A 288,358-nucleotide genomic window follows, 5' to 3' on the forward strand; every position below is an offset into this window, starting at 1 on the left:
AGTAATAACAAAATAAATAAAGATTAATTCCTAGATGTAGAATTACTGAGTCAAAGTGTGCCCATTTAAAATTCAAATACACAGTTTTGAAAAGTTATAACAATATATTCCCACCAGCAATGTCTGGGTGCCATTTTTCACATCCTTGCTTAAGAGAATCTTAACAGTCTTTTTTAGTGTTATCTTCCTAATAGGTAAATAATAGTATCCCATTGCTTTATTCCATAAGTTTTTTACATAATCAAGCATTATTTGCCCGTTTTTCTATTCTTATTTTTCCTATTTATTGTTCCTGTTTAAAAAAGATTTTATATCAAGAATATTTTTCTACATTCACTTACAAATTGTAAATAGATTCTCCGAACATATTTACTTTTTAACTTTATGTTGACTCTTTTAGTATCAAAGTTTCAAATTTCTGTATGGTTGCATATCTAGACTTTTCCTTTAGGATTTCTATATTCAGTGTCATTCCCAGAGTCTCTCCCACCAAGCACAAGTAATAAAAATATTCATTGCATTTATGGTTTAAAAGGGTTTTATTGTGGAAAATTTCAAAAATACATAAAAATGAAGAAAACAACATATAGACCCATCCTTGAGTCGTAAAAATTATCAAACATTTGTTCCTTTTACTATATTTATCCCATTTTTTCTTTGCTAAAATAATTTAGAGCAAACTTTGGACATCATGTGACCCTCATATCATTCACTATGTACCTCTGAACAATTTTCTTTCAAATCCCCAAAATATTTTCACATCTAACAAAATTAGCAATTCTTTGTTTTCTTATATCTCAACCATAATCAAATACCCTAGTTGAGTAAAAATTGTCTTTTTATAACTGTTGATTTGAATCAGTGTCTAAAAAGGCTTACACACCATTTTGAATTTTATGTCTTCTAGGTCTCTTAAATTAAAACCAGATCAATTATACTAAAGAATATTCCCACTCTTCAAGTCTACCTGTCTACTTCCTTGTGATGTCATTTAACTTACTCCTCTATTCCTACAATTCCTATAAATAGATGTTAAAAAACACAGAGGAATATAAATTTGGGGGTAATACATAGAAAAAGACCTACAATTGTTGTTATCCCTTTATGTAAGAAACTCTATACTTCATTCATATTTTTTTACATTTTACCCAACATTTTCCCTACCCAGAATACTATTTTGCAGTTGGTTATATCATCTCCTATGATCCTCTTGGCTGTGACAGTTTCTTTAATATCTGAAGTTCATTTTGTATGTTTCCTATATTTCATAGGTGTTACTACATATCTCTATCATATAAAAATCAAATAACACCTGCTTGTACCACTTAATGCTATTCTGATGTATAAATTTAACTCTCATGAACCAGAGCTGTATGAGATTTCCATAATTTTCTTCTTTTAATTGCAAATTTTCAAAGTAATAATTTGGTACCTAGTTATACAAAGAATTTTTAATTATTTTATTTATTTATTTATGTGATGTCCTGATAGAATCCTGGGCCTCATGTATGTTAGGCAAGCATTCTACCCCACTGAGCTATGTTCCCAAACCTAATTTTTTTTAATGTTTTGCATAATGAATCTATGGGGTTTTGTACAAACTATGTGTCAGTAATTATCAATTTTTATGTGATTTTGATGCTCAAATAAAATTAATAGGTTTTTAACTAAGTTTTAATTTCAGAATAGTTTTACATTCTTAGAAGTATTGCAAATATAATACAGTTTCCACATAATCCATACCTATTTTCCTATTGTAAAATCTTACATTAATATGGTATATTTGTCATACTTAATAAGCCAATATCGATACACTGTTATTGAACTCTATACCTCATTCATAATTTTTACCTTTTATCCAACCTTTTTCTGTTGCAAATCCCACCCAGAATACCATATTGTAGTAGGTCATATCTCCTTATGATCTTAGCTGTGACAGTTTCTTAGGCATTCATTGAGTATTAGTAGTCTTTAAATATCTGAAGTTCATTTTGTATATTTGCTGCCCTAGACCAATAATCAAGGTACCTTGGTTTCTTTAGTAGAGAATCAAATGTAGACTACAAATTGAAAGCAAGTGTGCTCATTGCTGTTGTCATTGTCTCTAGGTTTTTTTCAGTAAACACAGCTTGAAATAAATATTTTTTGAATAGAGTACATTCATGCAGTTATTTTCAAAGCTAAGTCTACATTGTAGAATTTTTACTTAAATTATTTCACTTTGCTTTTTAATTTCTTTTCTTTTACAATGAAAATCCTGTTTCCGAACAACATAGATATAATTACTTATTAGAATTATTTTGCAATGTATAAAAAGGTTTCAAAATAATAATATCATTACCACTAATGATAATTCAACTATTAAATAGATTTTAAGATTTCTTGCAGGGCTGGGATTATAGCTCAATGGTAGAGATTTTGCCTAACATGTACAAGGCTCTGAGTTTGATCCTTACCATCACAAAAAGAAAAACAGAAAGAAAGAAAAGAAAAAAGAAAAACCACTTTAATGATTTTTTTTTAAATTTAGAGTATATTCTCCTAAAAATGTATAACCACCAAAATACTATATTCTAAATTCACTCAAAAGAATGCTTTTCCTTTTCAGTCTATACATTTCCATTTATTTTTCATTTTTATGGATTGCCTATTTTTATCATTTGTTTATGATTATGTAAGATGTATATTTCCACAGTCATTTTCAATATATAATTCAAAATTAATTTTAAATATGTGCATTTAAAATACTCTAAAATATATACATATAATAAAGGATATTCTACGTTAGTTTATAGTTAAAATAAAGAACATTGTATTACAATAGGGACTTTTAAAATAATCTCATTTCCTTCCTTATTTCCTCCATTTCCCTTTCTTTTTCCTGTAGAGAAATGTTTTAATTTGGTTTTGTTTATGAAACCATTTTTTTCCTTTGGCCAACATAACATATGTACATTTGCATATGTGTTTGTTTATGTGTAATTGCATACATGGAATAAAGGGATGTATCCCTTTCTAGTTGTCAAATTTATATTGGTTTTATTATTTTGCAACTTTTATATACTGTAGAATAATGTAAATAAGTCATCATGGAAATGCAAAATAAATTAATCTTAGTGTAAAATAAGAGAAAAATTATGAAATAGAATGATGTTAGCCCTGTGGCAGGAGAGGGAGCCCTAGACCCCCTTCCTTCCCCAGAAACTGATTCAGCAAAAATTCATGGACCAGTTCCCTTTATGTGAAATCCTGAAAAAAGTTAAGAGGCTCCTGTACCTTGCATAAAAATGAAACAAACTACAATATAGCCAGTAGGAAAAATTAAGGTACCCTCTGGTAGGACTCAGTATACTCTCCACATCTGGGGAACTGCTGAGAACAAAGGATCTGGATAACATGTTAATACCCTAGATGGCCTGCAATACATAAAGCAGAAGCTGATATAGCTCAGTAGCTTCTCCCTCAAAGGGAAAAGAAAAGAGTCAAGTATATATCTATCATTCTGGTGTTTTGGAGGGCTTCCCTAGGGACTAGTTTGCATCTTCATCTCAGAGCACTGACAGGATCTGATACTTTAGAGGCCTAGGGGATGCTGAAAGGGGGAAAAAAAAAGTACCAGATCCTAGCATGCTGCTTTGCAGGGTCTATGATACAACAGATAAACATCAGAGGGAGCAAGAGATTGTGATTTTGTTTAAAAAAAAAAAGGGAAAGAAGATAGAAAGGAAAATGAAAAGAAAAAGAAGAGAAAACATATTCACAGAAAAGGTTAGAAATGGCCCTAGTATCTCTAGCCAGGCTGACTGGTGAAAGTCTTTCCCTATACAAAACTAGACTGTAAAGACTGGGTGAGATGGCAGCTTTTTCAAAAATGTGACTATCAAAACAAAGTTATAATGAAAATAAAGAAACAGAGAAAAATGGCCCAATCAAAGGAACACAATAAATTTCCAAAAACAAACCCTAAAGAGGAAGAATATTACTCCAAAAAAGAGTGATAAAAACCTAACAAACCTATAGGATACCATCATGCAAACCAGTATACACATTATGGGATGCCAAGAAGGAAAAGAGAAACAGAGTTTATTTAAAGAAATAATAGCTCAAACATCCAAAATCTGGAGAAAGAAATGTATAGCCAGAGTGGAGAATCCTAACAGAACAAAATATAATAAATCTGAAGAAGTCCACACTAAGATACATTATGATTAAATTGTCAAAATTCAAGACAAAGAGGATTTTGAAAGCAGCAAGAAGAAAGTGACTCATCATGTACAAGGGAAATTCCATAAGACTATCAGGGGATTTTTCAGCAGAAACCTCTAAGTCATCAGGGAATGAAATGATACAGGCCAAGTACTGGAAGAAACAAGCTACAAACCAAGAATAATTTAACTGGCATCTGAAAATATCTCTCCAAAAATGAAAGGGAAATAGACTTCCACAGGAAAACAAACTCTGAGGATAATCATGATGACTAGACCTAGCGTACAAGAAATGCTCAATTGAATCCATCAAGTTAAATCAAAAGACACCAATGCAACATATAATATATAAAAGCATAAACTCACAAGTGAATGTAAATATATAAAGTACAGAAAAACTGTAATATTGTAACAGTGATGCATTAATCTTACTTTTAATTCTAGTATAGAAGTTAAAAGACAAAAATCTTAAAAATAACTGGTACTATAAAAAATGCATTGATGGATTCACAATATAAACATATGCAGTTTATGATATCAGTGATATAAGTGTGTGGAGGAAACAAGCAGAAGTATAGTATATGCAACTAAATAAATTGTTACTCAGCTTAAAACACATTATTTTTATTGGTGCATTATAATTACATGTAATAGTGGGATTCATTATGAACAAATTGAATGATTTATGCCAGTCCCATGGTAACCATATATGCAAAAAATGTCTGTACAACATACATAAAAGAAAATAAGAAAGAAATCAAAGTATGTAAATGTAAAAAATAAAGGAAGTCAAGAGAATAAAAAGGGACAAATGGCTGTAGGACAGAAAATGATTAACAAACTTGCAATATTCTCTCCATGACAATTAGTTTAAAAGCAAAAAGATAAACTCCGTGATTCAAAAGATATAGAATAACTAAGTGTGAAAAAACATAAGATCCAATTACCTAATTATGTGCTGTGTGTAAGAGACTCACTTGAGATTAAAAAATACACATAAATCAAAGGGAAGGGATAGAAAAACATTAAGTGCAAATGGTAATTATATGACAAATAAGAGATTGGTGATGCCCTTATTTGTAATAAACAAGTAGTCTTTAAGTCAAAAACTCTCACAAGAGACAAAAAGAACACTATATAATAATATGTAGATTAATTCACCAGGAAGATATGGCAACTATAAATATGCATATGCACCCAATTTAGAGCACCTAAATATATAAAGCAAGCACTAACAGAACTGAAGGGAAAATAGCAATGAAGAGTTGAAGATTTCAATATCTCCCATTCAATAATGGATGGATCCATCCAGACAGAAGATCAATAATACAAAGATGACTTGAATAACAGTATAGACTAAGTGAACCTAAAACTCATGTACAAAACATTCCATCCGACAGCAACAGAATTCACATTGTTCTCAAGTTCACATGGAACATTCTCCATGATAAACTGTATGTTTGGTCAGAACACAGACCTTAAAACATTTAAGAATATTGAAATCATACCATGTATCTTTTCCAGTCGCAGTGGAATGAAACTAGAATTTAACAACAGAAGGAAAGGGGTAAGTTCACAAATACGTGGGGATTTAACAACATACTTGAACAACTAATGGGTCAAAGAAGCAATTAAATAAAAAGTCATGGACTAATAAAAATAAATAAATAAATAGATACATAGATAGATAAAAAGTAATGAGTTGTAGCTAAAGCAGAAATATCAGGGAAGTTTAAGAATACAAATCCACATTAAAAAAAGAAAGAGTGGGTGCTGTGGTGCTTGGGAGGCTTGAAGCAAGGAGGATCATGAGTTCAAAGCAGGCAACTTAGTGAGGCCTGAAGCAACTCAGTGAGACTCTGTCTCTAAATAAAATACAAAAAAGGGCTGGGGTTGTGGCTCAGTATTTGAGTGCCCCTGAGTTTAATCCCTGGTTCAAAGAAAAAAAAAAGAAAAAGAAGAAGAGGAGGAGGAAGAGGAGGAAGAAAAGGAGGAGGAGGAGGAGGAGGAGAAGGAGGAGGAGAAAGATTTCAAATAAACAAGAAACTTAGAACAAATTAAGCTCACTGCTCAGAAAAGGAAGGACATAATAAGATTAGAAGAGAAATAAATTAATAAAGGATATTAACAATAAAAAACAGGATTTGGATTTTTTTAAGGATAAATATAATTGACAAATCTTTATCTTGCACTAAAAAAGAGAAAAGATTCAAAATCAGAAATGAAAGAGGTGATGCTACAATTGATGTCACAAAAATATAAAGTATTTTGGAAGATTATTATGAACAATTATAGGCTAACAAATTGGATAACCTAGAGGAAATGAATTATTCCTAGAAATGTACAACCTATTATGACTAAGTCATAAAGCAATAGAAAATCTGAATAGACCATAATTAAGAAAATTGAACCAGTAATCAAATACCTCCCCAAAAGAAAAGCCCAGAACCAGATGGCTTTACTGATGAATATGAAGAAACATTTAAAGAATTAAATCAGTCCTTCTCAAACACTTGCAAAAAATTGAAGAAGAAGGAATACTTCCAAACTCATTCTATACTACCAACATAACCCTGATACCAAAGCTTGAAAAGGACTTTACAAGACAACAAAAGGCTAATATCTCTAAAGAACATAGATACAAAAGCCTTCAACAAATATTAGCAAACTGCATTCAACAGCATGGTAAAAAGGATTATACACATTACTAAGAAGGATTTATCTCTAGGAGGTAAGGGTGATTCAAATTATAAGACAATTTTATACACCACATTAACATAATAGAAGATAAAGATCACATAATCATCTATGTGGATGCACAAAAAGCATTTAACAAAAGCCAAAATCCTTTCATGATAAAAAAAAAGAATTCACTCAACAAACTGGGAATAGAAAAAGATTACTTCATCATAATAAAAGTCATCTATGAAAATTACACAGTTAACATCATATTCAATGTGGAAAAGCCAAAAACCTTTCTTCTAAGATCAAGAACATGGAAAGAATGCCCATTTCTATTCAAAATAGTACTGGAAGTCCTAGCTAGAACAATTAGGCAAGAAAAAGGAAATAAAAAGGATGCAATCAAAAAGAAAGATTTAAAATTATCTTTCTCAGATGCCATGATCTTATATGTAGAAAATCCTAAAAATTCTCCCCCCCCAACACACACCCAAAACTGTTAGAACAAATAAGTGAATTCAGTAAAATTGCAGGAAACAAAATTGACATTAAAAAATCAGTTGCATTCCTACACACTAATAATAAGCATCCTAAAAAGAAAATTAAGAACAATCCCATTAAAATATCATCAAAATGAATGAAATGCTTAGGAATAAACTTAACCAAGAAGGCAAAAGATTGTATGCTGAAAACTATAAAATACTGCTAGAAGAGTTGGTCACGGTGGCTCATGCCTATAATCCCAGCACCTGGGAAAGCTGAGTCAGGAAGACTACAAGTTCAAAGTCAGCCTCGGCAACTTAGCAAGGACCTAAGCAACTTAGTGAGACCCCATCTCAAAATAAAAAATAAAAAATAGTTTGGGATGTGGCTCAGTGGTTAAGTGCCCTTGGATCCAATATATAATATACACATATATGTGTGTGTGTATATATATATATATATATATATATATATATATATATATACAAAAGAATGAATTTAGATTAGTATACCACAAAAAAATGAACTCAAAATGGATTAAAGATTTAAACGTAAGACTTGAAATTGCAAAATCCCTAAAAGAAAGCATAGGAGAAATTATGACCTCAGTTTGGGCAATGATTTCTTGGACATGACCTTGGAAAACCAGGCAACGAAAGCAATCAAGTAAGGGGGACTGTATTAGGCTAAAAAAAGTTTCTGCACAACAACAACAACAACAAAACAATCAAAAGAATGAATGTACAGCCTGTGAAATGAGAGAATATAATATAAGCCACATATCTAATAAGGGGTTAATATTCAAAATGTAAGAGGAACTTCTACAACTCAACAACAAAAAGAAAACAAATAACCTAATGAAAACCAGAAAAAAGGACTTGGACAGGAAATTCTCCAAAGAAAACATTCAAGTGTCCAACAGGTACACAAATAAATGTCCAAGGTCACCAGTCACCAGAGAAACACAAATCCAAATTACAAAGCATCTCATAGCCATTAAGAGCGTCATTTAAACTTTTTTAAAAAAATAGAACATAACTACTGTTGGTAAAAATGTAAAGAAACAGAAAGCTTTCTGTTTTGTTGGTGTAATGTAAAATGATGCATCTGCTATGGAAAATAGTTCAGAAGTGCCTCAAAAAAAACTAAAAATAGCACCATCTTTTATGATGCTGCAATCCTACTTCTGGACATTTATTAAAATAATTTAAATCAGTATCTCAAAGACATATTTGCACTCACAAGTCCATATTTCCGCATTACAATAGCTCATAGGTAGAAAAAAACTAAATGTCCATCAACAGATGCATAATGAAAGTGTAATACAATGAAATATTATTCAGCCATAATAAAGAATAACATTACATTACATGTTACTACATTGAAGAACATTGAGGACAAGTGAAATATGATGATCCCAGAAAGATAAATCCTTCATGATTCCACTTATGTGAATTTCCTAAAGTATTGAAACTCACTGAAGCAAAAAGCAGAATAGTAGTTGCAAAAGATTGGGGGAGAGAGGGAAAATAGAAATTGATATTCTACCAGTATAGAGTTTCATTTGAGCAAGATGAAAATGTTCTACAGGTCTGCTAAACAACATTGTGTCTATAGTTAAAATGCTATACTGCTCACTTAGAAATTCTAACTAAGGATAATCTCATGTTTTTTACCATAAAAAGTTATGAAATAAAGTACAAATTCTACAATGTTAAATTTATATTGAAAATAAAAGTATCAAATTCATGATTGTTATTTCTGTTCAAAAGTATATATTTTCTTGCTCTGTTCATTAAAATATATTAAATCAATGAAAATCTGTATACTGTTTTATCATTCTGCTTGTGACTTTTTGCACTTTGCATTATATGCAAGAAGTTGCCCTATCTTAGCCTACAGATGTTTTATTGAGGTAAATTTACATACCATAGAATTTACCTATGGCAAGTATGCAATTAATGTGTTTTTAGTAAATTTGTTGAATTTATTAAATTTGTTGAATCAGGACATTCTCATCACCCAATAAGGTCCCTTGGTCCCTTTTACAGCTAATCCATTTCTTTATTCGTAGCTCCAGATAACCACTAAATTGTTTTGTCTCTATAGATTTGCCTTTTACATCTGTGTTGTTTTCAACTGCACAGATGAACAATAATTTATTGAATCAGCGCTCTCTTCATAGACATTTATTTCTTATGCCATATTGGGATTACAGGTATGTGCCACTAAGCCTAGAGGTAGTTTTATATAAATGTACATATGACATGGCATATAATATTTTCCTCATTAATTCTGAATTTTGAATCAGGTTATTTTCCCCCAATTCTAGATTATAAAGGTATTCATGCATTTTTTCTTTGTGTACTTTAACACTATGACAATACTGATGTTACTGGAACTTTATGGAACTTAGTAATAAATTGTCTTTCATGCTGAGGAGTATATATCTCATATTTTTAAAGAACCTGTTAGCTACAATTTCATCAATTTTTTGAAAACATAGGTGTTAAATTTTGTCTAATGTGCTTTCTATATTTATGGAGATGGTTACATTGAACATCTTTGTGTTTCTTCAATGAGCTTGGATATTTTGTGTTGCTTTTTTAGTGTGCTAATGGATTACATTTGCCACTATTTTAAGACTTTTTGAACAATATTAATGTATGATTTGTTTATTGGTTTACTTTTTGCATAATCAGAGTTTGATATAAATGTGATGTTTATATGATAAATAAATGAGTTTGCCCCTTTTTTTCTATCCAGGGCACTTTAAGAAAAATTGATATTTAAATTTCAAAAGCTTCACATAATTCCCTTTAAAACGATCTAGTAGAGCTGGTCTTTTTTGTGTGGAGAGAAGTGCTCCATGTTCTATTTTGTCTGCGATAACTAATGTGTTTGGATTTTATCTATTAGGGTCAGTTTGGGTCATTATATCTTCCTAGACAATTTTTATTTTATTTCATTTTTTCAATATTATTTATTTGTATGTAGTTGTGCAATAGTAATTTATTTTTATTCTAATTTCTTATATATGACAGCAGAATGTATTACTATTCATATTACACATATAGAGCACAATTTTTCATGTCTCTGGTTGTATACAAATTATATTCACACCATTCCTATCTTCATACATATACTTAGGGTAATGATGTCCATCTCATTCCACCATCTTTTTTACCCCCTTGCCCTTTCCCTTCCCATCCCTCCCCGTTTCCTATCTAGAGTTCCTGCCTGGCCAGTATTTGCTTATACTATCACTACATAGCCCATCAGGATGAGAGGGGACAGGGTGTCTAAATAGGATGGGATCATTAACAGGGGCAAAGAGCATATAAAAGAATGGCCAGAAAGGTGAGATTAAAAAGACACTTCAATTTTTCGTTTCATTAGGTATGTCTTTTTGTTCTTCATTAGTTAGGAATTTCTACCAAAAATTCCTTAAAACACAACAAGCATCCTATGATTCACTTTGAAACTGCTCATTACAGGGCTTAAACTTTTGCCAAATTTTGGACTCAATTATTCTTCCCAGTAGAAAAAATGTGAACTAAATTCTACTGAAGCTGTCTTCTTGACCAAAAAAGGTCCTTTATACAAAAAAATCTCATCAGAAGATATTTGGTAACTAATCAAGAGTTATAACAAATATTGCTGTGACAGGCCTAGAATTGATCAGACTGCTCATTTATGACTGAATCATGACATTTTGTACTTCTCTTTATGCCTTCTCATCACCTCCATCACCCCGCCAGTGAAAGTGCTTCATCAGAGTCTAATTAGCTGATTGGACATGCTGGTCATGAAAAGATGAGATTCAGATGGCCAGGAACAGAAATAAAAGGCATACGTTTTAACTTATCCAGTCACTATATATCAGGAACATATTAACTGAAAGCTGCTGACCTAGTGCTACTCTGAGCTATCTTCTGTAACCCATGTGAATGAGGTAACAGATTGTGAAGCACAACTCTTCACACATGTGACTTGGATACTACATTACTGAAGGCTTGACCCACATAAGGTGTTTACCATGGTGTCACTGAAGGACCTCAACATATAGCTGCTAATGATCTTATCATTATAAACTTCCATTAGCATTGGACCAAAGGGAAGGAATTTAGCACAGATGTAGCTCTGAGTTAAAGTATTTGTCCCTTTGTCCTTCACTCGATGAGCTATTCATTAAAAAAAAAAATACAATTAACTTACCTCCCTGGAATTTTTGATAATTTAGTGATTAATACTGTAAAGTGTTTTGGAAACAGCATGTGAGATTTTTAAAAATGATAAAAGTTGTGTAGCAGTTTCTTTTAAATAGCATTTTCAATACATTTAATTAAATAATACAAAGTTAAATAATAAAGAGCAGAGGAAGGAATAAATTGAAAGACATAGTCCAGGGAGAAGGGCATGTTTTCAGATGAGATTTGAAAAAAAAAAAAGATGCTAAATCAATGGGGCAGACAGACACTAGAAAGCTGTTTTACTTGAGAGAAGATATAGACAAGGTCTCTCCTTAGACAATCTGCTGCATTCCCTGGTCCCTAATTATAACATTAAATGCATCAGCATCTCCAATAACATGAATGTTAATGATGATCATTGCTGAGACACAAAAGAGCACTTAATTATCCTTTGGGAAAGTAAATGCCATCATTACTGAGAATTGTTGAAGTCATATAAAAGTTGAAAAATGTAACAAGTCCTGGCTAGCTAACAATGAAGATCTCTCTCTCCTTCTACAGTTTATGAAGTTGCTGCTGTACCTGGCCATCTGGGACCTATGTTTCCTGCCACTTTACTTCTATGGGAGGCTGGTGGCTAGACTAGATTATAGTTCAAGAGCTGAAGGGATGTGTGTCATTTCTGGACTAAGATACATAACCAGCAATTGTGCTTTTACTATGATAATTTGCCTTCCCACAGTCACCTTGGAGCCTAACTGTAGAAAATAATGGCACCGAAAATGTAGAAGAAGCTTGAGTTCCAGAGTCTCCTCTTGAAGAAGGAAACTTAGGGGAGCTGCCCAAGTAGCCTCATCCACATTGGATGAGTGAGAAGATCACTGGTATTCTATATTTGTTCATATTGCCAACATTAGTAATGCATCTTTATTTTTAAAGGCATATTTTTTTACCAAAACACCTAGTTATTAAGAAATAACGTAGATTATGCAAAAAAAATGAAATGAAGGGCAGGGGAAGAAACAAAAAGATCAAAATTTAGCCAGGTGTGGTGGTGCATGCCTGTAATCCCAGCTACATGGAAGGCTGAGGAGGGAGAATGTCAAGTTTGAGGCCAGTCTGGAGCACATAGAGAAACACCATCTCAAAAAAAAAAAAGTAACATGTAGCTACAATCTCAGCTGCTCATGAGACTGGGCGGGAGGATCACAGAATTGCAAGTTTGAGGCCAGCCTTGGCAATTTAAGAAGACCCTGTCTCAAAGTAAAATAAAAAGAGTTGGGGAGTTATTACCTACTGTGCTCGAGACCCTGGGGTTGATCTCCAATGCAGCAAACACCCCTCTAGTAAGGAGAACATATAAGCAAAATAGAGAAGTGAGAAAGAAATAAAAAGTTGCTCGGCATAACTGGAATGAAGAGGTAGGCAAAGGTCGACTCTTAAATAAAGCAAAGAGGTCAAATAAGAAGAAAAAATTTGTTCTGTATTGGATTTAGTAACCAGGATATCAAATTATTATAATTGTCTTTTGTCAAAGCAGTTACCAAGAAGTGTTGATATAATGAGTCCAATTGTAGTGGATAGAGAACTGAGTAGGAACTGAAATACAGAAGAGAAATGTATTATACTTTTTCAAGAAACTTGGCATTAAAGGGGAAGATAGGTATTAGGAGGGTAACTAGAGGAAGCCATAGGATGAGGGAAGTCTTTCTTTGTTTTGCTTTATATTGTTGTAGGACTGGATAGACTGGTAGATACCTAAATGCTACTGGAAATGCTACTCAGAAAGGGAGTATGTGAAGTATAGAGATGCTCCATGAGAAAGTGAGTGTCTCATGGAGAGACCTGTCTTCAAATGCAGAAAAAGCACCTCTTCCTCTCAGACAACCAGGGGCAAGAACAGGTGCTGCAGCAAATGGAGGAATGGCTACCTGCTCTAATATGGGGCTTGCAAAGAATTTAGAAACCATGGGTAATCATGTTTCATTCAAAAATAGAAAGATATGGGAATAATGTCAAGACAATGTACAATCAAGTAAGCATGAAAACATGTAAAACTTAGTAAAGCCAAAAGCTGTAAAAGCACAGATATAGAAACAGATGTAGATTCACACAGAAGAATGTAAATGTAGGGGCTGGGGTTGTGGTTCAGTGATAGAGCACTTGCCTAGCAAGTGTGAGGCACTGGGTTCAATCCTCAGAAGCACATAAAAATAAAATGAAGTCATTGTGTCCATCTACAACTTTAAAAAAATTTTACAAAGGATATAAATGTAAAATGTAGTAAAACAATGTATAGAAGGAAAGAAATTTTTTATAGATACTGGAAATATATTTTATACTTATCTTGCAAATATTAATTGGGGGGGGAATTATCACCAAGGGAATACAATGTGCCAGAAAGCAAGTTATACTCTCTCATTTGAGAATGAACTGTTCACATCACAGTTCCACAAGGTAATATCAACTTTTTTGCTCTGGAGTTTGATTCACAGTTATTAGTTAACAAAGTCATATCTGTCTGACTTAACTTATATTCTCATCACACTTCAAAACTGCTGTTACTTTGGGAAATGAAAAAGCCTTTGGTCTGGAGACAAATAAACCAGAAAGGACATATTTTACTTCCCATATTATCAACTTTCTGAGAATAAGGCCTGTGTCTTTTTCACTTTTATATCATGTGTACACAACACAGTGCTTAAGTATCCTAAAGGTACCTAATAAGTTAGTGTAGCATTGAATTTAATTTAATGCTTCTCCTGATGCCTATTTCAACATTCATAGCAGGATAAAACAAAAGTACTACAAGACATATGAAAGAAAAAAAGTTATTTTAAAGGAAAATATATTAATCAAGAAATGACTATGGTGGAGAAGTAATAGATGGAATAGATGGCATACAGCAGTATAATTGCATAGATTATTTGAGTGATTTGTACTTGTTAGTGATAATACAACTTATAGCACTGTCCATGCACAGGATAGCACATTCTTGTTTTAGGTCAGATTCCAATATTTTAAGTGAGTGCACTCAAAAAATCTAAACAGTATATTTTTGTCAATTAACACCTATCAAATATTCCAGAAAAACTGTTTTCCCAAAACCAATATTGAATTTTAAAATTCCACTTCCATGTTCACACTACAAATAATGATTTTGCTTAATTAATTAACCCCTTTTCAGGATCCATGTGGGAAGCTCAAAGAATTGGCCTTTCAAAATTCAGACACTAATATATACAATTTTAACAACATGGAGTTAAGAGTTTGGAATCAAAATATTGCATATTCTAACAAAAGTTCACAGTTTAGGTATCAAAGGAAATCATAATATGCATAATGCACAATAAGCAACATTTGCAAACTACACGTATGGTGTGGGTACATCTGGTGTAATATTTAATTTGAATACTATCTTTGTGTTATGTACTCAGCATGTCAAATAGATAGCTTTCTCTATTCCCCAAAATAACAAAATATTTAAGATGCTTCACTCCAAATCTATGATTAACAGAGCTCCAAAAGCAACAATCATAATAAAAAAGAATGGTGTGAGCTAAAGCTAAAATGCTAACATTTATTCTTTTATTTAGGGTTCAGTGTGCAGCTAAGTGATAGAAGGCACTCTTGGTTACATCCCCAGCACCAAAAACAAAAATAATAAAAATATAATTTTATTTATAAAGTATTTTTAAAATTAATTTATTGCTCTTTTAAATGGTACAGCTTTTAAAAATAGAATTCAAGTCCAAAACGGGAGGGGGAATAATGACTTCAAATTCAGTAAGTTTGAAATTAATCTAATTAACCATAGGTGACTATCAGTCTATTTATTTCTATATGCACAAATGCAGATAAATAATATAGACATAAATGATTATAAAATAAGACTTATTCTGTGTACTTTTTAAAAATATTTGATTTTATTTGCACTTAATAACAAAATAAGAGTGAAATATATTCTAACTTTAGATAAAATTTTCACTTCCATCAAAATTAATTAAAATCACAAACAAAAAATGTAGTCGTTGGAATTATGGTCATTTTTAAAATCCTATTTCACTTTTAATTATTACTGCTTAACAATATTAAAAGATAAGGAAATGATCATACTTTCTCTTGCCTTTCATTTTATTTTTGTTCATGAACTATTATTTAGTGGCTGTCAAGGTTCACCACAGTTCTATTCCGTCCTATTGTAATTCTTCCCCTCCATGTTCAGTCTTAGTTTTATGTTGAAATGACACTCATGTTCCTTTCTTTTTCCAGCTCTTCCTCATCCCTAAGTTCTGTATTTTAATTCATTGCATAGCTGGCTGAATTTCAGCATCCATTAGTTTTTCTGGGAAGAACTCAACAATACTTAGTTGGTTCATTTTGGAAATGGCTGCCTTCATACTTAATGGACGACTTTGACAGGCATAATGTTCTTGGGCTACACTTTGTCTGATTTAAGCTTATTTGACTCATTGTCACAGCATCTCAGCACAGCTGTGCAGAAATCTGAGGCCAGCCTGATTTTCCTCCTTTTAGGTGACATCCAAGTTTTTTTCTGAAATGCCTCAATCATCTTTATCTGTGAAGCTTGATAACTTAAGACACAAATCTAGAGTACTCATTCTGTCTTGATCTTCTGTGGAACATGGTGTACTTGTTTACTCTGCAGTTCACTTCTTTATTTCAAGGAAAAAATATTTTAATTGATGTCTTTCAACTATTTCTCTACTTTATTTGTTGGATTCTCAAATTCACAAACACCAATTATCCTTACGTTAGACACCTCTTTTAAACATATCAGATTCTTTCTAATTACTACAATGTATGCCTTTTTCTTGTAAATTCAGATTTTTCTCCTAATCACTAATATGATTTTCATCTATGTTTCTCAGTTCTTCTGATGTTAATTTTTATGTTGTTTGTAACTTCAAAGAAATGAATTCTGGGCATTCCAACATAATTAAGAAAAAGAAGTTTAGATACAAGTAGTAGACACAAGCCATTATAAATAATAGTAATGTTTATGCTTTTTAAACAAAAATGATTGCTGTTTCTAATTATATAAATGTTTCTATGATATAAGTGTGTGTTTTTTAATCTATTTGTTCCTCAAACACCCTTTTAATGTCAATTTTTGATTAGGTATTCTGAACCCAGGAGTATTAAAAAGAAAACAAAACTATTCTCCCAAGTTTCTGATCTGATGTGCTCTGATTATCATTTGAATGGTACAAATCAATACCATTATGTACTAATGGTACTAATTATAGACTTAAATCTTTTGTGCTCAATATTTGTGCTTTTCTCACCAGCCTAGATAAACACTATTTAAACTGGAGTTTTTTTAAATGCTGATTTACTGCCAGCTTTAATGTCAAAGAAAACATAACTTAAAAAAGAAAACACTATTTTTTTCATTGTGAAAAACAATTCTCCTAGGTTTGTGAGGACAACTTGGAGTTACCAAAAATACTGGAATGTCTGGATGATTTTATTTTACTTGAGTATTTTTTTTCTTTCTTTCTTTGCAAAGAAACAGATAGCTTAAAATAAACTGGACTAGGGTAAGTAGATCCTGAAGTAATGAGTAGCAAAAAGAATGATATTAGAAAAATCAAATATTACACACAAGGATGTAAACAAAAGTTGAATATTACTTTAAGGTCTAAAATCATATTAACCCACCTATGAAAGTGACAAGTCAAAATATCTATTCTCTCTTTTTACAGGTGAGAAAAACTCTGCATAAATGTTATTCTTCCCCATCTTCAATTCAAAACTATGTTAGGGAAAAACATTGAGAAATATGGAAATTTAAAAATATATATTTAACAGTATTTAGGCCAGAGATAGAGGTTTGAGAGAGGTAAAATATCCTGAGGATGTTTTTAAACACAAAATCCCATATCCATTCAGTCAGAAAAATTTATATAAATTAGAGAGGAATAATAATCAATAATAATGCTGGCTAATAATAATATTGCTCCCCAAAATGATTCTGCTATTCCCCTCAGGTCAGGTCAAATCTATTTGTTTCACAGGTTGGAAAACTTGATATAATTTTAGAGGTTAAAAAGCTGAGGATCAGAGAAGTGAAAAGACTTGTTTAAGTTCATACAATTTAATTAAGCAGAAAAGTGAAATCAGAATCCAGGTCCCACGACCTCATAAAGTTTGTCACAAAAATTCAAGGAAATGCTTAGTGTAGCCAGCTAGGCACATTATTTTCTTTTTTCTTTTTGCATGAACATCATGTTTGAATTTGCATCAGAAAATGGCCATCCCTTAGTTATTTCTCCTGCTTCTCTGGAATATGAAGGGGCAATCAATGGGGTAATCCATGTTCCTAGACAAGATTAAAAAAATACAACTATAATTTTTTTCTAAGACATAAAATTATGTGCATAATTAATCACAATCAAAAGTTAAAGTAAAATCTCCTTGAAAATAACATAAAAACTGCATATGATGAATGTGAAAATTTCAAATATACACTTGCTGACAACCATCAGTAAACTTACAGATAACAATCAGTAAAACAGAGAAAGCTAAGATACATGAAAGCATTCAATAATCATTTATAAAAATTCTAAATAATTACAAGGACATGAAGTGTTGCAATTATGCATTTGAGCAAAAGGAAAAAATCCATAAAATCCACTTTATATTTTAAAATGATATCTTAAGAACATCGATGTAATGACCTATTTTGCAATCAGTGCTTTTGTAATCTCAAATAAATTTACAAGTTTAGATCTGTATGATTATTTTCTAAAGTAAATTTTGTATATGCAATTATAAGGGCAATAGGTTGTATATAGAGTTAAGAAAATTTTTCCTCTGTGTGGTCCCTGTTACTGGAAATATACTGAATTAACTAAATACTCTGTACATGTTTATAGTCCATAGAACTATGTCTATAAATTCAGGTCTGTATCATCACTAGGTGGCAGTGGCACCATCTAGGGTAGTTCTGACCTCATACAATAGTTTCATATAGCAGGATGCCTTTTCTCCTCCATAGCCTCTGAAGTTTCTGAAGAATTAATACATCTCATTCAATTTTTTCTTGTTATTAAAGAGCAACTGAATTCACAAATAAAACATTAGTTAGATATTTCTTTCAAAAAGAAATAATGTTAGGCTCAAGATTTAAAGAAAGCAAGCCTCATGGATCACCATTGAACATTTGTTGCATTGCTCTCCAATCAAATTGAGTTAAATTGTATTGCCCTAGATGGAATCAAGTTAGCACAGATAGATGCAAGGCAGAAATGTTTAAATAGGTTTTGTCACCACTTACCTTAATTTAGGTTACAAAATTACTCTGACATGCTTCACAGAGGCAGGAGCTTTTCCTGATTCTGTTCCTTCAGGTGAGTTTTAAACTCCTTGCTTATTCTGATGGAGATGAAGCATCACATTTTATCTTAATAATGAGTTCTGAAGAAATTTCACCTTGCAGGACTGATACTCTTCCAAGATAGACTGAAGAAATTCTTGCTACAACCGCTGCTGTTTCCTTTACCTCCCAAACCCACCCATGGTTCAAAACTGTCACCTCTGTTATGAGTCACACTCACTGAGAATCAGTGCTTTCTTAGAGACATTGTCATCGGTAAGCCTCTTTAATACTTTTCCTCTTTTGAAGCTTCTTTTAATATGGAAGGTTGCTTTTCCCCACACAATCATTTAAGACATCTTATTAACTTAGTTAACAGTTTTCAGTCTCTCCTTCGAAAAGTTTGACTCTCTTGTCTTCTATAATCCTTTGAAGTCCACAGAAGAGATTGATTTTTAAACTGCTACAAGCTAACAACCATGTCTTCAGACCTTAACTAGGATCAGATTCTACCAAAACAAGTGCCTATGTTCATTAAGCAAGGAAAAAAAGATATCCTTTTCACTCTAGCCTGAGATTATTCTCAACATATCTATTTTCTATACTATAATCTCTTTCAAAAATTAACAAAATAAGCTCACACACTGAAAAGAAGAAAAGCTATAATATCAGAATTGGGAACTCGAAAATACAGGATAAAACCAAAACCAAAAAAAAAAAAAAAAACAGTGAAGAGCTGCTCTGAACTTAAGTAGTATGCAAATTGCTTTCTTTTAAATGGTAGCATGATAACAAATGATATTTCTGGATCTTGGCACATCAAACTACCCACAGATGAAAGATGACTTAATTGCTTTGACCACAGTCCGAGTCAGAATAGCTCAGTTGGCAAATATAAAAATAGCTTGGTGCTGTTTGCATTTGCATTTGAGCACGGAGTGATTTGATTTTAATGTCCAAAGTCTAGGTGACAAAGCAACCCTCAGGTAGTGAAACACACCTTGCAAGAAAGAGATGCAATTCCTGACCATAATGTCTAAGGGTTGCATGGGACACATTGATCTTGTCAGCTATATCCTCGTGCATAGGAAATAACACTGTCAGTGCAGAGCCTTCAAATTCAGATCACAGTATATCGAGAGTTTATGTCTTTAGAGGTTTAGCAGTTAAGCATTCACAGAGATTTGTTGCCTGTGCCATCACCTTTAAATAACCTCCTAAAATTTTTTAATAATTCATTGTTATTCTGAATGCCTAATGTTATTGTTAATAGCTTAAGTTTCTGCTTATAATTTTACCTAACAACGTGTTTCAAATAAATAATCATAGCAGAGTGAGATTTACTATATTTTAGGCTTTACCATGTCGCAGTCCAAATAAAGTAAAAATATACAGAAGAGGAAAAATATGACACAAAGAATAGGAAATTTCCCTAGGCCTTGTATTAAATGTGAGTCTAAAGCAAGTAATAGTAAAACGTGAACAATAGACTCTCCATTTTTTTTCCAACCAGCTATGTTTGAGATGATGTTACTTTCATATTTTCTAAACTTTGCAATCTAAACAGCAAACTTAATTCAGAAAAAAAAAAACTACCTTAACTGATTACCATAACCAGGATTCCAGACATTTAAATCAAAAGTCACTTGAGTTGGAAAAGGCTTAAGTTTTTTCAATAAATTATTTTTTATAATGACTATAAAAGTTATATAGTACACAGAGGCTAGCTGGAGCTAGATACTTTACTGTACCTGAATTGCAAGGAATACTTTCTGAGATATAAAGCTGACAATCAGACATCTGAGTGTGACTGGAAAATAACAGTCCCTGAAAGATTAAAGTGGGAATGTTAGTAACCTCGAAGGAAAAAGCCATTGTTCTTTCACTTTGAAGCAGGAGATAGAATGGAAAAATTCTAATACAATCACATTTAAAGAGATCAAAAGAGTAAAATCATACCTCAAAGCAGAAAGTGAGAATTCTTGCTCTACAAAGTAAATATTGCTTCTGCTATTTACAAAACAGTTCTATGGTCATGCTAAGCATAAAATGGCTTACTTTATAAGGTAAAAACTGAGTTACTCTTTATTGAAATTCAATAAACTCACTACTTTTGCAATATGATTACCTTGTGTTTTGAATGTCAGATTTTCTTCAAAAATTTAATGAATAGTAAAGAAGGGCAGATACATATCTGAGCTTATGCAAAAAAATATATTGCTCATAAATATCATTATTACTTTAAAACATATTCTTAGCTGAAACAACACGTACACAAAAATGGTTTAAGGTGATGAAATTTGGGGGTCAAATTATGGACAAGTATTTAAAATTAGGAAAATTACTGTGCATATATTTTTTAACATTTTTATTCTTTTTAGTTATACATGATAGTAGAATGTATTTTGACATATTGTACACACATGGAGTATAACTTCCTGTTCTGTGGTTGTACATGATACTGTGGATATTTTTAAATGGATAAGAGAATGAATACTAATGCCAAGAACTTGGGGAAACATTAACATTTTATTTAATCTTTTATTCTTAAGCTTTTTAAATTGTTAGTGAATAAAACTGTACCTAAACCAAGTAAACTATTATTCTTCACTTTTTGTGGAACCATTTAAAGAAATTTGTGAAAAATCCCACCCTTGACCTTCCAATCTTAGGGAAACAGGGTTAACTATTCAGTAAACTTTCAGGTTTTTCCCTGCATGTATCCACCCATCAAAATAATAATAATGATAATAAAATAATAAGGAGTTGGAGTATAATTGTTCATAGATTTGTTTCTTTGTTTTATAAAACCTGTGATGGCAGAACTTTTTATCTGGAGGACCCACCTTTATTGTCTTGAATGTTGGATAGAAGCCCTTTTTAAAAAACGAAATATGACTGTTATTATAGTCTGTATCTTGCTTTTTCAATTTAATTATGTGTCCAAAATGTCTTTCCACGCATTGTTTATAAAAATCTACCCAGTCTTACTTTGTATTATAAGGGCATATAATTTTATAGAATGGAGGTATTATAATTTAACCATTTGTTTACTGGCAAATATTTAGTATGTTTCATATTTTCTGTCCTTTAAGAAAATCTTTATACATACATCTACTTTATTACTGATCCTGAATATTTTGTTATATCATTTTGGGACATTTATATTTCTTTCATTAATTGACAAATTCTTCTGTTAGATAGAATCTTCTTGTTTTGTAAAAGTTTTTGGTATGTTGGATGTGTTTATTTTCTCTCAGTCTTCCGTTTGTTTTTTTGACTTTGTGTATGCTCTTTTAGCTTGTTGTTGTTGTTGTTGTTGTTTGTGTGTGTCTTCTTAAATACGTCAACATTTTCCTTTTTGACTCCTTGGATTTTAACTTACTTAAGAAATACTATCTACTCTTAGTCTATAAACATCAGCTCTACATAAATAGCAACATTATAGTTTCATTATTCTAAATGTATTTCTTAATCAATAATATTGATTTGATTATAGCACTGACTTGACTCAAATTCTAGTTAAAAAGTGAAATAAAATTTAAATATAAGTTATATTTAAACACGTAGAGAATAATAAAACCTGGGACAATAAATAGCTGAGATTCAAAAAGAAAAAATAATTCAGCCAAACCCAAACCTGATTACCTTTCTTGATTAAAAATAATGATAATAAATAAATAAATTAGCGGGAGACAGAAGGCAGGACCTGTGACATATATTGTCTCCATAAGTTTTTCATTTAGAAACAAATTTATATTGGCTTCTTCAAGGTAAATACTGTCCACTGAATTGAAAATTGTCTGATGGACCATAAACAAAAGAAATAGTAATAACATTAATAAACTCAACCCTAGGGAAGAAGAAACAAATATCACACTATGATTGGTCATAGACCCATATTCACAATGTTTTCATATTTATATAGAAGGAAGAAAGAAAATAATATAATCATTACTTTCAAAATGTCACTAAACTGAAAAGTGTGTTCCACACATCTGGAAGTACTATACCAAAGACTTTGAAGGATAGAAACATAAGAGGATGTCTGAGGGATTGACCAAATGTCTTCTTTGATATAAGGAGAGTAACTAAGAACAGAGTAGGGAAGAAGAGCATGAGAAGAAGACCAACATTAAACAAGGATGAGAGGTGGGAGGGAAAGGGAGAGAGAAGGGAAATTGCATGGAAATGGAAGGAGACCTTCAGGGTTATACAAAATTACATACAAGAGGAAGTGAGGGTAAAGGGAAAAATAATACAAGGGGGAGAAATGGATTACAGTAGAGGGGGTAGAGAGAGAAGAGAGGAGGGGAGGGGAGGGGAGGGGGGATAGTAGAGGATAGGAAAGGCAGCAGAATACAACAGACAGGAGTATGTCAATATGTAAATCAATGGAAGTGTAACTGATGTGATTCTGCAATCTGTATACGGGGTAAAAATGGGAGTTCAAAGCCCACTTGAATCAAAGTGTGAAATATGATATATCAAGAGCTATGTAATGTTTTGAACAACCAATAAAAAAAGAAAAAATAAATAAAATTAAATTAAAAAAAGAGGATGTCTGAGTAAGATTTGAGTTTGAGCCAATTCATGGCCATTTCTCTATCCATGTAGCAGTAAGTTCAGTCAAACCACACTATGTCAACCACTTTGAAACAGAACATAGACAAATTCATTCAGTTTCACACAGCAAATAGAGAGCCAGGTGCTTTAAAAAGAAGATGAGAGAGATATTTACAACAGAATGGAAAAGAAGCTCTACTCCTATAACTCCTACTCCCAAGCAGTGAAAGATGCTCTAAAATCTGCCAGTATATGAAAGTTATGAAAGAAAAACAATTAATAAAATATAAACCAACAATGATAATGAAAGGCAACTGTTTTAGCTGAAATTGTCAAAGAAGCTTAATAAAGTATTAACATTAAATTCACATACCATTTTAGTGTATACAAAATGCTTTTGCAGTTTCATTTGATTAATACCCAGAGGTAGTCAGGAAACCCATGATTAATAGATCCATTTTCTTCTTGAAGCTAAATAGGATCAAGGATATTGCCAAATGTTATGTAGTTACTTTGCTGTAGATTTGCTATTGCTTCTATAACAACTTATACCTTGTAAAACAATTCAGAGATGTGCAATCAGATTTGACATATATAAAGATTATAACTCACAAACTCTTTTTTTAAAGAAAAGCAGACTGTATCTTTGTGAGGCAAGTATTTTCCCCATACACTATAGATACCAAATGCATTTTTAGGCCTCAAATCTACATACTTACTTCTTTATTCTCCTTCTTTCCATCCATACTTTCTCCTGACTTGTCCCTGCCCATGAACCTGTTCTTAAACATATGGAAAGCAACTCAAGGGAGTAAGAGCAGTTAAGTGCATGGATCACAAAACAGTCTTTCTGGAGAAAACCTCAACTTCTCATTCATGATAGCAGTGGGAAATACCCGTGACCTAGGAGATTCTTAATTAGTTATGAGATTTACTTTAATGTTTCCGTGCCACTCACATGGTAATGTCCATTCTCCACGTGGGCTTTGTACTAGTTAGTACACAACGTAGTTTGTCTCTTAACTTTGTAAGATGGCCCCCTTCTGACAGTGAGGATGAAGCATTTCATCAGAGGATGTTATTCATAAGTTAAGATACTCTTGTCAGGATACCTTGTAGTTGTTTGTTTCCTTTTAACAATGCTTTGCTTATCACTGTGTAAAAATATAGCACAAACATGTGTGCACAAACATGTGTGCACATGCATGTGTGATTAGTTTTTTTAAGCAGGCAACTCAATCTGATTTCAGCCAGATACATTACTTGAACAGCCAAGTTAAATGTTTCTTAAATATAAGTTAAAATGACTATGTGCAACAATACTGCGTTGCTAAGACAGATCAAATGACCTCATCAAAAATGTTTGAGAAGGTGTCAAACTTATCCATGTTAAATTTTAAAATTTAACTGTGAAAAGCTCTCTGGCTAACCATCTGTTTATCTAGTACCTCCTATATATAATCAAGTTTTTTTTCAAACAGAAACTCTTACATTGACAGAGTAGATGAGTCCAAATATTTGGTTTAATAGTTCTTCACTTTAATTTATCAAATAAAATTAATCTTTCAATTGAAATGAGGTTTACATTTGTCTGTTTGATCTACAATATTTTTGAAGGATATTCATAATATTTTGTACACTACAAAAAGCATATCTACTTTTATTTGTATTCAAGCAGCTGTCCTATGTGTACATATAATCATAGATGAGAAGTGTTTTAACAGGCATCTCATCACTAGTTTTTTTTTTCCTCCAGTGATAAGGACCAAACTCATGACCTCACACATACCAAGCAAGTATTATACCACTCAACTACATCCCCAGCCCCATCTCTAAATTTTGCTGGATTTTAATCTTATTTATAAAAGGGAACAAATCTTTAAAAGCAGTCATACTCCAGAAATATTTGAATTCAAAATACATTGGGTTTTCATGATTCCATTATTGCAACTAAATTTTTGGAAAATTATTTACTCCCACAATAATATTTCAGGGTCATACAACTTAAATTAGAAATTCTGCAGGATTGTATGATGAGAAGGCTATTAGATAGACAAAGCAAGTGAAGAGTGGGCTGGGGCTGGGGCTTAGTGTAGAGTACTTGCCTTGCATGCATAAGGCCTTGGGTGTTTAATCTCCAGCATGAAAAAAAAAAGCAGTGTGAAGGATTATTGAGAAAAATGTGGTTAGGACTACTTACTAATGCTAATTAATAAAGGGCATTAAGGAAGCAGGATAATTTATGTTCAATGCATCGTCATTTCACATTATTCTCCTTTCTATCATCTATTGTAAATACACATACATAGACCTGCTTTTACATAAAATACTCATATTTCAAAGAAAAATATTTGGGTGATTAAAATACTTGAGAACCTGGTCAATTTTTACTAGTCAAGTAATTTTTTTTTTTGTGGTCCTGGGGATTGAATCCGTAGATTGGCACATACAAGGCAAATGCTCTTTCACTGAACTACATCCCAAGCTCACTGATAAGCTAATTCTTGAGTACTGATAATACAGTATCTTTTGCATCAAATGAGTAGTCCAAACATGATTTAAAAGTTAGTCTGTGATTTATTTTTTTCCATCAAATTATGTACTTATAATAAATTAATCATATTTTTTCATAAATTTCCAACACAATAACATATCTGGATCTATAAAATCTATTTGTGTAAATAAGTTTCTTCTTACAAATAATTTGCTTCCAGGATTATTTGACAGCTTTTAATGATCATTAACACCCAGAAAATGTTTGTAGTCATAATTAACTTATCAGAGAAAAAAATTTTTGAGGTATAAATTACTTATATTTGTCTAGTTCAAGTTCAGTATTTAAGTATTACCGTGCACAAAGATAGTCTCTTCGTTGTCAGGAGATGGCGCTGTGGGTTTTAAATCACAAAGCTAAAATTCCCAAATCAGTTGAATTTTTAGTTTGGTTCTTTCTCTATTCGTGCACACCGGGCAAGTCCTAAGAGAGTTCACCTTTTTTGTTAGAATAATTTTAACTTCTAAAAAAAAATTGAATGTTTTTCTTCATTCTCTGAAGATAAGTTTCCAGGAGAGAGACAAGTGTAACACAAACAAATATGTTACATCAGCCCATAGAGAAGGCAACTAAATGCTGGACTATGTCCCAAGCAACGAAGGCAGGAGTGAATTTTTCCTAAACTCTATTCACTAATTTTGCACTACGTTTACCTCATACCTAACACCGTTCTCTGGGCTTTCGGCAGTGGCTGGCAGACTCTAAGTAACTCACTTGCCATACAGAACAACTAGCCTTCAAAGTCATCAAAATTGGGAGTCTAGGCGGGAACCAAGCGAGCCTTTTGCTGCGGGCTTGGAATCCGTCTTAGCGCAGGCGCTTAAAAAAGAAAAAAAAAAAATCTGTTTCTCAGGGGCTGAGGGTTCCTATTTAATGTCTTTTCGAACTAATGGTCGCTAAACAGCAGCAAGGATCAACTTCTTCTCTTTAAAATACATTAGCAAAAGGAAATTGTTCTTGAACTTTATATCAACAAGTTCCAACTTTTCCCCTGTGTTAGTCCTTGGAATTGCCAAGCACCTCGGAGCAGTGGTCAGGCTGGGACCCTTGGCTCACTGCCAGGAACGTTCCATCTGGGGCTAGTCTCCTGGCCCCTACATCCTGATTGCCTTCCTCTTTATCAGACCCTGCATACCCCCGATACGCATGGACCAGTCTCTCTTTTGTAGTGAGCTTTACAGAACTTACAAGTAGGATGGGAAAATACGACAAAATAAAGCTGAAAATTTGACCTCTGAGAATGAGATCGGCTTGATTCTTTCCATCACCAGGTAAATCCGCGCTCCTAAACCTGGCAGGGGCGCAGGATGATGAACCCCAGACCCAGCTGCCTCAGACCCTCAAGTTTTATGCTGACCCAGAAGCCATCAGACTGTGCAGAGTGGGCAAGGCAAAGGCAACTTCAAGGTCAACGTTCCTCGGCCTGGGCTTTGAGGACGACCAAGAGTGCCTGGGAGCGTCCCCATTCATCGTGTTGGACACCGCAGGAGAGGCCTCTGAAACCGTACCACCAGCTGGGGAGGTTTCTCACAGAGGATCTCTCCCGGATCTCGGACATTATTAGTCAGACTGGACCTTTTCTGTTGTACTTTTTTTCAGCCAGAAGACAATCCCCACCGCTCTCGGGGAATTCGCTTTTTCAGAGCAACCCCCAATCTAAAGTTGAGGTTATTTCTGCCAGACGTTGTTTTTATTTTTTAAAGTGTTCTGAAATAGAAAGAATAAGACACACGCACACAAAGTTCTCCTTCTCAGCCGCATATAGTTACCCCAATCCAGGCTTCTCCTGTTTTATCTAGATAAGCAATAGACTGTCTACCAGAGCTGTAGAAATAACAAAGAGGAACTCCTGTTTTTGGAATTTCAAGATAGTTTTGTGTTCTGCTCTAATTTTATTTGGGCCCCTATTTCAAATTTCAAGAAAATATTAGGATGATCACTAGAAAAGTTGATTATAACCTAAAAACTTCTTTGGTCTTCACCTTAATTTTCTAATTACAATGCTGCGCTGTTTGATGAATATTTTAGAATCCTTTCAAAGCCGCAGGTGTGTTTCTTTCCGCAGCAACAAAACTGTATTCGTCTTTACTCAACGTCCTCTAGTGTATGTATATTTGCTATCCAGCACTCGACCAAAAATGCTGATGTGTTCGCCAACTGGCCTCACTGAGTCAATCAATCCAGTTGGGTGTTCTCCCAAGTGAGTGATCAGAGCTGCCCCACCCTGCTGCGGGCAAAGAGGAGGAATTTTTCAAGTCTCCTATCCTTTGACTACTTCAGTGGTGCATTACTTCGCAGTGCTCCTCTCTGAAACTGTAGAGTCAGTATTTCCCTTCTGATGCTCCACTTTAAGGGGTCATCTATGTGCCAGGAGATTTCGCTGTGGGTGATTTCTTACCCTCATTGCCCTTGCAACAAGGCTTTTATTTAGACTTTCCTTTTGCCACCTTTCCAACTTGCCAATTCTCTCCGTAGCCCTGGCTCTTTCCCCAATTCTTGAGGGAACAAAGTTCAAGCGCACGTGTTTCTCGATTTCCTGCGGCCAGGGGGCACTAAATGAGCAGCTGAGGTCACCCCCTCCTTGGAGCCTGAAACCCGCTCGCTGGATCCCACCCAAGTGAGGAGAGGGAGCTGAGACAGTGACTCAGAGTTGGCGACGATTAAACCAGGTAACGAGACACCGGGCAGATGTGTTTTCATTGCCCTGTAAGATAAATGCAGTGTTAAGTGCCTGACAACTTCCCAGAAGCAATCAGCAAAAGTTTACGAGTGCATAAACCTCAAAGACCATTCCCCGGCGGTTGTTATAAGGACCGCTTTTAGAGCTTCTATAAATTCTCTCGCCGTTTCCCAAAGCAAAGTTTCTAGTGACTATTAAGCAGCCACCTCCTCCGAGGAGACTAGGGGGATTTTCTTGAACCGCCAAAGAAAGAGGCCTTTGCCTTCTACTGAGTGAAATAAAGTTGCGCAAAAGTTTGTTCCAGAAGTTTGGGAAGAGGAAGGAGGTGGTGGGAAGTCGTGGAGGTGGGATCCAGGAAGGGACAATAGATGCCTTTGGGTGTAGAGTTACTAGATTCTTGCGAAAAAAGCAAGATCCGGTGAGGGTCCGGGGTCTAACACGGGCACGCAGCGCCTTTGCCACACTTGGGCTCTGCAGAGTACAGGACCGCAAGGCACCTACCGCTAAGACGGCGCTATCACCAGGCCCGGGGACGGTCGACCCTACGCCCTTCAAGTGGCCACTGCGAGACCCACATGAATCCAGGCGTCCAGAGCAAAGTTTTGGACCACAGGAAAGGGCAGGCTGAATGGACATTTAAGTCTGACATCAGGGGACGTGTAGCCACCCCACCCAAAGCCTTAAAGGTGTTAGCTTCCATCATTCTATAAGTAGCCCGAGAACTTTGAGATGTTAGGATCCTAGGCAAACACGATCCACCTATGTTTATAGAGAAACTTCGTTTATGATCCCAGTGAAAACAAAGCTAATTGAAAAAAACAATAACAGTAGCGTGTCTTTAGCTTCCTAAAGGGAGAGGTTAACAGCTGCTAGCGCCGGGGGAGGGAATGAGGGAGGCTAGCCGTGAGCTTGGGACCGCCCTGCACGTAAACTAGCCTTTAGGTCCCCAGCGAGACACGTGGCCAGGCTCAAGCCTTCACAGGCGTGGATTTGGGCCAGGCAATAGAGCCTCTAGCAGTCAGAAGGCTTTCTCAACCTCTGAGTTCCAGTACATCCAAAGGAGCTTAGGTAACCAAGGACTGCGTGGATCTAAGCAGGGGGCTGTGTTTCTGTCCCTGAAAGATGAGATCTCAAGCAATTATTTTGTAAAGATAGCGCTGGCTGGGCCCTTTTTCATCCTTTCCAGGTGAAAATGCAGACATTTTTGTGTCACCCTCACCCTTCCATTATGAAATAAGGCGCCCAACTGTTCTGATATTACCATTCAAAAACAGGTTCTGTGGTGAACCTCATTTGTGAATCTATTACAGAGATTAATAGATTATTTCTCCTTTTTCAACTAATTCTCACTGGGGAAATTTAACCATATGGTAAGGAGAGAATTAGAATTTCATCACATTAGAGCAAAATGTAATGAAAAGAGTCCAACACCTGGGGCCAACTCTGAAAGCCACAATTAAAAGGTTTTTAATGAAACCAGAGAAACCAAAAAACTGCACAGCCTTCAGTAATTCTGCCACATAAGAAAGAATTATTGGAGGTGTTGGGAAATATTGTTTTTACTTATGTCATAAGGATGAAAACCAGCTGCTCAATACCATGTGCTCCTAAAGACTCAGCTCTGAAGCAAGAGGACCCAGTGTACCATTTCCCATCCGGAGAGAAGCACTTGTTTTCAGTTCTTCCCTTAACTCACCCTCCAAGAACAACCTAGACAGATCCAGATGTCCCTGAACAGTTAACCTAGATGTGGCAGTTCCAGTTCCGGTTAAATAAATATGCACAAGTGCCCACACTTGGTGTGTGAGAGGATCTAACTCTTGGTATTGACTCTTGTAAAGCAACTGGATTTTAATCTTGAGGAAAGTTTGAGACACCAGTTTCTTCCTGTTTAGAAAATAGTGTGTTTTATAGTTACCATCACCACAGCAGTTATTTGGGTATCATTGTGTAAACACACCGGCTACTCCTTCCTTAAAAAAAAAAAATCAATTTATTCTTCGTTTTGCTTTTTAAATTTTTTTTTTCAATCCAGGTAGGAACTGGGCAGTGGAGGGGTGTGGAAAAAAGGAAGAGTGTTGGGGGGGGGGGGACACGATTGCTTTGCTCTCTTACTAGCTGAAAATCTAGAGCGAATTTTGGACAAGCCTTCTGGGACACCACCTTCCCCCTGGAAAGTCCCATTTCCAAATCCAGACCTGAGACATCCGATGAACAGGGGTGGAGTATAATTCTCGCCTGAAAGGGTAATTTAGCACAAGCTGAAACAGCAGTGGTGAGGGAAGGGCAGTGGGGGTGGGGTGCGGTGGGTGGGGGCGTCTGCTTTCCATGGGACTCCCAGGCTTCTCCGCCGGTCTACAATTTGCTGAAGGAGCAAAGAACATCCTCGGCTCTAAGTAGGGCTTTTAGTGTGCTCATTGATGAGTGAAAGTCGCCACACATGTCAAGCTAAAGGCAGTTGTTGGGTTACTAACAGGACCCAGCGCCTTGCAAACATATGCGCTAAGCTGTGTATACAGATGGCAGGCAGAATAATGGAGCAGGCGCCTTTTATAAAGCTCTAGCTGCTGCCTGTCTTCAGACCTGGGAAATGAAACTATTCAGACTCGCGGCCAGATAGCGCCTGCGATTGTTTGTTACCGTTTTAATCCTATTAATTAAAACGTTAACCTGATTGGGTAGAAAGCGCTGTCCCAACAGGCGAGTCTTCTTCATAATAACCTACTCAGAGATAATGATGTAAAAGACTCCCCCGTCTGTGGCGGCGGCTGGTTGATGGGTCCGGAAATCTCTTGAAGGTGAATCCAAGCAAGATAAACGGTGCGGAGAGGAGGCGCGGGGCTGGGCTCAGAGCAGCGGCGGCGGCGGCGGCGGCTCCACTCCCTCTGCTCCCACCCTCCCACCATGCGGGGCCGCGGCCCATGGTGAGCCCCAGCAGCCAGCACCATCGGCTGGAGACGAAAAAGAAAAAGAAGAGGAGGCGGCGAGCGCGGGGGAAGGCGAAAAAGAAAAAGAAAGAAGGGGAGAGGGCTGCCGGCAACACCGGGACCGACGCGCGCAGAAGCTCCGGAGCCCGGCTCGCGCGCGTCTGTGGGGCCGCCTGACTCCCGAGCCGAGGCGGCGGCAGCGGGTGCGGAGGGCCCGGGCTGCACGCCGGCACCGGACCATGGAGCGCGGGCTGCACCTCGGCGCGGCGGCCGCGGGTGAAGACGACCTCTTCCTTCACAAGAGCCTGAGCGCCTCCACCGCCAAGCGCTTGGAGGCGGCTTTCCGCTCCACGCCCCCGGGCATGGACCTGTCCCTAGCGCCGCCGCCTCGGGAACGCCCGGCGTCCTCCTCCTCGTCGCCCCTAGGCTGCTTCGAGCCGGCTGACCCCGAGGGGGCAGGGCTGCTGCTGCCGCCGCCTGGAGGAGGTGGCGGAGGTGCGGGAGGTGGCGGCGGCGGGGTGAGTGTCCCCGGGCTGCTCGTGGGCTCAGCCGGCATTGGGGGCGACCCTAGCTTAAGCAGCCTGCCGGCTGGGGCCGCCCTATGCCTCAAATACGGCGAGAGCGCAAGCCGCGGCTCGATGGCCGAGAGCAGCGGCGGAGAGCAGAGCCCCGACGACGACAGCGACGGCCGCTGCGAGCTGGTGCTCCGAGCCGGAGGCACCGACCCGCGGGCATCCCCAGGCGCCGGAGGTGGCAGCTCCAAGGCGGCAGAGGGCTGCTCCAACGCCCACCTCCACGGAGGCGCCAGTGTCCCCCCGGGGGGCCCCGGCGGCGGCGGGGGTAGCAGCAGCGGTAGCGGTGGCGGTGGCGGCGGCAGCAGCAGCAGCAGCAAGAAATCCAAAGAGCAAAAAGCACTGCGGCTCAATATCAACGCCCGGGAGCGCCGGAGGATGCACGACCTGAACGACGCGCTGGACGAGCTGCGTGCGGTGATCCCCTACGCGCACAGCCCCTCAGTGCGGAAGCTGTCCAAGATCGCCACGCTACTGCTAGCCAAGAACTATATCCTCATGCAGGCTCAGGCCCTGGAAGAGATGAGGCGCCTAGTCGCCTACCTCAATCAGGGCCAGGCCATCTCGGCCGCCTCCCTACCCAGCTCCGCGGCGGCGGCAGCGGCAGCCGCTGCTCTGCACCCAGCACTCGGCGCCTACGAGCAAGCGGCTGGCTACCCGTTTAGCGCTGGGCTACCCCCAGCCGCCTCCTGCCCGGAGAAGTGCGCCCTGTTCAACAGCGTCTCCTCCAGCCTCTGCAAACAGTGCACGGAGAAGCCTTAAACACACCCCTGAAAAACACAAGACCGACCCAAAAGCTAGAGGAAAGCGAAAAGCTGCTCCCCACCCCTTTTATTTTGGTCCTCTCGTAGTTGTGAAACACTTGCTGAGCAAACAAAGCAGAGGCAAGAACTGAGAAGTATCAGAGACAAACCGGACTTTTAGCCTTGACATCCCCAGAATCTCGGTCTTTGGGGTGGGGAGGGAGGGAGGAGGGAGGTGGAGTTGGGATGGAGTATGGATGTCTATTTTTTTTTTTTCTCAGAAAAGTGGCAACTTTGGTGGCAGCCTAGACCTCAAGGAAGCAAAGTCTTCCTTAAAGGTGAAAAATAAGTTGAGAAATAGTGCTTGGTTATTAAGCGTTGAGAGTATTGAATGGCAAAATACTAATCCTACTAATAATTGTGAATTTGGCTAGTGCTGAAGGGGAGAGAAGGAGTCCAGGCTTGGGAGACATGTGGAACGGAATATTCATTCAGACAAATCAGAAAGGGCACTTGAAAATAAATTTTGATTCTGAGCCAGGAGAAAAACTTGAAATGTAGACTTATTTAAGTGGGGGGAAAACAGAGAGAGACATGTTGCTATGAAAGACTTGTATTTTTTATTGTCTCTGAACTTTAATCCTGTGAAAATGCTCAAAGTTCTGGCGAGAGTGATATAAAAGCAAACTGTGGCTGAAAGAATTGCATTTAAAAATATTTATGTGCACCTTGTTACTTTCTACTCTGCAATGATGTATTAACAATTCATGGTATTTATTTGTTATTCTTCAATGACCCTTCCACATCAACAGTATTTATCATGTGTTAAGGTCATGGGTCTTATGTGCAGATTTTTTTAATGCCTCTAAAATTCTGTTTTATAGATTAACTTATACTGTGTGCCAAGTGTTAAAAGGTTTATTTGCCAACAAGTATGAAGAGAAATATTGATGTATCTGAGCTGCTTAGGTTTATGAAAGGTCACCTGGATATTTTCAGTTGCATCATCCCTGTATTTAAATTGAGCTTTAATAAATTGCTTCAGTCCAAAAATTACAGGAAAGGTGTATTCTTAATTGATGAATGAATTGATCTCTTTTTTTGAAAGGGGACTTATTTGCATTCCAAAAGGGAAAAAAACATCACAGCAATAGATCCTATAAGTAAAAACATACTAAGCAAATATTTTTTTCCAGGCTATGCTGTGCTTTTTCTTTTTCTTTTTCTTTTTTTTTTAAAGAGGTCTAATTTAATTGCTTTTAAAATATATGTACATATAAGTTATTTTAACTGTGGAAAACTATTTAAGTTTAAAGACTGGTTTGTTTTGTCTGTGGTGTGAAATCCTTTGTTATTTTTCTAAAAAAAAAAATTTAAAAAAATGAAATAAAACTAAGGAAAAGCAAGAAGCTATTTACCCAAAGTGAGCTTTCAGTTTTAGTTTGCATGGCTGTTTGCCTGCATTTCCATCCTATGAAAATCAAGAAAATCTTTTTTTCTTTTTCTTCTTCTTCTTTTTTTTTTTTTTAAATGGAGTCCTGTTATTTTCCACTCCTTGAAGATAAAACAAATTCAGTTTGTCAGGTTGGATGGTGAGTTGGGAGCTGTGATGGATCTGTTGGTGGGTTTGGATGTGTAAAGAATAATATATATTAAATAGGTCAATCAGAATATGACAGCTATGTATGACCATTTGTATGTGTATCTATGTCAGAAAGAATCTTTATTAAAATATTTTGATCAAACATTTTATTATGCTGTGCTTTGTGGAAGGAGCAACACCTCTCTTCTGTGTTACTTTTTGCTTGAAAGGTAACAGAACAGAAAGGAGTTTTCAGAAAAGGTGGAACTAAAATTTTGGCAGGAATGCACAATTAGGAATAGTCCTAGTTTACTTGTTTACTTGTTAAAAGGACAATTGCTAGGCCTGGCCATGCAAAGAGAGGTGAATGGGGTCAGTGGTGGAACCCAGAAGAGGTCCAGAGCTCCTGGCTGCTGGAATGAACTCAGAAGGCCATGCTTTCCCTGGAATTCTTTTCCACTTGAATGACATTGATAACCTTGCCAGAGCCCACCAAAGTGGGTGAAGTTTCTAAAGAGTTTTTATTCAAAATTTCTACTTCCAAATACTTGAAAGCCAAGGAAAAAGAGATGGATTTAGATTTTCTGAACAATGAATCTTCATGTGGTTTTCCACTTTTTTTGGTGTGTGTTAAAAGAGTCAATTGGCTAGGTTGAATTACATGTGTCAACAAATGCCCATAGAGATTTCCAGAGCTTACTGTAGGTGTTGCTGGTTAAAGAGATTTTTATATATATATATATTTGGATTGGTTTGGACCTGTATGCTACTGAAGGTTGAAGGATAATCTTGTATTTGGACCTCTATATTGCTCTCAAATGTAGAAGGTGTGATTTGTATTGTAGTGGAGGTTATAGAGTTGGTGGTGATGGTGGTGGTGATATGGTGTTAAGAAGTCATGGTGTTTCCTCTGTAGCCAGTAATGTTAAATGCATTTTTGTCTGTGTAGCCTCAGCTCATAAAGATATCCCTAAATGCCATCAAACTTAGTGGGGGGTGAGGGAGGATATTTTCTGCTCCACTTGCCATCAAAGAAGATTAATCAGAACCTGTAACTTTTCAGAAAACATAACAGCAAAGGGCCTTGAAGCTGGAGCCCTCCCAGTCTGGGAGTGGGGGTAGAGAGAGGGAAGAGAACAGGGCAGCCCCCAGGCAGGAGAAGAACGTCTCTTAGCATTTACCAGACAAAGCCTGGGTGCATCTAATTATGATTATTAAAACAATTTCCATGACGATGTCTAATATTATGTTAATTTGAAAACAACTGTGTATGAAAACTGTCGACTATAATACCTAAATTCATTTAATGAAACACATCGTTAAGGCAATTAAACCTCCTGGATGTGATTAAGAAACATAATTACGACACTGTTCTGCGCCATAATTGGGTGTCTTTAATCAAGGGGTAAAGTGATCAGCAACACAGCCATTAGTTTGTATTGTTCTGGCCCTGCTGTCCATCATTCTGATTAGGAATTAACCACAGCCACCACCAGTCGGATTTTTTTTTCCTTTTGCATATTAACATTGTAGGGGACACATTTGCTGCAAGATTTACTGCTTAATATTTCTCATTATTAAAAGGCCTCCTTGAAATACTTCCTCTACCACCTCTGTACTGTTCGAGTATTATTAGGAATTGGGCAGAATAACAAACCTTGAAATTCAGAAGGGAAAAAAAAGAAATACTTACCTATTTCTCACTCAGCCTCCAGGTTTAGTCCTGAAGAGACTTGAAATGGATGGGGGTGGGAGCAAGAGAGGTAATTTGAAAATACCTTGAAATGTCAGATGAATAAGCAACTATTAAATGTACCAGGATTAATGGTGTTTATTTTCATTTTAATAATTTCAGTCAAATCAACCTTCTTTCTATACCTAAGAGTTTTAGCATGTGGTTGTAGGAATAGTGTGGGACATCTGAAAGAACAGAAGGTCTTCCAATTTACTTAAGTGGCTCTCCCTACCCTAACCCCAACCTTTTCACAATTTATGCTTGCAGCAGTTTTTGGAGAAAAACGGTGGTTGGAGTGAGAACATTTTCACCCTCCCGACAAAACACCTGAGGCCGCATTTCTTCTGAGGTTTGAGCCCTGAATTTCCGCTTGATCTGGAGAGTTTGGGCCGTACATCTCTGGGCTGGGCCCCAGATGTGAGCACAACTTGGGCAGCTGGATCAAGACTGGGTGACTGAACACCAGGGGGTCCAGTGTGTTCTTGACGAAGTGCCCTTGGGCCAGAGCAGGCAGTCAGGCCCTTAAGACTGTGGAGAGTGGCAGAGCGTAGAGGTTCGCAGGGGAGACTGCTCTGGCACCCACCGCGCCTGGGGACACTTCTACCAGGCGCACCTCGGGCGGGCCAATCCCTCAGTTTGGGTTCCTTAGGGAACTAGGAGTGGGCAGATGAATCCCAGGGAAAACTTAAGTTTCACTTGGCTTTTTACACCCACTTTGAGTCTCTGGTCAGCTTGACACTGGACACAGAAGCTGCAGCTTTTTATTTACCCAGGCCCAACAAATGATCATCTTCAGAAAGCTCTCTAGTTACCCCTCCTCCGCTCTTCGCGTGGTGCGTCTGTGCGCGCGCGCGCGCCCGTGTGCGCGCTTTGCAGTGCGCTCTGGACTGCAACTGGCAACCCCTCCAAGACCCTGTTTTAAACCGAAATTCTTCCTCTCGTCGCCCCACTACCCATCCTCACAGCCGACAGTCCCCTGGGGAAGACCGAGTCTCACGGAGTTTCCTTTTTCCACGCACTCTTGGTCACCGCCGCCAGAACCGAACCTTTCTAGGCGACCCCGACCCTGCGATTGCTCCAGGAAGTGGCATTGACTTTTCCAATGTAATGACTTATGAAAGATATAATCATGTGTTAAATTGAATCCTCCGTTTAACTGTTAATGGTGTGCTCTGGGCACATTTACGTATTAGATGCTATGGTAACTAATTACCACTAGGAAAAAGGATAATACACTTCCCAGACTTTGAAAAATAATGATGGGAGTTCACTTCCCGGCTCGCAGCACATTGTGGCGGCTCTACCCGGCGGAGCGAGGGAAGAGAGTGGAGATCCGAAAGTGTGCTCCTGGAACGCGGGAGGTAATGAATCCTGGTCAGGCGAGGCTTCTCAAGTCAAACCTTTAATGAAAATGAGATTCAGCTGGGGAATGGGGGGGGCGGGGGGGGGCGTCAACTACACAAAGATGCCTCTACACCAAATTTAACTGCAAAACCTTAACGTCAGAAACACATGAGTTTTCTTTTAATTAAAATGCCGATCAGACTAAATTATCCACGTGCCAAGAAACTTTACATCAATGAACAATTTTTGTTGTTGTTTTGTGGGCAAAATAATCCAGCCTGTCTCCTGTGAGCTCTGCGTTGGCATTTGTAACTCGAAAGTCCCAGTATTTGCCAAGCCAAGTGAGCTGCAGGTTGATTTCAGCCCAGCCTTTTAAATCAAACTTCAGGTACAGTACGAGGGAAAATCAGGAGACAACAACTTCAGTTGAGGAGTAGAAACAGCTTTTGGGGTGACAGTCTTGTCCGCCGGTCCCTATCTATGGCTCTTCCCGTCTCTCCGTGGGTTTACTAGAACCACGGGGCTGTGCGGAATAACCAGGAACTTGTTGGGTCCCAGGATCTGGGCAAGTGTTTGTGCTGGGCGCCCGACCCAAGTGGAGGAGGGAGACAGCGGCCTTCAAGTGGGCCTGCTAGCCCCGAGTAGCAGATAAATTGAAAGATGCCCACCACAGGCATGCCCATCACACTGTTTTTCCGCTCTGCGACTCTAATAGACCAGATCTGCCGCCACAGGGCACCCCTTCTTCCTAGGCTTCTCTTACGCTGGAATTTCGGGCCACCTCCTGCTGGCGCAATAGCTGTCCACCCTCCAAATTCCATGGACAAAACGCGAACTTGAGGGGGGCTCTGCCTAGAACTCTTTACCGGTAGTATTATTAAGGTTAGGCTGTTCTCTGAACCCCGCATCAGGGTGGGTTCAAGCACACCTGTCAGGTTTCTAAAGAGCAGGCGCTGTCACTCCGGACCCGGGAGTTCTGCTGAAATGCTCCAGGTTAAAACCCCCAAACAATTCTTGATCTCCCACACGGCAGGAAGTATTCTTTGCAGGTCTTCCCTGAAGTTTGATTAGGTTAAATTCAGACACTTTTTCTAACTTACTAGCCTTAATATGATCCAGAAGAGTTTTCTGTGCTGTTGCAAAATAATCAGGTACCCTTGAATGTGTGTGTGTGTGTGTGTGTGTGTGTGTGTGAGAGAGAGAGAGAGAGAGAGAGAGAGAGAGAGAGAGAGAGAGAGAGAGAGAGAGAGAGAGAGAGACTGAGACTCACTTTTCTTTGCTTCCCTTCTTCAGTGTTCCCTAATTTGGGCAATACAGTAACAGATTAGAGAACTCTGGAAGAGAAATGACTAGGTTGGGAAGGTTAGACTGCAAAAAGAAAGAGAAATTTTACAGTTACCCCTTCTCCCCCTTGCTACTTAGATGATGGACAAACCTATCTTACAAGTCACCAGGATGCTTTGATGAGGAGTTGAATTTAATTATGCACAATGTGATATCATTCTCCTTCCAAGCTTGGGAAAGAGTTAATTCTTTCCCAAAGACCATAGTTGCCCTTGTCTTCTCAACCTGATTCAGAGATGCAATAAAATATGAAGCAAATTTATGATCTGTTTCAAGCATTTTATTGCTGTATTTTTAAATTCATATATGCACATATAAGAACTATGATCTGTGAATAATTTGAAATGCTATAGTAGAATGATACATTTCAGATAAAACATAACCATATCTTTATATAATTGTCTCAAATTAAAATAAAAAAGAAAAATAGATTTCTAATGTGGACCAAACTGAAAAACTAATGACAGCCATAAACTGCTAACCAACCATAAATTAACATCTTCATCAAATGCTAAAATGGTATCAGTGGTTATATAAAGCAATTATTATTTCTCCTTATAAGTTTTAGAATAAAGTTCAGGGATATTTAAAGGATCCATTATTTACAAATGTTTCTCAATCTTAGAGATTTCATTTTTTATTAGGAGGATGGTCACAACTCAAATCTGCTGTTAATAGAGGTGTTTAGAGATGAGAATTTAAACATAAAAAAAATGTTTCATGGCCTAATCTCCTTTATACATTTATTCTGCTTTGGAAATTACTAAAGAATTTCAAGCAAGGATTTTTCTGTTGAGTATCCTCATCTACTCTTTAAAAAGAGAAGATAAATAGTATCTTCTTCTGTGAGAGACTCTGATTATGTACCTAAGTAGTTAAAACATTAAATCATACATTGCGGATTCAAGTAAGTGCAGCTACATTTGCCATGTACGGTTTCTTTGCAGAATTATGGTCAAAATTCAGATGCTACTCTGAGCCTATGCCCTTCATTTGAGAGGAAAAGACATGTATTTATTGAATCCCAATGAATCAGGGAGTGGGGTCAATACATACATACCTGGGTCTTGGAGAAGCATCAGGCATACATTTAAAATATAGGTTTCTCAAAAGGGGTTTTTAAAAACAATCTATAATTATTCAACAAATTAATCTCTTTGAACTTCAACTTAGAAAATTGTTTTTTTTTAATGAAAGCAAAACTAATTATTTGAACTATGGAGGATATAGGTGGCACACATCCTCACTTTATCTCTATTACTCAGGTGTTATTTGTTGCCCTACAAGATAGTTATGGTCAATTATCTTTGAAAGTCAAGGATTTATGAAGATCTTCAACTTGTTAAGTCCTGGGATCTTTCCTTAGTTTTAACTTTTTGTCAATATTGTTTCATCTTCTCTAAAGATGAAAAGTTTTTATAACTTTTCTGTAAACATAAATTTGTTAAAGGTTTTAAAAAAACGAGCATCTAATTGTACAACATGGAGAAAGTATTACTACATGTATACTATCAACTTCATCAAAAATTTAAAAGTGATTTCAAATACTTTTAAAAATATTCCATTTAAAGTATAAAACAAAGACACTTATAAAACTTTATACTGCTTAATTCTTAGAATTGTGGGATTGAAGCACTTTTCATTTAAAAAATTAACAATAAAGCAAAATGTTTTTTTTATCTATCAGGTAATATGATATACATTTTATGTTAACTACAATGGCTAACTCTTAGAAGTGACAGTTATTTGGAGTAAGTGTTCCCTTATAAGCAAATAAAAAATCTACAACTAGTGCATGCTTCCTACTTACAGATGTTTAAACTTGACTCAATAATGAATCACTAGATAGTAATACCTTTACCTGTTATTTCCATTTCTCTAGTTTTCCTATAAGCACAAATTGCTGTAAGAGATATAAAAATGCTTCAAGATTTTATCTCTATGTATTTTCTGTGTAGACTGCAAAATATCATGTCTCACCTTATAAAAATCAACACATTTAGGAGTTGAAAACATAAACTATACTTTAATTTATAATAATAAACAATATAAAATTCTTTTTTTAAAATCCAGCATAACTATCAGTATTTTGCATCTATATCTTGAATAAAAAATGCACATTACTCACATGATCATGACTAAATCCAGAAAGTTCTGCAAATTTTTATTTATTGTTTTATTAAATAAAATTGAAAGTATAGATAATGACTTCACAGATTGCCCACTTAATGGGCAATTTACCCTTGTTGATAAATAAACAATATTGAAGTGACTACTTCAAATGAATAGGAGGACCTTCCAGCAGAGATTAGCTCCTATTACCTGCTCACAGAAGTGCCTTCTAACAGAACTCTCACTGTGTGATGTGAGTTCATGTAAAATGTTAGTGACTCACACAAATGTTCTTTAGAAAAGTCAAGTGTCCCAGTGAAATACTATAGGTACAGTTGCTAAAAGAGCCACATTTCATGATTTCACATTCACGTTTTCATCAACTGTATTGTATTACACACTTTATGATTTGCATTTCAGTTTTATGAATACATTGAATACTGTCCAAATATCACTCAGCTTTATTCATTATCTGTGATAAAGTGAAGAAAACTGCAGAAGACAAAAAGATCACATCTAATGAGATCTCCCATTTCCTGTTGTTTTTGTATGTCTCTTTCTCCACAGAATAATAGTGAGTATTAAGAAAGGTAGCTCAGCCAGCTAAAAATAAACATTATGAAACTTGGTAATATTTTTTGGATCTGTTTTTACCTCACATATAAACAACAATGTTAAAATACAATGAAAAATATTCTGCCTATAAAATGCATTTTAAAGACAGCAGCATCATTTTCCAAATAATTTGCTATTTGTAATAAAATCTTCTGTCACCCAATTTATTCCTAGTAGGGAAATAAGGAGACATAGTCATTAATCTGTGAGTCAAAAGTTGATTTATTGAATTTCTGTTGTAAATAAAAGAACACTAAATATTACATTTGCAAAATAATTGTATTTCTTGCTTAACATTTTAAGTTTACTTTCCTATGATCCACACATATGCCATTTTAAAAATCAAAAGATAATAGTAAACAAATATATCAAGACTATTGCTTTTTATAATTCACAGCACTTTTCTAAAAAACATTTAAAAACATAACAATGGCCAAATTATCACCTATTTAAGACTGCTGAATTGGGTTTTTTTTCACCAATTATATTTAACATACCCTAGAAAGTAATAAAAACAAAATAAACGTTTAAGCTAAAATGTTCAAACCTCAATGATCAATGATTTAGAATTACACTCTGCAGTAGAGTAAGTAATAATTGCTTTAGATAAATACTACTGTTTTATGAGACTGCTCATTTTAATTTAAAATAATGCTATAGGGAATGTAATCTTAGCATGCTTTTTCTTAATTGAGTATGTGAATATGAATACCTAATAATGCAGTTCAAGTAAAAAATAGTTTGGCAAATTTAACCGGTTAAAAAAGTGCACATTTTAAGGGCATGAGATAAATAATTATTGACATTCTTTCATATTGAGATCAAAACCTTGATAAACTTTGTGCTTTAGTCTTTGATGGGTTTTAAGACTCCATTATTAAATTAGAAGATGCTTAACGGAAATATTACTAAAATCATTTTTTTAAAAAATAAAATAAGCACAAATAACCATGTAAATTTTGAGCATGGAAGTTCCTTTGCCTTAGACACGTGACTCAAAACTTAATGACAAAATGGATGTGATAGGATGAAGTGTGCCAGGGAAGATAAAACCAGGGAGACCAAAGTTCACACATACTTTCCCTATCAGCAATCCTGAGTTAGTGATAAATGGCTTTAAGAAAAATATCCTTCAGGGCATTTACCTTCTTCTAACCAGATGGGACGGCTTCATTATTATTGGTCAGTGATACAAAATGATAACTTGATTATTATTTATTTCCTTTAAAACTAAGGTGAAGCTGTAAAAATAAAAGATGGATTTTTATAATATATAGAATAATTTCAAAAACTTTTGGAGCCTCACTGGCCATTTGGTTTTGTTATTCAATTGGATAACTGAATGCATAGTGTCATATCTAGAATAGAGGAAATGCCCATTGCTTAATTGAATAAATGAATAATGAATTAATTAATGACCAGAAAATTATTCCCTCTACCATAATGATTTTTAAAAGGCACAACATTTTTAAGTATCTCTGTTAAAGTTTGTAATTGTATGTAGCATTGTATTTGTCAAAATAAGTTCATGCATATAACTATGCTTAATTGTTACAATTAAACCGAAATGTCAAAAGGTCTCATTATTGTTATTATTATTTTTTGCTAATGAGGACACTGAAGTAATGAGAGGCAAAGTAACTTGTTGATGATAACAAATTAATTATGACACAACTAGAATACATGTCTTTTTGCTTATTTCTTCATGACATTTTTTTTCTATTCATAAACACTTTAGTAACTGGATTTAAATCTATCATATGACTCTCTTGCTTTGTTTTGGTTTTACTGTCCATTCCTTTTATATAATCTTTTCTCTGCCATCTTGATTTTTACTTTCTATTCTAAATTCCTTTATATACTTCTATGTATTATTAGAAATTAGAATGCAATATTTTTTTATATTTCCTCTACTACAATATCATGGAAGTATACTACTAAGTTGAATTTGAGAATATGGAAGTTTCAGGGGAAAAAATATGAAGGTTTCCACTTCAGGACAGATGGTGGACTAGATGCCCTAGTACAATAGTACAAAGTGAATGAAGTATACTTTGTGGCAGGTAGGAGATAAAGTCCAGGGCTGGAGCTGGGCTCAAGTGTGTGTGTGTGTGTGTGTGTGTGTGTGTGTGTGTTTGTGTTGTGTGTGTGTGTGTATGTGTGTGTGTGTGTGTGAAATTCAAGACTCTGCAGAGCCAACGCACTTAGTAGGTGAACAGAAAAATACTTTGCAGAGCAAGACTGTGGATATATTTGCCTGTCTCAGCCTTGTGTCTGGATGAAAAAAACGAACAAGCAAATGTCTCTTCTGTCTATTCCTAATCATGGGGTTACATTCTACCTGGCTTAGGGCTAGAATTCACAACACCTGTGTCATGCTTTGCCTCCTCCCAAATTCTCAAGCTGAAAATTTCAATGGATCTGAGTTTGATGGTAACATCAGCATTTGGACAAAAGCAATAACACATTTTCTCTGGAGAAATAAACTTTAAAAGCTTGGGTCTTAAAATAAAAATTTCCAGAGATAAAATTCCAAGGAACATGAGCTTGGTAATTAAGCTATCCCAAGTAAGTTAAAGAAAAATAAACTAGAGAATCAAACACAAAACACCAATGAACTGGCAATATTAGATACAGAATACAAAGTATGTTTGCTTAATACAGTTAAAGAAATGAAAGAGCATTGAGTATATGATGAAAGAACAAGGTATTATGAAATAAAGAACAAAAGAGAATTATCAGACTAGAAAAAAATGTAACTATTAAACTTAGTATAGGCAATGGAATGGAGAACTTAAAGGTTTACAACTGGACTCAAAATCAACCATGGAGACCCCACAGATGGGGAAGGGACAGATGGATCTAAGGATAGAGCAAACAAATTTGGAATGTCTTGGGGAGAGTGCAGACTGTCACAGACTAAATGTGTGTGTGAGGTGGGCCAGTTGGAGAAGAGTTTGTAGAAGCCCAGAGCTGAGGGTTGCTGGGCATAGTAGGAGGATGGGGCGAGAGAGTTTTGAAGTTCTGCTTTGGCATCTCTCCCACATTAATTGTCTCACTGAACATAGGATCAATCACTGAGTGAACACATCATTAAAATATAGTGAGTGCAATCGGGGGAGGCTGTGACGGAAGGATTTTGAGTTCATGATCAGCCTCAGCAACTTAGTGAGACCCTGTTTCAAAAAATAAAAAGGGCTGGGGATGTGGCTTAGTGGCAAGACAAATACTTGGGTTCAATCCAAAGTAGCAAAATGAAACAAAGCAAAACACACTGAATGTACATTATGGAATACTATGGTGCACTTAACTGCAATAGAGTAAATGTGAATATATTTTTGAAACCACAAGCCTTTATACAAAAGTTGAGAAGGATATTATTTATAGAGAATGTATTAATGTAAGTTAAAAATATGCCCAAGATATTTACAAATATAAAAGTATACACATAAAAAGGTACACACTAAACACTTTAGAATGCTTGTCTCAGGTGAGGGAGGTATGATAAAATGGAATAAATAAAGCCAGAAGGGTGTTGCTTAGACCAACTATAATTGTATACCATGAACTAAAGAGTATAAGAAGTATGATTACCCAAACCTGTAAACCTGAGGTTTAAATATAAAAGAAGAAACAAACTCAATATATGGGTTAATGAGCAGATTAGATGTACTATATGGAAAAGAAACTAGAAATCTAAAGAAATTATCTCAAATGTGAGAGATGAAAAATGTGGGGAGAAAAGGCTACACAACCTAGAAGACACAGTGAGAAGATGTAGTATAGCATCTGAGAGGGGTGATCCAGAGAGGGTGGCCAAGTAATACTTCCTACATGAAATACCTCCTTCTCATATTCAAGAAGCAGCATGAGGCATGAAAGAGGCTAAGAACATCAAAAGCAAACAGAAGTCCAAGTGGTCATAGCAGTGAGCCATCGAGTAACCGTTAACCCCTCAAAAACAAGAACAGAAGCCTCAGGAACATGCGACATCTTCAAAGTTCTATGAGGAAATTACTATCAGTTTACGGTTGTGCATCCAGCAACACCAACAACTTTTCAAGAATGAGGACATTTAGCAATCCCACTTCTGGCTGTTTACTCTGCAGATCTGAAATCAGTTTGTTGAAGAGAAATCTGTACTCCTATATTCACTGCAGCACTACTGACAATAGCCAAGACAGGAAATCACCCTATGGATTCATCAAAAGACCAACAGATAAAGAGCATATATAGTATTTTATCATGTACAATGAGGTATATGCACATGATAAAATACTATTCAGCCTTAAAAAAGAAGGAAATCCTGGCATTTGTGAGAACATGGATGAAAGTGAAGAACCTTATGCTAAGTGAAATAAAGCCAGGCATAGAAAGACAAATACCACATGTTCTCACTTATATATAGAATCTAAAATAATCAAACTCACAGAAGCAGAGAACAGAATTGTAGCTACAGAGGCTGAGGGTGGGGAGAATGGGGAGACAATGGTCAAAGGCTGCAAAATCTCAGCTAGTGGGAATACTTTTTCTTTTTGAAATCTATGGCACAGTGTGATAAATATAGCTAATAAAAGAGTATCTCATATGTTTCAAAATTGCCAAGAGAATACAATTCAAATATTCTTAGTACAAAAAATTGTTGAGTATCTGAGGTAATGGATATGTTATCCGTCTTGATTTAATTTTCCTATGTTGTATTCAAAGTCGTAACATCATTTTGTATCCCATAAACTTACACAATTACAAATGGTCATTTTCAAGAAAATAAGAAAAAAGAATAAAGGTGAAAATAAACACATCCTCATCCAAGCAAAACCAAACTTCATGGCATTAGATTTTCAATAAAGAAACATTCAGAGCATGTAATTATAAAAGGAGAAAATAATGTTAGATAATCATGTTTGTTTATTAAGTATAACAAGCATTTCATTTTATTTAAAATAAATTTCTTATTTAAAAATAGAAAATTTCTGAACTATTGGATTTTATAATTAATGCAGCATGAATTAACTGAGCTTAATTACCTGTATTGACTGTTTATATATTGGTTCATTCTTTAGGTCAAATGTCAACTACTTGGTAATCTGATATTAGAAATCTTTGAATTGATGAGATGATGTTGCATTGTGCCATGAAATTATACCGCATTATAAAATGTTATAATTTAAAAGATTACAAGTAAAAAAGTGAGATGTCAAGAACAAATACTAGTATTTAGTTTCTCTGTTTCTGTAATTAAGAAAAGTTCATTCCAATGTTGGCATAGCCCCTGGAGTTTATACAAAGGCCAAATGCTGCAATCAATGCTGTAATGATTTCAACATTTGTGCCTATAATAAACCTAATACTAATGTCTAGAGCAATTTCTGAATATAAAATAGGTTTTGTGTTTTCTTATACATTTAATCTTATCAGTATCTAACTGGAACATGAGAGGTCTTACATAACAGGGAATTTTGTTCTACTGAGACATAGTATACAAAGTAATAAAAGAGCATTTATGGATGATTAAATATTGAAGTGAAGTTGAAGCATTTAATCTACTGCAAAACTCATTTAATGCAAACGTACCCTGGCAATATAGATATTATTGATATTACACTTGAAGGGAACATTTTCATCCAGTGTAGCTCATGGAAATTTAATTTCCTTGTTCTCTGAGAATTTGGAATTTGTTAGACTGTGTCCATTTCCAGTACAATTTTTCAGTGGAACATAAAATGTACTCTTACATATTAGCAAATAAGTTAAGTGATTTAAAAAAAAAAATACCCACACTGCCAAACTGGGTGCTGTGAAGGTAAACTCAATATAACAGGTGAAAATCACAATAAGTAAAAAGTAAAAACAAGCTATTTTGAACTTATCATGAAGTTGATTTTGATGTCCATTTTATGATATCATTCTGTTTTATTTTTTGATAGACTTTGTAATCAAACACAAACTGGACTAATCTCAGATCAAATATAAATTGGTACTTCTTAAATAAACATAGCAATTGCATTTGCAGAAATAAAACAAACAGGTAAGCTTAGGATGTTTAGGTTCATTTAGATAGATTTCTTTTTTTTTTTTTAGCTTCTCTAAGATTTTGCCCTGTACCTAAATAAAACATCAGATTCTGGATGCTGAACACCAATCATTAAGCGGCTGTGGTCTAGTCCGATAGGCTTTTTGTCAATTATCTCTAAATCAAAATAAGTTACAAATACAAACAACAATAATTTTATTTCAATAACTGCCAAATATCGACCTGGACATTTGCTGGTACCAAATCCAAACGGCATTATGAAAAACTTCAGTTTTTTGCCTCCTTTGAAAAAGGTGGTTTTCTTCTTACCATCTTCAATAAAACGATCAAATCTAAACTCCTATAAAGAATAAAACACAATGTCAAAATCAAAATTTTACATGAAATAGTTTGATTTCAGGTCCACAAAATTACTAGCTTTTTCTGCCTCTCTTAAAAGATTCTTTCAATCAGCAACACCAGAAAGTAAAACTTGATTATGTACAAATCATTCATGAATTTCAAAAACAAAACAAAGCCCAAAACTCATATGCTCCTAGGAAATTACTTCCCCATAGTCAAGTGAAGTCCAAACACCATATGATTTCTCTTCCCTATTCACATTTTCTCCTAATGTCTTAGTCAGTCTTCTGTTGCAATTACAGAATATCTGAGAATAAATAATTTATAAAGAAAAGAGGTTTATTTTTGGTTCATGATTCTGGAGACTGAGAAGTTCAAGAGCATGGTGCTGATGAAGGTCTAGTGCTGCTTCATTTCATGGTGGAAAGCAGAAGGGCAACTGCGCAAATTTGAAAGAGGTATGCTCACTTTATAATAACCCACTGTTTTTTTAAAAAAATATTTTGTAGTTATAGATGGACAGAATGCCTTTATTTTATTTGTTTATTTTTATGTGGTGCTAAGGATTGAACCCATGCTCACACATGCTAGGCAAGCACTCTGCCACTGAGCTACAGCCCCAGCCCTAATAACCCAATTTTGAGGTAGCTAGTCCAGTCAGTTCCAAGAAAGGCCTTAATCCCTCTTAAGGATACCTCTTATGATCCCCACTGCCAAGATGGCAGACTTCAACATGACATTTGGAGGCGGACAAACCATATTCAAGCCATAGCACCTAAACTGAGCTTTGTAAGTGTAGAAGCTATATCTCTATTTTTTTCTCTAAGGTGGGTATTGACATACTGGCCCTTGATATACCAATTTTGGGTAGGAGACAGCTGTAGCGCTGTCATTGTTACCATGGAATCAGGAATCCTAGTAGTCACAGAAGCAACATAACTGTGGATCCCTAATTTTCTTTTTCCTTATCCCTTCCCAATCAGCTATTGATGAATGAGAACTATGAGTTTTGGATTCAGTGTTTATGTTTCAATTAAATAAATTTAAAATAATAAGATTCAGATAAAGGTTAGAAAGAACCTAAGCCACAAAAATCAATTTTGCTTGTTTCTTGATGTTTAAGGAAATTTCTCCTGTGAAATTTCTACTTCAGTGAAATCTCTTTGGATTAACTCTAGGGTAGCAGACAGTTCTGGTATATTTAATAAACATATTATTTGCTACAGAAAATGATGAGACTGTTTAATCTAGAGTGTTTGGGCTTACCATCTTAATTTTTCCATGCTACCAAAGGGGTATGGTTCAATCCTCACTTGAGTTTTTTAGAGAGGACTGAATGACCTTATTTCAGCCCATGGTGAATTAAACCATTGATTAAATTAAGTCTTGTGGCCTGCATGAAAATAAACATGTAGTTCCTGTAGTTGGTGCTCATTAATATTCGACCCGTTTGGTACACAAGTTTGATATAAACTACATGATATCAAATGCAAAGAAGTAGGTCAAATAAAAGGCATTTTAGATTATGGTGAAAACTCTATAACACATGGATGGATTCTGAGTCTATCACAGATGATCTTATTTTCTCACTCAATGGCAGTGTGGTTAACATCAGTGAATCATTTCCTTTCATAGTATTGAGTTTACCCTCATCTACCTAGATCACTTATTTGAGCTAGAAAAACTGGGGGTAGTTTCTAGTCTCCTTCAATTTGCATATGCAGTAATAATGATAAAATCCATCAGAATTTTAATAATTGTTTTATTTCCTGACATGCCAGTTCTGGGATTATCCAAGTAGGATCTAAACCAAAATATCTGTTCATTCCTGAAGGAAGGAACAGTCTGTGTTGACATACACTGTTACTGGAGACACTACTGTATGGAATAAACTCTGCTGGTGGACTTCTAGGGACCAGGCATGCTTGCCTGGACTTAGTCCTGGTGCCTCCTGGTGACCAGTTTAAGAAGACTAGAACTCTTCCCCAGAGCTCCCCAGGGAAGTGAACTTTGTTACGAAATGATTCGTTCAAAACTAACACATAATATGTGTTAATGCAAAAGGAAACCTTAGCATAGGCTATCACTACACAGTGTCCTAATATCACAAATAAACTGGAAACCATTATGGTTTTTCAGCTTCTTCTTTGTGAAATTTTTCAGCGTGCTGCCCTCTGAAAAGCCACAGTGTCCATGATTTTCAGTGAGTATTCATAATCAAGTTCCTCTAGCCTCTAGTCAATCATTAATGCCGCTCCTCTAGTTTTCTATTTCCTTCTATTTTATTTCCTCATAATAAACATCTTAGAAATTTCTATTTTGTTGTTTATTCTGTAAAACTAAAATATAAATGACCAAGGTATTTTACTCTGTGATTATCATCACATGGGTATAATAAGTATGTTTCTGAGTTAAAATTTATTTTCAGTTTGTTCCACTACTTACGCATGGAGAACCTAACAGAAACTAATTTTAGAAAGGACTTATGGCGTTTGCTAAGGATACAGTTGGTTTTTAGCCAAAAGGAGAAAGGATATTATAATCTCACTCCTGAGATTTTGGGGTCATAGTGACAGAAACATGGGGTTAAGAACCATAAGATGGATCCATTCATTTGGGTCCACTTAATCTTAGGATTCATCATGCTGACTTAAATCCTATGCACTGATCATAGAAAGATCAATACTTCATAATTAAAGAGGGTCAGTTAAAAGATGAGAATAGAGAAATAATTAGAAAAGGTGTAAGACACTGAAATTCCCCATTGCCCCTCTAACAGAGTCCCCAGTATCACTCATACAGAAGTATGAGGTTTATCTAGGCACCAATCTTGGTAATCGCAATTCTCTGGCCTCTGTCTGGTTTGGGACAGGACATGTGAAGCAATTTGATCAGTGCTATGAAGGAAAAGTCTGTAGGGACATCTAGGAGCATTCTTCTCTTGTAAAAAAAGAAAACCAGAAAAGAAATGGTTCATTATCCTTCTTCCTCAGGGCCTGGTGATTTGTGAACATGGTGTCTGGAACTGCCATAGCTATCCTGCCACTGGGCAAGGTGAAGCTAACTTGCAGAAGATGGCAGGGTCAAGAAACCCCAGGGCAGTGGAGCTGGGACACTGTCTTATTTATCTCTGTATTTTCAAAGTCTCTAACATCATGTTATTTTCCACAGTCGAGGTTCCACATTTGTTTGTTAAATTAATGAACAAACACAGGAGAGTAAAGTTATATTTTAAAACCCAATATTCAAGTTTTTGGAAAAATATGGACATTGAATAAGAAAATCATCATATAGAGAATGAGAAACAGATAAATATTCAGTACTTCCAAGTGGTAGAAATGGTGTACTATTGAAACTCTTGAAATCAAGATTGAATAGAAGATCCTATATTCTGAATAGAGGAGAATTTTTGGTATACATGACAGTGGAAGATTGCATAACATCTTAATTTGTGTTTTCCAAATACTGTGTTTAGTTCAGCTCAACAGATTTTTCCTTCCTTCCTTCCTTGTTTCCTTCCTTCCTTTCTCTCTCTCTCTCTCTCTCTCTCTCTCTCTCTCTCTCTCTCTCTCTTTCTTTCTTTCTTTCTTGCATTTCCTGTATAAGAAGCATTGAAGCTACAAAGATTTAAAACATGGTCCTGCTGAGGTAGGTCACCCATGATAGGCTCATGTCTTATAACCAATTTATAAGTTGGGTATAGCAATTGAAATTAGACAAAATAAATGACTTTGTAGTAATAAACACAACCTGTCAGTGTTTCAAATGGATGACTAAGGGGCCACTGCTTTGCTGCTTTTAGTTATAGCCCTCATGAGGGGAAAGATGACAAAGTATGGAAGTTCCTTTTTACTTCCATGACTTGGGTTCAAGTCAGCTTCGAGATGTAGTCAGCGGCTGCCAGCTTGTGATAGATTGGTACACCTTTCCCAAACCTGTGTTTTGGGGTCTTCAAGTTGGTAACATGCAATCTACCATGGATGGTAGTATTTACACCATGAAAATGGACAAATATTACAAATCAGAGCCTTTTAATACTTTGATATACAAGGGCACAACTGGTTTCGATACTGTAGGTATGAATTGCCAGTTTACTGGTAATGGAAGAAGCGTTGTCCACACAGAGGATCTGGCTGTGAGAACATGGTTGCATAATAAGGCTCAGCTCCTATACTGTGGACTCTTAGGCAAGGGCCAAGAGGTTACCCTTTATGCCTATCACAGTGCTTTTGAGTAGATGCTCAGTATGTTTGCTTCCTTGAAGTTTACCGATGACACAATCATTATTCCTTGTTGAAATATAGACAAACTTTATTAGAATTATTTCTTCATCTGTCATAACTGGTCTATTCTAAGAACAATAATAATAATAAAAAGAATGTGTATACCACAATTCCTATAATGATTTTGAATTTTCTCAAGGACTTTCAAATTCATTCATCATTTTTTTTATGCCTACAACTCTGAGGAGTACATAGAGTAGAACTACACTAGGTTAGACATGACCTTTCAACTTCAGAGCCTTTTAGGGGCATACTCCAAAGTATTTGGAATTCCACTGTCATTTTACCATGTTTCTTTACCTTTGGAGGCAGTGTGCTGATAATAAAGTACTGTTGTCTTAAATACTTTCTGTGTCTTTCTTATAGCTTAATAGTGTCACCAAGCCTTTATCCTTTAGCATTTCTGGGCTTGGAAATATGAATCAACAGATTTGGTCTTTTCCATAACTCCAATTCTGGATATCATTGCATTCTGACAGAAAAGAATTATTTGATAACCAGTTACGTGAGTTCTGGCTAGTAACAGATGTATATTTAGAATAGCCCTCAGAAGACCTTAAAAAGCTATTCACTCCTAGCTAACTAATGGAGTATCTAGACTTTGTTGGATAGCATGTCCTCTAGAGAGAGAGAGACAGAGAGGAAGAGTCAAAAGGGATGTTATTTTGCTCTCACTCTCATTGTAAATTTCACTTGCCAATTTATTTTCCCACACAGGCAAGAATCACCTGAATGCTTAACATAACAGTAAGCTAAGCAACCAATATTCAGGAAAAGAAGAATTATTAACACAAAAGTTACACGTTGGAAGCTTATAGGCCAAATTAGGTCTCAAAATATTTTTTTCTTATCCCATATTATTTTAGACTTCAATTTTCCAAAGTCATTTTCTTTAAAAGAAAAAAAAAAAAAAGAAGGATCAATATGATGTGCCCAAACTAGATCTAAAGGCTTGCAAGAATTGAGGGCTCATTCAGAAGTATCCACTGTTCCCACTGACATACTTTACAGGGTCTCCTCTCACCATAGTTCTTACCACTCTCCAATTGTATTACTATGCTTATGAACAAGTCACTCCCCCCTCCCCCTACCCTCGATTTTGGTACTGAGGATTTAACCCAGGGGCATTCTACCATTGAGCTACATCCCCACACCTTTTGTTTTTTATTTCAAGACAGGCTCTCACTAAGTTGCATAGGGCCTCACTAAGTTGCTGAGGCTGGCCTTGAACTTGCAATTCTTGTGCCTCAGCCTCCTGAGTCGCTGGGGTTACAGGTGTGCATCACTGTGTCCAGCACAAGTCAGTTCTTTGTTTGATCTGTGCTTACTCCCAGTGTGTATGTAAATGTGTGCTGACCTGATTTAAAGTTTTAACTGAAGTATACCTTCAGTGCATTTATGTATCCCATCATCCCATTCATTATTTAGCTGACATGGACGATGTCCTGTGTTGGGGGGGGGACTGAAAGAAGTAACTGCCAAAATACTGCAGTATGCACCATAACAAAGTGGGCACATGCCACAGAGCGGGCAATGGCAAATTCTCTGGAATAATGTGGAAATCAGAAACATCATCAAAGAAGATGTGATTAAGGTTATTCTTGTGGAGTAACCTAAAGCCTGCTGGCGGACAGGGAGGGAGGGACACTTCATGAATAAAGAAATGTGGGTATAAAAGCTCTAAAGTGGGAAGGAAGACCTTGGCCTGTTTTGGAAAGCAACATTTTAGAGCCTTTGGGTCTCAGAAATTCTGAAGCCAAGACTAAGTCAGTTGGGAGAAGCTGTGTCTATTAATTCTCTTAGGCCTCTATGTCCTCCAAAGCAGCTACACCTGTATTCAGAGTTAGTTTTCCTACTAGTTTTGGCCCAATAGCAATTGTCTGTTTTCTATACCTAAAACCTGGTCATCTCATTAAAAATTTATAGCTTACAAAAGGCTGGTAGTGATGAATATACATCTCTCATGAGCTTGTGGCCCAGTGTTCCCAGTGAGGAATGGCCATGGATAGGATTTTTCAGAATTTTCTTCTTTACTGTCAGTATGTGTTGTTTGGGGATGCTATGTGAAGATCTATAGCATCTTCTTCTTGCTATCTTAAGTTGTTGCGAACCAAAGGAATAACGTCAGATGTTCTGATGGTGGTAGGTACTTGGTAAATGTTTGTAGAATGAATGATAAGAACTGGACAATCATATAAAAGTGATTCTTAACTGTATCTTACTTTTTTTTTCCTGTGCTAAGAATTATCAGCATTTCCAAAATTAATTTCAGGGTACTATGGCAAAAATTAGCTAGTTAACTTTAAAATCAGTTAGCATTATTGGCTAATGTTCAATCTAGTAAAGAATAGACACTGCTCCTCAACTCAAGTTACAGCTACTTTAATGATGCTAAGTCAATATTCAAAATATTGCATTTTTGTTCTTGTACTGATTTAGTATGCGCTAAACCCTTATGATTACTATCAAGACTGGGCAGCTTATTATGTAAGATTTGGTCATTGCCACTGTATTCCATAGGAGAAAATTTCTTAAAACACTTTACTTTTTTTTTTTTTAACTTTGGTTTTTAAATTCCTAAAGTTCTAAATTAAGGTCTTTTTTGTTGTTGTATTATCACGGGGGCTAAAACTGGTAGAAACTGGGAGTACTATAAAGAATGATGCCAAAAATTTAGTGGTAATCTGGTGAATATTTACTGTTTGTTGATAATTTTAATGTAGCAAAGAGGAATAATCATAATGTAAAATGAAAGTAGAAGCTAAGTGAAAAACTATAAATAGAAATGAAACTATTTTAATATTTAGAAACAGGGCTGGGGATGTGGCTCAAGTGGTAGCACGCTCGCCTGGCATGCGTGCGGCCCGGGTTCGATCCTCAGCACCACATACAAACAAAGATGTTGTGTCCACCAAAAACTAAAAAATAAATATTAAAATAAAATTCTCTCTCTCTCTCTTTAAAAAAAAATATTTAGAAACATTTTCAGATACTAACTATGTGTTTGTCTTATTTATTAAATATGTACTTGTGAGTGAAATTTTTTGATATTTACAAATGTGGAGATGAAGCTTATTGTCCACAGAGTATTCATTTACTTGCTAATATTTTATAACCTATTGGCTATCATCATTCATCTAATGGCTCTTTAGAAATGGGTGGAAATGATACATACATTCCCACACTAAGATATTTGCTATTGCTGATGAAATAAATGCAGAGTATGTTACTGTTATTTGAAATCTGATTTCTTTGTGTTAATTTCTAAAATTCAACAATATTATTATTCAGCCTAGCTGCAAAACATGTAACTTAGAAACTAGGATTTAAAAGTGACCCAGTTATGAAGTGCTCAAAAAGAGCACAGAAGTTCCCCTTTGGAAAAAAATAAAAAAGCATTGTATATACCAAAACAGCTACAGCAACAATTACTTTCATGAAAAGCACAGAAAGAATATGACTGCCTTCAATTTGCATGCAGGTGGTGAATCTCTGAAGTGGTATTAAGGGATGAATCGGGTGGATTAATTTCCAGTCTTTGATATTCATTAACTCCAGCTTCAGAAAAAAAAAATACAAGGAGATGACACAATTACCCTCAGAGCTTCACCAGTGAGCAGCAGCTTTACAATCTCAAGTTCATAATGCCATACTAATTGATCAAGAAGGGGCATATACCTTTAGTGAAAAAGTACATGGGCTTTACTATAACAATGATGGTATTAGTCTTTGGGAGAGTCGACTTTACTTTGCAAATACTTAGCAAAAGAGTCGACATTATTTATTTGCTTTGCCACCTGTCAAGAGCTAGGCCCTGCATGGTTTTCAGTAATTCTCTGCCAAGCAAAACCTAATTTTGGCCTAAAGGTAATAGCGGCCAAGGTACAATATTCCATTTCATTTAAAGCCAATAACATTTAGTCGGATCACACTATTTCCAGTTGTACATCACACAACCTTTCAAAGATGGATCCTTCAAAAACACTTTAGTAAAGAAAAAAACTAGCTTATTAGAAAGAAAAACACAAGTCATCAAGCTGTCTCAGATCTCTTCCGGAACCAAGTGGCAAGAGGAAGAGAGATCATGAAGAAGAGAGATGTTCTTGCACTAAGAAGAAGCGATGACTGGCTTGATGCTTATTTACCTCTGGAGCTTCAAAGATTTCAGGATCACCATGTAGGACTGGAGGAAAGAGGGCAATCAGGTCTCCCTTTCGCAGGCAGTAGTTGCCGTTCTCTGAACTGAGAGTGAAATCCTCTTGCACAAAACGAATGCTGCTGGAATACGAGTGTAGCCGCAAAACCTCAAGAATGATGCTTTCTGAAGGAAACAAACAGACAAAAGCTTACTGAAACATTGCTGCTTTGAAAGGTGCTTTCACTTAGTAACACTCAATAGCCGTGATTGGAAAAGGAAGGCATTTCTTCAACACGTCCATTGAACACCAAGAGGGAGCCAATGGGGGCTGTGGATGGCAAGATCAGGAGTGGGGTGGCCTTGCCCCAACATAGCTGAGGGGGGCATTTCACAGGTAAGAGGCAGCAGTGCTATGTTCAGGCAGAAAGAATGTTAAGGGGATATACAGCATACCCTTGGAGAGTTAAATCACATTCTACTTACAATACACTCCTAGTGGGTTATTTGACAAACCTAAAGCCAGGCTAAGCCATTTAATCACCATTTAGGCAGTGAATAGTAAAGTAATTGTAGTAGTACTTTCTGCGACAGTTTAACACTTAATTTCTTTTATGCTAGCTGTAAATAAAATGTGAGTCAGCATTTGCTGGAAAAATTTCAAACAAAAATACTTTAATAAGATTCAGAAGAAAACCATATTTTCCACTGTATCCAGGGAGAATAACAGTCACCATCATCTCCTGGAAGATTCCAGAAGCCGAATGTCCTTGCTTTCCCAGTGGCCTTCACCTTTTGCTCCTAGCACGACAGATTTTATGGCTAATTTCCGGCAATTTATCCTGGCAGTTTGAGGAGGAATTCCTTTGGGAATAATATGCATAATTTGCATAAATCATTCTGATAGCATGCATATCAGCGTGTAGCTCCTGTCTAGGTCTGCATCTCTCCCTTCATAATCAAAACTGACTATGTTTCCACCAGCGTGAATGGGTCTTAGAATATAAAGCTTGATTCTTTCTAATCAGCAATGTGAAAAGAGCTCCAAATGGAGTTTTTTCCCCTTTCACATGATAACAAATGGTTGTGTTTATGACTTGCAATTTAGCAATCACACACACACACACACACACACACACACTCGAAGGCCAGTTTCTTATTGTTCAGCAAAACTCTGACACACTGAGTATCCAATTATTAGATTATTAAAGGCAGGACCATCAGGGAGGGCTTGCATCTGGCAAAAATAAAAATAAGTGTTATTTCAGTAAAATTTCAATCTATGCACAGCCTGCAAAGGGATATGAAGTAGCTTTGGGTGCCTTCTCCCAGGAGGTTTTTCCTTAAGCATGCATTTGTCTAAAGAAATGAGGCTGCGGTCAGCTCTGTGTGGGCAGTGTGGTGATTCAATGTGACGTACAGTGAGGCTGTGCATATTCTCTTGGACTGCCTTCGTTATTATAATCAGGCAGAGTCAAATCGGTTTGCTGGTGATGAGGCCAGAAAAGAACTTTGGTTTTGGAACATGGACTCTACTGCAGATAGCCACAAGGCACCTGACACGACGGATTTCAGCTGGCAGGACACCAACAACCAACATTTCTATGGTGAAAAGCAAGGGTCGGCTTCCCATGTACTGCTGCTGGCCCTGTTGGACCAACAATAGCGTAGCATCATTTTAGCTTGTGGTGTGAAATGGTAGCTGACATATGTAGCAGTGCTGTTCACCCAACAAGTCCAGTAGGGGTGTGGGAAGAAGAAAAACAAAAGCAAAATAATGGTGGGGTGGGGCCGGGGATGTGGCTCAAGCGGTAGCGTGCTCGCCTGGCATGCGTGCGGCCTGGGTTCGATCCTCAGCAGCACCACATACCAACAAAGATGTTGTGTCCGCGGAGAACTAAGAAAAAATAAATAAATGTTAAAATTCTCTCTCTCTCTCTCTGTCCCCCTCCCCCTCTCTCTCTCACTCTCTCTTTAAAAAAAAAAAAAAAAAAAAAAAAAAAAAATAATGGTGGGGTGGCTGCTGTGACAGGGCAGGCATTTAACAGTCCAAATAACATGGTCACATCCGATTGGCCAGTATGCTCTCAGGGAACATGGCAGCTTGCGCCCACTGCAGTATCACAAATGACAATTGGGCAAGCATATCTTATGCAGAAGTTAATCACAATAATGGAGCTCAAAGTGTGGCTCAGCAGTCAGATCGTAAGTGACAAATCTGTTTTACCTTCCAGTACCAGTTATGTGTGCAAGACGAGGTTGGCTCTCGCTCTGAGCGATCATGCCGATAATCATTAGACGACAAAAGTAATGAGTTGCGTTATTATCAGCAATGGAGAGTCAAGCTTACAGGGCTCCGCAGTACAACATACAGACACAAAAGCCAGCAGCTTTTCCACCAGCCCCAGCACAAATGCGGGCAGAGCTATATGTTGAGAAGAATGACAACTGCACAATAAAAAAAATTGCAGCCTCTACTTGTAGTTGTCATAGTTGAGCAGACACCAGCCAGTGCCACTGACAGACCAGCTGGGCCCTGGGAGGACTTCCATGCTACACCAGGAGGTACAGTAAATTATCCTGCACGGTAGAGCAACATCTGTTTCTGTGCTAGTGCCGAACAAACAAGGCAATTTAAAACATACCAAGGGATAACCAAGCAACAAATGAACATGACCCTCATTTTTTCCCCCTTCTCACACACGAGGTGCTAAACTTCATTGTGCAAGCATTCCATGAAAGAGAAGCCAGGTTTTTATTTGATAAGGTGTTGTCAGAGAGATTTTACATATTTCCAAAATGGAAAGAAAAAGCTTATAGTATTGTTATTCTTAGAATCTTCCCCCTTCTATCTTCATTTCTTTTATACCAAAGCTAGCACTCAGTTCTCAATTCGCTCTAGAATTAAAAAAAAAAAACTTTCCATATACTTATAAATATTCAGTCTTTAAACCTAATTTGCTATACTTAGTTCACATGCCTTCAAGCATTTGTCTTCCAATTTCCACTGAATAAATGCGTACTAATGAGAACTAGAGCAAGCTGCTGAGGCAAAGCTGGGTGACTTGGGTCTGGCCTGCCACCAGCTTGTGATAGGCGGGCAAATTGAGTTAAAATGAAAAGTCTTGTCAGCTGAAATTCAACATGGTAGCCAAACAGCAAGCTGTCAATCATCCAGCCAAAACAAGGGACTGCAGGTAATAAAAGGTCATTGTGAATCATTAGTGTACTTGGCTTTCATATGGAAGTTAATTTTAATTAAACATGATCTCTATCTGTAAATGTTTTATAAAACTTATTGTGCATAATGGATTGTTAATTTACACTAACATTTAGCAGGTAATAGGACCTTCTAATTATTAGAATGCATTGTAGAAAAATGGCTATCAAGAATGCAAATATTTGGGGGATAAAATTTACACCAGCCACTGCAAGGTGCTAACAATTACAAGTGTGATTGAGATAAGGCTGCCTGTGTATTATTAAGAACCGAGTTTTAAATGACTGGTAATGGATACACAAGGAAAGCAGATTACAAAAATTCCTACAACCAACTCAGAATTTTGGGTCTGTGCTACCTCCTTCACCTGGCTAGCAAGACTTGTTTCTCTTATCAGGATATAAAACTATTCTGATGAAGTGTCCCTTCTAAGCAAAGAGCTGAGGATGTTTTACAATATAGCTGGAGGAAAATAGAAAACGAAAGGAAATGCTGGCAGAAAAAGGCATATGTACTTTCTCTTTTGCTCTCAGATCTCAACTCTGGCTGGAATAATTGACAAATGACTCTCATCTGCAGATTTAAAGTACTAAAGCAGATCATGACAATCAATAATGCATGTTACAATGCAAATGCAGATAAGCACATCCGGGTTTCTGCCTCACACTTAGGCCATGTCTGTATACGTGGAATGAATGTACTGTGACATGGCCAGGCTGTTAATTTGGGTCATCTTAATGATCGGTGCGGGCTGGCATGCCATCTGATTAGCCATGGTGATCACCGGATCGCAGTGATGGCTGGAGTGAAATGAACAGTCAGGCCTTGCTGCAGTCACTGGGGCTGAACACTTAGGCGGTCTTAAAGAGATGGTGGATGGGAAAGGGGAAAGGAAGGGTGGATATGAATACACTGTGTTCCAGGAGGTGTGTTGAAATGGAGTGAGGCTCAAGATGTGTGTGTATCTGTGTGCACGAGTGTCTTGATATAACCTCTTCCAGGCAGATGAGGAGGTAAAAAAGAAATTGTGATAATTGATCATATAATTTAAAGCAAAATCACAATTTCTTGGCTCAACAATTGTGTATTTGAATAAAGTTAAAAGTAAGTCTGAGCTGGTATGATGTTCTACCTTCCTGTGTGTTGCAGACACAAATTTGGGTTTACTGCTAAAATACATAAATGTAAATTCAACATTCATATATTCAACAAATATTTATTAAGTTCCTACTCTGCTCAGAGCACTGAGCCACTGTTGCTGGTGAGGAGAGGGACAGCAATATGGATCTGACCTTCATGCACACAGCATATAGGGAAGAGGGCTCTTGAGATTCTACTTAAGACACTATAAAATTTCCTTTTAAATTCATTTTAATTGATAGATGAAATTTGTATTTATTTATGGCACACAATGTGATGTTTAAAAATATGTATGCACTGGGGAGTGGCTAAATTGTCCTAATTAATATATGTATTGCCTCATATACTTATCACTTATTTGTGATGAGAACACTTAAACTCTATTCTCTTGGCAACTTGATATTGTGCAATTTCTGATTGTATAACTCCAGTGATGACATTCTGAAAGCCCTTTTTAGTATGTTTCACATTGAAGTGAAATTTCCTTCCCTTTAATTTGCATCCTTTATAAAACATAGGTAGAAAAGTCTAATTCCTCTTCCACATAACAACCCTTTAAAAATGCGTAAAGACAACTCTCATGCCATTTTCTAATTGTATAAAGACAACTATCATGCCGTTCTCTAATTGTGTGTCAGAGATGATATGGTAGTCAGTCTTTTGATGCGTTGGATGAATTCAATTAGCCAATGTGCCTCTTAAAATGTGGAAGAACTGGATGTACTATTTCAGTTGGAAAAGTAGAGAGGAATTCTTCTGTGTCCTAAACACCAAACGTTTACTGAAATTTCATGGGAGTAGAAGAGAAACAGATTTTGAAATAATATCCTTCTTCACTGGCTTGTTTTAAGCTTTCTGATATCCCAAGTTATCTGAAGTCCTGGCTGCCCATTAGAGTCACCTGAGATTGTTTAAAATAAATACTCCATCCCTGCCAATGGATTCAGAACCACTGCATTAACTAAAACCTTGAAATTACTGGTTTTGAAAGTTGGCTGTGCGTTTGAATCATATCAGGATTTTATAAGGCCATCAGCCCTCACCCCCAAAACAATGAAATTTCTGGGGGCAGGACCAGGACAACTAATTTTTAAAGAAGATGATTCCAATGATCAATCAAGGACGAGAATCATGGCTTTGTACTGGTTTCTTCAAAGCCATACATTTCCTTATCACGTTCTCTTGCAATTTCATTTTAGATCTACATACAACAATCTGCTACTTTAATTCTTATTAAAATTCCCCTCAAATTCTTTCAGCTTCTGTTCCCATCATTCACTATCTTATAGAATCTTTTTAGCTTTGTGCTACAATGAAAAATTGATAAAGATCCAAATCGGTGTATTTTGGTTTTTTTGCTAATGCTTCTTTGTATTACCTATAAAAATCTCACTGCCTACATTGTTAAGTTTCTGATGGCGTCCCTTCTCTCCAGCCTAGAGGATCCTGACTTAAAGTAGAATTTATACCCGGTCAATCTTCCTATCAAAAGAGATAATCTTCAGCAAATGTCACAATTGTCTAATTTAGGTAAACTTTTAATTTTTTAAGTATACAAGTATTTTATAATACTGAATGAGTCTTTTCAAAACAATAGTCATAATTGGGACAAGCATACCACACAAGTGTAAGATGCTAATAATAAAGGAAACTCTGGGGAGGTATATAGGAACTCCTTCTACTGTCTAACTTTTCGGTAAATTTAAAACCATTCTAAAATGAAAAGCTTATTTATATTAAAAAAACACCCAAAAGATTCTAATGGCAATCTCTAGCTCTGTCCTAACCCTCAAACCCTGCTGCATTTGAAAATGAGTAATACATATCTTGTAAAAAATAGAGCTCAAGATCTCTCGTCCATTTCTAGAGAAATTTTGTCTGAGGTTAACAGTGATTATGGTCAGGCAATGAAGTCAAGTAGACCTGGCATCAATTTCTGGATCTGCTGCTGTCTAGTTATATGATTGGGGTTGACTAGATAATATTGTTGAACTATACTACCCAATAGTTAAATAAACATAGTAATATCTGAGAATAAAGTAAGCTAAATACATGAGTTACTTAATGTATAGTGAATTATTAATATTATCAGTCTAGGGATGAAAGAAATAACACCTATATTTTCTTATCCTGAAGCTAAAAATTCAAGTAACTATAACAATTTGGCCCACATTTCTTGATCATATACACGTGCATATCATGGCTGGCTTCATAGAGTCAAGATACAAAGGATTCCTCTCCCCTCTCAGTTGCAACAATAAAAAGGATCCCAAGGGCTCTGGGATCAGACAGATCTGAGGAGAAAAACGTGGTCATGGTCATGGTCATAAAACCTAAGTGCAAATCCTTCCTCTCTCTTTTACCACCCCGCATTCCCTTAGGCAAGTTATTTAGACCCTGAGAACTTTCTCCTTTATTAAAATAATGACAAAATAGCAGTGCCCATATTAACTCAGAGTATCTTGGTGAAGATCACGTGAAATAGGTCTATAAAATTGCACTGAAATATTGAAATCATGTATACATTCACTATGATAATGTTTAATGATGATTATTATTTCTTATTAAAGGACCTTTACTTTTTGTAACTGATCTTTCATTTCTGGGTTCCTCCACCCTACTCACCCCAAATGCTCACAAGCAATGGGTTTAAATATCTTTAATAAAATTTTGATGGGGGAATCAGCTCAGGCTCATAATCCTAGAATTATAATAATTTATGATCTCCTTAAAAAAAAAAAAAAGCCTGACAGGTTTAGCCTAGTTCTTGTTTTACAGCACCTTCTTTTATTCCAATATCCCTCAAAGAGACCACATTTGCAACGTTGCTCAATTTCAGGATATATAATCAAACAAAATCAGGTGACTACAATTTACCCGAGCTGTTGAGGAGTTATAATTCACTTTACCTTATATGTTAACCTAGAATTATTTTTGCTCTTTTTCCAGATGATGCATAGAAAAAAAGTCCCTGTGGGGTAAGGCAGACCTGAATACAATGTCGGTTTAGTTCACAAGTAATTGAAAAGGAAGAAAACAATATCAACTCTGGAGGGATGTCATAGAGGTTAAATATCATTTTGGTGATAACAATAGGTAACATTTATTGAATCTATACTGGGTTTGATTCAACTGTTATTTATATCCAATTTTCAGATAAACTGTGAGATTATTTAAAATTATCAAGATTATTTGCTATCAATTTATCAAAATTTAAATTGTGAGATCTTTGCTTTGTTAATATTTTTCTTATCTTTACCTTTCAGAATCATGTTTTATCCTTTTCTTTTCCTGTATTTGAAACCTGGAGTTCTAAATACTTATACCCAGACTTTTCCTTAGAAAAACACTTAAAAAATTCTTACTTTCCTCACAGAGTTTTTCAACATCCATCCTTTCAGCATCTTTTCCTATTGAGATCTTGACACCAAGTAACAGTTATCTGAAACTTGTTGCATTTATTAAGTTAGTTCACATTTTATTTAAACTTGTAGAATTTTTTACTAAACATTGATAAATAAGAATTTTTAGTGAGGTCATGATAAGTGAGTACCCTTCATTTGATAAGATGGATAAATATAAAACAATATACTGTCATGTTTTCTTTGTCTAAAAGAAAAGAGTAAAATGGTTTTGAAAAGTGATTCTCAAGAGCATTGGAAAGAGCTGGGCATGGTGGTACAGGCCTGTAATCTCAGTGGCTTCTGAGGCTAAGGCGGGAGGATCACAAGATCAAAGTCAGCTTCAGCAACTTAGCAAGGCCCTAAGCAACTTAGAGAGACCCTGTTTCCAAAAATAAATAAATAAATACATAAAAATGGCTGGGGATGTGCCCCTGGGTTCAATCCCTGGTACCAAAAAATGCGTTGGAAAGAAAGCACTGATGTATCACACAGTTCATGCTCCTTTGATAAAGAGTAATACTGTGATCAACCTATGACTAAATGTAGGGTCTTCTGTTGTTTAACTGATTCATTAAAAATCTATTTCAATCTCATTAACCTTATATTTGTGAGTAAACTCTTTTCTAGGTGATAATGCACTCCAATGTTTTAAAGTCTCATAATAAACAACACTGGTCTTTGTTGGTGACCAAGTTCACAATGAGCTTTGTAGCTGCTGAAGGCATAATGACCTTTGAACAGGTAGATCTCAACTCACTTGGAACTTTCCTTGTCATTCACTGAGTGATGGTAGGGGAGCTATATATTTATGAGGGCTCCAAGTACAAAAGAGTCCAGGTCCATCTATTGAGTTAAAGCGACCCAAGTTACAACAGTAGAACTTGCAGTTTCTTCTGATCAAATAAATTCAAACATTTCTGTTTTGATACTATGGTTTAAAAATATCTTTTTGTTTCAATGACAAGGAATTGAGAACAAAAATAGAGTTGATGAGTTTCAACTGAATTTTTAAGAATTTTTATTAGTACAGAAGACAGATACACATTCCCTGAAGTTTATTTGCATGACTTCCCTATATGTATCATCTTATTCATATGATGCTATGGAAATTACTTGAACATATAGCCAATGCAATCTTAAAATTTTCAAGAAACCGTAAATCTTCTACCCAGAAATACAAATACAATGTATCCAAACAGAGATAACCACCCAGAATTTTACAAAAATGTTGTGCATTTCTGGCCAGTTTGCTTTCTGCCACTGCCTCTGACGGATCTCAGCCTGACCCGTGGGAAAAATTTCTACAACACTTGGGCCATTATTCTCAATGCCAATTGGTGGTCAACTACAATCAAGACTGGGAGGGCCTTTGTTCTCAGAAGTTACCCTCAAAGAACCTGGACAAATTTAAAAGATAAAAAGTTGAGACCAATATATGCTAAAATACTGGCCTACATGGTCAAAGGAGTGAAGTGATACAGATATATAAATACTTAATTCTGCATTTGTCCAAAGGGACTTGGAATATTGTGACCTAAAAGAATATCAGAGAATGAAATGCTAATATGGAGGAAACAGAGAATAACTCATTGATAAGGAGTTTAACTTTGAGAGTGTAAGTTCACTACCTAATGATAATGAAGAGTTCTTCCCCAAACCTGTAAAGGTGAATGTGATCTTGGTGAATGTGATCTTGCTGTGATCTAGAGCTCATATTACAGATGCATAGGTTGGGCTGAGGATATAGCTTTGTTGGTAGAGTGTTTGCTTTCAATGCACAAGGCCCTGGGTTCAATCCCCAGCATGACAAACAACAACAACAAAAACTAGATGTATAGTCCATGTAGAAAACAAAAAGAACTTTGAGAACTACACACTTCTAGCTGTTTAAAATGTCCTAACCTGTGCCTGAAAATGTAGACACACTGTTTTAAGGAAGAATAAATATGTTTTGTACACAAGTTGTCCCTCTGAAATACTTTCTTTCTCAATCTCCAAATCCTTTTCTTGTCAAGATAGTGCAGCAGTGTTTGGAAAGAATTAGCACACCAACAGATGCTTAGAACCAAATGACTTAATAGGCATAAACTTTTTTTTTTTTTCCAAATAATTGCAAAGCTTTGGTTTAGCCTTTTGCATACCTTGCATAGTTAATTATCTAGGCCTTAATGTTTACATGCAATGAGAGTATCTACAGCCATAAACTACATAATTTATAATTGATGTAAATGGGTGTTATTATGTCAATTAGGCAGCTGTGTCCTCCACCTCTTGGTAAACAGCTATGAGTGATAAACTGAGTTTGCAGAGAGGTACCTCTTTTCTTCATAACAGATAAAAATAAATTACCTAGGCAGACCAGGCTGTCCAATTGGTCTCTGGTGAGGTGGATAGAAAATCCAGATCCTTTCTTTTGACCTGTTGACTGCAGCAAACAGTCAATTTCGTCACGCAGTGCTTCCACAGCTTCTGGGTGCCGGAGAAGATAATACATTGCCCAGAACATGGCTGGAATCGTGTTTGTCACAGAGGCCCAGAGAAAGCCAAAATGATGTGCTGGGAGAAAATAAGTGAAAAGGAAGATTAATAGCGTTTATTACACTGATTAGATTTGCAGTGTGCTAATTAAAAGATGTTAGGACACAGACCCAGCCAAGGATCAGTGCATGCTAATGAGAACCAATAGGCTTCTGAAGTCTAATTTTCTGCTTAATGAGAATAGTTTAAAATGTAATGTGTGTGTGGTGGGGGGACAGGAAGGTGGGGGATGAGATAAAAGGAATAAATGCAGCTTAGTTATACTCTTTCTCATTATCATCATTAAGTATCTTGTTTTACCACCTCAGCAAAAAAAAAAAAAAAAAATCAATTATCACAGAGGGTTGTTTCAGAGTAAAACATTTTATCATTAGCCAATTAGAAAGAGCATAAAAAATTTCAAGGTCGCCATTTTGTCTTTTTATTTCAAAGGTCTACTGTAAATTATTTTACTTTAGGTAAGTAATCATTCAGAAGTTTCTTACCTCCTATTTCAAGGTCCTGAACCAAATATTGCTCCAGGATTTCTTGCCTCCTTTGCACAATTTCTGACTTTTCTTGTGTCTTTGCTAAGTTTTCTGATGTCAGGGAATTTATCAGTTTCTTCTGCAGAGCCTTGACATTTCCTAGAAGCTCAATGGGTATGTCAGAAATTAAGTATGTGAACTTGTCATCATATTTAAAAAGATCATCTTTCAGCTCACTGATAATCTTTTCCTTGTCTCCAGCAGGAATTTTTCCATATATGGCTGTAAACGTGACCTCAAATACTACTGAGCGGCAGAAGGTTAACATTTGTGCTGTGTTCCAATTTGTGGTTTTTAATAGTTTGGGCTCAAACATTTGTTTTAGATCCTGCAACATGTTTTCCAAGAGTATGTCCAAAGATCTGCCTTGCAAAAGTTGATAGGCAACGTGAAGGTCATGAGCTAGATCTTCATTTCTCATGGACGTCTTGATGGAGAATGCTTTCTCTGAAAGTTTTCTTGAAAATACATCAAAGCTTAATTGTTTGTGGTTTTTCATTACCAATGGGTACTGGAAAGGGTCCAAAATAAATGTTATGTAGTTCCCTAAAAAAAAAGAAAAAAAAAAGAAAGGAAAAGGAGGAGGTGGTGGAAGAGGAGAAGAAATTAAGTTTATTTAGTGGCAAAACAAAAATATATACCTTAAGTTTGAAAATATTTTAATCAAAAATAGATTCTTTGAGTTAAGACAAAAAAACTTGATAAGAATTCATTTTATTCAAAGGTCTACTGCAGGAAATGTAAGATGGTATTAAAAAAAACTCTAAAAGCTTGACGTTAAATATCCTAAATTCTTAAGTGATCTTTTACATAATAATAGTACATACTTCCAATTTATTTATTTATTTATTTATTCATTGGTATTGGAAATTGAGCCCAGTGCTGCTCTACCACTAAGCTGCATCTCCAGCTCTCTTTATTTTGAGACAGGATCTCACTAAATCACCTGGCTGGTCTTGAACTTGTGATCCTCCAGTCTCAGTCTCCCACATATCTGGGATTATAGGCATGCATCACCACACTGGCTTAATTCCAACTTTTAACTCAAGTATCTAGACATTTTAAATATCCTTTAATCCCTATTCACATAATCCCTTGATGTAAACACTTGTCATTTACTCCCAATAAAACAAACGATACAACAAATTGGTTAGATGCCATTCAATTACTGATTATTTAACTTGCTTGATGTTATCTTAGTTTGATCAGATACAATAATTATACTTAATAATTAATACTCAATAATCAATTATTAATTCAAATAAATGAAAATACCACATGCAGTGGTCACTCAAAAATAAACATCTATGATTTTGGAACATGTTCAGGTCACATATTGAATTGTGATAAGCACTATATCAAAGACCAGAATCCATCCATTCATGCACAACATTTATTGAGACCCAGACATTTGGTTATATTCTTTTCCTCTTGAGATATAAAGATATAAAGAAAGTATTGTGTTGTGATGGATAGTGATATAGCAGAGGTGTAAACACAGTGGAAGGGGAGCAGGAAGTGGAATTTGTTCCAGTTTGCTTCCTGTTTTCAGCAAGGGTTTCTTGAGGGAATAATATTTATCTTTTCTACACATAGTGTTGCCAAAATTTATCTGATTAAAAAACTAGGGGTGATTATTGATAATACCAACTCCTGTAAAATTTCGATTCAGAATGCTCGGAAGTGAGGCTTACAAATCTCTATGTATGACAAGTTCTTCAAGGGATTCTTAGAAGGAGGTACCCTTGAGGAACAGTTTTGTCACAGTCTGTTCCTCAAAACTGGCAAGGACCTTGGAGAGTTCCTAATTCAACCCCTACAGTGATCAGTTGAGCAAGCTTAGGAAGGACAAAAGAGGTAGAGTCAAGGTCATGCTGCCATTTTTAGTGGCTGCCATTTTTAGTTGCAGAGCCTGGAAGAGAAATTCTGCTCTATGAACTATGCTTTTCTTCCTGCAGTGCTAGTCTCTTTTCACTAGAGTACTGGTTTTTTTTTTTAAAAATATTTATTTATTTTTGTTGTAGTTGAACACAATATCTTTATTTTATTTATTTATGTTTACGTGGTGCTGAGGATCGAACCCAGGGCCTTGCATGTGCAAGGCCAGCGCTCTACCGCTGAACCACAATCCCAGCCCTAGAGTGCTGTTTTAATATCCCTTCCAATTAGAAATACTGTACAGATAGTATTTAATAGTGACATGTGAGAAAGCCTTTTCTATCTATACAAAAAAGAAAAATTTTAATTTCTAATTATTTATTGTCTTCATTACCACCCCACCCCATTTTCTTAGACAAAGAACTTCTCACTTGTTATTTATGGAAACTCAAATGGCATTACAGAAATTAAATTCAATTTGACACAAGATATTTAGGATAAAGCGTTGGGATAATTTTCAACCAAATCCTGGAAACAGGATAAATGTGTTCTTGTTCTTCAATTTTATAGTTTAAGTTTTTAATATACATGAAAACATATGCGTTGTGATTTATTTCTTTAAAAATTAGTCATATGACTTGAATTTTGTTTACTTCATTTCCCCTTGATTCATTTAATAAAGTAAGCCAAATCAGGAATGAGGGTAAAGCTGGAAGTGGCTACTCGTTCTCATAAGATATCAAAGCTGCTGCCTTACACAAAGTGAATTTTCCAACCTCCCTGGGGAGAGCAGAAAGGACTCAACTGGATTTGGGCATACTTTATGACACCTGCTTTACTATGGAAGCTTAATTAAATAAAATTGCCAGCATCTGCCTGACAAATAATTTCTTTTTAAAAAGTCAATTATTTTAATTTTGCAAAAAAATCATAATTTTAGGCACAAAAGTATATTTTCACAGGTGGTAATTCATACTTTTCTGTTTTTATTAAGTGAAAGAATTTTGCTCAATACTGATAGGATTATTTAAAATTATTCCCTAAAATTCAGAGTATATAAAAGGTGTAATTTGTAAAACACACAAACTTTTAGAGATTATTTTGAAATTTTTCCTACCAAATTTCTACATTCATCTAACTCTAAGTGGAAAGACAAAAATATAATCAGATTGTACGTTTGATATATATATATACACACACACACACACACACACACACATATATCCTCATAAGGTAGAGGATGTATGTATGTTTTTGTTGTCCACAATTCATGAGAAATAGACACATTCTTTCTCTGCCCCTTCTCCCCTATGGGAAGAAAATATGAGGCTCATTTCAAATAAAAGAGATAAAGGTTGCCTGTGGAAAAATTGATTCAGTTTAGCAACCAATTATTAATGTATTTTTAAAAAAGCAATTGTTCATATTAGGATCTTTTGAAAAACCATTACTGACTAGTTGAAATCAATATGCAGATAAAATTCTCAATTCTCATCTTCTCAAGGCTCTTTTCACCCTAGGATCTGCATTTTCCTCTTTCTCATTCTAATTTTAATTTTCTTCAACATCAAGGCCCTGCTTTTTCACCTTCTATCTTTCTGATTGAGATGAAGATTGCTTTAGAAGTAGATGTTTTGATTTTCTGGATTTTTACTTTTCAAGTGGGTTTGGAAGCACTAATAACCCTGGAGATGGTAACTGGCTTTCCAACTTTTAATCTTCAGTATAAACAATTTAAGCTAAGTTTTCCAAAATTAATATTAATTTAAACCATCTGTCCACCATCTGCTAATGTGAGATGCAAAAACCAGAGTTTCTTTGTGATCTTTAATCAGACAGTTAGGAAAACACATATACATTCATAAAATGAATTTAAATTTCCTAACAAAGGAAATCTTCTGAAAGTTATTTTGAAGGCTATGTATTCTCGGAGCAAAATTAACTTCTGCTCCAGTGTGATTTTATGTAAATGAATGCCAAGTGTCAACAGGCATGTTGCCTAGTTCACAGAGATCATAAGGTAGAGGAATATCCTTTGCCATGTTTTCAAAAGAGAAGAGAATGCTGTCAGCAGTTGATATGAAATATTGATTTAAAGAATTTCAGAGTTTGTCTGAAATATAAATGTCCAAATGGGGCCCATGTCCATCCAAATACAATATTAAATCATTCTTCTGAAAATTAAATTTGAAAGGGCAGATTTTTGACATCTTCCTTGCCCATTATTTCATTCTTGTCCCTTTCACGGAGCTGACGAGGCCGTTTTAGATATTAATTCTAGCATTCCTATATAACCCGTACATGATCCCTTCACTAACTCAACAGTCTTTTCTCTTCCTTCAGGACTAGTCCTCTAGGAGGGGTAAAGCTGCAAGAGTCAAAGAACAGTCGATAAAACTATTTTAAAACATCTAGCTATTCACCCTAATATATTATATATAGGAAGTTTGACATCTGGATCATTATAAATTAAATTTTGATGTTTTCATGTCTGATATTGGGTGCTATATAGATACATAGCCATGGGAATTCAAAGCAACTATTTGGCTGCTTGGGATAGAAATGCCCAGTAAATAAATATGAGATAAAGTTTAATTTTAAAGAAATTTTCCACAATTATAAACTTTGAATCTCTGTGTTTAGCCAGTTCTTTAATAAATTTTTTAAATTTTAAAACTGAAAGTATTTGTTGGGAGAATGGAATATGAGTCAACTTTTTATTTTATGAGGATAACCACCTTTGCATCCTCTCCCTCTTATTAGGGAGATTTCACTAGCTGTTGACAATGATGTGCAGTGGAACTTCGCTGGGGTGACATCTAGGGAAAATGATTCCGCTGCACCACCACACAAAATCAATTAGAGAACTATTTTCTGCGACAGGTCACGAATTTACGTGGTTTCTCATAAAAAGATGTACCTTTTAATTTCTTTATTAAGATGACATCCATGTCCCTTGAGACTTTTGGGGATGACAATCATTTGCTCATGCTGCAAGAATGTACACTCATGGAAATCACATTATGGGACAAGGGTGGAAGACTTTGTTCTTCATTTTCTAAATGAGCTACTTGGCAAACTGATCATTGAAATCATGCACATTAACAGGATTTCTTGACAGGAACTTATTCAGATTCTACTAAGAGCAAAAGGAAAGCAGTGGTACCTATTCAATTGCGGTTGTCTATTATTGAGTTCAAAAATATAACCATGCTTAAATTATTTAGACACTAGAAATTCAGCAAGCTTCTCAGAATTTAAGATTAAGATAGCAAGTGTCAACAGAAATTGGTTGTTTTTGAAAAGTGAATAAAAGTTATTCAAATCTGCCACAAGTTTCTGCTGAATCATCTTAGTTAACATTTATATCATGTCCTTACAAAAGGAAAGATGGAGTTTTCAGTAATTTTTTGTACCTACTCATTGGGAACATGAATTTACCTTTGTAAAAGTAACAGTAACATTTTTTTTTAAAAGTGAAGGATACAATTTTTGGCATCACGAAGCCAAAAATTTACTTACAAATAAAGAAAAAAAAAAGCACCAGCTATATCTTAGGGTTTATATCATTGCATTTCGTCAGCTCTAAGGTATTAGGAATTTTCCCCATCAAATATTTATTGTGACTCAATCAGCACTGAGCTCTGGACTAAATGTTGGTAATAGAGGACCTAACAAGTCCTCTATAACGAAGGGAGACAGACAAGCGAATCAGCAATAAATTCAGAATGTGTTACGTGCTCTGACAGCAGTAATTCCAGGAGTAATTGGACCCTGAAGAAGAGATACCAAGGGTGAGATGGCCACAAAAGGATTGGAGGAGGAAGTACCATGAGACTAAGGCCTCAAAAGATGAGTCTGTGTCAATCAGGTGAGAACAGAATTCTAGCAGAAGGAGTAGCAAGGGAAGACACAGAAGCCCAAAGGCCACAGTATGTGAGGAAGAAAATCCCAACAAGATGGTATATTAATGGTACATTAAGTACAAGGCAAGCAGTAACAAAGGACAGGATTGGAGAAACAGGTGGAGATTGGACCTAAGGAATCCTTGTGAAGATTAAGTTATATATCACAAGTCCTCTTTTTCTACAATGCATGATTTTTTTTTAATTGATACAGTTCGTGTGCATCTTTATTTAGTATTTTTTATGTTGTGCGGGGAATTGAACCCAGTGTCTCACCTCACACGTGCTAAGCAAGCTCTCTACCACTGAGCTACAACCCCAGTCTGCATGGATTTTTTTTTTCCATTGCCATTCTTTCTGAAATTTGAGTCTATGTGATTATTGATGGAAGAAACCTGCTAGCTGCCAAGCAAAATAATAAGCTGTGATAAAACTCAGACATCCTGTTCATGGGAAAACTCAACCATATTGATGAGGTTATTTAGTTGAACCCTGAACCATATTGATGAGGTTATCTAATTGAACCCTGTTTGGATTGGATATAAAGTGTCCCCCAAAGCTCCTATGCTAATGTAAGAATAGTCAATGGTTAATTGATTAGATTATGAGAACTGAAACCTAATCATTGACTTAATCCATTGGGTGAATTAATACTTTGAATGAACTAACTAGGTGGGACATGGCTGAAGAAGTAGGTCACTGGGGGCATTCCTTTTGGGTTTTATGTTTTGGTACCTCACTCTACTTCCTGGCTACCATGAGCTGAGCAGCTTTCCTCCACTACACCCTTGCACCATGAAGTTTAGCCTCACCTCAGGCCCAGAGCAATGGAGTTGCTGCACATGGACTGATCCTCTGAAACCATGAGCAAAAATAAACTTTTCCTCCTCTAAGCTATTTGTATCAGGTATTCCCATTTCAGTGAAAAAAGCTAAGATCCTTCCTTCCTTCCTTCCTTCCTTCCTTCCTTCCTTCCTTCCTTCCTTCCTTCCTTCATTCCTTCCTTCTCTTTCTTTCTTTCCTTCCTTCCTTTTTTTTCTTTTCTAAATATTATGTTAAAATGGAAGAACTGAAATGAAGTCACTGTATGTATAAAAAGTCACCTCTGATACTCAACCAAGTAATTATATGAAGAAGACATTACTGGCTCTCTAGGAAGGAAACATAAAATTTCAAAGCTGGTTAGAGGAAGATATAAGGGATGGAGCTAAGGAGGAGGTCTGTATAGAAATGGTATAGATAAGGGCTATTCAGAATCCATGGAGGAACCAGAGGGCCAGTGTTGAGGAAGCCCATTAGCAATAGAATGTTTCAGGAAGGAAAAGAGATCAGTGATGTCAATGCAAGTAGAGAGGTCTAGTGATGAGGGTCCACCAATCACCTCAGCACAGCAGAATGTGGGTGGGTTAAGTTTAGGAGGGCTGAAGGAGGTGAGCAACTAGAAATAGCAAATGCAAAATATCTAGATGCAAAAGAGAAAAAATTAGAATGGAAAGTAAGTAGAAGAAGAATATAAGAGAAGTTTAAGCATGGTTATAGGGATAAGGAACCCAAAGGAAAAAAAATGGAGATATGTGTGTTAAAGGAATGGATTACAATGCAGCAGTCCGGAGAAGGCAGGAAAGGACCACAGGATAGGAAGGGATTGTCTTGAACATTCTCTGAAGTTGGGGAAAAGTGGTATGGAGAGTTCTGAAACAGCTACTTGTAGTAGGTACATGGAGCTCTGAGGAAGATTATACTTGATATTATCAATCATCTAGTTAAGGAAAGGAAAGGGTGTAAACAGTTAAAAGCTGGGGGCCCCAAAATAGTCTCTTCTTGCCCTCCCTCTGATAATATTCAACCATAAGGTAGAAGGCAAAGGAACGTGGGTAAGTCAGTCTGGAGAGATCAGTCTTTGGGATATAGATAGAAATTAAAATTAAAGAAATAGAATTGCTAGCCTGGGTGATAAACTGATGCTGAAGACCCTGCACAAAGATGGCCACAGTCATTCCCTTCTGCCTTTCCACAGGAGCTCCTAGGAACTGTGGTTCCCCCAGGAGGAGGCAAAGTCTATTTCCCTGACCTTGAATTTGGGCTACTCTGATTTGTGCTAAGTTACAGAATGTGGTAGAAGTGACATGATACCCTAGACCTCATGATACCCTGCAGCTTCTCGTCTTGCTCTCTTCAAACACTAACTGGCAGGTGAAGAAATTTCCCTGGGGATGAAATATCACATGAAGAAGGAAGCCCAGGCAGCATGAGAGGAGACCATCTTGGACCCTGCAGTCCCACCCAGCAGCCAGGTGACTCAGGCAAGACCAGTTGTTTTGAACCATAAAAATTTTGGGAAGATTTGTTAGGTAGCAATATTTGATCTCAAAAGAGGAGGGGCTAAGACCATTTCGAATTCTCTTTTCAACCCTATGATTTGGGGGGTGTGTAGGAATCTTACTGTTTGTTTATTAAAGTAAATATTTTTATTAATGTTTGAAGAAGAATGAAAATGACGAATATAATCCAGACTACTCTTTGCTAGGAATCCAAGGGTGGAAGAATGAGTATGTGGAACACTGAGGATTTTTAGGGTAGCAAAACCAAACTGGTAGATGCATGTCATTATGCATTTGTAAAAACCCAAAGAACAACACAGAAGAAGTTTCTAATGTGAAAAGTGAACCTTAAATAATGTACCAATATTAGCTAATCAGTTTCAATGAATGTTCACACTTATACAAGATGTTAATAACAGGGGAAAGTGCAAACAGGAGAGAAGGTGGGTATCTGGGAACTCTTTGAGTTATCTGCTAAATTTTCTGTAAACCTGAAACTGTTCCTCAAAATAAAGGCATTCATAAACAGTTACACTTAAGCTTTTTTTTTTTTTTAAATCCTCTTAAATATAAGCCAAAACCAAACAAAATGATGAATGAAGGCAGAAGAGTGGGTTTTCTCTAGGTACCAACAAGAGAGTCTGTAATTTGTTCTTTTAAGGCGATAAGAACATATTCAAAAACATGGTATTATTTTTCATTAGCTCTTCAATAAAACAAGGTTATAAGAATATTCCATATTTTGTGTGCGGAACCATATAAAGTCATTAAAGATAACATGCGAAATTAAGCCAAACTCAAGGTAATCATGGAAATGCTTTTTACCTCCAAGGAGAATAGTGAATATGTCACCATGTTGCTTTTGGAGAAATTTCATGTACCCTAAGGGATCTTTTTGTAAGTTGAAGGCCACTCCAAAATAAGGAAGCCAGCCTTTTATCAATGGAGGCTCACCAGGTCTCCTATAAATAGAAAAAAAAGAAAGAAAATTAAATCATTCTTATTTTAATACATATGGGTTACTTGTCCAGTCTAGAATTGTACTGCATAGATCACACATCTTCTTTCAACTCTCTTCTTCAATGATTCTTATATAATCATACATGCATTTATTGATCTCCCCCGGTACATGTGGCTCTGGGGTAGGCAGTTTAATTCACAACTTTTATTGAGCAAGTTTGAAAAATTTTGTCTTCAAGGCCTGAACGACTGCTTGACAAGTAAATCACAATCTGTTTTCTGTATTTCATATTAAAGTTCCCATAATTATAAGTAGGCACTTGTAGACTTAAAGAATCTGAGACTAAGAGGTTCTCTGGGAAACCAAATCAAATGTTTGATGTAATTTATTCTATAGGGATAAATTGTCAGTTTGGTATAAGGCTGAAAAACAAATGGTCAACTGCTTGCTTTTTGGTCTTTCATAAGTCATGCTATAAATGCTGTCTGATGAACTTAATAAGACCCAAACTTAGTTTTGATTCACATTTGTGATTTCCTACCCCATGCTTTCTGAGGACTAGGCCTAATTCAACATATGGTTAAACTGCTTGTTGGAAATCAAGTAAATAATACGTTTTGAATATTGATCTTTTTGTTTCACATTAGCACAACATGTTTATAAGTGTGACTCCTTCAAACTAAACACACCTCATTCTAAATCCTAACCTGTGCGTAGGCATTTAGGTCTTTCCACAAATATAGAATATAGTTGTTTTAACCAGAAGAAATCTTCAATTATATTCTTATACATAATGGTTTAGGGGATGATGTGTTATAGGATTTGAAGTTTCTCAAACCACTTACATGCACTTAACACACTAAATATGGTGTGTTCTTTAGTAAGAACAAGTGATATTTAAGTATTTATTGTGAGATACTTCGCTGCTTTGATTGATCAAAAAGTTTTGAACTACATGGTACCTAGGGGGGATTTAGTGCTCCCTCCCTCCCTCCCTTCCTTCCTTCCTTCCTTCCTTCCTTCCTTCCTTCCTTCCTTCCTTCCTTCCTTCCTTCCTTCCTTCCTCCCTCCCTCCCTCCCTCCCTCCCTTCCGTCCTCAAATAAGGGATTTCAATCTGAGAGGTCAACAAACTGGGCTGAAGTCATGAAGCTACTCAATAGCAGTGGGTGCACTGGGATGGAAGTCTTGAACCCCACGACTACACTCTAGACCTCCAGGAACATTAGTCAGTTAACCTGTGAATCTGGCAAAAAAAAAAAAAAAAAAAAAAATCTAAGCAGTTCCCTGCCTGAACTGACAGACACACATTCAATAAATTGCACCGCCCCTTGAATCTGAGAGCTCTTGCTGTGCGCTGGGTGTGAGATGTGGGTATTTAGTTGCCAAAGTAGCACTCTTTGTCATCAGATGTCAATTAGATTGAAATTGCAGAATCAGAAGAGAGACACATAATAATCTTGAAAAGTATTTTGTGCTATAGAGAACAATGAAAACCTCAAAATTATTTCCATAACATATATATTTGACCTATTCTTTTATGAAGCTTTTTAAATTGAAACTGCAAGTGAATACAATTGTTAAATTTCACTAATGTGCTTTTTAAATCATATGAAGTGTTCTTTAAAATAATATGAATTTAACTACAAGTTTCTTCTTTTTTTTGATCTATGATCCCAGCAAACCTGCACTTTGAAATTTCTTCCTAGTCATTTATTTGGTGAACCAAATCTGATTGAAAGTAAAAACAAAACAAAAACAAACAAAAATGCTATTTTTTTATCCTAGAAGGGATTAAAACAAATATTCAGAAGAACTCTGATTCTCTAGTCCATCTGTGAGATGACTTATGGTACATGCAACCCATTTTGATTAATCACAAGATATTACTAGCTCAGATCTCATCAAAGACCAAGATTATGATCATACTAGCATGGACTTTTATGGAGCTGGATTAACCCTATCAGAAGCTTTAATTTTCCCACAACCCAACATGGCAGAATTAAGCTTAAAAAATAAATGTCAGCTGTTTCAGGGAGAAAAATTAAAATCTATCACAGTTATGATAGAAATCAAGAAAAGATCCTGCTTTCTTCTTTTAAAAGCAATTTATCTCCATGATAATTTTAAAAAACATGCTGTTGAAATGTTTCAATACATGTCCTGAGAAGCAGGAAAATAAGAAACATTGCATAGAAATGTAGGTGTTATTCATCCTAGTGTTTTTCCTATTATTTTCTCAAATATAGCCTTTAGTAATAAAGACTTGCTTTTTTGGAAAATATAAGAAAATCAAAAAAACATTATAAAATTTTATATTCAAAGATTATCTGATTGGACAGCAGAATCCACATGCTGGAAACTGTCATAGTCCATGTGCTAGCTGTCTCTGACCCTTTTGAATTTGTGAGTCATCTACTTCACAAAACTTCTTTTCAAAGTATTAACTCTTTTCCTTGGTTTACTTTTACAGTGTTTGGTGGAAGTTTGCTTGAATGTTGCGTTGTGACTACAATTTAGAAAGGGCTTTTTTTCATATTCTAATTTATTGCAACTAATGACATCTTCTATTCTGTCAGTCAGTCAAAAGCCATATTCTTCATGGAGCTTCCCTAGTGGAAGAGCACGGGGCTCAGAAATCCAAGGGAATATTAATTTTCAGAGTTAGGGAAGCACATTAGGAAGCCATTTTATTGTTGCAAAGATGAGAGGGTCATCATTTCTTACAGCTGTGTTTATTTTGGCAGCAGTAAGCTGAACACTATTAAATACCATGTCACAGCAATGCTTAGTTTCAGGGAAAAAAATATATTGCTAGTTCAACTTATGACCCATTGAAGACAGATTACAAAAATCTGTCCTCATCAGTATATTTGTAAAATTTGTATAGGGAGGGAAGACATCCCATAATGACCCAGAAAGGCTGTTGACACATGGCAAAGTGCAAATACTGCTATTTGTCTCCCTCATGCACTATAACTTTGAAAATAGAACACTATCCACTACTGAGTGAGGATACAGCCTTAGTTCTTGTTGTGGATAATCAAATCTCAAAACTTTAAAGAAACAGCTGTAAGGTAATGGTAGGTTAAAAAAAAAAAAATCTACGGCCCATACCCTCTCTCAATCTCACTCAAACAAAACAGACTTCCTCAAATCTTCTAATTGTATTTAAGGAACTACAAGGACACATCAAAGAAATTATGCAAATTAGAGCTTATCAATGTTCTCAACCCTAAATTCTATGAATATACCATTGCATCAGGACTTGCAATTTCTTCCATGGACATGGTAGGACACATCTATAAGTTTATACAAACTATCAAGTAAAGTTTAAATTTATCTGGTAGTAAAAATTGGAGAAGATCGTAAATACATAGAATGACTACAAAATACAAATGATGTTTAAGACATGTCCCTTTGGTTAAAAAGAAGGACATTAAAATGTAAAGGCGTGGACTTATGCTAAATACTTGGTTTCTCATGATATTTGAAATTCATCCTTATGCTACTTTTGTAGGTAAATACATAGGTTAAAAAACATGGCTAATGGCTATTGCATATTGTTCTTCTAGGCATTTTTAAGTAGAAGTGACTGAACTACTCTCACTGAAAATATTGAGTATTTCCTTTCATCACCAAAATATGAGCTCAATGAGAAATTTCAGTTCAGTTACGGAGAAATAAAGTTACAGGAAACCAGGGTTTGGGGTATCAAGGGGAAAAAGAAATAAGAAAGGAACTGGAAGGGCAGGGGACAAAATCATGCAGCTGATCCATGGCAAGCTGGGACTCTGAGAAGGACAGAGATGGTGCTAACAGGGAGCTCACAGGACTAGAAATCACCATTCTTCAACTCTTGACAAGTTGTTCACTGGCCTGAAAGCCACATGGCCTTTTCATCTCAAGTCACTCACTAAAAGTATGCTACACACAGAGCTTCTGTCAATGACAGTCAAAAATGTAGAGGAATTAAGGCAGTGTCTACCTGAGGGACTTTATTGGGTGGTTGGACAGGGCAAAGATTGTACATCCAAAAGGCAAAACAGAGAAGGCAGAGAATTCAACAGAACATGGAGCCAGAAAACAACAGCTCTTCATTCACTTTGTAAATAATCTTGTGGGGGTGGTGCACACCTGTAATCCAGTGACTGAGAGGTTGAGGCAAGAAGATAGCAAGTATGAGGCCAGACTCAGAAAAAAATAAAAATAATTAGGAATATAAACCAATTGTGGAGGACCCTTGGGTTCAATCCCAGTTCTGATAACTAATTAAACTAACTACAAAATAAATAAATTTTAAAAAAATCTTGTGGGTATGAGAGGGGACCTTCGTGTTCATACCCCACATGGGATAGAAATTTCAGATAGAATTATTTGGAGTATTTGTATATGTGAAAGTGGTTAGACATCAAAGGCTACAATGACAGCAGCATTTGGAGGACTTGGGTGCAATTTAAGAATTGTTCTCTGAGATGGATAAGAGTCTAGAATTTCAATCAAGACCTATCCTTTTACAACTCTTTGAATTCAAAAGCCCCACTTCAGCACCTTGCAAATCACAGATTTTTAATACAGATGTTTTGTTTGAGAAAGAACATGCAAATTCATATGTGTTCACAAAGTTTGGATTTTTATTATTCTTATTGGTCATTAATGAATTACTAACCAGTTAGCAAATATGTAAGGGAAAAAAAAACACACTGCCATAAAATCTCAACTTGAGGCTCACCCAAGTTTCTGGCCCTGCATGTTATAAGGTTGGAAGATATCACCTCCATCTTCAGAAGAATTAAACTAAACAAGCTCGAATTCAAGAACTCTGACATCATTAGGAGAATTGATGTCATAGGTGAACTGTTGCCCTGAAAACTAGATGGATACAGAGAATCACAGCTTACTGAGGACAGAAGCTGCTGCTAGAGACATCAGCTGGTAGAAATCCTTGAAAGGTAATTGACAATTTCTGCACACAGAGCAAGGACTAACATGAGAGAGAAAATCAAAACCAAAACCAAAAGGACTGGGGCCTAGCCTTACGGAGGATTTCCCAGTGCTTACACAAAGACAAACAGATATGAATATGAATGTATCTAATAAAGAAACTCAATTAATAGTTTATTTCCTGGAACAGAAAATACCAGATCCAGATAATCTCACTGGTGAATGCCAGTAATCATTTAAGGAAGAAAGATACCTTTTTCTACAATCTCTTCCAGACAATAGATGAGTAGTCTAATACCAGAACCAGACAAATATTTGCAAACAAGCATTATTAGAAAGGAAAATTAATAACTTTCAAAAAACATAGAGGCAAAAATCATCAACACAATAATAGCCAGTTGAATTCAATATGTATAGAAAGAGTTATATACCACAAACAAGTGGAATTTATTCCAGGTATTCAAGGTTGGCTCAACACTAAAAATTCCATTTCTGTAATCCACTACATCAACTGCATAAACAAATGGAGAGAAATTAGAAGCTTTACTATCAAGATCAGAAACAAGACAAAGATGTACTTCTCACTATTCCTATTCAACCTAATTCTGGAAGTCCTAGGTAATTCAGTAAGATAAAAAATGAAAAATTAAAAGGCAAACAGACTTGGAAGAAAAATAACACTGATTTGTTCACAAATTACATTATTGTTGATGTAAAAAATCTCAGAGTCAGAAATAACAACAAAAATCCTGAAACTAATAAGCTCTTATAGTCAAATCACAGAATACAGTGTAAGATGAATATACAAAAGTCAAAATTGCTTTTTTTAATATACCAGCAATAAACAACTGATATATAAATTAAAACACAGTACTATCACACTAGAACAAAAAGAAGTGGTATTTTGTTAACCCACTATAAAATTTATACTTAGGTATAAATCTAATAAAACATGTATAAAATCTATATGAAGAGAACAAAAACTCTGATGACAATAAAAACAAGAACATCTAAATAAATTATAAGAAGTCAATGTTCGCGGGAACGAAGACTCAAATTTGTCAAGATATCAGTTCTTCCCAATTTGATCTACACAGTCAATGCACTGTCAATTGAAACCCTTGGAGGATTTCTTGTGAATATCAACAAGATGATTCCATGTAGGTGGAGAGTCAAAACATCCAGAACAGCCAATAGAATATGGAAGAAGAAGGAAGTGGGAAGACTTACACTACCTGACTTCAAGGCTTAATATAAAGTTATAGTAATCACGACCGTGTGGTATTAATACAGAACAGAGCAGGGAACCCAGACATAGACCCATATAAATGTAATCAACTGACTTTTGACAAAGTAGCGGAGGCAATTCAAGTGAAGAAATTATAGTCTTTTCAATAAATGCTACAACAAATGGGTATCTATATGTGAAACTATGAATCTAGACACAGTTTTTATATCTTTATAAAGATGAAGTCAAAATGGAGCAGAGATACAGCTGTGTTTGTCTATTTTGTTTATTTAAACGCAAAACTATAAAAATCCTAGAAGATAATAAAAGAAAATGCAGGTAATCTTAGATTTGGTGATTTTCTTTTCTTTTTTTTTTAGATATAACACTAAAAGTTAAGTAGTTGGCATCATTTTGAGACCAAGCACTCAGAGCTTAGAGAGAAAGGAATTGATTATTTTAATTATAGATATTATGAGCTCTTTAAAAGCCAAATATGACTATAGCCTTTCGAACTAGATATTAAAGGGTCACCAAAGCATCCTAATAGGTTTAGTTTTCAATAAGGTAAATATTAATGGCTGAAACCCACATAAGTAAAAAGTTCTTTGGAGTCCTCGGTAATTTCTTTTAATAAGAGTTCTAGAAACTAAACAGTGAGGAAAACACTGTGAATCCTCTCTATCCTTGATGGTCCATTTTTTTTGCTCTGACCTCATAAGGAGCCCTTGCAATGGAATTACAAGCACTGATATAAATTGCTAGTTGAGTTGAGCTTTTTGTACCGTTCTCTCTCAGAATGCTGGTTTTCCACAATCTGAAGGACTTTCATCAAATGTAGTTTCTTCCAATTGTGGAGTGTTTGTCTATTTTGTTTATTATTAATGTTTTTATTTTCTTTATTCTTTTGTTTTCCTTACTTATTCCTTTTATTTCTTTTCCTCGTTTTCTTTTTGATTGTTTTTATTTTCTCATTTATTCTCATTCTTTTATTTTGTAAATTTAATTCGTTATGGTTTGTTTGGCCTTTTGTTCTGATTTTATTGTTGAGCTATGTTTTTCAAGTAGGCTTTGGAATTGATTTTTTTTTTTTTTGAGATGATTTGAATCAAGCTTCTTGCCGGCTTTTTCTAATTTTAAGATGGTCATGAGTCACCTCTTCCCTTAACTCAGCAGTAAGTACACCATGCAGTAGGGCTTCTTTGCCATAGCTGCTGAGGAGGAGACTTATATTGCGAAAACTGGCTCCTTGAGACCACTGGTAAGGTTATCTTTGTAAAGATGAAGTTGGCCCAGTGCATTCTGATTAGGAAAGAGTTGGCCATGAAGACCATTAAGCAGACTCAGCAGAACTTTACCAGTCTCTGGAGACTATTCTGCAAAATCCAATAACTACCCAAAACCATCAAATTATTTGTAGTGATGGAAACTGAAGAAACACTTCACTGTGTCATGGCGTAGGATAGTAGAAAAGAGGTGTTCAGTTATTGAGTGGAACATGGCAGAAAGAAGATCCAGTGCAAAATCTACCAGATGGTGTCCTACATGTAAAGTAGTACCGCCGCTGGAAAGGTGTTGTTCATAGGAAACTAAAGGCAGAAACACTGCTTTTGGATGCTGTTACAGTCTGAATATGAAACGTGCCCCCCAAATCTCATTCATTGAATGCCTGTTTTCCAGCTGGTGGTGCTAGTAGGAGGCAGTAGAAACAAGGTGAGAATCAGCTGAAGGAAGGAGGTCATTGGGGATGTGTCCTTGAGGGGTATATCTTGTTCCCAGCCCCTTCCCTGTCTCTCTTTCCCTCTCTCTGCTTCTCAGCCTCCACTAAGTGAGCAGCTCTGCTTCATCACATACTCTCTGCCATGATGTTTGCCTTGCACAGGCCCACAGTAATGGAGCCAGCTGAACACAGACTGAAGCCTGATTTTCCTCCTTTAATGTGATTTTCTCAGAGACAGAAAGCTGGTTAACACAGATTCTTAACATCAAGATTGCAGACTTTGTCACCAGGTTTGACATGTTGTGTGAAGGCACCTTACGCTATCTCAGAACTGTCCCGGGTTAGATAAGGAGGCCCTGCAGTGGATGTGTGGAGACTGAAATCATCCTTTATACACCTGCTGAGGGGAGACCTGCTTTTTGATGGACAGAACTTAAAAGGGCCAAGGGAGCAGCACTGAGTAGACTACACCATATTCCTTTCTATTGGTCCACCGAGTGTGAAAATCTATTCTAGAAACTTCTCAGCCTCAAACCCAGCAAGTGAAATTAGAGCAAATCATGAAAGTTCCCTGAATGAATGTAGCTCATGAAGATGAGTAGTGAAAGCCTTATGTGAAGCCACTCCCTAACTCCAAGGGCTTGAGTTGATGTCTGTGGACATCACAGTGACAAGGGGGTCGAGAAGCAATGACATGAAGTGAAAGCTGTGAAGGTTGTCCACCCTGAACCTATATCCACAGGCAAGAGGTGGAGATGTATGACATTCATCTCGGAGCCCACCAACATTTACTTTCCAGAGAAATTTGTTCACAATATATTTTTATTTCTATTTATTTTTTTTCACAATATAATTTTTAAATGAATAAAACAGAAAATGTCACAGGCACAACCACATAATACCATTTTCCTAAAAAACTATGGGGATATAAATGCAAAGGAAAAGGTCTGATATACTTCAAGATATTAATGGTTATTATTTATGGGTGGCAAGATTAAGGGGCTTGGGCCATTGGTATTTTCTACATTGCACACAATATGGGCATGCTGCTTTTGGAGAATAGTAGTCACTTACTGTGTAAAATGACTCTCAGCTTGGGTTGTCTGATGTTTTCTCGTGATTAGACTGAGGTTATGACATTGTACGAAAGAACTGTACAGAAGTGATGTGACCTTTTCAGTGTACTGTTGTTTTATATCATGAGGAAATGACAGTTCAGTGTTTAAAGTAAAATCCATGTAGAAAAGGTATTGTCTTCTGAAAGTGTTAATGGCAAGAAACACACTCTACAAATGATTCAAAGACTGATTCTAACGATGAGCTCAGCATTCCTAAGGTAGGTGAGTAGTGGAAAATCAGACTAATATCACAATATGGCCAAGCAGAACCCACCCCCCACCTACCACCCAGCATTCTGAGATAAAGGGCAGACACTGACAGTCATGTGCTGTAACTGTACAAAGTTTGGATGCACAGTTCTGCTCCCTATTACTTTCAGCAGGAGTCAAATCACTTGCTAATGAGGCAGGCAGAGTCAGTTTCTAGGACATTCATTTAGAGAAGGACACTTTTCATAGGTCAGGCATGGTACTGGAAAATGACAACTGAAATTCCTGATTGTCTCTTTAAGGAACACACAGTATCTATGCCCTTTCAGAACTCACAGCATCTCACCAGCACAGTTAGGGAATAGGTTAATTCTCCCCTTCCCCCAGGCATATGATAAATCACATATTCTTTAGGACTCTCAATTCATATGTTGAACATAAATGATCTGCTTAATACGTGTTTACTGTAAGCATCAGACCTACTATAATCTCTTTTCAGGATGAACATTAATCCAACTCTGCCTAGAAAAATTACACAATTCATTACCATAAGTAATCTCTATTGTACCCTGTGCTTAACCTTCATCTTTTTTGCCAGCCCTATAATCTTGCAAATCCACTGGTGGTATGTGATCAGCATCTGGTGTTCACACAACCTCTGCCTCACAACAAATAAATGAAAAATCCTTGGATAAAAAAAGTCATCCAAGCTATCGATGACTCTCTGCTCTTTAGTGACTTCTGTACCCTTCTAGGAAAGGATCTGTCATGGTAAATAAGGCCTTTCCTTTTGAAAGGTTTTGGCTCCCTCAGGATGGCAATTGACTTAAAACTTTATTTAATTTCCCAGTAGCAAAGATCGTCACTGCTCAGATACTCTTGTTCAAAGTGTTAAATGTAATGGCAATGCAAAAGCAAGCAATGCTGAATGGTCACAAGTTTCTCCACTACTGGCACAGAATCAGAGCAAAACCAATATGAATATGACTAAATATATCTTCACACTCAAAAGTATAACTTTTCTAGCTATCGAGCAGCTGAATCTTAAGCTATCAATTCATCTATGCAATTTTGTGATTCAAATAAAGCTTTGTCTATAGAATGTGCCTTGTAAACTCAATGCCATTAGCAGATTTATACTAATGCCTTGATCAAGTGAGTGATTTGTAAATGATTTTTTTTTTTTTTTGGATAAGAAGCCAAGCCACATCAATGTAGGATTTTACTCAGACAAGTGTATGACTGACCTTTCTCCTTGGCCCAGGAGTATATATTTTTAAAAATATCATTTAAAATTTAATTGAGTTCCAAGTCAGTGAATGACCATGCAACTGGAGAATATTTCCTCATGAATTTGACCCTGGGTTTGGGGCATAGTTCAAGCACTCATTATTGTGCATTATCACAGCCCACGAACTTCTTGGTATAGTCTCACCACACTGAATTATGACTGGAGCCGCACTGTGTGGCTCCAGGCTCTGCTAATACCAGCTTGGTAACTTGGATCCATTTATTTATTTTTGCCTCTGTTTCCTCATCTGAGAAATGGACATGTGACTATACTTTCCTTACATAAGAATTATACAAATTGATGAATGTAAAGAATTGAAAGCAATTATTACACATAATAAGCACTCAAAATTTTAACTTAAATTAATATTAATCATTATCATAACCTCAAAACTGCAACCTATGATCATCTGAAGTACATGGCTGTCTTTTGACTTTTCTTTCCTCAAAGTTTTCAATATAGTATCAGATTTTAAAAATCTGATTTATATTTCCTTTATTTGCCTAAATTATATTTTAGTTTAGAGCTGCCATTTATGATTTACTGGTCAGAAGAATGATGTGCTTCCGTGACAGAAACTATACAATTTCAGGCTTTATTCTCTGAGTGAAAACAGTGAGAGCAAAACAGAATTGGCTGTAAAAACTACCAGGTCTTAGGAGAAAGCCAGTCAAAATTTTTAAACAGACTAGAAAATTCTAAAAAAGGGAAATCGATTCAAAATTGAGAGTTATTTTAACTCCTTAGTTAAAATAGAAAACCATGCATCTGAATTTGTAATTTCTGAGGTGATCAGTTTCTAATTTATATTACAGATGAGATTTGATTTGATTTCATGGGGAAAAGTATCAATTCCATTAACTCATCATTTCTTAGATTTGATTAGATCATTTGATTTTGAAATGTTTGAGAAAAAAATTAGATCCCACAGATTTGTGGAACCTAAATTTAACAGAAGACTTTTCCAAAAAGCTTTGGTAATGGCAATATAGAGATCAATGCCACTGATGTATAAATGCATAGTCTAGTTATCAAATGATGTCTCATCAATCCAAGCCAATGAATAAGTAACATGTCCAATGTTGCAGGCCAACACTGCACCCCCTTCCTCCACAGAATAGTCTTCACTGGGCTTCTCCAGAAATCTTCACCATGGCTGATTTTAGGACTGTCAGCTAAAGAGTTTCTATAAAAGAGTTCAATGTAGATAAATAAAGTTCCAATATTCGTGTTGCCCTGTTTTACTTGGCCATTGGCCAGGAACAAATCTGCACTCCAGGTTCTGGATGCTCCCTTACTAGTTTTTCACAAACATGTATCCAGTATAGTAGTTTGTAGAAATGTGTAAAAAAGACCTCTGGCCTTGAGCTGGAGCTTCACTGAGATGTCTACATTTCTAAGATAAGCGAAGTGACCAATTGGGCTCCATAGTAACAGCTGGCAGGGTGAGGAAAGAAAGGGGAGAAGAAGCTCTCCCCTTCTCAGGTGTTGTCCTTGAAGGGTTAACTTGCCCAGAATATTGAAAGAAATAAGCTGCTTTATGTGAACTTCTGCAAACTGTGAACTTCTGAGCCCCTCCCCTTACATGCTGGGTATAAAGTTCTGAAACTACCTGAACTCGGGGTTCAGGGGATTGATTGATCCCAGCAAAAGCTGTGCCCTCTGAACCTGGCTGCAGCCAAATAAAACTGTTTCCTGCTATCTTCGGTGCCTTGCCTCATCTGTCCCTATAACAATACCAACACTAAAAGAATTGAGTGCAGCTTCTCAGAATCATAGGAAAGGAAACCCTAGGGTGCTTTGGTTTGCTAAGGTGGGAAGCTAGTAAAAAGCCTAAAGACCATATGCTACTTCTGCTTTATAATATGATAAATCATAACCGTATTTTAATATTGAATAAACTGTTAACATAGCAAAAGATAATAACATCTTTACACTTTTCATACAGCACGCTGTATCAAGCAAGGCAATGTTTTGATCTTGTCATAAAATAGAGGGTTTTCCCAAAGATCAGTCTTAACTTTGGTTGGTGATTTTAAGTCACTTCATAGGTGAAGAATATAACCATATTGGGATATACATCCTTATCAATATTGGAACAAGAAGCACAGGTGGCACAACATATTTAAATGCAGAAATCACTGAAATTTGCAAAATCTAAAATTCTATTAGAGATAAACTCTTCCATAGTTTAAGTATCATAATTCCTGCAGTGTCTTGCTCATGATTCTCCATACTATCTGCACCCTTCCACTTATTTTGGAGTATCAATTTTCAAAATTTACACAATTATAATTTAAAAAGTGTTTGATTGCTTTGTGTGCTTTGTTTTCTAAGTCCTCCTTACTAATTCTTGCCAGTCTCTTTTCAACCTCTCTAAATTTTCAACGAGGTCAGACAATATGGTCCTGTTATTTTCATGTAGCTCCTTCCTTATTTTCCATCATTCTTTGTTTTACTCCACTCGCTGAAAGATTTTCTTAACTTCATTCCTTCCACAGATTATTTTGTTCTGTTTTTAAATTTCTAATTTACAACTGTTTTTTTGTGCTCTCTGGTTATGTCTTATAGAAACTGCATTCTGTTCTTGTTTTATGAATGTAATTTCTTCTCTTAACTTTCTTTGACTATTAAACATAGTTCTTTGGTATATTTTTCTCCTATTCCTTGAATTGTCTATTTTCTCTAATTCCTTGTTGTTGTTTTTCCTTTTTCTCTTTTGTGATTGAAACTTTTCTCCAAGTCTCATGATCCTCTGCTTCCTTTCACATTTGAAGAAGGTTCTGTGTGTATTGGGCGACTTTACCATAAACATGGTGGTGGGAAAGGGACCTAGAGATTTGATGAAATGAGCCTCTTTGCTAGTTACATAGATGAGGATGCATTTCCATTTTAATTTCACTTGGGGCTTGGGGATAGAACCTGGTATACAAATATCCGTAAGTATATTTCTTGTAAAAAGTTAAACTGATTTTGAATTTGTCTTTACAGATTTTTGGAAATTGTTGCCAAAGACATCTGGAGTAGGATTTAGAGATAAAATGTTTTTTCGGTTCTTAAAAAATGTATGAAAATAAGAACAGATAGAGAATATTAGGGGAAGTTGGCATTAGAAGTCAGTATAGAGGGAACAATGATGTGTTTTGTAAGTTATGCAAGTTATCTTGTACAATTTCAGGGTGGAATAAGGAATTTATTATTTCATGGTGTTGTTCCAAAATTGCTCCAACACTCCTATAGATGACATTAACTTCTTTTAGGGGCTGGGACAATTAGGGTAAACTGGCAAAAAGAACTCAGAGTAAAGGAATATAGTTGTTTTTTTTTTTTTTTAATGTGTGTGCATGCACATGTACGTGTATTTTAAGTTGGGAGCTGGAAAAAGTGATGCCCAAATCAATAATTTACTAATTCTTTCTACAGACCACCCCTCAGAAGACAGATGTCTTCACTCACAGTAGGATAGAAAGCATTAAATATGCAAGGACTCTAGCGTCTCTCTCCTAGTTCCTCAGACACTTCCTCTTCACTCCTCAGAAATAGCCTGATTCTGACAATCTCATGCATCTACAGAAAGTACTTTTTTTCTCCCATAAAAATAGAACACAGACTAAGAAAACAAGCCACTGTTAGATTTGTAAAGAACCATTCTACCATTTGGAGAGCTTACAGGTAAATTCTTGAAGTATTTATTTAATGATGGTTAACATCCATTTATCAACTTACTCTGCTTCTTCCCCAGAATTAAAAAGTTCATATTATGTTCACAGGATCTATTTCAAATGATGAGCATGAGAGAAATTAGTGGTTTATTCATATTTAAATAGACAGATGCTGATGGCAGGGAAAGTCCCCTAAAATTTAGGGTAGATATACCCAGAAGTCTCTCAACTGTATAATAAGGAGATAACTGATTTTAAAAAAATGGGCAAAATATTTGAATAAACACTTCTTCATGGAAAATATATGAATAACTAAAATGCAGATGAAAAGATGTTTAACATCGTCTTTACAGGAATACACATTAAAACTAAAACTTGATACTACTAGACATTCATTAGAATGGTAAAAATAAAAAAGAATGAGTATATCAAGGGTGGCAAGATTAAGGAGACCTGGAACTCTCATATACTGCTGGTAGAAATACACAATGCTACAATAATTTTGGAAGAGAGTTAAGCAATTGATTTGTAATGTTCAACATACACAAAATATATTACCCACTAATTCCACTCTGAGATATTTCTACCCAAAGGGAACAAAAACATATGTCTACACAGACTTGTATGTAAATGTTCAGAGGATCATCAATCATAAGAGCAAAATACTGGAAGCAAATCAATAGTCATCACTTAGTGAAAGGATAAACAATATTGGCCTATCTACATAGTGAAACACTATTCAACAAAAAAATAAAGAAAAGGTCAGGGATACATACAACAACATTGATAATCCTCTAAATCATTATGCTAGGACAAACAAACCAGATATAAGATCTAGAAAAAAGAAAAATAGAAATTAAAAATGAATGAACTTCACAATCTGTAATCATACTACAATAAACCTGCTGAAAAACTGAAAAACTATGAAGCATGCTCTATGGTTAATTTTACATTTAAATTATCAAACTAGTCTATAAATGAGATACATCACTCAAAAATCGTAGTTAAATTTCCATTTTTATGTAGAGAAAAAGTCAGGATCATGCTATAGAACGTCAACATTTTAGACACTGGTGGCAAGAATATTCAGATAAATTAATGTTAGATAAAACATTTGGCAATTTTTGCATCATTTTTATATACAAGAAATACTTTTAGTTTCATGTTTTCCAAACAGAACTCTCTTTTTTAAAAAGGGTTTGCTGAACTACCCATATACTTCTTCAAAAGTCCATAAGTAGAACAAGAAACTGAAACTGAAAGAAACTAGGAAGGTTTGTCTAACTCATTGTGTTCCTTAAAACTAAGGAAATGGAATCAGAAAAGTAAAATAAATTGCTCGAAGTCACACACAACAAAGCTGCCAAAAAGATCAGGGGCCAAGACTCCTGATGCACAATTCAATGATTTGTTTTTTTGTGCAACACGCTATCCAAGGAAAGACAGGTACATGCCACAGTGAAGGGTATCTTGACTTTCTGAAATCTGATTTTTCTCTTTTCTGATATGTTTTGCACTTGAAATGAGCCCAGAGGTGATATTTCTATAAAGTAAATAAACATAAGATGTTATCTCCCAGAGGGCAACTTCTGTTTGTGGCTAAATGAGCCAAGATGAAGAAACACTTCAAATAAAAGACTCAGCTGGAATAACACAGCAAAGAGGCTGCTTAGCTTGAAAGGGAGTCTGGCACGTCGCCACTGTGATTCATAAACTATAATGTAATAAACTTGTATGAACAAAAATCTAATTTCCATATTCAACGCTGGTTACCTGAATGAGCCATATGAGAGCTAATTTTTGGAAACAACATTAATTCTCTGGAAACAAAATGAGCCACTTGATACCAGCCAGAATGTGGTAGCTAAAGGGTTTTCAAATCCTACGTTCCATGGATACCTTTTCTCCATCTCTAGACTCCAAGCGTTATCTCTAGAAACTTCTTAAATTGATTCTTAGCCTAGTTTAAAGTCTGGTTGGTAAAGTGGAATACAAGAATTGGGGCTCTGAAAGAAAAGCAAAGAAAGATGAGTTCATCTGAGTCTCAAAAACTTCAGAATTTCAATGTCACCCATTTGGCTGCATTTTCTTTTTTGGTATCAAAGTGACAAAGAGACTGAAGGATTTGTGACATCAAAATTCTTAGGGACTAAAAACAGCAAATATTTACTCAAAAGTACTCAGGCAACTAATTTGTACTAAAATCTCAATACAGTCAAGCCAACAAGGAATAACAGGACTCCATACTCCTTAAACACAGATCAAAGGAAGTAGCTTAAAAACTGTAGCAGACCCTAACGGTATTCAAAATATCAACTGTTCTTGCCTAAAGGGGCATTCTTCCTTACTGCCCCACTGATGCCAGGCTTAGCCTTGTGACTTTTCTTGACCAGTGAATTGGCACTGACCAGCACAAATTCTAGGATCCAAGATAGGCTTCCTCTTTGCTCTCATTGCCACAAGTCAAAAAATATCCCACATAGAGAAGTCTCCTTATATCTATATCTGAAAGAAGACAAAGACTCACGGTGAACAGAGATTGAACAAGAAATAATCTTGCAGTTGTAAGGGACTGAATTGTTATTGCAGTAGCACCTGCCCAATAATGACTGATAAAAGAGCCAAGCAAAAAGAGTTTTGTTTTGGATAATGAACTGCTTGGCTCTTTGCGCATACCTATTGCAAAATAAAAGTGTTGCTCTATAGACTCATCGTTTCAGACCACTGTTTTTGCAAACTCTTTTGATACAATGGATACATTATGATCAAATACACTATACATGTTGAAATAGATGGGTAGGAAGGCATGGCTGCAGGTTAGGAAACAATATTTAACTTATATTGTGTGTGATATACTATGACATTTGCTCTTCTACTTTATTTTTTAAATGTTTGTTATACCCCACTAAATCGACTTCAAGTCCTTTATCCTTGATCACTCTGTTTGAATTTAACACCCAGTCTATGCATCTGTTCCTCTTCTCTGTATATCCATTCTGAATATATCCTTGCCAAAAGAATATTGCTACTTAACAGAAATACAATGACACTTTATGACTGTACCTATCCCACCCACGCATAATTATGCTCAGATCTCCAAATGAACATGCAACTCCCACAATGGTTGATAAAAGATCCTACAGGATGTTCTCCTATCTTTTCTGAACATGTCTTTAACACATTATTTAATTTCAGCACCTGTCAAATGATTCTTGCTAGTCCCTTGCTCATTGCTATCTCTGTATCTCTTTAAAGTAGACACTTTAATTCACTGTGTTTCATTCTAACACCTGTAGTAATGGGCAAAATTGTAATAATTACTTTTCTTTATAATAATAGCATTTGTATCAACAGGAAGCTATGCTAAAGGTCTTTTAGTGGAAGGCATGAGAATAATTTTTCTTCATTTTATCTAGAAAGCACTATACAATTTTCTCAATATTTAACTTCCCAAAATGCATATTGCGATATCTGATGAATGGGATATGAAGAGTAAACTGATCAGTAATACCATCAATTATGTGCCTTCCAAAGTGACCTGAGTTTTAAAAATATAAGCAATGCCTTATCATAGCCAACAAAAATTTACATCAGCCTTCTGTACCCACATGCTCTAAAATCCATGCAGTTTTTAAATTGTGGTAAAGAAAAACATGTAATATAAAATTTACCATCTTAGCCATTTCTATGTATGCAGTGCAGTAGTGTTAAGTTATATTCACATTATTTTGCACAAATTTCTACAACATTTATTATGCTGTCCACTGAAACTCTATACATGAATCCCCTTTCCTTCCCACCAGCTGTTGAAAACTACCTTTCTAGTTCTATGAATTTGGCCATTTTGGTGTAATCATACAGTTGATTGGCTAACATTTAATAAATTGTTAGGTCATTTTGTTTTAAACATACACAGAAGTCCAGGCAAGAAAATTTTAAAAAATGAAATATGTCATTAGTCTGTTTTTAGTATAATGTGGTCAAGATTCTTCCATGTTGTCTAATAATGCAGAATTTCCTACTTTTAAAAGTAGTTGCATAATATTCCTTTATATCTATACACCAACATTTTCTTTATGCATTCATCTATTGATGGACACCTGGGTTGCTTCCACCACTTGGCTATGGTGAATAATGCTACTATGAACATAGTTGTGGATATATCTCCTCAAGTTCCTACTTTGAATTCTTTTGGATATAGACCAGAAGGGCGATTATTGGATTATATGGTTATTCTATTTTAAATATTCTGAGGGTCCTCCATACTATTTCCCTAATGGCTGAACCATTTTGTACAAGCATTTCAATTTCTCTGCATTGACACTATTTGTTATATCTATTCTTTTGACAGTGGCCATCCTTATGGATATGAGGTGATATGTTATTGTGGCTTTAATTTTTAGTGGTGTTGAGCATCTTTGTAAATGCTTATTGGCTTTTAGTATACATTCTTTGGAGACATGACTATTCAAACTCTTTGCTGATTTTTAAATTGGGTTATTTCATAATTCTGCTGTTAAATTATAGAAGCTCATTACATACTATGGATATTAACTCTTTATCAGATATTGGATTTCCAATTATTTTCTTCCATTCAGTAGGATGCACAACAGGTTTCACTCTGTTGATTGTTTCCTTTGATGTTAAAATTTTATGTATGATATAGTCCCATTTGTCTATTTTCTATTTTGTTGCCCATGCTTGTGCCTGTTTAAAACAAAATTATCTAACAGTTTTTTTTTTTAATTTTAAAATAAACAAGGGCATAAGTTTACAGAGACTTCTCTATGATAATACTACTCCCAGATGAAAGATACATATTGCATGCTCTGTATGAGTTAGATTTATTTAGACTGTGTAGTTGTCTTAATAATAAAATGAATCAAATAAATACATAAATGTCTTACTACAAAGGGCCTTACAGTCTAAAATAACTGGAAACAAAGACATAGATCATACTCATATGGAAATATCTAATTCTTTATGCACCAGGTAAAATCATTTTCTAATATAAGCCTGCAAGGATTTTTAAAAACTTAAATTATAATAGCTTTGAATTTTTTTTTTTTTTGATTTGGGCCTCTGAGAAAGGTATAATTCAACAACGGAAACTAAGAGCACCAGAAAATTTTCTACATTTGGTCTTCACATTTCCTTTCATCCTTATTTTATAGGGTGTCTTTGAATTCCTACATTGAGCACTGGGGAACTGGATTTATAAGAAGCCAATAGCCTGTGGACATTTCCACAGTTTTCACTGGGTGTAGAGAATGTAATTATAAATGCAGATTTACTAGATTAAAACAATATACAAAGGTGTGTTTGAGATGACGAAGAGTAGACAGAGACATCCACAATGGGCTCTGATACTTCGAACTTTGAGAAAATACCACTTGGAGAATGTTTCAATGTTTGCTTAACATTACCAAAGGTGTATGGTGCTTCTGGAATGGATTCTCTCTTCTAGGCGTCCCTGGCAAAATGTAGCTCACTCTTCCATTATGCAGCTGGAGGATTGAAAGACACTTTCCTCCAAGACTGCTCTGCTCTGCCTAAGACATGGCCTGGCTTAAGACTAAAGCTGTTTCCACAGAGGGATATGGGTTAAAGATAATCTGGGTGATGTAGATGAATATGTTAAGACTCTGGAATTTAAAATAAAGTAAATGTTGTAAAGACTTCCTGAGAACCGAGGCTGGTAACTGTGCAGATTGGGAGTATAGGTCTACAGTCAGACAGTTTGGGTTTGACTCCGTGTTTCTCCCTCTACACAATCTAAAATTTTGGAATAGAGCTCTCTGTGTATCCTGGTAACTGCTGTAGACTGAATGGCCCCAACTCCAAATTCAATGTTGAAACTTTAGCCCTGGTGTGATGGTTTTTGGAGTTGGGACCTTTGGCAATTGATAGATCATAACAGGATTCATATCCTTCTAAAAGAGGCCCCAAAGAATTCTCTCTCCTTTTCTGTCATGAGAGGCCACAGAAAGACAGACAGGCATCTGTGAATCAGAAAGCACATTCTCAGTAGACAACAGATCTGCTGGTGCCTTGATCTTAGACTTCCAATCCTTCAGGAATGTGAGACATAAACTTCTTTGGTTTATAAACTACTCTATGGTACTTAATAACAGCATGAACTTCCTGCAAAGTGGGGCTAATAATTCTACTTACTTCACTGGAGGATTGTGAGGATTCACTGGTGAATATAAAATATTCAGGAACATTCAAGATTCTAAAAAAGGCTCTATAATAGCTATTATCGTGAGTCACCTATTATCTAATCTGAAAAGTGACAGACAAGAATATTAAGATATAGAGGTGCAAATCACTGGCAAACATCCTGAAACGACAAATATCCAAAATATAAATGTGGGCCTCTTGACTCCAACCTAGCCTTCCAAATCTTTCCAATCTTTCTAAATTATTGATCTTCCCAAACTTCCATCATTCCTATGCGATTGGCAGAAATTTTTAGCTATATCCACACAACACCTAGTCACATTATTTTCTTGGTATCTTCTTTAAAACTGGCTCATCCCTTTTAGATAAATAAGTCATTAACATTTTTAGTAAATTCTAGCTTAATATTCTAATCTGCTGAAAGCTTTAATTTTTTCTAAATTCTAGCTTGATATTCTAATCTGCTGAAAGCTCTATTCCTTCTAACCCAGCCTCTTGTCTTGGTTAGAAGGAAGATTAGCAAGTGTTAAGGGGGTGGAGACTCATTCCTTGACTTACTCAATATTTCCAGCAAACTGCAAAGGAACTAACATTCTCACAAATGACTCAACATGGAGAGTAGGCCCCAAGTCGCCTCCTGACCACAGAAGTCTCACCACACACTGGGAAAAGCTGTCTGTACTGTGCTGCTTCCTGGAAAAGGTTCCTGCAGAGCAGGTACAGGAAGTGTCTTTGCTGGCCTAGACACTGGGGAAGTTTTTTAGTCACCACTCAATAGAAGTGCTCTAAATAGGATCCTACCATCAGAGAAAACCTTCTACAAGAATTCACTAAAGGATCTGGGGAGCCCAATCATGCACAAGCCTTCTGTAGGGTGTTTAAGGTATTTGTTTCTGAATTCCATTTATTGATATTAAGAAGTATCCCTGCTTTATAAAAAAGTGTTGTCACAACTGCAATGTGATTGGAGAAAATCACTGGATTTTAAGCCACCATAAATGTATTGACCTGTAATTGAAGAACTCTCCATAATACAAGCAAAACATGAAGAGGCTCTGTCTCTATCCGTCATACTCCTGCACCTGGAACAGAGTAAACTGCCTTGATGTTCCTTGCTAGTGAAAAAAAAAAAGATTATTTTTTTTTCTTTTGTTACTAGGGGTTCAACCCAGGTGGGATCTACCACTGATATATATCACCTACCATTTTATATTATTATTATTTTATTATCATTATTATTTTTCTGAGACAGGGTCTTACTAAGTTGCTTAGGGTCTTGCTAAATTGCTGAAGTTGACCTTGAATTTGTAATCCTCCTGTCTCAGCCTCCTTGGTTTCTGGGATTACAGAGCTAGCTACTAGCAAAAATTTTAATGACAAAGGAATAGCTTTTATAAAAAAGTAATGTGAAAAATAAAACACTCTGAGATCCATAATATTAAGCATTAGGGACAGAAGGAATCAGATCAAACAAGGATCTGAATAATTTTTGGCAAGACATTCGCTGTACTTTCCCATGACCTTGATAACTTTGCCATTTTCATTTGTGAAGCCTAGAAATGAAATTGGTTTTCTAGAAAGATGGCACTAGGTTCTAGTAACTTCCTGTTTAATAAAATGCTCTGGCTGATGAGGATCTACTTTTCCTTGGGGGAAGATAACTTTAACATTAGAGGGTTAAAAAGCAGAGGCCCTATCCAACTTTGGAAGTTGATTCCTCTTTGGTGTTCTCCTGACATTCTTTCATATCTCTATTTATGTTAGCCAGCTTTATGTCACTACTACCAAAGTACCTGACAAGAACAACTCAGAGGAAGAGACGTTTATTTGGAGCTCCTGGTTTCAGAGGTCTCGGTCTGTGGTTAGGCCTGAGATGAGGCAGAACTTCATGGTAGAAAGATGTGGTGAAGGAAAGCTGCTCAACTCACATCAGCCAAGAGGAAAGAGAGATAGGAAGGGGCCAGGGTCAGATATAGTGCTAGGGGCCACACTCTCAGTGATCTACTTCCTCTAGCCAAGCCCCACGGGCCTACAGTTATCACCAGTAGAGCATCCAAATTACTACTCCATCAAATGGATTAATCCACTAATAAGCTACTGTCCCCACAATCCAATCATTTTCTAAAAGCCCAACTCTGAATCTTGCCACTTTGGGGAGCATGATTCCAACACATGAGCTTTTGGGGGGACAATACAGATCCAAACCATAACACTACTGTATAAGACTTCAGAGTAAAAATTATGTGTAATGTGGTAGATATTTTCACTCTTCTTGGACCTCCTTTTTGGAAAGTAATAATTGCTACTTTGTCAGGCATGAATAGAGCTCCAAAATGCATGTTAAAAGAAGAGATGCCAAAAAAACCTTGATTGGGTTTTAAAAATCTGTATTCATTGTAGAAACATTATGAAATGGAGACAAAACATCACCTATCACCAAACTACCCCAAAATAGACATTTACATCTTAACATATATCCTGATTTTTCTACTGATATATACAGGCAGTCCTTGTTTTGTACCGTCATGTGGACCAAAAAAATGACTGTGCATGGTTTAGGGACAAAGCTTGTTGGTACAGTGCTCGCTAGCATGTCTGAAGCTCTGGGTTCAATCCCAGTGCCTCATAAGGAAAAGGAAGGAAAAGGAAAAAAAAAAAAAGTTGACTGTGCAAGCAAAACTGCAAAGTGATCTGTCTTGGTCTGTTTAGACGGCTGTAACAAAAACTGGATGGCATATAAATAGCTGAAAATTGTTTCTCATAGTTCTGGAGGTGTGGCGTTCTAAAATCAAGGTGCTAGCAGAACAAGGAGTCTGGTCAGGGCCTGTTTTCAGGTTTACAAGTGGTACCTTCTAGCTGTGTTCTTACATGTTAGGAAAGGCAAGGAGTCTCTCTTAAGTTTTTTAAAAGGGGGGGCACCCTATTCATGAGGGCCCTGCCCTATGACTTCATCACTGACCAAAAGATGGGGATCTCCTAATAACATCACCCTGAGGGCTAGGATTTCAATATGTGAAGGGGGTGGGGGGCACAAACATTCAGACAATAGCACGACCTTATTAATCAGTGCAAAATATTATAATTGCTCTGTGACCTTAAAAGTTATTTTCAAACCATTGGAAAAAAACTGTTGGCAATAAATACAGAAAGGAAAAAATAATAAAACTGATACTTATTTAGTGCACTGTAGTTTAAAATAATAGAAACATTGAGGAAGTAATTTTTAATAAAACCTTATCAAGAACACTTAGAACAGTATTTGTTTCCTTCTTGTTGTCTTACAACTTCTGACACAGAGTGAGCATCTTTTCTACACTTTGGTAAGTTGCTTCACTTCTTTTTGAGGTTTCAATAAGTTTCCAGCACTTTATCCTTGATGTTTTCAATGTGAAATATTGCAGAGCTCCTTTGATGGGACTTGTCTGTTGTCATGTTCCCTGGGAGGTCTTCCTCCATCTCATCACATGCACTTCGTTAATTCAGGCTGGGAAGCTCATCTTCACTAAGCACCCTTGGTCTCTGGAATGGCAGTAGTGTCAACATTCCCATGCTCAGCTGCTGTTCCTTTAACTCTTAGATTAGCCTTGAATCTCATTTCCAGAATTATCAATTTTTATTTCTTTGCGGCACTTTCATCATTCTTGATCCGTTTCTCCCTCTCATGTATCCAGTTGGTCCTGTAAAGTTATCGCTGGGAGAAAAAGAGTCGACATAACTGCACACATATACAAACTGAATCTCAGATGTGCATGACTGATCACCAAGAGTTTTGGAGAGAAGCAATGTGATCAGTCATGACTTGGTTGTTAACAGTGATTTAGGGGTTGAAGAGCTAGCAGCAAAGTTTATATTTTATTTTTCACACTAATACACTATAGTGGCTGAAATTTGTTGCAGAACTAGTATTATTTAAGTAAATGGTGGTAACCAAAAATTTGTGCATTTCCAAACAATGCAAAGTGATTGCCTATAATAAAAAAATTACTATATATATACACACATCTATGCATTGATGTGTATTTCTTTTTTCTTTTTCTTTTTTTTTTTTTTTTGGTGCTGGGGATCAAACTCAGGGCCTTGTGCATGCAAGGCAAGCACTCTACCAACTGAGCCATATCCTCAGCCCTTGATGTGTATTTTAATATTGTGCTATTATATATTTCCTTCAATAATTTGCTGTTTGGATTTTACAATATTTCATGGCAATCTTTCTAAACCAGTAAATCTATAACTATAGAATCTTTTAAATTGGGATGTGGAAAGATTAAATAAAATTTTCCTTTTTTTTGTTTGTTTTTAGTACTGAGGATTGAACTCAGGGGCACCTAACCACTGAACCACATCCCCAGCCCTTTTTTGTATTTTTATTTAAAGACAGGGTCTCACTGAGTTGCTTAGGGCCTTGCTAAATTGCTGAGGCTACCTTTGAACTTGTGATCCTCCTGTCTCAGCTTCCCAAGCGGCTGGGATTACAAGCATGCACCACCACACTGGGCTCTAAATAAATGTTAATTATTTGGAATAATAATTGTGATTTCCTATTGATAAACACTTAGATGATTTTTAAATTTTAGCAAATCATTATGATAAATATTTTTGTACATAGATCACTGTGTACTTGCAGCAACTGTTTTAAAAGATTAGAACAATCATAACTACTCATAGTAGAAGAAAGTACTTAGATTATGATATTTTTAGGGTAAGAGAACATAGGAACAATAGCTGGGTTAAAAGGAAAAGTAGGAGCTCAAACTCTGAGTTTCTGAGTTGAGATACCGTGGATGGGACATCCTGGTAGAGTTATCCAACAAGCAACAATAAATGCACATCTTGAGTTTGTAAGAGATGTAGAGGATTGCTGATTATCAGTGCTTCCTGGTTGTCTTCTGAGCTCCATCTCCCACACCACTTTTAGAATAATCACATTAGGCTAAGCAGAGGGATTTGGGAACTAGGAGTGGGTACTTGTACATTACTGAGCAATACTTTGGAATCTGGATAGTCACTTTAGTTCTTGATTGTGCCATGAAGAGAGACACTAACATGGAAAATATAATAAGAAAACTCACAAAGCTGAAGCAAGAGGTTGGAAAAAACACTTTGACAACTGAGACAGTCAAGGGGAGACACAAAAGAGAGCTGCAAATATGCAAGAAGATGCATGAGGACTCTTCTATTTAAATGACAGCAGAACACTGTGGTCTTATAACTTGCAGGATTCAGAGAGGCTTGAAGGGTCAGATCTTGATGGGAACTGCTGCTAATATAAGAAGAGGTCTCCACAGTGTACATGCACACAGTCTCCCCAGTGTGAGTGGAATCCTTCCAGAGCAGGAAGGGTTAGAACAAATGTCAGAAGTGTCTAGAAATCATAATTATGACAAAATCAAATAGGACTTTGTAGATATTTAGAATAAAACAGCCAAATCTTCCATAAGGCCAATTTAGTCTCCTTAAAAGTTGGTATCTCTCAGCCCAAGAACTCTGAGATGATTTATTGTCATTTGTTTGCAAGTAAGCCAGTTTTAATTTTCCTTATTTTTCTCTTTTGAGAATTAGAAATGATTTGAACTGCTTTTCTATTATAGTGAAACCAAAGCAGTTGATCTCAGCTATATCCAGATGGTTTGCATTGCTTAGGCTGATTTCTGTTAAACTGTTTAATGTTGTTAATAATCCTTTTAATATATTTAAATTTGTGTGGAGGGTAAAAGGGGACCGATCTGGTACAGATTGAAAGTCATGGCTCCTGGAGAACTTCTGTTGATTTGTCAAATCCCACTAGTGTATCTAGCACTTGTTCCAATTTTGTTGAACTCACAGTAACCCCGTCGTTAAGCTGTGACATTCAACTGCAATGATTCAGTACCAGGGACATTCAGGGGATGTGGACCTGACCATTTTGGAAATGAATGTCTTTAATATGAAATGCCTACTTTGGAAAAGTGAAGTTAACTATAGCCTTTAAGTCCATAGAGGAAAAAGCACACTGTGAAGAAAAGAATACCAACAGTCAGATTCTCTTCTGCTTCAGTGAATCCCCAAACTGTCAGATTTAATTTTTTTTAGATATGGGGTCTTGCTGGGTTGATTAGGCTGGTCTCAAAGTCCTGGGCTTCAAATGATTGTCCTGCCCCAGACTCCTGAGTAGCTGGGACTACAAGCATGCACTGTGGTTCCTGGCTTTGATATCCATTCTTAGATACCTAATATCTGTACCCTCTCACAAGGAATGGCACTACCTTGCTCCTCAGTTGGTCTCTTTGATTTCTACCTCACTTTCCTATGAAGATAAAGAGGAAAAATTAAGCTGCATTGATAGATTACTTTTGGGTTAGGCACAGTGATAAACCCTTTTCAAGATCTCATTTCACCTTCATCATGACATGAGAAAGTAGGTTTTCTTACTGTCTTCCTTTTTTTAGACGAGCAAACTAAGGTTTGGAGAATTTAAGTAATTTGTCAAATCATAAGCAATTACATCCTTCCCATTTGCTATGGTTTGTACATATAGTTTGAGTGTGTGCTCCAAAAGTTCATGTGTTTGAAGCTTGGTCTGCAGTATGGCAGTGTTGAGGTGGTGGAAGTTTTAAGAGGTTAGACCTGGTGCAAGGTATTTAGGTCATTGAATGAACACCCTCAAAAGAGATTAACACAGTTCTCTTGTGACCTCAGTTAGTTCTTGCAAGAATGAATCATTACAAAAAGAGTAACCCTTACAAAAAAGAGTGATCGCTCTGATTTCGTTTCTCCCCATGTGGACCTCCCTTACATATGATCCTACTATTCTGATGCTAATCCATTATGAGACACTCATCAGAGGTGAATCAGATGGGGTTGCCTGATCTTGGACTTTCAGTTTCCAGAACTGCAAATAAAGAAACAAGAAAACCTCCTTCCCCGATATAGTATTCAGTCCCATGTATTTTGTTATAGTCACAGAAAACAAATGACTATATTAAACCCGACTGTGAACGCAAACCATGTCACTTTGTTGATTAAAACCCTTACCAGCTCCGTGGAACAAAGAACATAAAGCACAAATTCCTTGTCAAGGCATTTAAACAGGAAAGATCACAGACAAATACTGAACACTTTCTATATCTCCAAAGATTTACTTGTGCAGTTATAAATCTTTACCACAAGTTTCATCATGGTAGATGAAGAAATGGAATCTTAGAGAAAAGTTCCAAGGTCATAGAAAGATTATGGATTGACAGAAATGGGATCCAAACCGACTGGACCCCAATCCTGCCTTTTCTCTTACGCCACTTGCCTTTCTTATAGCCTAGTGTTATGGTTTGGATATGAGATGTCTCACAAAAGCTCATGAGTGAGACAATGCAAGCATTTTCAGAGGTAACATGATTAGATTATGAGACCTTTAACTTTACCTCTACCCATGGAAAAACTAGGTAATAACTGTAGACAGGTAGGGCAAGACTGGAGGAAGTAGGGTCACTGGGGACACATCTTTGGGATATATCTTTTGTCCCTGGTGAGCAGAGCTCTCTCAGCTTCCTGACTACCATGTCCTGAGTTGCTTTCCTCCACTATTCCCTTCCACCATGATGTTCTGCCTTACCTTGGGCCCAAAGATATGGAGTTGGCCATCTAAGGATTGAGAGCTCTGACAATGTGAGCCAAATTAACTGTTCTTCCTGGACACTGTCCTTGTCAGGTTCTTTGGTCACAGAGATGAAAAACCTGGTTAGAACACCTACCCTCTGCTAGGTGTGACTTTCTCTTTGCTGATTCTTTTTCTCTCCTGTATTCTACTCCTATAATTAAGTAATTCTGGAACAAAGGCAACTTTGGAAATATTATCTTCTCAGCGAATACCCTGAATTCACTTTTGTTCTTGTTCAGCTATCATTTAAGACTCAGCTTAGAGAAACCTCTCCTAATGAACTTTTATTTGATTTTCCTTCCTCTATTCCTCCCCTTCAGTTTCACTGATACTATGTAAATAGTTATGGGGAGGTTGCTACTTTACTTTATTAGCCATGTTTATTTATAATAAACAGTGAGGAATCATTTATTGATTCATTTTGTTCAACTAATTATTCCTGAATGCTTACTGATGCAGCTTATATTTATCTCTGTTTTCCCAGCTCTTTTAGCACAGGGCTTGACATGTAAATGCTCAAAAAAAAAAAAAAAAAACGGCTGTAAGAATGAATGACTAAATAAATGGAGGTTTTGCTCAAGAGTGTGGAAGTCTGAATCAACAGCAGTCATTGCTGAATCAGACTATCATCTCCTGAAATATGGTCTGCCATGATTCACTTTTCCTTTTCTATTTGTGCCGAGGGCTTCCTGAATCTAAACATTTTTGGAAAAGATGTGTTACATAGCCAATGAATCCCTCTAACTCCTGAAAGTTGCAAAGACTAAAGAAACATTTGCTAGGTTATTCTGTTAGAATCCAGAGTGCTCCTTCTCTCTCTCTCACTTATCCTGCATCAACCTGCATCCAAACTATAAATAATACACAGTCATGTCTAATAGAAAGGGCAAGGAAAAGGATGAAGACAGCTCTTCTTCCTTTTTCGGAGGACAAGAATGTCATATATATGTTCACTCTGATCTCTCATCACCATGCATTCGTCTTGCCTACCGCTGCCACCCAGTCTTTCCAGGTAAGCTTCCCAATGCTCCCTGGCTGTCAGCAGCACAGTGCCTCTTCAGACCACTTTGCCCTTTCAAGCATGGTTGGAAATACCATCACCAGTTGCGTGGTTTCAGGATCTACCCAGGACAGGCAGGGAAAGAGCTGCTGGGACTATTCCCCACTGCTGACCCTCAGACGGCACTCCTGCCCTTGCTGGAGGTCAGCCTAGGTGTGTGTGCAGGGTAGTAGAGGGTGAGGTTCCGAGGCAGGATTTGAGATCCAATTCATTTACTTAACAATTTAAATAGTCCAGCCAATCAGAGTTCACTACTTTTCATACCACATCATATATATTTACACACACACACACACACAGAGAGAGCTACTGCTTTTGGATCAATTTTAATAACAGTAGCTATTATTTATAGAACCCATTTATGTCAGACACTCTGCTAAGTGCTCTGAATGGATTATTTAATTTAATCTTTACAGCCACCCTCTGAAGCAGATTTTATCATTATCCTCTTTTACAGAGAGAGGGAGGGAGGAAGGGAGAGAGAGAGAGAGAGAGAGAGAGAGAGAGAGAGAGAGAGAGAGAGAGAGAGGCGAGAAAGAGAGAGGGGGAGAGAAAGAGGGAGGGAGGAAACAGCGCAAGACTGAGAAGTAAGAAACAGTCTCCCAATACACGGCAGGAAGGCTGAAATTTCAAGAAGCTGGTGTGTGACTCCAGTTGGGCAGGCTTAAGAGATGGTAAAGCCACACCTTAGTTGGTTATTCCTTTCAACTCTTGTCCTCTCTCCTGTTTCAGTGACTCTGGACTGGTGAATGCAGAGACTTAAGAAATGCTCTTAGAAAGGTCTGGGAGTCCTGGGAGGAGGACAGGGCTGAGTTAAGCTTTATTCTCCATGAGTGGTACTTTGCTATACCTTGCTTTATCTATAAATTCTTGTCTGTCTGAAGGGCACTGAAGCATAAGAAACACTGAGACAGAATATAGAGTTGAAATACTAACAGAACAATGGCATAATTAGTTTGTCCAGAGGAACCTGAGCCAACTGCAATTTGGCTTGGGTATGCATGGAATTAAAATTTGTCTCTGCCGGTCACATTAGCATCACCATAAAAAAAGCACTCTGACCACGGTTGGCCAGTGAATTGGACCCTGGCAACTTATATAATTATTTTCTATGTGTCCTATATGAAAATGATTTTTGTCCATGGCTGTCAGTGGGATGCACATTAATATTTATTAATTAATTCAGTAGACATTTATTAAGTGTCTACTATGTTACAGGTATGGGGCAGCTTCTGTGTGCAGTAGCTATGATTTCACCCACTCCTATGAGTCATTATCCAGAAGGGGAGATAAAATGAGATGATTAAGAGGGGGGAGATTAAGGCTCTATGAGGTATAAAGTACTCTCTTGTTTTGGAGATTAGGGGTCATGTTCTTAGGAGATGCTCTGGAAGGACTTCAACGGAGAGGACATTTTGCACATAGTGGAAGGGTAGAATTTCAAAAGGTAGAGATGTTGAAAGCATTCAAAGAAAATAGAATGTTTATATGTAATATGCTATATTAACTCAATGAGGCAAATAGTTTGGGCAAGTGACCTTTGAAATTTTTAATATAATACACAGAGAGGTTACACTTTAAGTTCTATTTCTGCAAACAAATCTTCTTTAATTTTTTTCTTTATTAAAACTAGTATATAAATCATAAAATTTTACATATTTATGAGGTTCCATGTGATATCTATCTGAAATATTTATATTTCTTTATGGTAAGAATATTCAAAATGCTATATAAATTTTCTACAAATAAATTTGAATGTCTCTTTAAAATGATTTACATTGTTATTATTAGTATTATCAGTATTATTAGATATTGGAAATGTACTCAGGACCTCATACATGCTAAGCATGTGATCTACCACTAACCTACACCTCAGACCTAAAATGATTTATTTCATAAATATATATACTGAAATAAAAAAAGACTTGAAAGATGTACATAATAATGTAAAATTGGTTGTGATTTTTTTTTTTTTTTTTGGTACCAGGGATTGAACTAGGGCACTTTGCCATTTAGCTACACCCTCAGTCCTTTTTAAATTTTTTAAATTTTGAGACAGGGTCTCGCCAAGTTGTTTAGGGCCTTGCTAAATTTCTGAGACTGACTTTAAACTTGGGTTCCTCCTGCCTCAGCCTCCAGAGCCACTGGAATTACAGGCCTGTGCCCCTGTGTTTTTAAGTCTACTGGAACTATAAATTTTTATTTTCTTTTTTGTGCTTTTCAGAGTTTTTCAAATTTCCAATAATAAAAATACATCTTTTCTATAACCGGTCAAAACACAAGTTACTCTAAATGGCCCTTTGAATGTCCTTTAGAGAAAGAGAGTAAGTGACTTAGTTCACACATTTAACAAATATGAGTCCCACTCACTGTTCTTGTCATTATGGATACAGAATTGAGCCAAGGTCCTCTTACAGAGTCTGCAGTCTACTGAGGAAAACGAAATTAAACAATCTAGGTGAATTTTAAAATACAGAATTACAACTTGAGAGGGAGACATGAATAGAGTTCTGTGAGAGAGGGTAATGACAGCATACAGTTTAATTGGTGACAGGAGGAAGTTAGGCAGGATGGTTCAGAGCAAGTGGCATGGGGGTCAGTTCCTAAGGGTGAGTAGAATCAGGCTGGGAAGAGTGTGCAGGTGGGTGATCAAGTGTGCCTGACCTCTGAGATGAATAACATCTCCTCACAGGAGTAGGAACCCCCTGAGGGGAGGGAAAATATGTTGAAAGCAACTTGGAGGGACCAGGTGGGGGTGAGGCTCTAGATCCCACTGGAATTTTGCAGGCTCTGTCTCTAACAGCTAACTATAAATCTGTTCTAAAGAATAAGAATATAAGAAGTAGGACCAGGAGGACTCAAGATGATAAGAGAAAGGGGTAAAGAGCTCAGAGGGCCTAGTGAGCTGGACCTGGTATAAATCCCAGGTTCCCCTTTTGTGAAAAGTATGGTGGCCTTAGAGAAGATCCTACCCAGTCTCCTTAAACAACCCCACCCTATTCATCTGTAAAAAGTATGGCACCCAGTGCAAACTGCAGAGGTAGTTGTTAGAATTTAATGAGATAGTGTATTTGAAGAATAGTGCCTAGAGCTAGTTAATATTAATCAGTCAAAAAACTGTTTCTGCTTTTTATCAGTTTGGACAAAAAAAAAAATCCATTCTTGAAGAACACTGTGAAAGTTGATCTGAAGTTCTCACATAAAAATCTTGTGATGCAATGTATATGCTAATTAGCTAGCTTTAGTCATTGTATAAGACATATATGCTTCAAACATCCTGTTGTATGTGACAAATGCATTTTTAATCTATTTAAAATGTTATCTACTAAAAATAAATATATAAATAAATAAATGGATGTAAAGATTCTTTTCCCACTGCTTCTTTCTAGAGATAAAAGCCAAAGTAACATGTATTCCTTTTTAAAGAATGACTATTCATTATGTAACTAAGATGCATAAAAGAGCTTATTTTTAGGACATCAGTTTTGACGAATAAGAAAAATACTTATGTAAATAAAATTAGATATGCTCCCAAACACATGCACACACATACCATTTTTCTCTTTTAAAACTTTGTTTTACGTTAACATCACTCAATTGACTGAACTCAAGCTAAACAAATTTTAAAGCTGGATCTGCTTTTTCATGTTATCACAAATGCATTTTTGGAAGGAAATAACCCAGTCAGTCAGTCTTCCTGAGCAAGTACAAATGACAGAAGAATCCAATGTGACCAGGAGAATGTATTTGGGTTCTGCAGAATGCTTAGGTTTGATGACACTAATAACCGATTCAATGAAGGAGAATGAACAGAGCGAAAATTGTCTAGTATTCAATTACACATTTGGATTTTCCCTTTCAATGGTGTTGAGTATCACTATTATTTAACATCATGATGAGTTGGTTTGCTATCGCCATGATTGGCCTTTAAAAATTACACACAGCACAACATCGAACAACAAATACTATTGGTTATTAAAAAATAGTTGTGTTAAAGTAGCATTATTTCTTTATTTGGCAAGTTCAAGTAGAACTGTATCCACCTAATACTAACATACTAACTTGTTCTGTGTCTGATGTCTTCGAAGCTCTGCAGGGGAGCATCTTCATTCTGTTACTGCCATCAGCTTCTCCCTCAACTTCAAAGTTATCAGGATATTACAGAAAGAAGCCAGGTTTTCATGTGATCAGGGATTACTGACCAAAGCAAATTCACAGTTGATTTGCAAAACATTTTTTTTTTAAATTAAATACAGCTATTTATTCTTAAGGGGCAAAATTTTTGAATGACTGAGTAACAGAAGAAAGAAATAAAAAACAAAGAAAAAAAAAAACCCTCCCTAATGGAATTATAGTCTTGAAACCAACAAACAAAAAAGCTTTTCAGTGTAAGTTTCCCCTAATAACTAATATGAAATTGTGCAGATTTACACATTCCTTCAGGGGCCACATCTCCCAAAGTCAACCCTCTACTACTACTTGGAACATGCTGGTGCAAGAAGCTGAGTCAGAAAAACTACTGTCCTATTTTGAACAGAGGGAAGGAGGACCTTATGAGCCATCACTATTCAAAATGCTCCCAGAAAACAACTTACATGTTTTAAGGCTTGGTGACAATAGTGACCTTTAAGAAACTGGAGACCTTGAAGCAGATAAAGCAGCTCATTATTATCAGATCCTTTTATACTAACACACACTCCAGTAACTCATTAGTCTACTCACCATGTGACAAGGGACAAGCCTCACCTTTAATTATGCATCAAGTGGACACCTTGCCATTAGGGAATGAAGATAGGACAATATGATTCTTATCTATTCCTGCAAAATATCTGTGATGGAAGAAATCACTGTCTTTCTGTTCCCTAGCGCAGGTTGGAGGAAAAATGTATATCTAGTTCTTTTCTTATATTCTAAAGAATTGTTTTATTTGGATCTTAATTAACTGCTATAAACACTACATACAGCCTAACACATAGTAGGTAGTTTTGTAAACCTCACTTAACTTTGTTTAGAATGAGAATATACTGACACGTCATCTTGAAGTACTTGAATCAAATTCTCTGTGCATCTCTAAACTCAAATGCTACAGACAATTGCTTAATCTTTCAAAGAATTCTCATAGCACAGGAACAATTTCAGAGGGTAATTCTTTTTCTTTTTTTTTTCCCCCAAGCAAGGCCAGCCTTCCTGTCAGCGGCAGTGTTTGAGATGTTTGGGGCTTTGCCTTTGATGAATACATGACATGCCACATTCTATGGGCCTGCAGATTCATCACTCTCCAAATTTATAGGGATGTATGCAGTGTGATTTGATAAATTGTTTTGTTTTTCCTTTCATCACTCACACGATATTGGAAGGACGCTCCCTGTATATCTTAGGCATCATCTATCAAAAATAAGGCTTTGGGGAGAACAAATAAAATGCAGTAAAAACTTGTTGAACTGATAACTATATAATATGAATGTGTCATCTCTGGGGGCCACTATATGAGGCTCATATTTTATGTTTTTTAGCAAGTTTACCTATCTGTCTCCCAGCGGTTTAAACTGCATTTTGGTTCAAATGTTTGCAAAGCTTCCCGGTATCTTTGGAAGAGAGTGCTATAAATTAAAATGGTTATTAATCTTACTAAATCTATTCCTTTTTACTGGCATTTACTTAGGAGTTCCGTACTTCTTTATGATGGATTGCTTTGGCAACTTACTCTACAAACTGGTACATGAAATAAGAACCTAGAGAAGCTTGATACTGTTTTGCTTTGTTTTGTTTGTGAAGTAAGGAAAAACCGTCATTAAATTCACTGCCCCTCCTACCCCCAAGAAAAAGGTTGAAGTTGAAAAGAGAATTCTGGAACTCTACAAATGCTGGACCTGCCAATTTTAATCAAGGTGGGAATGAAAATTATTGTATTTGATAATTCAAGTTGTACTTACACTTAATCATGAGAACCACAAGTATCCTTTAGTTAATCAAATGAACTCAATTCAAGGTCACTATGGAGGTCCATGAAAATATGTTTGAATCCCAGAAGAAAATTGCTTTATAAGGTCCAAGGCCTAAATTTCTTATCAGATATATAAAGCATAATATTGAATAACTCTGCTAAACAGATTCCATGGTTAAAATGTTCACCTCTTTTTGTAGGCATTAGGTGATCCTCAAAATAATGGATAATGGGATCTCTACCTTGGTAGTATACAATGCTCAGATGAATGAAAATCAGAGAAAACGAAACAATACAAAGATAGCAAATTTGCCCTTCTGATAGGACACAATTTCAAAGACAGCTAATTTTCAGGACTGTTGATGTCACAGGGCAAATGGGAATGCCAATTCCCTTATTACTGAGCAAATTGTTCAGTTTTTAGAAAGGATTAAAATTAAGCCAGGTGCCATAGCACGCACAGGACTGTAATCCCAGCAACTTGGGAGGCTGAGGCAGGAATCTTACAAATTTGATACCCACACCTCAGCAACTTTGAGAGATCCTGTCTCAAAATAAAAAATAAAAAAGACTGGAATGTAACTCAGTGGTAAACGGGCAAAACACCCATGGGTTCAATTCCCAGTACCAATAAATAAATAAATAAGAAAGAAAAGAAGAATTGATTATCATACTGATGTAGGAAGGTTTTTTTAAGGTATACTGATCAGTGAAAAAGTAAGTTTCTCAAATACAAATTAACAGACATGTGAAAGGAAGTCTAGTAGAGTAGAAGGAGGAGAACGGGAGAGGGGAGGAAAGATGGGAGGAAAACAGGGAGGGGAAAGAGGGGCTTATTAAGTGAAATAGAATTCTATGCATGTATGAGTTTGTTGGGATGAACCCAACTACTGTGTACAACTATAAAGCTCTAATAAAATGTTTTTAAAAGGCATTTATCAAAATAATAACTAAAATATGAACCAATAATGTAAATGCCTCTCCACTCCATATATATACAAAATCAATGCAAATGTAAAGATTTGGAAAGTTTCATACCAAAATCACAGCACAGCTCACATGCAGTGGGAGACAGGGAAAGAGGGTGTAAGGTGAAGGACACTTTACATACTCCTGGATCACTAAACTACAAAAAGATATGTCCCATTCTCATGAGCCATCCATGGGCTGTGTGTGTGTGGACTATTTCACATAGTAGCCAAATGAAGAGAGAGGTCTGGCACTGCGGAACTCTGGCAGGGATTGATCATGTGATGCAGGTGAGCCTCCCCTTTAGCTCTGCGGAAGATCCCACGTAGCACCTGAGATGGGTGTGACTTGTCAAGATGTCAATCTGCTGACCACAAGACATCAGGAAGCAAGACTCCACCTTATCCCTGCCTCGGATGTCCCCTGTATAAAATAAACCAAACGCTGGCTGGCTCACTCTCTCTTTTCCAGGGCCCTTTTTGTCCCCAGCCTGGAAGCTTGACCTTTAAGGTTAAGGAGCCATCCTGCTCTCATTCCAAAAGTACTTTCTGTGATGTGTGATTTTTTTTTTTTTTTTTTTTTGCCACCTTCTTAGCTTAATGTCGCAGACAGCCCATTTAAACCCCATTTGTCTTGTCAGCGCAGGTCACGGTGGAGTTTCCATATTTCTTATGTGATTATTATTTTAAAGAAAGCATAGAGTTATAAAAATCCTGTGATTTTTAGGTAGTTTGCACTACCTCTCAAACAAACAGCATTTTCAAGCAGGCAAAGGCGTCTTTCCATGCCACGGAATGAACAGTTTGCAAACTAATCTGAAGCCTTAGGGATTTCTCCGAGTCTCCTTGAGGGTGAGAAATGAAGGCTGCAGCTGGTGGGCTTCAGACCTGTAAGTGTGTATATACCACACAGACACCTCCCTGCCCACTCTAGCCTCCAGCTTTGCCTTTCTGTTGCACAAATTAGAATTAAACACGATTTTGTGTGAGCTTAAGTGTGGCTTAATTATTTCTGTATGTGTCTCCCCATATTGAAGGGCTATTCCAACTCCATTTTGAATTTTTACCCTGCAATGATAACATGATTGGCTCCAGGCCACACCCTCATGGTCAAGCCCAGGGAAGGTTAGGTCTCTCACCTGCCCAGTGCCCTGTACAAGCTGGCCTCTCTGTAACATCAAGGTCTTTTCATCTCACATGTATATCCTGAGAGTCGGATGTAGGAAGCAGCAGAGCCAAAGGCAGGAGCATTCCTTACTTCCCATTTCCTCTGACACATGTATATCCATCTTTTAATACTATGAATATGTACAATCACTTAAAATCTTCTAGGCTCCTCAAGAAGCATAACTTTAAAAAAATTTTTTTGTAGTTATAGATGGACAGAATATCTTTTTGTGTGTGTGTGTGTGGTGCTGAGGATCAAACCCAGTGCCTCATGCATGCTAGGTAAGCACTCTGCCACTGAGCTATAGCCCCAGCTCCCAAGAAGCCTAACTTTTATAGGGGACTATTATGGTTTGGATATGAGGTTCCTCCCCCTGAACTCCTGTGTTAATGCAGAAATGTTCCAAGGTAAAATAATCAGATTATGAGAGCTGAAACCTAATCAGTCCATTCTAATTTGAATGACAAAATGGTGGTGTGGCTAGAGGAAGTGGATCACTGGGTTTACATTTATTATTATTATTATTATTATTATTATTATTAGCTACAAGGGATAGAATCCAGGGGTGCTTTACCACTCAGCCACTTCCCCAGCCTTCCCTTTTTAAAATTTTTTTTAAAAAGTTTGAAACAGGATTTTACTAAGTTGCTGAGGCTAGCCTTGAAATTGCAATTCTCCTTCCTCTGCCTCCTAAGTCACTGGGATTATAGGCGTGCACTGCTACACCTGGCTTGGGGTTTATATTTTTGTCCCTGATGCCTCATACTTTCTCTGCTTCCTGGCCACCATACACTGAGTGGCTTTCCTCCACCAGCTCTTCTACCATGATGTTCTGCCTTACCTACAGGCGGGAGCAATGGAATCAGTCAACCAAGGACAGAACCTCTGAAACTCTGGGCCCAAATAAACTTTTCCTTGTCTAAGCTATTCTTCTTGGGTACTTTGGTCATAGCAACAAAAAAGCTAATGAACACATCAGTGATCTGAGTAACTATAGAAAACAAGAAAAAGATAGGCTTTCTTTATTTTCCTTAAGATAAAGAGATTGCCAAACGAATTAATAAAATAATATTTATTATGGTCAGTGAAATATTCCACTGAAGTCACTGAATACAAGATAGCTTAAGTAAGTCACCTGCCCCATCCAATTAAGAGCTGATATACAGGATCCAAGAGGACAGGGAAGACAGTCTAAGGATGCCTATCCACCTCTTATCCAGCAAGAACTAAACTGCAGTAGGGATCAAACGTGCTCCCAAGGAAGCGGTTCATTGCCACACTCTCCTGCAGAGGTGACCCAAACTGAAGACTGTTACAGATCCTGGGAGAGCAAAGAGAAATCATCTCACTGGGTTGTCACTTACTGTCACACAACATAAAATGGCCAGACCCCCAAATGGATCTCTTCTTTGCATTCTAAAGGATCTCCTTTCTCTAAATTCTTAGTCTTTAAAAAAAAAAAATCGGCGTTAGTATCTTATTTTAGCTTTGAATTACGCACTGTCCATCGATGTGGCTTAATTATTTCTGTATGTGTCTCCCACACAGACTGAAAGCACAAGAAGAACAGGGTTGTATCTTACACAGGGTATCTTGTATGTCTTACATAAGGAATTAATAGTATGTGCCAGAAAATACTATTAATAACCTACCATGTGCCAGGCATTCTTCTTAAAGCTAGAGACAGAGGCATGGAATGATAATTTGGCTAGTTGTGGTACCAAGTTATGCAAAGACTTATAGAAGTGTGCTATGCAGATGTTTTGTAGATGTGGCAAATAGCTAGGGACTGCTTAACTTTAGGTAAAGGAGATCACTCTCAATAAAGCAGGTGGACCACATCTAAATAGCTCACAAGGAGCTCAGAAAGGAATAGAGGATTGGGCATGGTGATGCATACTTGTAATCCTTGTGGATTACAGCAGGAGGATTAAAAGTTCAAAGCCACCCTCACAACTTAGCAAGGTCCTAAGCAACTTAGCAAGATGCTGCCTCAAAATGAAATATAAAAATGGGTTGGGGATGTGGCTCAGTGGTTAAGCACCCCTGAGTTCAATATCTGGTATGAGGGGAGAAAAAAAAAGAATAGAAGAAGAGAACTGGCAGTCAGAATGGCAACTATTAAGAATACAAACAACAATAAGTGTTGATGAGGATGTGGGGGAAAAGGTACACTCATACATTGCTGATGGGACTGCAAAATGGTGCAGCTAATATGGAAAGCAGTATGGAGATTCCTTGGAAAACTGGGAATGGAGCCACTTTTTGACCCTGCTATCCCACTCCTTGGTCTATACCCAAAGGACTTAAAAACAACATACTACAGGGACACAGCCACATCAATATTTATTGCAACACAATTCACAATAGCTAAACTGTGGAACCAACCAAGATGCCCTTCATTAGATGAATGCATAAAGAAAATGTAATATATATACACAGTAGAATATTATTCAGCAATAAAAGATAATAAAATCATGGCATTTGCAGGTAAATGGATGGAGTTGGAGAAGATAATGCTAAGTGAAGTGAGCCAATCCCCAAAAAACAAATGCTGAATGTTTTCTCTGATATAAGGAGGCTAATTCATAGTGGGGTGGGGAGGGGGAACATGGGAGGAATAGACGAACTCTAGATAGGGCAGAGGGATTGGAGGGGAAGGAAGGGGCATGGGGTTAGAAATTATGGTGGAATGAGATGGAGATCATTACCCTAAGTACATGTATGAAGACACGAATTGTGTGAATATAATTTGTATACAACCAGAGATATGAAAAATTGTGCTCTCTATATGTAATGAGTTGTAATGCATTCTGCTGTCATATATAACAATTTAGAAGGGTAAAAAAGAACTGGGAGAGGGAGGAAGGGAGGAAGAAGAGAACCAAATTGACCAAATTGTGTTATGTATAAGTACAAATATGTCACAATGTATCCCACTATTGTGCATAATTATAAGGCACCAATAAAATAATTAAATTTACAATAAAAAATGATTGATCAATGTGTCCTAAGTCATAATTGCATAGGAGTACAAGTCCTGGTGTGGTATTGCACAGTAAGGAGAGTGATGATAAATAATAAAAATGGACTGTGTATTTCAAAATAGAAGAAAGGATTCTGAACATTTTCACCATAAAGAAATGATAATATTTGAGGAAATATGTTTACCCTGATTTAAACATTATACAACATATAAAACATGAAAACTTTCACATGGTATGCCATAAATATATACAATTTTTTATGTTTCTATCAGTTAAATATTAAATTAATAAAAAGCAAAACCTAGTTTTCCCTGAGAAAGTACAAATTCTGCTTCAAGTGTGCTGTTACCAATTCGTGCCCAAGAGTTCCCAGCCTGTCAGCCTGTGAATTTTGGATTTGACAACTTCTTGGATCCTGAGAGCCAACTCCTTAAAAGAAACCCTGTACATACAACATACAACACACACATACATAGAGGACACACACATATGCGTATGTTTCCTTTTATTTCTCTGTAGACTGTCACAAAGAAAGAACAGGCTGCTATCATGAACCTGACATTCTTCGTGGCGTAAACTAAAAATTTCTTAATCGTATCACTAATCAAGAGAAACAGAGCAAGTGACAAGGCCAAGCAGAAAATAAAGCAAGACAAATATGACCTCACTTGGTTGGAGAGCGACATTTAGTCTGGGTGGTCAGGGCAGGCTTCCTTGAAGCAGTGACATTCAAGCCGAAACAGGAGTTGACATTCTCATTACTGTTTTTGTTCCCTCCATAGATCTTGTATAAAGTAATTTACATAGTATGAGCTCAATAAATTATTTGGAATAAATAATGAATAAATTAATAACATGATCTTAAGGAAGACTGGCCATTCTAATTTCTGGTAACTAAGAAACAAGCCCAGTTTAAGGCCTTAATGAGAAGAATCTCCCCTCCATGCTGAAATTACACCAACCTGGAGATGGAGGCTTTTGTTTCCAACTTGATTAATGAATGCAGGTGACTGATTAACTTGTTTTAAGTATGCAATTGCTTTAACCTGCACTAATTTAAAAACAGTATAGACTTGACATAGTTGGTGGACAATGTACAGAGCACAATAAATATCTCTTCCTGACCCTGTTTTGTCCTTTTCTTATCTCCTTCTTTCCTTCAAAGCCCAAACACACCTCCCACCTTACACTCCCCAGACTTGATGCTTTATTCTTCATAGAGAAAAAAATATAGCATCTCATTTAAAAAATTTAATTTTAATTTTTTTACTATTTTTTAGTTGTAGTTGGACACAATACCTTTATTTTATTTATTTGTTTATTTTAATGTGGTGCTGAGGATCGAACCCAGGGCCTCGAATGTGCTCAGCGAGCGCTCTCCCCATTGTCTGATTCCTACTACATGGCCAATCTTGTTTGCTATCTTTAATATTGAATGGTGTGGGGATGATGGGGAATGGGACAGGATAAGGTGCTGATCTCCTTAAAGGTTCAAAGTGTTTCTGGTCACAACATTATGTCTTGAAACAGTGATTACACTAGTTGGGAGGGATAAACGAAATGAGTTAGGCCTATGCTTGAGGTCCTTTAACAGGCTGTCACTCTGGGACCTCTTCTCTTCCTGTCTTAGCTGTGATGCAGAAAGCATGAGCAGAGGCTACTGTTCCAGTAGTTTGTGGAATTTCCAAGCAGACTATTGTAGGCAGTAGAGGTTGACCAGAATAGGGAGTGTGCACAGAGATAAGAGGTGGCACTAAAGACTTAATTAACACCTTTGATTGGAAATACGGAATACTTTGCCCAACAGGCTTGAACAGAATTTCCACCATAGCAGGGCTGTGTGTTTGGGTGGACTTACAGACAATAAACTTGATTTTTTTTTTTTTTTTTAAGCAAAGAGGGGAAAGACTGTGTTAAGTGGAGATAATACTCATTTAGGATCCGGAATCATTGATATATAGAATTAAGGTGAACCACAGAGATAACTTAGATCCTAACCCTGATTATTTCAATGATGAGCTTGAGGCTCAAAGAGAAACACGTTTCACCTGGGAAAGATCCACTTTTTTCTCTCATACAGATACTTCTCTTCTCCGGGTGAAGGATACACAAGTCTATTGACAGGTTCTGCAAAGCTTGCCCTAGGCTATTACACCAAGAAGCAAATTACAAAAAAAAAAAAAAGACTTTATTACTTATTATTATTGTTGCTATTGTCATTATTATTATTTTTTTTTGCACTTCCTGCATTGGCCTGCTTTGGTCCCAACTATTCCTACTGGTCCAAATTAGATACATAATAATAATAACAATAATAATAATACCAGTGGTAGTTATCTGCATTTATTGAGGGATCCACTATGTGCAGGAGATTCTACATAGCACTGCACACCTCCTCTCTTCCCCAATATACCCACACACCTTAAAGACTCATGTTCCCTACCTGAGTATTTGCTCTAGCTTCTTGACGTTTTCCCACTTTTAGTAGGTGCTGGTATCTTAGATAAGTTTTACATGGCTGTGCCCCATTCTGGTTTTCGCTACCTTTGTTGTGAGATGAGTTTTCTTGAACAACCCTTTCAGCATAATGTGTACTCTTTTTCTAATTCAAAATCTTAATTAGATTTCTCCAGGCCTTCAACAGAGCAGGCAGCAGAATGCCTCTACCATGTTCCCCGTTTGAACTTGATTTCAGATGGCTTCCCATCACCCTCACCCTGTCTGGGTTCTCTCTCCGCTAGCAACTTTCCACTGTGAACAGGGTAATACATTTACCCACAGATTGCACTTCCCTGCTCTGGTCTGAGTGCCCCTTCTCTCTATGTGGCTGCTGCCTGAACATGGAGCTGTTTCCCTGGAGAAAGTCTTAACAATGGGTGTTTGAATCTCTGCAATTCTTCCCATTGTAAGCTGGGAGTGGGAGCCAAGGCAGAGAGCATAACTCAAACCAACCAGTATTTTGAACAGAATTATGACCTGCAGGTAATTCATGATTCTATTAATTGTTTGTTCTTTCCTGCTCTGAGATATTAGCTACCACTGAGTCTTTAGCCATAATAAACAGGCAGACAAGGTGACAGTGGAAACAGGTCCTTGATTAAAAAAATCTATGCCCTGCAAACCTGCAAATTAGATAATCAGAGTAGATGGGAGAGAGTTTCTTAGTGAACGTAACCATTGCCACAGACCTTTCAGAAAATAAAAAGCCACAGGTCTAAAGAAAATGATCTAAGTGATTTCTGCAAAAGTACAAAATAATCTTTAAAACGATGCTGAGAGCTGACAGGTGATATCAGCGGGAACCTTAAAAACAGCATAAAATGTCTGGTCCCCCAAAATGCCAATGGTGAGCATGACAGCTCTTTTTCACCCTTCCTTCGACTCGCCCCTTTGGAACTGAGCAAGGTTTTAGTACCTTGTTGACAGAGCCAAGAAGTGAATGATCGACACTAATGGGATTTTTAATCTTCAACCTAATTAACTTTGTTAAAATTAAGGCTTACCAGGAAGAATCAGCACAAAGAAATTAATTAAAGCAATGGAATTTTTGCTGGATTTAACAGCTGAGTACCAACTATATCTATAACACACACGGAGACAGATATTTTAAATTCATTTCCATTTTTCTTTTGTTGCTTTGGTGTTTCTATTTTCAAGATAACCTATGTTCCCAGAGCTGCAAGTGTATACCTCTGTCACTGGCACAGGCCGTGCTGTCCAGTGAAGGGGGGTTTCCTTGTCCCTCAAGGCCACTGTGCCTTTGACCTTGTTGGACCTGCACTGCCTGGTGCCTAGCTGGGTGTCTGGCATGTGGCCAGTGTTTGATACATGTTTGTTGAAAGACAGAAAGTGTGAGCAAATAATGATAACCCTAAATAACTGGTGGTAATAAGTAGTGACATTGATATTCCAGCTTATTTTCTTCACTTTGTTTTATTACATGAGAAAAAGCAAAGATAAAGAGAATGGGAACATTTTCTTCCTTGCAGAAACTAAATAAGCGAATGTTTACAACATCCTACAGCACACAGAAGTATCAGGAGACCCAGTTCTAAGTGTACCCACTACAGATTACAATTCAGGTCCGCCTCAAACCTGAAGGACTATTAATGAAAAATAAAGTAACACCTTTGTTTTGGATCACACAGAAATGGACTACTTTGGATGAGTATTTGTATAGCTGTAAATCTCACAAAATATTCTGTGTGGCAATATTTGCAAATTTTATCACGTATTGCCCTGACTCCGTATCATTGCACAGTGATCACAATGGAAAGAGTTGTTTTCAGTGATGCTGGTAGTGTTGGCGGTGGGGTGACCATGATGAAGAGCATTTATTAAATGAAATGCTGTAAAGCAATGATACTTTCATTCCACCTAGTTTTAAAGGGACAGTTGTCTATAATCTTTTTGATTCCTTTCAACTTGGCATTTGGGGCCATTTTCCATCTATCTTTGCCCAAATTCTGGGACAAATTGTTTCTCCAAGTAAATAAATAAGATTGGTAATTCACAAAGTTTACCATAGTACCATGGGGCTGAGGGACCAGAAACCTGGTGGGAACGAGGAGTGAGGTGAAGATGGTTTCAGAGGGCAATGGTACCCAGGGAAGTAGGGCTTTAGAAAATGAAACAGGGAATGGGATCAACAGTGTTCCGAGAGAAGGAATCAGCTCAAAGGAGAAGGCTGTGGATGGTTGGAGTTGCGTGGAGAATAAAAGGAAGGGTAGAGAGGATATTCAGGTATCTGGAGATGGGCCAGAAAGATCTGGGCCAGACTGGAAGGGGAACAAAATTAAAGGTTTATTATTGAGACCAAGACATGGTATTAAAAAAATCACTCTTTCACCAATGTGGATAATAGGCAAGGGTAAGGAAAGACCTGAAAAGTGAAGAGCACAGGAGAGCCTAATCTTGTCACTACAGGGAGAAAGTACAAGAGTCGGGGATGGAGACAGATTCAGAAGCATCCTACCTGCCGCCTGACATGGTCTGGTACCTTCTCATCAAGCCTGCTGGTGGGCACTTGGTCTCCATTATGGTCTATCCCTATGGTTTGGCTCTTCTGGGACTTCGGTTGAACTCTTGAGCCCCCTTCCCACAGTTGGGACACAACGGCTGTTATAAAAGCTAATTTCCACAGTACTCCCACTGCCTGAGGCTGATACACAACCCATGCTTACTCCTTGTCTCTATGTATGGATTAAGTTGTCTCTGTTTGATGTTGGTTGACATTCTGCTACTGGGTCATCCTCTTCAATGGTCTTGTCCTCTCGAATACAGCTGATTCCTGAGTCACAGTTGATTCTAACTGGGCCCATTTCACTTTAGACCAAACCTTGGGTTAGGACATCTGTGATTCTTGACTCCAGCTCAACATTAGAGAAGTTGATTAGACTCACCTGCAGAACTTGACTTGGATCCCACACTGAAAATTTCTCATTCAATTCCTCTGGCAGGAGATGAGCATGGATAGTTTTTAAAGTTCTCCAGGTGATCCTAAAATGTGGGCTGAGAATCACTATTTGATACTTTGTCCTCTATCTAACAGGGTGCCTGCAGCTAGAACTGAAATTTCTAGTCATTGGTTTCATCTTCCTTGGCTTCAGTCAGTCCTGATTCCCCAAAGCTCCCCACCCTCATCTGCAGAACAACTAGGAGAAATCTACATAAACATACCTTCACTCCTCATTTTACTACTTCTTTCTTGCTGACCACCAACACCAAACAAATTATGATAAAGCTGGGCCAGTAAACTAGCCAGGGAGACAGGGGGACCAGGGCTAGAATATGAACACGGCACAGTGTAAATAAAGGCAAAGAGAATCAACTCAAGAAGTTGCACTAGTAGAGAAGTAATAGAGACATACTCTGGAAATATATGTCAGACTAAACAGTCCCAAGAAAGAGATCAGGGTCTGGATAGGGTGTGGGTAAGTTCACCAAGAACTCGAAAGATCTGCCTGAGGAAAACCCTGGTTCCGTGATCAGATAAGACTAGGTCCACAGGTGAGAGCAGGTGATCAACTCTGGTGCCAGAGAAAGGACAGAACAGTGGACGTGGTCTACCTTGGGTGTGAATGTAGAGAATTTTAAAACAACCATAAAACTTCTAAAAGCCAGTCTGTATTTTATTATGACCATGCACCAACATTTCTAAATAATGTTAGTGACAAAATACCACACATGCTAAAAGTCCTTTGTTAACCTAAGTTCTAAACCATTATTAGGGATATAAAAATTAGAATTTTTTTCATGAACGTGAAAGTGAAATTTGGGGACCATGTATACAGCCAGGCTTCTTGACATAGCTACTCAACTACAAGCATTATTTTCAAGAGAGGTCTTAACTGTTTGAAAAGGGGCGAATCCACTCTGAATGTAACTCACTCATCCTAAACCAGCTGTTTTGCATGGTCCTTAGTTTAAGCAGTAGATGCTTAATAAATATGATTGCACAGTGACTACAGTGTGAGGAAATAGAACCTGTGCTGGCATTCTGCCCCCCTGGAGTTTTTACATATGTTTAAAACTTAATGAAACAGTATAAACGCAAGGTGACTTTTTTTGTGGTTGCTATTTAGTAAATGCAAATTTTAGCTCATGAATGACAAATTTTACTGATTTTGAATAATATCTATAAAATTGAGATTTCTTCATTAATTAAAAAACTATTAAGAAAATACTTATTAATGACTATCACATAATTATCACTAAATGATTTTGTCATGTAGAAAGAGAACTAAAAATCTACTCTGGGTGCTAAATACATGAGTTACAACACTAGTACACAGGTAGGTGAGATGGGGAGGGTGAGAGAGGAACTGAGAGGAACATGGCAGTTGCTTAGAGCATACACTTGAACTTCCCAGGAATAACCTCAGGGTTACTCATAATATTACATAGCTGGGTCCTGACCAAGGGCCAATGCATTTTCCTGCTGAAGTTTACTAAAAATGACTTGTACACACCACTGCAAGGCCAATTCTTAGAGGTCTATGGTGTTGAATATTCTTCTGTGTGAGTCTCTGGTTGCATGAGAATCATTATTTTATACAGGTTAAACTCAGAGCTCCTGGTGGGGCAGGGAATAACCACTTATTTCCTTCCCTCCCCAGTCTTACTGAAAATCATGATATGGCTTAAGTATAGAGAGAATGAAAAAAAAAAAAAACAAATGAATTCAAACAAAATGATGGTCTTCTTTCAAGCTACCTAGTGACTTTCTTAAAAGTTATCCAATTAGTTTATTGTTTATTCTTAGTTTATGTGGATTCTATTGTCAACCATTCATTGATAAATATTTATAAGCTAGGTAGCATGATTTTAAGCACTAGGAATGTAATCAGTGAACAGAACAAAGTACGTTAGTTTCATGAGGAAAGCACTTCCCAATGACTGAACAATGTGACATGGCATCTCTAGAGAGTATACCATGTGTACCTGGCTGTATGTGTCAGAGCAACCTGTAGACCATTCAGGCAATATGAACTAAATGGCATTCTCCTTTGAATCTCTCTGAGTGACCCAGGTTTTATACAATGCGACACTTTGAAGAACTCTTCACATATTCCTGGTTGAATTGAAATCTTGTCCTGTGAAATGCATGGGGTTAGACACAGGTCTACACTCAGGGCTCATACATTATCATTAATTTTATTACCTTGAAGGTAGTAGATTCTCAATAAATACTTATTAAATGAATAAATGATATAAACCCATTATAACTCATTTGTGATGGCATATTAACAATATACACAATTCCCCATAATATATTTTCTTTTGCAACTCGATTTCTCTTGCATTCTTAATTCAGTATTAAATGGTCATTTGCTCCCATTTTCTTTGACTATGCACTACATTAAAATACTGCTTTCTTCCCCCCAAGCTTTCAATTTAAATATGCTAGCAGAAATTCCTATTAATTCCATTCCAAGTATTTGCACAGAACTGATCCACCATAGCCGTCTGCTAATGATGCATCTGTCATTTTATTGACACCCCTAAACAGCTTTATTCTCTTTTCTAATTAAGAGACAAAACTGGTATTGTCAGCTGATGAACCGACATTTGGGGGCTTTTGTTCCAATGTAAAAGGCAACACATTATGATGCTAAAACAAAAACGCAGGACTCTTAACAGAAAAAGCCCCTAGACAAAATATATTTACATGAAAGGTTTGAATTGAACTTGTTATAAGCCTAATAGATATACAATATTTTGAGTTACAGAGAAGAAATATACACGGTGACAAAATATATTAAAAACAAAAAGCAGTGCTTCCTACCCTAAATGCCCACTAAATCCAAAAGAAAACCTTCTCATGCACTCACCGAACAATCAAAAATCCTAAGGGGCGGGGAATACTAAACCTTTTAAAGCTGATCAGAATGAAATGCTGGAATATAAATTATCATAGAGGTTGCAGTAATATTTAAATAACAGCTAAATAGGGGCTAAAAGTTCCTGCAGTAAAACTACAAAAAAAAAAAAAATGAGGTAAATACTACATTTTTTTAAGGGCTTAAAAAAGAGCAATGACTTCTTGATGATTACATTAGCCAATTCCCAGTGAAATGACAATTATGGACAAGCACAGGACCAACAGCTCACCAGAATGTTCTCAAGCAAGTGAGGAGGACAGGTCATAAAAGCTCCATCACCATCACATTAAAAATCTAATCTAAAATCATTGCGTGTCAGAAAATTAAGGATTCATCAAAATATTCCCAAAGGTTATGTGCTGAGAGGAATGCATAAGAAGGAACCACACTCCCCGATTTCCTTACATAAAAGTGTATCTTAGGATGTACATTTTAGAATAAACTAAATATAAAATCAGGTTTGCCCAATGAGCTCATTGTTACAGAGCAGTCAGCCCACTTTCTGGCACACAGTCAGTGTTTGGTAACGATAAGTTGTTTTTATTATTGTTATTATGACTGTGGTGTCAAAATCAGCTCAATGCTTTTTCATGATTCCTTTCCAAGGTTTAAAGGAACTTCAGAAAGAGTTCTTACAGCTAAAACCCACAATTCCTGCTAATTCTGTTTCTACACTCCTTTTTAGATATTTTTGCTCTGGTTTGGCACACTGATTCCATGTTAAACAGTATATTCCCTCCTGCCATATACTTTAATTCTCTCTGCCTAAATGCTTAAGATAAAGCTTCAGTCCTAAGGACTCGCCTGTATGTCTTGCTTTTATTGCCCATTTCACCACAATTTGTCTTTCGTTTCACTTTCAATGTCAGAGAATATAGATGAAGCCTATCACACATGTTACCCATGGCCATGCTCAAATTTTCTGCTTGTCGAGAAGCAAAGTTTGGGGATATGATGAGCAAATATCATCTCATCGAACCTGCTGTCTGCATGTAATCACTCTGAGACTCTACCTATTGTCCTAAGCCCCTAAAAATAGTTAGGCATTAATCCTAATGCCTACAGGAGATCTATGGGGTTCTAGTCTAGCAGGATTTATTTAGCTTTGGTTCTTTAGGAAGTCATTGAAACGAAAGACATCACACCTACTGGATTAAAAAATTTTTTCTATGACAACAAGTAAAATGCTGGCTCATCTGTCATGATGTTGTGGACACCATGGGAGGTTACAGCAAGCATTCCCTCCTTTCTCCTTGAATGTAACCTGTACAATGTGACCCTGTCTCCTGGTTTCAGTTCATGGGTCCAGGATGGGCATCTCGCCCACTCTGATCAAGCTGATCCTTTTTTTCTGGAAATTTTGCACAAGCCAAGGTCGGAAACGTGGTGATATCTAGAGCAGAGCAAGATAAAATCTATAATCAATATGTGGTCACACAGTTGCTGCTAGGGATGACCATTCTAGCCAGAAACAAGTAAAGAGGAAAATACAAATTTGAGGTACAGAATATTACTGTGATAATCACATCTGTGGGTACAGGTAGTAGATGTTTTAAAAGGGATCCTATCCATATGGGATGAGAAATTGGAACTCTTGTAAACTTCGAGGAAACTGCCTTTGTTAAACAGAAATGGCATGTGTGTGTGTGAGAAGCAAAGAAATTGTGGTTTCCGGAAAACAAGATAGAATAATGAAAACTGGGCAAGAATGCTTAAAAATATATTTGGTATCACACATATGATGGTCTTTAACTTCTGAGTTTCTAGGTCAGGAGAGGTAGAGCTGGTGATTCATAAACATACAACTTTTATAAACTTTCTGCTAAAATTCAAACTTAGGATGTACGTTTGACAAACTATTTTTCCACATTCATATATTCATTCATTCATTCACTTATTCATTTGACAGTCAGCTTGAGGAATAAAAAGTTGAATAGGAGCTGTCTCTCGTTCGAAGATTGGTTAATAGAGGTTACTTATGGAAGTCAACAGGGATTCCTGTTATCACTACTTGACTGCCCAGTGACCAAGGGTTAAAACAGGGAACAACAAGAAAGTCTTTTGTAAAAGGAAGAGGTATGAGTCTACAAATGCATCTTATCAATAAGCAAACATCTCTTCAACTTGAGCCTCTCGGGCAACTTTCTGACTTCACAAACAAGAAAGGTCCTTGCCTAGGATTTGTGCTAGGTAGGTAGATAGAAACAAGTTTAAAAAAATATTTTTAGTATTTTTTTTTTTTGCTTTTGAAAATAATTTTTGTTGCTATTAGTTAAACAAATCTTAAAAAGACTATCTGGACAAAAGAGCCATTTTAGCAGATGTAGCTTAGTTGTATTTTTATTAATTAGATATTAGAATGTGTTTTTCAACATTTTTTTCTTGCTAAATTTTAATTCTGCACTTTAAATTTCATGTAATGAAGAACAGGGAGTTTTTTTCCCCTTGTCATTTCCCTTGTTAGAGTAGAGTTTATTTTCCATTAGGAAAATCTACCCTGATCCATTTTTTTCCCAGCTTTATTATTATTATTATTACCGTTAGGGATTCAACCCAGAGCCTCATGCATGCTAGGCAGGCCCTCTTCCTCTCTACCCCTGCAACCCTAAACACTTTCTTTTGTCACACCTTCATTCTTGTAGCTGTAGATGGACACAATGCCTTTATCTTATTTGTTAATTTTTAAGCGGTGCTGGGGATCGAACCCAGTGCCTCATGCATGCTAGGCAAGCTCTTTGCCACTGGGCTAAAGCCCCAGCCCACTCACACCTTCATTCTTCTCTCCAATATTGTGCATGCTTATTTTAGGCCCTCTAACCAATTAAGCCTTCCTTCCAAATACATTCTTATTTTCCTGACATGCTTTTCCCAGCTGATGTGCTCCACTCGTCCCTTGTCTTCTCCTGGGAAGGTAACGCGACAGTCCTGCCCAACCCAATTGTGTGACTGGAGGAGAACAGTCCCAACATTTCCACTTTATTTAGATTAAAAATATGAATTCAGACTATGTGTCCTGCAGCATCAGGGTGTTGCTTTATTTATAGAATAAAGTTTCTGTGAACTATATAAATTCACAAGAAAACAATTGCATGGAATCTTCCAATAATAAAAGCTGGAAATAAAGGTGGTAACAGTTACCAGTGACAAAAATTTCAATACTTTAGCCAGAAATACGGTTCCACTGAAGCATAAATTAGATGGCCACAGAAAGACTGAAGATCTTCCTGACCACTACAGGCTTTTACCGTTCTCTAGCTTTTCAGGTTGAGACTAAAACTTGAAGCAGTAGGGGCTGGGGATGTGGCTCAAGCGGTAGCGCGCTCGCCTGGCATGCGTGGGGCCCGGGTTCGATCCTCAGCACCACATACAAACAAAGATGTTATGTCCGCAGAAAACTAAAAAAAAAATAAATATTAAAATTCTCTCTCTCTCCCCCCCTCTCACTCTCTCTTTAAAAAAAAAAAAAACTTGAAGCAGTAGTCAACACTGTTGTATTAGTGAGAAGGTAGTTTTTAAAATCATCTCTCCATTCCAGTTTTCCATAGGAGTCTTGGTACCCAATTCTCTTCTGCTACACCCTTTACCACTTAGGTCTGCTCTACCTGTAAATGGCTTTCTCTTAAACTTTTTTGGTTTTTTGTTTCTAGCAGTACTGAAGATTGAACCCAGCGGTGTTTCTGCCTCTGTATATACAGGTTCTTTGGTCTGGAAGGCTCTTCTTTCTGACATCCTTGTAGTTCAATCTATTCCTGTCACTGTCCAAATGACAAGCTTTGTCTGACTCCCTATCCACACACTCCTTCCACCACCCCATCATCCTCTCCTTTTACCTTGTCATTGATAATAGTTCTTTCTACTTATAGGACACCGTATTTCTTATCCACTAGAAGGTGACACTCCTTCACTGGTGCTTCCCCAGTGCATAGAACCATGACTTACACAGGGGACGCTCTCAGCAACTACTGTTAAATGATTATGTGATTGGGTTTTCGAACTCCTCATCTAAATATGGAGTACGGACGAGACAGCACAGTGTAAGCAGGGCAGCAGAGTGTGGTGGTTGAAAGCAAATAGTCCAGAACCATATGGCTGGGGATATAGCTCAGTTGGTAGAGTGCTTGCCTTGAATGCACAAGGCCCAGGGTTCAATCCCCAGCACCACACACACACACACACACAAAAGCTTATCATAGAACCATGTTGCTTACTAGCCATGTGACACTGAATAAATTTCTTCATCTCTTTTAGCCTCAGTATTCTCATCTGTAAACTGAAGAAGATGACAATACTGACTGTAGGTTGTTACTAGGATTAAATAATTAAATAGATTAATAGATTGTTTAAGAAGCAGAAATTATGCTAAATTACAATTTTTGTATTAAACATGTACTAAATAGATTTATTTTTAAAATGTGTAAAATCACAATCAGCACTCAAGATATTTTTTTCAGGATTCAGAGAAGATCTCACCCCAACATACCTACAAATGCCACCTTCCCAAGCAATTGCTAGCAGGTGCATAAGAGAGGTACCCAGCAAATGCTTAGTGATGGCTGCCTTGATTTTTGTCTCCTCAATAATCCAGAAATGCGTGACTATAAATATTACTCCTCTACATTTTCTCAAAAGCAGTTATACAAATGACCAGTAAATACACAGAAAGATGTTCAATATAATTAGTCACTAGAGCAATGCAAATCAAAAGCACAACGAGATACCACTTCTGGGCCACTAGGATGGCTATTATCAATAGAATATGACAAGTGTTGTGAAGGACATGCAGAAATAAAAGCCCATTTACCTAGGTGGTAGAAATGTAGAATGGTGAGACTGCTGTGAAAAACATTCATGCAGACCCTCAAAAAATTTGAACACAGAATTAGCAAAAGACTTATCCATTCTACTTCTAGTTATCCACTCAAGTGAAAAAAGAATATACATGTTCACAAAACTTATACACAAAAGTTCATATCAACATTATTCACAAGAGCCCCACATTCAAACAATCCAGATTTATGTACCTTAATGAATGAATACACAAAATGTGGATATATACACGCCATGGAATATTATTCAGTCATCAAAAGGAAGGAAGTGTTGACACATACTACATACAGCATGAAGGGACCTTGAAAATATGATGCTAATGGAAGAAGACAGACACAAATGGCCACATATTATATGATTCCATTCACCTAAAATGCCTACAACAGGCAAATACATATGGACAAAAAGTAGATTAGTGGTTATCTGGGGGTGAGGAGAGGTACAAATGAGAAGTGACTATTAATGGGGCTTCTTTTTAAGATGATGAAAACATTTCAGAATTAGATAGTTTCACAGCCTTGTGAATCTATTGTGAACTGTATAATTTTTATTAAAGGGTGAATTTTATAGTGTGTGGATTATATCTCAATTAAAAACATTTAAATGCCCCAAACAAACCAAAAAAAATATATATGATAACATCTAAAAACTATGTGGCATATAACAGGTGCTCAAGAAATGTAATTTTTTTTTCTTTTAAAAAATTACTCCCAGGATAATTCAGTTTCTCCAAGTTATTTCGCAAGTGTGGATCACTCTGTATAGCTGGGAAAACAGCTCCACCTGCTTTCGACATTGTGAAAGAAGTAATAAATAATGAAAGCCTCTCTAGTTAATTGTCAGTCTTTTCTCTCCTTATAGTATTTCTCCTATGCCCCTGGATCCACCTCTAGTTGTTTGCCAAGATTCTATCCAACATGAAGCAGTGGCTAACTAAAGACGGTTTTATTTGGGAATGGAGACAGAAGGGTTGGTTCACCAAGCATGAATAATACCCTGGAAGTCAGTTTCCCTTCCCAGCCATCTCCTGGAGGGGCAGAGTCCTCCCCTAGCACAATACACACAAATACATTTAGAAGGAAATAACGCTGCTCAACCATTGCTCCTTCTGCTTTTAGCGCTGGTAGCCAGCATAAAACTCATTTCCTGACTCAAGGAGCTCCCTGGTGATGTTACAAATGTCTGCACAGAAAACCCAGTACTCAGGCTGGGTCACTGTTCCCGTGAAGACCCTACAAGCCCACTTCCACTCAGTCTCCATCACCTCGCCAAACAGAGCTTTGGAGACTAGAGTGGCTGTAGGGGCTACAATGAACATACAAAGAGCATTTACAACTAGCTTTTGAAGCATGTCCATTCCAAGCCCTTCCTTCTGTCCTTTATTTCTCCCCTTTCCCTTCTTTCGTATTCATTTGTTTAGCAATAAAAGTTTATTTAATATAGACTATGTACCAGGCACAAGGACAGATGTTGAAGATGTATCCAATGCAAAAAAAAACTATGAAAAGTTGACTTTACGATGCAACCCTCCCTATAAGTTCTCAGGAGTCCAGCTTTAGCTAAGTGTGCACTTCTTGGATTTTGGTTTCTAGGTGCTGGTGCTTTTAAAAATGTTGACTTTAAACTTGTAGGTGTCTGCCATTAAGTCTGAAGATACTTTCATTTCTTTCCTAAGGTTAAATTAATTTTACAAAATAGATGTGTCAACACTTTTAATCTTTAAAAATGTTTCCAAATATATAGCATATTTTTAGATAAACTGTTAAAAATCTATAAATATCAAATTTTAAAATATAATTTAGATTTATAATGTCCTATGGGAGCTCATTATTAAAAGAAGCGAGGAAGTAAATAGTTACGCAAATATAAAAATACCTATAACTGAACTGTAAATACGATTTCATTTCTAGGGTTTCCTTATAGAGGACAGGGCATATTGATAACTTAAAATTCCTCACAAATGCACCCACACACATAGGTCGCATTGATTGAAAGGAAACATGAACACCATCTTACATATTGACACTCACAGGTATATAACAGAAATGTTACTCTCCTTATCCTGAGTAACACAATAAATTCTCTCTTCTGTACTATTACTTATGAATTAGATCTGCTCACATTGAAATATCCATTGTTGGGCTGGGATTGTGGCTCAGTGGCAGAGCGCTTGCCTCTTGTGTGTGAGGCACTGAGTTCGATCCTCAGCACCACATAAAAATAAATATAAAATAAAATAAAGGTATCTATCTACAACTAAAAAATTATTTAAAAAAAGAAATATCCATTGTTTCTGTAGCACATGTGCCACTCCTAACTGGACATGAGACCAGCAAAATATTTGCTGTATTTGATCGTGGGTTTCAACTGGCATTTCTACTTTTTTGAAAATGCCTCAAATGAAGTACAGCTCTGTACCTGCCATGTCAAAACATATACTTCCCTTATGAAAAAGGAGTATTATACCTTGAAATAATACTCTTTTTCTCTAATTCTAACAAAATACTCCAATGCTAGACATTTCTTAAAACAAGAAAATTTTCTGATGCCACCATTTTCCCATGTGTACAACAAAGCATTCTATTAAAAAAATTAATGAACAAGCCCAAATATTGTGTATTTGGGGAGGAATGAGAGCTACTCTTATTTGCAACCGCCTTTGAAGTCAAGGACCTATAAAGCCCTTATAATCTCTAATTCTTTCTTCCCGGACCTGCTTAGAAAATGCAACCTAGATGTCCTTCAGTGGATGAATGGATAAAAAAAAATGTGGCATATATACACAATGGAATTTTACTCAGCATTAAAAAAGAACAAAATCATGGCATTTGCAGGTAAATGGATGGCGCTGGAGAAGATAATGCTAAGCGAAGTTAGCCAAAACCCAAAATACAAACACAGAATGTTTTCTCTGATGTAAGGAGGCTGACCCATAGTGGGGTAGAGAGGGGGAGCATGGGAGGAATAGATGAATTCTAGATAGGGCAGAGGGGTGGGAGGGAAAGGGAGGGGGCAGGATTAGCAAGGATGGTGGAATGTGATGGACATCATTATCCAAAGTACATGTATGAAGAATTGGGTGTCAACATACTTTATATACAAACCGAGATTTTAAAAAATATGGTATATATGTGTATTAAGAATTGTAAAAGAAAAACAACAACAAAGTACATGTATAAAGGCATAAATTGGAGTGAACATACTTTATATATAGGGATATGAAAAATTGTGCCTTATATGTGTAATAAGAATTGTAATGCTTACCACTGCTGTTGTGTATTTAAAAAAATTATGGAATCAACCTAGATGCCTGAATATTTACATATACAATATGAAATTATTATATATGTTATATGAAATTTATCCATAAATGAATGGAAATGGAGAATATCATGCTAAATGAAATAAGCCAAACTCGGACACTCAAAGGTCTAATATTTTCTCTAGTATGCAGAAGCCACAGTAAAATAAGGGAAAGAGGGAGGGAAGGTAGGATAACATAAAGATAAAGGGAACATCAGTGATGTAGGAGATGGAGAGGCAGAGTGAAGAGATGGGTAAGGAAAGGGCAAGGCAAAATGAATTCTATGTGGACGCTAACACACTGTAGGGGGTGTGTGTGGTGGGTGTGTGTGGTGAGGGGGGCGGAGAGAAGTCCATTGGATTAGACAAAGGAGAATGAAGGGAAGGGGGGATGGGAATAGGAAAGACAATAGAATGAATCAAACATAACTTTCCTATGTTAATATGTGAATAAAGGACCAGTGAAACTCTGCATCATCTACAACCACAAGAATGGAATTCTAATTAGAATAAGTTACACTCCATGTGTGTACAACATGTCAAACTACACTCTACAGTCGTGTATATCATAAAAGAACAAATAAAAAATAAACAAATAAGTAAATGAATCATGTGATGTATGACAGAAAATTTCATCTTTAAGCATAGGTAGAAAGAACCAATCAAATATTAAATTAATAAATCAGTTCAAGGAAGTCTAATAGAGTAGAGGAAGGAGAATGGGAGAGAGGAGGGAGGCTGGGAGGGAAAAGTGGGTGTCATGAACTGAAACTGATTTCCATGCATGTCTTGGGGATGAACCCAACTACTATGTATAAGTATAAGCTCTAATAAAATAAAATAAATAAGCAAAAAAGAAAAAGAAAGAAAATGCTGATTAAAACAAACAAAATCTGAAAGAATCATGTACACTTTGAGGAGGAACATGTATATATTGAACCATGACTGAAGAAATATGTGAGACTTGTTCTATTCGAAAAAATCCATAAAATAAAATGTGAAAAGTGAAAACGGTTTCATTGCAGGCTTATGGTTACAACTGCTTCTCCTGCTCACTCCACTGTGGGATGTGGATACAAATATCCCCAGGCATTTGCTTTTTGCCAGGACATTTTTGTGGCTCAAACATGCACATAAGCAATTAGTTTTGGGCCTTCCAGTAAGAAATGGAACCAAACACTCCCGGCATGAAGGGACTGCACGAGTCGCTGTGCAGGGACTTCACCACACCATTCCCTCTCCCAGGCTGATGAAGAATCCTGTGCTATAATCACTCTGGGATGGAGTAACTCACAGGGAAAAAACTCCCGCAGGATGGGGGGCAGCTTAATAAGGGCAGTGAGGGGAATCCTATGAATGGTTTACCATCTTTTCAACATTCTATAATAGCATTCAGAGTTTAAAAAAGTCTCAAGAAGTCTAAATTGACATAATCATTTATCAAAAAATTGTACACTTGACCCAAACGTCTGTATTTTCTCATTTACCAATGTAAATGCAAATAATAATGCAATGCAGTTTCAGGACATGAAGCTGACTTAGTGACCACTGAGTTCTTCAAAAGCTCTGAACAGGAGAAGTCAAATGGACTCTCAACTCATCGTACCTTAACTCCTGTCTGCTATCAAAGGACACAGAGAAGCCAGGATCCTGCTGTACACACATCCAACAAGGCAGAAATAGAGACCAATACACAGGAACGGTTTTGAGGTGGAGAGAGGTGGAATATGGATGGTCTCCAAAGTCCTTTTCAATCCTAAACTCAATAGGCCTGTTGCCACTCACCACTGCCTGAGACACAGTAGGTCATACAATGGCACGAAACTACCTTCCACTTCAAGGTGTCCTGAGGAGCTAACAAATCTGCCTCCAGCACCAGCTCAATGGTCATGGGATCATCAAAGCTTTGAGACTGGACAGATCCTAATGCTCACCAATCTAACCACTCACATCTATGGAGAAGTTAAGCAGCAGCTGCAATATGGGGTAAGGCCTTAGCAAGCTTCCTGTCTCATTGCCCTCAGGTCACTGCATCTTCTCCACCCACAGCTCCTCACGACTGACCAGGCTGATCACAGAGTTACTAGCAATATCCACAGGGTATTTCTGACATACCTTCAAGTAATCTAGAAGGTGTACAGTACAGATATCCATGTTCTATTCTAAAGGATTGCAATCAGTCAGTATTAATTGAGTGTTTGTTGTGGGCAAAAGATTATCAGGAAAGAAATTCACAGAACCAGAGAGAAAGGATCACAGAAATGAATATACAGTACAATAGAGTCCTGCTCAAAAGAGCCACAAGACTGTCCACTTTCCATGGCTCCCAACTCCTTTCTCATTAAGCGGTTGCTGGAAGGCCAATATGATATCCATGTTCTCTCAATGTCAGTAAGGGGCCACCCTGTAAGGATATACAAACACTTATTATCTCCAAAAGGGTCCAGCCCGATTGTAAATTAATAAATGGACCTTTTCACCCACGTCTATTGTGAGATGGTAAATGTTCATCAATCCAAGAAAAAAGTCACTCTGTATTCACTGATGAACTTAGATACTGTACAGCAACGTGTTGATCCAAACCCTGGAACATAGACTAGACACCAGCCTGTTAGTTGCTTCCCTCAACATTGCTGGATCAGTCATCTCTTAAATCAATAGAAAATGGTCAGGAACATTATTTCGTGGAGCAGAAAAAGAACAAAGTTAGATCACACTGAACTGAGAGGGTCACAGCTATAATTCTATAAGGGTAAAAATAAACTCAAACCAGTATTCTACAACTTTCTCTGACTTGATCACACTGTGTATACCTTCAAAGAGCAGAAGGGGGAAAAGTTTTCTAAAGCTCTTTCTAAACCCTATATTATAATTATCTGTATTTTTTTGTGAGAGGAGGAGCCCAAATTATATTATTATTATTATTTCTACCCACACTGGATCTGGTATGTGCTATATGTTCAATAAATGTTTGTTTGTATGTATGTATAAATAAATGAACGAGATTCCACAATTCTCTCAAATTGTTCTCAAATCAAAAGTGACTCTTCCAAGAACTGAAGCAGATCTTTCCAGTTTACGAGGGTGAAAAGCAATTTTCCATTACCATTTACATAACTTCATATTTACAGTCAAATTGTTCAAATCTGTCTCCTCAGGGATCTGAGGAGATGGTCAGGACCAGGTCTGCCAAGTGTCACAGCATGGAAACCACCTGCTTCTTTGTTCTCAGGGCAATGACCTTGTGGTCTCATTTGCAATCACTGCTCTCTGAAAGAAGTCCCATTCTGATCACTTATGGAGCATAACCAGGATAATAGGGCACTGTCATGAAGAAATTGCAGGCCTGGCTATGGCTACAGGCAGACAACTGAGTGTCAGACACTTGGGGTATGTGTGCACTTGTGCACATGTATGTGCATGCATGAGGTACATATGGATCTGTGCATGTGTATGCGTGCACACACAGAGGTACACACATGTGTACGGGCATGTGTGCATGTGTGTTGGCAAGGAGGGCACAGCGGGGCTTGGAGTTGGGTCTTCAGGGACAGGACTTTCTTCATCCAGACCCACAAGTTCAGCACCACAGATCTGCTAAACATCACTGGGAAAGTAAGCTACGTTTTGGAGGTGATGTTTACATGACCTTTTCCTCTTTTAAAAAATAAATTTGATCATGTATATTTGAAGTTTATCCTCTGTCTTTTAGAACAAAAACCAAAACAATCATGAACTTGGAGTTTTGAATGGAATGGAGTAAGATGAGAAAAGACCATAATAATATAGATGTAGGGGGTTAACAATGAGTCAAGATAATTATAAAATGAAGGTTTAAGAAAAATTAAGAATCATGCCATATATGCACTCTCCCTCTCTTTTTTGCACACACACACACACACACACACACACACACACACACACACAGGTAACACACCTGATGGTCTCCAAGGCCTGTTTTCTAGTTAATGTGACTTTCCCAGCATCCAACTCTAGAGAGAGAGGCCCTGGTCTTCCCATTTTAAGAAAAGAGAACTGAAGTCTATAGAGATTCACTGAAAGCTGTATGGCTACGAAGAACAATATGATGACCAGATATATTGATTCCCAGTATGTTCATTTAGATAATCTGTTCTCAATATGTGTTGAGGCTGGAAGACAAAATTACCATCAACTCTATTTGAAAGGGGTAAATACAAAGAAAAATAAGGCCATGTGTTCAGTTTATTCTTCTTCTAGGCTCTATAGATTCTATTCAATATTCTGTTGAATATGTTATGAACCTGAAGACCCCTTTAATTGCTTCATCCTTGCCCTAAATTCATAAGAAGAAACATTTAATATTGAATGCTTTTGAGTGTAAGAGGACTAGAAAAATATCATCTGCAGTAAAATCATATATGCTGAGGATCAAGCATTTTTTTTAGAGAGAGAGAGAGAAGAGAATTTTTTAATATTTATTTTTCAGTTTTCGGCAGACGCAACATCTTTATTTTATTTTTATGTGGTGCTGAGGATCGAACCCAGTGCCCCGAACATGCCAGGCGAGCGTGTTACCACTTGAGCCACATCCCCAGCCCAGGATCAAGCATTTGAAAATTTACTTTCATTAAATCAACACTGACACAAACTCTGCTTTGTAATTTTAAGATAGTTTCACTTTACTCCAACCATAGGCTCAGCCTGGAAACAAATCGTTCAATTATTCCCATGCTTTTGTGTACATGTGTATGAGATGGAGAATAAGTGAGATCTGATAACTTTGCATTAGTTCTGAAAGGCATACATGTTGAGCATCCCTATTCAAAATGCTTGAGACCAGAATTGTCTCGGATTTTGAAGTTTTTCAGATACTCTAATATTTGCATACATATAATAAGATATCTTGGGGGATGGGATCCAAGCCTAAATATAAAAAATTAATTTATATTTTAAATACACATTATTACCTGAAGGTAATTTTATGCATTATTTACACTTTGACCACTCAGATGAGGGCCAGAGTGAAATTTTCTACTTGTAACATCAATTCAGTGCACAAAAAAGATTTGGGAGCCTTTTGAATTTCAGATTTTTGAATGCTCAAGTTGTAGTGCCCAGTCTCTGGTTGGATCGGCAAGGAGATGTGGAGCTAAAACTAAAATCGCTATCAGCCAGGCACAACTCAAAGTACCAGCCTACAGACTGTCCACAATGAAATACAGAAAAGTGAGGAAGTATCTAGAAACTCCTGCAGTAATTTCACAAAGTAATTTGATGTCTGTTGAGTATCCTCACAAAAAAATCAGGTAGAATTTCAAATGCTTTTTATTTCACTTTTCTAGTCATTTATTTTTATTGTATTTTTTTTTAAAAAGTATTGATCCACAACAAATTGGAAAAGAAATGAAAGAACTGAACCATGCTCACAGGTAGTTTGAGAAGCAACATTGTAGGCCACTTTATCAGGCTGCTGAATCAGGTTTTATTTGGGAGGAAGATAATGGCTTTCTAGAATTTCAAAGGTACCAGTATCTAAATGCAAGAGCAAAAGTTAAATATAAATATGTATCTACATTAACCAACAGAAGTTTCATGCATTCATTATTTCATGCTCTTCTGGCTGATTTCAGAATACAAGGGTAATGGGAAACAGGTACCCCAGCAGTGAATGGAACCTAATGCAGTTAATGTGTAAAAGTGTAAAGTAAGATAAGAAAGCCAAATCCAAGGGCCCTGTTAGGAACTTGAAATTTTTAAAAATGCGATCTCTTCAATTATATGCTACTGAGTGAAACCCAGCCACCCTGAGAAAGGAATGGCTGCCTCTGCCCTCCCTCTGCTTCTTGGTAGCTGAGGTGAAATGAGCAGGTGTTTTCAGTTCAGTTCCTCATTTATAAACCAGCTCTATGAAAATACACACACAAAGCCACTTGTTTGGCAGTCTCAGAAGAGGGGCTGAGGACTGACCGGACATGAGACACAATTACCCTCTCACCCTAGAAGAAGTCCCCGAAGGTTAGGGGTGATGTACATCAGTAGGTCAGGATGCAAAGCTCCAGCACAGCTGCTACTATGTGGGGTGGGTCTGAGGGAGAAGGAGATTTTCACTGCCAGATTAAAAACCAGCCCTAAAATTGAAATAATCGGGTGATCACTAATTTATGTACTTTAATCCCTCATGTTTTTCAGCTTGCTAAATCTCTCATTTTAACGAAGCATTTTAAGTTGTTGCTCTTGAAATTCGTCCAATTCTTTAAAAGGACAATATAAACTATGATGGCACATTTCTTTTTTTAAAAAAAATAAGGGGCTGATGAAATTAAATTTGATGATCATGGCATTTTGTATGCATATGATGTCGTGGACAGACAATGGATATGTTACCACCACTCTCTAACAGCCTAGGATTTCTCCGGTGTTCATGACAATGCAGACTCCCTCTAGTGGCCAATGTCATATATGTACATACACTGGTTTGTTGACAAAAAGGGTAGGTGATCTTTTTTAAATCTTGCTATGTGAAAAGACAATAATATTTTTTGATGTACAAATTTTAGATTACTTTGAATTAAGCAGTAAATATAAATCTAAGAAAAGGCAAAATGTAGTTCTGTTCTTCCATTATCGAAATGTATACAGCAAGTATGATATTTAGTTATAATCCTTGTCATTTATTCAATACTAATTCATTCTTCTTAGTTTTTAAGACTACATGTTCAGAACAAAGAAGACCATTACAAAATTTGCTAATAGGGTCATAATTATTCTTTACTAATACCAGCACCTGTTTAGGTGGCTGAGTTTCTGCAGATTGATTATTTCCAAAGTGGGTATGAGGTCCTGCCACGGGACCATTAACACCTGTTGCTGTGATGAGTGCGCTATTCAACAGGATAAATATTTAACCTTTCTTACTGAAGTTACAGATTCCCCAAACATCAGACCTGAAAGTCCTGGTTAAAGAAGATAATATGGTGGAAACTATAAACTGCAAAGCAAAAAAAAAAAAAAAAAAAGTTTGTTATAAATTATTATTTTTGCCATCTACTTCTCAGGCCTTCTTTTTCAGATGAAAAAATAAAACCCTGAGAACCAGGGTGATCAAATCATTTTTTCATGGACACCAAATTAGTTGGCACAAAAGGCTATGAGAAGTTAGCTACCCAGACCTACAAGGTTTTTTTTGTTTGGGTTGATGTGTGATTGAGGAGAGATTTTTTTAAAATCAGTTTTCTTCCTTTAAGTTTGTATTTTAGCATCACTTGTGTCTGTGACTTCTAAATGAAAGAGTCTGGTTCCTTTTGTCACTTCACTTATATCCTGTTACATTTTATTGATTATTAAAGTACGTTCAGAAGCATTTGTTAACTGACAGAATTAACACCTAGAAAATTCTTTTACAGAATGAACATGAGAAGTTAAAAACTAATTATTACCAAAATATATGCAGATTTCTAGTCTTTATGGTACCAAATTAGTAAAAGTGCTTTAAAAATTGTGGCAAATGCTACAAAAACAAGTTCTTCTTTTAGTTAGCCAAAGTTAAATCATACAGAAAAAAAAATAATGATTTTTATCTACTGCTTTAGTTCCCTCAATGGTGAAGGAAAATATAAGGAAACCGCCCATCTTTTTGGAGAATGAATGAAAATAGAAGAAAAATCACAAATTCTCTCCACAAGCATGTATCGAGCAGCAGGTTCTGTACTAGGTGCTGGAGATTGCATTATAGCTTCCTTCTGAGAGTTTTGGCATTTGATTTGGGCTAGAATTAAAATCTTGTTATAATCATAGCTGTGAGCTCTCATAATTATAGTCACATATAAATACAGTAAGGGGTTGCCAATTCTTGGGAAGGCCAAACACACTCTGAATCATTGAGGTTTTTTTCATGACATGAACATTTCTAAGTCCTCTTATCAATCCAGAGTATAAAGCCTGAGAGAATAGAAAGTGTATTTGGCTTGCCTACTTCTGTATAGCTAGTACCTCTAATGGTGCCAGGAGCAGTGTAGGCATTCATTACATATTTGTTGAATTAGAACTCCAGGCTGGAGATTGTATGACTCTACCTGGAGAGAAAAGGCCTAAAGCAATGGAAGAGGAACTGAGCTACATACAGGGATGCTTTATTTCCTTATCTGTGGGATATACGTGTATTGAAAATAGGTCTAACCAACTAACTGTTATTAGGAAAGGATATTCCTTTTGGTTTCAATTCCCAACTGGGTGAAACCTGATCACATGTGCAATACTTGCCACAGATAATGTAGCAGACCCAAACTGTTTTCTACTTTCCAAGTTGGTAGATTAAAAAAAAAAAATGCATGTGATCTCAACTACTAATAGAAATGTCAGAAAAGCAGACAAAAGATATCAACATGGACTCCAGAATCAATAAGAAATAAACAAAACATAAGAACAGTTGGCATTATTTACTTTTTTTTTTCTTTAAACGCTGACCAAGAGGGATGAGACAAGTCTCTCTTAGACTAGATGTTTGCACATATTGGACTTATTGATTGTGACAATATTTTTGGAAGTCAAGAGTAGAATCCCGTTAGCCCATGTCCCTGTGTCAAACAGAATGTTTCGCTTGAAAAATAAAAATGGCAAAACCCATAAAATTCTATTGTGTTCCAGTGCTCAGTGCTTTTGAAAAAAAAATTATTTTTTTAAAACTCTAACCCATGATGGGTGATAGAAGCTTCTTTTTACTGTCAGAGAGATCAAAGAGAGGTTGAGAAAGAATCCATAGCAGATGCTGCCCAGTGACAAACCTGAAGGAAACAGACAGTGGGGCCAGATGTTGGAGTGACCTTCGGTCTTTGGAGCACATTGGCATGGTGTTGATTTAGATGGCTGTTGGCAGAAGCTTTAGCTCCGGCAGCAGGGGGAAGAAAAACTGAACTATGGAATACCGCCCTACTCTTTCCCCTCACTAGAAAACTCAAAACCACTGGTCAGTAGCGCTGATAGCTGTCAAAGAAGTTGAATTCCCCACACAGTCCTGCCAGTAGGTATCACATCAGAAAGCAGCGAGCTGAGTGAACAGGAACATCTTCAGGCTGTGCCATTTTGCATCCAATCGAACTTCCAACAGCTGTTTCTTGAGTGAATACAGAAGCAAAATAATTATATGAAAAGAACAGCACATCCAACAATGTTGGTATTTATTACATGGTCATTGATAGAGACTGTAACTAGGAAAGATGCTGATGTGTCGGAAATGGAATGACCTGCCAACAGGTATGATTAGTACCCAGTGAAAGTTCTTTTAAATGGAACTCTGAACCATGAACTCTGAAGATGGCATGAGAAAGTCATTTTTCATCAAGCAGAACTCCTCAAATCAGTACTGCAGAAACACACACAAAGAATACATAATGGTGTGTGGGGGTTTTTAAAGACTCCTGTCACATTATACGATTATTCCATCATTCACTCAATAGGAATTTAAAGGTTTTCTGGTGACCCCAATGTTCATGTTCTCAGTATCATTAAGCCATTCCTAAGTAAGGCAAAGGCTCTCTCATCTGAGGGTCTGACAGAATTTTAAATCTTAGCGTCCTACAATGCTGAAACACAGAACATAAATAGAGACTTGCTTTAGAATATTAGATATGATTGAAGACCGCACAGTTCTTCTGACGCTTTTAGACATTTTGTCACTTTACCTGGAGAAATATACACTGCTTATTCTGAATTGCTGCTGATGTCCAGCACTTGTCAAAACCTCTATCTGTCAAGGCCTTCACAAAGAGTTGCAAAATGACAGATCAGGATGTCTGAGTTGATGGAGCCCCAGGAAAAATGGAACAGATAGAAAATTCATGACTCTAAACTACATCAAAGTGACTTCTGTCAACATCATGTCAAAAGAACTGTTCATTTTTAGAGGTTTTTTTTTTTAATTACATAAACACTTTTTTGAGTATGAGCTAAGTGTAATGAAAAAATTTTCTTGGTGTACAGTATGATCATCCAAATGTTCCAAAAATATACTTTAGATCATCCAGGAATAAGGAAAATTCTAATAGTAGATACTGTCTGCCAGTTAAAACCAATGACATTCAAGAGAGAATTATGAAGATACTATCTGCCTAAAATAGGACAAACCATCTGGCTATCATGGAACAAAAGTATATTTTTTGCACACATCAAGTTTCTACAACTGGATTAATTTTTTATTCATCTACATTCAGTTTTGATCCATTCTTTTTTTTTCTCAGTGTGGCAATTATAAAACATCAGTGTTATTTTCCTAAAATAACAGGCATTATTTTAATTTTTTTAAAAAAATCAATGGAAAACCCTTATAATGCATAATTCCCTTAAATTATTGCTTTCAGAAGGAAGTAAAAAAATAAATGGCTTATGAAATGCAGTACTGCATACGCTGAACCACTCCATAATCACATTCAAAGAGTCACTCACTGAATGAAATATGAGTTGCATAAATCTGGAAATGACCACTCTCCCATTTTAATTTCCAACACCTTCAGAGAGGATGGCTGGCACCTGGTGCTAGAACCCAGGCAACTTGATTCCCACTGCTCATATGTCACTGAGATAAACAGGATAAGTGACCTTGTGAGAACAAGACCATACTCTGTGCTGTGCTGTATATACACCGCAGACAGTGGAGAGAACACACACGTGCATGCACTCAGAGGTGTCACACCTGAAGGAAGAATCAAACATGGGCAACTTACATGCTCACCACAACTGACCGTAGCACAGTAACCTTGTCAGTCACTTACACTATTCCACTGGCTTTTCCGTTAGCTGGGACTGAGCAATTTTGACATCACTCCTTTTGAACAATCACCGTCACAGAGGCCATCCATGATCCCAATAATAGTGACCACTGATTCAATGCATTTGTCCAGTGGCACAAAGCACCCATGGTCTATGACCAGAAAAGTTTGCTTACCTCCAGAATGACAAAAGAGCTCAAAAATAATAACCACTTCCAGCGATGGGGGGAGATGCTTGCTTGAAAAGGGTCCCACTACCCTGTGTCTGTATCGTGTGGGAAGCACCATCTATTACTACCAAAGTAGGACAAGATCGCCATTTCTTATTACGGGCAGGGCTCAATATATTTTATGTCCTACTTAAGAAAAGATGTTTATTACCTGTAAGTGTACAGAGGTGTGGGCTTCACAGCAGCCGTGATTGGTAATAAGCCTCTTTTTCTCATTTACATTGATAGCAAGCATTAGTGAAGATATATGCATTTCATTTCATGGTTCAGAAAGAACAAAGTATATGTATATGTGATAGCAGTGGGTGGTTAATGAAATGGTCTGACAAACATAAGCTAATACATAATCATACCAGAATGTGAGTGGAACACCTGTTCCTGCTTCACAGACTTCCAATTCTTAAGGAAAAGTTACCATTCCCAAGAAGTGCAGTCACTACTATTTAGACATCAATATGCTCCAAGGAAATTTTAGTCACTTTTTTTTTTCTGTTGTTGTTGCAATCACTAAAGGGTGGCTATTTTAATGATATCAATCTCTTTTGCTTGTGTCCTAAGAGTAATGAAAACTTCACACATGCATGAAGCTCCAGTAATTATTTTAAACTGCCTTCTGTTGTCCCCCTGAGGAACACGGTGGTATTTGTTTGATGCAGTTTAATTAGTGTCAGGGTAATTAATGCTATGCTATCTACATGAGATCAAAACCCTTCCTTTGTAACACTCTGGTAACTAAGAACTAAGAAAAGGAAGCATTTTGAAAACGTTGAGGCACGGTGTTAACCTAGGTTCACCACTAAAACAAACTGCTCATCTCTTTCCTCCACGCCTCGCCCAAATGGCAGTTTCAGTCTCTCCCAGGACAAGAGCAGACCCATAATGCGTTGGAACCACACTGCCAGGCATAAGACCCAGTGGCTGCGATGGAATTAAATTCTTTTTTTTTTTATGAGCATAATCAAATTAACTAAAACATTCACGGTCACCAGGCACCTTTTGCTCTAGTTTAATCTTTTAATAATGAAATAGTAAACTTTTGCACTGACAGAGAACTAGAGTCCCTTGTATGCAGGGTGTGATATTACCATGTGCTGATATATTTTTCCAGATAACAGAATCATTTGCTTTAATGAATGAATGTGATTCTGTTTAAATGCCTGAATAAAATTTGCATTTAATTGTAGGTATAGATAGTCTCTCTGTTTGACAATAATGTTAAGAGAGGAAAGAACAGAGATAGGCAAGGAGAGGAGTTAAATAACACACAAATTCCAGACACACACACACACCATGCACTACCATAAATCCTTTTTAACTGTTTCTTTGGTAATAAGCAACGGCGGTATAAATCTCCCAACACACAAACTCAAGCTGATCACAGGCTTAAGGAAATAGCTCCAGTTATCTTGACTGGATAAATTATTATATCCTTGAGGTTATTCCAGTTTCTAATAAAGCACTGGAGCTAACAAACAAAAATAAAAAGATCAACCATTCTCTTTATTTCATAACAGATGAAATTACAGGCTGCATGGGATCGACACAATGGCATTGAATTTATTTTCACTCTCGAAAATGCACTATGCAATGTTTGTTTTGGAACAAAACTGGTGCTTTAACACAATGAGGAGGACCAGCATTAGACTGATAATAATTTTTATGGTAAGGGGAGGTTTAATGGCACATATCTTAAGAAATAAACATGACTGGTTTTTAAGTCAAACCAAATGGATTTCGCCCATTACATAAGTATACTAAGCATGAAAATTACCTCTGGATCACATAAGACATAAACAAAGAAAAACACCTCCAGAGGGTACAGATGCTAAGTCTATGGTATTTATGAAATTGTGTCAGTATCCATCAGTGGCTGAAATTAAGGTTAACGTTATAAAATGAAATTTCTCTAGCTTAGGCTGGGCGGTGGATCACAACCTAGGAGGGCTTGTGCTGAACGCATCTTCTTGGGTCATTCATTACTGAGTACCTACTGGGATCAGCTGACTCTCAAAATATGTTTTTGCACATCTTTGGTTCTGCTTCCCGTGACTTAGTTGTTTATCAATTAAAGTGATAAATACAAGTGACTTTGATAACACCAGAAACACATTATGCAGTAAAGTAACCTCCGGGAACCCTGCAATAAGAACTGCGTGCAAAGTTCAACAACTGTGAAGGAACTATTAAAGAGGACGCACAAACAAGTGACCTTGACTGACAAGCGCACTCCATTCCAGCAATAAACAGTGGTGGTGCTGATAACTGTTCATTGGCGCAGAGAGTAATTACCTATCTGTCAGCGTTGCTGGTGTGTGCGAAATAGTATAAATGAAACATACATAATGTACGGCAATAATATCGCGCATGCAGAACCTAATGTATTATCATCATTCTCAGGACCCAGGTTTATGTGGCTGCCACCACTGAGTAAATGCCTTCTAGCCATGATAATTTCATTCTAATCTCTGTTCCATATTATAATTTTCATAGCTAAAAGATACTAAGGAGCAATACGTTTCAATCAAGGGCTAAATAGAACACAACCTGTAACGGGGAATTTTACACACCTATATATTTTTTTTTCTTTCAAAAAATTTAGTCAATTTATGAAGAGACTGGAATAAGCTGTAAATTTATGGGTGACAAACCCTGTCTGTGCCAATGTCACCGTGTCTGGAGATGGGCTGGAAGGGACTTATGAAAGCATTGTCAGCTTTGTCTCCCATTTCTTCTAACAATAAAAAATTCTTTTTAAATACTCCTATTCTGTTCCAAAACAGAAGGTGAGAATGCATTTTTGAACAAAATTAAAAAAATAGTTCCTATTGGAAAGCAGAAAAATAATCCAGTTTCTAAGACAAGTTACCTTTTAATTTGCTTGAATTGCTTAACTACATAACAAGAAGCACAGAACAACCTTCGGATCCGGGATACTCTACTCTTCTTATAAAACTGTATGTCTCCCTCCTGCTATTTATTATTCCTTTAATGCAAATGCAATATGATGACACCTCTCCATCATATTTAAGATCACACAAAAGAAACCAAAACACAAAGGTAAGAAACTGTCCGCCACCGTGACCAGTCCCTTATCCCCAGGACAAAATGTTAGAAACATTCCTAGTTAACAGGGTGAACAGCAGAAAGCAACACATCCCAAACTACATAATAGAAACAGCTGTTGGCCAAGCGGCTCTGTCATTTAGACAGAGAGGGGAATAAATGAATATTTAAAAAAATAAATTGGCACATTTGATTGTTTTAATCTATTCCTCCTATCTTTCAGCAAGAGAGCGTATTTTGGAAACTTTGGGTTAGCATCAATTAATAATGCAAAAGTTTTTTCAGGAAGAGAATTCTAATTGATTTTGTCCAATGTCCCATGTCAAAAATCACAGACATGAGTGATGTAGGCTCTGGAAGAGCCTCTTTATTCTTTGGCCTATTGTTTGCTGGTTTCTTGGTTTTCTCAATATTGTAGGTGATAAATGATGTCCTGATAGATCAGGCAAAGAAACAGCTCAAGTTCTTCTGGTTATCCTTTTGTGTTATAAATTCTTCCTTTTATATTTCTATCCAAAAGATAAATCAATAAGGAAAATTAATCATAAGTTGTTAGGGATATGATGTGTTAGCTCTCAAAGAAACATGTTTATTTTAAAGAGGAGGCAAGGCTCTTTAACAGGAGGAAATACAAATTTTAATTTTTTTGAGTCCCTCAGATCATGACATTAGTAGCTTACCTATCCCACCTGTGCAACAACCATCTTTATTGTCCCATGCCATGCAAGGATTTGAGCCCAACTTCAAGTCATTTGACCAAATCTGGCATTTCAGGATCTTCTACCAAAAAACAATATCTGGACAATGAATAATGTTTTTTAAGTTCCCTAGATACATCCTAATCATCTCAGTGGGTTCTCACTGATTCACTTACTATTATTTACTTGAATAATTTCAGTCTTTCTTAAGGTGTACTATTCCACGTGTTTTACATGCAAGTTAAGAATATAACATTTATAAGAACATAGAAAAAAATGTCAGGGAGAACTATAACCTTATTTCACTGATTCTAAGAATAATAGCACATGTTTCACATCTTAAACTCTTTGAAAGAGCCTCTTCTAGTCTTTAGAAGCTAGATAGTAAGATCAGGACAGCTCCAGTATTAAAGAACCAAAGCATGTTATATATAACTTTTTAAAAAAGTATATTGAAGATTGAACCCAGGGTCTTTCTACCTGCTAAGGAAGTGCTTTACCACTGAGCTACGGAGCTAGTCCTAGACTCGACTATTGCACTAGATGAAATACAATATTTCATACTATTCTGTCTTTGAGGAATAATCTGTTACATGTTTATCTTAAAATGATCCTTATCAGGAAAACCACATCTTAACAAAATACCCAACAGTACATTTATTTTATATTGACACTACAATATGCCTGTGTAACATGAAACATCTAAGTTAATCCACTAAGTCAACAACTAGTTCATTTAATGGGGGAAAAATGTCAACTAAACTTACCTAATTCTATTGACTATATTAGGACCATAAGGACCTTGCACTGTATGTAATGAGGTATTTATCTCCGTGGCCTAATCAAGAATTAAGTATGATGCATTCACTGATGTTTTGCAACCTAGGAATGGGGCAAGGAGCCAGAGGACTCTAAGACATTCCCAAGTCCTGCAAAAGGACAAGTGATCTCTTCCCTCCAGCTCAGAAGCACTGTCTTAGGAGCCAGTATGTCTGATGGGGCATGTTTTACCACTTTGGTGTGTTTGGGTGGTAAAAATAACAAGAACCAGTAGAGAATGCAATCTAAAACAGTTTGGGGAAGGAGGTATCATCTTTCAATAATTTTCTCAGATAACCCCAAGAATATTTATGTACAAAAATAATTAGAATTCAGGTTTGTTTACTGTTTCCCAATATGCCAGAAAATTGATACTGTATTTTACAGTAATTCTCAGTACCTAAAACATCTCTTTTTTTCAATGTGTTGTATAAATGGATGAACAAATGATTCAATAAGTGAATAAATGGAATTCTCCAAATAAGATTAATTATTTTATAAAAATATATATCCTAATTTGATGTTTCAAAGTCCATGACAAAAAAAAACTCTCAAAAAAGTATTTTATTTATTATATTATTTAGTGTTGTAAGTAATTTTTTTGGGGGGGAGGGATAATAAAATTATTTAGAATTGATGGTTTTGCATTTAAAGTCCACTTTTAAATTAGAAATTAACTTTTAATATATGGCTAGGTGATGATAATACTGAGGTATGTAAAGCGCAGTTGCCTTCTTATAGGCAATATACTTGATTAATTTTGAACGATTTAACAGTGAAAGATTAATTAAGAATTTCATCCAGTACAGGCCATCTTTCTTTTCCAATTACATTCCTTTAGAGCCATCATAACTGTTTTAATAATTGCATTGAAAATGCTAGAAAGTATCAGGACAGTATAGTGATTCAGGAAGAACAATAAAATTCAGAAACACGGCACTTTAATATTTGAAGCATTAACACTGCAGTGTATATGTAAGCTCCAAACTCCAACAGGTTATTATAACCCCAGAGATCTAAATTGAGCCTTAATTTATTTTTTTACTTACATAAGAACTGCTTTCATTAAATATCTATTCAGAAATACTTAACCGGAAAAGTAAAGCACCATTAAGAATACTGCTACCTATATGCTATCAGATTTCTACCTTATAGCATTTGTGAAAGTGATCAGAATTGAAAGAGTTACTCCTGTCAAACCTAACAAAAATAAAATAAAGCCAGAATGTTATGAAGGAAAGGTTCTCATGCATGATTGCCTGATAACAAAAACTATTCACAGTACTTTGTTGGAACTACAATCTTGCATAAAAAATAATTCTGCAGGAATATCTTTGCCACACCTATCTTGGACTGACACCACCTTTGTTATTCATTCCTTTAGCTAAGCATGTCTTTTTCAACTCTCAAATCACCCTCATTTTGCCTTTAAATACTTCCCTTGTTCAACCTCTTTGAATACATCTCTGGTACATACATTCTCATTGCAATATTCTGTTAATCCCAAATAAATATTATTATTCTTTGGAGAAGTCCTTCCTTCCTTCCTTCCTTCCTTCCTTCCTTCCTTCCTTCCTTCCTTCCTTCCTTCCTGCCTGCCTGCCTGCCTGCCTTCCTTCCTGCCTGCCTGCCTTCCTTCCTTCCTTCTTTCCTTCCTTCCTTTATTTCTTCCTTCTTTCCTCCCTCTCTCCCTCCCTCCCTTCCTTCCCCAGGAATTGAACCCATAGCCACATCTCCAGCCCTTTTTAATATTTTATTTAGAGACAGGGTCTCACTGCATTTCTTAGGGCCTCACTAAGTTGTTGAGGCTGAAACTTGTGATCCTCCTGCCTCAGCCACCTGGGCTGCTGTGATTACAGGCATGCTTCACCATGCCTGGCTTCTTGGAGAAGTTTTGAATGTTATTAAGTTCATACATTTCTCTCTGAAAACATATTTGGTAGAATATTCTTTGAAATACAAGTATACCATTTTTTTAGCTGCAAACTTCATGCTAACTTAAGAAAGCTTTAGAGTGCAAAGGTAAAGATGAAGCTTGAATTCATGGAGTTGATTATAAGGCCCTAAGTGAAATATGCTAATTATGAGTTTAAGGAAGAAAAATTTAAATTTAGGTACTCTTTAAATACTCAAGCTAGGAAGGTAGTTGTTCTCAAAACAATCATTCTTTTCATATACTCCCAGAAAAATTGTTACTACTTTAAGCAAATACTCTCTCATATCACATAACTTTGGTAATCAAAATCCTAATTCTAATGGAATATGAAAATATTTAAAGTAGCCAAGTAATAGCAACATCTCACAGGCACCTAGCAAACCATCAATAAATTATAGCAGAGATTACCACGGATTAAAAATTTTTTAAAGGAACTTAGATTGGTATAAAAAATAAATAAAACACGTCTATGAGGCAGACATTATAACTGAGCAATTCATCTACTTAATGCCATCTAGTAGCTCACAGAATCAGAATTTGTATGAAAAACCTTGAATGATTCAGCTTTAAACAACAACACATTAGCATGCATTTAGAATCTACACCTGAACAACTCAGAATGCATATGCTGTGCAACATATGTGTATACCAAACAAGCCTTCCAGAGAGAAAATGAGCGTCTGAGAGTGATACTAAAGTAATACTTTCATCCTTAATGAAGTTCATTTTCATTTAGTTTTGAAGGTCCCTAGAGGGACCCACAAAATGAATATTGGAGCCAACATTATTTCCCAAATTCCAGGGTCTAATATCTACATCAATATGTTTGTATGATTCAAGGCCACATCCCCCGCTAACTAGCAAATCAATCAGCTTTCTGATTTGTGAACTATATCTCTAGGTGGAAGTTCTTTTCTAGGCAAAAATACAGGCCAAGCTTACCTAGGGAGATTTAGTACTGAGGAGGTTAGAGTAGACCTATTCTTTTCTTTTGAGTGAACAGAGACTTCACACATCCAATCAGACTACAGAGGTCCAGAAATTCAGGAGATTTGATTGCAAATATGACTTGCAATCAGAAGCAAACCACTGGGAGTGGGATTCACCTGTCATTTGAAATGAAACATTTCTGCAATTACTAATGTGGCAGGCTATATTGGGTCAGTTATCATCAAATTATACTAACCAACCATTAAAACATTAACATTTTATTAACTAAAGGTTTTATTTCTTCATTTTTCTGGGACTATAACTTGTTTTCCTAACAACAAAAATTCAAAATTAAATTCAACATTCTCCCTATTAACATCAATCACTAACTTTGTTCTTGTTTGTTCTTGTTGTTTCTGTGCTAGAGATTGAACCCAGGGCCTAGCATATGCTAGGCAAATGCTCTACCACTGAACTATATCCCCAGATCCCCAACCATTGACTTTGAAATTCTGAAGATGTTATTGGAAACTGTAGACAGGAAATAATAGGTGGCCATTTTTTAAAATAATTTGATGCACAATTTCCAGATATATTTTATGATGCAATCTACATAATTTAAAACAGTTTGGAGAGGAGGTATCATCTTTCAATAAGGGGCAGATATAGAGAAGAACTACACTGGAAATCAGAAGTGCTAGTTTCTTAATTCTAATCTCTTTGGGTTTTCTGTTGTGTCTTTTGCAATATCAGAAGATGGGAGCAAAGGCAAAAGCAGAAAGAGGCAAAGGATGTGTCCTTTCCTTCAATGTCTGGTCACGTGTCAGCGTGTCTCCATGCCAAGTCATTGGGATTGCGCAACTGATGTTGAACAACAGAGTGTCGCTTTGGAGAAGAATCTCACTTAATCTAAATATTTTGACAAAATTATAACAAATTTGAATGAGGTCATAGCTTTATCCACTGTTATCCCATTGTGGATACTAGTTCACCCTACTCAACACTACATCCTTGTTACTTTCTTATAATCAGCCAGTACCCCTTTTCTTTGGTACTTTGCAAAACCTAACAAACATTACTTTGATGTACATAAAATCCTTAAGGAAAAAGTCTTTCATGAAAGTCTACAAAGATATGTTAAGAATATTATTTTGGTTGGTTTTTCTTAGTTGAACATAATATTAGGATTTATTTTGACATATCTATAAAAGCATGGAATATAATTTGTTCTAATTCAGTCCTCAAAAATTCCCCTTCTCCTCCTCTCCACCTTCCCCCTGTTCCCTTTCCTCTGCTAATATTCCTGCTATTTACTTACAATTTTTTTCTTTTAAATTTGTGTCTTGTGGATATATATGATGGCAAGATTCACTGTGGTATATTCATATATGTACCTGGGAAAGCTAGGTCAGATTCATTCCACTGTCTTTCCCTGTCCCATCTCTCTCTCCTTCCCTTCATTCTCCTTTGTCTATTCCCTGATCTTTCTTCTATTTTTTTAACCCCCCACCCTTTATTTTGTATTAGTTTCTGTGTATCAGAGAACACATTTGACATTTTAAGTAATTTTAAGTATGTAAGTATTGGGACATTTTAATTTGTTGCTTGATATGTCACAATATCCGCCCATTTAACTATTTCATAAATACTAATAAAGTTTTCAGGGTGACAGGTGAAACACATATGATAAAATGATAAGATAATTGCAAACTTTCTAGAAAAGATAATAAGAGAAGAACTAACAAAAAATGTGTGAACCAAGATAAAAGGGCTAAAGTATTTGTGGTTATTGCAAAACCCTTAAATGAAACCTTCACATTAATCATTATGAGCACAGCTAGGGTTCCTGAAACAATTCCATATGATCACATTTTGATATGTAACGAGGACTCTTAAACTTTTTAATTTTCTGAATTAGTGTTTTATTAGTTAATTCATCACTTTTCAAAATATGGATTTAAAATATTCTGTATTCTTGAATGTATAAGTACATATAATATACATATTCTGATTCTAGTATTCAATAATGAAATAACTAATTATTAAAATCACAGTCATCCATAACAAAATCATTGTAAAAATATTTATATTAGCTTGTCCTTCAATAAAGCCTAAAGACATTTATGAGTATGTGTGTGTGTTGGGGGCTCAGCCTCATTCCACTCGTTTTGTGTATCTAGATGGAGGGATTTTCCCTAGATAACACAACTGGGCTCTTTCTGTTTCAAAAACTGCCTCCTCTTGTGCCTTCCTCAAAGAAGGAATGAATGCTAACTTATCTACTTATGGGTGACAATGCTCTGATGTGCACTGGTCCATATCACTCCAAAGGGTAAAGAAGAAGCAGGGGGATCCCTGTTTTCTTCCTTACCAGCTCCAGACCAGGGGCAGTAGGGCTGGCCCTGCAATGTATGTGTACTCCAAAGATGCAAACATTTGCTTGGGTGGATCATCACTTTCCAGGGGTTGTGAAGAAGGAGCAAATGAAGAGACTGTCACATAAGCCCTTTTGTCTGCAACTGTCAACCAATTTGATCAGCAACAAATTTGATATTTTGATTTCTGTCTTGTGCCTCATTTTTCACTTTTCTTTTTCTCTTCTTCCTTCCTTCCTTCCTTCCTTCCTTTCTTTCTTTCTTTTTTTGAATAACAGGAGTAGAGGGAGAAAAAAGGAGTGCCATGCACTGATTTCTTCCCATTTCAAAAATACTTGAATGGCCTGTGCATGTGTGTATGTGTGTGTTTGCATGTAGAATTGAATGTCTATTTATATATGTTCATTCAAGTAGTTCCTTCATAACTACTTGGAATTCACTATAATTAGTGAAATAGTGGTAATTATTAACAAACTGATTATAGAACTTATGAGGTTGTTTATAAAAACTCAGAATATTTTCTATAACCATTACTTTGTGTATTTCACAAACAATGAAATAGTTCTTAAAATATTTAAAATATTAGAGCTAATCTGGATGTAATAATAATTTATGTTACAACCACAAGAAAAAGCCTAAATGATAATAAACAATGTACAGTCTTTTCAGAGATGAAAAATAAAAATATCAACTTAAAAAGTACTCTCCCTAAAATACTACAGATTATTGAAAAGAAAAAAAAAACAGGCAACAAAGAGTTCAATTTCTGGTTTGTTTCACTGTGCTGATTTTTATTTCTCATGAGATACTTCATCCTGTATTTCCTCATTTGAGAGCCATTTATTTTAGTCCGAGTATGCCATGCCAGAATATTTGGTTGACGTTTTTCCAAAAGATGCGTCAAGCACCATTCTATCAGATAACAACAGGGGTCAATTCATTTCTCTGAGGGTATTGTTTGTGCAGCAGGCAATCCCAGCAGATTCAATCCCATTGATGGTCCTATTCTCACAATCAGCCCCTATGATTCTGGGATCTCTCCTTCCCTCCTCATCCACCAGTTGTCACCAGCTCCGTCTTTGTAAAACACACACAGGATCAGTTCACTGCTCCTGTGAAACTTTCAGTGGCTTACCACACTACACAGAAATCCAAATTTTTTAGAGTGGAGTTTGAAGCTCTCTACTATCCGACCTCAACTACAATCATCCCTCCATATCCATGAGGGGATGTAACCACAGAACCTTCACCTCAGACATCAAAATCCTTGGATGCTCAAATCTCACATGCAAAATTATGTAGTATTTGCATAAAATCTCTGCACAACTTTCCACATAAATTAAATGATCTCTAGATTACTTATAATACCTAATACAATGTAATGCTATGTAAGCAATTGTTATACTGTATAGATGAGGAAACAATGACAAGAAGCAGGCCCGCATTTTCCAGGCAAACAGGGTTTTTTTCTTCTTTTTTTCTTTTTGAGAGGTTCTTTTTTTGTTCCAAACACAGTTTTTTAAAAAATATATTTTCAGTCCTTGGTTGTTGGAATTCTCAGATGCAGAAGCTGTGGAAATAGTGGACCAACCAATTAAGTTTTTAAAATGTTCATCCCTGGGGCTGGGGCTGGGGCTCAGTGGCAGAGCACTCACCTAGTATGTGTGAGGCACTGAGTTCGATCCTCAGCACTACATAAAAAAATAAATAAACAAAATTTAAAAAATAAATAAACAAAATGAAATGTTCATCCCTGAAATCCAGTTAGATTGAATTGCTGCTTCTCATTCCCTAAACCTGACTTGAATTTTCTTTCTCTCTTTGATCATACCATTGCCCCTGGTCTGACATTGTTTCCAATCTACTTGCTTTACAAGGCCAAATGCCTCATCTCTTTCATTTGTCCATCCATTACTCATTTGTGGAGTCCATACTGTTTAAACAGCTCCTAGATGCCAGCCTCTGTCAGACACTTCCTCTCCTAAATCTTTCTTACCTTATCAATTCCTCCAACCTTGGAAGCAATTTTTCTTTTCTCTAAATTCTGCTATCACTTTGTACCTCAGTTAGGATGCTTGTTATTTTTAGATTTAGCAAACTTCCCATAAAGGAATAAATACATTACAGATTGTGCATTTCCATTCCATTCATATATCACTATAAGCCCATAGTACCTTGCACATATTGGAAACTCAATAAACTTTATGAATGGATAAATTGATTGTTGAGTAACAAATGAAATATGTAAATAAAAACACTTTGTAAAATACAGGTGATATCGAAAATAAATTTTAAACATATTAATATGTTTTAACAAATAGATAATATATAAAGCACCTTGTAAAATATTCAAATTAAGCTTTATATTTAAAATTACACAAAACATACAAGCAACCTCCTTTTAAAGGAAATATCTATAGTAGCTTAAAATAGGAAAACCACAGGATCTCACATATTATAAATAATTTTTCTACCACTGTAACAATATTTTACCATCAGAGCAAACAACACATAAAAGGAACAATTTTACAGATTGCCCATTTCCATCCCACATTTTTTGAGGGGGAAGAGAACTGTGGGACCAACAGGGAGGGAGGAAGGAAAAGTTCCATGTTTTCAAAGTGTTCACAATTTAAGCCACCATGAGAAGAAAAGAATATAGGTGCCAGATGGGACTTCGACTGTGGCTCAGAGGGAGAGCGCTGGCCTTGCATGCGTGGGGCACTGGGTTCGATCCTCAGCAGCACATAAAAATAAAATAAAGGTATTGTGTCCACCTGTAACTAAAAAAATAAATATTTTTTTTTAAAAAGAATATAGGTGCTAGAAAGACTTCCCTCTAGGACTGTTGATCATATTTTTCTATCAGCTCAGCATAGAGAGGTCTGCTATAACTCTGGAACAGTGGAATCATGCAAACCCAGTTCTTTATTTTTACACAACTCACAGCTGAGTGGAAATTGCTTCACAGCTGCATGGTAAACCTCCTGGCGTCTCTCCTGCTTGGCGGCCCCACTGCCTGAGACCGGTCACTGCAGAGCAGCCCATCACCGCTGCTCTCTGGGAAGGGACAAACCGTGGTGCTACTAAGAGTGTGAGGTGCCAAGGGAAGGCCATCTGCCCGGTGTTGGTTTTGTCATCTGTCATTTTCTGAAATAAGTCCCTGCCTTAGAGAAAGAAGTCAAGGCTTGGAGAAAAATATCCCCTGGGGTACATCTACAGTGCCCCTTCCAATCTTGTCTCTGACTGGACTTTGAGTTAGTTCTTTGGAAAACTAGTTACATGGGGCATCTGCCTTTCAGTCAGGCAGAGACACTGAGGAGGCACTCTTGAGAGGGTTATTTTAAATTCTAAACATAATATGCTTTCCTCCTAGAAAACTGTGTAGAATTTGATTTGAATTTTCCAAATAAGGCTTTCTCAGAAAGCCATCTACTCAGTCATCAAATCAACAATGCTAATTGCAATTTACAATGTGCAATGTAGCATGTGCTAATAGTCTTATTATAGCACTTTCAATATAGCAGATTAAAAATTATTTCTGTCTTGGTGACTATGTCTCATTTTCATAAATACTTTAAAAATGATTTTATAGCCAATCCTAACTTTTCTGTGCTATCATTATCCTTCACATCACATGGTTCTTTCAAGGATAAGGTAAGTAAAGAACTTCACAAAGCCTCTAACACAGGACCAGCACATAGTGATGATTAAGAAATAAGACTTGGTATCAGCAACCACAGAGGCAGTGACAATGGTAGTAGCAACATTCGTAGTAATTGCTCAAGCCTGACTTTTCTTCTGCAATTAAGAATGAAATTCATACTCCAAAATTCTAAAAATAGGAATTCAGTTTGTATCTTCCAAAACTGAACCCAAAAGACTTTTGTCTTTTTGATACATCGGTAATCCTTTTAAAAGAAAACTCCTATCTGGAAGTAGCCATTATCAGAAGCACTGAGAATCTGGATCCAGAAAAAGAAACAAGTTGGCCTGCCTAGGGACAAGTTTTCTACCATTAACTTCAGGCTAGAAACATCATGCCATTTTAAGAGTAGGACCATATAGAGAGAGTGTTCATTCTGTAATGCATTTTATGTTTGATCACAACTTGCCTTTGTGGTTTGAATTTGCATTTTGAAATAACTTGTTTGTTTGTTTGTTTGTGATGTGTCTCCAGTTCCAGAACTGGTACATTACAGTCAGTCCTATATATTTGTCGAACAAATTCTTGAACTTTTATAAAAGTGGATACATTTTTCCTCATTTATATACATTTATGTATATACACATAAATATATGCATACCTACATATATTGCTCCTCATTTATACATATACACACATTTTTCTGTTATTTGCATATATCTCATTATGTAGGAATGTGTGTGTGTGTGTGTGTGTGTGTGTGTGTGTAGTTTTATAATGCAGACATTTATATAAACAATTTTCTTAAACACTGTAAGGTCCAAAGATAATGTCAAAAAAGAAAATTTGATATGACTACATTTTAGTTGAACACTTATAGATATATACGGGAAAAGTAAGATATCAACATTCTACAGCACTTTGTGTATAATACAATTAGTACATATTACTGCCCAATGATGTTTTATGTTTATCTTCCCTCCTGAACTGTCTGCTCCTTGAGGATTTTTATTTATGTTTTTTAATTATAAGAGAAATTCAATAAAATATTAGTTGAATGAATGAATAGAGAGCTAATTAATGTTAATTAATAAAGAGCATCATCAAACAGATTTTCAGTATGATATCACTTGACACGTCTGCCAAATGATCTGCTCTTCAGATGCACTCTTACAAAGCCTCAGCACAAATTTCAAATGAATCACACTGATACCAAGAAGCTTAAGGACATGCCAGAACCAAGTCCAAGACTATTAAAGGGAATATGATGAAATCCAGCACCCTAAAACATAAAGTTCTCAATATACAATATGAAGTTTAAAAAAAAATATCAGGCATGCAAAAAAACTGGAAAACATAGGGGGAAAAAATGAATGAATAAAAGCAGATCTCCAAAATGAGAAAGCATGGAATTAGCAGATAAGGATATTAAAATATCACTTGTTTAAATGTTTCCCACTTATTCAAGAATATAGAAGAAAACATGAACTTAAAAAAATGTGGTAAAAAGTTAAAAATTTTTAAAGATGAGTGGCTGGGACTGTGGCTCAGTGGTACAGCCTAACATGCATGAGGCACTGGGTTCAATATTCAGCACCACATAAAAATGAAATAAAGATATCCACCTAAAACTAAAAAATAAATTTAAAAAAATTTAGAGATGAACAATAAAATATCTGCAAGAAAATCACACTCGATTAGAATAATGGAAGACTCAGTTATATGCTGTGGAAGAGAAGATCAATCAACCTGAAGAAACAGTAATAAAAAGAACCTGAAAGGAAGAAAAAGAGATAAAAGTCTTAAGATATGAGAGTCATAATGACCAGTGAGAAAAGTCAACCGTCTAAGCAAAACAAGGAAGTTGAATCCCAAAAGGAGACAAAGAAGGAGACAAACATTTTCCAGGAACAATGGCCCCACATTTTCCAAGTGGGCTAAAATTATAAACTTGTGCATCCTTTCTTTTTGCATTATTCTATCTTGTAAAGGTTGCATTATTAATATACAAAAATTCAGCCACATATTTTATAATAATTGAGACGCATGCCTTGTACCAGGCCCTGTACTAAATGCGTCACTGATGTTAATTTATGTAATCCTAACCAAGAGAGGGATAGAATACCTTGTTATTCCTATTTTACAGATAAGGACTCTGGCTACCAACAAGATTAGGTGGAATACTCTAAAGCTAACCCAGCTCCTAAATGAGGCCAAGAAACCACTAAACCACACGGCCTCTGTGCCATCTGGGTAGTGGACAGACATTAACACGTAAGACTCAGAATCCAGATGGATGTGATCATTCTTGTGCTAAATGTGATTTTAAAATAAGGCAATTCAATCTTTTTATTAAAAATATTAGTTTATCTCTTATCATTTAGGACCCAACATGACATCAATAAATGCAGGCAAATGCATGAACAAACAGGCCAAGAGATGAGCATGTTTGCACTCAAAACAGCATGCTTGCCATTGAGCCAAGGACTAACTCAGTAAGAAAACTATGCATATGGTAGTGGAATGTGCACCTGTGATTTTCTAAAGCTCTATTACAAAAGAAAACCCAGAGCATCCAAACACCAGAGTTGTCAGCAACTTGACTCCCAGTTGGAATCAGAGGGTTCTTGCTGACACATGGAGCCCTGTTTGTCCTTTGTCACATATGTGCTTTCCCTGCAAACTGTCAGTGACTTGTCAGAATTGATCAGCAAGTCGAAGGTCATTCTCAGTGATGGACAGGTCTGGACATGACAGTGTCCCATTTCTCGTTCTGTGTCACATACCGTATGAAAACAGATGTCCCATCACCCTTCTCTCAGGATGAATGGCTATGCACAATGATGATGAGATTTTTTTTTAAAGGTTAAATAACCCAACAAGATAAAGTCAACATGGAATCATATTTTAAATAATTGTTTAGAATAATGTTGCAGAAAGAAGCTGGATGAGGTGGTGCATGCCTGTAATCCCAGTGACCCAGAAGTCTGAAGCAGGAGGATGGCAAGTTTGAGGGCAGCCTGAGCAACTTACTAAGTCTGTGTCTCAAAATAATAAATTAGAAGGGCTGGGTTGTAAGCTCAGTGGTAGAAGACCCCTGCATTCAATCCCTAGTACCCAAAACAATAAAACAGAAATGATGTAGAATTCCTTCTTTCTGTGTTATGAGTAAAACTGCCATGCTCCTTGGGGCATTTAAATAAATAACCCAAGGTGGGGATGGGAAAAGGAAAGACTGTGGAATGAATCTGACATAACTTTCCTATGTACACTACATGAATAAACCATAGTGAATCTCACCATCAAGTACATCCATAAGAAATTAATTTTTAAAAATAACCATAAGTAAATGGCAGAAAGATCAATAGGGGGAAGGGAGCAGGAGGTGGGGAAAGGGAATGGGAAGGAGAGGAACTAGGATCTGAACTAGAACATGATATATTCCTTGCTTTTATTATTATGTCAAAGTGGATTCTACTGCCATGCATAACTAAAAAGAAGCCATATAAATAGATAGATAGATAGATAAGTAGCCCGAAATAAATAAATAAATAAATAACCGAAATCCTGATGGCTCCCAAGACTTTCACCAATGAATTGTATGATAAAATCTCAAACTATCTTTCTTGCTTTCCAAGGTATCTACCTTGAAATTTGGCAGAAACCTGGATTTGTGTTATACTTCAAAGACTCTATTTTTTTAAAAAGTGAACATCGTACTACATTAGTCCCCTCTCATCCACAGTTTCACCTTCTATTATTTCAGTTACTAACAGTCAATTGTGGTCTGAAAATATTTAATGGATAATTTCAGAAAAAATCATAAATATTAAATTATGCATTATTCTGAGTAGCATGATGAAATCTAATGCCATCCCACTCTGTTTTACCTGAGATCTGAATCATCCCTTTGTCCTGTGTATCCATGCTGTATGTGTTACCCATCCACCCATTAAACACTTGGTGCCATCTTGGTTGTCAGGTCAACCAACTGTCCTGGTATCATGGAAGCGCTTATCTGCTAGTAGCCCTTTCCTGGTAGCCTAACACTCTATCATAGTGCCTCTGTCATGAACTTCACTTCATCTCATCATACAGACAATGTATCATTTGACATCATCACAAGAAGGGAGAATTCAGTATAAAAGAATATTGTGATAGAGACCACATTCACACAACTTTTATTATAGTATATTATTAAAATGATTCTGTTTTCTTATTGTTAATTTCTCCTTGTATCTAATTTATAAATTAAATTTTATTATAAACATGTATATAAGAAAAAAATGTAGTATGTATAGGCTGAGTTCTATTTGTGGATTTGAGGCAGCTTCTGGGTGTCTTGGAATGCATCCCTCATGGATGAGGTAGGGAGGATACTGTATTTAAATTATTCTTTTTAGAAGAGAAAAATTCTTGAAATTTTTTTGATAATATTTGTAAAGTTGTCTGACATCACTGAAATATATTAAAAGACTATAAAATAACTAATGTTTTGAGGAAGGAAATGGAAAATCACTAACTCTGAACATGGGTTTAAACTATATTGTATTGTTGAAGAGTGAAAGGGACATGGGAATAGGGCAAAACAATATCAAAGAGATTTCCTGTTGTTAGTGTTAAGCATTGCATATGACTTTCTAATCATTTTGGCTGAACATTTCAGAATGTTGTGAAAATCCAGCTGTTTATTGAATTGTTAGTTCTTTATTTTCCATAAGAGCCATTGAGATATATTTGCTTAATGAAACAAAATTGAATAACTCCCTTAAATCATATTTATCTCTTCTATCTTTAGGAAATCTCTAAGTACCAAATAACATATGTGGATCCTTGATGGGGTCATCATGCCCATTCTGATGTACATCTCTTAGGGTTTTTCTCTTTGGAAAAAGGAATTTAAAGTAAGATTCTTTATCAAATGATCATAATATTGTAATACAATACTATAACATCTAGAAAGCATAATAATAGCAGTATAGAGTTAGGAAACTAATAAAAATACATTTCATTTACTAGTGTAAATATTACTACAAATTACTATATAGATGCAAAGTTCAGATACTCTACCCTTAATCACCATGACTTTATAAGAGTATTAAAAGTACAACTCAGGCCATTTATGTGATACATGAGGATATACTTAGTATATGGATTTTTAAAGGCCCAGACAAACTTTAAATTAATGACCTCAGGAAGTTATGGATGTTTTAATCCTGTGGGTATATATGGTTATCATGTTTTTAAAACAGATTTCCTATGCTACAGTAGCACCCGAAAGTGTGTATGCCTTTTCAATATCAAAAATTCAAGGTACAAGTTATTAACTATCACTTTGTTAGTCTAACTTCAAGGATAAATGATGTGAATTATGCACTTCAGGGTCCTTAATAGTACCTCCTTAGGACTAAGCATCCAGACTTCTTCCCTAAGTCCTCCATCTCTACTTCTCCTCATAGGAAAGGAGTTCAGTAGCTAAGGGACATGCTGCCCTAGCTCCTTTACCTTTGTGTTCATGGCCCAGGTGCTCAGAAATTGGAATTCTCTGCCTCAACAATGGGGAACCCACTTCTGGGGCATGCACGGGCCTCCTTCTTGGATCTGTCTTCCATGGACCAATCATGCAATCATTATGATCCCTTGTAGGTCTGAGGTTAGCCAATGGAAGCTATTTGGGGTAGATATTTGATTGAACTTCCTGTGGGGAAGAGTAATTAATTGCAGGTATGGAAGAGAAATAGCATTGCAGAATGGCTGATGCAGGTTAAGAACCACATTTATATCTGTGCCACATAATTATCAAAGGTAGATTTTGTTGAGGTAACTGGAAATATGAGGTAGATTCCCTCAAATGCCTAAATAACATTCCAGTGGAAAGGCTATTATGGGTGGGGTTACCTCTTCAAGGTCATCAAGGTGCCATCTGTTCTACTACAACAATCATGATTTAAATTGTCATGGGATGCAGTGACTTCTCCGATGCTAATTTCGTGCATAATTTGGAGGTCCTTAGATTAGATTTTTAACGAGCTTCAGCTGATGACAAGTGGACAAGTGGTTTTGACAGATTTTAGGGCAACTATGAGTATACATCTGACCATATCCACCACTACCACCCCCAAATTTAAATAAAATGGGATTTGTAAGAATAAAAATTTGGAGACAGAATATAAACATCATTTGTATGAGCAACCTAAATTTATGACATTTAAGGTGATTTTGTGACTAAAATTCTAAAATCTCTCCCTCCACATATTCAAATATTATTGCACATTCTACAATGATAACTAGTTAAAGTATATTAAGTGGTTAATTCTAAAATTTGTATCATTAAGATCCCCAGAAAGCAAAGCACCTCCTCTTTAAAAGCCAGACTTTCGTGTTAAATCAATAATGAGGGCTGCAGATTCACATATTATTAAGTTAATTGTCTGTCAAGATACTTACAGTGCTGATTTCTAAAAAGAAGTCTAGAATTTTAAAAGCCAAACTGAATTTATCCACAAGGACAGATTGCTGCTTGTCTAAGTGACTTAGTTTGTGTGACAGAGCTACATGCTGCCTTTGGGTTCACAAGTCCTTCAAAGCCAAAGATCCGTGCTAATGGAAACCTTTTCAGCATAAAGCACACAACAATCAGAGTTAAAGTTTTATTTATTGGCTTTGACCATCTACTTCTGTTATCAACCATAAGGGCCCATACACTTCATCAACCTCTAACAATAGCCGCAAGCTTGGACAATCTGTCTTGCGTCTTCATTGGGTAAGACTTCAATGGAACAGCCTCGATTAAAGAGCAGCCCACGCATAAAATGGAAACTCATTAAAATAAACTTTCTCAAAGGGGGAAACTTCAGTTCCAATTGAACTGCACTGTTTTTATTTCAAAGATGAAAGGCCCATTACCCAGCCATACATTCATGCGCTCTTGGCCTAAGTGCTTTCTATTTGAAGACTTTAACTTTGGGTCCCTTCCCATGTCTTTTTGGAGCCTTTAGAAACATAATAGGAATTCAGCCCTTATTGAGCCTGATTGGAACATAGTATCTGTGAACCTCTTAATAATACTTCAGACCTTTATGGTTTAATTTGCAATGGTGTCCCTTTTGTCTGCCTTACTGGCCTTTAATCTAAGGCACAATACAGCCACTTTACTTTTATTTGCAGAAAAGCACTGAATAGCTAAGGATTTTTTAATGTGCCCATTAGAAATAGTGATTTTTTTAAAAAAAACAACAGGTATGGTCATTTACATAACAGAACGTAGAGCTAATGAATAAAAGAATGATGTCAAAGATAGTTGTTGTCACTTGTTTACATGAAACCTGACTTATAGCTTTGGGCCTGAAAACTTCACCTTGAACTTATATTATGAGGGCAATATCAATGAAAGGAACAACCCAATAAAAAGAAAAAGTCAAGAGACTGGGAAAAATCTCTGTTATGTGAAAATATCAACTGACCTATAAAAGAGTAATATAACTGGTATTAGCTGAAGCAAATAATAATATTCTCAGCTTTAATTTTATATGAATGACCATTAAGTGAAATGAACCACAATCATGGTTACTTAGATACACAGAATATTCAGAGAAAATGTTAATACTCAAACCAATGCAGAAAACATCTATCTAATGGTTGTATACACATGCCATCAAAAGAAAATTAAGCTCTTTAAGATCAGCTATGTCATTATATAACTCTGATTCATACATCTTTGTCTGAAACCAAAATGTACAATCATATACACATTTTAAAAGACATTAAGCAAATGTAAATCCCTTGTATCAAAAGTACCCCCTTTAAATTATGCAATTATAAAAGTATATGTGGATGTATTTTAAATTTTATCATAATTAATAACTAGCACAATGGTCTCTGTGTAATAAAAATGCTATATAATTTTTCAGCAGAGTTTGCTAAAAGCTTCTCAATTGTATTTTGAATTTAATCTACTTGTAAATTACTTTGAAAGGTTATTTTTCTTTATGCAAAAATCTATCAAAAATTGAATTCATAAATAAAACATTTTATATGAATGATCATTTGTTTTTCCTACAAACAAAATCTAATATTTTAAAACAAAAGAAGATGAAAATTGCAAAGTCAAAACATAATTACTAGTGACAAACTATAAAAAACAACGAATTCTACCTACTCTCAACTTTCTTGCTTATCTTTGTTTTCATTTTGTTGGGTTGTTTTTGGCTTTTGGTTGTAAAATGGAATATATTAAAATGTTGACATTAATCTTATCAAAAAAACACTAAAATCCATCATCATTGAAATGATTCAATATCAAACAATTCTGTCATTCACCAAGTTACACAACTAGCTCAAGTACAAGACATACACCTGCCCTGATGAACAGAAAGAACTAAATGAATTCTTGGCTTTGCTCAGCCAGGATCACATAGATACAGGTTTCTGTTTTGTTTTTCATTTATTTTTCTTCATACCTCAATTTCTGTATTTTACTTGGTATTATTTTGTTCTTAACACATCTATTCTATTATTTGGGGGTCTAAATACATTAATATAAAAGAAACAAAATAAGTAAGACTCAGGGAAAACTAAAATAGGTCATCTCACTTTAAGAAAACCACCATATAATATAGATGAAGGATGATTAAAAGATTAATATTTGTAATGCACACTATTAGCAATAGGACTTCTTCAGTTACAGCTCTTCTACTGAAATTTATAGCATTAAAAATTTATATTCCTAAGCCTGAAGCAGTGGCTTAGGCCCATAGTCTCAGCTACTCAGAAAGCTAAAAAAGAAGGACCCCAAGTTCAAAGCTACCCTAGGCAACTCAGAGACCCATCTCCAAAAAAAGTATATTACTTCTAATTGTCCTGGTCTATGTCTAATACACAAAATCATATGTCATATAAATGAAAATACCTGCATCTCTAAAGAGATTTCTTACATATGAAAACATTTGCAATAGATCCTATATTTATCACTGATATATATAAGAAAATATAATGATAACTTCATTATCATATATATAATTCTGTCGATATCTACTGCAAATGTTTTCATTTATTGCTATATTCAAATAGGCCAACAGAATTTCAATTACACCAAGAATAAAAATATGATGCATAAAAATATGATTTTTGTTAATAGGAGGCTGCTCAGCCTGAAAAGGTAATTTATTATGAACTTCACATTAACTATAAACCACTTATAATTTTTTAAAATAGCGTAACAGGAGCATAAATGTCATAAGAAGATTAAGTCATCAAAGTTCAGAAAGCATGATTCATTTCTTATTTAGAGAGGCTGGCCAAAGTACCAGATAGCATCCTCTTGCTTTAAAGTGACCATTCTGTAAGTTTTGTTCCCTGAAGATGAAGCTCCTTTTTCACCTTAAGCAGCACAGTTAGTCCATTATTACAATGGAAGGCCCGATGCTGGAAGTCATGGCTCTGTAGGCCGCATTTGCAAATTGAAAAGGAGAGCAGCCAAAGTCTGTCTGGTCTGGGCTTCCCAGACTTTCTATAGTCCATTTGAGAAACTCCCTAAAACACATGCAGTATTAAAAATGTGGCTATAAATATGATCCCCAGTCATTTTAAATTCAAATAAAATTTATTTTAATGTAAACAAACCACATAAATGTGGAATAATTTTAAACAGTGTTAGATAGTAAAATACCTTTTAAAATTTGGACATAAGCCTATCATCTACTAAAGAAAGTCTAACATAATTATAATGCTTATACTTTTGCATTGAAATTATTGTTATGTCACTAAATGAGGTAAGACAGTGGATTTCCCCTTCCATATGACATGTTCAGAGTTGTGCGGTTTATGGGCAGTTTATACTTTCATGATTTCATCTCCTGATGCTCTTTCAGGAAAATCGAGATCCTGTAGTAGCCAATTTAACAACAGCAAACAAATGATGACTTCAAGGGTGTGTGGTGTAGAGGGGTTTTTGTTTCTTTTTTTTTTTTTGTGTGTGGGGGGGTGCTTTCTTATTTTTTTTTTTATTTTTTGCCTTCTTTTTCTTTTTGCCTTAATCCTCTCATTTGGTTTAGAAACATAAGGCCCTGTTCACTTCATTTAAGCCTCACAATGACTGGGAGCCTGATCAATCTGTCTTGTGTCTTCTTAGGGTGAAACTGCAATTGAGCGGAAGCAACAGATGAACAAAGCCCACATTCAAATCTGTAGCTCATTAAAATAACGTTAAAATAGAGTAAAATCTCAATTGTAAGTGAACTGTAGCTGACTTTTTTTTCCCTGCTAAATACATTTGATTAATAAACTATACAATCATTAGCCCTGAATCAGTGGTCTTTAAAGTAAATTTAAATAAATGTCTCTTTCTTTTTAAAAATTTGAACATTTTGAAAATCATTTTGGAAATAGGCTTTCAAGGTAGTGAGATAACTTCACAGCATGCTCCAATGACACATCCCATCAAGACAATCATTCACAGAGATTCTGTAGAATTTATGGTTCTTCCTACAGTGTACAGCGGAACCGTATCCTGGATAAAATCAGTATCCATCAATGGAACCCTTAAAACTCTGAATTCCTATAATTCTCTAATGACACATCATAGAAGCATTTGCATAAATAAAGGATTATATTTGACAAGCTATGCAGCAACTTGCTATCCCAATGCCCAATAAGTAAAATTTTTACAACTTTTGTGAATTTTAAGTAACCCAGAATTGCATATACAAGTAAATCTACTATCTTTGGCAATTTGTTTTCCACCTGATCCCATAGGTTCCAATCTGTATCTAACTAGGGCTGAAATGCTTATAAACACATTTAACGAAGAGCTAGAATCTGTGAAAGTCATATGTTAATTGGGAACCCATGTGTCCCTTCTTTTATCTGATGGTTTTCGATAAAAGACATAATCACAGGTCCTAGAAAGTGAGTGCTTAGGCAACCTAGAGATCTTTGTTAAAATTAAAAATTCATATCCTCTTCAACCACGGAATCCCACCTTTAGGAAACCAGGCTTGTAAAAAATAAAAGCACCAATATGAGACCATATGGACCCAAAGATATGGAGGGCAGAATTGTTTTTTAGGGCATAAAAGGAAATAACAATAATGAAACAACAACAAAAAAACCTCGATAACAAAGTATAAAACTGTGCATCACCCATATTATAGAATATCACACTAAGCTTTAAAGTGTATTAAGAGTTATATCAGCCACCAGGAAATTTTTCCATGATGTACTCATGAATGAAAAGTAGAGGGCACATTTAAAAAAAAAATGAATAATAGCAGAATCCCTATACACATGTGTGCACATACTGTTTTATTCCTATTATAATAAGATCATGGAGAAATATTTGAAGGGCCATATAATAGGTTGTTGACATGTGCAAGAAAGGGGGAGGATGATGTTGGGTGACAACCAAAACAATTAGTATTTTTTTCAAAGGTCCTCAATGAAAGCATTGTATTATTCAGGAGTATCTGATTTTCACAATTAGTGTATAATATTTACAATAATCAGATCCAAACAATAAAGCTTCTTCCACACATAAAAAACGCAGAAGAGAAGACTGTACAAAGCAGGTCTGGTTGGGAGCTTTCCAGGTCCTGCATGACTTTGCTGGTCAATTCCCAGCTTCTCTATTCCCAGCTTCTCTATATGTTGTTGACAATTTCCAGGGAATCTGTGAATTCCGCTAAGCCTCTATTTTGTACCTCTGTGCCCAGGGAGATAATGAGGAGTGGGCATAAAATAACATCCTGTAAAGACAGAATAGGGAGTGACCACAGCAGATCCTCAATACTCTGGTCCCCAGATCTAGGAAGGCTGCTTCCTTGGTGCCTGGTTCAAGAGGAAGTAGCTACTAGAAGCCTCTCAAACACAAAACTGCAGGGATTGAGCCAGAAGGATCACAGAAGGAAAGAGGAACGCACAGTGAAAGCAGAGAGGAAAAGAGGGATGGAGGGAAAGAAGGCAGGGAGGAGTGACAGTTTTCTTAGATGTCTTCTTGGTGATTAAACTAGAAACAATGACTAATCCCTTAGTGATGGGAAAGTCTCTGACAGTTCAAAATCTGGGTTCTGATAGTCTACACGGTTCATGTACTGCCTGGCTCCATGGCCCACTGCAGGCCTACTCTTGAAGTGCCCAGCTCTGCCCGCAGCACCATCCGAGGTCCTGGTGGGTGCCGGGTCAGAGGTGTCAGAGGTGTCAGAGCAACAAAGGAAGCAGACGGTATGTTTCATGGATATCTGGTCCCCACATGAGGATCCGAGTGACATGTTTTAATTAAACTGGCCCACTGGAGTTTAATTAAGGTGTTGTGTTCTTGAGATGAAACTAAATAAACATAGATCCCTTTTATGGAACTAGCATGTCGTATAAGAAATCTTTCTCTTTAAGATCTCAAATATTAAAACTTAAAAAAAAACTAAAAATTTTTTTTGTTTTAATTTCTTTATTCTAATTTGTTATATATGACAGCAGAATGCATTTCAATTCATAATACACGCATAGAGCACCATTTTTCATGTCTCTGGTTGTACACAAAGTAGAGTCACACCATTCATGTCTTCATACATGTACTTACGGTAATGATGTTCATCTCATTCCACCATGTTTCCTACCCCCTAAAAATTGTTTTTTAAAATTTATTTTTTAAATATTTAATCTTCAGCAAGCATGGAAAAAACTGCTAGGATGTGATCAAGGCACAATATATGAATGTATGGAAATGTCCCAGTGAAATCCAAATATTTGTACAATTAATATGTCTTCATAATTATTTTTAAAATCCCCTCCCTATTTCTTTATATTAACAAAGTTGTTTCAGAAGTTATTTAAAATGACCCATAAGTTACAAGTATCTGAGAAATATACCTCAGAAAGTCCTTCATTTTAATTCAATGAAGTCAGCTTAGTCTCTCCCTTATTCACAAAGGATATATTTCAAGACATCCTATAGATGGCATAAAACATATACACAGGGTAGCACCAAACCCTATGTATACTACGGTTGTTCCTATACCTACATACATAGAATAAAGTTTAATTTATAAGTTAAGCACAGTGAGACATGAACCACACTAATAATAAAGTAGAAGAACTACAACAATATGTTGTAATAAAAGAAAACTCAGAACAGTGCTGCTCAGAATACTGCACAATTTAAAATTTGTGAATTGTTTATTTCTGGAATTTTCCACTTAATATGATTTGGGCCAGACTGGCATACATGTAACTGAAACTACAGAAAGCACAACCTTGGATAAGAGATAACTACGTATCAATAACCCAGTTAAGGACACAAGTTCCAACAAACAGAATACCATGGGAAAAAGCACTAGGTAGAAAAAGCACATAATCAAAACTCAAGAGATGAACCTGGGCGGGCCTCTCTGGAAACTTCTCTGGAATCCCCAATAAAACTGGAGTGCAGAAGAAGCACATCGTCCCTCTCCTCTCTGAGAGGAACCACTCTCTCCCTTGAGAATGTTCCCCTGTCCCTTTTCTGATCCCTTCAATAAACAATGCCAGTTACTCTGAATGACATGTCTGAAATATTTCTGACTTGTTCACAAGCATCAGGGTTTTAAGAGGGGGGGTCTTCATGCTGCCTGTTTCTCGGAAAGCCCCAACTCTACAACATCATAAATCAGCTATACTTCCATGAGATAAATATAATATATGTACATAGACAGCCTGTGTTTAATTCGATACTACAAATCCATTCACTTGTTCATTTACCTATTTGGCAATCATTTTTTGAAGACTTCTGCATTTGCAGTCTCTAACAAGCCATCTCCACTTCTCTGAGGATTAATAAGATAATGCACTTAAATCACCTGACTTATACAGTAGATGCTCAATAAATAACAGGTTTTGTTTTACAATGAACAAAAAAAGCAACAAACAAGGATTCCTAATCTGGCTGATCTGATTTTTTTTCCTTCAATCTGATAAACCAGAAAAGATTCAAGACATCCTTATTGGATTTTTATACATCTCTAATGTACAATGATCTTATAGCAGACAATGTCCAATCCTCCTCCCATTCCTTTTTACCTTTTCTGCAGGCACATACCCCTTGAATTTGTAATCTGCTTCTTTTGATGGGCAGATGACACACTCAGGCAGATCTTAGGAGAACAACTCTCAATCTGCTAAAGCCCCTTTGCAGCCGGTACAGAAAGTAGAAAGGGCCTGAGGCTCTAGGACCCTCTATATAGATATGAGATTGACAATCAATAATTATGGAGTGGGGAACTTCACCCTTCAACACACAGACATATCATTCATTTTCCAGAATCATTCTGCAGGATTAGGCTGAAGGCCATCTTCCTCGGACTTTACTTGAGAAGGATGACTCCCTCACTCCTGCCTAGTTGTCTCTTAAGCTTCCCCCTCAGAGTTCCACCTCTGAGGAATCCAATCTAAGGCAACATGCCACAACAAAGTCTCTTGTAATTTATGTTACTTAATTTGGGACCAAAATTTTCATACTTCGTATTTCTTTTAAGCATTAAGTGTAATAATTCACCCTTCCTCTTTGCCATCTAAGTTTCCAAATGATATAATTCCAAGCACCCTTTTCTTTCATTGAATTATTTCTCCCCCCCCAGCATAAAAGGAAAAAAAATTATATATATATATATATATATATATATATATATATTTGCTGATTGCTTGAGATCTTTAATGTATAGATAGCCAAGGGAACAATTTTCATGATAATTCTTGTGAATTAGGTCTTTACACAATATATACATTGATCATAATAGTAAATGACACAAAGGCCCTGAGTCCTTGAAAAGAATAATTATCATGAAGATGCCAACATCAAAGTGACCGCATCTATTTCATTCTTCCAAACTGAAAAGGACTATAGGGAACAGTTGACCAAGTAGAAATCTTTAGGCAAAGATTATGCTAATATACTTGCCCACAGAGCCAGGGAAAGTCAGTCTAGAAAAGACCAATGAGAACCAGCTGAAGTCTTTTTAGACTGAAAGACTTAAAACCAGCACTCAAGGTTCACAGCCAGGGCAGTGTGCTTTGCCAATTCCAAAAGCATCCTGCATTTCAAAACACAGGAAATTAAGTAAAGATAGTAATGCTTCCATCACACACAGTTTCCAACCTTTGAAGAAGCATACATAATTTGAAATGTATCTGAATATTTAACTGAAGTCTGGAGCAAGAACATTTAAATTAACCTCTTTCATTGTCATCATTATCTCTTCATCCTCTCATTCACCACCACAATGGAAAAGCTATGCTTGCCAGTCATGTGGACAATAGGGTCATAAGTCTTGGGCTTAGCATGCAGTACCTGCTGTGGTACATATTCTTCTGTTAATGAGCATGCATAACTCTTGTCCCTAAGGAACTGTCTGTGCACATAAAAGGATACATAATTTTTATAATGCCAGAAAGAAGTAAATACAGCTCATTGAGTTTTCTATGGGAGAATTTGGAGAGTTTAATTATCATGCACTGCTAGTATCTCCAGGCACTAGCCTGGCTCATTTTCCATGTTTAAGTCTTTTATATCACACAACTGAGTCACCCAGTATATTGTTAGTAAGTAGAAGACGAAAGCACCCATTAGCTCCCCTTGGAGATTTCAGTGGTCAGAGCTTGCAGCAATTCCCAGGTTACTGGAGCCACTTGATTGCTTGAAATGAGCAGAAGTATTAGGTGATCAATCGATCCTTTCCTGTGCTCTGTGAGCCCCTTGCCTTGGTGAGAAAAACACTAAGATATATTACATTTACAATAATTGATATGCAAAAGCCCTTTTTCCTGTGTGTTACACTAATTGATATGCAAAAGGCTCCCCCCCCCCCGTAGTTATCTGTTGAGTAGAAGAAAAGTATAAATGGAGGGCTTTGAAAAGCAGCTGACACATACTAAATGTTCAACAAATGTTACTGCTACTGTGATGATTATAATTATGACTATCACTAAGAAAAACACGAAGGAATTATCACACATTTCTACAAAAAAAAAACAGGAAGACAAGTGAAATTTAACTTGAAGTGTTTACTGAATTTCTGCTGTCTTTACAATTCTTTATAATGCAGGTAAGTTATTATTAAGAGAAAATTTCACAAAGGAATTCTAACTCAGTAAGTCTCAGGCTGAGGAAAAATACAACAAAATCAAGAAGGTGAAAGGCAACAGCAAATTTAAAGAGGCACATTCAGATGATCCTGTTATTTGATACATCAACGTGCAAAAATTCATCATACACACTCTCATTCATTCACACACAATCACACTCTTACACACATACATAAGGCACTCTCACACATTCACAGTCTCTCTCTCTCTCTCTCTCTCTCTCTCTCTCTCTCTCTCTCTCTCTCTCTCTCAGGCACACACACACACACACACACACACAGGCAGTCCTTGCTTTCCACCATAGTGAAGAACAGTAAAAATGACCACTTAAGCTAAAACCATGCAAAGCAATCCTAATCATCAATGGGAAAAGTTATAAATGTTCTGTGACCTTTAAGATTGTTTGCCAAAAGACATTTAAAATCCTGTATGCCAGTTATAAATGTAAGGGAAATAAAAAATGAATAAAAACTAACATTTATTTAGTAATTCTAATACATTTTTAAATTTTTTTATCCCCCTTCCTAAAAACCTTAACCTAGGGTAGATGGAATTTCTCATAATAAAACTTACAATATGGGGTAATCATCTTTTCTATGTCTTGATGAATCACCATATTTTTCTCTAAATTTGGATCAGATTTCAATATTTTATCCTTTCTGTGTCCAATGTTGGGAAATATCTCAAGAGTTACTTCCATGGAAGGTCTTGCCAGTGTCACGTACTCGGGGACATCTTCATCCTTTTTTTCTTTTAACTTTTTTTAGTTGAACATCTTTGTTTAGTTATTTATTTATTCATTTTATGTGGTGCGGAGGATTGAACCCAGTGCCTCCCAGAGGCAAGGCAAACGCTCTACCACTGAGCCACAACCTCAGCCCCTTCTTCATCCTTTTTATTACAAGCACTTTTGTCATTTTCATTGGTAAATGATCCACCTTCCCTATTTCCCTCTCGCTGTGTGTCCACAGTCTCTAGAAAGGTGAGTGTCAGTTATATCTTCTATATGTTTCATTCTAATGTCTCGTCCAGTTTTATCACTTTTTTTGTTTCTTTGTTGCACGTTTATCTATCTATCTATCTATCTATCTATCTATCTATCTATCTATCTATCTATCTATTTATTTATTTATTTATTGGTGCTATGGACATCACTCAGGGCCTCCCACATGCTAGGCAAGTGCTCTACCTTTGAGCCACATCCCCCAGCCCTTTGCACTATCATCTTTTTTGGTCAGTTGTTCCCTCTTTAGATTTTCCTTTTAAAAAAAAAAATTATATAAGGAGGTGAGGTGGCAACACAGCTACACACTTTTTCATCTGTGTATGAAATGAGCAGCGCATCTGTGGTGGCCCATCACACCAGACTGAAAGTGAGGTTATGGCCATTGATCAGGATGAATTCTTGTTATTTACCTCATCGGGTGAAGATCTAGGCGCTCAGCTTATCTTTTGTATAATTACTCAGTTAACATACTGTGATAACTACACTCTGGTGACTGGGATTCCTATATCTTGGAACTGTGCAAAGCAAGAACTGGCAGTACTCCCACATGTATGAGCACACGTGTTCGCACACACCATACATGCATATACATACATTCAGATACACACTCAGAGAGCCATCCCTGATGAGTTTCTCCATTAAGGGCACAGTAAGCCTGCCACAAAAAAAAAGATTTTAAATGAAATAAGTGATTTTAAGAGAGATGTTCCACTACTATAAGATAGATTAACTAGAGATAAACTGGAGATGAAAAAGAGGTTGGGATTCCTTGCAGCTAAATTCCAGACTTCTTTTACACAGAGTTTGATGTCTGCATGGGTAGAATAGGCAGAGAGGACAGCACTTCTCTCCCACTACATGAGGAATGATTAGGGCCTTATGGGCACTATCTCCCCACAACACCCCCCCCCAGAAAGCAAAGAAGGATTTAATTTCCAATAGTCCCTCAATCATGATGTTGCTCTTCTCCACTAGGCACTAGTACCGTTTCACAGCTCATCCCTAGAAAGCCAGCCTGTGAGCCACAGGCCTGGCAATCATGAAATGCACCTAGAAATTCCCACTCAGTTTGAGGTCACAGGTTAAAAGTCACTTTCTCGGGGAAGCTCAGGCTAAGTGAGCACTACCCCCATTATTCTCTTCCTATTCCATATTCTTGCTTTATAGTATACATGCATGTATACTTAATGTATAACTAACTGTGCTTTCCATGGGATTAGGAAGTGTAGCCAATGATGGACAAATAATAACAATTCTCAAATCAATATTAACTTCAAATTTATTCATTCAATAAAAAATTAGACTGTGTGCTTGATGCTTGGAGCCTGTTTCTTAATGCTGCTACAACAAAACAGCACAATGAAACTGTGTAATTTATAAAGAAGAGAAATTCATTCATTCACAATTCTAGTAGCTGGGTTCCCCAGCTACTAGAAGGCACTGGCTAGTTTGGTGTCTGATGAGGGCCAAAGATCTGCTTCCAAGGTGGTGCAGTGGAGGCTACCACATCCTCACAGTAAAGTTACAAAAAGGCAAAAAGGGTAACAAGAGCCTAGTTAGTCCTCTCCAGCCTTTTGCTATAGCAGTAACCTATTCATGATGGCAGGCCCTCATGATATCTCCTAACGGCCACATGTTTAATGTAACTTTACTATTAACTTTTAATAATGTTGCATTGAGGATTTAGTTTGATCATGAATATTGGAGGGGACACAAACATTGAAACCACAGCAGATCCCCAGTACCTGACTCTATTCTTAACACATACCAGATGTCCAACCAGTTATCATTTAATTTGTAATCCTACAGATCATGAGAGAATGGTTCAAAGCATTCGTAGATTGTACTTGAGGGCTACCAGTTAAACACGTCTTTTAATTTGTCAACACAACTTGTAATTTCAGAAAAGCATGAACAGTTGTCTCTATAAACTTTTTATTTTTTACACCTGCATAGGTTACCCACATATGAAGTTGCTCGCTATCACAACTCAAGTCTGGTTTCTGCCAAGAAAAAGAAATGGGGAAAATACTTCAGGGCAATAGGTACTCTAAACCTGTGCTCTATAAACTTAATTCAGTGAATTCTCTTCCTAGAAAAGTTGCATATTTCCTCAATATCTGTATATCTATTTAAAAACGAAGACATTATATTATAGAATACTAAAATATGCCACCCCAAAATGTGCTTCTTTGGCAAAAGGGTTATTTCAAGTTGATGAATTTGAAAAACTGAAGACATAAGAAAAACTCCAAAAAATGGATCATAAAAAATTCTTTTTTGTAGGGGAAATTTAGATCCATAAAGGAAATCTCCATTTATAGAGATGTCTCTTTCTCTGTACCAGGAAAAGGAGGATAAAGTTGAATTGCTTCTCCTTTGTCAAAGGAGAAGGCACTGACTCAAATCTGCGTAACTTTTCCTGGTTACCTCCCCAATATGGGTCTTCCCAACACCTTTCTTTCATTGAATATCTACTTCTAGACATATAATATTCAGCCTGCAGAAAAGTAGACACATAGAGAAAACCTAGAAAGAAAACAGAGGGAATGAAAGAAGGAACAAAAAGATAAGAATTACAGCAGAACTCTTATGGTTTGGATATGAAGTGTCCCTTTAAGTACTTATTTGTTGAGGGTTTGGTCCCTAATGCAGCGATGTTCAGAGGTGGGGACTTCTTGAAGTGACTGGACGATGACAACTCTGACATTATCACTGAATTAGTCTGCTGAGGAATTCATAGGTGAATATATTGTTGGGAAGTCATGGAGACTCTAAGAGGTGGACCCCTGTTGTAGGGAGAGGATCCTTGGGGACGATATCTTGTCCCTGTCCCTCACCCCCGCAACACCTATTCTCAGCCACCCTGAAGTAATCAGCTTTGCTCTGCCATCTCTTCTTCCATGATGTTCTTCCTCACTACAGGCCCAGAAACAACGGAGATAGCCAGCTATGGGATGAAACCTCTGAAACCATGAATCCATCAAGAGTTACATTAACCTGTTTAAAAGTTGGTTTCCTCTGGTATTTTGTAACAGTAACAAAGAGCTGACTAATAAAAGAATTATCTTAAATCTAGTAAAAAGAGAGTGGGTTGAAATATTTAAAGTGTTGCAAGGAAGAAACACCAGTTTAGAACTCTGTATTCATCGAAATCATCCTTCAAAGGTGAAAGATATATAAAGATTTTCTCAAACAAAAAATAAAGAAAATTCATCACCTGGCAATCTACCTTGCAAGAGATGTTAGAAGGATTTCTCTAGGGATAAAATAATTATACATATAAAAAAATGATCTACATTAAAAAAGAGAAGAGTACCAAAAAGCAGTATCCGAACAGAAAAAATCTGTACTCTTCTCAAGCTTACAAGGAATATTCACCAAGATAGAACAATGTAAATTTCACAAATTTAAAAAGTTGTACAAATTATTCTTGGACTACAATAGAATTAACTAGAAATCAATAACAAAATGAACTACTGGAGAATGAACACATTTCTAAATAATACATGGCTCAGGGAAGGAGTCCCGAGAGAAATCACAAATATTTTGAACTAAAAATACAACTTACACAATTTTTTTTAATATAGTTAAAGTATTACTTAGAGAAAAAAAATTATAGCACTGAGGGTATGAAGAAACAAAAATATAATCAATAAATAATCTAATACTAATTCAGAAAATTAGAAAAAGATGAACAAATTAAACACAAAACAAGTAGAATAAAATAGTTAATAGATGAAATTAAAAATAGACAATAGAAAATATCAATAAAACCCAAAGCTGGCACATTGAAAACATCAATAAATTTGATAATTTTTTAGCTGAGCTACACACACACACACACACACACACACACACACACTCACCCTCACTCACTCAGAGAGGGGACAGGGCAGAGAAACAGAGGACAGAGAAAGAGGAAATACACTTTACCCATAGCAGAAATGAGAGAGGGGTCATCACTACAGATCCCATAAACAGATCCCATGAACAGATAAAGAATAATATAGCAATACTGTGAACAACTCCATTCTCACAATTTGATAATCCAGATGAAATGCATCATTTCTTAAGGGACAAAAATCTACCAAAACTCATAAAAGGGGAAATGGACATTTGAAAAGGTCTATATCCACTATGGAAACCCAATCAATAATTAATAAATTTTCAAAAAGAAAGCATCACCCCATACGATATTGTTAGTGACAATTTTTTTCAGACATTTAAGGAATAAATGATTATTCTCCGTGATTTCTTCAAAAACTCTTCCAAATTTATTCTTTGAGGCCAGCATTACTCTAACACTAAAGCTGGATAAAGATGTTTAAAATAATGAAAATGACTGAACAATATGTCTTATAAAAATAGTGGAATAAAATTTCAATAAAATATTAGCAAGTCAAACCTAACAATGTATGAATATAATTACACACCATGCCAGGTGGGATTTATTCCAGGTTTGCACATTTTATTTTTATCAATTTTAATTTCTAACAATTACCTAAATCATGTAGCTAAGCTTAATAAAATCTCAATCAGTCAATCAATCAGTAAATGACATGGTCTTTGAATACCAATACATCTTTCATTTTATTAGTTTGAAATAATAAATTACTTTTTTCCATATAAAGAAACTGAACTTCCCTATGAACACATTTAGTACATTAACACAGGTTATCAATTTGCTAAATCATTTATCTCACAATATTCTAACACATTTTCCTTATAAACTTAAATTCTTCCTGTTCACATTTCCTGGAAAAATTTAAATACCTGCACAAATTTACATAATAAACAATCAATACAAGTAGGAAGTTTTATAATAAATTTACTCACAGAAATAACATCATCAAGAATGAGATTAATATGTAGTATTAACTTCAATTAACAATATTATGAGGTAAAAAGACCATTTTGTGAACTGACTCTTCTGTTAATAAGGGTTAAAATTTTTAAATCTTTATACTTCTACATTTACTGTTGAATTCTTTAAAAATGGCATTCATACACTACTTTATTTGGTTGAAACAGGACAGAACAGAGATAAAGAGAGAGATTCTGGAGACTCACAGATATGGTCAAAACCAAATTCCTCAGTTAACAGCTGCATATCTGAAACTCTTTAAGTCTGTGTTCTCTTATCTATATCAAACCATAAAAGCCATAAAACAATGTTTTGAGGATGAAAGAAAAACAACATACATTATAACAGGGCCTTTGCCCTGTATAACATTACAAAATGTTATACAGTTGGGTTGGATTAGGGTCCCTCCATGGGATCTCATTTAATGTTAACCTTGTGGTTTGGATATGAGGTACCCCAAAAATCTCATGTGCAAGACAACACAGAAATGTTCACAGGTTAAATGATTGGACTGTGAGAGCTGTAACCTATTCAGGGGATTAATCCATTTGGTGGATTAATAATTTGAAAGAACTAGTGTACTGGTTGGTAATTGCAAGCAGGTAGGGGGTGGTTGGAAGAAGAAGGTCACTGGGAGAATGCCTTTGGGGTTATATTTCCTCCCTGGATCCTCCCTCACTCTCTCTTTGCTTCCAACTGCTATAAACAGAGCAGCTTTATTCTGCCATGCCCTTCCACCATGATGTTCTGTTTCATCTTGGGTCCAGAGCAATGGAGTTGGCCAATGATGAACTGAACTTCCGAAACCAAGAACCCACATTAAATCCCTCCTCCTCTAAGTTGTTCTGGTCAGGTGAAAGAAAAGCTGACTGACACAGCTAATTATCTCTGTAAGGTCCCATCTTCAAATATGTTCATATTCTGAGGAGCTTAGGGTTAGGGATTCGATATATGAAATTGGGGGGAACACAATTCAATCTATAATACAAATGTATTTCTTATTTTATTAGTTTGGAGTAGAATGGTGTTTCTTTCCACGCAAAGAAGTTGATTTCCTCATGAGCAAATAGTGAGAAAACATTGTTACAAGCACAGCATTATGAGTATGATGAGATTATTTGGTGGTAGCTAATGTGTCATTGTGGCACCTCAGTTCATCACTCTTGAAAATTACTTACTTTAGTTATTATTTCTGCAGATAGGAATGGAAAATTTGACTGAATATTTGCCCATACTAAAAATATAACCTGGAAATTGCTTATGAAATAAATCCTTTTTATTGGCTTTTTTTTTTCATTGTGATTGGACTCATTATCCTCAAGGTACAGAGGAAATACAACCAACTAGGTGTTAGAAAAATGAAACAGTGTCTGTTTACTAATTTATATATAAAATATTTAAGAAGTTTGAATCAGTGGTTATTTTATAGATATTCCATGAAATACCAAATCATCTGCAAATTTCAGTCACCTCAAGTAAAAATCAGATATTTAAAAGAAAAATAATTTCATTGTTTTTTTTTGTTCACATTACATAGACTTTCCAACTTAGTTATGCATTGAATTTTCCATGATAGAATGTTCCATAAGTTAGTTCTATCCCATGCCATAGCTGCATTGACACCAAGATAGCTAAATAAATCCCTTGAATTGGGGTACATTGCTAATTAAAGTGTTGCTCAGAGATAATTATTTGAGCAATCAAAATTGTGGATAAATGCAATAAGATCTTCTATTTTATTTTTACTTATTTATTCGTTTGTGGTGTTGGGGATAGAACCCCAGACCTCACATATACTAGGCAAGTCCTCTGTTACTGAGCCACATCCTCAGCTGTTTTATTTTCTTAAGAAGCACTCAGTCTTTTCCTTTTCCCTACATCTTACAATAAAAAGTAGTCTTTTACACATATTCACCTTGAGCCTTCTTGTATATATGTTCCCCAAACCTAGCAATTATCTTAACTTTATACTGTGGCTTGGATTTCATTGCAATATGAAGCAAAATTCCATCCACAACTAAATATCTCTACTTGAGGGACTTTTCATTCTTCTAAACTGAACCACAGCAGACTTTTGAAAGTCAATGAACTATATAGATGCATATATTCTTCAGCAAATAATCAGTTTTTAACACATATTTATTAGGGCTCTATAGTATAATGACAATAAGTTTAGGTATAATAATTCCATGACTAAAGTTAAATGTATGCATGTTTTAACTGGCTGATCATACAAATAATTATTAAATATAAACACATATGCTTTTGTAGATTTGTAGGAGAGATTCGTTAATTGCTTAATGAAAGATGTCTTTCAGATACTAATGCCTTCATTTAGTTCACCAGATTAAATTTTATATGAGAAGATATTAGCATGCATGCAATGAAGTGACAAGGACAACCAAAAAGCTTAAATGTTAATGGATAAAATATAGCATTCGGGTTATTTAAAAAAATGAAACAGTATAATTTTCATTTTGTATGCTTCCATTTGCTCTCTGCACAGACAAAAATGTCCTTTTTAATATTCATGCAAATATTGCAATATCAAGAGTGTTTCTACATTTTTCCAAATTGTAAACAAATTATGAAACTTTAAACAGTGTATGAAAAATTCCAGGTAAGCTAAGATTGTGTATTTTCTACTCTGCAGAACTAGTCAGGACTTGACATTTGAAACCAAAGCAAATCACTTTTTTTGCTATCGTTTTAAGTCATTAATTTTATGGAGATTCTCTGTAGTTTGCAGAAAGCTGTCATATAAAAATAGCTTTGCCACTATAGAGTTAATATGGACAATTTTTTTTTTAAAGAAAATTGCCGCTAATACCAACAGACCTGTGTCTTCATTCCCCCCAGTCCCCTTAAACTGCAGTTCAATCTGGCATCATCTTTTTTCCTCCCCCAGTAGGGTGCAGAGAGCCCTCTAGCTTCCAAGCCTGTTTCCTACTGAGGTACATATTGGCTAGCATACAGCTGCTCAGAACAACTATTTGCATCTACAATGGGGTCATCCCACCACGTTCTTTTCAGATCAATATGATTGGTACAAACAATAGTTTGATTTTGATTGCTCTATAGTACGCTTGGGTAGAGCCTCTGAATGCAAGTGAATTGCTTAGAAACAATGGGCTGGTTCATCATCCAAAGCGTCCCTTTGCAAACAGCTGCCTCTGCCACACTCACCCTGACAACGTCCAGAAAAACAGATGGTTTCAGCATTCATGGCCAGTTTAGTGAAAGCCCCTGAGTCAACCATTCAACGCATGTTTTTTAATCTATTTGATATTAAGGGGGTATTTCTCTCCATTTAAAAATTCCAAATATATTCTTTTGCTGGCTCTGAGTTGAATTAAAAAGAAAAAAGAAGTAGGCATTCTGGAGGTGAGAATAAAATCCCATTCTTAACTCAGTTTAGCCAGGTCTTTTGTTAAAACTGCAGTGTGGACCCTCATGCATGATAAGTGTAGTAATTCCGCAACACAAAAAGGTATATAATAAGGGAGCACAGGTCCCTGAGCACTGACGTCCCAAGCTTCTGTTGTCTATTTAAAGGTAGACCTTTAAGGTTACCTAAAATGAAAAGCATTGTTTCTCCTGGTTTTGTTTTATCACAAGAAAAATCAGTCCAGGGCATCGCATCAGGAATAACACAAGAGGCACTGTCACTCCTGTGTGCTATCATCACTCATTTATAGAATATATTAAAATATATTTTTGCATTCAGATGGTTACAATGACTATGAAGATTCATAGTGATCTTAAATGCATGTGTTTTGGTGATTTAAAAGAAAGAAATAACTGTTATATTTGGCATATAATACTAATACCTCAGCATTTCTATAGTAAGCATTAAGGGCAAGAAATTTTTACCTGTTAGGGGAAGAAATATTTTAATTTAAAAAACAAACTATTAGAAAAAGGAGAGTAAACAAGTTTTAGTTATCATTTTTTCATTTGTGTAACTTAAGATACAAGATTTTAGAAAAGAACCCCAAAGTAACTCAATGTTATATATTTTTCTAAATACCCCTGTTTATATCATATCTCTCTAAGGACACAGAGGAGATTGATGTACATTCTGACATATTTTTGTTAACTGTCTTTTGCAGAACATCTTTAACCCCAATCTACATTTATAAATTCACAAAAACGTCTGAATAAAAATAAATTTGATTTTTCATAAATTACAATTATAAATTTATGTAAACTATATCAACATATTAATATTAATTTAAATTAATCACACACTATTTATTATAAATATATTTATTTTATTCATTTTTAAAATTTATATATGACAGCAGAATGCATTACAATTCTTATTACACATATAGAGCACAATTTTTCATATCTCTGGTTGAACACACAATACTTTCACACCAATTCGTGTCTTCATACCTGTACTTTGAATAATAATGATCATCACATTCCACCATCATTTATAACCCCATGCCCCCTCCCTTCCCCTTTAACCCTTTTCCCCTATCTCCCCTAACAAATAAGTGATTTATACCACATAAATATGTAAATATGTACTACTTATTATATATTAGGCATTATAAAATATATAAAATGCAAGTTATAAATATAACATTGTATACATGTATATAAATACATTCTACTAGCATTACTGACCTATACAATGAGGATAATAAGCTTATCCATTTCATTGGGTTATTAGCTGAAATAAATCAGATAATGCTTATAAGAGCACTTAAGGACTGGCTATTCATTTTGGGGGGCTGGAGGGGACCAGGGATTGAACTCAGGGGCACTCAACCACTGAGCCACATCCCCAGGCCTATTTTATATTTCATTTAGAGACAGAGTCTCACTGAGTTGTTAGTGCCTCCGCAAAAGCGAGGCTTTGAATTCAGGATCCTCCTGCCTTAGTTTGAGAAGCCGATGGGATTACAGGTGTGCACCACCATGCCTGGCTATTCATTATTATTATCATCATCATAGTCATTCATTATGGTTACTAGAGAAATATAAAGAAAATATAGAGCAGAATCCAACCAGTGAGGCTAAAAACTTGCCCTGGAATAACTAAGGTCATGGTCTGGTCATGATCATTATCAAGGTCTGGTCCATAAGCCCCTGCAGCACTTGGAAACAGCACTTTACAACTTCAGGATCCATTCCTCTTCACACCCAAACTTCTCTTCTGGGAACCCAAGATGATTCCCTGGTCTGCCAAGCATGGCCAGTGTTGATACAGTTCTCATGCTACTTCTTGGGTTCCTTGATGCGGCCTAGTAACACTTGAGCTTCATAATTTATCCCTGTTAGTTATCTTTGCCCCACACCAAAGCTTCTGCAGAGGTGCTCTGATGAGGATGAGTAGCAAAACAAAAGGTAGTTTTTCACACTAGGTGTTCGGAGACCCTCCCTTATCTCCCAATATGCAAAAAGACAAACACTCCCCCTTCCTCTGGATTCACATTTCCCCTACTGGCCAATATGTCTCCTCCCCTCTTGTTCTAAGAGTGGTCAGTTCTTGCCACGTCTCCTTTCTCACCTCCTTCTGCAACAAACACTCCACTAAAACTATGATAATCCAGCTGATTACCCAGGACCTCCCTACATGTCAAAACCAGTGAGCACTTCTCTGGTATCTAATTTTGCTGAAGAATCTGCTGATTCTTCACCATTCATTCCCTCATTCATTTACCTATTGGATACTGAATCCTGGGGATCCAACCAAATATTTGTCACTTCCACTTACCTTTCCAGTCACATTCACAGATTTACATTTCTCTATCACCATGTAAAATATTCTTTGCAGCTCTGTTGTTTATGCCTGTGTGTAAACACCTCCATTACCTACCCATTCATTCAAGAAAACACTAACTGAGCAATCATTCCTACATGCAAAATTTACCTATGCCCATAAATGTGACCTTCAAACAGAAATCTTTTATTTTTCCAACAACTACTATCAAGCACTTATTGTGGGCCAGGCATAGTGCTAGGTTCATTCATTTACTAACAAATGACAGTCTCCAACTTGACAGAGATTTCTGTGTAGTCCTGGGAGAATGTTAACTACACAGACAATTACAATACTGAATGAATCAAGAGCCAAAGACACCGAGAAGGTTATCCTAATTGACATAAAGTGCGTAGACTTCACATGTATAAAAGCAGAGGGGCAATGTCCTCTGATTAGTATTTTAAAATATTGGTTACAGTACAGAAAACAGATTTGAAAGGGGCAGAAAAAAAAAAAGGTATTCTATAGTAACCCTGGAAAACAATGATGGCAACCTAGATTAAGGGAGAGGAGACAAAAACAAATGCATTAAGAGTTATTTATCAAATATGTTTGGTGACTTATTTATTGAGCCCTGAAGCTATATATTAAAAAAAAAAAATCCTGGAAGCAAGACAGAATACCTGGGGGTCAGGTATGTTTCCGTGGCTGTGTGGCAGTTCTCATAGAAGCATTTTGTAATTTAGGATATGAGTCTGTCTACCGCAGCAGGCCAGAAGAATTCTCTATTTCTTATTAAAATCAGGGTAGAAATGGAAAGAGGAGAAGGAAGAAGTTTGAGGTGGATATATAGTAGAGGAATTTAAAAATCCTCATTACATAGAGTGTTTTTTGACAGCAGGACAGAGGTCCTTTCCCATTTTGTTTACCTGAGACCTAGCACAATGTTGGGCATGAAACCAGATGTTCGGTGTTTCTGGAATGGATAAGGGGATGAAGGAATGAATGCTAAAATGCCCACAGGCCTGGAGGCATGCAGTCTGTGAAAATGCTCCAAGGCAAAGAAAAATGAACCAGCCCTCTCCTCAGTCCGACCTTCTGTAATTGATCTTCCCCTCCAAGCCTCCTGTATTTAGGGGATTGGGTGCGTGACTATGAGAGAAGGAGTAAGGTTTCAAGTCCAAAGAGATGTGAAGTTTCCAGATGGCGGCACTGAGAGGGAACTTTCCTGCTCAGGCATGGCGGGGAGTAAGATCTAGATCTATAGATGTGAGTCCAGTGGTCTTTTCCTCTCCAGAACATCTCAACCCCAAACCTTTCACAAGGCTTAAATCAATTCAGATGTTGCCAATGACCCCAATTTAAGGACACATCTGAAGCCAAGGGAATGAATTCAACCAATCTTTGCTTCACAGGGGAAATTAAGCAAAGAAGGAGATACTGTCTCCGTCTGTTGGTTTAGTTTTGTCTGTCTCCCACCTTGTTCCAAATACATTAATAGTCCCAAGCATCTTTGAGAATGACAGATAATGTGCTTCGACTACCTGCCAACAAATAATTCTCTAAATTCTTCAATGAGGGGCAGAAGGGGGATTAAGCCTGTCTGGAGTGTTATCCAGAAGAAATGTAGAGCCTGGGACAGTGGTTCAGTGGCTTAATACCGACCTGAAGTTGCTTTTCTTTCTATCCCAGGTTTACATCCACTTTCTACAGCAAATACTAATTCCTGTCTTTTGCTCTCTCTGGGCCCCCCAATTTCTCTAAGACAAAGATGATTTACATCCTGGGACTACTCTCCAGGCACCATGGCTGGGACCCTGCCGTTCAGACATCTCTGATGCCACCTGTCCATCTGTGTGCTTCCCAACCTTCTTTTACAACATGCCAGGATAACACCCTTATGCCAACTGCTTGATCTTCTTGCTTCCTAACATCGACTTCCCACTAATTTCCTGCTGCAGGGATTCGTCCCTTTCCAACTCTGGTCCCGCCGGATCTCTTTTTGTCTGAGTTCCTGGTTGCTTCCTATAACAATATTTTAAATTCTTTTTTAAAAATGTAAGCAATTTAAAATTTAAAAAGTAATGTGTTTTATTGTAGGCAATTTATAAAATAGAGATGAGGAAAAGAAGAAAATGAATGTGATCTGTCGCCTTATCTCTCAGAGATAACCACTGTTGGACATTTTGGTGTGTCTTCTTCATACACCCACACAACTCACATATTAAGTGGTACTCCAGAACTGGTACAATTCAGTCCTGTAAATCTACCTTTTTTCTTAGGAATATTCAATAACATTTTTCATACCATTAAATATTCCTATATATTTTAATGGATGACTATAACTCCATTTTAGAGATACATCATAAAGTTATGCTAACAACCCTTTGTATTGTTATTTAGATAGTGTTTCACTATTATAATAAATGCTATAGTATATAGCACACCTATACATACAAAGATGCAATAACTATATCTATATGAATCTTCTAAGCACCTCTATATTTATTTCCCAAGGATTAATTACTAGAATTGGCATTGCTTAGTCAATAGCATGCAGACTTTCAAAGCATATAACTGTCCTTCAGAAAAATCAAATATATAAGTGACAGTAGATAAGAGTGTTTATTGCCAGATGAATCTTTTCAGAATAGTTTTCTCTTTTCCGCCTCAAAAACTTTGTCATCCTAACTATTTACCAGAATCAGGTTTTGCTTCAAATCCTGCATTCACCAGCCTGTGAACCTGGGCATGTTTCTGAACCTCTCTGATCTTTTGACTTCTCTGACAGCACGTAGAACACATATAGGCACACAGTCACTCACAATGAAAGCTCACTTTCTCCTTTCCTGTGTCACATACCAGTCGACATGTAAATATGACCATTGCCACCCCATTTTGTTATTTATCATTTTATGTGCATGCTTGCTCTAAAAGACAAAACGAACAAATAAACAAAAAAAACCCCACCACCATGATCTGCTTTCCAGGGAGGTACTGTGATGACAAGATAAGCCACCTATAGAATTAGAAAGCAATATCACTCATTGCCAGCAGATGCCACTACCTGATCCATGATCTATATCAGAAATGTTTAAGTACGAAGTTCCAAGTCTTGTAAGCAAATCAGTGGTCTGGTTTGATCACCAGTGCTACACATCTGAGATGATGCAAAAACTGTGCAGAGGAAGCTTACTTGTAAACAGGGCAATATACTTTGGAATATATTTTCATAACTAAATGTCTTGCCCAACTTTCTATTAAAATACATTGTGTGTATTATATGCATGTATAGGCACAAATCAAGTTAAATACTAAAGTTCCCCCAAGAGATTTATATTAATTATGAGCTGCTCTCCAATGTATCTCTGCCTCCTGCTGAGTTCTAATGACTTTAAAATATGCTAGTAATGAGCAAAGACATATGGGATATTATGTCGAGCTGAGGTAGGTGGTAAGAGATAGAGAATGAGATTCAAGGAGAGAATATTTTTTTCTAATCTACTCTGTGTGAAATTACCTAATACAGTATTAGAAAGGAAACTGCATAAAATCTGATGCTTTTCTTAATATATGTGAGTTTACATATCTGTCTGAAACATTGACTGCATGTGCAAATATTCATATATAATGTTTTTATCATTTCTCTTGCAATACAGGAAAGATGTACAATCCCAGAAACTTCTATACTTTTTTTAACGGTATCCAGAGAAGTCTTGTTACTTAAGTAACCTACTCAAGTACGTTTACTCAGGGATTACAAAAGCTCTGGCTAATTTACATGCGTGTACTACTTTCATTACACATTCAAGGGATGAGAAGAAAATTGAGAGAACCTACAGCTAGAACAAACACATGATTAACAATCTGGAGAAGTTAAAAGAGAGTGCAAAAAGTAAGGCAGAAGATAAATTATTAAGATTTTCTAACATTTGAAATGTTATGCTCCTCTGAAAATTGAAAGAGAAGATTTTTTTTTAATTTAAAATGTACCAGAATTAAATAGTTATCTCTAAATGGTCAATACTTTTAACAAATGAAAACGATGGATCCAGATTTGGAAAGATTGACAGGAATTTCTCACAAAAATGGTAATTTTTCAAAAACAACAACAAAAATAAATGCCTAATGCCCACTATCACACTCTTTGGATGCCAAGTTTGAGCATGTGGGGACTAAGCTCTAGTCAAAAGGCAATCAGCTGGGCATGTCTGAGGAACAAAGAGGCCATTATGACCCGTTCCTTGCACATAGAGAAGGGAAAGAGTGGGAGGAAGCTTCTGCAAGGGCCCTGTGGCCCAGGATGGGACAAGGGCTCTCTTCTGAGAAAAACAGGAAGCCAAGAAGAGTCTGAAATAGGAGTGGCATAAAGAACTTAAATTACAAAATGCCTGTCAAAAAGTGCCAAGGATCATGACTGTTATTTTAGTATCAGAATATTTGGGCAAACTTGATGCATTACTTTCATAAATTTGTTTCTAAATATCTAAATATTCTAAATATCAAAAGTCTCAGTGCTTGGCAATGTGTTGTCATTGGAGTTATGCCAGCCCTGACAATCATGCGAAGCACTCAAAAAGACAATCTGTAAAACTTAAAACAAGGTTTAAGGTCATTTGATTGACAAGGGTCAAGTCAGCTCTGAAGGGCTAAAGAAAGTAAGACGAGCAAAGGTGTCTGAAGGTGAGAAGCAGAGGTTTGTGAGGGTCAGTGGAGATGGAAGTGCAGATATACAGGTCTAATATGTCCAGGGAGTCACCTGACATTTGTCTCGGTAATGAAAGGCCTCTGTAGACACTCAAGTGGAGTAACTGAGTGATGTGACCATATTCCAGGAGGAGTGAAATATTCCAAGGAAAGCTCAAGAAAGGACTAGAGACCGGAGGACCAAGCCTTGGAGGAAGGCTTATATTTTTGTAGGGAGTCTCAGAATGACAAAAGGGGTCAAGAAGGACAGTGAGTAGCAGCACTGCAGAAACCAGAGAAGTAGTTTCAATGGGAAATGGGAAAACCCACTCCCACTAGTGATGATGGTTTCAAGGTGCAGAAGCAGCTCCAGGGAATGGAGATTCTGTGAGATATACAGGGAGGTGAGATGGGAAAGAGCAGACCTGGGACTTGGTTTATAGTCATGTGTCCCTCATAGCATGCCATCTGCTAGGCATATGGATGTGCATATGTGTCCATGTGCATGTATGTGTGGGCCTGTGTACATCATGCTTTAACACAGATGACACGTTTTAACACATAACTTTTTGCAATTTTTATGACAACACTTTTGCTATGTTTTAACAGAAATGATTACTTTTTGCTGGGGAAGGAGCATGGCAAAAGTCCTTAATGATTCTGTGTGAAGTCCTTTATATAAATACATTCTATTTCTCCTGTTTTGTTACACCACTGTCCTCGGTTTCCCTCTCCCTTTGCTCTATTATCCTCCCCTATTGTTAACCAGGGACTGGCAAACATTCCTCTGTAAGTTTCTGGAGAGTAAATAAACTGAGGGCCACAAGGCAAAAGCAACTGTACTAAGGAACTTGATGGGGAACAAAATTTTCACGGATTGCTCATGATGAAATTTAAAATATAATAATAATAATGATGATAGTGGAATGCAGTTCTTTATTTCGTAATACAGGTTTAATTATTAGACCTGGAATTAATGAAATGAACAGAATGAAACTATTTGCAGGAGAAGGGCTGGCATTTCACTTAATGGAAGTTCAAAGTCAATGTTCTTAATCATCAAATTAGATGTAAAAATCATTCCTGGCTTACACACTGAACAAAAACAGGCAGAGGTGGTGGGCTGGAGGCGCAGCGGAGATGGAGGCGCAGATATTCAGGCCTAACATGTCCAGGGAGTCATCTGACATTTGTCATGGTTGTCCCACAGATTAATTTGCCCCATTCAACAGTCACGTCATTCGCCCACCCTGTGTGCTTGATACCTGCTGGCTCTGGAGCAGGCAACAGAGAAGGAAGCATTGGATTTCCATGGTAGTGCCCTTGATTTGTATTTCCCTTCATGTCCAAATTTTACTGCTTTTACATTTTGTCCTTATGTAACGGGAAGCACTCTTCCTTGGCTGTGATGTGTAGGGGAGTTCCATTTGCGTAGCAGGAAGATTAAGCATGCCTCAGCTATAAAGCCACTATAAGAGGGCATACAAAACACGATACTGTTGTCCAGATAGTCACCACCAAACAATACTGGCTCCCCAATGGCCACCAACAGAAAAACGAAACCATACAGGAATTGGCTGAAGTAAACATAATGCGCCCAACCCAGAGCCCTTTTCACTCCCCCTGTGTGGCCAGTAAGAAAGCAGATGAGACTTGGCACATGACAGTGGATCATAGGGAATAAAATAAGGTGATCCCTGTGTGCAGCTGTTCTCAACACAGTCACCATCCTGGAAGAGCCCAGTATTCAACTGGGAACACACCATTGTGCACTAGACCTTGCTAATGCTTTCTTTAGCATAGAGATAGTCCTGGAGAATCCAGAACCACTTGCCTTCACGTGGGAAAGCAGACAACGAACGTCCCCTATGTTACCTCAAGTGTCTCTCCCTCACCTCACTGTGTATCACAAAATGGTAAAGAACCTGGTCCCCACATTCCCTGGTCAAACACTTATATAATGGTCACAACTGATACTCCTTCAGTGCTTGCCAAGGCTCCCCCACACACACACACTTTTAACTACAGGGAAAGAATGAGCCATAAAAACCTTAGGAAAGTGCGGAATCCAGGCTTCTCAGTGAAGTTCTGTTGTTGCTTTCGAAGTAGGTCAAAGGTCATACCTTAGGCTCTGATAAAGTTCAGGACTTTTCACTTCCCAAACAGAAAAGCAAGTATAAGAATTTGTGAGGCTCCTGGGTTACTGGGAGGGCTGGATCCAACAACAGCTGGATTTTAACAACAGTTGAACGAAATGAATGTCCTGCTGAAACAAGTCCTAAGGACTGAGAGTAACTTCAGTCAGGGCTGGGTGGCCCATCTGGCTCAGCTGTGGTGACCCCTAAATAACATGTGTTGAAGGACTACAGTATGGCACTGGACTGACCAGCATACTGAGACATTTACCAGCCCAAAGGAACAGCAAAACAGGCACAGCTTGAGTCATCTGACATATCAAATCCCACGGAGCTTATTGTTCCTGTCACTCCGGGTAGCTCTGGATGGGGGTCATGGCAGCAAATTAAGGGGCATATGACCCCCAGCAGATTCTGATCACAGTTATGGGAGGGGATGGAAGAAGGTTACAGCTTTGGGGAAAAACAACTATGGGCCACTTATGCCTTCCTTCTGGCCACAGAGCCCATTACCAGAGAAGCACCCATCAAAGGGTGAAAATAAGATGGCTGGAGAAAGCCCCGGCAGAAGAAGTTGATATTTGGCTACAATGAAAATTAAAACATGCCAAAGACAATGCGGGTGGACGTGACCTACTGGGGGGGAACCCAGGAAGATGTCTGATGTTGTTGCTGCGTACCAGAACTGCCTACCTGTTCTTAGCATTACCCCAAACAACAGGATGCTTCAGAGAGGTATAGCAAACAAGGTGATACAGCTCTTCAGCAATGGCAAATGGACGGCATCGGCCCTCTCCCACTATTATAAGTGGCCCAAAGTGCTTTGACTTGTGTGGACACAATTTATGGCTTGAGGCAAGCCTTTCCCAACAAAAGAGCCAATCATAAGGCAACTATTAAATGGGACTGGTCTATCTGAGTGACACGTCTTGCACACCACAGTTGATCAAGGTGACCCAGGAACCCATTCCCTAAGCCACAACATACAACAGTGGGTTCAACACCAAGACATACTATGGATTTTCCACCTGCCACACGATCCAACAACAGCTGGATTTTAACAGTTGAAAAAATGAATGTCCTGCTGAAACAAGCCCTAAGGACTGAGAGTAACTTCAGGCAGGAGTGGGTTGCCCATGTGCCTAAGGCACTGAGGATACTAAAGGAGAAATCCAGTTATCAGCAGCCTGCAGTCATTTCTATGTCATCTCACCTAGGGCGGACAGTGGTAAGGTTATAGAGAAAGGACACATCCACTGAACTTATTCTTAGTCAGCTTGGAGCAAAGTAGCTACTAACCGTTGCTGGCTCCTCAAGACCACATCAGAGACAAAGAACATTAGTTGGCCACGGACTGTACAAGTAAATCCCAGAGAGAGGAATAATAGAAATTCACGGGGGTAGTCAAAAGGAAATGAAGGGAAAGGAATGGGGAGGGGAATAGGAAAGACAGTAGAATTAACTGAACGTGTCTTTCCTAGCCTTGTATCTGTGTACACGACCAAGGTAACACCACATGATGTACAACCAGAGTGGGATCCCAAACAGAAGAAGTTATACTGTATGTATGTATATTCTCCCAAAATACATTCTAATGTCATGTATAACTAACTAAAAATATAAAAATATTTAACAAAGAAAAAAAGAAAAACAAAGGACCAATTAAAAAAAATAAGAAAGAAAGAACATGATAATGAAGGAAATGGAGAGGGAAAAATGGCCACTTCCTTTGTCTTCCATCTTTAAGTATCAAAACAGAGTAACCTTGGTTGGGAAGTAAAAGCACTACTCATAAAAACATCTAGAGAAATCCACCTGAGCAGTGGCATGCAAGCTATCCTTGTGGCATGCAATACTCTCCCTGCTTGCAGGCTAGGTGTGGCTCTCCATTGTATCCAGGCCTGTCACTACCAAGGAGCACATCAGAAACAAAATGTCCAAACCTTCTTCATTGAGTCCTCCAAGTTCTTTCTTTGGAACTGGTAAAGAATATGCCTGGGGCATTTGTGGCCTTGGGGTTGAACACACATAAAAACTTACAGTATTTCCTGTAGAATATCGGTGAAGTACAGTTGAATCTGGGTACTTTGTCATCCTAACATGGTATAAGAGACTTCTATACACATTTTTCCCCTAATTTTGAATTTATCCTTTTTTTCTTTATAATCTCATATTTTCTTATGGTTATAGAGACTGTTAGGAGATATAAAGATATACTTGCAGGAAAAATATTAACATCATTGATGGGACCCCCCCCTTTAAGGTCACAATTAGATCTAAGTCTCAACATGCAAATTACACCTGAGGACAAGAACACACTAACAGGGTTCTCCACATTAAGGTGGAAGTAAACATCCAACCATGTTTTAGGCTCAGGGTTCATTTCGGAAGCTGACTTTATGGGTGCTGGGATAGGGTGAAGAACTAATATGGAGTAGAGAAAGGGAATACAGAGAGGGGAGCTGTTAGCTTTGCATTCTACTGCCAGTGGCAAACAGAGATTCTGCTAAATTCCGAGGAAACAGAAATGTTGAAACCAGGCCCCTCACAATGTGCTCCAGCGTGGCTTCTGTATCATGAAATTTAGCTTGGAAGGCACCTCAGAGACCATGAAATCCACATCCTTATTTCCTAAGTGTAAACGAGAACCCCAAGACCCAGAGACGTTGACAGTCATTTTCTCTGTAACTTTGAGCATGCCGTTTAATCTTTATGTTTCTGATGACTAGAGAAAGTGTGGCCTTTCAGCACTTGTGGGGGGGAAAAAAATTCAGTGCAGTTTCTAAGAATTTTCAACTTGAGTTTTTGCTTACGCAGACAGCTTAGATTCATAGACTCTGGAAGGCCACTCTGAGTCAGAAGTGCCCTGGGGATTTCCAGTACTTAATGTGGAGACCCGCCAGGTCTCCAGTTGACTCACTTGAGGGATGTTGACAAGTCTGAGTCCCAGAAGTGAGTTCATATCATAGAGTTCCCGGGTAAGAGCTCAAGCGCTGCCCAAACACGAGCCAAGCCATTCTGTCTTTGCCATCCAACAGCCTGCAGAATGAAAAGAATATGGGCTTCGGAATCAGCCAGAGGCATGTTTGGATTTCGGCTCATCTGCTCTGTGGGAGTGGCCTCTGGCAATCCAGACCGGCTTTCCGGGCTCGGTTCGTTCTTCATCACAGTGTGTTAAGATGGAGTGATATCATGGGCTTGGAGTCCAGCATGGAGCTGGCACATAATAGATATTCAATAAAACAGGATTGTTAATGTCCAATGTGCTTATGTGCTCTCATAGATTAAAAACAAGAGAGGGAAAGTGGAGGAAGAAGCTAAGACTAGATTCCATTAGTATTTCCCTAGCACGCACGTAGTCTTGTGTACGTGGCTTACTGAGTCCTTTCAGGCCTAGGGGCATTATGGAGGTCAACGGTGGTCAGGGCCCTATGGAATACTTCTTCAAGATCATCTTGTTCTCACTACTCACACCACCACACTGAGCTAACCCAGTTCAGTGCAGGCTTTTACCAGCTTCCCTCAGGTAAAACTTGACTATACCTCCTCCCTGATCTGGAGTGTTGGCTTCTGGCTTTCCACCCCTGGGCTTCTTCAATACTCCAACATAGGATATGCCCCCACATCCCTGAACACTCACATATGAACCACCCAGTAGTGGGGGGAGGGGGTGAGTTAACACCCACAGGACTGACTCCATATAAATACCTCTATATAAATGCTCCTTCCCCTACTACACCCCCATACGGACACAGTTCTTCATTTCATTAAGCTTCCCAGGTCATTCCAGACTTAGCACCAGTGCATACCACATCTGTAATGACTCTTGCATGGGTTGTCTCCCATCCTCATCCTTTGCTCCTGCTCCCTGGAGTCACATTCCCAATTAAACTACCTAGAGCATACAGGAGCCTCTGCCCCCCGACTCTTCCTTCAGGAGAATATAGACTAAGACACCACCTATTCTTATGGTTACCTAGAATGACAGCCTTGTGGAGCTGAAAGGGACATGAGTGAGCATCTATTTCAGGGATAAGAAATAAGAGGCAGAGGTGCTGCCTCCGCCCCTCACTTCTGTAACATAGGTCACAAAGTGAATGAGATGCTCTTTCCCATGATTCTAGGTACAGTCTCAGTGTCCTCTCTATGCAGCTATGAATAACCTTCCGCACCTGCAGCTGACGGTTGAGAGGAAATTCATTGGCCACCTGAAGTCCAACAGACTGGGTACAAGTTTCCAGTAGTTATCAGCTACGTGGCCTGCAAACATCTTTCCAAACTTCTAAACCTCGGTTTTCTCAGCTACAAAATGGGGATAATAATTTGTTTCATATTATTATTAAACACATTTAATATTCCTCATATTCATTTACTTATTTAACACTTCATAATAGAATATACTAGAGTTTCTAACAAGATATTTGGTTCATAGTAAATACACGGTACATGCAATTCTGTTCTCCTTTTCTTTTGTTTTAAAATAACAAAAAAACAGGCAAAGGAGAGACACAGCTAATCACTGTTTAAACTTGGTAAGTTCACTTCTTCAGATTTTACACCTGTAAAAAAGCATATAATAATGATATCTCATTACTCATGATAGCTAGGATCAAATGAAATGATGTATGGAACATAGTGCTGTTTTCAGTAGTAATACTAGGAATATTGTTCTATTTCAAATGAAAAATTCCAGGGCCAGCTGAGTTGAAAAGATCAGTGTCACCCAGCTGGTAAAGGCAGAGCCCTCAGGCCCTGCTCCTTCTATCAGACTGCCCCCACCTGGGACATGAGCCAATCTGACCATCATCAACAGAGGACAAGCCCAAGGCAGGGTCTGTGGGTGAGCAAATACTGACTCAGAAGCTCACCAAACACCCGGAGTCCTGTTGCACTTTGGGAAGAAAGGAAGAGGGAGGTAAATAACACTTAGGGTGACCTGCTCAGACTGGTCAGCCCTGGACCCAGTGATGGAAAAAGAACTGATCACAGAAATATGGATCTACTGCAGCTCACTGAAATGAAAGATGTATTCTTGAATGTCACAAACCAATGATCACATCAGAGTAGAAACATTAAGTCTAATGGTACAGCTACACGGGAGGTCTGCAGTCTGTTCATTCCTGAATTAATAGATCCTCCCTCTAAACCAAAATTGAGCTCCTACACATCTACTATCACTTTTCTCACTTCTAGTGGATGGACTTGATGCTGTTTATGATCACAAATATTTTTAAATATCTACACTTTTTACACGACTCTCAAAAATAAATTCCAGTGTGTTCTCTCTATAAGCTGCATCAAAATGTATCCGAAAACCACAACTGGCCAGAAAGAAAGAGCAATCATATTTCAAATCATAAGAACTAGCAAATACAAAACTTGATACATAAATTATTTATAGGAAAATATGTGGGAAATTATCAAGCTATGAGTGTGCGATGTTAGACTTTTGTGAAAATGGAAATTCTGACCTGGAATGGAATCTTAGAGATCCATGAAATACAAAATTCTTTATTTTATAAACAAGGAGATTGAAGCTCGGAGTCATCAAAACATTTGTGTTTTAAGATAAATAATTAATTAGCGAGAAAGCTATTGCTGCTTGAAAGTCCAAGGTCTTGAACCCATGTCACAAAATTTCTTAAATATTCTCTCCACTCTATCATAGCTGAGCATTATGGGCAACACTTATTATTTTTGAAAAAACAAAATTTCCAATAGGATTTCACAATTTTATTATCAGTATTTTATGCCCAGAAGAGAACCAATATTTCTAAGATATTTTAGATGATAATTTTTAAAGCTAAAATGTAAAAGTGACATTTCTGAAGTCAAAATTCATAATCACAATTACTGTCATATAAAAACAGAAGCACAGACCAATGGAACAGCATAAAGAATTCAGAAATAAACCCAATTAACCTTAAATAAGAGCCAATAATACACAATGGGAAAAGAATAAGCTCTTCAATAGGGTTGGTAAAACTGAATATCTATACACAAAATGACCACATTGGATTGTTATTTTACACTGTACATGCAAATCAGTGTAAACATAGAGCTAAAAAAAAAGTACAAATGCTTAGAATAAAATAGAGAAAAGGCTTCTTGACATTGGTCTTGGCAATGATGTTTCAGGTATAATATCAAATGCACAGTCAACAAAAACAAAATCGAAACAAGAAGAATTACAAAAAAACTGAAAAGCTTTTTAACAGCAAAAGAAATCATCCATGAAACAAAAAGGCAACCAATCTACGGAAAGGTAGATCGTATTTACAAAACACACATCCAATAAGGAGTTAATACCGAAAATAGACAAGGAACTCATCTGATTCAATAACAGCAGCAGCAACATCAAAAAACCCAAATAACTCAATTTTTAAAGTGGCAAAAGGACTTCAATTCATTTATATCAAAGACATAAAAATGGACAACATGAATATGAAAAGGTGCTTAAAATCACCAACCATCAGGGAAATATCAACCAAAACCACAATAAGCGATCCCCCCACACCTGTTAGAATGGCTATTATCAAAAGACAAAAGATAACAAGTGCTGGCAAGGGTATAGAGAAAAGGGAACGCTGGTACACAGTCGGTGGCAATGTAAATTGGTGCAGCTGCTGTGCAAAACACTATGGCGCTTCCTCGAAAAGTTAAAAACACAACTACCAAATGATCCAGCAACTCGGCTTCTGCATATATACCCAGATGAAATAAAATCAGTATCTCAAAGAGATGTCTGGATGCCAGTGTTCACCGAAGCACTGCTCATAATAAATAGACTATGGAAACAATAACATAGCATGCATCCTCTCAAAAGAAGGAAATCTTTCCATTTGTGACAACATGAATGAACTTGGAGGACATTATGCTAAGTGAAATAAGCCAGGTAGAGAAAGACAAATATTGCATAACATCAATTCTAGGTAGAATCTAAAAAGGTCAAACTTAAGAGAATATAGTAAAATGGTGGTTGATACAGGCTGGATGTCAGAGAATTGGGGAGATGCTAGTCAGAGGGTACAAAGTATAAGATGAGTAAATTCTGGAGATCTAATGTCAGGCTTATCAACTATAATTCATAATAATGGATTGCATACTTGAAATTTATTAAGGGTACATCTTAAATGACTTTATACAAAAAGAAAATGATTAACTTGTAAGGTGATGGGTATGTTAATAAACTTGGTTATAAGAAAGATTACCCTGACAGGCACAGTGGCACACGCCTGTAATCCCAGTGGCTCGGGAGGCTGAAACAGGAGGATTGCAAGTTCAAAGCCAGCCTCAGCAAAAAGCAAGATGCTAAGCAACTCAATGAGACCCTGTCTCTAAATTAAATACAAAATAGGGCTGGAGATGTGGCTCAGGGGTCAAGTGCTCCTGAATTCAATCCCTGGTACCAAAAAAAGGAGGGAAAAAAAAAAAAAGAAAAGAAAGAAAGATTACCCAGGTCCTCATAACATTATTTGGTATATCTTAAATATATACAGTTTTTTATTTGTGAGTCATTATCTCAGTAAAGTTGAGGGGAAATTATCTTAAAATGAACAATCATTTCCTGAAAAGGACTGAAAATATCAAAAACCATGTATAAGTAACTACAGATGTGTCAATCCGGAAAAAAAAAAAGACTTAAAATTATCAAACTAAAAGAGAGTCTAATCAGTTCCACAATGGTGGGAACATTCTTTGGGAAAATATGTCTGCTCTCTGCTGACCCCCAAAAGCCCTACTTAGTGGCATGTGTTTTATACCAGAATGCACATAAACTGGAATATATTTAGGAGTTGGTCTATTTCTAGTCACACAAGTTTTGTTTCCTAAATAAGACTTCAGATTACCATTTTGGTTTGTTCCCCAAAATTTCAGCACTCCATATGGTTGAAGATGTAGTCCCATCTTCTTAACAAGACCTTGTGTGAACTGTGTACAATACTGTCTTCAAACCGTTCGCTCCTATGCATATTCCATGGTGAGGAGAAATGTAGGGTTTATAAGGGAAGCAGGAAATGAGAAAGGCGGGCCTGTTCCAAAGTTGAGATTTCTGAACTGCTTTCCAAATTTTCAAATGTGAAAATTTCTTTAGTTTGCTAAAACTGTTATAAATGATAGCACAGAACATACACATTGAGCTTATGGAAAGTCACACAGTATGGTAGTTATCCTAATTAGGGCTCAAAAACATACCATAGTAGCTTTCCTAGTGCACTAATAACAATTTTATGGTTGTGATTTTATCTTATCTAAAACAAGTATAAAGTTTCTGCATCTGAAAAGGGAAATAATGGATTATTAAAATTATTTTTGATGTAACACAAGAATAAAACAGCCCATGTATGAGAGCTTCTTTAGATTTTTTTCTGACTTATCTCCAGTTGTAGGCTTAACGATTAACTTTACTTGTATTAGCCAAATAACCAACCCACCAAAATTCTAGAATTTCTACAACACTGACAATAATTTGCATGCAAGGAGATTAAAACCATGGATTATTAAAATATGAATGAAATTAGCTTGAGAAAATAAAATACATATATAAGTAATAATAACAGGTTACTTCACTAATTTTTCATGCATTTAAACATTGGTTAAATTATGAAATTATCCAGGTCTACCAACTATTTGCCAAAGCATAAATCTGCATAGATTAAGGCATATATTTTAATAGTTTGTATAGCTTTTGAGAGGAAACCATTTTTCATGGCCATTATTCATGAAAGTTCAAATCTTTCCAAAAACCTTTAAATAACTGCTTTATGCACTCATCTTATGAATAAGATTAACCTAAAGATCGTGTAGTATTTATCCTCCCAGAATAGCTCCTCTATCTATTTCATTATTCTTTGTCATAACAATTGATGAATAATTTCTTTTAGGTATTCTTTTCTTTATTGGTTCTTTTTTCATTAGGTATTTTTAATTAGTACAGAGGCATGCACACATAAATAAAGCACAAAAATTTAAACCAGAGGAGGTGAGTAAAGAGGTATTATTTGTATTGCAAGGAGCAAGTCTTTTATAATTAGCACTTGTGATACATTTCCAATATTTAAAATTGATTCTCACTTCTTTCTATAATAATTTTCCGAGAGGCTGCTTTTTTAAAGTCATGTTTAATTTAATGGTTATATACAATCAAGTTGAGGTATTCATATATAACGTGAGAAAGAAAAAGAGACCATTCACTGAAAGCTTTCTGTGTGCCTGAAACTATACTAAGCACTTAACATATGCTATTTAATTTACTTCTCAGAGCTGAACTATGAGATGGGTCTTATCATTCTCAATTTACTTATGAAAAAAACTAAGGTCCAGAGTAGCTAAGTAATTTCTCTGAGATTATATGTTGGGAGGTAACTAAGCTTGAATTCTAAGCTTCCTCTAATTGTAGGCATAATCAAATGCTTACCTTGATAATTAAGAAAACATACCTAGTAGGGTACAATAGCCTGAACTTATAGTCCTAGCTATTCAGAAAGCTGAGGCAGCAGGAGCACTTGAGCCCAGCCTGGGCCACTTAGGGACTTGAGACCCTATCTCAAAAACCAAACGAAACCACCTCCACCACCAAACCAAACCATACCAAAACAAAACAAAGCCCTCAATAAAAGATTCACCTACCTTAGACTGATTCTAATTCCTGGATTTTCCAATATAAACTGAAAGCTATACAAAATTAGTTGCATAGAATTATTATTTACAACCTGTTTTTTATAGATCAACTGATCATACATCTTGGCAACAAATATTATATATATTAAAATCTAAAATATTGTTTTGATGTTCATGATCATCACATTCTGTTAAAAATGCCCTTTTGGTGTAAATCATTATTAAATTATTACAATCATTAGTAGCACACAATTGACCTAGAAAAATGAATGCATTGCACATTTTTACCTAAAAAGCAAAATGTATTGCCAGAGGCTAGGAAAGCTGAGACAGGAGGACTACAAGTTCAAAGCCAGCCTCAGCAACTCAGCGAGGCCCTAAACAACTTAGCAAGAATCTGTCTCAAAATAAAAAGGACTGGGTGTGTGGATCACTGGTTAAGTGCCCTGATTCAATTCCCAGTACCAAAAAAAAAAAAAAAAGTAAAATGTATTGGAATATAATCCCTTGATGATATCTACAGGAGGAGATGGTGCTATGACATGACTAGAGTTGTGACCAACACAAATATTTGAATCTTCATTTTTTTCCCCTAGCCAAGAGATTTTTACACTTTGAGACAATGATGAGATTCAATGAGAGCTGGAAGACTACAAAAGAGGAAGGAGGAAAATTCCTTGGCACAAAAGCATGTTTTCAGGCTATCACTGTTAGAAAAAAATAAAGTCAGTGAAAGTTGAGAGATCTGAAACTAATGACCTCACACTGTCCTCTGCACATTCTCCTAGGGATGCACAAGCTCCAGTTTGTATTCCATGTTTCTAATGAATTTTTACTCCATCTTAAATCTCGATTCCCCATTAAGTTTTAATTGTTCAACCTTTCATAAAAAGAATTAAATATTAACACTTGAGTGTGCTCCATCCATTACATTTCATAGCAATGTCACCTGCTGGCCTGAGTTTTATCATCTTACTCTTCCTGTATTTGCAGCCTTTTCTTCTACTCTTCCAAGGAGAACTGATGTATTCTCCCCTCCCTCAATGTCATCCTCTCTTCATCATCTCCATGCCTTGGCCAAGGCCTCCACCTTCATTTCACACTCCAACTAAGCAAACATGGGAACCCCCTCTTGTCCCTGGAGACCAGGTTCATCCTCCAAACACTAGGTCATTTTCCTCCAGCCTTACCAGAAAATTCAGCCAAGAGTAACACCAGCAAGTCCCGATGTTCTTACCATTCCTTTTTATCTTTATTACTTACTACTCCTTTTTTTTTTTTTTTTTTTTTTTTTTTTGCTTTTGCTTTTTGGTAGTGCTGGGGATTGAACTGAGGGCCATGCCCATACTAGGTAAGCATTCTACCAACTGAGCTATATCCCCAGCCCTACTTACTACTCTTTTTTTTTTTTTAAAGAGAGAGTGAGAGAGGAGAGAGAGAGAGAGAGAGAGAGTGAGAGAGAGAGAGAGAGAGAGAATTTTTTTTTTATATTTATTTATTTTTTTTAGTTCTCGGCGGACACAACATCTTTGTTGGTATTGTGGTGCTGAGGATTGAACCCAGGCCAAACGCATGCCAGGCGAGCGCGCTACCTCGCGCATCCCCAGCCCCTACTCTTAATAGCATTTTATATGTGTGTAGATGTGAACAGAAATTTTCCCTTTTCACTACAACATACTGGGAAGCAAATTATTCATGTTTTCTCCCTGCCACCAGGCAATACTCCAATAACAAGGGGTGGGGGGAGCCACATAAATAATAGGTAAGAACAACAATGTGACTTAAAACCAAAATGATAGGGCTGGGGTTGTGGCTCAGTGGTAGAGCGCTCACCTAGCATGTGTGAGGCCCTGGGTTCGATCCTCAGCACCACATAAAAATAAATAAATAAAATAAAACTATTACGTCTGACTACAACTAAAACATAAATTTTTTTTTTTAAAAAAAAAGATAGAACACCCTAAGTCTCAAAAATACTTTTTGGAAAAAAATGAAACTGTGGTTTCAGTTATAGGGTATTAGAGTAGAAATGGATCTTCCAGTACCAGTACAACCCCTCATTTACGGATGGAAATTCTAAGGCACAAAGAGAAACTTCCTTTGAATTTCAGAGCCAGGAAGTAGAGGACACAACTGAGCAGGCTTTGCTGACACAAAGACGGAAGCTCTTTCCAGTATCTTCTATTGCCCTACACTGAGTGCTTATTAAAAGGGACACGCTTTACACATGGATTATTTAGGGAGCCTTAATTTGCAATAAAGTGTTCATCTACCATAAAGAATAAAACTATTAAGCCATAAATCTAAAACCAATATACTCACCATAATAAACATTAAATAAACAATAACACAAATAAAAATCCACAGTGAGTTCCCCAAGAGTGGCAGCCATGCCTCCTCACTGCTCAGATGGCGCCCTGCACACCACGGTCATAAAACCACGAGGGTAGGTGAATCCTCAGTGTCGAGCCATAACAGATTCCTCGGTCCTCACCAACTGTAATCAGAATCTTGAGATTGAGATATAGTTATCATTTTTTAAAAAAATCAATATGCTTAATAATAATTCTGATGCAGTATGAGAATTAAGAATCACTTGATTAAAGATTAAAGTTCTGTCAATTAGCTCCCCACCTCTTCTTTTCTTCATATTTTCTGCCCAAGTTGGCAGAATTCTTTCAGCCTCAAAACACAAGACACTAACTCAATGCAAAGGAGAATGTGCTCAGGTCAGGAGCGACACCAGCCTCGGGCATGAGCAGAGTTTGGTCTCAGCAACTTTTAAATTCCTTGACCTTTCCTAAGTTCCTGTCCTATTCAATGTCCTCTCCTGTCCATTTCCAAGTTTAAATTCCATGGTTGATTATCATAACCACTATGTGGTTCTCTCCGTCACTATCTTTTCCTCTTGCTCGCACACGGAGATCAAAGACAAAACCATAACTCCATTGGCATGAGGTTCTCCCTTCTCCTGCTTAGACTGAGCACCATAAATGGAGAAAAATATACAATCCTGCCGACAGGTCTCACTTTAACTTAACAACAATAAACCTTGGGTAAAGCTGTATTTTGTCCAGCAACCAGACAACTCCATTCACCTACCCCCATTCCTGGTTCCCTCAACATTGGGCAAAGGGTTATTCATTATTGCTAAGTCACATCTTTATAACTTCAAGACCTTAGATGAACAGGATCTATTCTAGCAATTGCAGCTTGAAAATTTCCAAAATAAAATGCTTTTAGGTCACATACTACCCTGCAGTCAATTACTTAAACCCAGAAGACATCATCTTGAGAAAGGACAGCAGAAAGCATTTCATGCATCATGGGGGAAATGTGACATCTGAGAGAATTACCTTGAGCTAGCAGCTAACCAATTTATTTCATTTAGCTACTCCAAAGTCATGAAGGTAGGACTGTCCGCACACTGAACTGCCAAAGAGATCGCTATGACGGGATATATCATAGACACTGAGTGTTCAACATATCCATCAAAGCTTAGGGACAAGGATAAAGAAAATATCACCTTTCTTCTCCTTTCCTCAGACATCCAATCCAATACCAAGTCCAACAGTTCCTACTCCTAAGATTTTCTCCAATCTGGCCCCACTATCAAAATTTGTTTTTCTGTGGTTTATCTCTGTGCTTATCACCCAGAACATTAAAGAATGGAATTGCTGGAAACAGCCTTGAATCACATCATTATTACAACTTTCTTCCACAGACCCAAGAAATCCAGTAGAATGTGATCTTCTAGGCCTTTCATTATTGGTGGAAACACCCCATCCATGGAACACATTGAAAAAAGTGTAGTGGCCATGGTCGGTACAACCCAAAGACTCCCTTCACCTGCAGTGGGGTCTCCAAGGCCCATGCTTTTGAAAACACAAAGAGTTCAAGTGCATGGTACCTCTAGAGATGAAAATAAGGGAGGCAAGTTTCATACATAGAAATGGAGAATTTTGCTAAAGAAAAACACTGATCTGAATTAATTTTAGTAGAAAAACAAAGTCTAAAGACTTTACATTTGAGTTATTTCTCTTAAGGAGTAATTACCATTTCAAGGTTAAAATATGTGCTCTTTTTTGGAACTGGATATTTAAGCCATGTATTATTACCTATGAATATATCAGAGTCACAAATGCTTTGGTCAGGTCTACCCTCCTTCAGTTGACTGATGATTTCATATGTTCTAGGAATATTTTTGTCTTTTGGCATGATGCTCTAGACCATATGGTACAACACACTGACAAGCAAAAAGGGTAGGACTAGTTTGAAACATATACACATATATATTTATATATATGAGTATACATGTATATGTATACATACATACACATACATATATACATGTACATACACACTGCATATAAGTAAAAGAAGTAGCATGTAAGGCTACAAAGAAACAGAAGGACAGAGTTACATATTCTGTGTACAATACAGTGCTGATATTCTTTGCCCATGTGAGAAACGTTATTCAAAATCCAAAACAAGACTAAAAGTTCATATTAGACATATACCGGTAACCACCATGCTTTGCCATAGCAAATATTTGAACTGTGTGTAATACTTTCTCATTCAATATTTAATGTTGCTTATCTAGGTAAAAGAAGTAGCACGTGAGACTGCTATTATCATAAGAGCAGCAATGACATGTGCAATAGTTTGCATGATCCATCTAGGAAGAATTGTTAAAACAGAAAACACACTAATCTCTCTTTAGCCAGGTACAGTGGTGTACACCTATAATCCCAGCAGCTCAAGAGGCTGAGGCAGGAGGACTGTCCCTTCAAAGACAGCCTAAGCAACTGAGAGAGGCCCTACTCAACTTAGTGAGCAACCTGTCTTAATTTTTTTTTTAAAGGGCTGTGGCTGTGGCTATGTGGTTAAGCCCCTCTGGGTTCAATTCTTGGTACCCAAATAAATATCTTTAATTAATTCCCAGAGGGTGAAAACATCCTTCCCCTTTGATTCTAGGTCCCTTCATGTGGTCTTCGTTTATAAAACGGTGGGTCTGAAACAAATTTTGCAAATTTTCAGGAAGATTAAGATGTGACTCTAAACCTGGCCACACTATCTTTGTGTCACGTGGCAGGTTCCTGCATCATCTGTCCTGCTCTCCACTGGATCTGAATGTAGAGCAGTCAGGACACTCTGCTGGGCCAGTAAGAATGGGTGTAAAAGCCAGTATGCAGGATAGGGAGAAAGAGATCCCTGTTTGTTCATGATCCATCAGCTGCAGCTGATATGCAGTCTAGTGGGAGAGAAAAGCAGCAGACTTTTTATTTTTCTGTCTTTATTCTTAGACTTATTATAGTCTTTGTTCAAAAAGGTCAAATGTATATATTCATATGTTAGTTAAGTTTCTACTAGAAATGCTTAAAAGTTGCATTGGACCTTAATATGTTCATTTTTACCAAAGGGGAAATGTATATGTCAGAACGTTGTTGTAAGAAGAGCTAAAAAAGAATAAGAAGAAGAAGAAAAAGAAAACTGCGTTAAGAAGTTGGACTTGAAGTCAAATACTATTAATTTGAACTGAAACTGTAGTAACAGCCTAGCTGTACGATGTTGGGAACATTATTTAAATGAGATTTACTTTCTACTTCTAATAAAATGAGGACTATTATTGTGACAGAAACATAAAGCACTTGCTTTATTTCTGGTACACATATATGAAATGCTCGAAAGGGTTAGTGGTCAATATTACAAGTCAAAACAAATCTATAGTACCATATACTCAAAATACAAAAATAGAAACTGGAGTCAACAATATTGGCATAGCTAACTTTACAGTGATATCTGTCATCCCAGGATGTCAATTACTTACATCCTACCCGCAAAGGAAAGTATTACCAAAATGCAACATCACAACACTAATTCCTCACTGGATGTGATCCAACAACAAGCCATTTGGCTTCCTGAGATAGATACAATGGGTTGTGTGTTCAGAATTCTGAGCCACAGTTAGTAAAAAACATTGCTTTCCACCAGAACAACTTTGCTTTTTTAAATTTTTTTTTCTGTTTGACAGAAAACTTGGTCTCTTTAAAAGTTCTGAGCTCTCCTCCTACCTGTTAAGTGTACTTAGGACCAAACATATATATGACTTGTATATGATTATCAAAAATGGTCTCAGCCCTTTCACAAATGCGTTCTGTTTTGTTAAATAAAGCACACTGTCCACCTATGCTGGGGAGTGGAACTTTATGGTTATACAAATCCAGTACCTAAATCTGAAAGTTAATAATATATATTTTTTAACTCTGAATTTTCAAAAACAGGAATTTTGTGGGTTAATTCCACTCCAAAGCTATTAATCTTTCCACTACTACATTCAATCAGGTTTATACCTCCAATTATAAATATTGGTATAAGCACTTGGTCAAGTAGTATTCACTTTTTAATTGAAGTAGCAGAAAATTTGATATGTATGATATTAGGTATCATTTTTTGTATGCATTTATATAATTTGATATCAATATTTACAACCCTAAAATACTCATATTGGAAAAAAGTTAACAATTACTGCATCAAAATGCCTGTTCATTCACTCATCCATCCTTCATTCTTTTTACAAATATTCACTGGGCACCTACTCAGTGCTAGATATTGTGCTAGGTGACAAATCAAATAAATCTTCTGAAGTTTCTTCTTCATTAATATTAACTATTTAGGATGAAGTTGTAAGGAGAAATGACAATGAATTTAAATCGTATTACTGTTACACTTTTGTTAAAAATTCTATTAATTTTTATATTCGGCAATTATAGAACTAATTAATCCTTTTCATTATTCTATAGACAAAAAATATCCCATCCCAAATACTTCTGTTAAAAAAAAAAAGCCAAAGCCATAAAAATGAGTACTTTAGCTATAAAAATGCATGATATAATTGATGCCATCTTCTCTTATTCAGCAAAGTAGCTTTCTAAATTTCTGTCTTTGCCTTTCACAGAACAGTAATCTGGAGTACTTTCAGTGGGACTTTGCCTTGATAAAGCACAAAAATATTCTCCTACAAGCAGCTATTAATCTTCCCTCTACAGCTTATGGCTTTGTCTGTTCCACCCTTTTTGGGGGACACCAGTGAAGCACAACTCCCTTTTCCCCAATTCCCTTAAATCCTCAAATTCATCAAAGTCTTCTCCTTCGGGCTGCAGTTGGTATAAGTAGTGTATGATAGAAGATAGTATAAGTGTATGATAGAAGCCATCTTCTTGAAAAAATCATGGGTCTCAAAGCCTATATCCTATGACCTATTTTCAAAACATTTTTAAGATTCATGGAGCTAGACACGTAACAATCCCTCCAAACTTAATTGTGAATTGATGGATTAAAAAAGAGACAAGGATGATGTCTCATAAGGAAGTCAAGTCTTCCTCTAGGGGTTTGGAAGTGAGGTATCTCCCAAAAGCTCACATTTGAGACAACTTAAGAAAGTTCAAAGAAGGAATGATTGGGTTGTGAGAGACTTCACCCAATCAGTGAATGAATCCGCAAATAGGGATTAACTGAGTGCTAACCCAAGTGGAAGGGTGTGGCTGCAGGAGGTGGGAATTGGAGGCTTGGCTTGGGAGTATATAATTTGTATCTGTAAAGAGGAGTCTTTCTCATTCTGCTTCCAGATCTTCATGTGAGCTGGTTACCTCTGCCACACTCTTCCACCATGATGTTCTGCCTCATCTCGAGCCATGAGGAATGGAGCAGGCCTTCTATGGACAAAGACTTCTGGAATTATGACCTCAAACTTTTCTTCCCCATACAATTATGCTGGTTGGGTCCTTTAGTCACAGCAGCAAAATAGCTGACTAAAACAGATAAAAAGTCCATGATAACTCATGAAATCCGTGAACAAAAATCCTCAAGTTATTATGTTAGCATAGTATTTAATGTGCAGAGTTTTAATAAATGTTTACCTTCTAACCTGCTCCTCATGGGCAACCAGCAGTTAGAAAAAAACTCAATTTTTCTCAATTTTTTTTTGAGTCTTCTTGTGAAAGTCAGTGTAGTATAATGCAAAAAAGTGCACAGGGGTGGGGGTATAGATATATCTATAATGTTAGTATCCATAAATGCTGTAGCAAATTACCATAAATTTAGTGATTTAACACAAATTTATTATCTGATATTCTATAGGCCAGAAAACTGACTTGGGTCTCTTTGGGCTAAATTCTTAGCATTAGTGTGGCTGTTACTTTCTGAAATCTCTAGAGGAAAATCAGTTCTTTGTCTTTTCTAGTTTCTAGAAGCTTCCCCTATTCTTTGGTCATAAACTTATTCATATTTTATTTAACTTCAAAACCAACAACATACTCAAGACCTTACATTCAATCCCCAGAACACCCCCCCCCAAAAAAAAACAAAGCCAGCAAAAGTCAAGTCTTCCTCAAGTCACACCACTCTGACTTCTCTTCCAGTTTTAATGACCCTTGTGATTACACTGGGCCCACCCAATAATCCAAGATAATCCCCATTTTAGGATTATCTGATTGGCAACTTTCAGTCCTTCTGCAACATTAATTCCCCTTTGCCATGTAACCTAACCTATCCACAGTTCTGAGGATTAAGATGTGAATATATCTGGGATTGAGGGGCTTTATTCTGTCTACCACAGCTCTAATGAACCTAGAACCAAAAACCCAGAATAGCACTATAGTTTAAACAAATTAATTAATCTCTTATGGTTTTAGTTTTTGTCTTTTGAAAATAACTTAATAAGAACTATTTCTTGAATGGGAGTGAAAATTACATGAGACAAAATAAGGAAAACATCTAGGTCCAGAGCCTTGAACACAGTTTAACAGGGGTTCACTTGATGCTCTGACTATATCCCTCGTGGCTTTGAGACTTAAGTGTTTTTGGTTTTTTTTTTTCCTTTTCCCCAATCTTCTTTTCCCTAAAATTATCCTCCCTGATCTTCTTTTCCATAAACAACTTCTCCCTGATCTTCTTTTCCTTAACCTTCTCCAGCCTAATCTCTCCTCCCTAATCTCATTTTTCTCTGAATCACCTCTATAAAAGCCCCCTGTTCCTGTGGATAGGTAGAATCACAGCTTTGGGGACAGGAGTTCCCTGTGTTTCTCCTTTGCTAGCAAAGCAATAAAACTTTTTCCTTTTTCTCAAGACCTTGTCTTCATTATTGGATTGGCATCGAGGACAAGGACCAAGCTTTTGGTTACAACAGTAGCACCTCCATATTGTTCATTTCCATTTTCCTCGACACCTTCTCAAAAATCATCCTTGCACTGAGTGGAGCTGAGTTTTGGATCTAGGCTCACTTTAGTTCCATGGTCCTGTTCTTTGCCTTACACAGCACTGCTTTCTGCAAAATAAAATTAAATAAATAAATAAATAAATATATAAAAATACTGCTTTCTCCATGCTGAAAGACTGAACAATGGATAACTTCACATAAACAAATTGCCTTCTATGGTCTGCATGTCTGTGTCCCCTCAAACTTCACATGTTGAAATCCTGACTTCTAAGGTGATGGTATTAGGAGGTGAGACCTGTGGGAAGTAACTAGTGGAGCCCTCAGGAATGGGACTAGTGCCCCCATAAGAGACCCAAGAGAGCTTCTTTGTCCCTTCTACCTTGTGAGGACACAGTGAAAAGATAGTTATATATGAGAATGGGCCCTCACTAGACATAAATCTCCTGGAACCTTGTTCATGAACTTGATCTCCAGAACTAAGAGAAGTAAATTTCTGTTGTTTAAAAACCAATTTTTAAGCTGGGGATGTAGCTTAAGCAGTAGCACACTTGCCTGGCATGCATGGGGCACTGGGTTCCATCCTCAGCACCACGTGAAAATAAAATAAAGATGTTGTGTCCACTGAAAACTAAAAAAATAAATAAATATTAAAAATTCTCTCTTTCTCTCTCTCTCTCTCTTTAAAAAAAAAAATGAGACTTTGTTATAGCAACCTCAATGGCTAAGAAATTGTTCCACATGCCATACAAGCAAGCACTCAAAAATTTTATTCCAACAAGGATAAAAGATTTATGCTAATCCAACAAAACTTCTGAATTGATTTTCTCCTATAACAAACAGATGACATTTTTAAAGCTTCCATAGGACTTTTCAGTAGAATGTGATTATAGAATTGAGTAATGATGAGAAATATGGACCCAGTGGCAGTACCAAATATCCTATAATCCATTAAATAAACATTTGATGACACACAAAATAAAGTCAACCACAAAATGTTTGTTTAACAGAGTCCTCCCCTCCCTCTGTTACACAATAGGAATATTCTCACAAGACTTTTTTTTTTTTTTTTGCTTTTTCTTTTTTTAAGTTGCAAAGTAAAATAGTAAAGCAAGTCAAAACCCATTTGGATTGGTAATAAGACCAACCCTGGGCTTCATCAGGTAAAGTACTGAACAGTGTACAAATTGCTTCATGAAGAACAACCCAGGTGCCAGGAGAGTGTTCTGACACCTCTGTAAAAACACAAAAATCTACCTGCTAACTTGAGCACACTCTTGAGTAGTAAATGGCTTTGCTCTCAGCTGTCCATATCTTTTTTTTTTCTATATTTTGTTATGAGAAAAGGGAGAGAAAGAAAAAAAATCTACTAATAAGGGCAGCCCAGTTCTTTACACTTGCATAGCAGTGGAACAATGCCATGGCTCCAGAGCCCCATGGGTCCTGTTTGAGGGTAATCAAGTACAGTGGGTCCTCTAAATCCACAGGTTCCACATCTGTGAATTCAACCAACCACAGATTGAAAATGTTTGGAATAAGCTGCATTTGTACGGAACAGGTATAGACTTTTTTTCTTGTCATTATTTACTAAACAGTACGGTATAACAAGGGTTTCTATTGTATCCAGTGTTAAAATTAATCTAGAAATGATTCAAAGTACATGGGAACTACATCATTTTATACAAGACACGTGAGCACTGTGGATTTTAGAATCCCAGGAGTTCCTGAAACCAGTAGATACTGAGTGATGACTAATCAGAAAGAGAAATGATTTTTTTTGTGTGAAACAGTAATATCAACAAATCAAATTTCAAAACAATGCATGGTCTGTATGACCTTAACATGTCACAACTCATCTTACTTGGACTAAAACTACCTTAACAGCATTTTAGTCTTATTTCTTACCACGGACAGCAATTTTGGGATATGAGTATGTATGTGTTGGGGGAGAGGGGTGGAAGGAAACCCTGTGACAAACAGTAACTAGGAGAAAAAGATCTCTGGATAGTGCCATGGAAATCTACTGCACAAGTCAATTCTCTTCTAGGCTTTCAAACCCAGATAGCAAATGATATTTGAACATTCTAGACTTTATCTCATGGCCAGGTCACTTTATCACAAATGGCAAGATCATCCCTGCTTCCAAATAAGACTTTGCTCAGTAAAGAGAGGGCTGAACAAGAGTTCAAAAGAACACCTTATTCAAACCTTAGTCCTCCTGACTGCAAGCCACCACAAACTTTTCTTGTCATTCATCTACAAAGAGATAAATGTAAGAATCTTTTAGACCTGTTTGACAGAACACTTTTATGTCTGCTAGATCCAATAATAAAGAAAATGACCTTGGGTTTGTAACACCTTTTACATTTCATTTTATGAATTCTCTTTTTTAATTAATTTAACAAAGAAGCAGTCCTTGACAGATGCAAATTAAAAGAAAAAAATGAAAAAGACTAGTCCTTCATTACAGCTAGCTTGAGGAACACTGCAATAGAAAATCCCCAGAACAGGCAAACAGAAGCAGCTCAAAGACATTTGCTGGTGGAAATTATTTACTATATGGCTCAAGGTTACTTTTACCATGTTCAGAAGGTAACTGATAATGCACACAGAGACAGCCGGACTCAGAGGAAAACCAGACAGACAGAGAAATTGAAAAAGAATCAATACTTAATCAATTCTTTGAAAATTCTGTAACCTATACAGTCCACTACTATACCCCACAATGACAGTACTTGCAACAGTTGAGAACTACTGAGAGAAAACATTTTCAGTTTACCTTTTTGCCATTAGATTTCTATGGTAGGCAGTTGATTATAGTCTCAATGGCTACTGGATAACAATTCAAAGCAGAATTCCCTGGATACCTTGGTTCCTCTAAAGTATCCACATAACAACTTCCATTTATTAAGCACCCAATATTCTGGAACATTGGTAGGTATTTGATTATTATGTTTCAAAGAGGTGAAATATTTGTTCAGGGTCTCAAAATAAGTAACAGATGGAGCCTGAATACAAGGGAAAAAAATGTGGGAAATAAAGTAATCTTATAAACAATTTTCATTAAAAACTGTTAAAATTAGGGGAAAAAAAGATCTTTGGGGGAATCACAATTCGATCCACAACAGTATCATTTTTTAAAACTAATTTAAAAACATAAATTCTTCCTAAGTGAGCCTTTTTGACCCAAGATAGACCATACTCAGATTCTCATACACAGATAAATTTTGATGACTTTGATAATGAGATCTTGAGGTTTGAGCTGATGAGCTTTAATGATAGTTTGGAATATGAGTTGGTGTTGTAAATGGGCTGAGACTTTAGGGGATACTGGGATGGGTTGAATATATTTTGCATATGTGCCTCTTTAGGGATCAGAGGAAAGACTATGTTGGGCAGAATGTATGATTAAGTTAAGGATCTGGGGAAATATTCCTGAATTATCTATATAGGCCCAATATAATCACGAGGATCCTTATGAGAAAGGCAGGAGAATCAGAATAAGGAAGAAAGATTTGAATTCAGGTGAACCGTGGGAACTGGAAGAAACAAGGAAATGTTTTTTTTATTCTCCCCTAGATCCACCAAAGGAATGCAGCCTTGGCACTCTGAATTTAGGCTAGGAAGACCTATTTTGCATCTAACATCCAGAATGGTTACATTAAAAAAAAAAAAATCTGTATTATCACCCCCTTCCTATCATTTTCTTTAACTAATTTCACCTACTCATTATAAACCTTTGGATTCTGTCTAAAGTGTCCCATTTTTTGAAAACCCCATATAACTTAGTCTGCTCGGCTAGTAACACTTTTATTTAGAAGACTTGACCATCTTATATTTATTTTTTTATTTTTTATTTTTGAAAAAGAGAGATTATATTTATTTTAATTGTTTCAAAAAGGTCTAATTTTTGTCTTTTTTATAGAGAATGGGGGAAGCAAAAAAAAGAATGAAGGTACATTTATTTTCATGTCTGCTTTTTGATACACAGACTATTTATATATGTTGTCTTTGACAATAATTTGGAAAGTAGGTATACTTAAACCTATTACTAAACCTATCACTAGTAAACAGAGACTTTTGAAATGTAGCTAATTGTTGAACAAAAACATATCCAATGAAATATTAATGACCTGCTGTAAATGAATTGGGTTTCCAAGTGCCCCTCAAATCTGAGTCAGAAATCAGCCAAGCACCGTGGTTCAAGAGCAGGAGGCTGAGGTAGGAGGACTGCAAGTTCAGTCAGCCTCAGCAACTTAGCGAGGGCCTAAGCTACTCAATGAGACACTGTCTCTAAATAAAAAATAAAATGGGCTAGGGATGTGATGTGGCTCCATGGTTGAGTGCCCCTGTGTTTACTCCCTGGGACCAAAAAAAAAGCTACCACTACCATCTACCTATAATGTTAGTTCTTCCAAAGGAAACAAGTATTGATATATTGAAGAAGAATTTATCAAAGTTTTATTTTAAATACATAATTTTTTTTAATTTTATAAAAGACACACTTTTGGGGGGTTGTTTGTTGCTGTTGGTTTTGGTATTGGAAAGTGAACCCAGGAGCATTTTACCTCTGAGCTACATCCCAGACCTTTTTATTTTTTATTGAGACAGGATCTCACTAAGCAGCTGAAGATCCTGCAAAGTTGCGGAGACTGGCCTTGAACTTGCACTCCTTCTGCCTCAGCCTCCCTATTCACTGGGATTACAAGTGTGCTCCACCTCACCCAGCTAGAAATGCCCATTTTAAAAAGGCAATGTAAAAGTGCCTGTTAGAATTAAAAAGAAAAGAAAATCATCCACACAAACACATTACTTAGATAAACCACTGTTGAACCTCAGATATTAAATTTCATACCAGAAATGGTGAAGCTTGAATTAACCTAACATTTCCATAGATGACTAAATATTTTTTTTTAATTTTATATTCACTGAAGGAAAAAAGATAACGAAGGAATGAAAACTCTGAAACAACAGACCATGTTGAATGAGGTCCACCGTAAACAACATCACCCAAAGCAAAAAGTTACAATGTGTCTTGAGGTTTCAGAGTATGAAGTGGCTGGAAATCAAGGAGAAAAATCTAAACCAAGAGGGGGACAACCAAAAAAATTTGCACCACTCATTAAAAAATCCCGGCCAACCCTGGAGGAGTGCATCTGCAGATAAGATTACAAAGAACCCATAGGAAGGAATTTGCCTGGAGGCCAAGCTAAGAGCTATCCATCCCCAAGGAGACAGATTTCAGTGTTTGAGTTGCTATAACAAAAAACCATAAATTGGATGGCTTACAAACAAGGGAAAGTTCTGTCCTAGTTTTAGAGGCTGGGAAGTCCAAGATCAAGGCACCAGCAGATTCAGTGTCTGGTGAGGGCCTGTTTTCTGATTCTCAGGTGGCCACCTTCTTGCTTTGCTATCACGAACCCAAGCCCTCATTTTCTAATATTATCACTTCGAGGGGCAACATTTCTTTTATTTATTTACTTATTTATTTTTAACAAGCAAGAAATAGGTTTATTGAAAAGAGACAGAGATGCAGAGACAGACTTCTCTGAAGAGAAGGGTCCCCAGAAGTAGGAATCCAGTGGGGGAATTCTGGCCTGTTCTTTTTGTGTTCTCTGGAATTTCCTCCCTTCCTTATCTCTTCCCCTATCCATGCACTGCTCACTCTTAAGGATGGGTGCCCCCTGTGTCCACATGTCTGTTTTTTCTATTAGATCCCCTGCTCAGGAGCATGACCATGGAAGTGTCTGTCTGATTGAGTCCCCCACTTGTGTGAGGGGCAAGATTTCAACATGAGATTTAGAGGGACATCAACATTCAGATCATGGCCCCATCAAATAAGGCAGTCATAGTCAGTATCTCAAGCTTCCACAGACTCCCTTTGATAAAAGATAAAACTAAGCTTTCACAAGTTTAAGATAATCAGGCAGAAATGTGTCTGCATGCCAAAACAAAATTTAATACTTCATAGGAAAACAATGATCCAGGATCTAGAAGGATCATGCTTACAGTCCAATATACTAGCCTTATCAAACATTGGTGAGGATGTGAGGCAACTGAAATGCTCATACAAGACTGATGGAAATGTTTAAAAAAAAAAATAAGGTGCAATTACTTTAGGAAAGTAGCAATTTCCCAAAGTGAATGTAGGTGGAAAAGCCTTTACCTTAAGGCCCATTAATCTTTTTCTAGGTGCTAAATGTACATATCACACACACAATTTTAAAATATTGATGTGATTTTAAAATGCTTATAAGCATAAAAAAAAAATATTACCTACAAATAACCACCGTTGAATGTCTGATATAGAATTTGTATACCAGAAATGGTGAAGTTTGGATTCATCTAACATTTCCACAGATTGGCACAAAAGAAAATCAAAGTGGCCAGGCATGGTGGCTTATGCCTGTGGTCCCAGCAACTAGGAAGGCTTAAGTGGAGGGTCACTTAAACCCAGGAGTCCAGACCAAGCTGGGCAACAGAGTGAGACCCTGTCTTAGGAAGAAAGGGAGCGAGAGAAGATGGAGGGAAGGATGGAAGGATGGAAGGATGGACAGGAAAGAAGGATGAAAGAGGGAGGGAGGGAACTCAGAATGCTCAGCAAGAAGAGTCAGAATCAGTGATAGGTAGACAATAAATACCTTCTGAGCTGGTTTTCACCTTTTGTTTTTCATTTTACTAATTTATATAACATTGAAATTTTTACATCAGAACATCCAATGTTCCTATAATATGCTATATTACATACTTTTTACACATAGTTGTTTGAATAATAAAAATGGAATGAGAATAAAAATGTATATATAAAATCTTTTTAAAGTAAGTAGATGAGCTGGGTACAGTGGCCCATGCCTATAATCCCAGCAGCTCAGGAGGCTGAGGCAGGAGTATTGCAAGTTCAAAGCTGGCCTCAGCAACTCAGTGAGGGCCTAGGCAACTCAGTGAGACCCTGTCTCCAAGTAAAATATTTAAAAAAGGCTGGGGATGTGGCTCAGTGGTTAAGTGCCACTGGGTTCAGTCCTTGGCACCAAATAAATAAAATAAAATAAAGTAATTTAATTATAAGGAAAAACAGTGGTGAATATTTTTTATCATGTTGTGATATAAAAGTGCTTTCTAAACAAGAAGGTATGTCTAGAAATTCTCAAATGAATATGAATTATAATAGTAAAAATAACTGTAGCAGGTACTAAAGTGTGTGAAAAATCATTAATGATCAGATAAAGAACACAAGAGAAAAACAAGTTATAGAAGAACAAAGAGCTTATCCTTTAAAGATATCCAAACTTCCTTTTCTGAGGAAGTAAGCAAGGGGAAATTGGGATAAAAGATAAATTTTATCTTCTGTAGTATGAGACTGATAAAATTAGAATGATTTAAATTATTAGTATTAGCATGTAGGGAAGTTTACATTTATATAGATGATTAGAAGTAACATAAACTGGGACTTAGGGAAATTTGACAACATCTATTAAAATATAAAGCTCATATACATTTTTTATAACAACTCCACAGTCCTACATAACTATTTTCACATGAGCCCAAAGATATCCATTATTGTGTATGTGTGTGTGTATGTGTGTGTGAGAGACTGATCTCTCTACAATCATTACAAATAATGATTTTTATAAACTGACATAGAAAGGTATATAAAATATATCATAATGTAGAAAAAGTTGCAACAGAGTATATTCTACTTTTGTTGTTAACATATATTCAGTCATATTAGTATAAGCATAAAAAAATTGGTAAGAATATATAAGGGACTCTCAATCATGGTCTCCCCTCTTAGTGGTGACTTTAGACATTTTCGAGAGCATTAAACTTCCAAACACCAGAAACAGCAGCACTAAAGAACAGGATTCTCTAGGTACTGGGTCAAATGGAGCTAATGTATATTCTGAAATGCAGTGTATCAAACTTTTTAAATAGAGTCTCTCTGGTATGAAGAAGTGAGCAGTTGATGACATGAATATCTCAGCAAAATAATTTTTAGCCATGCAGAGTAAGAGGGATCTATTTTCAGAATGCTGGGGAGAAAGTTTATCTGCCCTTTTGCCTTCCCAACTCCTCCCCCAGGTTCCACATTCTTACCCCAATGACCATCAATATCCAGAACGTCCTAGTCAGCTTGTCTATTCCTGCCCTGCATGTAAAGTGGGAGTAGAACAAATAGCCTTCTTGTCTACCACCTTCTCTTTTAATAAAAAGATATCTAGAATTATATCTTCACTGGCTTTGGTTTATACTGCAAATAGAGAAAGTGGAACCTCCACTGAATCACGTAACACTGAAGTTAAAGTGTCCTAATCATCCTTGGTTCTAAAACAAGAGAACAGCCACTGGAAAAGAGGCCGCTCACTGGGAGAAGGTATTGCACATTCCAGAAATAACCAGAAAATTTGAATGGCAAGAAAAGCAAGTACTCTTATCTGGAGTATTCACTTGCAGCCATTCTAGAAATGTCTATGGATAATTATACCCTGTACAATAGTGCCATTTTTCCAAAAATTGCTGAGAAACAAACTATCACATGTACATATACTTGTATACATTGATACATATATCTGTAAGTATGTATGTTAAAACTATCAATTGCATCCCCCCAAAACTTACCTGCTTGGTTTTCAAAAGTCACAAAAACTAGGATTGGAGTTGCAGCTTCATGGTAGAGGGCTTGCCTCGCATGTGCAAGGCCCTGAGTTGGATTCCCTGAACCACATTAAAAATAAAAATAAAAAATAAAAAAGCACGAAAACTGTACTAGTATGGAGGGACGGGGGAGACAGAGGAAAAAGGAAGATAAATCCCAGGTGAATGATTTTTTTTCTACTTCCCTGTTTCAAATCAGTTAAAGAAATGACACACTTCCAGGCTGTGGTATTTTCTTGTCCTAATAAAAATAAAGCAATGGTATATTCACACTATTAAGGCAACTACTCCTCAAAAAATTCCCATCCGTTAAGTGCTACGATCCCATTTTTGCAGACAAGGTACATTCAGGTAAACCGAGGCACAGATACCCAGATTTCATTGTCCCTCCCACCCACCAACATTTTCTTGAAACATTAATTTCAAGTGAATGAAATGCAATAAATAAATAAATAAACAAATAAATAAACAAACAAATAAATCCCTTCCAGAAACGCTCTATGAATTCTAGGCCATAAAGCAGCAATTCAGAAACGTGGCACAAAAATGTGCCTGTGCGAAAGCCACTCGCGATGCACAACGCACACTGCAAACGTTGGGATTACAACAACCTAAGCTGGAGCAGCAAATTGAATTCGGTCCCAGAGCCTCAACACTTATGCCTATGTACGACACAGAGAGGGAAGAAGCCTTTGTTATTACACACGCTCCCAAAGAACGCCAGTGGCCGGGAGCAACTTCTGTCTACTCTGGAAATCATGGAGGGGGCTCCCTTCTCCATCGGGGTCGCGCGCGGGCCGCGGGGGCCCAAGGCGCATGCGTGTCCCCAAAGGCCCGGGCGCTTACCTGATGCGCCTGGAGCGCAGGCACAGGGCAAGGAGTAACAGAGCTACCGCCACCGCCAGGCCCTGGAGGCTGAGCGGTTCCACGGAGAAGTAGCCCATTCTGGAGGACAGGTCTTTCGCCTTCCAGTGCGCGCGGGGCCGCGATGGGCAGCCCGGGGGGACCACCGCGGGCGGCGACTCTGCACACTGCGACCGCTTTTCTGAGCGGCGCTCCCAGGTCCGGGAAGGAGAAGCTGGCCTGCCCGCGGCGCCTACAGGAATGTCACCGCGGGTCTCGGAGGCTGAATTACAAAGTTAGTGGACTCCCCTCCCCCCGCCCACCCCTCAACCACGTGCACCGCCCCGCTGTGTCACCCCCTCCCGCCCGGCCTCTTCTGGAAAACTGCGTCTCTGCTCCTTGGGGCAGGAAGAAGGGCCAACGGGGGCGGGGGGGGGGGGGTAAGGAATTAGGAAGGCCTGGAGGAGGGGGATTTCTCCTCTGAGTTGGAAGTCGCACCCAGCGGGAGGAGCGATTGTCCCTGCTCCTGTGAGGGTTGGAAAGTTGGCCTCTGCGCTTTGACGCAGGCGAAGTCTTCAGAGACCCCCTGGGAGCTGGGCCAGCCGCTGGTACCTGCTAAGTGCCCCAGGTGGTTTCATGTTCACCTCCTTCTAACACCCTCTTTGCTCACACGTTTTTGTTGAGAGCCTACTGTATCCAAAGGCCCCTAGAGCCAGCTTGTAAGAGGAGTGATGGTGAACAGCACAGCTGAGAGCCATAAGCCCCACAGGTTGTACTAACAAAGAATAAGGAGGAAACTTGGAAAATATCTATTCCTGAGTAATGATCATCCACCAGATATTTTACACACATAAACTTTCCTTCACAAATTGTGATACAAGTTTTTAAAGTAGTATTTTGTAGAAAATACAGTGAAGCTCAGTCTGTCTGTATCCTGGTTTCAGTAGATAAATTCTTACCCTTCTAAACTTGTCTTTTTTTTTTTTTTTCTTCTGGGAATTGAACCCATGGGTGCTTACCAATGAGCCATATCTCTAATCCTTTTGGGGATTTTATTTAGACCCAGGGTTTCACCAAGTTGCTTAAGGCCTTGCTAAGTTGCTGAGTCCAGCTTTGAACTTGCGATTCTCCTGCCTCAACCTCCCAAGCTGCTAGGATTACAGGAGTAGGCCGTGGCCCCAGACCCCCTTGGTCTATTTTTAAATATCTGTGACCTTTGCATCATGCAAGACTTTATCTCCATTCTTCTCAGAATTAACACACAATAGCTTGAAAACTCATCTCCTGTGATCTTGGACTTCCCTAATCTGACATCCCCTAAAACGCTGACTGGCTTTTACTTTACCCAGAACTCTTTTTGATAAAGTCATAAATCTTCCACCCGTGATGAGATGCTGCCACAATTTGTCTCCATGGTACAACTACCCTGGCTAGTACAATAGGATACACACTAAAGCTGGAGCTGTTGTGTTGCTCACTGTCAACCCATTCACACTTTTGTTTAGAATGTTCCCTCTGCCTGAAAAATGGTCGTGTCTCCTAAATACTAAACTTCTACCTACCTCTCAAGGCCAAGTTCAAATCCCACTTGCTTCTAGAAATTGTCCCCAACTCATTTTTGTAATTCATCTTTTCTGCCCATACTTCTGACACTCTGTTGTTACCTTTCTTTCCATCATGTGTTTCTACTACACCTACGTTATTTCTAAGTCTGTTTTTCCTGCTATAAAGATAGAACTCAAGAACCATCTTAGCTGATATAATTATGTCCCAAATATTTCATCCAATATTATTTGTAGTACATTTGAAATTCAAGCTTATCTCCAGGTCCTTATATTTGCTAAATCCAAATCTGGCAGACCTACGTTAATTCCAACACAAGGGTTCATAAGGCACCCGGGTATAGCAACTGCAAAATTCTAGCTGGCCACCAGTTCTCTTAAGTAATCAGCCACTGTTCTTTCGACATTGGTTGGTTGCTAATGTTCATGTACTTTCAACACACTAATCAGATCAACAATCAAATCTAAAGGAATCACCATGGGCTGGCCCTTAAGACTTTGAGATGTTTGTATAAGAAATGTCTTCAATACCAGAGGATAACTGGCCTAATCTTATCATTTCTCCTCAGTAAGTATTGATTGTGAAACACACTGAGAAAGAAAATAGAAACAAAAACAGACGTAAAAGCAGAGGGAATAAAGGGAGAAGATGATGCATAAGAGTCTCTCAGGTAATAGCCATGAGTGTCAGGATGGTGGGTCTGTACTGCAGAGCCTCACCCCAGCAGTCCAGGTGACCCCCATTTACCAGGTGATTGACATGGTGTTATGGTTTGGATGTGATTGTTCCCCATGCATTTTTGTGTTGGAGGCTTGGTCTTCATTGTGGTGGTGGAACCTTTGAGAGGTGGAGCCTAATGGGTCAGGAACAGAATTGATGAGGTCATTGTAGGCACTGTCCTTAGTTCTCAGGGGACCCTGGTTCTTTTAAAAGTGACTCGTTATAAAAGAGCAAGCCTCACCCTCCCTGAATTCATCTCTGGCTTCCTATCTTTCCATGTGATTTTTTTTTTCCTTCTCTCATGTGTTCCTGCCATAATGCCATCTACTATGACATGGTGTAGCCAAGGGGAGTCTCACTAGAGGCTGAATCAGTGGGACCTCATGTTGGAATCTCTATAGCTGTGAGCTACACAAATCTCTTTTCTTGATAAAGTATGTAAAATATCTAATCTGAGGTATTTTGTTGTAGAAACAAAAAATGAACTAATGTCAATAGCTTCTTTCTTTGTTTTCTTTTGTCATCTTCCTCCCCCCACCTAGTGGTAGAGATTGAACAGATTAAACATAAGGCCTCTTAGGCAAGTGCTCTACCACAGAGCCACACTCCCATCCCCCTTTGTTCTCTTTTTAATATAGCATTTAGGCTTGAGCTCTAGCCTTACTTCTCTCTAGGTCTTCTTTTTTGATTCTCAAGAGACTGTTTGAGCCAAATGTGGTGGTGCACACCTGTAATGCCAGTGACTCAGGAGGCTGAGGCAGGAGGACTGCAAATTCAAGACCATCCTCAGCAACTTACAAAGGCCCTAGACAATTTATGAAGACTCCATCTCAAAATAAAAAATAAAAATGCCTGTGGAGGTGGCTAGCTCAGTGGTTAAGCACTCTTGGGTTCAATTTTTAGTAAAAAAAAAAAAAAAAAAGAAGAAGAAGAAGAAGAGGAGGAGAGAGAGAGAGATTGTTTGAAATTTTACCCTACATTTCAACCTGGTCATCCTAATTCTCCTGCTCAGACTCTGAAAACACTATTACACTGAACTGAAACCTCCTAGTTCACCTACTTAGTCAACAACTTTTGTTAAATGCAAACTGTATCTATGGCGCTGCGCTTGGTCTGTTGGACCTGTACAAATGAACACAGTAATGCTTCCTTCAAAAAGCTAAGATGCAGAGGATTAAGGGATTAATTGGGATAAAGTAAGAAAAGAAACTAGTTGGCATGAGATTGTGAAGTGATGGTGGGGGAATTTAAGAACAAGCACCCATATGGCTTCAATCTTGTGAGTTCCTGTGAAGCAAATGATGTGCAAGGAAAAGGGGCTTCAGTTGTTGGAAAACATTAGAAAGTATCACTGTGGGGAATGCCAAAGTGGAATTCCACATATTTCTTTCCCAATATCCCTAAATCAGGGTTGAGTGCTGAAGCCTGAAAGGGCCTGTCATCTTTGACATAAAATATAGACTGAGTTTTGAATCATATCAGAGCATAATACTTTATAACTAAAAGCAATGACTGCTCTTCTCCTCCCCTGCCCATAAGTTCTATCATAACCAGCTCTGATTTTCTAATCCCTTCTGTTAAAATGAAGACCTCCACTACAAGTAGAAAAAAAAAAAAAAAGAAGTGGAAGAAGGAAAAGAAGATGAGCTGCATGTTTTATATACCTTGTTTTTTTCTAATACTCAAAATAATCTTTGATATAGATATTGTACGAATTGACTATCCCTTATCTAAAATGCTTGGGACCAGTCATGTTTTAGATTTCAGATTTTTCAGATTTTATAATATTTGCATATACATAATGAGATTAATTAGGGAATGAGACCCAAGACTAAACACCAAATCCATTTAGGTTTCATATACATCTTACACACATAGCCTAACATAACTTTGTGCAATGTTATTAGTATGCCTGTGTTTTGACTGTGACTTGTCACATGAGATCAGGGGTAGAATTTTCCACTTAAGGCATCATGTCAGAGTCCACATTTTTTTTTTTTTTTTGATTGTGCTGGGAATTGAATCCAGAGTCTTGTGCATGCGAGGCAAGCATTCTACCAACTGAGCTATGTCCCCAGCCCAATATTTTTGATTTTCACATTAGGGATACTCAACCTATATTTTCTTTCACATTAAAACAAGACTCAAAGAGCAGTTACTCAGCTGCTATTTCTGACATGAAGTGGCCCCTCCTTCATTGTACCATTTTGCTCTCTGTAGAGCTTTCTTTCACTAACCCTGTACTATACCTTTTCAGTCATTCTTTAGTTTTTATGGATCCAGCTTTTACTTTGAGTTGTCCATCACTGATGTACCCCGTGGGGAGAATTGAGCTTCTCTTTTGTAGGTTGGCCTTCTTTGGCCCTTGGGTGCCTCTGAGGATAGTTTTTCCATCCGAAAGAAATGGTAGGAGGGGCTGAGGCTGTAGCTCAGTGGTAAAGTGCTTGCCTCAGATGTGTGAGGCACTGGGTTCAATCCTCAGCACCACATAAACATCTAAAACTAAATAAATATTTGAAAAAAAATAATGATATAAAATTGCCTTCCTTATAGGTTTATAAGACTTAAATTGTGAAGAGTAGATATATAACAATGGAAATGACTGAAGCTTCTCCCTTTTTGTCAGTTCAGCAACTTCTGCTTCATTGGCATGGGGCATAAGTAGAAATGAGTTCAGAAGACAAATCCAACCTACTGAGGTGTTAGCTTATTGATGTATTACTTCTGCCCATTGTAAAATGTGTCATTTTTTTCTTTCCTGAATGCTGGTATTCAGAGTCTGATTTCAGCTGAGATAGCAATAATCATATATCCTGAGATTGATACAAGCCTGAAAGTTATTGTATAATTTGGCACACAGTAAATGGTGAGGCATTGTAGATGTAAGCACCAAATATGGCTAAAATATAACAGAACACAATGTTACTGATTAATATTTAAACTGTTGTACCTGTTTTCTCTTCATTTTCTTTTCTTCTATGAAACGACTTTGCAGTATTAATCTAACAGTCTAGTGCAGGATACACATAGACATGGTAGGCAAAGATTTTATTAAGTAAAATCCTGTTGAATGAGCAAAGTGACCCAACAATAGAGAGTGTAGTTCCATTTAAATCTTTTTTTATATATATATAAAGTACGATTTTAGGTAAGACCTGAATATAATTATTTTGAAGCAGCTTTAAAATTGGTGGAACAGATGGCTCTGATTATCTCCAAAAGGAAGGGAAGGATTGGAGAGTTTTGTCATTTCTTGTTTAACAGTTTTGGCATTGCTTATACACACTTAACGTTTTGAATACTCTGGTTTATAAATTCTCAATCTCGTGCTAAACCTTATTTCATTCTCACATTCTCATCTGACCCTACTTCCCATGCCAACTCTCAAGACTCAGTCTCTTTGTGACTCATACTGGCTCTTTCAACATTTCATTTCCCGATTATCCCTGAACCCAGATTTCCCAGGACAGAAAGTACAAGGTTGTCCCAGAATTTCTTTTAACGAGAACCATTCCTTCCGCCCCCAGTCCCTAGCCAGTCCTGTTCACTAAGGGAACATTTTATAAACTCAAAAGAATTTTCTTTTGAATTGGACCAGGCTGGTTCTCTGAGGACCTAAGCAATGTAGAGAGAAAAATTCTCTAAAGATGAATAAGGTTATTTGGGAATAGCAGAGTTTTGCCAGGGAAGTGTGGATACTGTAGCAACTATGAGCATGATCATAGGTTGAATCAAGGGGGAGAGGATTACATAAGCTATTTGGAGTGATAGCATCTGATTATAGGGATCAATAACAGAGAAGGCATCCATCCCAGATCAAACAGACAATTATTGGGGAGAAGTCTGCAGAAGTTGTTTCTATGTAGGATTGCAGGGGCCTTTGTGTAAGGTTGTGGTTCTGGCAGAGTCTTGTGAATAGTTAACTGTTATCAGTCAATCATGCATGAGATCCCCTTCTTTACAATTTCCTGGCTTTATTTACTTTTTAAAATTATATTTTGGCAAAAAGTAGCCCCATTTTAATTCTGATAATATTCACAGATAACTATCCAAAGAATCTTCAATATTTTGTTTCCCAGTCTTCTTGGGCCAGGATAGGTATCTTATGCTTCCCCCTGGCAAAGTTCAGTCTCTTTGGTTCTCCACTGTCTCCAGAATTTTCTTCATACCTCCCGCCTTTGAAATGCAAAGCAGTTCAACTCATATCTCATTTAAGCAAGCAATTGGGGTGCCCCATGCCAAGTAACTATCAAAAATTTCATCTAAATAATGAGCATGCAATATTTTCAAAATATAATAACCATTGTCAACAGAACAACAATTTAAAATGTTTTTTAAAAGGGACAGGAATCATTTTCTTTTTCAGGAATGTAAGTAGATATTAAGGAAATGAGGGGAGAGTGATGTCCTCTCCAACCATCCTCACAGAACCCCTGACTATAGTGACAATCAGAGCATATATGAATGGACAGATATCAGCATGTTTCCCTTCTATATCGATAGTTTTATTTCTAGACATGCTATGCCTTTTCTTCACCTGTCTCTTCCTTGTTTATGGACTAGCTTTTCATTCTAGAAGGCAGAAGAGCTAATTTAGGCTTTTCAGAATTTCTTCTTCCTGCCTTTGGGTGTTTGAGGACCTCAAATTTTTTTATCCTTTCCCTTGTCTCTTTGTTTTTGTTTCTCCTTTACCAGTTCTGAACCATCTTGAAATCTCTTCCTCATCTAGATCCTTACTGTCAGTCTCAGCAAGGATCTCAGCAAGGCCTCTAGCACTTACATACCCCACACCCTTGCAGCAAAGTCAAACATAATGTTTTAAGGATCTTCTGAGAGCTGGGAATGTGGCTCAGGCGGTAGCGCGCTCTTCTGGCATGCATGCGGCCCGGGTTTGATCCTCAGCACCACATACAAGCAAAGATGTTGTGTCTGCCAAGAACTAAAAAATAAAATATTAAAAATTCTCACTCTCTCTTAAAAAAAAAAAAGGATCTTCTGAAACTCACACAGATATTAGAGTTTATATTAGAATTCTACCCTCTACTTTTTTCTGTATCTTTGAATCAATTTTTTTATATGTACGTGTATGTGCGCTGGGGATTGGATCCAGGGTTCAAGCACTCTACCACTGAGCCACATCCCCAACCTACCCTTTGACCCAGCTATCCCACTCCTCAGCTTATACCCAAAAGACTTAAAATCAGCATACTACAAGGACATAGCCATATCAATGTTGATAGCAGCACAATTCACAATAGCTAAACCGTGAACCAACCCAGATGCCCCTCAGTAGATGAATGGATAGGGAAACTGTGGTATATATACACAATAGAACATTACTCAGCACTAAAAGAGAATAAAATCATGACGTTTGCAGGTAAATGGATGGAATTAGAGAATAAATATAATGCTAAGTGTATTACTCTAATCCCAAAAATCCAAGGCTGAATGTTTTCTTTGATATGAGATGCTGACTCATAATGGCAATGATGGGGAGCATGGGAGGAATGGAGGAACTTTAGATAGGGCAAAGGGGAGAGAGGGAAAGGAGGGGGCAAGGGGGTACGAATCATGGGAAGGAAAAGGAGGGGGAAAAGGGGAAGGAATGATGGTGGAATGAGTTAGGCATCATTACCCTAAGAACATGTATGAAGACACTAATGGTGTGAAAATACTTTGTGTACAATCAGTGACTTGAAAAATTGTGCTCTATATGAATAATATGAAATGAATTGTATTCTGCCATCGTGTATAACAAAACTAATAAATAAATAATAAAAAAGTATGAAAAAAATGTACTTATTTTGACTTTGATGAAGCATTTTCTCATTTGACCATTTAATAATCCAGTGAGCTGAATATTATTGTCAATTTATTCATATACCCTGTAGCCTCCCTAACAACAGGCACCATGTGTGTCTGTCTGTTTAGAATTAGGGTTCATTGTAATGAATCAAGTATCTTTTCACCAGAATACCACCTTCTGTAAGTAGAGACTGCCTGTCAAGTTCACTACTGTATCCTTACACAGGGAATTCACTGTATTTGGCACTTTCATATGTACTGTGTACACAGATCAATCAATCAATACTAAATAAAATAAACAGACAAGTAAATGAACCATTCACTATTTATTAATCACTTATTACATGCCAGTTACTATTCCATGCTTTTGGGGGCATTTTTTTATATAAACCTCACAACAACCCTGGTGTGCAGATAATTTTATAATCTCCATTTCAGTATGAAAAAGCAGGCACACAAAGATTAATAACTTGCAGTTGTATAATCTACATCTCTAATACCATGGCCATCTTGTTCATAAACGTATTGATCAAGGCCTGGAATAACTGAGGAAAGAAAGTAATCATTAAGATCTTATTCTTTGGGTAGCATTCACATGTGACAAAAAAAAATGTTGACATTTTGAGAAATCTATCTACATATCCCTTCCCTAGTCCTCCTTGTCAACAATTCTTCAATCATTTTTCTTCTACATACATGACCATACAACTTAACTGTTAACCATTACCCATCAATTCCTGTAGTTACATACATCTGGCCGTCGTTCTTTCCAGGCAGAGAAAATCATCGGGTATATTGCCTGAAGTTCTGTCTACTGGAAGGACTTCCCTTCACACCTATTCTTGAGGGTCACCTTGAATACAGCTGTAGTACTGCATCTCTCCCTTTTGTGTGGTACTGAACTGCCACACAGTATTCTCTATAAAGGAAGATGAATTGCTTTTTCTTTTTAAATCAACAGATCAGAGGAAATAGTGATGATTCGAAAAAGAAAAGGTATTACAGCAGATGTGAACCTTGAGAGTTTGAGCTATTTGTTCAAGAAAATTATTTAGATCTTTAAAAGCTTCCTTTTCCCCCATCTAGGCGCTCCAGCTCTTTTAGAAATTATCGAATCAATCTACAGTAATTTTACTTGTTGCTATTAAATTCTTCTGTGCCTGCAACCACTTAGACATGCAAGGTGACTCTGGATGGTGCTAGCTAATTTAAGTAGTGTTTTTCCACTGCACTTCATGGACTAACAGTGCCCCATTTGCCGTTGGCAGCAGATTCATTAGTGTCTTTAAATCTCGTTAGGGAACTAATTCTAGAATCCTAGTACTAAGATCTTGTACTCTGGAATTACTTTTGGTAACAATAATTGTGTTAGGAAGCAGAGTCATGATTCATATTATGAAAATAAGAGATTTTTATAGGAATTAGACTTTACACATTGTGGGAAGAGCTAGGGAAGTGAAGGCGAAGAAAGGAAACTTGGAGAAACAAATGCCTGAATCAGCATGTCAGGTGGACATGTTGGATTTTGCAGAGAACTCATGGAACAGAGCACATTTAATAGCCAACCTGGACCGTGGAGGGGGAGTTAGGAGAGAGAGAGCACTGGGGAAGCCATGACTTTATGAGTTTTAGATTGCTGTGGTGACCTGGCTAACAGTTGGAAAGATGACCTGGGCAAGAAGTGGAACAGAGTAAAGAAAACCTGGGGAAACACTGGTATGGAAGGAAAGTTAGATGATTAGAGTCAAGTAGGCCCTTCCAGTTTCATCACTTACTAATGTGATCTTATAAAGACTCATTAATTTTTGAAACTGCATTTCTCTAGCTTCAAATGTGGATAAGATATCTATGTTTAGGGGCTCCTTTCATGCCTTTTAACATTTTTTGGTAACTCTATTTTCCTGTCTGATTTTAGGATGATGATGAACTCTTTCCATCATAAATTAGAATTAGTTTTAAAACATGATCTCTGACATATTTTAACTATTTGATAGCAAAATTGTAATAATATTATTTTCAATGTCTCTCTCCAATCCAGGTGCTATAGCAACTTTTTTGCCCATCACCATCAATTTAAAAAATACATGAATAAGCTCTTCTCTAACAGCCAGAAATTTTACATTGTTCCATTTTCTCCTTGAAGTCATATTTCCATTCCATTTCTCCCACAAAATTTTATCCTAACATAATATATTTTTATGCTTGAAGGTCTTTTATTGATAACATTTTATATCTTTCTGTAATAAAAATAGGTATATAAATTGAAATTAATTTTTTATATTCTGTATGACCATGAGACCTGTTATCTTTTTTATCTGAACTAAGATATTATTACACAATTATTATTGGCACATTATTAAACAAAGAAACTTATATGTATTATAGAAATTGATAATTAAAACTAAAAAGTTAAGTTTAAATAGAAAAGCACATTTTGAAAATGTGTGCTAGACATGTGTGTTTGTGTGTATGCATGTGCCTGTATGTGTGTGTGTCTTCTTCTTCTGAGAGTGAGAAAGTTTGATCCCATCATCATCAATGTATTTACTTCTTTGATCAACTCCTACCTATATGTAACCAACTTCCTATCTCTACCACCTTCATGGCCCCATTCCTACAGCCTCCTCACTCCTTTGAGGTTCTGACATTCTCCACAGGGCCAGTGTGTAAATGCCTTTACTCTGCTTTTCTATCTTCTGATTCTGAGATAGGTAGGTAGGTAGATAGATAGATAGACAGACAGACATTACAAATAGCACATGGAGCTTGTCTTTGTCTTGTGTTGCTGTATAGAATGCCTGAGATTGGGTAATTTATAAAGGATAGAAATTTATTTCTTACAGTTCTGGAAGCAGGGAAGCCTAAGATAGAGGGGCCCACATCTAGAAAGAGCCTTCTTGCTGCATCATCCCCTTGCAGAAGATGAAGAACAAGAGAACATGGGTTGGGGAAAGAAGGGAAGTGAACTGATTCTTTTCTCAGGAGCCCACTCCCACAATAATGGCATTAATCCACTCATAAAGCCAGAGCCCTCATGACCTAATTAAGTCTTAAAGATCTCACCTCTCAACACTGTCCCACTAGGGATTAAGTTTCCAACACACAAACTTTGGAGAATAAATTCAAACCATAGCAGAGCTTCCTACTGAGATTCTCATCTATTAAAATAACCTAGGAACCTTCAGTATTTCCTAGTAACACACTTTGGTTGGTTTTTTCTCAGTATCTTCCTTAGCATCAATGACTTCTTTGACAAGAGTTGGCAGGATGATGAAGAAGTTATATGTCTTTAAAAGAAAATTGTTACCACTGCTCACCTGACTGCACAAACATATCTCATTTTAAAATATTTCAACACAAGGAAAATGCACCATTTCTTTTCTCCTACCTTGTCCAGAACAAGATAGCATACACATGACTCTTATCTTTTGTTATAAGTTTGGTTGTGGCATGGAAAAATCGTGAAGTAAAAACAATTGAACTTGACCCCAGAACTATTCTCAGGCAAACTGATTTTAGGAAAAGGTAACAGTTGAAAATGTAAAAACAGATTTTATTAAATCTTTCAATGCTTACTAAGTTCTTGGAAAATCTTCATGGCACACATACCTAGCTTAGAAATTATTGGTGTAGGTGCTTGAAAAATTAAGTAGCAATAAATTTTAGTGAATTGATGACTGTGAAAAAATAAAATAATTCATGCAGATAATCCAATAATGTCTACAGGTTACAGTGAGATGAAATATGTTTAAGTGTCATTCATTAATGAGAATGAGTAAGAATTGAGTGTGAATTACACTTCTGTAATAACAACCTGTAGTAGAAACTACAAAAGCCACTTGAAAATTATCTTAAATTTTGGCTTGTGTAAATCCAACTTTTCATATTTATACGTTCATCTCTGTCATGTTGTTTTTGATGTTCAATATAAAGTAACCCAACTATTTCAATTTAATGTGTAAATTGCTCTCAATTTAAAAGGCAAACAGTGTTTTCAGGAATTAGGGTATACATATTCACCCACACAGTTTCATCATTCAGCAAATAGTTGAATACCTACAAGAGCTAAGTACACAGCCAGGCACAGGCTCAGGGAGTGTCGAAATGGGCAAAATTTATACAGAGTCCCTGCACCCATGGAGATGCAGTTTAGAATCTGATAGGAAACAAACAAACAAAAAAAACTATGATTTAAACAAGAATATGAGATCCACATTCAGAATACAGATTAATTTACCAAAATGAGAGGCTGTATCCAGAGTGTCAGTGTGGCTGTCAGTTACAGAAATTTGAGAACCCATTTTTAAGGTGACATCATTGGATCATCCAATCACAAACAGTTTCTGCATCCGTTGGTCTTTTCCCTGATTGAAATCCCTCTGAAGGTGGTTACGATGATGAAGAAGCTTGGATCATGGCTCCAACTCTGGGAATAAGTATCTCCCCAATAAACATAAGGAATGAAGTTCCTTGATGGGAGAAAAAGTGTTCTTTAGTGGGAGAAAAAAGAAAGATAACTGAGGGTAGGTATGTCTGCTACAGTTTTTAATCCATGAACCAAAATCTATCTGGTTCATCTTGTTACGAAAATGTCAACTCATTTTTTATTAGTTTTGTGATTTAGAGTCCTTGGGCAAAACCCACAGCTCCAGTGACCCCAACAAATGAGGCTCAGACATTCATCACCATATGCCAATGTAGTACCAAAGAGGTGAGCCGTGGTGAAGGGCAGAAAAGGAACTCTTCATCAGTATGGCCATGCTGGTAAGAACAGGTATAGGGGTACAGCGGCCAACGATCTGTGTTCAGGTGGCTGACAGAACTTGGAGGTTTTATAGGAAAAGGGAACAAAGCCAAGGTTTGGAGACTTATATGACTTGGGAGTTTGCATAGCTGGCAGTGTACATCATTTTGGTTTTGCCGTGGTCTGCTTGATCATTATCTCAGGACTGATTCTGTGAAGCTTTGGAAAGGTTCAGAGGGCAATTTAAATCTCATAAGATTTGGTCATGTTTAGGGAGGCAGCCTGGGTTCCATCATGGGGTGATTGCTCCCATTTAGGAGGGCAGCCCCATCATGGGGTGGTCTGGTACTTGGGAGTAGTTTTGGTCCCTTGTCATAAAGAGACTTTACCAACCAGGTCTGTCGTTCTTGAAAAACAAGGTAACTGCAGAAGAAAATGACTCAGTGAAAAGAAAAGAAAAAAAAAATGTTACAAAGGCAGAGAAGAAATGGGGTCAGAGAGGAATAAATTGGAGTTGGTTAAGGCCAGTGACTGGGCCTTCCTTCAGTTTCAAATTTTAAACTCTGATTTAACCCTTACAATGTTTCTCTTCCCTTCCCTCTCCCTCCTCCCCTCCCCCACTCCTCTCCTTTTCTCCCTTTTCTGTCCCTCACAAAAGAGCTAGCCATTGCCCAGCTTTTCTTGAGAAAAACGGCAACCCATAATCATCTTTACATAAGATTTATTTAAAAACCAGAGATGTAGTATTTTTTATGATTAAAATGTTTTTCATATGTATAAGTACATTGCTATGTGATGCACACATAAACACTATTCACATTGTGCAGCACATAACTTAGGGAAGCTGCTCAATCACAATAGCCACCTGCAATTTGTAGCCTCTACTCTCCTAGCTTAAAAATATTTAGGGTGAAGGAAATGTTCCATAGTAAGTGTAGATGTTTAAAGGGAAAGGTAACCCAAAGGAATCAGTGGGACCCACCATATAAAATACTGGTTTCCTTTTATTGCACACTCTAGATATGCACTGTTTTATAATCTTTTTTTAATGCTCAGAGTGAATAAGTTTTAAAATAATGTTAAATAATATTAAAAGCTAAAAACTTTTAAAATATTAAAAGTTTTTAGCTTTTAATTTTTTTTTTCCTGTTAATAACCATTTCAGTCATTCTGGAGCCTCAGTTTTTGACCTCAATATGGAATCTGTGTACTCATATTATACTTTCAATATTTATCAATAATTACAAATTTTCTATGTACTCATATTGTACTTTCAATATTTATCAATAATTACAAATTTCAGATATTGAACTGCTATGACATTCCTTGGTTTGAGGCTCACATTTGAAACCCTGGTTTGTTCTCTCTGTCCATGGCATCTTAATATGCGTTGTGGTGTGTCTCTCCTGGTTGGTGGCCAAATTTCCCTCAGGCTTGACTTTTATCTTCCCATGGCAAGTCTGCCCTTATTTGCAGTCATATGGGCATATGGTCAGGCCTCAGTCCAGCTGCTCTAGAACATGCCTGTCCCTCGGGGCCACCAACTCCTCACAGTGTGCATCAGTCTCAGTTGTCCTTGGTGGTACATGCCTCTCTGATTGTCATCCAGAGGTTCCTCTTTATAAAAGACCTTTGGACTCAGAAATCTCATTTTTGTTTAATAGCCTTTTAATGATGTGCTATTTAAAATTTGCCAGTGTTTTAGCTTGCCTTTTTTTTTTTCTAACATAATTTCTTGTGACTGTGATTGAAAGAATTTTGAAATCAACCATTTCAGAAAACTAATGAACATTGGGAACCCCTTTTCCATCAAAACATAAAGCAATAAAATATTATTATATTCTACATATACATGTAAATGTGTTTAAGTATAAAATATAATTAATTCAAATCTTTGAAAATATGCTCCTCAAATATGTAAGTTGTGCAATTATTTATGTTACATGGTCTACATTTTAATTCAGACCATTCTGAACTCTCACAATTTGGTGAAAACCCCATCAAGTTGTTTTCATAAGATATGGTTTAAGACAATCAGACCAAAAGTTTATAGGAAATAACATTTCATGGTGACACATAAGGCTTTCAGGTTCTTAAACTCCATGAGTTCTTACCAGAACTAGGAGTGTATTGCTGGATATTTTCTTGGTGAACCCCCTCTCCTTCTGTCTGCCTCAGTCTGTTTGGGGCTGCTACAACAGAACACCAAAGATTGGATAATTTATAGAGAACCGAAATTTATTTCTTATAGTTGTGGAGGCTGAGAAGTCCCAGATCAAAGCACTGGCAGCTTTGGTATCTGGTGTGGGCCCTGTCTTCAATTTCCCAGATAATACTTTGAATGCTGCATCCTCCAGAGTAGAGAAACTCTGTTCTTCACATAACAGAATAGCAAAAACAGAGAATATGCTCCTGAAAGCCCCCTTTAGGGCTGGGGATATAGCTCAGTGGTAGAGTGCTTGCCTGGCAGGCACAAAGCCCTGGGTTCAATCCCCAGTCCACCCAAAACAAAAACTGAAAGTCCCCTTTAAAGGCACTAAATTCAGCTGTGGGGGCAGAACTCTCCTGGGCTAATCACCCCTTAGACATCCCACCTCTTAGTACCAGTTACACTGGCAATCAAATTTCAACATGATTTTTGGAGGGGACACACAGTCAAACCTCAGTGCTCCCCGACTGCCTGCTGCTCAGCATTCCCAGAGGATCCCAGGATAGAAGGGTCAAAGTTTAGAGCATGACTTTTAATATGATGTCAGTGACCAAAGAGTACTTGGAAGTTATTCTTCTGTAACAGCAGAGCACAACCCAGAGAATGCTTGACTTCTGGGGGTAAATATGTAAAACTTGAGATATGCCAATGAAATTCATTGAGGGCTTTCTGATTGGAGGCAAACATTTTGGTTAATGCTTTGTAGAAAGAAATCATTCTCAAAGTATGTTTCACTTTTCCCCTTCATTTTTGTTGAATTCTGCATTTCTGTCAAAAATTAAAATAAAAAAAAATGAGCATGACATGTAACTTGTCTCCAGATCATTGGTTCTCACATTGCCATATTACTGTCCAGTCATGCACCAAATAATATTGTTTTGTTCAATGATGGGCCACATATATGACAGTGATCCTGCAACACTATCCTGGAGCTGAAAAATCCCTGTTGCCTAGTGACATCATAGCCACAGTAATAATATAGAACAAAGAAACCATCTAAGTTTGTGTCAGTACATGTCATGATGAACACACAATGAGGAACTCACCTAATGATGCATTTCTCAGAATGTGTCCCCATTATTAAGCAATGAATGATATATTCTAATGGATCTAAGAGTTGTTATTTTATATGTCCTGAATATTAATCCTCTGTTAGAAGAGTAGCTGGCAAAATTTTCTCTAGTTCTGTAGGATTTCTCTTCATGCTCTTATTTCCTTTGTTGTGCAGAAAGCTTTTTAATTTGATGCCATTCCATTTATTAATTCTTGGTTTTATTTCCTGAGCTTTATGGGTCTTATTGAGGAAGTCAAAACCTGCCTATGTGTTAGAGAGTTTTGAGCCTGTTTTCTTCTAGAATTTGTAAAATTTCTGCTCTAGTTCCTAGGTCATTGAACCACTTTGCATTAACTTTTGTATAGATTAAGACATAGGGGTCTAATTTTATTTTATTTTTTTTAATATGAGAAGCTAATATTCCCGGCAACATTTGATTAAAAGGCTATCTTTTCTCCAGCATGTTTTTGGCACCTTAAAGACCAAATGACCATATCTGTTCTGTATGGGTATGTCCATATCTTCTGCTCTATTCTGTTTGTTACATATCTATTCTTGTGACAGTACCATGCAGTATTTGTTACTATGGCTCTGTTGAATCCCACTATTATATATAATTACAATGTACCAACAAAATTATATTTTTTCATTTTTAACATTTTTGTTGAGTTATTAATTGCACATACTAATGGGTTTGGTGTGATATTTTCATAATGCATATAATGTTCCCTGGTCAAATCCACCCACCCTTTTGTATTTAAAAAAATTAATGATACGATATCAGTGTCTACACTTCAATTTTTAAGATGCATTTACAAAGTAAGTCATGATCAATGTCACTATGGCTTTTTGGTTGTTGAGAAAGCATTTATTTGCCCTCTGTATGTCTTTGTCTCCTCCCTTTACTCTTTGGTTTGAACCTTTAAGGAAATTTACCCAAATTTTGTTAAGAGTAATTGTCAGGAACTTACCACTGCCTCAGGGTGCATGGAGTGACCCTTGTCACTTATGTCTCTGGGAGAGGCCAGCTTGGGGCCCAGGCCAGAACAATAGCCATAGTAACATTATTTTAAACAGCAGGGTGGGGGCCGACTATTGTTATTCAGAGTTTATTAAAATTATGATAAAAAGTGGGGCTGGGGATGTGGCTCAAGCGGTAGGCACGCTCGCCTGGCATGCGTGCGACCCGGGTTCGATCCTCAGCACCACATACCAACAAAGATGTTGTGTCTGCCGAGAACTAAAAAATAAATATTAAAAAAATAATAATAAAAAAAAATTATGATAAAAAGTGGTTGTCACTTGATAGTGAAATTGTGATTTTTTTCAATTTTTTAATTAACTTTTTGCATTTTGCAACTGTCCTCAGTGAGTTTACATTTCTTTTAAAAATAATTTAAAAGATAATTTTAAAAATTAAGAAAATTAATTCAATGTATGTATCAAGATTAATACTGAATTTCTCTCCTAAGAGTTAAAGAGGAAGAAACATTTTAGGAATTGGCATATTCAGAATAAGAAAAATTAGAAGGAAATATACCAAAATACTAATGGTTGGTGAGGGGGGTTAAGGTAATGGTTAAAGTGTATTTTATACTTCTCTGCACTTTTCAAAATTTCCATTGTTAGTGTGGATCAAGTTTATCGTTAAGAGAAAATCATCCTGAAGTGCTTTTCTGAGGACCATCTGCCTCTCGGGGTCCCTGATTCTGCTTTTATTAATCCCGTGGTTCCTTTCTCTTTACACCACAGAAACAAGTAAAAAACATGAAGCTGTTACTATACCATGTTGCTATACTAAAACAAAGTGCAGGGGGAAAAAATAGCATTGCAGACATCACTTAGGAATGTAGAAAAACTACTATGTAAAGTTACTCATACCAGGGAGAGACCTTGCCAGCCTGCTTATTCATCCCACTCCTTTACTGAAAACAAAGTTTTCCCCCAAAGCCTAGAATTTCACATTTCAAATTCCAACTTCAGAAATGGGAGTAGTTATCATTTATTTGAAAAAGGTTAATCATTTTGTTGCTTTTTCTAATAACACCTAAATCATTTTGGCTCACAGACACTGTAGTGACCTAAGTGTGGGGAGGGATGGGGGACTATTTAGAGCATGGAATATTCCAAGGAAGGTAAGGTCAATCTGGATGGAGCTCTGCAAGGGAAGGCTCTGTGTGGCTTGGGAGCAGAGAGTGTGCACTTGGCCCTTAGAAGTGAAGGAGGTGGCCTAAAGAAGTCTAAGTGGATAATAGAATAAAGAAGGCACACATCCCAAGCTTCATGATGGTCTGTCAGCTGACATAGCCTCAAGGGCAGAAGAGAGAGGTAAGTTGTATGTGGCTACAAGGTGGGATTTCAGAAACACCAAGAAGGTCCAGATAAGCACTCTTCCAAATTCCTTTACAGCCTGTTTGCTGACACTTGAATTGTAACTAACCAAAATATAATAGAGATTGAGTATCTCATGACTGAAATGCCCAGGACCAAAAGTGTTTCAGATTTCACATATTTTTGGAATATTTGCATACACGTAATGAGATATGTTGCAAAGGGGACCCAAATCTAAAGGCAATGCTCATTCATGTTTCAGATATACCTCTCCATATAATCTGAATGTAACTTTATACCATAGTTTTAGAATACCTCAACGAAGCCTCTTATTAAATGTCCTTCTGGCCCCAAAGATATACATAATCATAAAAGTCTTAGGGAGAATAAATAAGTTCATAGTAAAGTTAAGAAGTTCAAAGTTTCAGAAAGCAATTTAAGCATGTATTTGGAAGACACAGGGGAGAATATGCAAAGGGGCAAAGTCAAAATATCTAGAAAGCAGTGATGACAAGAGACCTGACTCAGACCCTTAAAGCTAAGGAAGAGGATACTCCCAGGAAGGTGGCAGAGCAGATCTAGGCAGTAACCTCTGACCCCTTCACAGCCCAGAAAGGAGGCAGTGAACAAACAGCTGATCAGAGAGGTGGGGGACAGAGTAAATATTCTAAAGTTCAATATTGGACAGTTTGAGACTTAGAGGGACTTGGAATTTGGTTATTGGAGCAGAAAATAAAGACAGAATTCCCTGATCCCAAATTCTGAGCAGGGTGGGCCGGGGGGGGATAACAAAGAGAGAAAGAGGTTGAAGAAAAGCATACAAGCTTACATCCTTAACAACAGCTGGAAAGAAAACCAGACCAAGTTAAAATGTGACAGGAACAACAAAGACAGTAAAGGAAATAAAAACATCTAATTCAAATTGTGGACTGAAAGCCTTGCTGGGCATGGCAGCCATTTTGTAGAGTCCAAATTAGTCAGCCTTCCTAGAAGAAATTAAATCAACAGAGCTTCTCTCCACCTTCAGATAGCACACATAAAATCAGAGGGAATACCTCTGAAAACAGTTGTCTTGGTAACCCATCTATAAGGAACTTGTAGTTGGATCACTGCTGTAGATGGATCACTGCTAGCTGAAAGTTACTGAAACTCTCTCCCCTCATCAGGGACAAGGAGAGTTGGGTGGAGCCGACTCCAGAGCTAATCACTTCCTGGGAATCTTAGCACTAACCAAGCCCTCAACACCGACTCCATGGTTGCCCAGGCAAAGTTGCACCAACTGACATCCTATCTCTATCACAGTTCCTGACAAAAACCCTGTGAACAACACCAGCCAGCATATAGGCTTCTGTGCCATAGATGGCCCATAGAGAGCCTGCATCTCCAGCCTATGGTTGCAGATGGGCCAAGGTTCTTGGGTAGCATAACTCCCAGGAGATCACAGCAAAGGGTAGTGTATGCCCATAATTCAAGGCTGTGGGCAGGAAGAGCTCAGATGCAAGCAGAAAGACAGATTCTCTACCTCAATTACAGGGCTGGTGCTAAGGTTATCCACACTGGCATGGTTGGATGCTTTTATGCCACAGATGGTCCTTGGAGAGAGTGCACCCATGGTCCCCATGTTGCAGGCAGCCACCAGGTGCTTAGATAGCACTAATCCAGGAGAGACCCAGTGGAGGGAGTGGGAATCAACATTCATAACTGCAGACAGTGGGGACTCAGATAGGTGAGCCAACTGTCTCTATGTCCCAGTCATAGGGACAATAATCCATAAGGGACCCAGTGATCTACATCAGTCAGGGGGGAGGATTCTGCACCACAGAACACCCAAATAAATAATCTAATGTTACATCATAAGGCCCTGGGGGAAAAAAGAACAAACTAATTCCAAAACCAGTAGAAGACAGGAAATAATTAAGGTCACAAGTGAAATTAATGAAATTGAAAATAAAAATACAATGCAAAAGATCAATTCAACAAAGATTTGGCCCTTTGAAAAGATAAGACTAATAAACCTTTAGTCAAACTAACCAAAAGAAAGAGAAAACCCAAATCAACAAAATTGGATACAAAAGAAGAGATATCAACAAAGACAATTTTGAAATCCAGAGAATCAATAGAAACTATTTTGAAAATCTATACTCCAATAAACTAGAGAATCTAGAAGATATTGACAAATCTCTAGATATACATGACCTTCCCAGTACAGTCATGAGGATATAGAAAACTTAAACAGATCAAAACCAAGCAATGAAATTGAAGCAGCAATTTAAAAGCTTCCAATTAAAAAAAAAAAAAAAAAAAAAAAAGCCCAGGACCAGATGGATCTTCAGCCGAGTTTTACCAGGCCTTTAAAGAAGAATTAATGCCAATCCTCCCTAAATTATTCCATGAAATAGAAAGGGAGGGAACACTGCTAAATTCATTCTATGAAGCCAGTATCACCCTGATACCAAAACCAGATAAAGACATATTGAGGAAAGAAAACTTCAGACTAATAATCCTGGTGAACTTTGATGCAAAATCCTTATAAAATGTTGTCAAACAGCATTAAAAGCACATTATTAAGAAGACAGCACACCATGATTAAGTGTGTTATATCCCAGGGGTGCAAGGTTGATTCAAAATACACACAAAAAAATGTAATTGATTGTGTAAATAGAATAAAACAAGAATCATGTGATTATTTCAATGGATGCAGAAAGGGCATCTGACAAAGTCCAGCACTGATTCATCTTTAAAATCCTTAGAGAAAGTAGGAATAGAAGAAACTTAACTCAACATTATAAAGCCTATTTATGAAAAAACCCTAAGGCCAATATCATACTGAACTGACAAAAATTGAAAGCATTTTTCTCTAAAATCAGGAACAAGACAAGGATGTTAACTCTCATCACTTCTATTCAACATAGTTCTTGAAACTCCAGCCAGAACAGTAAGATAAGAAAAGGAAATTAAAGAGATAAAAATAGGAAAAGAAGAAGCCAAATTCTCTCTGCTTGCTGATGACAAATCCTATGTGTAGAAGACCAAAAAAACTTCACCAGAAGACTTCTAGAACTGATAAAAGAATTCAGCAAAGTAACAGGACACAAGATCATTTATAAATCAATAACTTTTCTACACTCCAACAGCAATTCTGCTGAGAAAGAAATCAGGAAAAATATCCCATTTGCAATAACCTAAAAAAACCAAAAAACAAAAAACTTGGGAATTAATCTGGGAATTAATTCTTCACAGACCTAGAAGAAAAATGTTCTAAAATTCATTTGGAAGAATAAGAGACCCAGAATAGCCAAAGTCATCATGAGTAAGAAGAGCAATGCTGGAGGTATCATGAGACCCAAGACACTTGGCCTCAAATTATACTACAGAGCTATAGTAAACAAACAAATTGTATTGACACCAAAAGAAACATGAAAACCTATGGAATAGAATAGAAGACAATGACAAATCCACATAGAAAGTCATTTGACACTCAATAAAGGTGTAACAAAATATACCGTGTAGAAAAAATAGCCTTTTAAACAAATGATCCTGGGAAAACTAGATATCCATATGTAGAAAAATGAAACTAGATCCCTATCTCTCACACTACACAAAATCAACTTGAAATGAATCAATCTAGGAATTAGATCAGAAATTTTGCAACTGCTGGTGGAAACACATGCTCAAAACTCCATCATATTGGTATAGTCACCAGCTTCTTATTCCTAAGGTACAAAAAATAAAACCAAGTAGGATGGCATCCAATTAAAAAATTTCTGCACAACAAAGGAAATTAGAACATAAAGAAAGAACATACAGAATGGGAGAAAACATTTGTCAGTTATTCCTCCGACAAGGGATTAAATCCAGAATATATAAAGGACTCAAAAAATTTAACACCAAAACAAAACAAATAACCCAATTAACAATTAATGAGATAAAGAACTGAACACTTAAAAAAATAAGTACAAATCACCATCAAAGATATGAAAAAAATGTTCAACATCTTTAGCAATCAGGGAAGTGCAAATCAAAGCCACATTGAGATTTTATCTCACCCCAGTCATAATGGCAATTACCAAGAATACAAAAAAAAAAAAATGTTGAGGAGGATGTGGGGCAAAAGGTACACTTATGCATTTTTGAGGGGACTGCAAATTGATACAACTATTATGGAATGCAGTATTTCCTCAAAAAACCAAGAATGGAACCACCATATGACCCAGCTATTCCACTCCTTGATATTTATCCAAAATAACTCAAATCAGAGTACTATAGTGATACAGGCATGTCAATGTTTATAGCTGTGCAATTTATAATAGCCAAGTTATGGAGCCAGCCCAGATGCCCATCAATAGATGAATGGAGATATCTATATCTATATATATATCTTTTTCATATATATATATATATACATATACATATCTTTCACATACATACACACACACAATGGAGTATTATTGCTCAGCCATAAATCAGAATGAAATTATAGCATTTGCTGGCAAAATGATGGAATTGGAGAACATCATCCTAAGTTAAAGTTAAGGGTCAAATGATTTTTCTCACATGTAAGAGAAAAAAGAAGGAGGAGGAATCCTATTGAAATAGAAGAGAGATAAGTGGAAACAGGAAGGGAATTGAAGAGGAGGGAGGAGGAACCAGAAAAGGAAGGAATATGGTATAAAATTGACCAAACTATGCTAAGTGTTCGTATGAATATACCACAGTGGACACATGTGTGTGTGTGTGTGTGTGTGTGTGCGCGCGCCCGCTTGTGTGTGGGAGGAGAGACAGAGACAGAAAGAACTAATTTTTAAAATTATAAATTGAAAGAAGTGCTGTCTAGTAGAGCAGTGGGAAGGCGGAGGAAGGGAGGAAAAGTACTGGGGACTGAATTGGAGCACATTACATTCTATGGAATATACCTGTGTGATTGTGCCAGAATGAACCCCAATATTATCTAAAACTATAATGCACTAATAAGAAGTATACTCCTAAAACATAAATTAGGATCTCTAAATTGATTAGAAAATACCCTAAAATTAAAACTAAACCAAATAGGACTGGGTTTGTAGCTCAGTGGTAGAGTGCTTACCTAGCACGTGTGAGGCACTGGATGCGCTCCTCAGCACCACATAATAAATATATAAATAAATAAAGGTATTGTGTCTGTTTACAACTTAAAAAAATAATAAAATTAATTCTTGATTTTTAAAAAATTCTACAAAATGTATCATCAAAATTATTAAAAGCCACTGGTATAAAATTTCAATTATTTGCAATAATAAACTGTATGGAGCTACAATACCATATGCAAAACAAAACAAGCCCCTCCCCCCCGCCAAAAAAATAAATAAATAAAAGCTGAGAAAGACATAATGAGGCCTTGTGGGTGAATGGAATGATTTTGGACCAGACGTGGGAAGAAAACAGGGCTCTCGCAGCAATGTAAACCTGGAGAAGCCTGGGGTTTGTCACCTTTTCAACTATCCCTGGGTCTATCAGTGCGTTGCATTTACACTAACTGTCTGGTTGTTCTCTACATATCACCATATTCCATATCACCGGCAGCACCAAGAACTCTCTCAAGCCTTCTCCTAGAACATATGTGAAGTTTTTAGCTATTTATTTTGTTATTATTTTTAGTTCAATTTGCTCATTAAGATTTTAGTTTTGACTGATGGTGTTTTTCATCCTTAATTTTTTTGTTTATTTTGCTCTGAAATCTTTTTCTATATCAAGGTACATGCTTTCTCAGAGATGTTGATGTAGACGATTTCCCTGTTTCTAGAATTTATGTATTATCTCAGAATAAATTAATCATCCGTAATTTTTGCTCATGTTCCTTCATATCTTTTTTTTGATGGTAGGATTTTTTTTTGCTTTGTAGTTTTTGCTATGTTGTTGTTGTTGTTTTACCTCACACATTTAACAAGAGTAATTCACTGTATTTTTCCCCAAATAAGATTAAATAAGAAAACATGAGGTTTTTAACTTCTTGTTTATAAATTAAAATGTTTCTGTAAATTAACATTCTTGTTCATACTTGCTTTTTTTATGAAATACTGTAGACATTTTGAAGATTAAATAACAGACTCACGAGTAGGTAAAGTGTATTTTTATTAATTTTATCATTCATTTGTCTCGATTTTCATTTATCTTTCTGGGTCTTTTGCACAAAATTCCCAGCAGTGTAGTACCTAATGGTCCTGAGCAAAAAATGATTCTAGAATCCTATCATGTCAACTATCATATCCAGTGACCAATGTGGCAGCTAAAAGGCTAGGCATGCTAATGCTCTTTGTAATGACTTTTCAGTTTCCTTAGAAAGTTGAAGTTCTAATATTTATCTGTTCTCAAGGTCATTGATCTTGCCCTCAAATTTTAAAATATCACTGAAAATACATTGTTTGAGAAAAATTTTAATGCTGTAACTTAATTATATATTAATGATACCGATTTTTTGAGGAAATGAGAGATCGTGATTAAAACTAATGATGCATTTTAAATGAATATACGAATAAAAAGTTCGTATTTGTGATTGTGTGTGTGTGTGTGTGTGTGTGTGTGTATACACACACACGTACATACATACAGGTAGGAACTCTGATTTTTCTACCATTGATTGCTCACTGCATATGTAATGTTTGGTGCATAGTTGGTACAGAATATTTACTAAATGATCTCTCTCTCTCTCTTTCTCCTGTCCTTCTCCCTCCCCTTTTCTCCCCTGCCCAGCCATCTTCAAACATTCATATGGCTTTCAGGGGAAATAAATAAACAGATGCTATTTTGAGGCTCTGAAATACAAGTTTCAAATATAACCAAAAATAGCCAACCAAATAAATGAATAGATTTAAAAAATAAACTATTTCTTTTGTAATGACTACAAATTCACATGGTGTCATAGAAATAATATAAGGAAGAAATAATATAGAGACCCTCAATATCCTGGACCCTCAATGGCAAGTATAATAGTATGTCACAAATAACATATTGACCCCAATGGAACAATTCCATGGGGACAGGATCTTCCGGTTATCCTTCATAGTCACACTCATTTCTCATCCACTCCCAACCTGTCTAAACCCTGAACTACCATTAACTTTATACTCATTTCTGTGGTTTTCTCATGGAAGTAGATCATCTAAACAGAATCACATTGCATGGTAGGTTTAGGTATTGGTTTTTAACTCTCAGCATAACTCTTCAGAGATTCTTTCAGACTGTGTGTATTAATACTTCACTCATTTTTTTTTTCTGCTGAGTGGTGTTTCATGGTGGTGATTCACAACAGTTTACTTAACTGCTGAAGTATTGAAAAACATCTGGGTTGTTTCCAGTGTTTGGCTGTTAGAAATAAAGCTTCTTTAAATGTTCATGTACAAGTTTTTGCATGAAGATGAATTTGAATTTATCTGGAATAAATGCCCAGGAGAGAAATATCTGGATTGTAGGGTACTTCCCCTGACCCTGTAGTACTGGGGCTTGAACCCTGGGCACCTCAGTCTGTGTCATATCTTATTTGGTTTGAGTGTGCCTTTTGCTTGAGGGCTAATTATTTTGTAAATTTTCCATGTGCTTATTTGCTATCTGAATATCTACTTTAGTGAAATGTCAAGTCTTTTGCCTATTGTAGTTTTTAATCTCTTTTTTATTAGATCTTATGGTTATATATAGGAGTTGGGTTCATCTCGATAAACATATATGCATGAAAGTTGATTTTGGTTCTCCTCCTGTCCTCCCTCCCCACTCCCTTTCTCCTTCCTCTACTAGCCTGCCTTTTGCTCAGCAATTAATTTATATTTGATTGGTTCTTTATTTAACCTGATCCTTCTCTCCCCCTTTCATTTATTTCACTCTAGCTTCTGCATGAGAGAAAATATTTGACCTTTGAGTTTCTGACTTTGGCTAATTTCACTTAGCATAATATTCTCCATTTCCATCCATTTATCAGCAAATGCCATAATTTCATTCTTTTAAATGGTGGAGTAGATCTCCATTGTATGTGTGTATACACCCCCCCCACATATATACATATAGATATACATACACATACACACACAGCACAGTTTCTTAATCCATTTATCCATCTATTGAAAAGCATCTGGGTTGATTTCATAATTTAACTATTGTAAATTTTGCTGCTATAAACATAGAAGTGGCTGTATTGTCATGCTACGCTGATTTTAGTTTTTTGGGGGAAGGAGTGGGATAGCTGAGTAATATGGTGGTTCCATCCCTAGTTGTTTGAGGAATCTCCAAATTGCTTTCCAGAGTGGGTGTACTAGTCTGTAGACCTGCCAAAAATGTACAAGGATACCTTTCTTCCCCACAACCTCACCAGCACTTATTGTTGTTAATATTCTTGAACATTGCCATTCTGACTAGAGTGAGATGAATCTTAGTGTAGTTTTGATGGTTATTTTCCTGATTGTTAGAGTTGTTAAATGTTTTTAGATATATTTGTTGGCCGTTTTGTGTTTCTTCTATTGAGAAGCTTCTGATTAGTTCTTTTGCCCATTTATTGATTGGGTTGGTGTTTTGTTTTGTGGTAAGTTTTTTGAGTTCTTTATATATTTTGGATATTAATCCCCTATCAGAGGAGTAGCTGGCTAAGATTTCTTCCCATTCTGTATTTTGCCTATTATTTGAGGGGAAGGGTACTGGGTATTGAACTAACAGGCACTCAACCATTGAGTCACATCCCCACCCCTATTTTGTATTTTATTTAGAGGCAGGGTCGCACTGAGTTGCTTAGTGCCTCACTGTTGCTGAGGCTGGTTTTGAACTCAAGATCCTCCTGCCTCAGCCTCCAGAGCCGCTGGGATTACAGGAGTATGCCACCGAATCATGCTGTATTTTGCCTATTTTTTAATTGTATTGTTTTTTCTTATTAAATTTTGAGAGTTTCATATATATATTCTAGACATTAATCCTTTGTTGATTATATAGTTTGCAAATAATATTTTCCAGTGTGTAGTGTGCTTTTTTCTAACAGTGTCTTTCAAACAGCAAAATTTAAGAATTTTCATGAAGACCAATTTGTGCTTTTGCTGTCAAATATATGAAATATTTTCCTATACAAAGACCCTTATGATATAACCTCGTCCCATCCCCCAAATTATGTTTTATTGTTAATGTATTTTATCTGAGTTTCACTTGTGTGTGTGTGTGTGTGTGTGTGTGTGTGTGTGTGTGTGTGTGTGTGTTTTCCAGGGAGCAAACTCAGGGCCTCACACATGCTAGGCAAGTGCTCTATTGCTGAACTACATCCCCAGCCTCTGAGTTAATTTTTGTATTTTTATAAGGTATGCAAACTAGATTAAGGATTTTGTTTCTTTTACTTTTACTTTTTCTTTTCTTTCTTTCTTTCTTCTTTTTTCTTCTTCTTTTGTTTTCCCTGCCTGATCTCCAGTTGTAAAACTGGAAGACTCAAATTCTATCATTTTCTCCTGAATTGCTTTTGCATCTTTGTCAAAGATCAGTTGGGCATATTTACATAGGTCTATTTCTGTATTCTCAATTCTGTTCAGTTGATTAATAAGTTTTGAATTAAGGTACACTGACTTCACACTGCTCTTTTTAGGAACTGTCTTAGTTATTCTAAATCTTTGCCTTTTAGTATAAATTTTAGAATAATGTTTTATATATCTATAAAAATCTTGCTGGGATTTTTAAAAGAATTGTGTTAAACATATATGTACATGTGTATATATGTATACACATATGTGTGTGTGTATACATATTTGGATATATTGATATATTTTCTCTGATTGTCTTTTCATTCATAAATACATGTATTTCCATTAATTTAAAGTTGAGTTCTCTCATACCTCTTATAGTTTCCAGCATACAAGTACTGTACTTGTCAGACTTATACTCAAGTACTTAATTTTTTTTGGTGATTGTAAATGGCATTCCATTCTAAATTTTGGTATTCACATGTTTGTTACTACTATAGAAATACAAGTAATTTTAAAATGTTAATTTTGTGTCCTCTCTTAGTGCTTAATTCTTATTAGTCCTAGTTTGTGTGTGTGTGAGAGAGAGACAGGGAGAGATTCCTTGCATCTAGACAGTTGCACCATCTGCAAACAGAAGTAGTATTATTTCTCCCTTTCCAGTCTGTACATTCTGTACATTTATTTCCATTTCTAACCTTATGTAGTGGCTGCAACTTCTAGCATTATGTTTAGGAAGGGTGGTAAAATGGAATTCTTTACCTAGGTATTGATCTAAGGGAAAAACATTCATTCACCATAAAACAAAATGTTAGATTTTGTAAAAATTCTTTATGAAGTTGAAGAAGTTCCTCTCCATTGCTACTTTTTCCTGAGAGTTCCCATCATGAATGTATATTAAGTTTGAATATTGATATACCTTCCTTAGCCTGCTAATGTAGTAGATTATATTGATCAATTTTTCAAATATTAAATCACTCCAGCATTCCTGGAATGAAATGAAATAAACTCATTTCACCATGGTGCATGATTCTTTTTATGTATTGCAGAATTCTACTTGCTGTTATTTTGTTAGGATTTTTTGTTTCTACACTCATGAGAGTTATGGGTCTGCAGTACTAACTTGCCTATGATTGGTATCAGGATAATACTAGTTTCATAAATTGAATTGGCAGTGTTTTGTTTTCTTCTGTTTTATAGGAGAGATTATGTCAAATTGATGTTTGTTTTTTTTAAAGTTTTGGTATAATGCCTCAGTTAAATTTTAATGGCTTGGAGAGTTCTTTTTTTTGTAGGATATAAAATTTTTTAAAAATTTGTTTTAATTAATTATACATGGCAGTAAAATGCATTTATGCACTTTGATATATCATACATAGATGGGATATAATTTCTCATTTTCAGATTCTACATGTTGTAGAATCACATTGGTCAGTCACATATATACATAAAGTAATAACATCTGTTTCGTTCTATCGTTTCTATCCCTGCATCCACTCCCCTCCCTTCCCCCCTTCACTTCCCTCTATCTAATCTAACACTATTCTTCTCTAGTGCCCCCCCTTTATTGTGAATGAGCATCCACATATTAGAGAAAAGATTTGGCCTTTGGTTTTTGGGGGATTGGCTTATTTTGCTTAGTATGATATTCTTCCAATCCATCCATTTACTGACAAATGCCATAATTTCATTCTTCTTTAAAGCTGAGTAATATTCCATTGGAGATATATACATATATGTATATATATACACATATATGTATATATATATATATATATGATACATATATATCACTTTTTTTGTCCATTCATCTATTGAAGGACACCTAGGTTGGTTGGATAGTCTAGCTATTGTGAATCAAGCTGCTATAAACATTGACATGGCTGCATTACTGTAGTATGCAGATTTTAAGTTCTTTGGGTATAAACCGAGGAGTGGGATAGCTGGGTCAAATGGTGGCTCCATTCCAAGTTTTGTAGTTTTTTGATTTTTGAATTTAATTGTCTTAATAGTTGTGGAACACTTTGATCTCTTATTGGGTGGGTTGCAGTAGTCTGTATATCCTCAGGAATTGATGAATTCAAGTTGTCAAAATTATATCTACAAAATTGTTTTTCATGGTACCTGTTCATCATTTTGAAGTTTGTAGAGTTTATAGTGATATTTCCAGTTTTGTTCCTGATGTTGGTGATTTGTGTCTTCTCTTTTTTCTTTTATTAATCTTGTTTTCATCAGCTTTTTTCCTACTGTGAGTAAAACATCTGACCAGAACAATTTTAGAGAAGGAAAAGTTTATTTGAGGGCTCACAGTTTCAGAGGTCTGGGTCCACAGACAGGGGGCTCCATTCCTTGGGGCTTGAGGTGAGGCAGAACATCATGGCAGAAGAGAGTGGTAAAGGAAAGCAGCTCACATGTTGATCAGGAAGCAAAGAGAGAGAATCCACTCTCCAGATGCAAATGCATACCCAAAGCCACACCCCCAATGCCAATCTCCTCCAGCCACACCCCACCTGCCTGCAGTTATCACTCAACTAATCCCCACAGAGGATTAATTCACGGATTGGGTTAAGACTCTCACAACCCAGTCATTTCTCCTCCAAAATTTCTTGCATTGCATTCATTTTACACATGAGTTTTTGGGGGACACCTCACATCCAAACCATAACAAGTCTGGGCAGAGGTATACCAATATTGTAGATATTTATAAAGAACCAGCTTTTTGTTTTCATTGATTTCCCCCATTGTTTTCTTGTTTTCAGTATTATAGATTTTTTTCTTTACTATTTCTTTTATTTTCCTTGCTTGTCTTTACCTACCTCTTTGTAGTTTTTTTTTTTTTAAGGTGGGAACTTAAATTACTGACTTGAGATTTGTCCTCTTTTCTAAAGTATGTACTTATCACTAAGAACCCCCTCTCAGCATTCCCTAAGCTGGCTTCTATAACTTTTAGTATGGTGTATTTTCTTTCAGAACAGCGTAATTGTTCATTTCCCTTGAGACTTATTCTTTGAAGTGTAGATTATGTAGTGGTGTGTTTAATGTCTGAGATTTTTCCTGTTATCTTTTCATTATTGGTTTCTTTTAAAAATCTTTTAAATTAGTATAAAATTATATATATCAATAGGATACCGAGTGATATTTTAAGATATGTATACAATATGTAATAATCAAATCAGGATAACTGGCATATCTATCACCTCAAATATTTATTATTTATTTGTATCAAGAACATCCAAAATCCTTTCTTCTAGCTATTCTCAAATATATAATAAATTGTTGTTAACTATAGCAACCCTACAGTGCTATGGAACACTAGAACTTACTCCTCTTAACTAATGTATTATTGTACACTATTTTCCCTGCCCCCTAACTTTCCAGCCTCTGGTAAACACTATTCTCATCTCAGTTTTCTGAGATCAAATTATTTAGTTCCCCTCTGCCTGGCTTCTAATTTGATAGTGTTGTGGTTTAAAAACAGTCTATATGGGGCTGGGGATGTGGCTCAAGCAGTAGCGCGCTCGCCTGGCATGTGTTCGGCCCAGGTTCGATCCTCAGGACCACATACAATGATGTTGTGTCCGCCGAAAAAAACTAAAAAAATATAAATAAATGTTTAAAAAATTCTCTCTCTCTTTAAAAAAAAAGCAGTCTATATGATTTCAATTTTGAAGACTTTTTGAGGTTCCTTTTATGGCTCAGGATATAGTATATCTTAGTATATGTCAAAGGAAGCTTGGAAAGAATTTTTTTCTTCTGTTTATTCAGTGGTGTGTCCTATAAGCATCAGTTGGATCCTGTTGATTGGTGGTACTGCTGAGATCTTCCATACGCAGCTGTTGTCTGTCTAGTTAAGAGAGGGGTGTTGACTCTTCAGCTATGATTGTAAATTTTTTTTTGTTTCTCCATCAGTTCTGTTAGTTTTTGTTTCACATACTTAACAATTTTATTGTATGATTCATGCACGTTTCAAATTGCTATGTCTTCTTGGTGCGCTGAACCTTTTATCTTTATATAATGTTCATATCTATCTGGTATTTTTTTTCCTCTAAAATCTACTTTGCTGTTAATATAGCTACTCCTATTTCATTTCGAATAATGTGTACATGCTTTCCTTCTTTTACTTTCAGCCTGCCTTACTTCAAATATTGTCCTGAAAGGGTGGCTGGAATAATTCCTGGAGTTCAAAAGCCAGCAGGCCTTAAGTCCTAATGTCTCAAACAGTGTCCTGTTTGAAGGGATTATTTATCGACAACATAGAGTTGTCACTTTTTTATCAATTGGCATAGATCACGCTGCCAACATCTGTCTTTTAGTGGAAATATTTAAAGCATTTACATTCAATTCATATCTTAGGGCTTATGTCTACTTGCTCATTTTTTTCTGTTTTCTTTCTCCTGTTGATAATTTGAACATCTTTCAGAATTCTAGTGTTTTCCACTGTGTCTCTTTGTATAGCTTTTTTTTTTTAGTGGCTGTTGTAGGTGTGTATCTGTAACTTATTAAAGTCTAATGGTATAGTGTACTAAAAGTAAAATTCCTTAGATAAAGTATATTCAGTAGAGTTTATTCAAGCAAAGAAAAACACAAATAAGAACAGAATGAAACCGTAAAAAAAAAGTAATTCAGAAATCAGGCAGTTCCCAGAACCAGAGAAGGTTCTAAGATCTACAACCAATAATGTGATCTTGTGGCATTGATAGAAAACAGAAGTGAGGCGCAGAGACAACTTAATTGGTACTAGAGTAATTGTTTAAGTGGATACACAGTCTCCTGCAGTTAATTAAATCTCAACTACTGTAATTAAACTTCATATTGGTTTGGTCTGTTGGTGTTTATTAAGGGCCTAGTTCAAGTCAACAACCTCTAATAATTTTAACAATTCATTATGCCAGTGTGATGGTTAATTTTACATGTCAGACAGATATCGATTGAAGTAAATATTACGTAGGAATCTGGAAAGGCATTAGTTTGTGATGTGTCTGTGAGGATGAGTCCAGAGTAGATCAGCACTTGATTAGCACAATGTGGCTGAGGGAAGGAGACCAGAAGACCTGCCCTCCATGTGATGAGCACCAGCCAATGGGCTGGGAGTCTACAGAGAATAAATACAGGAGACAAACTGATCTCCCTCACCTGAAAACTAGTAGTGTGTTGGCTCTTGTTTTAGGTGAAAGGACTTCAGACTTGCTGGCTTTTGGACTCCAGGAATTACTCCAGCCACCCTCTTAACAGGTACTTGACTTTCAACCTTGAACTGAGAGCTACACTTTTAGCTTCCCTGGTTCTGAGGCTGAAGACATGAACTGAACCGCACCTTTGGCCTCCAAGGGTCTTCAGGCTGGTGACGACCTATTGTGACTTCTCAGCTGCCACAATTAGGTGAGTCAGTTTCTCTAGTAAATTTGCTGTTACATATTTCTCTGTAGATCCTGTTGACTTTATCTTTGTGGGAAATCTGGTTGATACAGCCAGTTTAAGTGAAATGCAACAACTTTACCTCCTTATAATCCCCTTTATCCTCCATAGTTCATAATATTATTACATATTTCCTCTGCATACATTTAGAACCAATCAGGAAGGTTATATTTTTTTTCTTCTGTCAGTCATGATTTTGAAGGAAAACCTATTATATTTACCACACTTTGATTTATTGTGTTCTTCCTGATGTTCCAAATTTTCTTCTTTGTGAAATCCTTTGTTGAGAGAACTTCCTATAAAGAATCTTTCAGGCAATTTTTTTTTTTTACTTTTTATTCATCTGAGAATTTTTTGACTTCCTCTTCATTTCTGATGAAGAGAGAGATTTTGGTAGACCTAAAATTCTGGGTTAAAAGTGGTTCCCTCCACCCCCTTCCAGCACCTGAAAACAGTTTGGCATTTCATTCTGGTCTCCAAAAGTTTCTGGTAAGAAATCTGACCTTCAAGTTGTGTTTCCCCAATAAGTAAATTGCTACTTCTCTCTTGTTTTAAGAGTTTCTTTCCCTTCTCTTTCGTTTTTTACAGAAGTTTCACTGTAATGTGTCCTCACATGGATTTCTTGGCCTTGATGTTTGAGCTTCATCAAGATTCTTCAGTCTGTAGGTTATGTCTTTTTTGCTCTGAGAAATTTTAAACCATTATTTCTTCAAGTGCTTTTTCAGTTCCATACACTTTTTCTCTCTCCTTTGTGAACTGTGATGACATAAATGCTAACATTTATTATTACTTATTGTCCCACAGGACTAGCAAGCTATATGAATGTTTTTTCAGAGCCTTTTTTCCCTCTGTTTATATAGATTGGGTATTTTTTTATTGTGTGGGGGAGGGGAATGAGATAGTACTGTGGATTGATCCCAGAGATATTCTACCACTTAGCCCTTTTTATTTTGTCTCAAGTCTCACTTTTTGCTCAGCTGGTCTCGAACTTGCAATCTTCCTGCCTTAACCTCCTTAGTTGCTGGGATTACAAGTGTGTGCCAGCATGCCCAGCTCTGTTGTTATAGCAAGTGCACTAATTTTTATGTTTCCAACAATTTGAATTTTTAAATATTTTATGTACTGTGTTTTAAAATTTTCATTTGGTCCTTCTTAATGTCTTCTACTTTGATTCTATTTTTTTTCATTCATTTCAAGTGTTTTTAATTGCTCATTGAGGTATTTTTATGATAGTTAGATAATATTAATATCTATTTCTGTCATCTTGGATGTCATTGATTGTCCTTTCCTTTCAATAAGAGATCTTGGTTCTTGGTATGGTGAATGATTTACAACAGAAATTTGGACAGTTGGGGAATTAAGAGATTTTGGATTTTACTTAAGCTTTTGGTTTCAGCTTGCTTCCCTTGTCACGGCTCCAGTGGATAGAGAAAGGAATACTGCCTCCTGTGCCTCTTGGGGAAGGAAGCCCTGGTCCCCCACTTGGTCTCCATTGACACCTGAGGGTCATGGCAGGAGTTTTGGTTCTTCACTGAGTCTCCACTGAAAACTTCCTGACTGGGAGGGATGGGAGTGTCTTGTTATTGCTCCCAATGACATCCCCCTACTGGGGATGGACATAAAAGCAGGTTCCCCATGTGTTCTCTCCAGACTCTGTAGGGTAGGAAGGACCCTTGTTAAGCCTAATGAAGAACACGCTGGCTAGCCAGGTGTGTCGGCAAACACCTGTAATCCCAATGGCTCTCAAGTCTGAGGAAGGAGGATTGCAAGTTCGAGGCCAGCCTTACAATTTAGTGAGGTCCTGTCTCAAAATAAAAAATAAAAAGGGCTGGAGAGTGTAGCTCAGTGTTAAAGTGCCTCTGCATTCAATTTCCAGTATCAAATAAAACCAAAACAAAACAAAAACCCAATCTGGTTCCCTCCTTGACCTTTCCTGTCACTATCCCTATGGCAATGTTGAGGCCTCTTCCTAGAGCCTGGCAGGAGCATAAGTTTAGAATTTTCCATTCAGCTTCTGGTGACATGGAGAGGCATCAAGCTGTATTTTTTCTGTGATGTTTGGCTGGAGCACAGTGGTTATTGCATAAAAGCATTGTTTTTCTAGGCTTCTTCTTCCCTGGTCCTTTGGCTAAAGAGAAAAGCTCTATTTGGTGGTTTTTCTCCTGCCATTCCATCCCTCCCCAACCATTGCATCTCTGCTCCACCTTCCTACCCTCATATCCCTCCTCTCCCTTGTCTAGCCCTTCCTCCCAGGGCAGGTGCACTCTTCTCCTCCCCCCTTCCCCCGCAGCTGCTGTCATTAAATATCAGACTACAGGTTTTCTGGCCTTTAGGCTGTGGGACTTGTACCAGCATCCCTCTGGGGACTCTTAGGCCTTTGGCCTGGGGCGGCAATATTGGTATTTCTTGTTCTGAGGCTTCCAGATTCTTGGACACAGCTACTCTACTCTCTTCTCTGGCTCTCCAGCATGCATATGGCCATTATGGAACTTCTCAGCCTCTGTTTGTAAGCCAATCTACTGATTCCTCTCTCTCTCTCTACATATACTTTATTTGTTCTCTTTCTCTGGAGAACCCTACTAATGTGCAGTTGTTTTATAGATAATGTCCAGAGTTTTTAGTTGTATTTAGACTTTTCCATTTCCTACTGCTATTTCACCTTTCTGCACATGTAAATCTCCCCTTAATTTTGGTTTTGTTTTCAAAATGTATAAAATACATTTCCTTTCCCTCATATTTATCTTGTCAAAGTTAAGTTCTTAAAAATATATCAACTCTGTAGACTTCTTAAAAATAGCAATGCACCAAACTTGTTTGAACACATATATAATGGTAGATTATTGAATGTGTACAATTATTCAATAAGCAAAGCATGTGCACACAAATACACACAAATTCTACAGAAAGAGTAACTGAAAATAAGATTTCTTTTCTTCCTCAATAGATTCCAGTACTTGACAGGGGTGTATTTCTTGAGCAAATCTCTTCTTAATTAGGTATTGCTACAAAAAAATCTGTTCCCAAACTCAGTGCCTTAAAACATTCTCACATCCATGGCTCTTTAGTTTGGCTGCACCTAAGCTGGGCTCCGGATTCTAGGCTGCAGTTTGGATTCCAGTCAAAGTGTCTCTCATCTACTTGAACCAGTAGCTCTTGGGTCATGTGAATTGCTTCATGTGTCATTCTGAAATTCAACAGAGTGCAGACACTAACTGGAGGCACATTTTTTCCTATGGTAGATCAACAGGTCACTAAATCCCATAAGACATTCAGGCCTCTACTCATATCTAATTTACTAATGATACATTCGTGTAAGAAAATCACACAGTGAAACCCAGTGTGGTAGGGAAGTGTACCCTGCATGCAGTGGGAAGGGAGATGGGTCAGAATTTGCTAAACATTATTATAAACTGTCAGTCTCCTTTAACCTTTTTCTAATGAAAAGGTGGAGGAAAAGCTAACTTGGGCCATGTGGCACTTTACAAATGTACCAGGGACTTTTCTTTTATTTGGTTATTCAGAATGCTGGACCAGTCTTCATAGCACCAAAATTAGAAGCCTACTAGCTGTTCAGTGACCTTTCTCTTCATGTTTTGTCTCAAAGTAGCTTCTCCAAGTTTGACCTTCTCCTGCTGATATTATTCTTCAAATAAACAACTGTTTTTATCTACATTTCTATGCATCCAAGTACAAAAATCAAAACAAAACAGAAAAGAAAAAAGATTGTCATCCGGTTATTCCTTGGCACATGTAAGAGTGTGTATTTAAGTGTTGTCTCTGGCAATTCCTTCTTTCTGTAGTAGTTTGGAAAACTACTACAGAAATACAGTGCTTAGGATTGCATAGTGTTCTTTGACAAACTTTTGTCACTGTCATGCATAAATTAAGAATGTATAAATCTGTTTTACTACTCCAAGCCACATCCTATTTGTCCACATGTTTGGGGAAAACATTTGGAACAAAAGGTGATACACTTGATTTTCAGCATATATGTGTTTTGTTGGGATTTTTTGATATGTTGGAAAAAATCCCTCTACAACACTTATCCCAAAATGTAATTGCTTTCTTAGGTTCTCATACATTTCCACTTCTAATAATTCTAAATGTTTAAAAGTATTTCTCTAATTTGTGATGTAAATGATCCAATTTGGGGGTTTAAAAGATCACCAGTTATAGGAAAGCAGTAAACTTGGTATTTAATTCTACCTCTGGTATTTCCCAGGTGTTTCACATTGGGCAAATTGGCAGCCTTTCTGCCATTGTTCCCCAGTGGGACGGGGGGCCAATGATATTGACCCTACTGTATTATTAAGGTTGCATGAAATGATGCATCCTTAAGATATATTTTAAAAATCTTAAGCATACATTGATTATATATATTAATGGGGTTTAGTTTGACATTTCCATACACACATGAAGTGTGCATTGGTCATATCCAACCACTTTTCTTCCACCCTAACCCCTACCTCACACCTCTTTGAATCCTTAGTAATCTCTATTTTATTTCAGGTCATTTTTTTTTTTTTTTTTTTTTTTTTTAGTCTCCACACAGAAGAGAGAACATGCAGTTCTTGTATTTCTATGTCTGCCTTATTTGATTTAACATAATATCCTCCAGCTCTATTCATTTTGTGTAAGGGGCAGGATTTCATTCTTTGTGGTTGAATAGTGGTCCATTGTGCATGTAAACTAGGTTTTCTTTATCCATTCATCTGTTGATGGGCATCTAGGCTGATTCCATATTTTGACTATTTTGAGTAGTGCTGCAATAAATGGGGGTATGCAGACATCCCTTTTGTATGCTGATTTTATTTCTTTTGAATATGTATCAAGGAATGGAATAGCTGCATAATGGTCATTCTGTTTTAAGTTTTTTGAGGAACTGCCATATTGTTCTCTCTAGTGGCTGTACTAATTTACATTTCTACCAACAGTGTATGAGAGTTCCTTTTCCTTCACATCCTTGCCAGCATTTTTTTTCTTTATTATTTTTTATTTTTAGTAGCCCTTTTAATTGGACTGAGATGGCATCTCTTGTACTTTTGGTTTGCATTTCCCTGGTGACTAGTGATATTTTTGAGCATTTTTCATGTATCTGTTGGCTCTTTATATTTCTGCTCTTGACGTTTATTCAGATCATTTGCTTACTTTTTAATTGGATTATTTTAACTGTTAAATTTTTGAGTATTAAATTCTTTTTGGATGAATAGGTAGCCAAGATTTTTCTCCCATTCTGTAAGTTGTCTCTTCCCTGTGTTGTTTCCTTTATTGTGTAGGAACTTTTTAGTTTGTTGCAATCCAACTGGTCAATTTTTGCTTTTGTTTCCTGTGCATTTTGTATTTTTATTCAGAAATACAAATTGCCTGTACCAATGTCTTGGAGTGTTTCCCCTGTTTTCTTCTAGTAGTTACAAAGTCTCAGGTCTTACATTTAGTCATTTGATAACTTTTTAGTTGATTTCTTTTTTTTAAACAAGGTGAGAGAGATCTTCTGCATGTGAATATCCAATTTTCTTAGCACCATTTGTTGAAGAGGCTGTCCTTTCTCCAATGCCTGTTTTAAGAAACAGCTGGCTGTAGATATGAGTTTATTTTGGGGATCTCTATTATTTCTTGGTTTGTGTGTCTGTTTTTATGCCAATACCCAGGCTGTTTTTCTTACTGTGGCTCTGTAGTATGTCATGAAGTCTGATATTGTACTGTATTCAGCTTTGTTCTTTTTGTTCAAGATTGCTTTGGCTATTCAGGGTAATTTATGCTACTTTATGATTTTTTTAGGACTGTTTTTCTCATACTGTGAAGTCATTGGTATTTGGGAGATTGCATTGAATCTGTAAGTAGCTTTGGTTAGTGTGAACATTTTAACATTAACTCTTTTCAATCTATGAACATGGTAGGTCTTTGAATTTTTCAGTGTCTTCCTCTGTTTTATAATTTTCATCATAGGGGTATTTTACTTCCTTAGTGCTAGGTATTTTTAAGCTATTATAAATGGGATTGCTCTCAATTTTCTTTATCAAATTTTTGAGAGGTGTGCATAAAAGTTGCTGCTTTGTGCTATTTTTATCCTACCTTGTTGCATTTACTAGTTCTAATAGTTTATTTTTTTGATACGATATTTAGGTTTTTCTATGTTTAGAATCATATCATCAGCAAACAATGATAATTTGATTTCCTCCCATACTATTTATGTGCCTAAATACATTTCTGCTGCCTAATTTCTCTGGATGAAACTTCTAGCACTATACTGAATGGACCAGTAATAATAGATACCCTTGTCATCTTCCTGATATTAGAGAAAATACTTTCATGTTTTCCTTATTCCATATGATTTTGGCTATAGGTTTGTTATATATTATTATGTTGAGATACAAGCCTTTTATACCTAATTTGTTCAGCTCTTTTAACATGACAGGATGCTGAATTTCATTAAATACTTTTTCTGCTTCTATTAAGATGGTCATGATTTTTTAATCCATCATTCTGTTGATGTATTACATTTATTCGTTTGTCCTATAATAATTTGATATTATATAGAACCATCCTTGCATCCTAGGGATAAAATCAACTTACTCATGGCTAATGATCTTTTTGATGTGCTGTGAAATTTGATTTGCTAGAATTTTGTTGAGAATGTTTGCATCCACATTCATCAGGGATATTGGTCTATAGTTTTCTTATATGCTTTCTAACTGTCTGGTTTTGGTAATAAGGTAATTTAGCCTCCTAGAATGAATTTGGAAGGGTTCCTTTCTGTTTTAGTCAGCTTTTTCACTACTGTGACCAAAAGAACTAACAAGAACAGTTTTAGAGGAAGAAAAGATTATTTAGGGCTTATGGTTTCAGAGGTGTTAGTTCATAGACAGCCATCCCTTGCTCTGGGCCCTAGGTGAGGTTGGACATCATGGCCAAAGAGTGTGATGGAGGAAAGCAACTCTGGACATGGTACCAGAAAGCAGAGACTAAGCTCAGATCACAAATAAACCCTAAAGGCATTCCCTCAATAACCCACCTCCTCTAGCTAAGTAGGTTTACTTGCCTGCAGTTATCATCCAGTGGATCCCTGTCAGAGAATCAATGCACTGATTGGGTTATTAGAGCCTAAACTTAATCATTTTATCTCACATATAATCATTTGGGGAACCCCTCACATCTAAACTACAGCTCCTTTCAGTTCTGAGAAGAATTGGTATTAGTTATTCTTTAAAAGTTTGGTAAAATTCAGCAATGAAACTATCCAGACCTGGGGTTTTTCTTTGGGAGACAGTTTACTACTGACTCAATCACATTTCTTGTTGGTGTATTCAGATTCAATATTAGTAGGTCATATGTGTCCTAAAGTTTCTCCATTTCTTATAGGTTATCCAATTTGCTAGCATGTATTTGTCCAAAATCATCCCTAATGAGCCTTTATATTTCTCTGATATCAGTTGTGATGTCTCATTTTTCATCTCTATTTCTTGAGTCTCTTTTTTGTTAGTCTAGTTAAATATTGATCAATCTTATTTATCTTTTCCAAAAACAACTATTTGTTTCATTGACCTTTTATGTTTTTTGTTTCAGTTGCATTTCTGCTTTGATATTTGTTTTTTTCTACTAATTTTGTGCTTAGTTTATTCAAGTCTTTGAGATGCATCATTAGGTTGTTGATGTAAAATCTTTGTACTTTTTTATATAGGTGTTCACTGTTATAAACTTCTCTCTTAGTACTGTTCTTTCTGCATCACACAGGTTTCCATTTTCAATTTTTTCAAGAAATTTTCAAATTTCCCTCTTAATTGTCTCAGTGACTTACTGTTAAAGAGTTTTTCAGTCTCCCTAATTTTTCCCCATATTTTATATTGGTGCATAATAGCTGTATATAATAGAAGGATTTGTTGTTACATACTTGTATGTATATACAATATAAAAATACAATTTGGCCAATATAATTCTCTGGTATTTTCCATTTCTTTCCCCTCCTTACCCCCACCCCCATTTCTTTGCTCAGCTAAACTCTTTAATTTTCATGAGACCCTCTGTGCCACCTTTTCTTTCCCTTTTCCTCTCTAGTTCCCAAATATGAGAGAAAACATATGGCCATTGACTTTTGGAGTTTGCCTTATTTCACAGAATATAATGTTCTCAAGTTCCATTTATGTTCCTGCAAATGCCATAATTTAATTTTTCTTTATGGCTAAATAAAACTCCATTGTGTATATATATACTACATTTTTTTCATCCACCTATGCTGGTTCCATAGTTCAGTTCGTGTGAATTGTGCTGCTATAAATATAGTTATGCATGTATCAGGGTAGTAAGATGCCTTTGATTCTTCAGGGTAAATATTGAGAAGTGGTATGCTTGGACTTCTGAGGAACATCTGTAATAATTTCCATAGTGGTCATACTAATTTATATCCCCACCAATAGTACAAAAGTTTATTTCCACATCCTTTCCAACATTTGTATTCTTGATGATTGCTATTCTTACTGATGTGAGATGAAATCTCAGTATAGTTTTGATCTGCATTTCCCCAATTTCTAATAATGAGTATTTTTTTCATGTATTTGTTGGCCAGTTGTATTTATTCTTTTGAGAGGTGTCAGTTCAGTTTCCCATTGATTAATTGGGTAATTTTTGTGTGGGAGGTTGTATATTCTAGATCTTAACCCTCTATTAGATGAGTCATTAGCAAAGATTTTCGGTCATTTTGTAGGTTCTCTTTACATTGTTGATTGTTTCCTTTGCTGGGACAAAGCTTTTTAATTTGATACCATCTCATTTGTTAACTCTTAGTGTTATTTGCTAAGTTTTAGGGGTCTTATTGAGAAAGTTTTGCCTGCACTTATATGTTAGAGTGTTGAACCTATATTCTTCTAGGAGTTGCATAGTTTCTGGTATAATTCCTAGGTCATTGGATCCATTTTGAATTGACTTTCGTGCAGGGAGAGAGAGATGAATCTAGTCTCTTCTACAGTTTTTCCAGGATCATTTGTTTAAAAGGCTGTCTTTTCTCCAATGTATATTTTTGGCACCACTATCAAGGATCAAATGATTATCTAAGTCTGGGTTTATCTCTGTCTTCTATTTCATTGGTATATGTGTCTGTTTTATGCAATAACAGACAGTTTTTGTTAGTATTGTTGTGTGGTGTAATTTGAAGTCAAATGTAGTAATGGTGATGCCTTCAACATTGCTTTTTGTTTGTTTTGAAGTGCAACAGCTCTTTCTGGACCTTTTATTCTGCCAAATATTAAGATTTTTTTCTAGTTCTGTGAGGAATGTCATTAGTATTTTGATAGATTGCACTGACTCAGTATATTGCTCTAGGTAATATGGCCATTTTAACAATACAATTCTGTCTGTCCATGAACACAGAGGTCTTTTGATATTCTGTCTTTAATTTCTTTTTTCTGGGGTAGGGAGGTTAACGGGAATTGAATTCAGGGGCACTCAATCACTGAGCCACATCCCCAGCCCCATTTTGTATTTTATTTAGAGACAGGGTCTCAATGAGTTGCTTAGCATCTTGCTTTTGCTGGGGCTGGCTTTGAACCTGGGTTCCTCTTGCCTCAGCCTCCCTAGCCTCTGGGATTATAAGGTGCACACCTGGCTTGTCTTTAATTTCTTTCTTCAATGTTCTCTAGTTTTCATGGTAGAGGTCTTTTACCTCCTTGGCTAGATTTATTCCTAGGTATTATATAATATTTTTTAAAGAGAGAATGAATTTCAATATTTATTTTTCAGTTTTCAGCAGACACAACATCTTTGTTTGTATGTGGTGCTGAGGATCGAACCCAGGCCACATGCATCCCAGGTGAGCACACTACCGCTTGAGCCACCTCCCCAGCCCAATATATATATCATAATTTTTATGTTTAAACTTTTTTTTGAGGTTATGGTGAATGAAATTGTCTTCCTGATTTTTTTTTCTCGGTGGATTCCTTATTGGTGTATAGGAAAGCTCTTAATTTTTTTAATGTTGACTTTTGTAACTTGCTTCTTTGCTGAATATATTAGCTCTAGCAGTTTTCTGATGGAGCTTTGTGGCTTTTCTAAGTATAGGATCATATAAGCTATAAACAATGATAATTTGACTTCTTTCCTATTTTATCCCTTTTATTTCCTTCTCTTGTCCAATTGCTTTAGCTAGAATTTCTAGGAGAATATTGAATAAGAGTTGAGAATGAACATCCTTATCTTGTTCCTGAATTTTAGAGGAAATGCACTGTTTTCCCACCTATTGTGATGTTGACTTTGGGTTTGTTGCATATAGCCTTTTGATGTTGAACTAAGTTCTTTCTATCCCTAGTTTCTTCAGTGCTTTATCATGAATGGGTTTTGAATTTTGTTAAAGATTTTCTCTGCATCTGTTGAAATGACTGAATTTTATCCTCTATTTTTTTTAAGAGAGAATTTTATTTTTTTTAGTTTTCGGCGGACACAACATCTTTGTATGTGGTGCTGAGGATCGAACCCGGGTCGCACGCCATGGCAGGCGAGCGCGTTACCACTTGAGCTACATCCCCAGCCCCAATTTTATCCTCTATTTTGTGATGAATTACATTTATTAATTTGCATGTTAAACCACCGTTGCATTCATGGGATAAAATCAACTTGGTCATGATGTGCATCTTCTTAATATATTTTGAATATGATGTGCTAATTTTAAGAAATTTTGCATCTAAATTCATCAGAGATATTGAAATCTATTTTTTTTCCTTGATATGTCCTTATCTAGTTTTAGTACAGGAGTGATACTGGTTTCATAGATGAATTTGGAAATATTCTAACCTATTTCATGGAATGTTTTGAGGAACATTGGCATTAGTTGTTCTTTAAAGATCTGGTAGAATTCATCTGAGAATCCATCTGGTCCTGAGCTTTTCTTTTTTGAAAGTTTTTGTTACTGCTTCTATCTCATTACTAGTTATTGGTCTGTTTAGGTTTTCAATCTTTTTGTGATTCATTTTCACAGGTCATATGTGTATTTAAGTTTATCAATTTCTTCTATGTTTTCCAATTTATTACACTGTAATTCTGTGGATTCATAACAATTCTATTCACTACAACCTTATAACCTGTGGATTTCTGTGTTGTCTGTGGTGATTTCTCCTTTTTCATCTCTAATTTTTGTCTTTTCTTTTGCTTAGTTTGACTAAGGGATTATCAATCTTGTTTATTTTCTGAAAGAACCAATTCTTCATTTCATTGACCTTTTTTATTTTCCATTTCATTGTGTTTTTTTCCTGCTGTGACCTAGATATTTCTATTGATTTTGGAATTTTTGTTTTTCAAAGCCTTGAAATACACAGTTAGGTTATTTATTTGGAGTATTTCAGATTTTTTTAAATGTAGGTACTCATAGCCATAAACTTTCCTCTTAGGATCTTTATATTATTATCTCAGAGATTCTACTATGTTGTATCACAGTTCTTTTGATATTTGATTTGAAAAGTTTGTAAATTTCTCCCCTGATTTCTTCTATAGCCTTCCCATCATTCAAAATTGTATTGCTTAATCTCCATGTATTCATACAGTTTCTGTAGGGTTTTGGTGTTGATTTCTAAGTTAATTCCATTATCAGATAAGATGCAAGAAATTATATCGATTTTCTTGTATTTGCTAAGAGGTGTTTTGTGACCTAATATGTGTCTATTTTGGAGATGTTTCCATGAGCATCTGAGAAGAAAATGTATTTAGCAATTGTTAGATGGAATATTCTATAGATATCTGTTAAGTCTATTTGATTTATAATAGTTTTTAGGTCTGAAGAGTCTTTACTGAGTTTGTCTGGATGACCAGTCTAGTGGTCAGAGAAGTGTGTTAAAATCACCCAGTTTTATTGTACTGGTATCAATCTGAGGCTTTAATCTGAGTAGTATTTGTTTAATGTAGTTAGGTGCATCAATGTTTGGGGCATAAATACTTACTATCTTTATAGCTTGTTGGATTGTTCTCTTTACCAGTGTGAAATGAGCTTCTTTGTCTCTAATGATAATTTTGACTTGAATTCTGCTTTGTTAGATAGGAGAGTAGCCACTCCTGCTTATTTTCAAGCTCCATTTGCATGACATGTCAATTTCCATCCTTTTATTTTCAGACTGTGGCTGTCTTTTCCTGTTAGGTGAGTCTCTTACCAACAAATCATTGGGTCTTGTTTTTTAATTTATTATGTCTTTTAATTGGAAATTTGAGGCTATTTACATGCCAGGTCATTATAGAAAGATGTTTACTAATTCCTGACATTTTGATTTACTTCTAATGTTCAATTTCTTCCTGTTTCTCGTTTGCTGAGCTATTCATCAAATGAGATTTGTCCATTTCTGAGCTCTGGGGTTTGTCTTTTATCATTGTGTATACACATACACACACATCCATGAACCACTCAGCACAACAAGTACACACACAGTTTTTTAGTGAAAATAATTCTTTCAATTTTCATTGAGGTAGTCAAAACTTTGAGGATGGATGTTCACTGCCTATGCCTATGATTCTTTCCATTTCTTCTTGGGCTATGTATTGCACATGAGAGAAAAAAGAGTGCACACACAAATGCATGCCAAAGCTAGAGGTTATTAACCTTTCCTTTTTTTTTTTTTTTCTGTTCCTCACCAAGCTGCTAGCTGGAGTTGCCTAAAACTGAAGATAATTGAAATAGCTCTCAGCTTCCCTTCTCACCAATATAAGGTATGAAGTTCTGTGGATTGGAGAAAAAAACAGGTTGATAGACTCCCAGGGTGGGGCTGTTGTAGACATCTAAGAGGAGAGTTCCAGTAGTTTGGGCTTAGGCCTAATCAGGTGTTAGGGACTTTGTTGGGTGGTATCTGTTCTGGAGAGGTTTGATCAACACACTCCTAAGGCTGGGCAGATGCCAGTCTCTGCTGGGAGTCGGGCTATCTGGAGCTTCTCAAGAATTCTACTCGAGGAGAAGAGTAGCCAACTGTACACAAGTCTCACATAGTTTGCTGCCCATGAATATACTCTTCTAAGACTTAGTCCCTGAGGTATTCTCACCCACCTGTTCAGCTTCCCAACCCTCTTCATCTGGTCACATTATCTGACTCAAAGGGAAAATAAGTTGCATTCCTTTCCATATTTGTGACTTGAATCGCCCTGGGTACAATCTTCTCTGTGTCTGTGATATTCACATTCTGCTTGCTCACACACTAGGGCACACAACAGGCCCTTGCTGGGGTTCCTGCTGTAGCAAACTGCAGCATGGCTTACCCAGGATGGCTCTTGGCCTCGGCTCTCAGTTTGGCAGTTGAGAAACAGCACTTTTCCAGCACCAATTTTCTGTGCAGCTTCTGAAGTTCAGACTGCTTTTTCTGATCTACAGGTTTTCTCGGGCCAAGTTTGTTCTTTGTGTCACTCTGTTTGTTATCCTCTCCTCTGTAGTAAACCAACAGCACTGCTGCTGACTCAACCCTCTTGACTCCAGCGTACTCTATTGCTCTTTGTTCAGTGCACCAAAATTTCTAATACCCTGAGAGATTCTGATTGCCAGAATTTATTTTCAGTGAATCCCCTCTTTCTTTCATCTTGCTGAGGAACAGTACTTCCCCTTCTTGAATCCTGAGTCATGGAGCAACTGGAAATGCAGTAATCTGACATCTTGAATCCTTTCTCTCCATGTTTTGTATCATATCTAAAGTATTTTTGTTGACTTTTAGTTTCATTTCATTGTCATTACAAAAGGTAGAAGATATGATTTAAAATTGTTTAGACTTGTTTTATGGTTTAATACGTGGTCAATTCTAAAGAAAGTTTCATTTGCTGGTAAAAAGAATGTGTACTCTGCAGCTATTGGATTGAATGTTCTATAAATGTCTGCTAAATCAAATTGATCTGTATTATAATTTAACTGTGTCTTCAAATTTTTTTTTTGGTGGGGGGTGTAAGAATAGGTAATGAAATCACCAGCTATTTTTGTAATGGAGCCTCTCTCCCCAATTAGGTCTAATGGTATTTTATACAATTGAGTGCTCCAATATTAGGTTAATATATATTTACAATTGTTACATCTTCTCGTTGCATTGATTCCTTAGTCATTATAGAGTGACCTTCTTTGTATCTTCTTATGGTTTTGCTTTACAGTCAATTTTGTGAGATAAGCATAGTGACTACAGCTTGCTTTAGGTTTCAACTTGCTTGGAATATGATTTTCCATTCTTTGACTTTCAGTCTATAAATTTTTTCTTGTGAGTTTTTTTTGTAGGCAGGATATTAGGTGTTTTTATTTTTTATTTTTATTTTTTTTGAGAGAGAATTTTAATATTTATTTTTAGTTCTCGGCGGACACAACATCTTTGTTTGTATATGGTGCTGAGGATCCAACCCAGGCCGCACGCATGCCAGGCGAGCGCGCTACCGCTTGAGCCACATCCCCAGCCCTGTTAGGTGTTTTTATAAAATTTCTTAGCCTTTATCTTTTAATTGAAGATTTTCATCCATTCACATTCAAATTTATTAAAAAATATGAAGTTATGCCCGTTTTGCTAATTTCTTGTTTTGAAAATACTATCTACCTCTCTTATTCACTTTTATGGTTTAATGTTTTACTGTATAATCGTTTGATTCTCATTTATCTTTTGTGTATCTATTCTACATGAATTTATACATTCACATACTATCATGATGGTAATTATCTTTTTTTACTTTTGTATATAGAACTCCCTTCAGTATCTTTTGTAAGGCAGGTCTGTTGGTCATGTATTCTCTGTTTTTACTTGTCTTGAATGTTCTTTATTTCTCCAAGGATAGCCTTGCTGGATATAGCTTTCTTGGTTGGCAGTTATTTCTTTCAGGACTTGAAATCTATCATTCCAATCTTTCCTGGACTGTGAGGTTTCTGTTGAGAAACCTGTTGTTAGTCTACTGGAGTTGTCCTTAAATGTTACTTGTTGCTTTTCTTTTACAGGTTTACAAATTTGTTTTCTTCATCCTATATTTTTTACAGTTTGAATATGATATACTGTGGTGAAGTCCTTCTCTAGTCATGTCTTATTGGAGTTCTGCAAACCTCTATTATATGGAAGTTCATGTTATTCCCAAGATTAGGGAAGTTTTATATTATTTCATTGAATAGTTTTCTATTTCCTTAATATTTATCTCCTTATCTTCAGATATTCCAAAGGTGCAGATATTTGTTTATTTTTGCTTTGTTTTTTCTTCCTCTGAATAGAACACTTCAAAAGACCTGCCTTCTAGTTTACATATTCTTTCTTCCTCATGACCTAGACTGTTGTTGAGGCTTCCAACTGAAAAAATGTTTTGACCTATTTTATTCTTTATTTCCAAGATTTGCTTGTTTCTTATAAAAAAAACTTTTAGCTGAATTTCTCAATCATATTTTGCACTGTCTTCCTAAATTTATTTAATTCTTTATCTGTATTCCCTTGTGTCTTGTTGAGTTTTTTTTTTTTTTTTTTTTTTGCAGGGGGTACGAGGGATTGAATTCAGGGGCACTTGACCACTGAACCACATCCTTAGACCTAATTTTTTTTTTTTTGTATTTAAAGACAGAGTCTCACTGAGTTGCTTATCCTTGCTTTTGCTGAAGCTGGTTTTGAATTCTTTTTGAGTTGTGTATTACCTACTTTTCCCATATTATGTTCCTACATTGATATTTGTGCAACTGGTGGATCAGATATCTGTTCCACTTTTTATGTGGTGTATATTTAGTAAGTGGCCATCTCTTGAAGATGTTTTGGTATCAGTTTCTTATGCAGTATTGACTTTATTTTCAGCTGGGGAGTGTAGTGTAGTCTCCCTGTAGCTTCTTTGGCTATAATTAGTGAGTTAGTATCTCTTTCCAACTCCAATATGGTACTGTCTTTGGAGATCACACAGGAGTGAGTCCACTCTGAGTTCAGGTAAATAGTGTATAGGCAGCAGAATGTTCGGGGTGCACATAATTTGACTACTACTACACTGGGAGTGGTGGCTCCTGTCAGGTGTTATGAATGTTGGCTCTGTTATTGTAAGCATCTCTGGACTGGCTGCACCAATAGTGCTGAGGAGACTGAAATACTTTTCCTCTGACCAGACAGTTGTGCAGGCCTGGGTGCTTCAAGAGAGAGACTGGCAAACCACAACACCTACTCTGTGGTGCTCACACCCAGTCCTAACAACAGTGTGCAGTCAGTGGTGGTGATTGGCAGCAAGAATCACAAATGTGTGCTGAGAACCAGAGCTGTGGTGTTCCTTTTCTGCTGCTCCTGCAGGAGTTCACACAGAGGTGTGGCATCTTAGCAATACCCCTATTCAGGTGCATCCAAGGAAAGGTTGATGACTGGGACCCCCCCTTTCCCAACTTCCTCAGCTGAATGTCCATTGCACAATTAATAGGATATGGCTGGAGCTGAACAGTTTTCTCCAGACCTCCTTTGGTCATGTTCTCCAGGAACAGGATGATATCAAGAGCTGCATTATTCCTCCGGTACACATTATCATGCTCCTGCATGCAGGGAAATATTGGAACCACAATGTAATCTCTCTGTCCTGTCAGCAAGAGGCATCTACGTGCAGCACAAGTGTGGAGTACAGCAAAATGCATGGGTCCTTCTGATGTGGCACCAGTGTGAATCCACACATGATGGGCCATGCCCTTGGTCCCCAATGGCAAACTCCCTGATCTGTTCCTTAAGGGTAGCACCCTTCATTCCCTGTCATAGCACCTGTCCTTACAGTGCTAAGCAACCAGCAGATTTGAATGTGAATCACTCTGCTGGGCCAAGTATGGTTCTCAGCCAACTGAAACCTCTGAAACTATGAACCAAAATAAACAATTTCAAAGGAGAAAGGATTTATCTCAAGTATTTTATCAGTTTCATTCTTCTGAACTGGTGTAGTGAAATGTCTGTGTGCTTCAGAATGTTTTCTTTTTTTACTTCAAGGAACTTATTTAAATTTTTGTTGCATATAATTCAGCAGCCATCATGCTACCCTCTTAGGAATTTTTGAATAGTGATGAAATTGAACTGGTAAATGGGTCTTCTGCCCCCCTAGAGCAGTTCAAATTCAGAAAGTAGGTCCTTTCTCAAGATGGCTCCTTGGTGTTCTCTGGGAAATGATGCAAAATCCTTTTTCAAGGCCCAGCTACTGTGCAGTTCTTAGGTGGCTTGTCTAGTTAAACTGGAACACTGTGGTGATAGTGACCGTTTCTAATAACTAGAATTGCTATCATCTGTACCAATAGTCTTTTAGGAGTCTCTCTTGTTCATTTTTACCCTACAAAGGGGAGACTCCACCTTATCCAACTTACCTTGTGGAGCCAAGGTGACATATGCCAAAATATTTTGTTTCTTTTACTGTGCTGTTGTGCCACACTGTGCATCTTACAAGGTTTTAGTCTTTCTGATTTTCAGTGTTCTTCTATGGCCATTTATGTCAAAAAGCACCCATAAACTTGCTTTTGTTGTTTTTCTGTGAAGGAGGAGGCGAGTGCTGGGTGCCCCTCTTTAGCCATCTTGAAAGGTGCTGAAGCCATGCATTTTAAATTCTTCTGCAAACAACTGAATGCTTTTCCAATTACTTAAATAGACAAATATCAAAGGATTTATTAGTCAACTAACCAATTTGTAGGAAAAATATTTGAGATAAATGATTTCAAAGGAGGAAGGGATATTTTGGGCTCAGAAGTTTCAGTCCATGATTGCTTGGCTCCATAGCTTTGGGTCTGTGGGAGATTGAACATCAAGGCAGGGAGCATATGGTGAAGGAAAACGCCCATGTCATGGCAGCCAGTAAGTGAAAAGAAGCAAAGGAAAGAGCCAGGGTCCCAATGTACTCTTCAAGAGTGTGACCCAGTGACCTATTTCTTTCAACTAGTTCTCTCCTCTTACAGTTCTCCTCACCTCCCAATGGTGCCATTAGCTGTGAATCAAGCCCCTAACACATGAGCTTTGGGGAGACATATAATATCCAAACCATAACAAATGGGAACTACTAATTTTTTCTTTATGCTAAATTCCAAGTTATAAGAATGGGAAAGAAATATCTTTTACTTAGATAGATGGAAGGATATCCTTTTTCATAATTCTTTGGGTTGGAAGGTGTGGTTGAAGTTAAATCTCATATCGGATCAAACATTTTGTTAGTTTTCTCAGTGGTAGAATTCCCATGAATACTAGATTATAGGCTTAGTATTGTCTCATGAGTGTGCTATAAGACCATGGTAGGCCCTACAAATTCTTATCTCCACAATATTAAGTATGTTAAAAAATACTTAATATTCCCTATTTTTGGCATAAAAAGATGAAAATTGCTTCCATTTTTTTTCACTTCAAGGAACTTATTTAAGTAATTGTTGCATATGATTCAGAAGCCATCACGCTATCCTCTTAGGAATTTTTGAAAACTGACAAAATTGAACTGGTAAATTATTTTAGATGTTTACAATGTTCTAAATTTCAAGTTTAACAAATAGCGAGGTTGATGTGTTTTGACATTTAATCCAAAAACTCAATTTTAATTTTATATGATTATTTGTATGTGGGCATAGGTATATCTTTGGAAGGGTCTCAGACATTTTCTCTGGATCTTTATAATATCATAGACCAAAGGTATGCAGACTAGATAAAGGGGATCCCCAAAGTGGCTCTTTAATTATGTGCTTTGGAAGATTTGCCTAACATTTATGGACTTGCCACTTCCTCCCACTGCTGTGTGGAAGTGGATTAATGCCTCAAACTTTGCACTGTCAAAATTCACATATCTCTAGTCTGCCTTACGACTTTCTGTGTAATAGGCAGAAAAAAATGGCCCCTCAATGTCCCTGTACTATATTCTCTGGAATCTATGAATGTGTTTCCTTATAGAGAAAAGGGACTTTGCAGGTATCTTGAGATGGGGAGATGATTCTAGAGTATTTGGTTGGGCCCAATGTAACCAGGAGCCCTTGTAAGGTAAAGAAGGACACGGGAGGGTCGGAAGGTGATATGATGACAGGAGTACAAGGCTAGGCGATATCATGACTTTCTTCTTCACTTTTGATCTCGGGTTCTGCTTGTCTTTGACTCAAGTCCTTTATCTACATATTCCTCTGATTGCTTCCCAGATGCTGCCCTTTGGGGCATAGTTACTGTCCCTCTTCTCCCTTCTACACAAATCTTATCTTTCCCCAATACTTCCTGGCAAAGCATATCCAAATAAATCTTGAGTGTGGTTTGCAGGTGTCCTTCAATCTGCCAGTTGAAACAGGGTGGGAAGGCAGGGACTTGTTGGGAGACGGGGACCACTATGAAGGACAGGCTCAAGAGAGAGGAGAGCCTGTGAGGCAGAGAGTATTCTGAAAATGAGAACTCCTTAAGGCTAAATCGTCCAAGTGGAAATGGCATCTAGGTCACAGGTGTGGCCCATGCAGTGGGAAATTTATGTAGGAAAAAAAAAAAAAGCAACAGAGAAGGTCCAAGTTCTGATGTTTGAGATGTCCATGAAACAGGAACAATGGGCTACAGTTAGTTTATATATCGAAAGGAAATTGAATTTGATTTTAGTGAATTTACAATGGCCTCCTCACTCATTTTGGTCAGTTGCATAAAATCAGTTCAGTGACTCTAAGGGCCTCTAATGAGATGTAATTTCATATCATTTTTCCTGTATTTCTCCACAGTGTCTATCTTCATATATTAAGGGGGTAACTCAGAATAAGATAGGAGATCCAATCCTTTGATAGTAGATCAATACAAAGAAAACTTACTCCATTTGGCATGCAAGCATTCTGAAACTGTTTGGAAATGAATACACTCAGCTTATTGAGGTGTAACTCAATGAGGTGCAAAAAATGACTTTTAATTTTTCTCCAATCACTGCCTGCAACTGCACTGTGGCACATTTCTTTCAGGTCATTAAATGGCATTTGCAACAACCCTTTTAGCTTGTTTGTCACTTTTTGTCATGTAAAAATTCTCACGCATATTAATCCAACTTAAACCTTTGCTCTTACATCAGTTGTATGCTTTCCTTCCTTTCCTGTCTTCCCAGAGCCCACCAGGCTTCCACTGAGGGGCTGAAAAGGGTGGGGGCAAGGATGATCCTAGGACATTTCTTAACTCTCCCACCCCATGTTCTTTTATTCCCCAGTGTTGGGGCAGATACAGAGCAGGATATGCACATGCAACTCTGATATTATACTATTAGCCTCTTGTTGGTGACACAGAGAGGCCAGCAGTATTCTATTTAGAAAGTATTTAAATGCTGATCTTCCTATGCAGCTTTGGTGTGCATCCCTCCAGGTCTCTCCTCAGCCTGGCCTCTGAAGCAGAAGATGGATTTCAAGAAGACCTTAGTTTACTAAGCCCCCTTTACTAGGAGTACACTATAATTTTTCCTCCTATAGTTTTCTCCCCAGGTGACCAGCCCCTTTAGATGGAATGGGGGACTTCTAAGATAGCCCTAGTGTGATCCTTGAATTGTGACCACTTGCCTAACAGGAAGCTTGTATATCCCTGCCACAAGCTGAATAATTCTGCCACTTTCCAGTTCTGTCTGTCTTATGTCCCTTTCCTTTTAAATAAACACAATGGTAGGTCAGTTGGAGAATAAGCTTGTGCACCTTCTCTTAACAAAAGTATCCTGAATCTCCATGAATGACTTTTCTGGGGGGCTTTGAATTGATTGGAGGTAGAGGTACACTCCTACTCTCTTGCAGAAGAGAGAACTGAAAAGGACAGTCCTGGTATGTCGTCCCTTCCTGTTCCTTTAGTGTTTAGAGTGATACTAGGTGTAACGGGGTCAATTCAGGGATAAGATATGGAAAAAGCGGTCCCCCAATTCATGATACTGGATTATTGATTTCTTGGTTCTCAACTTTGGTTCCCTATCTTCAGTTTCAGAGTCACAGGAAGTAAGATGAAGAAAAAGCTAAAGTAACTCACAGGTTTGACTCTTTAGAGTCAGATGCTAAGACTGTTTGGGGTAGAGGATGTTAAGTAGGGATTAACAGTCTTGAAAGAAATGGAGAAGGCTGATTTGGACAGAAGTCCAGCTGTGATCTAAGACCAACAAAATCTTGGACATCTTGGGAACTCTGGATTATAGATTGTCTCTCAGAGTGTCCTTTGATGGGTTAAATTAGCTAAGCCTCTGTCCCTAACCTCACACTCTCATTGGGAGGGAACTCCCTGGGAATAGTGTGCCCTGGGCAAAGTCCTCTCTGAAGCTGAGGCTGACCTTGAATGAGCTGAAAGTTGGACTCTTTTTCTGATCATGTTCCCCATGCTGAGCAGCTAGCAGATCATCCTTGAAAGGCAGACAGGTGGTGCCCCTCCAAACCTGCAACAGAAAGCAATTAAAATACTCTTGTCTCAAATTTTTTTATGAATGTGCAAGACCATAATGCAAGAATATTTCCTAAGAACAAAAATTACTAGAATAACTTTGTGCTCTTTATTTGTGAAAAAACAAGCTCATAAATTAAGAATGGGGAATTTAGAAAGAAAGAGCACAATTAATAAGGAGAAGCTTTCTGCAAAAATTAAAATGGTGAAGTAAAATCAGTTCTCTGTAGGATAGACATAGATACTTGATTTTAGGATTTTACACAGCATATGTCTTATGGAATTTCCTGAAAACAGCCTTTTCCAGTCTTTTAGGGCATGACTAGTATTCAAGAAAGTAAAGTCAATTCCACATAGGTCTTCCAGAAGTGGCCACTGGTGGATAAAATTAGCATGTTTTCCTGCTAGGCTGAGTCATTCTCATTAACTGGAATGCAAATCCTTGCCAAGTATGGCCGAGGAGAGGAAAGTACAAAGACTGTTTATATTGTATGTCTGATCCATGCAAAGGGATTTATGTGATTTATGCAAGAACAGTGATTAATTTTTATAAATTTCTTTGTTGGGTTTTCCCTGATTTCTACAAAACACTGGGTGTTTAATAGTCGAAGTCTTAACAAAGAAATTTAACCCCTTCCTAAAGTGATTTTTTTTTTTTAAATCACACTTTATATGGATGTGACCAATGTGCCCTTGCCACTTTCCTTTCAATATTGTGCCTTTGAACTGCTCATAGAACTCAGAGAATCACTTGTATAAACATACCTTAGGCATTCCTAGACAAAGTGAAGTACACATAAGATCTCTCTGAGGATTCTTGCTATTCTTTTGTCCTTTGAACATCAAGTAATTTCTTTTAGCTGAGTAACAAGAGTGGTGAGGTTTTTTTATTTGTTATTTGTTGGTAAAAAAGTGACTTCTGGGAAGGGAAAAGGAAGTAAAGTACATGTGGATGTGATTTATATATGCATCATATGCACCAGAGCCTGAGATATATATTAGGTTTGATAGATTAATGGAAGAAAAGAGAAATGACTAGTGTAGTGAGCTCAAAGAAAGGATGCCACACAGCAAAACAAGCAAACAAACTTGTCTTCACATTCTGAGGCCTCATTAAAAACGGAGCTGTATCCAGCAGATGTGTAGTTATATGCATATTTAATCTCAGCCATATGGAGGCAGAAAGCCTACTAAGAGTGCTACTTCTAGCAGTCTTATATATGGAAACATATTCAAAACAATGAGTGTCATTCAAAGAGGAGAGGTAAAATGGGCAACTAAGATGTTTTTATATATTTAAGTGAGGTCACCAAGAATTATCAGTAGGGTCTGACTGCTGCAGGCCTTCAGTAAATGTGTACTTTTCTATTTAACTTTCCAAGTTTGATTACTGCACCTTGACATTGTAGTAACTTAATAAAACTTTTATTTTAAAAAATGATGGCATAACCCTAGCAGTCTTATGAATAACGAATCTTTTATGGCTGGGTACATAATGTCAAGGGAAATCCCATGCCTCTCACCAACCTTAGTATCGGAGCATATAGATCAGGGGAATAATTCTAAGAGCTTCCTAATAGCAAACAGGTTTGCTTCTTGTACCCCATCCAGACACATGGTGGTCAAAACTTGTAAAGGCACTGGTAACGTTAGTTTCAACAGCTATTTTATTTTTACTACAACTAAATAGTTTAACAATTTCTTTACTAAATTAAATTGATATTAAATAATGCTTTTTTGCTTCAAATTAGCAGAGTATGGATCAAACAAATTAGGCTGTTTACTTTTCCTAAGACTATAGCCTTTTTTTTTTTTTTTTTGGTAAATGGCAGCAAATAAACATGAATTTATCATTAGTTAACCTTAATTTTGGGTTCTTAGAGACTATGCTTAAGTTTTAAAAATGTATTACATGTATATCATATAATTATGCTTTGTATACTATATACATTTATATAATGTGTATATTAAATAAAAACCACAGTAAATTCTGACACTTGGTTTGCAGATGGAAATGTTCTGTAGCCAATTCTTATTTTCCTGAGCATTGCATATTGGGTTCTCAAATAATAAACATAAAATGAGATAGGCTGTGGAGAAATAATTTGAAAAAGAGCACCACATAGAATCTGCCACTAACCACTGGCTTTCACAAGTTCATTGGGCTTTTTGAGGCTTAATTTCTTTAACTAGAAGAGGTTGAACTTTTGTAAGATAATACATGTAAAGCATGTCATACAATGCACAGCACGTAGTAAGAACTCAATAAATGTTTGTAATAAATCATGGCTGTTATCAAATGTGTGCAATATAGAGATTATGACTATGTCCTACACTGAATAAACAGAAAATAACAGCAAAGCTTTTCTGTAGGTAAAATGAACAGTTTTCCATACTCTTATCTTCTTTAAGAAAAAATAATATGTACGTACTAAAATGTCTTTAATCTTAGGCCAAAGTCAGCTAAATATGATGTTGAAGAAGATCATCTGGCTGCTGATATGGCACCTCACGAGGTAGCAGTTTGTTAGTGGGGATCTCTGGGTTCTGGTTTTGTATGTGGGAAAAAATTTGATTTTATGCAGATTAGAATAGATAAGATTGTCTAGAATAGATTTACACTGAATAAGTTACAAGAGACAGATATGTAAATCAAGATGCCAATGTGTTAATTTGCCTTCTCAAGTACGGAAATACTTGAACTCTCCATTGAGAGTAGCAAGGGTGAATCGAAAGTGTGATTTGGTGAGGGGAGAAAAAGAGGTATTAGGCAATGGACGATTCTGAGAGGGTATGTACCTGAGACTAGGGAGAAAATTACATACTTTTCCTATAACAAAGTTCTAATTAATAGAACGCTCTTTTCTGCTAGAATCAGGGCCTTCCTTCCTCAGTCTATGTGAAAATTGCTAAATTGGTGCTCTTTCCTCCCATAGTTCACTCTTGTCTGGAGGCGTGTGGCAGATTGTATTTTTCAAAGATGGCTGCAACAATCTCTGTCTCACGTGCTACTCTTGCCAGTCCCTCACTAAGAGGTAAAGTCTGTCCCTTCATCTCCTTCCATCTGGATCAGTTCTCTGCTCTAACCAATGGAATATAGCAGAAGTAATTCTTTGCAAGTTTCAGATTTAGCCTTTTATGGGGTTGACTGTTTCTTCTTCCTGACTATTGGAATAATCACTTTTAGGATGCTCCTTTCAGAACCTGGCCACCATAGGGTATTTGGTTGCAAACTCAGCTGAGTTCCCAGCCAAGAGCCAGCCAGCATTAACTGCCAGCCCTGTGGGTGAGCCATCTTGAGTGCCCAATCTGTATTAGATGACTATAGTCCCATCTTCTTTGTGACCATAGTATCTGAGAGACCCTAGTCAAAGCTGAATAACCAAAGAGGATAAAATAATAGAACTATGAGAAATAATTAAGTTTTAAGTCACTAAGTTTGGGGATGGTATATTATATAGAATAGATTTAAGAAAAAATAATCTACTATCACTCAGATACATCTTTTGCTTTAACTATAGTAGGATATTAAATAAGTATATTTTTTATATTAATTTGTTGATTACTTTCACAAGTCTTCTTTACTCACTGATTCAATATATATTTATTGTTACTATATATCAGGAGAAGTCACAAATTTTCTTCATAGATTTTTCCCCCCCTTTTGGTACTAGAGATTGAACCCAGGGATGCTTAACCATTGAGCCACAGCACCAGCCTTCCTTATATTTTATTTAGAGATAGGATCTCACTGAGTTGCTTAGGACTTTGCCTAGTTGATGAGGCTAGCTTTGAACTCATGATCCTCCTGCCTCAGCTTCCTGAGTCGCCGGGATTACAGGCATGCACCACCACGACTGGCCCTTCATAAATTTTATTTCTTAGTAAGGAAGACAGACAAGAGACAAGATACACAAGTTATAAGGACTAAAAGCAACAAATAAACATGCAGTCTGAAGGATGAGAAGTGATGTGCTGAATAAGATAATCCATAGAGGTAATGTATACAGAAGAGTGACTTTAACAGACTTATGTTTAGCAAAATTATTTTGAGTGTTGTTTTAAGAATAGAATAGAAAGGAACATAAGTTGGGAGACCAATGGGGAAACTATTAAAATCATCCAGGTAAGAGATGTTGTTTTGGACTAGAGTATTAGTTAATGAATATCAGGGGTCTAGAGCTTGATTTTACTCCATATATAAACTAATGTGCTTAACTGTAACTGTTTCATAGATTCTGGCAAAAGATATAAGACTCTTGGGGCAGAGACAAAGGACTTTTAGTACTCTCAGTATAGCAACCAGCATGAACTTCATGTTTGTGTTAATTCCCTTTATTCTGCCAACTCCCTTGGAGGCTATAAAGACAGGCTCACATGGATGCCACATAATTGGTGGGCATGTTTTACAGCTGAAAAACCCTGAACTTGGAAAATCCATCTCTTTCATGGCTGTAGGTAGCAAGCAAACCTGTCTTTTTTTGGGGGAGGATTATATTGCTCCTTCTCTTTGGATTTCTTACTGCAAATGCAATTCTGAGAAATGTTAAGTAAAAAGTCATCAGGGACTTGCTTTCTTGGCTTACCTGACAAGAATGGATAGGGACTCTCAGATGATTTGTTTGTCAGGTTGAAGTGAGAAGTAGTCAATTTCATATGTAATTTTAAAGAAAAGATTTTCCAAGGGCTTTAATTTATAAGAAATTTTTCTAAATATTTTTAAATTTCTTTTTAGTTGTAGATGGACACAATATCTTTATTTACATATTTTCATGTGGTGCTGAGGATCAAACCAGTGCCTCATGCATGCAAGGCAAGTGCTGTACCACAGAGCTACAACACCAGCCCAACCATGTGATCTTTTATTAGTTTAATTTCCTTGATCAATTTACCACAAGAATTGGGAGTACTTTGTTTACTCTCAGTATACTGAATATACCTCATCCTACGGGTCTAAACTCCAAAATTATGTATTCAAATTATAACATGTTTGAAGATCTTCAGATTAAACATCTGCAAGTTTTTTCCATATCTCAAATTTGTCATCTGTTAAGATAAGATAATGCATCTAATACTATAATTTACAAAGCCAAAAATCTATCATTTAATTTTTTTTCTAACTAAACACTGTGTAGTCTTTGCAGTTTCTATTAATTGCATAATGTACTTCTGAAAGCAATCCATTTTCCTACGGCATTTACATTGTGAAAATTTTCTGTTATACCATTCTTTTATTTCACAAGGGTTTATCCAAAGACCTAAATTTATAAAACAATGCTTACATTATCCGGACATTATTAAATAATCCAATAAACAAATATTACGTAATTACTTTCCTCCCTTATGTAACAAAGATAACTAAAATAATATTCCTGATTCTTAGCACTGACTAGGCATAAGCATCACTCAATGTTTGGAATACAACACAAATAATACCAATGTCCAGATTCCAGCCCTAGAAAATCTGGTTATTTGGTTGTAAGTGGGCTTAACCACTAGGATGTTTTTAAAAAATAAAATAAAATGAAGCCAAAAATCTCTAAGCAAATGTAATGCTCAATCAGGATCGAGTACCACTACCACCACCCCAAATTCAATGGGTGCTTCTAGTGTACTGTCCCTTAGATATATGGGAAATAAAATGTTCTTACAGGCTGCTATTCTCAAATATCCTGAGTCTGTTTTCTTTTTATTCTTAGAAAGGGCAAGAAGAGTAAATTATTTTTAAAGTTCTATGTTCCCTAAAAACTTTCTAGATTTTTGACACTAGGACCCACATTTGACCAGACTACTCTACCACCATGATACACTCAAAATTGTCTCCAACTAACATCTCAGTTCCCTGCTTATAGGAATTCAAGGCTATCTTCAAGATTTCTGTAAATATTTGAAGATAAACATAATCTTAGCATCTTTACCATCTTGCATCATGTTGCCTCTTCCCGAAAAATATAATGCGGCCTGAAACTCAGTCCTTGGGTGCTCACAGCAGGAAACATATTGTGTGAAATATTTCTGAGTTTTATGACACTTCACTGATCATGTTGGCAATAAGAGGAAGGGATGAGTATTTTTTTTTTATTTTTGCTTTCTGTTTTTAATGAGAACTGCTAATTGTTTCTCACTATACATTTTCCATTTCCTCCCTTAGTAAGTCACCAATGTTTCCCCCACCCCTCCCCTGCCACCTCAGCCTATCTTTGTTTAGAAAGATAATCCTGAAAGAAATTCTGATAGCCATTGTAGCTACATTAAACATTTTTTACTAGAGTGAGTTTGTTAATTATTTGCTAAAATAGTAAATTTTTTTTTGTCTAAAAATAGCTTCCAGAATTGGAAAACAAAGTATTAAGTGGCCCTAAACCATGAAATTTAGTTAAGTGCATGTAAAATTTGAGTCATTTGGAGTTTATTTTTATTTTGTTTTAAGATAAATGATGCATCCAGCATTGCTGGTGCAGGACTAACTACCTTAGACTGGTACCAGTCACACACATCTCTGGCTTTTGTGATTGCTTAGGTGCTTTTAAAATTTCAATTCTATATTATTCATATAAGCCAGCTACTAAACGATGGCAAAATCAAATGGCCTGGTAAATGAGAGATTGTTTTACCTGAAAGATTTCACTTATGCCATAAAGTATAAACCATTGTTAAAGAATCGGGGCATGCAAAAAGGTATCTGCCTTTCATTATGGATTCATCTTTCAAATCTCCATCTTCTATCAGTAAAAAAGACCTCTTCCCATCAGCTAAAGTGGGACTTTTTGTTCTAAACAATAATTAATCTTGAAGTTAAGGGAAGGAAAGAATTAGAGTATTAGAAGCAGACTGGCAGTAGTTTTGGTGTTGATGTGTATTTTAAGCATGTAACCCCAGAAACTTCTAAAGATTCAAATTTCAGTTAATACCTGTGCCACTTGATATCTGTGTGATCTTTGGCAAGTTATTCAGCCTGTCCAGCCCCTACTTGGAATAGGATCTGCAATAAGAAGGTAATGATAATTCCCACCTCACAGGTAGTATAAAGTTAACATGTGTTGTGAGCTCAGTGTATTGTAAGAGCCAAATAAATGTTAGTGATTCTCCTCAAGAAACTTCACTGATCACGATTGATACCAACTAAAATTTCAGTTTTTTTGTGAGCAGAGTCTGATACATAATACCTCATCACCTCTGCAACTAATAATACCAATTTATAAAAGTGACACATTCTATTATCCAAGAGATGAAATGCAATCCTCTTTGTCACAGAAAATTTCCCCTTGCCCATACTTCCTATGGCATATTTGCTTACTTTAAATGAGTGAAAATTCTTAAGAAGACATCTGTTTTTGTCTTACATGTTATTTATATCTGCATACTCACACATTGATAGCATGTACTTTTTGTGTTTTGTAGCCACAAATATAGCACATAATGTTATAGTCATATTTTCCTCTGTATTAAACATCTGGTGTCAACATAAGAGACAAGAAAAAATGATTGTACTGTCAGAGTTAATAATTCAGAAATATTAATCAGCTCTTTATAATCATCTATAGTATATCATGCATAATTGGCCTTTATGAATTTTCCTCCCCTGTGTCACTGAATTTTACCACTAGCATTTTAACCAGATCAAACCAAATATTTAGTTGGGCACATGATTCTCCCTTAACTTTGAATGCTGCTTTGTAGAAGCTAGTTTTGAATACTTAAAAGGAAAAGGCTTACCATCATCCTCACAGAACTAGGGTGGAATACTAGTTTGATGGTAAATGATCCCTGACCCCACATAATGTCTTTACAGGTGGGGTCATTCCAATGAATATTCAGATAGGAACTGTCAAAAGGGATATATACAATAGTCTTAGCATTTGAGGCAGGGTGTATTTTTATACCACTGTTTCAATGGTCTTTGCCTCTTCCATTGTTGTTACTGTTTTGCAATCTCTAACCAGATGTTGTGGGGGAAATGCAACTGCAGCCCTATATACCCCACTGCATGCAGAAATAAAATAGTTTAAGTTTTCAGACTTACAGCCATCTTTGTGTTTAAAACTTACTTTAACTTTTGGCTTCTGCATGGCACATTTTATTTTGCACACAATAAGCTTCTTTATTTTGCAGAATAGCACTAACTTCTACTGCACTGTCACATTTTACTATGCATTAAGCATCTGGTATCAATAGACTGAACAACACAGAAAGCAGGATTATGCTGTCAGACTTAATAATTCAGAAATATTAAGCAGCTCTCATAATTATCAGTGGTTCTTCATGTGTAATTGGCCCTTGATGTACATTTTGTATTTCTGTATCTCTCTCTGCATACCAGTATAAGGTAATAGTGCCTCATCTTTTATGTAACTAACAGAGTTGATTTGGTGAAATGAAATCAATACATCAGTGAGAGTAGTTCCTTCCCATAAAAATAAAAAATAAAAATTAAACACATACACCACTTTGTATGTACCCTACCCAATAGCTCTTTTAAAATAACAGTTACTATGTACAGTATGAGACAAGGGAAGCACAGTCTTAAGCAGAGCTATTTTGCCTTAAGCAAATTTGAGAAAGAAAGTAAACCATGTTCAAGACCTTGCCTGTGAAGTTAGTATCTAGAGCTTAGGATATTGCAAGTTTTAGTTTGAGATGATTTGCTTCCTGTATTTAATGAAAACATGTTTGTTATCTATCTGCACTTCTGCAGGACTGTTTAAGTCTGCTCATACTGGATCTTGAATAGTTTAATTGTGGTTTAGACAACATGTCATTAACCCCGGCAGGGCCTGTGTGCAGGGTTCTGAGCTGAAGCAGAGAACACTGGTCAGGAATTCTTGTTCTGGGGGTATTCTTTTCTATGCATTTCAAGTTGAAAGACAGCTACTGTGCTGTTCCTAGACAACTTTCTCTTTAAACACTTTATCAATTAATCTGACATTTTACATGCCCTTGCAATTTTCTGTTTTCTTCCTTCCAACTACATTTCTTCTGCATGTCAGTATATCTGAGAAGAACAATTTTTTTCTGATTTTTGGGGGGGGTTGTTTCTATGAAGTGGGCTTTGAAACAATACAAACTTGCTAAACACAAGTGCTAAGTAATAGCTAACGAGCTCTGAACAATGAAGGAATTTTACAAGAAGCAACATGGATGAACTCCAGTGCTCCTTCTTTTATGCATCTGAGTTGTTCAAAATCTTTCTGGTTGTTTCCTATTCCTTAACTACATTTCAGGTAGATTGATATTTGAGCTCTTGCTAGGGGAGATAGAATATGTCTAGTTAAAGAGATATTGTCCATATTGAAGGAAGGATCCAGTGGGTTTTGGTTTTGTGTTGTTTTTCCCCAGAATGCTTGTTTCAGTAACTGACTCTTATGCAACAGCCACTATGAAGTTGGAACTCTTTCATGGAGGCATAGCGTACCTCTTAGCTGATTTCTAAATGACCAATTGCATAAACTAGTCTTTTCTTCTCTATCACAGGGTTCTTAGTGAAAAGCGAAAGAGGGAAAGTTTTTTTTTTTTTCTTCTTTGTGGCATTGAGATCAAACCCAGGTGTGTTTTACTACTGAGCTACAAATGTAGCTACAAAAGCTCCAGCCCTTTTTATTTTGAGACAGGATCTTGCTAACTTGCCCAGGTCTTCCTTGAACGTACCATCCTGCTACCTCAGCCTCCTGAACTGCTGGGATTACAGGCATGCCCTGTGCCTGGCAAGAGGGAAGTTTTTTAGAGTACAGGATGTGATGGTTTCAGAGGTAAAAATGAGGAAGTAGAAAATATTTACAGTCATTTGGCAACTGGAAATCTTAAAGAAGTAAAATAGTATTCATCTCTTTGAGACTGTTTTCTGATTTGTAAAATGAGAATAATGGAATCAACTAACAGAGGCATTCTGGGGATTAGGTGAGGTATGAAAAAAAACTCGTACATGATAGATAATCAATGCTTTATTAAATTATGTTTATAGACTGCCATTTTGCGTAACTCATTAAACATTAGTGCTCAAATTATATTAACCTTTATGTTAACATGCTGTGAGTAGATGTAATGATTAAATATCACTATGTAATGTTAAAGATTATTAATATTACATTCAAAAGACTCATTTTTCTATAAATAAGACCTTTAAGAAAGTTTTATGAATAGCAATTTGTAACAGAACAAATATTTCTTTAATAGTGAAATAGTTTAAGACCTAATTTAGAAATAAAAGTCAAGAATATTTATTGTAAAATAAAATCTTAAGATTTCAGATGTGATATCTGGTGCCTAAGTGGCAACTGAACTCTTAAAGAAAATCTGGAAAATCTATCTTAAAAAATCCTTTTTTTTTTTTTTTTTAATTTGAAGGATATTGTGCTAGGGACACAGAATATGTAAAAATGCACTCTACTGTCATGTATATCTAAAAAAGAATAACAACAAAATATATAGCCACTGACCTCAAGAATTTGACAATATAACTCATTTGATTTTATAAATGATTTTATAAATGATTTTTATATTTTTTTATATAAAAAATGATTTTTTTATAAATGATTTTATAAATCATTTATAAAATGATTTACATGCAGAGATAGAAACAGCCACCATGGATAAAGTGAACCTCATTTGACCAGTACAGTCAGGATAAAGGAGCTGGGAAAAGCCTCCTGAAGGTGGTATCAAGTCAGCTGAGTCTCAGAAAAAGTAGGTGAAGGTGTTTTACGAAGAGCATAGATTGAGAGAGAATGGGATGTGTGAAGGGAAGTCCAAGTGTAGGAAGAATGTAGGACCTGAAATGGCAAAGGCAAGGTGTATAATAGGATCACAAAGAGCTCTGTATTCTGAGTCAGGAGCTTGAGGTTAATTCTGTAGATTGGCAAGTGTTTAAAGATTTTCATCAAGGTAGCTAATCAGTCAGATTTGCATTGAAGATAAAATACTCTCTGACATTGGTATGGAGGCTGGATTTGAAAGACTTCAAAGATAAGATGGTGGGAGGACAACTATGTATTGACTTCAGGTGAGGAACAATGAACATCTCAGTTAGGAAAGTGGTAAATTCATGTCCTACCAACATTCTCTCATATACACAGGACATACAGAAAAAGACAAACACATACTTGTAGTCCTCTTAGCACTAATTGGAAACTTAAAAATAACCCTAGTGCTCTTTTGACTTGTGCACATATATGAACATGGAGGATTTGGGTAATCTGAATGGGAATATTTGGGAGTAGCTACAGGCCCTTTCTAGCCATCCCACATTGAGTTCCCTTTTTCTAAACAAAGGTGATGTTTTGTAAATCAAATTTAAAAGATGCAGTCTAAAGATGGGGATAATATCCAGGGGCAAACAAGTCCAGTATCCTCATATTATTCTCTGATTTGACTCTTATTCTCTGCTGGTGGATAGTCATTTACTGTTAGTCAATCTGCCTTATTCTTGATTATCAACAAAATTATTAAATGTTGTGCTGGAAATTCTATTTTTTTATTATTAGTTGTTCAAAACATTACAAAGCTCTTGACATGTCATATTTCATACATTTGATTCAAGTGGGTTATGAACTCCCATTTTTACCCCGTATACAGATTGCAGAATCACATCGGTTACACATCCACGTTTTTACATAGTGGAAATTCTATTATTATATAATTAGAAATATATACAATGGGCATAGATAATGGAAATTAAGATGATCAATATATTTATATTTCTTTTATTACAAAGCCTAAGGGAAATCACCTACAAGAACTTCAGAACTAAAATGGGTGTTCAGAAATTCCCAAAACATTAAATTCCTTCTATATTTGCAATAGTCACCTAAAAACAAGGGGAATAATTCTAAAAACAATCAAAATTAAAATAGTTATGGCTAAGTTTAGAAGTTATACAGAAATTTTTGAAAACTAAAATTTCTTACTAGGCAAGATAAGAATAGTAAACTATATTGAGGGCAATACAAATTAGAGGAGTTAATATTTTTAGTATATGATTTAGACTCCCAAATCAATCATATCATTACTAATCTAATGAGAATACTAATGGGGAAATCCTAAATGTAACACAATCCTAAATTTTTTTTTGGTAAACGGGAACATGCCCCAAATAGCCAAGGTAATTTTGAAAATAAAAGCAATGTGGGTACTCGGCCTGAAAGACAGTTACCTTCACTATAAAGCAATAATAATTACACTTAATTTTTATTACTGATGTTGCAATAATGAGACAAATCAATAGGACAAACCAGAGCAGTATTTATAGGCCTGTATTGAGAGATAACAGTAAAAGTTGTATGAAAGTTTGGGGACTATTCATAATGTTTAATTACTGTCGACAATGTTTAAACTTGTGGATTTCTAAGAGGTAATCATATGCAATGGTTTTTTGACTTTCTTAAAAATGGACCTTGCAAGATAAATATTCTCCTTCATACTAATGTGAGGAAAGATGGAAGACCAACTTTGAAATTCCATGAAGGAGACACCTCGATTCATTTGGTAAAGGATAGATTTGATAAATAGTATTTAAATAACCAGGCAATCTTCAGAAATAAGTTTCGGATATAATAAATTTTTAAATCTGTAAACTAAAACCAAAGTAGTAGCAGACCCTAAGGAAATTAACTTGGTATATCGTTCTAGACTTAGAAGATTGGCTAGAATTAAAAATATATATATATATATCCTATATTTACATAATCATAAAAACTAATTAAAAATATGGGCCATTTTTCCTTTTTACATTCAATATGGCAAGAGCCTGTCTTGATTGACCACAGGAAATACAGAAATAAACCAGGGTTGTCTGCCATGCATCTCTGGAGTCCCCAAGGATACCTCCTCACCCTGAAGGTTGCTTCTGACCACCTGCCTCCTGACATTAGTCTCACTAGCACAACTGCACTCTACCCCTGCTATTCTTCTCTTATTCGCCGTAAGCCACTTGAACTTGAGTGAGGAAACAGAGCACAGTTAATTCTCTTAAGCTTAGATGCAAACCAATCGTGCACCTTCACAAGATATAGTAAAAAACATGCACAAGAGAACTTCCCAAGTTGTGGTGTTGGCATAGTTGGAACTGGAAAGGGAATGGGAACTCGGGATTTGCCAAGTCCTTTTTTATACTTGTTGTATATATTCAAAATTCTTCAGAATTCACAATAGCCCATAGAACCTCCCAGACCCAATATGTGGAAGTCTGACCCACAATAGCTCCAGACCATCCTGCCCATGCCTGTGTGTTTTTTGAAGCACATCTCGGGCATCGTATTATTTCTTCTGTAAATATTTCAGAATTGATCTCTCCAATATAAAAGCTCTTCCTAATCATAAAATCTCTCATCCCTAAAAATTACCAGCCAGGTGTGGTGCTATATACCTATAATCTCAGCTACTTGAGAGACTGAGGCAAGAGCATCATAAGTTTGAGGCCAGTTTTGGCAACATAGGGAGAACCTGTCTAAAAAAAAATTCTAATAAGTGTATTTATTTGGATTTGTCTCTGTGTCTTCTGCTATATTGGTCTTCATGTCTATTTTG

General features: G+C 36.6%; 2 protein-coding genes and 1 long non-coding RNA gene across 3 annotated transcripts; 2 read left to right on the forward strand and 1 right to left on the reverse strand.

Moving 5' to 3' along the window:
• Nucleotides 1-31,037: 31,037 nt before the first annotated feature.
• Nucleotides 31,038-34,692, forward strand: Bhlhe22 (basic helix-loop-helix family member e22). The gene has a single exon (XM_005322963.4). It carries the CDS (start codon nucleotides 31,872-31,874, stop codon nucleotides 32,964-32,966), a length of 1,095 nt encoding a protein of 364 aa, XP_005323020.3. The 5' UTR covers nucleotides 31,038-31,871; the 3' UTR covers nucleotides 32,967-34,692.
• A 7,191-nt stretch (nucleotides 34,693-41,883) lies between these two features.
• Nucleotides 41,884-220,418, reverse strand: Cyp7b1 (cytochrome P450 family 7 subfamily B member 1). Its single transcript, XM_005322962.4, has 6 exons — nucleotides 220,285-220,418; nucleotides 76,232-76,368; nucleotides 67,261-67,848; nucleotides 66,587-66,793; nucleotides 56,484-56,659; nucleotides 41,884-48,053 (listed from the first exon to the last, which is right to left on the reverse strand). Exons 1-6 carry the CDS (start codon nucleotides 220,380-220,382, stop codon nucleotides 47,766-47,768), a joined length of 1,494 nt encoding a protein of 497 aa, XP_005323019.1. The 5' UTR covers nucleotides 220,383-220,418; the 3' UTR covers nucleotides 41,884-47,765.
• A 29-nt stretch (nucleotides 220,419-220,447) lies between these two features.
• On the forward strand, nucleotides 220,448-227,755 carry LOC120892981 (uncharacterized). Its single transcript, XR_005737857.2, has 2 exons — nucleotides 220,448-220,576; nucleotides 223,239-227,755. It is a non-coding gene; the product is annotated as an uncharacterized LOC120892981 (long non-coding RNA).
• The last annotated feature ends 60,603 nt before the right edge of the window (nucleotides 227,756-288,358 follow it).

The sequence above is a fragment of the Ictidomys tridecemlineatus genome, chromosome 7, assembly GCF_052094955.1.
Source record: "Ictidomys tridecemlineatus isolate mIctTri1 chromosome 7, mIctTri1.hap1, whole genome shotgun sequence".
Taxonomy (NCBI): Eukaryota; Metazoa; Chordata; class Mammalia; order Rodentia; family Sciuridae; genus Ictidomys; species Ictidomys tridecemlineatus.

What these genes read in the sequence shown, in the direction of transcription:
- Cyp7b1 (XM_005322962.4), bottom strand. Translation starts at nt 220,382, where the DNA reads ATGGGCTACTTCTCCGTGGAACCGCTCAGCCTCCAGGGCCTGGCGGTG. An exon ending in TCAGGACCTTGAAATAGGAG is followed by an intron (nt 66,794 to 67,260) that starts GTAAGAAACTTC and finishes ATTTTCTCCCAG; the next exon opens with CACATCATTTTGGCTTTCTC. An exon ending in AAATCTTTGAAGCTCCAGAG is followed by an intron (nt 48,054 to 56,483) that starts GTAAATAAGCAT and finishes TATTCTTTATAG; the next exon opens with GAGTTTAGATTTGATCGTTT.
- Bhlhe22 (XM_005322963.4), top strand. Translation starts at nt 31,872, where the DNA reads ATGGAGCGCGGGCTGCACCTCGGCGCGGCGGCCGCGGGTGAAGACGAC.